The 279,813-nt window shown below is 51.5% G+C and overlaps 19 protein-coding genes and 1 long non-coding RNA gene across 41 annotated transcripts in view; 7 read left to right on the top strand and 13 right to left on the bottom strand.

Moving 5' to 3' along the window:
- Window positions 1–15,994, top strand: part of LOC143151381 (uncharacterized) — a 29,641-nt gene extending 13,647 nt beyond the window's left edge. The window contains exons 3-9 of the mRNA XM_076320461.1: window positions 10,711–10,846; window positions 11,030–11,225; window positions 11,308–11,518; window positions 11,596–11,920; window positions 12,083–12,349; window positions 12,425–15,368; window positions 15,444–15,994. Of these exons, the coding sequence (XP_076176576.1) occupies window positions 10,711–10,846; window positions 11,030–11,225; window positions 11,308–11,518; window positions 11,596–11,920; window positions 12,083–12,349; window positions 12,425–15,368; window positions 15,444–15,860 (4,496 nt within the window). The 3' untranslated portion in view covers window positions 15,861–15,994. The remainder of the gene's footprint in view (window positions 1–10,710; window positions 10,847–11,029; window positions 11,226–11,307; window positions 11,519–11,595; window positions 11,921–12,082; window positions 12,350–12,424; window positions 15,369–15,443) is intronic.
- Window positions 15,995–18,404: 2,410 nt separating this feature from the next.
- Window positions 18,405–54,372, bottom strand: LOC143151384 (uncharacterized). Its single transcript, XM_076320466.1, has 7 exons — window positions 54,238–54,372; window positions 38,577–38,985; window positions 36,694–36,837; window positions 30,222–30,337; window positions 21,455–21,545; window positions 19,120–19,176; window positions 18,405–18,586 (listed from the first exon to the last, which is right to left on the bottom strand). Exons 1-7 carry the CDS (start codon window positions 54,238–54,240, stop codon window positions 18,504–18,506), a joined length of 903 nt encoding a protein of 300 aa, XP_076176581.1. The 5' UTR covers window positions 54,241–54,372; the 3' UTR covers window positions 18,405–18,503.
- On the bottom strand, window positions 54,371–55,589 carry LOC143151688 (uncharacterized). The gene is made up of 3 exons (XM_076321039.1): window positions 55,559–55,589; window positions 55,109–55,380; window positions 54,371–54,609 (listed from the first exon to the last, which is right to left on the bottom strand). Exons 1-3 carry the CDS (start codon window positions 55,587–55,589, stop codon window positions 54,505–54,507), a joined length of 408 nt encoding a protein of 135 aa, XP_076177154.1. The 3' UTR covers window positions 54,371–54,504.
- A 965-nt stretch (window positions 55,590–56,554) lies between these two features.
- Window positions 56,555–59,507, bottom strand: LOC143150856 (uncharacterized). Its single transcript, XM_076319382.1, has 3 exons — window positions 58,908–59,507; window positions 58,370–58,529; window positions 56,555–58,267 (listed from the first exon to the last, which is right to left on the bottom strand). The coding sequence occupies exons 1-3, from the start codon at window positions 59,077–59,079 to the stop codon at window positions 57,865–57,867; spliced, it is 735 nt and encodes a 244-aa protein (XP_076175497.1). The 5' UTR covers window positions 59,080–59,507; the 3' UTR covers window positions 56,555–57,864.
- Window positions 59,508–61,724: 2,217 nt separating this feature from the next.
- Fabp (fatty acid binding protein) lies at window positions 61,725–66,340 on the top strand. 2 transcript variants are annotated; one of them, XM_076319385.1, is made up of 3 exons: window positions 61,725–61,978; window positions 65,097–65,368; window positions 65,924–66,340. In XM_076319385.1, the coding sequence occupies exons 1-3, from the start codon at window positions 61,900–61,902 to the stop codon at window positions 65,975–65,977; spliced, it is 405 nt and encodes a 134-aa protein (XP_076175500.1). In that variant the 5' UTR covers window positions 61,725–61,899; the 3' UTR covers window positions 65,978–66,340. The 2 variants fall into 2 exon arrangements, with proteins under 2 accessions (XP_076175500.1, XP_076175501.1); XM_076319386.1 differs by lacking the exon at window positions 61,725–61,978 and adding an exon at window positions 61,985–64,928.
- On the bottom strand, window positions 65,934–67,619 carry LOC143150854 (cell cycle checkpoint protein RAD1). 5 transcript variants are annotated; one of them, XM_076319379.1, is made up of 5 exons: window positions 67,484–67,619; window positions 67,178–67,402; window positions 66,896–67,090; window positions 66,552–66,827; window positions 66,252–66,483 (listed from the first exon to the last, which is right to left on the bottom strand). In XM_076319379.1, the coding sequence occupies exons 1-5, from the start codon at window positions 67,574–67,576 to the stop codon at window positions 66,478–66,480; spliced, it is 795 nt and encodes a 264-aa protein (XP_076175494.1). In that variant the 5' UTR covers window positions 67,577–67,619; the 3' UTR covers window positions 66,252–66,477. The 5 variants fall into 5 exon arrangements, with proteins under 5 accessions (XP_076175495.1, XP_076175492.1, XP_076175494.1 ...); XM_076319378.1 differs by having other exon boundaries at window positions 66,252–66,463; XM_076319380.1 differs by having other exon boundaries at window positions 65,934–66,827; window positions 67,178–67,423; window positions 67,484–67,595.
- On the bottom strand, window positions 67,566–69,976 carry LOC143150857 (zinc finger SWIM domain-containing protein 7-like). Its single transcript, XM_076319383.1, has 3 exons — window positions 68,102–69,976; window positions 67,806–68,037; window positions 67,566–67,728 (listed from the first exon to the last, which is right to left on the bottom strand). Exons 1-3 carry the CDS (start codon window positions 68,223–68,225, stop codon window positions 67,566–67,568), a joined length of 519 nt encoding a protein of 172 aa, XP_076175498.1. The 5' UTR covers window positions 68,226–69,976.
- LOC143150853 (uncharacterized) lies at window positions 68,497–72,132 on the top strand. 2 transcript variants are annotated; one of them, XM_076319375.1, is made up of 5 exons: window positions 68,497–68,842; window positions 68,929–71,339; window positions 71,413–71,508; window positions 71,576–71,663; window positions 71,736–72,132. In XM_076319375.1, exons 1-5 carry the CDS (start codon window positions 68,788–68,790, stop codon window positions 71,885–71,887), a joined length of 2,802 nt encoding a protein of 933 aa, XP_076175490.1. In that variant the 5' UTR covers window positions 68,497–68,787; the 3' UTR covers window positions 71,888–72,132. The 2 variants fall into 2 exon arrangements, with proteins under 2 accessions (XP_076175490.1, XP_076175491.1); XM_076319376.1 differs by having other exon boundaries at window positions 71,576–71,644; window positions 71,736–71,892.
- On the top strand, window positions 72,056–74,708 carry LOC143151687 (uncharacterized). Its single transcript, XR_012993405.1, has 5 exons — window positions 72,056–72,107; window positions 72,310–72,351; window positions 72,718–72,952; window positions 73,715–73,774; window positions 74,350–74,708. It is a non-coding gene; the product is annotated as an uncharacterized LOC143151687 (long non-coding RNA).
- Window positions 74,709–87,399: 12,691 nt separating this feature from the next.
- LOC143151099 (LIM domain only protein 3) lies at window positions 87,400–163,845 on the bottom strand. Of its 3 annotated transcripts, none has more exons than XM_076319911.1 (6): window positions 163,827–163,845; window positions 113,155–113,274; window positions 112,864–113,001; window positions 112,116–112,241; window positions 95,061–95,217; window positions 87,400–88,315 (listed from the first exon to the last, which is right to left on the bottom strand). In XM_076319911.1, exons 2-6 carry the CDS (start codon window positions 113,241–113,243, stop codon window positions 88,157–88,159), a joined length of 669 nt encoding a protein of 222 aa, XP_076176026.1. In that variant the 5' UTR covers window positions 113,244–113,274; window positions 163,827–163,845; the 3' UTR covers window positions 87,400–88,156. The 3 variants fall into 3 exon arrangements, with proteins under 3 accessions (XP_076176026.1, XP_076176025.1, XP_076176027.1); XM_076319910.1 differs by lacking the exon at window positions 163,827–163,845 and adding an exon at window positions 146,068–146,540; XM_076319912.1 differs by lacking the exons at window positions 112,116–112,241; window positions 163,827–163,845 and adding an exon at window positions 146,068–146,540.
- Window positions 163,846–164,534: 689 nt separating this feature from the next.
- Window positions 164,535–221,767, bottom strand: LOC143151098 (LIM domain only protein 3). Of its 6 annotated transcripts, XM_076319904.1 has the most exons (6): window positions 221,361–221,767; window positions 208,952–209,356; window positions 168,425–168,536; window positions 167,881–168,144; window positions 165,300–165,540; window positions 164,535–165,222 (listed from the first exon to the last, which is right to left on the bottom strand). In XM_076319904.1, the coding sequence occupies exons 2-6, from the start codon at window positions 208,965–208,967 to the stop codon at window positions 165,067–165,069; spliced, it is 789 nt and encodes a 262-aa protein (XP_076176019.1). In that variant the 5' UTR covers window positions 208,968–209,356; window positions 221,361–221,767; the 3' UTR covers window positions 164,535–165,066. The 6 variants fall into 6 exon arrangements, with proteins under 6 accessions (XP_076176019.1, XP_076176021.1, XP_076176018.1 ...); XM_076319906.1 differs by lacking the exon at window positions 208,952–209,356 and having other exon boundaries at window positions 221,361–221,764; XM_076319903.1 differs by lacking the exons at window positions 208,952–209,356; window positions 221,361–221,767 and adding an exon at window positions 202,833–203,615.
- A 536-nt stretch (window positions 221,768–222,303) lies between these two features.
- Window positions 222,304–237,803, bottom strand: LOC143151513 (uncharacterized). 2 transcript variants are annotated; one of them, XM_076320716.1, is made up of 9 exons: window positions 237,756–237,803; window positions 235,555–236,619; window positions 233,306–233,338; window positions 232,609–232,674; window positions 229,321–229,571; window positions 228,943–229,210; window positions 228,460–228,853; window positions 228,137–228,322; window positions 222,304–226,621 (listed from the first exon to the last, which is right to left on the bottom strand). In XM_076320716.1, the coding sequence occupies exons 2-9, from the start codon at window positions 235,630–235,632 to the stop codon at window positions 224,709–224,711; spliced, it is 3,189 nt and encodes a 1,062-aa protein (XP_076176831.1). In that variant the 5' UTR covers window positions 235,633–236,619; window positions 237,756–237,803; the 3' UTR covers window positions 222,304–224,708. The 2 variants fall into 2 exon arrangements, with proteins under 2 accessions (XP_076176831.1, XP_076176832.1); XM_076320717.1 differs by lacking the exon at window positions 237,756–237,803 and having other exon boundaries at window positions 235,555–236,622.
- Nup50 (nuclear pore complex protein Nup50) lies at window positions 237,503–240,731 on the top strand. Of its 3 annotated transcripts, none has more exons than XM_076320725.1 (5): window positions 237,503–237,558; window positions 238,213–238,376; window positions 238,442–239,394; window positions 239,487–239,636; window positions 239,706–240,731. In XM_076320725.1, the coding sequence occupies exons 2-5, from the start codon at window positions 238,221–238,223 to the stop codon at window positions 240,034–240,036; spliced, it is 1,590 nt and encodes a 529-aa protein (XP_076176840.1). In that variant the 5' UTR covers window positions 237,503–237,558; window positions 238,213–238,220; the 3' UTR covers window positions 240,037–240,731. The 3 variants fall into 3 exon arrangements, with proteins under 3 accessions (XP_076176840.1, XP_076176841.1, XP_076176839.1); XM_076320726.1 differs by lacking the exon at window positions 237,503–237,558 and adding an exon at window positions 237,771–238,036; XM_076320724.1 differs by lacking the exon at window positions 237,503–237,558 and adding an exon at window positions 237,772–238,109.
- Window positions 240,732–241,000: 269 nt separating this feature from the next.
- On the bottom strand, window positions 241,001–245,471 carry LOC143151514 (protein lin-9 homolog). 2 transcript variants are annotated; one of them, XM_076320718.1, is made up of 7 exons: window positions 245,203–245,471; window positions 243,930–244,269; window positions 243,524–243,829; window positions 243,029–243,446; window positions 242,522–242,871; window positions 242,199–242,445; window positions 241,001–242,122 (listed from the first exon to the last, which is right to left on the bottom strand). In XM_076320718.1, exons 1-7 carry the CDS (start codon window positions 245,219–245,221, stop codon window positions 241,931–241,933), a joined length of 1,872 nt encoding a protein of 623 aa, XP_076176833.1. In that variant the 5' UTR covers window positions 245,222–245,471; the 3' UTR covers window positions 241,001–241,930. The 2 variants fall into 2 exon arrangements, with proteins under 2 accessions (XP_076176833.1, XP_076176834.1); XM_076320719.1 differs by lacking the exon at window positions 245,203–245,471 and adding an exon at window positions 244,637–245,017 and having other exon boundaries at window positions 241,004–242,122.
- Window positions 245,472–245,937: 466 nt separating this feature from the next.
- Window positions 245,938–247,964, top strand: LOC143151520 (uncharacterized). Its single transcript, XM_076320733.1, has 8 exons — window positions 245,938–246,103; window positions 246,457–246,560; window positions 246,642–246,800; window positions 246,876–246,943; window positions 247,020–247,205; window positions 247,275–247,408; window positions 247,496–247,600; window positions 247,688–247,964. The coding sequence occupies exons 1-8, from the start codon at window positions 245,953–245,955 to the stop codon at window positions 247,867–247,869; spliced, it is 1,089 nt and encodes a 362-aa protein (XP_076176848.1). The 5' UTR covers window positions 245,938–245,952; the 3' UTR covers window positions 247,870–247,964.
- Window positions 246,708–249,290, bottom strand: LOC143151519 (uncharacterized). The gene is made up of 2 exons (XM_076320731.1): window positions 246,815–249,290; window positions 246,708–246,724 (listed from the first exon to the last, which is right to left on the bottom strand). The coding sequence occupies exon 1, from the start codon at window positions 248,231–248,233 to the stop codon at window positions 247,850–247,852; it is 384 nt and encodes a 127-aa protein (XP_076176846.1). The 5' UTR covers window positions 248,234–249,290; the 3' UTR covers window positions 246,708–246,724; window positions 246,815–247,849.
- On the top strand, window positions 248,082–249,483 carry Rtv (QVR superfamily protein rtv). Its single transcript, XM_076320730.1, has 3 exons — window positions 248,082–248,297; window positions 248,492–248,659; window positions 248,769–249,483. The coding sequence occupies exons 1-3, from the start codon at window positions 248,222–248,224 to the stop codon at window positions 248,981–248,983; spliced, it is 459 nt and encodes a 152-aa protein (XP_076176845.1). The 5' UTR covers window positions 248,082–248,221; the 3' UTR covers window positions 248,984–249,483.
- On the bottom strand, window positions 249,375–253,388 carry LOC143151517 (uncharacterized). 3 transcript variants are annotated; one of them, XM_076320727.1, is made up of 5 exons: window positions 253,078–253,388; window positions 250,459–250,576; window positions 250,296–250,370; window positions 250,052–250,219; window positions 249,375–249,793 (listed from the first exon to the last, which is right to left on the bottom strand). In XM_076320727.1, exons 1-5 carry the CDS (start codon window positions 253,087–253,089, stop codon window positions 249,591–249,593), a joined length of 576 nt encoding a protein of 191 aa, XP_076176842.1. In that variant the 5' UTR covers window positions 253,090–253,388; the 3' UTR covers window positions 249,375–249,590. The 3 variants fall into 3 exon arrangements, with proteins under 3 accessions (XP_076176842.1, XP_076176844.1, XP_076176843.1); XM_076320729.1 differs by lacking the exon at window positions 253,078–253,388 and adding an exon at window positions 252,569–252,721; XM_076320728.1 differs by lacking the exon at window positions 253,078–253,388 and adding an exon at window positions 250,741–251,782.
- Window positions 253,389–253,618: 230 nt separating this feature from the next.
- On the bottom strand, window positions 253,619–260,009 carry LOC143151515 (solute carrier family 41 member 1). 3 transcript variants are annotated; one of them, XM_076320720.1, is made up of 9 exons: window positions 259,985–260,009; window positions 258,870–258,983; window positions 258,429–258,707; window positions 257,550–257,824; window positions 256,685–257,018; window positions 256,275–256,569; window positions 255,922–256,127; window positions 255,674–255,822; window positions 253,619–255,566 (listed from the first exon to the last, which is right to left on the bottom strand). In XM_076320720.1, the coding sequence occupies exons 3-9, from the start codon at window positions 258,703–258,705 to the stop codon at window positions 255,390–255,392; spliced, it is 1,713 nt and encodes a 570-aa protein (XP_076176835.1). In that variant the 5' UTR covers window positions 258,706–258,707; window positions 258,870–258,983; window positions 259,985–260,009; the 3' UTR covers window positions 253,619–255,389. The 3 variants fall into 3 exon arrangements, with proteins under 3 accessions (XP_076176835.1, XP_076176837.1, XP_076176836.1); XM_076320722.1 differs by having other exon boundaries at window positions 253,620–255,566; window positions 257,550–257,704; XM_076320721.1 differs by having other exon boundaries at window positions 255,402–255,566; window positions 255,627–255,822.
- Window positions 260,010–272,488: 12,479 nt separating this feature from the next.
- LOC143151686 (uncharacterized) lies at window positions 272,489–276,354 on the bottom strand. Its single transcript, XM_076321037.1, has 4 exons — window positions 276,308–276,354; window positions 275,546–276,200; window positions 274,021–275,401; window positions 272,489–273,933 (listed from the first exon to the last, which is right to left on the bottom strand). The coding sequence occupies exons 1-4, from the start codon at window positions 276,352–276,354 to the stop codon at window positions 272,489–272,491; spliced, it is 3,528 nt and encodes a 1,175-aa protein (XP_076177152.1).
- Window positions 276,355–279,813: the final 3,459 nt, after the last annotated feature.

Raw genomic sequence — 279,813 nt, 5'->3', positions numbered from 1 at the left:
TTATCGGGATTCGTCCTTCCGGACGGATAAACGCGTCTTCTTTTCCGGTAAAAGTGTAGAAATTGGCGATCGACGATCGACGTCCAGGGTGGCCGGGTAATGGTTTGGCCAAGGATCGCGGTCGACGAAACGAAAGAGCACGGCTGCGCGACGTCGAGGGTACGAGGTTCCCGTACCTTGCCCCGATTACGTTTTCTATTTCCATCCGAGGCTGCGCGGTGTGGCACGGCGGTGCGCGGCGACGTCTCGTTGTCAGCTGCCAGCTGTGCGTCACTCCGTAAATATTCCGGGACGCGCGAATGTTTGTACATCGCGCGACGACGAAGCGGGCCGAGACGAAACGGGCGAGCTGTTCGCACGAGGGCGCGTTCTTCGACCGTTACTCGTTTTCGAGGAATCGCGAACGGCGAACGGCGAACGGCGAACGGCGAATGGCGATCGGTTCCGGCGGTGGTAACGGTAACGCACACGCGCGAACAGGACCGGTCCGGTAAACGCTACCGAAAATATTCGCGCGTCCGTGACCCAACGACTGCCCGTCGATTCGACTGCCGAACTCGAGGATCGGTGTTAACGAGTCGTCGCTTTCGCGAGTAATTTCAAAAGTATCTTTTCGCGTCGTCGAACGCGCGAGTCGAGCGTTCGCGACTCGATTTCCTCGACGAATGCGCGATTCAGCGATGCAACCCGAACGGGGTCAGTCGCAAGAGCGGAAACGTCGATTAGAATTACAAAGCAGCGGTTCGTCGACCGTCGTCTCGGTGGAATCGCGTTCCTCGCCTTTTCGCGAAGGACGACACCGTTGTTTCCTTTCGATCGGAACTCGTCGAACGGAGCACCCGTTTCTCGGGCTACCGTGAACGGAGACGGATCGCGAGCGTCTTTCGAAATCCACGAGGGTCTAAAGAAACGCTCACCGGATTAAACCGGTGCGGTGCGGTGCGGTGCGGTGCGGTGCGGTGCGGTGCGGTGCGGTGCGGGCGTATTTCTTCTCGATACGAGGGTTCGGAACGACGAGACCTTGAATCGCGAACAAACCGTTTATGCACTCCCACGAGCACAGCTTAGAAGTAGGACGGTACTTTCGAGCTCGTCGAAGCTGCTCGGTCGAAGAGCAAAAATAAACGAAAAGCGTTTCTCGACGCAAACACTCGTGGAGGTCCAAGAACGAATAGACTTTCGATCGCGAGCACGCGGAGTCGCGCCGAGACAAGGAATCGATCGATCGTCCCGGCCTCCGTGTGCTACTTATTTCCTCGAAAAATTGTATCCAAGGTTCGCGCAACGCCGCGGCCTCGGGATAGCGTTCCGAGGATCGTTGAAAATCGTCGTTGAACAGCGTCGACGGCAAGTACCGATACGCGGTGTTCTTCGCTGAAAAATTCTCGACTCGCTGGTTGGATTTCGATCGAGGCTCGGTCCGTTCCGTTTGGAGTTCGGATAAACCGGGAGAGCGTTCTACCGCGCGTACTGCGCCCTAGGCGGTAGAACGAGCCGTGTACCGACAACGCGCTTTTACGATAGCGACGAGGCGACGTTTCGGTCGACGAAGCGAATTCTTGGCCATGTGCCTGTCGAAAGGTACGAACACCGGTGTCGAAGTTTCGCCGGTCGCGCGGAACAACCGGGAAACTTTCTTTCGACGCGGTTCGCGATCCGCGATCCGCGATCCACGATCCCCGCGTTGACCGAGATCTCGCGAACAACGCTAGCCGAGCGAGATACCGGCGAGAGTCCGGGGCGTTATTTTCTTCGATCCGTGTCGACCGTAGCCGTGCACCGATTCCGTTATATTTATACCTCGATCTAAACGCGAAGGAGAAAAAAAAAAGAGCGCGGATCTCCCTCTCGTTGGAGCGTTGACCGAGGGTGTGCGCGCGAGATCCGTTCCAGGTCGGCGCGCGCGTTCGCAGACACCGGTGTGTTTTCCTTTCTTCCCCGGTCCCGCGATTCGTTCGCATAGCTCCTCGAAGCTACTTGTCATCGTAAAAAGACAATGCCCTGGAGACGAGCCAAGTTACGCCTATAGACTCTCCTCTCTCGTTCGAGTGGCCATCTATCGCGCGGACTGCTTCTTCCTCGATCGGGTTCCACCGACGCACGCTTCTTCTCGTTTTTCTTCTTCTCCTTGTTCTTGTTCTTGTTCTTGTTCTTGTTCTTGTTCTTGTTCTTGTTCTTGTTCTTGTTCTTTTGGTAGCTCGTGGTGCGATTCGAGTCGAGTAGTCGCGCTCGAATCGTATTCGCGACGGTGGTCGCTCCTCTCCGTCGTTTAGCGCGATCGTCCGCGTCGAAGCAAAGTACTCCGCTTTCCCTCGATTCGATTGGACGTCCCCGTCGATGCGTCGATGCGTCGAGCGGCTCGTTCGCGTTCGCCGTCCACCGGCGACGAGTCGCGCACCGTTTCCTGCCTTATTTCTCGCGTCTTCCCTTTCGTTATCGGCCGAGACCCGGAAACGCTCGATCGCTTTCTACGCTCGCATCGTGCACCGCGCACCGCGCACCGGTGCTCGTTCCCGGTCATCGATTCCGACGTTTCGTTTTCGAAAAGTGGGTCGAGATCGTCGAACGGGTCGTTTCGGGGAAGCGCGAGGTTCCGGATGCGGATTCTCGCGGATTCCCGCGAACGACCGTAACCACCGACGTTCGTTTTCATCGATTTTGTCCGAACGGAGGACAGCGGGTCGGCAGCTTTCCACCGCGTCGATAACGGTTGCGTTATTTTCACCGCGTCCGTTCGATCGATCGCCGTAGACGACCGACGGGAGTGTCCCGGTAATCGGGGTATACGCTCTTATCGCCGCGCACCGTGCGCACCGTGCGCACCGGGCTCTCCTTTGCACGGTAATTCGGCGAAAATCCGTTCCGTTGGGAAATTCGGCGCCGTTGTTGTAGAATTTCGGCGACATTCGCGTACCGTGCCGTTAACCGAGCGCGTTTCTAACGGCGCGGCTGTGTCTCCTTCGTTCGGCACGTATCGTTGTCGGAATTTCTTCCGCGAGAAATTGCCCACTGTCCGGCCAAGTACGCGGCTCGTTTCCTGCTCTCTTAGTTCCGGTGGTTCTCTTCGGGCCCTTCGGATCGCGCCGTTTCGCCTCCGTTTTCCGCGAAAACGCTCGTCGCTTCTCCCGAATAAACGCTTGGACGCGTTCCCTTTCGGAGCCCGGTTATCGATTCCTACGGGCACGAAAATGTCCAGTACGTTCGTTACGGCTTGGCCCGATCGTAGCTCGGTTTTTCGCCGCGTCGAAGACGGTCACGGTACGCGAAAGTAACCGGCAAGTTTAGCCGGTAACGCGCGAGAATACGATAAACCGGACGACAACTGTATCGAATATCGGTTCCAGAGATACGCCGGATACCGTAGCGGTCAAAGTTGCCAACGAAAGCGTTCACGGACTCGTTCGCGATCGATCGCGAAGGACATCGGTCGCGGAGCGGGTTCGATCGCAAAGGTCCGCTCGAACTCGGCGGTACGAAGGTAGGGAACGACGCACGACGTCGAGCGAGATCGAAGCGTTCCCTTAGCACGGTATCCTTGATCCTGGCGGTGACGTTTACTCGGTCCTCGCGTTCGGGAACGAGGCCAGCGAAAGGATCGTACGCGATCCGCGAAAGGAAGCTGCCACGTTTTCCCATTGGTCGGTGGCCGTCGGTCGACGCCGATGGAGTCGACGGAGCCGACAGACCCGGCGTCGCCCCGCGGTTTGCGTTACCGATTGCATCATCGAGGCTGCTACGGCCCCGCGATAACTGCGCGAGCGCGAACGCGAACGCGTGTACGTAAACCTCGTCGAGGATTACGCGTTCGATTCGGCCCGTACGAGATCGCGCGAACCTGCGCACAATGCGCTGTCTATCCGTGCGCCGTGTACGCTCCGAGCGAAATATCTTTTCTCGATCGGTAGACCTTGAACGGTGACTGGTTTTATCGCGCGATTCGCCGTTTCTCGGTTCGCGCGCAACGCCTACGTATTCGCGTAGTCGGTTCTCGTCGCGATACGTTCGGAAATTCTTCGAGACGCGAACGCGAACGCGAACGCGAAACGACCGTTCGACGAACGGAGAGCAACGCGCGCACGAGCGGGGTAACGATTGTCTCGACACGATTCGCGACAAGTTCCCTAACGCGATCGCTTCCGAAAGAGCGCGTAACGCGCGAGCCAGCTCGCCCCGAGGTTTCTGCATTATTCATCCGTGCGTATGCAAATCGATTTCGACCGATTTCGTTGGAAACCGTTGTTATTCCGAGCAGAGAATACGTAATGCGTCGGTTCGCTCGTCGAACGTTCGTTCATTGGGTCAACGAGAATCGGGGCGAGTATCGGCCGCGATAGTCGTTCGGTTCGGTTCGGTTCGATTCGGTTCGCGTCCGTCGTTAACCCTGGAATTCGCGGTTTTCGGGAAGCTCGCGTATTTACGAACTCGACGTCCTTTCCGTTCCGTTCGAATCGAATCTCGACGCGCGGAGAATCGTGCTTCGAAGTCGGAATCGTACGCGTTTCGCAATTTTCTCCTCCGTTCCGGTGTCCGGGCACTGTTTACCGCGCGAAACCGTTCTATTTACGTCGTCGATGTCCCGTGACGCGCTATAGACGCTGTAAAAGTAGAACTCTGGCTCTCGCGTTCCCGAAGAGGGGGAGATTCTGTCCCTTCCCGCGTACGCGTCGCGTCGCCTCGCATCGACGAGTCGATCGCAAGAGGGTGGAAAAACGAACGGCGACAACGACGACGACTAATTCGGTCGCTGGGTAACGAGCAGCTGGAACGTTTTTCCAACGAACAATGTCGTCGAATTTTGCGCGCGGCAATTTACGAGTCGACCTTCCGCAAAACGAACCGAGATATCTCGTTGCCTCGCTCACCGATACGTTTCCGCGATTGTACGCGCGGCGACGTCGTCGCGAAAACAGCGTCGCGCGAACGGAATCGAAATCGTCGATGCTTTTCGCGTTTCGACGCGATCGACGACGGTAAACGCGACGCTCGGTGTTATTTCGCGGGCTCTTCCAACAAAGTGCGATTCGTTTAAAGTCGGAGACACGGATATTTCGCGGAAAGATTTCAAATCGTAAACATCGCTACCGTAAATGTATTTTTCGAGTTTGCGTCCGTAGCGGACGTAGCGGACGTAGCGGGCGTAGCGGGCGTAGCCGATTTTCTCGACGATTTTCCAACGTCGAGATCGCTAAGTGGGAACGGAGATACCGCGCGAATGGAATGCGCGTTATCGCGAGGTCGCCGATAACGAGCGAAACGCGCTCGGTACGGGAGCGACGGAACGTTTTCGCGGCCGCGAAACGAAAAGATCGTTTCCGACGCAACCGTGGATCGATCGGCGTAATTAGCGCTAATGGCGGTGATACACCAGCGACCGTTGCGTCACCGGGTTTTCGCGTCGCGAGTTTTCCTCGAGTTCCGTCAGCCGTAAGTAGACGGAAGCATTGTTCGCGCGGAGATGTTCTTTACGTAACGTCGTACCGTGCGTTCGAGAAACATCGTCGAACGAGCGATTCCCGCCGAAGAGACGTTCTCGATCGAACGGTCGATGCACGTTCGTCTTCCAAACGATCCCGGAAATTTATCACCCCGCGAACATTTACGGCTCGTCTACCGTTGGATTTACGGCTCCATCGACATCGAGCGGATGGTTTCGAGCATCGGTGAACGGCTTCGCTCTTCGACTTTCGAAGAAAGAACCGAAAGAACCGAGGCGTCCACCGAGGCGATTTCGCAGCGATCGTCGAGCACGAGTCACTCGAGATACCGGTCGCGACTCGTCCTCCCGATCGACGCAATTTCGAATATTCTCTCGATCGCGGTTCGAGCGTTCCCGCGTTCCCGCGTTCTTGGTCGCGCGTTGCGAGAAGAGTTCGTTTTACGTAACCGTAACCGTGCAGCGCGTTGCAACTGCGTGCACGCGCGCGTTGTAATTCGAGAACGCGACGCTTATCGGTTTTATTGGTCGCGCTTTATTGCACCGACGACCCCGTTGACGAGCCCCGTCCGTGAGACCAGGGATGACCAGTATCGCGACACGGCGGAACGCCGGATCGACGAGAGAACGAACTCGAGGGATTCGAGCGGATTTGTGCGCGCAACGTGTAGCGGAACCGGAGCTGGATCCGTGCCGCTTCGAAGACGAACCGTTCGAACGCGGCGCGAACAGAATCGGGCGTCGATTTCTTCGGAAACGCGTACGAGCCGAGATTCGCGAGGCGCGTGAAAAATTTTTTTACCGCGCGTCCCTGCGTACCGAACGCGCGACTACTTTCTCCGAATGTTTTGCGAAACGTTCCGCGAATCTCAAAGTATTTCGTTTACTCGCGTCGTCGATGCCGAGAGAAAAGGAAACCCGTTCGCCGCGGTAGGGCAAAAACGTCTCCCCGCTACCGATCCCTAGTTTCTCGACATCTCCGGACCCTTTGGCTCGTATTTACAAATACGTTCTCGAACGTTCTCGGCCCCGATGGTGTCTCGTCGACGAGCGTCGTGCATCGTGATTCGTGCATCGTGCATCGTGCATCGTGCATCGTGCATCGTGCATCGTGCATCGTTTTCGGTCGAATCGGCTGGCTCGGTGAAGATATCCGGCACAAAAATAGACAGTGTCGAAAAGGCCAGAGCGTTATTTATACGATCCACCGGGTCGTCTTTTGTGCGGCATCGCTCGCGGCGTTGGGAAAATTTATCGGGGCGTATCGTAAACAACCGGTAATAGCTGGGCGCAACGCCGATCGATCGTCGAGAGGGTTCGTCGCGACGGCGATACACCGGTACGCGTTGGCCGTGGTTCCGATCGGTGCACAGGGGTGAATCCTGGACGGACCGTTCGAACGGAGGAACGCTTGCCGAATTTCAAGCTGATCGATGTTTTCTTTCGTTTTTCGTCGTACGCGCGAAACGCGGAGCGGTCGAAGAAAACGTTCGCGAGTAACTTTTGCGGCAAAACGCTCGGACCGGTGCTGGAGTTTTGCCGTGGAACGTTCGATCGTTGCGAGACGAAAAAGTTGAAATTCCGATGGTCGCTCGACGGTTCGTCTTCGAGTGGTCGGTCTCGTACCGTTTCGTCGGTTTTCGAGGTTTCGTTCGATAGGTTCGTTCGTTTCTTCGGTAGGATCGTTTTTCGGTGTTTCCGCGAAAGTGGTTGTCGTTGAAAAGACGATCGGATTCTCGGTCTCGTTGGGGAAAACGTCGCCGGGTGGAAAGGTTAGCGAACGAGGGCCGGCTGGATGAAATTTAAGCGCGACGAGGCAACGCGATGGAAGAAACCGGGGCACTCGCGTCGGCTCGGCTCGGCTCGGCTCGGCTCGGCTCGGTTCAACCGTCGAACGAGAAGCCGTGATTCTCCGTCCGAAACGAGAGGCACGAGACTTGTACGGGTACGGTACGGGCGAAGAAAAGGGTGCGACCGGGCGACGAATCTCGAGCGCGAGGCGCGACAGAGAGAAATCGGTGGGAAATGTTTGTGGCGGTCCTTCCACGGTTGAAAATGATCGAGAGGGCTCGGAAAACGCGGTTCCGGGCTGCTGGTTCACAGGTCGACGCGCACCGAGTCCACGCCGGTGTACCGTTCGCCTTGACATTGGCCCTGGGTTAGGTCGGGTTTGCGCGATCCACAGCCAACGGACCAACCACCCGCCGATGCGCCCGACGCGGTTTCCTCTCGTCTGGATCGCGCGCGGGGAGACTCGAGATCGATGCAGCCTCGCGAGACCTCGGACTCGAGGTCCCGTCGATCTCGCGTCGGGCCGATAACTCTTCGACGAGGTTGCCGGCCGAGGCTCGAACGGCTCAGCGCCGAGGAAAGGAACGCCGAGAGGCGAGCGACGATTCGAGGTTTCGTCCGAAAGTACCGGCTCGGGGTCGGAAGCTCGCGGGTAGTACGGTTTCACGGACGATTCCGTTTTCGCGGTAGACGGCGGCAATTCCTCGAGTTCGGCACGAGCCGCGCGGACTCGACCGGTTTCGCGGTCGTACGCGAATCGTTGTTCGCGTACCAACCGTGGACCGGATCGTCTCCATTCGTGCGTCATTGCTCCAGGGTTAAACGGTCCAAGGAAGCCGCGCGCGGCCACTGATTCAATCGTTTTCGGTTTTTACCATTCCCCGCCGATACCTCGGCCGGTAGACGGTAGTTAGATCCAGTTACGATCGACGCGACGCGCCACGGCGTCCTCGAGCCCGGTGACGATCTCGGGGCGAACTTTGGTCGCCAGGCGTCGCTCTCGGGTAGACCGTTTCCGCGCGGATCGATCGCGGAGGACCGCGCGCGTCGCTCGGTCTTCTCGGTGATAGACCGAGACCGAGAACGAGAACGAGAACGAGAACGAGAACGAGAACGAGAACGAGAACGAAAACACGAACGAGAGAGATCCGTACCAACGTGTGCACGCTCCGACGAACAAAGAAAGACTATTTTCGTCTCGTCGTTTCATGGAAATGACCCCGTACGCGCACCTCGGTACCCTCGTATTTAGGTCGCAAGCCGCGCTCTCTCGCCGCTCTGCGCCGAACCGCGCAACGTTGGATACGAGCCTTGTTCCAAATTTAGCGACGGGCTCGGTCTCGAAAGGCTTCCACCCCCTCCGAGCAGCATTTGGCGCTCGTAAAAAATTCCGAGAACGAAACCGCGCGTCGTCGAAACCTTGGTCGCGCGTTATTGCCCGCGGATAGATACGCTCGCCGAGTCGGGTGCTCGTTATAGGCGATAGCGTCTCGCGAATCGGTGATTCTTCCGTTTAGCGAAAGACGAACGAGAGCGGACGCGAGCGAGATTGGCCGCGATCCGACGAACGCGAGAGGATCGATCGATCGGTCGAATACGGAGTGGATCGATTTCCTCGTCGCGGATTCGATAATTTTTCATCGCTTTTCAATCGTTCGCGAAAACCGCGAAAGAAAACGGTAGACGCGTTTCCGCGGGCTCGAAGGATCCCGTTCGGTGCGCGCGAAAAGTCGGTCTTTCGAAATCCTTTGAACGGTGTTTGCGCTTCGAAGGGGTACGCGACTCGACCGATCTTGCCCACCGTTCAACGATACGGAAGGTATTCTTATCGTTGTTCGAGGACGGTGGACGGTGGACGGTGGACGGGGGTAATCGAAGTCGAAACTGGGTCGCGTTCCACCCGATCGAGCCAACCTTCCGTCCATCCTCCTCGTCCGATGGATTACACGTTTCTTGGTATTTTTCGCCTTTCGTCCGAACGTTCCCGAGCTCGCGACACGTGGCTCGACGGAAAATTGAGGAGATCGATAAACGCGTAGGACGTTGCGCGCGTCGAGGTTGCGCGCGTCGACGCCGATATCCGAGCGGTACTCGCGATTCCCAAAAGTACCGAGGACGAAGAACGAAGAATCGGCGTCGCGAGCCCGAGGCTCGTGGATCCGAGCGAGGGCCGCGATCGCGCAACAGGCGCCCGCTCCGTTCCCCTCGAGCTCGAGGATCCACGATTCGCCGTTGCGCGAGCTTCGATCGGAACGAGCGGTTCTCCGTCGAACAGTTTTTCGCAACGCCGGAATTTATCGTCTTACGAACGAACCGAGAAAAGCGGCGACGGTAGCTCGGTTGTACGTTCGCACGTTCGTACGTTCGTACGTTCGTACGTTCGTTCGTTCGTTCGGTCGGTCGGCGAGCTAAATCGGTCGATTCGCGAGTAAACGTTTCCCCGAAGCGATCGCGGCGGCTCGGGCCGCGCGTGCCGGCGTTGCTCGACCGGTGGTGCGTACCATCGAAGGCTAATTGGAAAGCGAGCCGCCGGTAATTTACCGTTTACGCGAGACGAACGACGAGCGACGAGCGACGAGCGACGAGCGACGAGCGACGAGCGACGAGCGACGAGCGACGAGCGACGAGCGACGAGCGTCGTCGCGTTGTCTCGCGATGCCTACGGTTCGACCGTGTTCCGTTCGCCAAGCCGGTCTTTTTTTTCGCTCCTCGGCCGTGTTTCGTTCGCGCACACGCCCGTGCTCTAGTTACGGAGGACTCGACGGCGCGGTCGACGCGAATAGTTGTTCGGGGTCGAACGGTCGTTCGGGCAATCGTCCTCGCTTTCGAGATTTAGGTCGAACTATGCCCAGAAGCGAATCTCCCGCGGTTCCCGGTACGAACGAACCGGCGACCCCCTTCGACGCTACCGATGCTCTTTAACGAGCATTACTTTACCATTGACGTGTGCACGCGAGCACGCGCGCGCGCGCGCCAGCGCGCGAGGTACGATTTTCTTTTCGAACGGACGTAGACGACCTCTTTCGGCTCTCCGCGGGATTCTCGCGAAACGCAAAGGCTCGATTCGCGAGTCGGAGAAAGCGAGTTTGCTCGCGCACGCAAAGATTCGAGTTCCGCGTCTCGCGATCCTATCGGGGACGGATGGCTCGGAACTCGCGGAAGCGGGACCGTTGCAATTTGCCGGTATACCGTTCCTCGAGGACGATCGAATCGGTCGTTCGCGATTACGTCCCGGATCGTTTCGTAAGAAAGATCCGCGAGTGGTCGTCGCGCGCGTGCCCTAACGCGAGCAACGTGTTTCGCAATCGTTTCGAAACCCATACGGTCGGAGGGGACTCGTTTCTTTTTTTTTTCTTTTCGCTTTCCTTTTCTCTGGTTTCTCTTCGCGCTCCTCTCCCGAAGGTTTTTCATTTGCCGGTAAAATCGGGTCGACCGAGACCAGAAGTAACTCTATAAAAACGACAACGTTTCGTTTCTCGTTCCAGTGGTCTATTGCGACTACACCGCCTCCGGAAGGTCGTTGCAGTTTCTCGAGGAGTACATCGCGAAGGAGGTGCTGCCGTGTCTGGGCGACACCCGGACGTCCACGTCGATCTGTAGCCTTCAATCTTCTCTGTTCAGGTGAGTCCCGTTCCGTCGATCTCCCGTGGCCGCGGTATCGTTTCCGCCTCGGGTTTCTCGGGCTCGTGAACCTCGTAACGGGTATACGGGTTCTCTTTTCGGGTTTTTACGGGTGGTCGAGGCGTCGACGAAACGACCGTTCGTCCCGAATGTTTCGACGAAGGCAGCTTGTTTGCGTTTCAGACACGAAGCCAGAGACATCGTGAGACACGCGGTGGGAGCCGGCGAGCAGGATGCGGTGCTGTTCACGGGCGAAGGGACGGCCGGGGCCCTTCGGGCGCTGTTGCGGCACCTCGATCTCGCGAAATCCACGGTCGTGTTCGTGGGACCGTTCGAGCATCGGGCGAACCTGCGCCCTTGGCGGGAACACGACGTCAGGGTGAGCTGGCCCAGACCTAACCGTCCCCCGGGACAAGTTTCTCGTATCGTGGAATCGTTGGGACGTACTAGGATCGTTTCAGATAGTACGAGTGTCCGAAACCCGGGAGGGTTTCTTGGATCTGAACGACCTCGAGCGATGTTTGATTCGAGTGCGAGCGGAGGGAATCGCGCAGATGATCGGATGTTTCGGCGCTGCGAGTTGCATAACCGGTGTTTTGGCGGACGAGGTCGCTACGACCCTTCTTTTGCACCAATACGGTGCGCTCAGCGTCTGGGATTACACCACCGCGGGTAACGATCGTTCGACTTCCGTCGAGCAGCGAACCTTCCCCCGAGTGAATCGTTCTGAAGGTCCGATCGGTTTTCAGCGCCGTACGTCCAAATCGACATGAATTCGCACTTGCCCGGTGTCGGGGAGACGGCCGTTCACAAGGACGCGATCGTTTTCGCCGGGCACAAGTTCATCGGCGGTGTTCAATCGCCGGGCGTGCTGGTGACCAAACGGTCTCTCTTGAGGGAGAAGATCGACGCGGAAGACGCGCGTGACTCTCATCGGTGTCACCGGGACCCGGAGCTTCGCGAGGAGAGCGGCACCGCCGGTGTCGTCGAGACCATCAGATGCGGGCTCGCGGTTCAATTGAAGGAGAACGTTACACCGCGAGCCATCGTCGCTCGCCAAGACAAGATAACCAGGTAAGATTCGCGTTTGCGATCGCTCGCTCGCTCTTTCCTTCTTTTCTTTCCTTTCTACGTTTCTCTCTCTCTCTCTCTCTCTCTCTCTCTCTCTCTCTCTCTCTCTCTCTCTCTCTCTCTCTCTCTGTTCGTCTCTCTCTGTCTCTCTCTCTGTCTCTGTAGGCAAGTGTTGGCTCACGTGCGCACGATTCCGGAACTGATTCTGCTCGGCAACGGATCGCAGAACGTAAAGAGGCTTCCGATATTTTCGTTCATGGTGCGGCACCCGCGAGGCACGTTTCTACATCACAACTTCGTGTGCGCCGTTTTGAACGACGTGTTCGGAATACAGGCGCGCGGCGGTTGCGCGTGCGCCGGTCGTTACGCTCACGACCTGATGGGAATCGATCGAGAACTCGCCAACGAGTACCGGAAGGTTCTCGCGGAGGGGTACGAAAACTTTCCACGCCCGCGGTCCCCCACCCCGATTCTAACGACACCGACCGCCTCCTCTGTTTGTTTCAGCGAGCGGAACAACGAGAACGAGGAAACGAACGCGGAAGGCCTCAGGCCCGGATTCGCGAAACTCTCGTTCCCCTATTTCATGTCGGAAGCGGAGGTCGCGTTCGCGCTGGAGGCTTTGAAAATGGTCGCCACCGAGGGTTGGAAACTGTTGCCTCAGTACGTGCTGAATCCGGACACCGGCGAGTGGCGACACCACACCAACAGCGTGTTCAAGGAGCGAAAGTGGCTCGGTTCGATCAGATACACCGACGGGAGAATGAACGCTTCCGAGAGACGGGTATCCGGTTCGGGCGTTCCGCCCCAGAACTACGGCGATTGTTTGCAGACAGCCCGTAATATATTCAACCGGGCGAGGAAAATGGCCCAGAGGTATCCGCTTCGAACCGATCGTAGCTTCGACTTTGCGTCCGAGCGGATGGAAGCTCTGCGATGGTTCATGCTGCCCAGCGAGGCGCAGGATCTTCTCCTGGGCAACTCGCAGAACGTGAAGCAAGACGTGCCTTTCAATCCGACCTTGTCGCGGAACAGGCTCGGGCATCAGACGCCGACCACCGCGCACGACACTCTCGTGAACAGTTCCGCGTTGGCCAACAGTATCCGCCGATTGAACAGCGACATTCCTCGAACGGGAAACGCCCCGATCTCGTCCACGTCGCCCAGACACCGTAGCCTTCCGGCGTTGAGCACCGCGAGAAAGACCGCGGTGCCGAACGCGCTCGAATCCCACCCCTCGAACGAGGAGGAACGAGACAACGATTCGAGCACCGCCATCGCCATCGTCACCGCCACCGCCCCCGGTCAGAGGTCTCCGGCCACTTGTCCGAGTTCACCGATGCCGGTGAGATTCGCCGTCGGGGAGACGGGTAAAGATCAAAGGGAGCACGGGAATCTCGGGAATCTCGGGAATCTCGGGAATCTCGGGAATCTCGGGAGTCTCGGGAACCTCGGCCGCGTCAGGTGCAACTCCCTCGGCAGCACCGCCGGCGGGGAGAACGGTTCGGGGAATCGCAAGGTAGCTTCCTCGTCCTCCTCTCCGGTGCCGCCACCGCTCCCGTTGAGTCCGCAAACCTTGACCAGCTTGGGTCTGAGCGGGAGCAACGGGAGCTCCTCGAAACACAGGAGGTACCATTGCAGCTGCAGCAGTCAAACCGAGCTCAACTCCCTCGAGTTCGAGAACGGAGCCTCGCCCCCGTCCTCGTACTCGTCGATCGGCGATTACGCGGAGAAGCTCGTTATCGGAGTCGGCGGTAGATCGTCGCCGATCTCCCTGAACGGCTGTCAGAGGTCGGAGGACGATCTGAGCGCGTACGTGAAAGAGGTGACGAAGGAGCTGGCCACGGAGATCAAGTCGGAGATACGCGAGGTGATCTCGAAGGTGGACGACGCGCTGTCCGAGACGAACACCTCCGAGAACACGCCGCAGCATCATTCGCGCAACGCGGCCACCCTGGTCGGTCTATCCTCCGGCGAGGACAAGCAGCTCAGACACGATTCGTTCACGGCGAGCGACATCGCGGAATACTTGATGGAGTTCTCCAAGGAGATGGCCAGCGAGGTAAAGTCCGAGATCAGGTGCATGGTGAACGCGGTGGACGGACTCCATAGACACTCACCGGACGCGTCGGCTTCCGACGTGTCCTCGAACGGTTGCGGTTCTCCCGACAGAGGGAGAATCGTTCCATCCTCCGCCTCCCCCAGATTCTCCGGCACCCGACGAACCGGACCGATGGATATCGCCGGGAAGGTCGGGGAACTCGCGCAACAGGAGAGCAAGATGTCCAGCGAGTGTTCCTCGGACGAGACGGTGATATACGTGATGAAGCCCGCCGAGACCGAACGGATCGTCCACGATCCGGACGACGACCCGAACGACGATACGAACGACGAGGAAGCCCGCGAGCGCGGCGGCTCCGAGACCGGCGACGCCCGCAAGATTCTTCCCAAGATTTACTCCGCGGTGAACTCGGTCAGTTCTCAGGACAGCGGGATCAACTTGTCCTTCCACGAGAGCGACAAATCCCTCGACTCGGTCGACTTGAAGCGCAGCAGCAGCGCCGAGTCCAATTCCGCCAACAACTTTGCCCGCAAGTCGAGAGGACCCGTCACCGCCGTCACCACCGTCCCCACTGTCGCCACCGTCACCACCGCCTCCTCCTCCTCTATCGCGAACACCACCGGCGCTACGAACGAGTCCAATCGCGAGCAACAGGTCCGCCGGAACGACTTCTTCGAGGACACTCGGTCCTCCAACGATCAAAACCGGGAGAAGGAGACCCGAACGAAGAACGCCGAGATCGAAGCCTCGGTCTCGCCTCGAGCGCAGTGGCACTGTCCACCGAAAAACGTCTGGAAACCGGTGGTGGAGGCTGTGCAAGAGTTCGACATGATTCGGGACAACGACAGAGTGTTGGTCTGCTTGTCGACCAACGGGAACGATTCCTTGTCCCTGTTGCACACGTTGCGCCAGTACAAAATCTACGCGAGATCGAAGGGGGTGGAGTTCGAGATCGGTGCCGTCACGGTGGACGCGAACGGATCGGATCCGATGGGAACGATGAGCTACCTCCGGTCTCTGAACGTTCCCTATCACTACGAGGAGAAACGAGCCGGCGACGGGAATCGAGCGGAGGATCCCTTGGACGCCAGAGGGGCGTGCAGCTTTTGCGATCGGGCGACCAGAGCGAAACTGTACTCGGTCGCCAAACGGCACAATTACAACGTGCTGGCGGTCGGCCAGCATCTCGACGACCTCACCGAGGGTTTCCTCGTCTCGGTGTTTCACGAGGGGAAACTGAAAACCATGAAGGCCCACTACTACGTCCGTCGCCACGATCTGAGGGTCGTCAGGCCGTTCGTCTACGTTCGCGAGAAATCTCTGAAGCAGTTTGCCGAGAGCAAGAAGCTCTCGGCTTTGCGGGAAACCGAGCCGCCCGACGTTCCCGAGGTAAGTTGCTTCTTCGGTCTCGCATCGCGCGTCTTCGATCGGACCTCTATCGATGATTCGGCCGTTCTTTCGCAGAAGCTGAGTCGGAGCAAAGATCCGATCGTCCGGCAGGACCGCGGGCATCCTCGTCTCTCTTGGTCCTTGAGATCGGCACTGAGACCTCTGATAGACGCTCACGGGCGTCGAATCGAGCCGGAGGGTGGCTACGGTACCGGTGTCGCGAAAACCAATTCCGGAGCTTCGAACGTGGCCGGGATCGGCGGCAATCAACGCAAGAGACAACGAAGAGGAAAAATCGGTTCCCTGGCGACGGGTTCCACGATTCGCGCGCGATCGCAGGAACGCGCCGAGCAACGTCGCCGCGAGCACGACCATCACGAGGACGAGGACGACGAAGAGGACGACGAAGAGGACGACGAAGAGGACGACGAAGAGGACGAAAGGACCGACGAGGAGACCGAGGAGGACACCGACGAGGAACCGGTCCTCTGAGAGCGAACCGTCGCGCGATGGGATTCCGGTCGTTTTTCGATCTCATCCGCGCACCATCGTCGAAAGTTACCTTTGTCGGGGTTCTCGGTCCTCGGAAGAAGACGATCGCGCTTAGGGAGCACCGCGAACCTTCGAGATACCGAGGCGGACCGTCGAGGGGCACACCGATGCTGAACCGGAGTCCGCGACCGATAAAACTCGCCTCGGTCTCGCGTTTTCACGGTTCGTCGATTCGTAACGAATCTCTCGACGCGTTCGCGCGCGATTCAACCTTTGCGTCGTACTCTTCGAGCTCGGAGTACGCGAGCGATTCCGAACCGTTGTCCGTCGAAACGGCTGCGAAACGGCCGAACGAACGCGAATAGGAACGCAGCGAATCGAGAATCGAGAATCGAGAATCGAGAATCGAGAATCGCCGAAACTTTTACCCATCGGAGGACTGCCACACCGTACAAGAACGCTTCGTTTTTTATATTATCGCGACTCGACGGACCGTAAATACGCGTCCCGCTTCGACGATGAAACGTTCGGACGAGAAACAATTTGTAAACCGTAATCGTCGCCGATCGCGCGAACGAAAGACGCGCGCGAGCTACGGTTTTCGTCGTCGAATCGATAGGGCGTTCATTTTTCTTGCGGTCGAGAAAAACGTCGCCCTTGCCGATTCGAGAACGACGAGGAAGCGTTCGTCGAGATCGATCGGATCGAACCAACTTGGATCGCACGCGCACAAAACTGCGCACTCGCCTGCGCGAATAATCGTAAATACCTGTACATAATATATATGTGCTTTTGACGAGTAAACCGATGGAACCTGGTATATCGTTAAACGAAAGCTTTCTCCTCTTAACTGGTACGTACGTACATACATACTTACGTACACACTTACATACAAACATACATGCGTACATACGTGCACGCGTACGCGCATATATCGCCTTGCTCGAGATCATCGACGGATCGTATTTTTCGACCATTGTATAGTCTTTTGTTCGTCGGTGAAAAGAAACGAGAGCGCGTCCGCGATAGTTTCGATTTGGAGGCGAGCGATGGTTCGGAACGCGTCGTCTGTTTGGACCGATGGACCGATGGACCGAGATACCGAAAATATTCCACTCGCGATGAAATTTTGGTCACGCGAAAGGAACGTCAGTTGACGGTCGAAGCTGGATAGCGTAGAGAAACTTAAAACGTAAGAGGGCCGAACGGCCGTGACCAAATTCGAGACGAGTCACGGACGCCCGCGTCGCCGCGTCGCCGCGACGCTCGAAACATCGGCTCGATACTTAACGATGCGTGTTGCGTTTTCGTTTTTTCGGTTTTTTTTTACCTTTTCGCCGGTTGTGCGCCGACTACCGGTTGTATCGCGAAGCGAACCTCGTACCGCCGCGGAGCGCTGCACCGAGTTTTTCGTAGTCGCTCGCGGGACGACCAACGCGTACGGTTCGAGCTTAGCAACGTTAAACGGCAAAACGATTACGAGAAACGAGAAACGTGAATCGAAAGTCTCGATCCACATGGATTTTCGCGAATAGATATTACCATATTTTCCGAGAGTTACGAGAGGACGTTGTTATTGTAAAGATATGTAAGTTTATTTATCGCTAATAAAAATGAACGTTTAAGAAAGATGAGTATATTCGTATCGGTATCGTATCCACGCTCCTTCGGTTTCGTTGCTCGTACGGTGAGTCGCGTCGCGCGCTTCGAAAGGCGGGGGATCGAGCGGAGAGAAGAAAACGACGTACAACGAAGAAACGTTCGTTTATTAGATTCGTTAGACCCTTTAAAATATTTGAAACAGCGTGCGACTTTTGTTATTTGGCGTAACAGTGAAATATCGTTTAATAAGGTACACAGTACGAAGCTCGAGGAGAGCAAAGCGATCGATACCGATTTAAAATTCCATTGTAGCTTTCCTCGAACGAGGTCTCGAAGCCCCGGCGTGTCAGTTTTCGAAGCGGGAACGGAGGGAGGCTCCCTCCGTCGCGATCGCAAACCTCCCGGTAGCTTCGGTCCAGCCTCGTCGATCGATTCGGTGATTGCGTCGTTCTCAACGGTTACTTCGAGTGTGGGATGCAATGCGATCTAGATTGGACGAGAGTAAAATCGAGAAATCCACGTATCTTGCGGGAATAGAGTATCGGAAAACGATCGAGAACGAAGTGACTATTTATCGTTGGCTTCTTAACGCGATTCGCGAAGATTCGATCGACGGATGGGCTTCCGCGCGGTCGCCGACCGAGAGCTCGCGTTCCCCTTTCTTCGAGGCGAAACAACATCCGCGAGATTCGGACGCAGACTCGCGGAATAGAATCTCGATCCGCGTAACGTAAAATCGGAGACCGTGTCTACGGATGTTGCGGTAGCTGCGATGATCGGGACTCGTCGTAAGGATCCTCCGAAATCGATCGAAGTTCGGTTCGCCTCGCGCGTCGCGCGTCGCGCGTCGCGGTATCGGAAGGTGGCGCGCTCTGTCGGTTCGAAGCGCGAGCACGTTGCGCGTTCCCGCGAACTCTGAATTTTTTCGACGCGACGCGACGCGACGCGACGCAACGCGAGGGTGAATGTCGGAGGAAATACGCGGGTCGTTGGTCGTCGTTAATTCCTTCTATCTAACACAGAGACGAGAATAGGAAAATTCTAGTAGCTCGGGGACACGACCTCCTCGTCTTCGTCCTCTTCGTCGTCGTCGATCCCTGGCTCGCCGAGCGCGTGAACGAATTCTGCAATCAAGGAAATTCGGTTAAGCGGACGAAGCGTACCGTTCGCGGGGAATTTTCTCGCGATCGCGCGTAAACAACCGAGCGTCGAGTTTTGCCTCTCTTCGTTGACGAGTTTACGAGCGCGAGAACGATACGCGAACGGTTCGCGATATCGAGGCTTCGAGAGGAAAAGGAGAAAGACGTAAACACGGTAGGTTCTAAATGCCGATTTATCGCGGGCGACGCGACGCGAGAAGGTATTGTTCGGTGGCTCGAATCTCGTCTCGTTCCCCTCTAGCCGCGAAACAGTCTCGTCCCGTTTCGGGCGTTCTTCTTCGCGTCCCTCGTTGGCTCGGTTCGTGGGTCGATCGATCGAAGGGTCGCGAGCCGAGAATCGGGTAGCTGCGAACAAATTCCTTCCTCGCTCCGATCGTTCGTATTTTTCTCCGATTATTAGAAACTCTCTGGGGCCGGGGGTGCCGGGTGCTGGGTGCCGGGTGCCGGGTGTCGGGTGCCGGGGAACGGTGTAAATGGAGGAACGCGCGGAGGCTTACCGTAGAAATCGATTCGTCCGTCCCCGTCCACGTCCACTTCCTTGATCATATCCTCGACTGAAACACGATAAAAACCAGCTTACGCGTTACGGTTTAAACATTACGATTTACGCCAGTTTTCCGCTTTCGCTCTTTTCTTTTTCCCGAAACGATTACAGAGCGGTCGGACAGACCGACGGAAGCTGGAAATTAATATCGCCGTTATTACCGCGGCCTGTTCACCGACACGGCAAATATTGCATTTGGCCTGATTAAAATCATCCCCATGGACGATCGTATGCTAATCGACGCGACGGGCGTGCAATTTAATTTTTAACTCGGCTTCCCGGCTGCACGCCCGGCGCTCGCGTTTCCGTTAAATCTGTCCGCCGTGATAACGTTCGCGGTATTGATACGCCGCGTTACGCTTGCCCGCCGTGAAAAGCGTACCGAGCGCTCACCGCGTGAAACCGATAATGCCCATCGTTCGCTGGAAAACGCCGAAACGAACCGCGTACCCCCCAACTGACGTCCCTACGTACCAGGCGACTCTCGACCTTTCGAGAAACGAGCGATTCTCCATCTCCCGAATTTACAGCCGAACGATTCACTCGACGGTTCCACGGATAATTTACAATTATTTTCGATCGCGAACGCGATCGTTATCTTTGCGCGATATCGAAACGATTCGCGAATACTTCTCCCGGAACGAGTTGATAAATTCTTCGACGCGTCTAAGCTTTCCAACGATCCCACCCACCTAGACAATTACCGCGTCCGTTCGTCCGGTCGTTCGTTACCAACGAAGGAAATACCGATCGCGATCCGCCATTACCGTAATCGGTTCGATACTCTCCGGCGATAATTAATACGAAGAGAAATGCCGTGTGCGCGGCACATATTGATCCCGGTCGATCAATAATCTCGTCCCGTGTATCGACGTATCGCTACATCGGTCACCGTAGACGGAGTTCAATAGAGGGACTCGATTTACCGTCTCGCGGGAGAGATCGTTATTAACGCAGCGTCGGCAAATTTAGACGAGATGTTTATTCTCCTTGATCGTTCGCGGCGAAAGTTTCGCGGTATATTTCGTTGTTGTTTCGCGCGCTCGGCATTATTTTACCGGCCCGTTCGAGCGGGTTAACTTTGTTGCGCGGTTCGCAACGCGAGGAAAAAAAGACTCGCGCTTCGCAAACTCGAGCATAGTTGAACCGATAATTTGCGCAAAATTGGAGGAAGAAAACGATCGCACCGAGTAAATTAAAATTAACCTCGACGCGATGGAACGTAACGTAGGGCCGAGCCAAAGTAACGAGCGACTCGTAACAAAGTTTACGCGAGGCGATTTAAAAAGAGGGGTCTATCGCCCTTACGAAAATAGACGAGAAATACTCGGACAACGCGTTCGTAAATTAATTCCGTTGAAAATTATACGGGAACGATCCAATCGCCTCGAGCAGCCGCATTTTTCGATTATTCTTCTCGTACGGGGAAATTTCGTTCGATGTTTTCGACATTGTTCTTCTCGCGCATCGTTTCGTTGTTGTTCGGATTTCGCATCTACCGTCGCGTCGCGCGTTTTTTCTTTTAACCCACGAATTCGAATCTTCGTCGTCGTCGTCGTCGTCGTCGTCGTCGTCGTCGTTGTCGTCGTCGTCGTTTATCTTCCGGATCTTAAAACCGTTTCGAGCGTAATTGCACGGAAAGTGTTTGTCACACTTTTCGTTGCCGGAGACAAAGGATTCGAAGCGATCGGTCGAAACGGCGGAACGTGACGCTCCTTTTAAATTGCAAACAAGCTTGCGAGACTGCCGTGACGCGCGGCAGACTCACGGAAGAATAACGACAACATCGAACGGGATTCGAGTCGGTCTTTCTCGAGCCGTTTATTCGCGCGACTCGTTCTCTTCGACCTGGAAGAAGGAATCCAGCGGGACGGAACGCGATCGCGAACTTTCGGGAAAAAACACGTGGAATCGGGATTCGCGGAACGTGGCGAACAGCGCGTCGAATAAAATTAGGGACGACGGGTCGCTCGATTCCGCCGGAATAAGAGCGAACAACGGGAACAAATATTTTCAAGAGGAGACGGAACGATAACGGACGTTCTCGCGTTTTCTTAGACGGTGTAAGCTCCGAAAGAATACAACCGTTGGGTCGCGTTCGATGGATACTATATTTCTTTAACGGAGCGTCGTCTCTGCTCGACCAATTTTCCTCGCCGTTGACGAGTCGGATGCAACGACTCTTTCGCGCGTTGCGAAACTTTTCTCCGTACATACTCGGACCGCGTCCAGTGAAAAGACCGTCGCGTTCGAGTCGATCGAATAAGCAAAATTGTATCGATACGTACTTTCCTCCTCGGACAGATCCTCCCCGAGACATTGTAGCACGGCTCTGAGATCGGACGCGGTGATGTAGCCGCGATTATGTTTGTCGAACACCTGAAAGTAAACGAAAAACGACGAAAAGTAGTGGAAAGATCGTGGAAAGGGGAGCGAATCGTCGAATCATCGGTGAAACAGATTCTTTTATTCGGAGGTAAATGGAGCGCTCGAGCCGGAGCAAATGGCAGAAGGCTCTTTCTTTCGGTATTCGGAGCGGAGAGATTATTGCGGGGACGCGACTCGAAGAACCGAAGCCCGCGAAAAAATGCCACCGCGGGGATAATAACGGCCCTCGCGTCTATTATTTATCGGGTGGCGGCGCTGCCGGAGGAACTCCGGTACGAAAAGGCTGGACTTTCTCGGCAAATGGAATTGGAATTGATGCCGCTCCGGGGAACGGTGTTCGCGAGCTTCGACTCGTTCCGTTGGCCCGGCTCGATGCACCGGGAACGGTTGCTATCCTCCTCCGCGCTGCTTGGTTACGTCCGAATTAATGGGCTTGTCGGGAGTACGGAGGACGGTACACGGAATCTCGTCCGGCATCCGTTCGCGATTCTCCGCTTCTCGACGATGAATTCGTCTTTCGAAAAATTTCGAAAAATTTCGAAAAATTTCCAAATTTACCTCGCGGCCGGTGTTTTTCACGTTCAACGGATCGTTCGTTTTTTCGAGGAATCTGTCGGGTACGAAATTCGAAATTCGAATTCCGATCGTAAGCGCAAATGATACGCAAAGCGAACGAGATTCGTTCCCGGTATATCCAGATCGTAGGATCTATCGGCCTTGTACGTAGCGGGGTATCGATAAAGATCGAACGGAGAGACGAGTTACCTCTCGCGAAACGCACGCGGTCGCTTAGCGCCATTTTCTCGATAATACGTAACTTTTGTCAGAAATATCTCCTCGCGTTACGAACGTCGACGACCCATCTTTGTTCTCGCGGCGCGTTCACCCTTCGGTCTAGAGGCTGATTCTAGAAACTAGGTCGAGCTCTAACCGCTTTTTTAAAGCGAGTCGAAATTAAGTTCGTAAGAGGAAAAAGTTGAACGATTCGGAGAGGTCGTCGTTGGCCGCGACGGGCAAGCGTACGCGGGTATTCTTCTTACGGGAGGTCCGCGTAGGTCGATTCGCTTTGTTGTTCGGAGAGCAATTGGATCGCGAGTTACGCACGTTACGAGAAACTTTGGAAAGCCCCGCTCTCGATTTCTAAACGTCGCGCGACCGATCGATGGTTCTCGGATCGGTACGCGAACGTCCGGTTTCTTCTTGACCGCGCGAGTGAAACGATCGCGCGAAACTCGTTGTACCGAATTTCGTCTCGATTTCTCGAGGGCCGATCCATGGATCGGTATTTTTTGTTCTTTCAAAGGGTACCGTACGGAACGGGACGGATCGTCCTATTACGATTTAACGATTACACGTTTTTTTGTTTCTTCGCCCGGTGGAAATGGTCGGGTCGGCTCCGCTTCCGGGACCGGGAGCCGAAGGAGGAGCGGAGGAGTGGAGGAGCGGAGGAAATGGAGAAAAAGGGGTTCGAGAAAAGTCGTAGCGGGAAAAAAGTCCGCTCGACGCGTTGCGCATCGTTTCCTCGGCCGAGCGTAGGAAATCGCAATCGGGCGACCATTAAAGCAATTACCGAATCGTTTATCTCCCTAACTGTTCCATTGTTTCGTCGGGCGTATCCTCTCGCGCTAAGGCGAAGTGGACAACAAACGCGAACGTTATAATTAACGCCATTGTCGTTGACGCGTATCTCGGTTTTCGAGCTTTTCGAGCTTTTCGAGCTTTTCGAGCTTTTCGAGCTTTTCGACGAGATCGTCGGCTACCCGACGAATTCCTTCGCTCGGAACCGTCTTGGACGTTTAACGATTGCTCGGAACTGCAACCCGTAATGCGTTGCTTTCTCTCGAGAAATTTCCATCGATTCGTTGCCTTCGGTTCGAGACGTCCGAATTAAACCTCTGAAAAATACCAAGACGGTGAAAAATTAAACAATTATCAGGAATCCCGTAAGCCCGTTGCAAATCCCACAGCGATTCGTCTTTCGCGATCTCCGATCCGAGACTCGACGGGCGCGCTTTCTCGGTCGTTCGTATCGTTTTAATCGCGTCGAAGATGGCACGAAGAAAGTGATCGTTCGCGAGGACGAGACCCCGCTCGAATCCGGAATCTCGAGATCCGTTCGGAGTAATTTTCGGTTTTTCGCGAGATTCCGGTCGGAGAAGAGGAACGGCCTTGTACGGTTGACGATATTACGAGCGGTTGGGTCGGTTCGAGCTGCGGTGTCGCAACGGTAGCTTTCTCGGTAGGTAGAAACGGTTATTAGGTATACGCTTGCACACCGTCGGCGGTTCCTTGTTTACGTTCGTTCCGGTCGTTCCGGTCGTTTCGGCTCACGGGCAAACGGACGTATTTTTGCTTCGTTGCTCCAGGGACGCGTCCCGAATTCTCAACTCGGTTCGCTGTTTCTTCAACTCCTCGTTTCTTTCGTTTCGAAGCACGGTATTCTTTTCCCGCGTTTTATTCCCAGTGTTTCCTACCGTTGTCCCACCGTGGACGATAAGCTGTTTGCTCGACACGGTTTACGTATTCATCGTTACGGCGCGGCACGGTACAGCGCCGCGTACCTGCTCTCGCGATGCTGCTCTCGCGATAAATAAAGCCTCTTACGCGGAAGAGCCAGTTTCGGCGGTGTCGTTGAATATCGCGTACGTCGATACCGTATATACACCACCTACCTACGAAAGTATCGAGAATTAGAAATTTCCATCCAAACTCGATCGACGTTCTACCGTTCGTAAAATCCCTAGAAATTGGCGCTCGGTCCTGTGCTCGTGCGGACGGAAAATAATTTATTCGAGACGCGAGGTCGAACTCGAAAGCGAACCCAAAATTATGGAAATTAGTTTGGAAATGTTACGCTCGATGGATTTTTCCAGCGCCGCGGACGCGATACCGCGAGAGCCGATCGAAACGGACGCGTTGTACGAATCGCGACGGGAAATAAGACGCGGACCGACGTTGCGCGGAGAAAATCCTACGAAACCCGGATAACGTTTACTTTCCCAGTGATCGAGTAGAAGGAATCGCGGTACGGTAAGTGTACGCGTTAGAGCCGCTGCGGTTCGTTTCGTTAACGGTACGGTGCGCGATAAATAAACTGCATTTTTTCGACCGTTCCTTCTTCCGTCTTCGTTCGTTTTCCTCTCTCGAAAGCGATAAATCTTAGCAACGTTTCGCTGTATCTTGCGTCGTTCCATCCCCGTATACGAAATGCTTTCCACGGTCTCCCTCGCTCGTTCCCGCGTTTTCCGCTTTTTTTCAGCGATGCTCGACCACGATTGCCGATTGCCGACGAAACAACCGGCCCACCGAGACGAAAACATCGACGCGGTAACCGCGAGTACGTCGCGTCTCTACCGAGCTGAATCTTTCGAGGCGAATGCTCGTTCGGCACTTTCGATCGAAACGCGATCTCGTAGCGCAACGGTTTTTCGCAACTCGAGTCGCAATTCCGATATCTCGGATTCCCCGAAATCCGAAGCAATTGTTTCGAAATAAAGCGAACGTTACTTTCGAGGAAAGGGGTTTCGCGGCGGAGTAAGCGAACCGGTGGCGCGCGTCCGCGCGTAACCGCGTAATGGTTTCGAGAACCATCGGGAAGAAGAACGGGTACGGAGAGACGGTCCGTTGATAGAAAGGCGGAGAGAATATACGGGGCGGCAGGGTTCGCTGGTGGCGATGCTTCGCGAAAGAGAACGACGTCCCGGAGCGCGGGCGAGTAACGTTCGATAACGATTCGAACGAGAAACGGAGCTAGCTCCGTTGACAAATTGACTCCGAGCCGGAGATGGTAATTCGAGCCCGAGCGGAACGATTCGCGGCGTACCGTGTCCAATTGATATGCAACGAATCCTCGAACCGACCAAAGACGACCATTGAATCGATACCGCGAGCAACTCGCGGTTTCGCGGGATCCGCGGCCGCGAAATATCGGCAAAGAAGAGGGTAAATACGGTAACTCTTTTCACCGATAATCGAGAAACGCGGGCGGGGAGGGGAGTGTGTGTGTGTGTGTGTGTGTGGGGGGGGGGGGGCGTTACCGAGCGAAACGATCGCCGAAAAGACGGAGCCAACGAACAAAGCCGCCGGGAGACTGGAAGTCCTTGTCAACGGCTGCGAGGCTACGGTCATTAGAATGTATTGTGGCGCAATGGTTTGACACGATTCACCGGCCCGCGCAAACGCGCAAACGCGCACGTTATGCATTTAAAGCGACCAACTTGGCCGTAATATACGAGATAACGGGCCACCGAGCGTCCCTTTTCTTCGCGAGATCTTTCGTCGGTAATTTCTTCCTCGACGAGGAACAAAGATTCGTTCGGTTTTTTCTTTGAACTCGTCGACATTGAAATCGATACGTAAACGAGTCGAAAGTAGCGTTTACGGGGAGCGAAAGCGAGTTTAACGCTTCCCGCGCGTGCTCGTAACAATGTTTCTCTCGTAGCGCGTGGTTGTCGCGTAAAGAACGCGAGCGTTCGGTTTCCCGCGTGGATGCGGTGGTCGACGCTTTTTCCCGAAGCCCGACGATTGCTCTCTCCGCGTTCGCGAGGCAACCGATCCTCCGAAGAAACGCAGATCGCATCGAGCGTTTTGGGAATTCGAGCGGTCCGAGCGCGTCGAAAAGTAGAATCGTCCGACGGAAGACGCGCGACCGACCAACGAGAATCGCCCTTTGAACCGACCACTGCGCCAAACTTTCTTCGATGGAACGCGGCTAAGCTCGTTCGACTAACCAATATATACGATAACTGCGCGTAGGTGGTACGTTATCGTTGCGGTGGAAACGAGGACGAATAGGTACGATCGCGCGTCGAGAGCGTATTATCGACTTCGGAAACTCGAGCACGCCGCTACCAAGCGGTGAGAAAAAACGATCGGAGGAAGTTCGTTGGAGGAATTTTCATCGCGAGGAACGATCGCCGTGTTTCTCTCGTTCCGAATAAGAAAAGGGTACGGTACGCGCGAGGGATACGATCGAAGGCGTTCGGGACGACCGATAATCGCGATATCGTTTCGATACTCGATCGATCGAATCTTTTCAGTTTTTCGTACGACGGGACCCAACGCGACGAGCTGCGAGTCACCTTCGGATATTGAAACGGTGGCAGGTGCCCTTCTACGACTTTTATCGAACGTGTATCGGCACATCTAGACCGCGTTAAGGGGCAAACGATGCGAGCGGACGACACGAATCTTCGATTTCCGTTTGTTCGGCCGAAATTTGGTAAATTTAGCGAGTTTAACGAAAACCGTTACTTTCCGAGCTTCGGGTGGGCCGGGGCAAGGCGGGGCGGGACGGAAACCGAAAGATTCGTTAATAAGAGTACCGTAGTTTATACGAAGCTCGAAACTTTGATCGAGTTGCTTTCGCGGCGAGGGCAAAATGTTGTTCTCGATCGCGGATGTGCCGTAGTTTCCGGAGCGACTCTTTAATTATTCATCGAAACGACATCGTTACGCGGACTTGGATCGTTGGCTCGATATTTGACGGGTATCTCGATATGGGAATCGATCGAAGACGGTCTCGTTAACACGGTCCTTTATCGTGCATATTTTAACCTTCTTTTTAGCTCTCGTTAATTTTATCGGTTCCCCCCTTGAGAAGCGGTCGATGCCTTACTCCGATCAGCGGCAAACTTTCGAATTCGTTGTTGGCCGACCGAGTCCTTTTTAAGGGACTTTTAATTAGCCCGATGTCCCTCGAGCTGCGGCCGCCGGGCGCTCGGTGTCGGGCTCGATCGTGGAATTTCGTGCGCGCACACGTAACACGGTAGCAGATCGTTGCATTACGCAGCGTTCTCTCTCGTCGTCGGCGGGCGATAAGCTCGGCCGACGAGGCGTTTGAACGACGTAGCTGGAAAACTCGTGAAATTCCAACAGTGCGATCCGTCGGATTACCAGAAGCGATTCTTCGCGCGTGTCGCGTGTCACGTTGTCACGGCCCGCTCGAGACGAACCGAAAACGACAGTTTTCGAAATCGTCGTCCGAGAAGCTTCGCAAGCTCGAGGATTAGAGCGCGAAATAACAAGGATCCGACCAAGCTCGCGAAAACTCGGCGGACCGAAATATTATACTTTGGACGCGCGCGAATCAGCTCCTTTCGAGTCCAGACTTTGGACGCGAATTTACGAGAAGCGGGTTTCGTCGGTTCGATCTTGCTGCGGTTGCGTCACGCGCCAACACTCTCGAAACTTTCTACCCTTCCTCGGAACTTTACTCGCAAAAAGAAGAGAGAAGAGCCCGAAGAATCCGAACCGAATCGCTGCGGTAAACGTCGTCGGGTTTGCGCGCAAGGTATTCCTCCGACATTTACCGGTTTCGTGTTTCGGGGAACTCGAGCGAACGAAACGAAAAGCGCGAGAAAATCCCCGGTACGAGAACTCTCTCGGCCTCGTCGTTGTCTCGTCGCGGTCCCCGTTGATCTCTCGGTAGGCGCGAGCCTCGCTACGAAATCGGCGAGGACACGCTCGACTCCTCGAAGGGTACAATTTACTCGAACTGGATGGCACAAACGAGAAAACTTAGATTCGAGAGAATTTTAAATTGCTTCGGACGGGTCTCGGCGCCTCGAAGCGATCCTCGGGTTACACAATAGCTGGAAAGCCTTCGTCGTCGGCGAAACTCGTTCGGACTTTGATTTATCAATTAGAAGTTTGAAATGGACACCGATCGAGTCTCGGTTCGTTATTAACGCTCTCTGCCGGAACGAGGGTCTCTTCGTGGCGCGTGCAGCGATTTCTTTAAAACTCGAATTTTGAATCGTCGAGCAAGGAGCATAGAATTGCGTGGATCGGCTCCTCGCGAGCTTCGAAGTTTTCTTCGGGGTGCGTCGAGTGTCCCGATCGAGCGAATTGTTCGAAAATTGTCTCGAACGGAAAAACCTTTTTTTCGAAACGGTAAGAAAGTTCACCGCTTTGGAATTGGACGAGTCCGTCCGGGTATCTTGGATCCGACAAAGGCGAGCCGGTGCGTGGTCGCGGAGAGAAATTCGCGGGCCGCGTGCGCGAATTAATTGGAATTTGTCAGAACGCGGAACGAAGCGATCGCGATTCCTTTGTGGACGCTTCGTAAACGCTCGACGTGCGTTGCAAAGCTTTGCGCGCTACAACGAAATCTGTCCTTCGGTGCTCGTTATCTGACAATTATTATTAACGTTTGCATTCAGCCGCGAATCTGATACGCTCGGCGGACCGTTTCGGCTCAAATCGAGGAGACGTACCGCCGACGTCTGACTGGAACAAAGGAGCCGCGCATCGCTGTCCTCGTTGACGCGACTAATTAAACGACTACGTTGTTTCTTGCAGCGATTCGCGCCGATCCTCTCTTTCCTGTGTCGTTCGAATTAAACTGGAAATAGCTGCCGTATTCGTAAACTCGAGCAGATTCTTTCCAAGTTTACGTAATCCTCCGTCGAAAAGATGGCGCGTATCCTGCGGCATTTTAAAAATCCAAAGGTTCCCTCGTCCGCGGCAAGCTTCTCGCAGAGATTTGTTTTCCTCAACGGATCGCTATTTCTCACGTACGGGCACTAAGTTATGTATGCGCATAGGAATGCACGCTACCGTCATCGGGGCTTTATATTTTGCTCGAGCGGACGTGTGCCGAAAATTTTAACACGGGAAACCGTGGATACACCCGAGCTTGGATTTCGCTCGTAACGCGAAACACGGAACCCTCGCGATCGAGTAAAACGTAAACGTACGAGTAGTTTCGATCACGGCCGTTATCCTTTCTTCTCAAAGTCTACGAGGATAGAGAATCACGAAACAGCGAAACAACGATCCGAGTATTCGCGGCGATCGCGTACCAGCTCGAAAAACGAGAAACGAGAAACGAGAAACGAGAAACGAAAACCTTTACAATTCGTTCGAACGTTCGAACGTTCGATTAAAGTATCGATAATCGCGCGAATCGCACCGATCGGAATTCATCTTAAGAATCGTTGTTTGTTTCGGCTGCATTACGAAAATTGCATTTTACGCGAAAATGGAGAACGGGAAATGGAAATTGGAAATTGTGTAATATTTGTTGTAAAATTAATATCAATTCCGTGTATTTCTCTTATTCATTAATTAATTCGTGCTATTGATTTTCCCAACGCAAATTCGTACGAGCGTCGTTCATTAAGAGACATTAACTTCGATTTCACAAACGAAGCGTGTATTTGTTCGTACGCGATGTTTGAAAATCCGGACGATTATCGAAACGCGTAATGGAATAACGGTTCCCGTTACAAACCGTCTACAACGAGTTACCGTTGTCGGATCGGGCTTCGTTTCTCTCGTCGACGCGATCGACGATAAAAATCTTATCTTTCGTGGATTTCTCGTAGCTTCGAACGGTCGTTGATCGCGTTCTCGGTGCCGTTTGCGGTCGTCGTTGCTTCGTATCCCGAGGACCGTTTGTTCCAGGTTGGGCCGAACTCCGTCGATCCGATCGTTTGAAAAGTTTCGTAATTGCTCGTTGGGAGAACGTTTCCCAAAATTAGCTGGCCCGAGGACACGGGGAATATTTAAACGGTATCGAACGATCGCCGAACCGGCGGCGAGCCCGCGGCACGCGTTCGTTCGATGCAACGAACGGTATCTAGACGGTTTTCCGTGCCGACGATTTCACCGAAACGGGTAAAGGGCCGAGGAACAAAAGGGAAAGACAAAAGGCAAACGTACCCGAAACGCGTCCCTCAGCTCCTGCTCTTCCTGATCTTGATCGGTGTGGGCGGTTTCGTTCGCGCCGATGTTGCTCACGATTTCCACGAACTCTTCGAAGCTGACGTTTCCATCGCCTGAAAAAGGGAAGAGAAAAACGTCACGGTGCGCGCGCATCGCGTCGCGGTTACCATTCTCGCGAACGAACGGTACCTGTACCGGAATACCGTTTCCGTGGAGTTGTTCTCGAGAAAGAAATTATTGAAAGAAAACCAAATTACGATCAAGCGGGAAACTCGGTTTCCATTTTTACTCGTACGTTTGCCGTAATTCACCAGCTTCGAAAGAGAGGCGTCGAAAGGCGAGAACACAGGTGCGACGAGCATCGAGGGATTAACGAAGAACTTTGCAACTCCGGGTACTAAGCCCGGGGTTCTCGGACGAAAAGCTGCTTTCTCGGTTCTTGGCGTTTCCATCGGGAAAATTTGCATCTTTCCAGCCTTCTCTGTGTAACCGCCGGGAACGCGTGGCTGCGTAAAACGGGGGGAAATACGAAACACGAAGCGAAGAACGATAATACGAATCCCGTGGGAGTCCGAATCGACGTAGCGCGGTAAGATTCGGGAGGATCGTCCGCGCGGTAAACTCTCGAAGAACCGATTACAATTCATTTTCACGGTACCGTCCAACGATTTCCTCGAATCGCGGTCCGGAGAACTTCCGAACGGTCCATTTTCCCCTTAAATAAACTCGAGTCGCTCCCGGGGGAAAATCCTTTTCGTCGGTTGCCCTCGAGCGAACGGAAAAATTCCGCGTAGAAAGTGCACGACGCAACGGCCGTTGTCTCGAGCGCGCGAGATCGACGGCAGCTACGAGAGGAAGTAAATAAAATGTTGCAGAAACGTTCCGTTTCGTTCCCACTCGTATCCGTGTTTGGACAGTCCGTTGCTCCGATGGAGAAATTTTTGTCGAACGATTCGGTTCGAGAAGGAAAAGTGAACAAACCTCTCGAGGATAAGAACAGTTTGCGTCTACCGGGTCACGCGCGGACGTGCTCTTCAAGGATACGTAAAGATGACACAACGCGTCCTGTCAAACGCGAACGTGCCTAAGCTGACGCGCCTCGTTCGTCGCTCGGGGATTTCCCTCCTCTCGCCGACAACCCGGACGGATTTTATTTATTTCGTACGTAAGGCACGACTCGAACGCGACTCTTCGTCCAACGAACGTGTTCGCGTGCATAAAAAAAAAAGATGAACGCCGTTCGTTGTTCGAGCGATCGAAGCTCGTTCCTTTCCGAGGAAATTGGATATTCGGATCTGGATCTTTCGTTGCGGCCTTTCCGAGAAATCCTTCTTCCCTGCGCTTACGAGGACTCACCGTTAGGATCGTTATCGCGGTACCCTCGAGTGCATCCACCACCGAGCGTATCCATCGGACACCGCGTTAAACTTTCTACCGAGGATAATCATCGGCACGAACTGCAATAAATTCGCAATGTTTTCGATCGGAAGGAACGCGACGTCACCGCGTTGCGGCGCGGAACACGAGGAACGTAGGAAACCCGGAGAAACGAGTCTAGGACCGAGTCTGCGTAAACGCGATAATCGTTGCTTTCGTCGGCAGTCGAGGATCTTCTCGGTTACCTTAATACCCAAGTATCCGCCGCGTCGCGTCGCGTCGCGTCGCGTCGCGTCGCGTCGCTCGTTTCCCTCGCTCCGTTTACTCGCGTACACACGACGAGCTGTGCTCGAGATACTCGGCGCTCGGATTTTGGATGCTAAATTCCGGCAACGTAACTCGCGACCAACGTAACCGGAGTAACCGGAGTAACCGCCCTCCGCTTCGGAATCTCTTGACGCATCTTAAGCGGGACCGCCGTAACTTGGCGAGTTCATCGACAAAGACCGTGCGGAGAAACCTCGTGGAAAATGAGCTCGGTTCGCCTTTGGAAATTACAAGCGTCTCCTCGTAAGTCCTTTAATACATTGACGCGTATACCTTGCACGCCGAGGACGGGCGTATCGTTGTTTCTTAACCTCCCGCGGACCTAGGTAATTCTCTCGAGAGTAAGTACAGCGACGGACGAAATTCCAAATTGTTGGGACGAAACTCTTCCGTCCGTTTGCCACTGTTCCGCGTTCTTTGCGCTCGGTCGGAACGTTCGAGGTACTCGGCTCCTCCGATTCTTTCGTTCGATACTTGTCTCGTCGGTTTCGCGTCTCTCTTTCAACGAAACGCACACTCGCGATGCGTTTGATCAACGTCGAAAGCGATAAACGGCAGATGCGAGTACAAACGGCGGACCGTACCGCTCGTAAACGACTCGCGATTCGTCGAACGAGGCCGATCGTCCCGCGAGGAAAGCGCAAGAAGGGCCTCGTCGAAAGGCGAGAATCGTTCAATTTATTCCCCGTTTTTGTTCGATTCGTTTTAAAATCCGATCGAAGGGGATGTTACTTCGAGGCCAAGACGATATCGCTTTCACGGTGAAAGAAAGCGCGACTCTTGGCTTTCCGTGTTTCGCGCAACGACGGTCTCAGTTTCGCGTTTTATGTTACATTTACGAGGCGGCGCCGCATCGCGCACGTCCGAATTGTCGGAAATATCGAGCACGGACACCGTGCATCGATATTCCGGATGACGCGAGTTCGGATTTTCCGGAAACGACAGGGTGGCAGGGAGATCGCGAAACTTAATGCGTTTCTCGCGGAACGCGTCGCTTTGAAATACGTATCGAACGAGCTTTGAACTCGAACAGGCGCGCCAGATTGCCGAGGAAAGCTTCGTTGTGTATTCAGCAACGCGGAATCGCGACGTTTCCAGCCGGTGAATCGACCATCGATGGCTTCCGGTAATACGCTCGTTTCGTAAATCGGGCCAGCGTTTCCACCGCGAAGCCGACTCGTTTTTTTCGTTATCGTTTCGTTACTCGATAAGTATTATCCGTTCTCCCGCCGCGATGGGAATATCGCGTCGTTGCTCGCGAACGCACAGCCCCGATCTACGGAAATCGTAAACGTTTCGTTTACGGACGCAACGGAGGTAGAATAACGCGAAAACGTAAAAAAATTCTCGAAGCGTCGTTCGACTCGTGTTCGCGGGCGATAACATCACCGTGTCGTACGATCCGCGCCAAAAAAAAATCGAGCGTAACTGTTTCGCGAGGTCCTCGAGGTATTTGGGAGGGAAATTTTTCATAGGAGAAACGACCGCGTTGCCGAATTGACAACGGAACGGTAACTCGAAGTACGAAATACGCGTTTAAAATTTCGCCGATGGTCGAAGCGAAAAAAAGAGAAGAAAATGTTTCGTTCGTCGAGGTTTTTTACTTTTAAATCGCGAACCAAATGCATTCTTTCGCGCGAGCAGTTTCCTTCGATGAGTCGAAGGATGGATCGTTGAATTACCACGGTGGGCGCGATCTCTATAAACGATAGGTAGGAACCGCAGTGGCCGCAGCCGTACAGGGACGTGTCTCCGATTTACGGAGGAAGCTTCTTACGCTCTTCGTACGGAGCGACATCGCGCCGCGCGGCGTACGGATACGAGGGTACGGAAACAATGTCAACGTCGAAGCTCTCGAGCTCGTTTCGAAGTTTTATTCGTTCGATGTGGTCGTCGATGCGGTAATTCGAATTTAAACTTTGAACGCGAACACTTTATTCAAATTAATTCGCCGTTCACGGGCGGAGTTCGTTCGAAGTCTGCTCGAGGAACTTTCGATGTAACTCCTCCCCTCGGTGGATAAATCGCGAGACGAACGTACCCATCGTAAAGTCGCGCGAAAGGACAGAGACCCGTTAGAAAGTCGAAACGGTGGAACCGTCCGATCCGTCGATGAAACGATCGGCGGTCTTTCGGCGATATTGGTAAATCAGGTTCCCGGTTGGAAAGGAACAACGACGACCAATTTCCCGCTCGACTCGCGAGATTGGTCGCGGAACGAAGGAGACGCGCGTGGAAAGAAAGGGTTGCGATCGGTTCGGGGAGATCGATTCGCGGCTCGAAGAACGATCTCGGTTAAGCGAGTCCTTCGCCTCGAAGTTATCGGAGTCAACTCTGTTGGCTATCGACCGGTCGGAAGTTCCGTCGACATTGCTAAATACCACAACGTTACGCCGTTGAATTGACATTCGACGTGGCAGAGCTGTCGACCTATACACGCATACCACACGTCGCCGCGTACATACGAATGGACCAGTTGCCCCGCGCCGAGTCACGGCAATTCCCTCTCTCGATGAGCGTATTCAAATGACGTCGCGGCGGATGTCGCGTCGGAACGTTTCTATGAGAGCGTCGGTTCTCATCGGTGTATCGCGAAATATTTTTTCCTATTTTATTTTTTCCATTTTTATTTGTTCCCAGCGTGCGTGTCTGTTTCGTTCGACGGTAGACCCGCAGCTGCGCCCACATCGACGCCCGACGTCGGCATTCATCGAGACGAATGCGAAATGCATCCACGGTAAAACGAGTCCCGATTACGTAGACGCGCGCGAGCGCGAGCGCGATGCTCTCGTTTCGTGTACCGTCGATCTCGCCGTAGCTGCTTCTACTAATTACTCGTGCACCGGTTACGGTCACGCTATCTGGCTCCGATACTTTTAGTATCGAAATTCGAACCGGCCCTCGACCAGAGGAGAGATATCGCGCGAACGAATATTCCCCGGCTGCTCTTACGGACTCGACGGGAATTCGCTTTCGAATCGGTAGAAGCGCGTTCCTTCCTTCCTTCCTTCCTTCCTTCCTTCCTTCCTTCGTTCGTTCCGGTATTCACCGCGAGAATTAAACGAACCAGTCGATTAGAGGGGAATAACACTCTGGAATACTAATGACAAACGCTCCCGTTAAAGAGCACGCGACAACTCGGGAAACGCGCGAAAGAACCGTCGTTCGCGGTTCGCGGTTCACGTTTCGCATTTCGCATAAATTTCCAGAGTGCGGAAACTCGATCTCGAGGATCGCTGCTGGTAGCGACGCCGCAAATTTTTCGATAATCAATCGTACGCGGTTTTCTACTCCGTAAACGACAATAATATCGGACGAGAGCAAACTTTCATTTGTTCCGCGAGTACAAAGTACAGAGAAATGGATAAAAAAGAGATGAAAAAGAACCGTCTATTCGCGTAATTACCAACTCGGGTAACAGGGTGCGACATAATTTGTCGATCGTTAGGGAAGAACGAAACGATAAAGAAGCGTCGAGCACGCTCGAAACGCAGTAACGCGGTAATCCGCTGTGCGTTCCATTAGTTCCAGTGGACCGTGGAATTAATAAAAATTCTGTCATCACGGTGAAGGCTTTCACGAGCAACGTGTCCACGGATACAGCTCGCTACGTATCGCGGGGCTAGGTATTCGGCGTATAGAGAGGAAAAATTTTACGCGCGGTAAACACGAGTCGGGATTGACGACGACAGCTTCGCGAATTCGACGCAACGAGTAGCGACGCTTGTTTAGACGTGCGTGTAATTTTGGCCAATCCGGGAAAAAGTTTTTTCTCGTATCGCCGCTACGTTTTCCTCTTTTAAAAAATTACGGCAGAACCTGTCGCGAAATGCGATACATTTTCGAGAAGAAACGAAACGAAGAGACCACCTTGTTTTCCCCCCGTGGGTCGATCTTGGACCTTTCGTCGAGCGAAACCGTTCGAGAACAACGATCGCGGTTTAATTTTCACCCAAGTACGCCCTTTATCCCCCAAAGTGTCTCCGTGTTCTTTCACCGGGGAAGGAGCGAAAAGGCTAACAAGATTTCGGTCGCGATACGTTCGAGGGTGTCTCGCCATTGGGAGTAGCAAAAATAGAAATTTTCGTACGGGTGCAACCGTTCGAGTAAGATTCTCCTGCTCGAAAACACGAGAGAACGGGGCCAAGGAAGAAGAAGGAGAAGACGAAAATTGGAGAAGGACGAGGACGAGGAGGAAACGACTGGCTAAATAGTCGTTGGGGGCGTAAGAATATAGTCGGGCGGAAAGGAGAAAAGGGTAGAACGGAACGATGGGAAAGGGTTCGGGAGGAAGGGAGAGTGGATCTGGCTTAATAAAGAGGCTCCGCTCACGAACGTTCTTCCCATTGTCGGGTGGGAGAACACTTTGTGAAAATTACCCGCAATTAAGGCGATGCCATCGGGCAGAAAGGTTGTAAGTGAGCCAACGTGGTTACACGGACGAATGATAAACTTCGGAGTACTCGACTAATTCCCGATTGCTCGCTACCTTGTTTACGAGGCGCGGGAAAATCTCGTAAAGTTGCCGACGAAACTGTTACACCACCGTTCGGCGATGTTAATCGCGTTCAAAGATGTCCGCCGCGAGATGAATTTTATTCGCCGGGTAACGGTGTCGCGAGTTCAACGATCGAGAATTTTGTTCTCGTTGTTCCGTTCTATAGAAATTTCGGATAAGATGGACGGTACGGTAACCGAGACGGTATCGAGGCTACTCCGTGCGAGCGAAACCCGTTTCGCGTTCGAGGGTTTCGGACGAACTCACCGTCGATGTCGATCTCTTGCAACATCGTTCGCAGCTCCTCGGCTCTCGCGAACTGACCCAAAGATCGCATCACCCTGCCCAGCTCTTCCTTCGTGATGCTCCCGTCGCCGTCCTTGTCGAACAGTCTGAAAGCCTCCCTGAACTCTACAACAATGAAGCGACGGGGATTTAGCGAACCGCGCTCACCTCGATTTTCGCGCGTCCAACGGAAAACAATGGCCGTCCCGGGTCAGGGGTGTACGCATTATCGGCAACGCGAAAACGATGAAAGCGTGTTCGCGAACAAGCGCGGCCGCCGACGGTTAAGAACCGTGACGCTTAATGCCCAAGGCGAGAGTTTCCTTCCGGTCTTAATGCACGACCGGCTCGAATGGAATCGCGCCCCGGTACTTTAATTACCCGAAAGCTCGAGTCCGCTGCGAAAAATATTCTCGAGAGTAACGAGATAAAGGGACGGAATAACGCGCCGGCTCGACTAATTACGCGCGCCGATTGAAATCCAAAAAGACTCGACGCGAGCGACGCGAGCGACGCGGACGACACCGTGAATCGCGTACTCGGTCTCGAGCTCGGCCTCGCCATTTTTACCAACCCGGAGTTACGGGGATCGCTCGTTCGAGCTGATTAAACGCGCCGGTCGATAACATTCCGTGATGTTTGATGCTCGCGGCGAACACGACGCGAAGGGACAAGCGGTTAGGTTCGACTTGGATCGTCGGTGCTCGACTCGACCGTTTAATAGCCTCGTTTCACGGCCCATTGATTTTCTACGTACCAGCGGCTATGGTTTTCCTATAAGCACGTTCCGCACCGGCGTATCCACGCGCTATTGTTGTTCGGCCGGGAGCACAGTGAGAAAATAACAGAGAACGGGACAGAGCACTCGCGCCTCACTCGCGCGCACACCCTCGCTCGCGATTCTCCGCTATCGGCTAACGAGGAAGAAAAACCGCGCGAGAAGAATCATCGACGAATAGATGCCGCTTAACCCGGTTACCGGTTCACCACTTGCCGATATTTCGTCTTTGCTCGTTTTCTCCCTTTTCGTCTCTTTGCAACGAACACCGAATCGAATACTCGAGCTTCGAAAATCCGAACGAAACCGGCGCGACAGTTTTTCGCGGACGGAATTTCAAAGGTCGTTGCCTGCGCGGCGCGAATAACGATCGATTCGAATCGGCCGGTTTCGAGCCGAACCGATATTTGCTAATTTTCCTCGGGAAAGGTAACGCGGAACGTATCGTCGAACGTACAATTTTCCATCTTTCGTCTCGCGGAACGAGCAACACCGCTGCTCCGCCAGCGATTTACTACATACACGGGGGTGCTTTTCCCGAACGACCTCTTAATAAACGGATATACTTGGAAAGGTAACCGGATCTCGACGGCCGATCGAACGTTTTTAACGCGGAACGTTCTCCGATAACGATCTTTGGAAAAACCGAGTGGAACGGAAACGGAGAAACTCGAGTCGTCGACGCCCGCGTCGCTTTACGGGAAAGGGAACGCGACGTATTCGCGTCCCGCTTTTTCAACAAACTGCGCGCACCAGCTTTACTTTGATTCGGATTCCATTTAGGTGACATCCTTTGCTTTTAGCGTCGCTGGTTCGCCAAACGGTGATTTCAACTGGCTCCGTAAAAGACTGTTTTACGGCTGCAAAAGCGCGTCTCGTAAGCTGCTATTTCTTTATTAGCGCGTTGCGTAGAACGCGTACGAGGGAAACGGTCGAATTCAACCGTTCCGTTCCCAACGTCGAAATTCTATTACCGTTCGCGCGGGACGTGCCCGTGAAACGAGTCGATTGTCCGCGAGATATTTAACTCGGGGCCGCGGCGTCGCGAAAAAAAAACTCCGGGAAAACGGAACGGAACGGAACTCACCTTTCATCTGAGACTTGGTTATATTGGGTGTCTTGCTGGACGCGAGAGCGGTGGATCTTTTCGGCGATGCGGGTAGAGAAAAGAGAACGTTCGTCGAGAGTTTGCTGGTACCCGCGGACGACGAGGGCGAGGAAAACGCGGCGGACTGTGCTCGGATTTGACCCGCGTGCTGCGTTTGCCATCGGCGTTGCTGATACGGCTGCGAACCCGCCATGGACGATATCGATGCATCCGATTCGACGGGCACGAATGGCAACGCCATTGAGACCACTGTCGTCGTTGACGTCGGCGTTGTCGGCGCCGTCGTCGTCTTCATCGTTATCGTCGACGTGGTCGACGTCCTCGAGGAACAGCCGCTCGTCCCTTCTCGATCCTCGTTGTTTCCTACGGTACCGCTGCCCTGTCTCGTCTGCGAACAGTTCAAACCGACGATCAACCTTTCGATCGCCTTTCGATCGCCTTTCGAAGCGAAACCGTATTCCCTTTCGGACGCGTACCGCGAGTACGAAGAAGCGAAGACGAACTAAAGCCGCGTACGAGTTTTCTAGGTCGCGATTTAACGACGCGGTCCGTGGTACTCGATAGCCACAGGTGGCACGACGCGTCCAACGATGGACAGTTCTGCGTTACGCGATAAACCGGACTGTAAAAGAAACCCGGAATTACATTTTCTCGCGAACGCGCGAACAAAGACAGTCGTCGTATCGGGGTGACAGACGCTGGCCGAGAATGAAACGCGATTGCGGCGCGTACGCGTGGTACGTAGGAGGTATTCGAGTCGTTGTCGTTCCGTTCGATTTTTCTCGAGCATCGAAACAACCTCGTACGAGAACGTTCCAGACCGAGCTTCTTTTACACAGGTCGCTCGAAAGAACCCATCGAACGATCCGCACGGAAACGCTACCTTTATCGGTCGTTGATCTCCCTATTATTCGCCGAAATGAAAATATGCATCCGAATTCGCCGTTTCGCGGCCGTCTCGTAAACTCGGAAACTCGAAAACTCGAAAACACCGGAATATTCGGAGATACTCGAGGTGCATCGCCGAACCGTGTATCTCGCCACCGCGAACGTGTTTTCGCGATGTTCCCGGTAATCGTATCTGTTCTTGGTCGACGAATCGATCGTTGTACTTTGACATTCGACTTCCTCCGTTACCGCAGCATCGGTCAACGGTAATTGACGTTGTCGCGATACGCGATCGAATATCGATCGCAGTTACTCGAAGGGATAAATTCTGATAGCGGTATTCGCGTGGAAGTAATTTCGAAAGTATCGGTTTCGGTAATGGTAATATAATTCGCTGCTCGAATCGTCCGCGGAGGTTCCGACCGTCACCTTCGTTAAGGCGACGAAGCTAAAAAGTTACGCCACTCGGAATCCAAAGTTTCGGACGCAGAAACTTACGACGCGGTTTTAACTCCGTTTAGGTAGTGCGATGCACGTGTGCCTCGACGACGATAAAACACGGTTTGTTCCGCAACTTTTTATCTCGGTGGTCGATTCGATGCCGCGTTCGCGTCACGACGATAAACTTCCAGCCAGACAACCCGCCAAATTGCTATATTTTTTCTCCCACGTGGAACGAAAGATTTCGCTATCGGCTTTAATCTTTCCGTAAAATCGTGTTCGGGTATCGTGCGAACCATAAATTTGTTTTCCTCGCCGGAAAGAAACCGTCACGCCGTGCCGTGTCGCGCCGCGCCGTGCCGCGCCGCGCCGCGCCACTCCCGTATGGAAGAGAAACGAATCTGCCGAATAAAAGGAAAGAAAATCCACCACAAAAAACAAAGCGAAAACAATGAAAACAAAGATAAGTTGGCTAAATTCGAACAAAGTCTTACGACACCGAGATCGATACTTGACCCAGAATTACTATATTCTCCGGTCCGGTGAAACGTTCGAATTTGAAGTCAAACCGCGGCGAAAGTTTCGCGAATTTAATATAATAATAAAAGAGGTAGCGAATCGAGTTTTCTAGTTGGAAGTTCCCTCTTCTTTTTCCCGTTTGTTTCCCGAGCGAAAGAGCCCAGTGGTAAAATCGAATTCTCGTTAACCCGTCAAGCATTGCCGATCGACCCTGACACTTTCGTCCCCGACGACGATTCTTTGGATCGGGTTGCCGCGCCGCGTCGATTTAAATTACATTTCATCGCTGCCACGCGGGGACAAAGCGAACGTATCCTATATCGTCGAGCGCGATTCCAAGTTCTCTTTCGAATCGCCGATCCGACGAGATCGGCTCGTTTTTCGCTCGGGTCTTGCAGACGGTGCGACGAAGAGACCGCTCCGATACCTAATTACGACGAAATCCGACTTCCTCCGTAACGGTCCTTTCCTTTTGCGATCAAACGTCGTCGAACCTTATCGTTGTTCGCCGGTAAATCGAGATAAAATAGGATTTAACCAACTTTTTCCTTCGCAGTTATTTTGCGCGCCATAGCAGAGACATATTTTACCTATACGGGTAACGCGCGTGCTCGATTTTTTTACCGAGATTGCTTTCGCGCCCAAGCGAGCGAATTATTTTTGCTCCTTTGGATGTCGTTCGATATCCCTAAAGCAGAAGCACGTAAACGCAAACGCAAACGCAAACGCAAACGCAAACGCAAACGCAAACGCAAACGCAAACGCAAACGCAAACGCAAACGCAAACGCAAACGCAAACGTAAACGTAACCGAGTTGGATTCCGATTATCGCGGCTAAATTAGACGGTTCGCTGTACAGGCGATACGTACAATCGCGTGGCACGTTGAGTCTCGTCCTTCGATGTTCGCGCAAAGCTATCAATTAGCGCGAACCGATCGAAGATCGAAGATACGTATGTACGTATGTACGTATGTACATAGATCCGTTGTGGGAAAGAATAAACATAAATGCGCGGTGGAGAGATTCCGTCGCGGTATTTTCTCTCGCGTTTCGCGAGCTCTCGTTTAGCCTTTTAACCGAGCTACGCTCGAGTACGCGCGTATGTTGTACGTACGTATAGTATATACGCGAGCGCGCGTGTCGAAGGAACGCCGCGTACTATATGCATCGTTCAAAGTCCCCTTGAGCCAGGACGAGCTTTTAATTCTTTTCCGAATACTTTCACGCCGAATGGGGTACTTTGTTAACGATGACGACGAACGGTGACTAATTGCTTCGCTCGATACTCGTAAACCGTGGGGACGGACGAAAATAGACCGACGGTTGGGGGACAGTCCTTCGACCGTTGTCACGACTGTTACGGTTCCAGTATCGAATCGATCTTCCTCGTTCTCGTGGGTCTCGGTTTCACGATCCTGGAGGAATTTCAAGAAATGGCAAAATTTCGGGGGCGTGGACCGATCGATTCGACGAGCAATTAGAGGCGAACCGCGGTAAGGCGCGTAACGAGTCTCGGCCGATCGAAGGAACGCCTTCCCTGAATATCGATGAACGGAACCGGCGCAAATGCCGAGTGTTGAGACGTCGCGATTAAAACTTCGTATCGAGGGACGTCGTATTTGTAACGCGATTGGATCCCCGTTTGCGGGCAACTTTCATCGTATTTCGGTCAACGATCATTTCCAATTCGAAACGCAGCAACGTTGGGAATCTCTGGATCGACGAGTTAAAGAGCTACGGCACGAACGACCCAGCCTAGAAAAAAAAGGGGATTTACGAGCGTTGGGTGGAAGAACGATAAGACGCGACGCTCGATCACTCTGTCTCGCGTTTTGATTGAACGCGAAACGAGAAAGCTTCGTTCGAACGCTACTTCGCGCGTTCTCGACAATTTGCATGCGACAACATCGTAGCCTGCGCAAAGGAGATAGCACCTTTGCGCCGTCGTTGAACGTTTCGTTCGTTCTCGCGAGAGATCGCCAATCGTCGATTTACCGCCAAGTGTCTCGACGATTGCTGCTCGATATTCGCGTCGCGACAATGGGCGCCAACGAGGAATCGATGCCGATTTCAACGAAGCGCCGTAAAGCTTCGCGAGGTTTCGCCGCGATTGATTGGAACGCGTCGCGTAGATACTAAACGCGATTCGAAGAATCTCGTCGGGGACGTTCGAACGTAAAAGATCGCGAACGTCTCGTTTCTCGAACGGTTCGAGAGGAACAAGTTCGGGGGAGAGTTTCGAGCCTCGAACGCGACGAAACGATACGCGCGTTGGTCGTAACGCGTAACGCTCCGGATGGACGAACGAGAGAACGTGATTCGTCGAAGGTTTCGCGTACGCTTTCCGCCCGTACCTTCTCGACGCCAAATATTCCGTTTGCGAGGCAGCTTCGATGTTTCCGCGGCAAGTTTCACCGATTTCGCTCCAAAGTGGCGCAATTTCTAAACCAGCGACGCACAGTTCTCGTTTCCCTTACCGTTTAGCCCGCACGGTTGTTCGATTTACGTTGGCCAAACAACCGCGAAAACCTCGTATCTCGCGAGCCGACGAGGCGGAGGAACTGGCTCGTTGACTCCGTCCGATCTACGAGAGGCGAGCATCTTGAAATCCTTCTAATGTTCGGAAGCATTTTTCAAGATAACCAGATAAGACACAACCCACTCCATCGGCAGCGAAGCATACCCCGTTCTTCCGTGTTCGCCCGTGAACTCGAGATACCCGCGAACCTCTTTCTTTTAGGATCCGTTGGGGCGATATTCGAAGAAGAACGGCCGAGGCGCGACATTCGGGGCGAGAGAAGTCGAATCGTCGAATGGTCGAATCGTTCGAGGACGAAGAGCGCCGCAGATTCGCCGAGTGTTAATTGGGAATGCGCGAAATCGCCAAGAATTAACCGATTAATCGGCCGGTTGGAAAGGGAGAGAAACGCGTCGAGGGCGAACTCGTTAACGCTGCGGCTGACCACCCGTTTACGACCGATTTCGCGCAACGAGGCCGTACGTGACTGTAATTTCGCTTATGAGAGAGGAAATGATCGCTCCCGCTCGCGCGTGCGGGACCAAAGAAAAAATACCACCGACGTTTCTACTCGTCTTTGTAATTCGATTCGAGAGCGAGCACCGTTTTCTCGCTAGAGTCCGTTGAAATTCTATCGAGAGAAAAGTCGATCGTTTCCTCGTAAACAACTCGATGGAAACCCTCGAACGACGAAATCTTACTCGCGTTACGGATCGCGGTACGAACGCCCGCCCTCACGATTTTCTCCCGTCGCGGAATAAAAGTTTACCTTTCGACGGCATACTATATTCCTCGAACTCGTCCGGAAGAACGATCGAGATGGAAATAAAGAAAACGAGGTCGATCGAAAGAAAACACGCGGCCTATTCAACGACGCGTAGCCACGCGTCGGTTTCTATTAGCGGGCCTTCGTCGAAACATTATTTTTCAATAAGGAGCCGCAGTCTCGCGCGCGCGGCCTAAACTACCCACTACTGCGTAATTGTGAGTAGCGTCTCAACGATATTGCAAACATCCACGACTCGACGCTCGGAGCGAGCAATTCCCAATTGGACCGTAATTCTGCTACGATTAACGATACTGGGAGGAAAGGGAGGACGGCAAGTAACCCTTTCACGGTCGAGCGAAAATATCTGTACTTTTTGTCGAGGTGCACGGTAAATATTGAAACACGGTGTACGCGGTTACGCGCTACGGTCCTGTCGGTAACGGAACGTTTCGTTATCGCTTTCGGAGTCGTCGATCGCTATTCCTTCTCAGACGGTAAAGAATCAAGAGCATTGTACGTACGCGTTCGTACGTTTTTCAATGTAGGCGTTCGTTCCTGTGTAAATTACTTACGCGATGTAGCGCGCAACTACGAGTCTTCGTTGACGTCGATCGCGGCTAGGCTGCCGCGACTCACCCCGATTGCAAACGAAATATCGATTAGAACCGTTTGTTCGCCGCGTTGAAAAATGTAAAGCGACGGTGGCGGGTCTTCTAGCACGAATAACGTCCAAGTCGTTATCGACGATAGATCGACCACGTTTGTTCGCAGCCTCGTCCGTTAAACCCTTTCCCCGTTGGTTCGAAGGGAAAAACGCGTTGATCGATTTTATCTCGACGCGTCTGTCCGGTAAGCCGCGAAGACGGATCGAGACGGGAGAATATGTACGATCCGGCTTCAAGGTTGGCGATAGATACGCTATCCGGAGTGGAGCATTTTTCCTAGACCGCGTCTCGAATCCCCCGAATCGCGTCCTAAGTGGAGGACACGAGCTCGCGCGGTAACCGCGACAACGTACTCCGAAGAATTTAGTAGCGGACTCGGTCTCTATTCCTATCCACAAGGGAAGCTTTATACCCGTGCCTCGCGTACCGCGGTATTTTCTCGCCGGGGGCTTTCACTCGGCGAAAAGTACGTGTTTCCGGCCGCGACGCGTTTCCACCTTTTTCAAAAGCCTTCTAACGCGCAACGCGCGGCTACATTTTACCGGGAACTCCGTTTCGCCTGGATCAACGTGTACAAAGCGAAGAAAGGCCAAGGCAGGCCAGGGCGGAGCGACGCGGATGGCTCGTAAAGCGATGTACGCGGAGAACACTCGACGCTTTTCTAGTTTAATCGTCCCGACGACGCGACTCGGTCCGTCTCGAAACCGTCGCGTCGCGTCGCGTCGCGTCGCGTCGCATCGCGTCCCGAGACTTCGAATTTGTTCCAATTAACGAGAAGAGAACGCGGAGTAAGCGCGAGGTGTCTTCGAGGGAAACGGAGACCCGCGATCCGAGAAAGCGAGCAACGACCGACGATGAAATTTTAAATTTCATCTCGCGCGTCCTTCGGTTCGGGAAACTTTACCTCTTCCGTGTCGCACAATGGAGGCGCGTGCACGTTACGCGTTATCGCGTCTTTCACCGTGTAGAAGGTAGAATCTTGTCTATGCAAATCTAGACAAATAGCTGGCAGGTAAACGCGCGTGCTGCTCGAAGGGCGACACTACCCGTCCGTCCGCGTAGAAGAGGAACGAACCAGCCCGTGTTTCAGTTCGACGCGTACCGGCCCGGTTCGAAACCTCGCGAATCGTGTCAGCGACGTTTCGCATTACGGTTCTCGTCTTTCGCGTCGACGAAGAAAACTCGTTACCCTCGTCGAATTGTTCCCGAGAACCTCGCGACAAATTCAGGACAATGCGATTCGACGGAGAACTGAAAATTAACGACGAGCGGACTTCTTACCGGTTAATTACACCGAACCCGGTTGCTCGCCGGTTAATTGTCGAAAAGTGCAACGATTACCGAGAAGATTTTTAATTACGAAGAATTTACGGTTACGGGTGATCGGTGAACAACTTGAAAACAACCCAGATATTTCCGTTTTCGTTCGACCGTGTCTCGATACAAAGGAAACCTTTCCTTTAGGGAAAAGGAAAGCTGCTTCGCCGACATCGCTCTTTAGATTGCGATCGAGGGATTAGGATTAGAATGGCTCGATTGGTGGAGAACAGGCGTCCAATAAGCAAGAGACTCGCGTTCGAATCGGATTGGCCCGTTTCTTTACATCCGACTGCAGTTGCTTCGAAAGATACGAACGTATCGATCTTGAAAATTGGTTTTCACTTGCCAACAAATTTGAAACGACCTTATCCGATGTATCGTCGTGCATACAACGTCCATCGTTCTACTTCGCGCATCGGCGCGAACGTTAACGATTTACATTATTTTACGATAGGTACGAACGAATTGAATCGCTCGTAACGAGACGACCTTGATACGGCTTTGTCCCGTAATCGTATTTAGGTGTATCTTGTACGCGTACAGTATTCGTTAGTCGATACTCGTAGCCAGCTAGCTACCTTCCGTGTGCGAGACGCGTTCCCCCTCCGCTTCTCCGAGCGTTGTTTTACGGTTCCGTTTCGAGCAAGAATTGTACGGGTTTGGTACTCCGGAGTTGCGCCACTCGATCGTTTCCCAATGGAAAGCGGTTCGCGAAACGAAACGAAATCGTTCGGGACCCAAAGAAAAGGGACTGCCGTATCAACGTTTGCGAATTCGGATTAAACGGCGTGTGCGATTGGTAGATCGAGCGACGAATACGAGTAGAAGAGTTTCGTACCTCGTTCGAAAAATATTCCGCGGGATGGTGCGCGGCTGGTACCGTGGCGAAAATCGATCGCGCGATTTAATTTCGGGTTCTCGGATCGTTTCGAAGAGTGGCCACCGAAGTACAGCGGAGCACACAGGAGCAAACCGGAGCACACCGGAGCACACCGGAGCACACCGGCTCCCCGATAAATTCGACGAATCGCGGATGTCGTTCTTCGTCGGGGAACGGCTCCCAGTGACCGAGACCTCGATAACGAAACCGGCTCGCGTTACTCGCGTTATCGTCGACGGGACGAGGATCGATGCAACGTGTCTTAATTTAAAACGCCGCGGGCTACGGTCTTATCGCGATGTCCCCGCGTTGTTGAGTGCTACCGATCCATCTCGCTTCTTCTCTCGCTTCCTCTCTCGATTCTCGAACGATGCCCGACGCGACGCGACGCGACGCGACGTTTACGAATTAATCGCGCGAGGAAACGCGTTCGTCGAGATATCTCAGTGTTTCTCGAACGAATCCGATCTCGGTGATCGTTGCCGGTGCGATCGCAAACGACGCCGTGTAATACCGCGACAGCGGTCTGTACGCGTAGCTGTCGCGGACGATACCGTTTCGATCGAACCGACGGACGAGAATCGACGAGGGACCAAAATATATTCTTACGACTCACCGAATCTAGATTTTTCGCTAATAAGAGCAACGACGACGCAAACTGTATCGTACCGTTCGTCGATTTAAGAGCAAACTGTCCAAAATCCGTTTGGTTATTTTTAAATACGGTGTTTGCGTAGGGTGCAACCCCGATACGAGAGTGTGCATCGATTCTAGTAAAGGTAACGCAAATTTTACACGTATTTACGTATGTTTTATTGCACGAAACCAGGGTTCGTTTACGCGATCGACGTATTTTTCCAAACTTTCGACAAGCTGCGCGTAAAACGCCAACGGCGGGCACCAAGTGCTCGTGTATTTTTATTAACACCGGCGATAAACAACGAAACGTTATCGAACGACGAACGATGATTTTACGGTTACGGGGGTGTTTGTCTTCGCAACGCGGTGCCCGCGATTCCGATGGCGGTCGGACGTGCTAGAAATTATTACGACGAGTATTCGTAAACGAGCCCGGTGTCTTGAATTTACCGCGATCGTCTTCGAATATGTGCGACAGCTCGTAAAGCGTAAAGAAAAGTGAAATACGGGAAGAGACTCGTAAAGTAAAGAACACGGAGTGTTACGTCCGAGCGTCTCACCTTTCATCTTCGATTAAATATTTCAAAATTCGGGAAACATCGAACCTCGTGGTTTTAACGAAGTAAGCCGAGTAAGTCTCCGAAAGTATCCATCCGTCTCTCTACGAATACCTTTCGCGACCTATTTGTTCGTCGTCTCGGATTTTTCAGCTTCTCCCGTCTCCGTTTTCCGCGCTCGCGAAAACTTCTAGTTCCGTGCCAGAATCGGAGGATGGAAAAGGCATATACAAGAATCTCCAAGTTCGCGAAGAAAGTTGAGACAATGAATAGAGTTACGGCGGATACCGTGAACGGTGAAGTTTATTTAAACGCGAGTTCGTTTGCTTAATATATTCTTCGGAGAGGAAACGCGCGTCGGTGCGGCCGACGACGTCGTAGAAATGGCCCAACCTCGCCGAAATCGACTTTGGTCCTTCGCGAACGCTACGTTTTCGAAAGAACGTTTACCATTTCGCTTCGACGTACACCGGTGTCGCTCGAATATCGTGGAAACTGATCGGATAGAGAAACGCGGAGTAGAACGCGGTCGCTAAGAATTCAAGGTGTCGTAAAAATTTTACGATTCGCCGTGCCAACTTCCTCGAGTTCTCTCGTACTTTGTACGCGAGTTATTCGCGATATTGTTGCGTGGTATTTCTCTCGGAAACAAATGGAAAGAAAGAGCGGTAGATACTTCGTAGGTTTATAATATTTCGCGAGAAGGACGAAGGATGTTTCGAATCGGTCTTGAACGTTTCTAGGAAACTTCGAATTACGAACCCGGCTCTGTTCAAACGGAAAGCCATAGCTCTTTTTACGTCGTACGAAGGCAGCTGTCGAGACGAATTTAACAACGAGGGACACCGTACGTTGAAAGACAACGAAGAGGAATTGGTACATACCGGAGGAGGGATTTAAGCAGAGTTCTGGGATCGTTGTTCGAGCCAGCTTGCACCGTGTACGAGCACATCTCGTATTGTCTTTTATTTCTATCCTCGTGCGACCCGGAACATTATTGTGCACCGTTGAATTCGTTTGGCATCCGCGTTCGTACAATATGAACAAAGTTGTATAGCGTACCATCGTTTTTACTGTCCTATTTACGAGAAAAATGTTTTCGCAAAGGTTTCCGAACTTTGGAGAAAGATATTAATCACGGCGTGTAAACTAATTACTCGGACAAACACGGCGATGCAACACGGTCGATTAAAAATCATGGTGCTCGAACAGCGCGACCATAGATGCCGAGTAACGGAACATACCGCGGTTGTTGTAAAATAATTCAAAACCCCTTTTACCGAGGTCCGTTTCGCTCGTTTCGTGCCGAGCGAAACTACGAAAATAAGCGGCGAACTGCGTCTCGCTCGCTCGCTCGCCATGCTTCGAATTGATACGCTCGCCCGAGTTTTCAATACGCGCAACTCGAGCGTAATTAATATTCGAGGTTAATTAAAAAATCTCGGGCATTTTATCCCCCGTACCGCGGAACGTATCAAAAGAAACCTCCCACAACGCGCAATCGATAGAGAAATTGGCGCGGTTCGCGCGCAAAACGCCTACGAAGGTTCTTTCATCGAAAAACAAGAGAAGGAAACTTTTCACGCGCGAACGCAACGAAAAGGCAGAAGAATTTTCATTTGGAGGAAAAGCACGCGAGAAGCGTTACTCGCTTTGAACGCGAAGGAGGACACGAAGGTTCGATATCGGGGAGAACATTATGCGCATTGTGCGCGCAAACGCTAGGAACGTATCGTTCGTAGACGCACGCTCGACCGGAACGACGGGACGAACCGACGAAGCGACGAAGCGACGAAGCGACGAGGACACGCGAATACCGGTACTCGAATTCAAAGTATTCGTCGGTTCGACCGATCCGTGAATTTTCCACGGTCTTCGAAAGATATTCGGTTCAGACGCGAGTAATGCGATTCAATGAAACGATACAACCGGATACGGTGCACGAATAGACTAAATAGGTAGCTACCTTCGAAATTTAATCGAAACCGTAAACGTTGCACTCCGATCGGTGAGGAACCATGGTGTTCGTCGAACGTTGCGGCCTACGATTTTCACCGTTTCCGTTATTTCGACGAAACAAGACGAACCAAGAAATCTCGTTGGCGAATAAGTTTTTTTTTCGCGATAAAGCCGAGAGAATTTCGGACATTGAAAACTCGGGTAGAAGGATGGGAAAGGAAAAGAATCCTCCGGACCTAACCCGTAGATCGTGAAAACTGACGTCGTTGCCGCTCGAACGAAACGTTTCTGTTCTTCGGCGTATAAAAGTATTTCGTCCGGATGAAGAAACCCATCCGTGAAATTTACGGCCCGATATCGATTAAATGTTTTAGTTTCGTAAATGTTACGGTTTCGGGAACTACCTCTTCGTACACTTTACGATTCACCGGTAGAAAATAAATTTGTCGCTTCTTTATCGTTGGTTCGTCGAAATGAAACTTTTACGGCGGTCCTCGTTGAGCGCGATCCTCTCTCGCCGACCGAAGCTCCTCGTTTACAGGAATGTAATTATCGAAGGTTACATTGTACAAGGTGCGCGCGCGCGCGCGCCCGCGTCTTTCCGAGCCCTCGCGTCTTCTTTTCGCCTTTGAGAATTTCGTTGTAAGACGCGACGCGAGACCGAAAGGGAGAACGAACTTTCGATAGGTACGCGTTTCTTTCTTTACGCGAAACGAAAACGATCGGGTCAGCGGTGCCCCGTAAATTTCGCGCAAAGTGGCGTTGTTGCGTGCCCGACGCGCTCAAGTATCGTTCCGATACTTTGAAAATAATCCGACGCCCGCTCCGAAACGAATCTTTCGTTGGTAGCGTTCGCGCCAAGTATGCGTAAGTATCGTGTTTTTTTTAATCGAGTTCGAGCGTTACGTTGAAATTACGAATTAAATAGAGCCAACTGGGCACGCTGGTAACGTTGCCGGAGCACAGCGAAAGGGAATTTCTTCCCCTATCCTGGAACGAGACCAGAAGAGAGTCCGAACGAATTAAAATAACGAAACGTTCACCTATCTCTTACGAATTACCGGGGAAAATGGGATAGCCTAATTAGATTCGGGGTTCGTAGGTCGTCTCCCTCCTCACCGGCGCGTATCTCCCCTTGGTCGTTCCGCGCGCGTAAAAAAGGACCTGTTAAAGCGCTGTAAAGGGGCACCGCGAACCAACGAGGGAACATCGCGATACGCGACCGCATGAAAGAACGCGGACCGCATTCCACGCGTTACGATATATTGTAGTCGAGACGCAAACTGCACGATGCTACGGGACAGGACGGGACGGGACGGGTGAACTCCTCGGGTAAACACACACACACGTAAGTCGAGAACCTGGAACACAATTTTTCTTTCTACCGACTCTCAGCGAGTTTTAAGCGTTTCGCGAACCTTCGAACGATGCCGGCGATCTATTTACGCGATAACGATGGATCACGGGCACGTTTCGTTCGTTCTCGGCTCGTTAACATTTTCAAAGCGAGCCTGGTGCTTCGCGACGAATCCGAAACGATGGAATCGTCGAAAAAGCGACACGCGAGCGGTTTTCCTTTCTTTCGGTCCATTCCTTTAATCTGAGCTTAACAACGCGCAATTACACATGCACGTGACGCGCCGGTTTCGAGCTCGAACCTTTTAAAGTACGATTCGGGTTACGATTTCGATTCCGCCGTTCGAAACGGAGAAAACCGACTCGGACTACGGACCAGGGACTTTGCTCGAAACATTTGGCCGTTTCGAGGACGCTGACGGGGCTAGGTAATTGTTTCGCGACACAGGCCGAGCAAACTTACACCCGACGAGACAAATGTTTTTCACGGGCATCTCGCCGAAAGCCTATCGAAACGCGGTGCGTTTTAATTCGATCAACCGAATCGATACCGTCGTAATTCGCGAATCGATCGAACCGAGTAATCGATGGGGAAACGTTCGATACGGACCACGGAACACTGGAACTTTCAGGGATTTCAACGCGCGGGAAAATCTTTCCGAGATTTCTTTTTTTACAGAAATTTCAACAAATACGCGTAAAAATTCGATTCGTCCGAAATACGGTCCACTTTTACGCGTACGTGGTTACCGGTAGCTAAGATATCGTCTCGTTGCGAATCATCGAGTTACATTTACATTTTTCTATTCGGAGTACGTTTCATTGGCTCTTGTACAATTCTGCCAACGAATAAAAAGTTTTCTCATTCCCGATGCAAAGGACGATTCGCTTTTAAACTCGATAAACTCTTCGAATATAGCTACTTTTTCATACTTTCTTGGTACACCGGTCGCATTCCTTGAAAAAAAGTTATCCAAACTTTGAAACAAATGGTAATCCGTGTCGAGTGGATCCGATTCGAAGAACCGTCCGCTTTTGGTATCGATAAACCCTTCGAATGCGTTTCTCGCGCTTTCTTACCGAACCTTTCGAGTGGACGGTGAAAAGATTTGATCGTACGCGTACTTTCGTTGCAATACTCGTTCGGTTTTAAAAATGGTAATCTCTTTCACGAATCGGTGCCACGCGACGATTATCCGACGTGTTTCTCGAACGGATATTGGAAATCGTTTTCGATACTGCTCGGAAACGAGACCCTTTTCGAATAATTTTTACGGAACGGTGTAAACGTTCGTTGTACACGGTAGTCCGATAAAAGGGCGGGGGAAAAACTTAGGCAAACCGAACGCCTAGCTCGCGGAAATAAAACACGAATATCGTTTCGAGCGAAAGCGCGCAATGTTCGTCTCCCACGTAAAGTCAACAGCCGATCCCAAACTCTGCTGTAGATTCGTTTGCGCGAACTGATAAAACGCCTCGTCGCGGGCCAGCGATAAGCACCGCGATAGACTGTTCGCTCGCTGATAAAACTCGCGTATCTAGCGCGCTCCGCGAACGGTGCTCGCGCGCTTACAATTGAATTCGAGCGAAAAGTTGGCCAACGGTGCGTTCTTTCGACGATCGCTTCGTCCCATTTGTCTCCTCGTACGATGACGCGTGTATTCGGAATTTCCAGTTCTCGTGCATCGAATATTCGTCGACGATAAAGGCACGCGGTAACCGATACAGGATTCGTGCAACGATTCGTTCGACGAAGACTCGTTCCGAAGAAGAAGGATGCTCGAACGTGTTTCGGTCCGGTCGACGTTTCGACCAACGAGACGATTTTCCGAGACTCGTAAATAAGAACGCGAGACAAACTTTCGGACGGAATTTCATTCACGGAGAACTTTATTCCCGAGATTCGATTTATCCGTTTGCGTAGATTTGCGACGATTCGCGACGATTCGCGAAGATCCGCGATCGCGACAGCTAATAGGAATAAAACTCGAACAGCGTCCTGCGCGTTGTTGGGTATATCCGTTTCTGCGTTTCAATCGCGGCACGAAACTATCCGGTATGTCCCTTTGATCGTTCCAATCGTAGTCATAGTTACTGCATACCGCCGGTAAGTTCTATGGAATTTCACCGTAATACGAACCGAGTATTTACTCGGAACCGGTAATGAGCGCGCACACTTCGCGTTCGAAAGTTAAAATAAGGAAAACGCCAATGCATCGTTAATGTCTCCTCTCGTAATTCGGAGCAAAGAGTGACGTGCACGTAAAAGAACGTTCACGGACGTGCGCAACATCGATTCGCTTTACCCTATTCCGGACCGCGTACACTCGATACAATATAGATGCATTTTCTGTCGGAACACCAAATTCCCCCGTTCTCGGATCACTTTTTCCAGCAACTGGCCGTTTTCAGCGGAGATCGCGGACCAGCGATTCTTCGCGGGAGTCAACGAGAATCGCTCGCAAAGGCTCGGGCACTCGTGCATTCCACGATGCACCGTTTTTGCGACGAAGCTGCGATAGCTGCACGCGAAATATAAAAGGAAGGATAGCGCGAGGTTGAACGCGTTCACGGAAGAGGAAGACGCTACGGAGTGCGAACGATCGTGGAGTTGGGTAATTCGGCGCAATTAAAGGAGCTGTTTCAACCGTATTCTCGGATCGGAAAAACGAGTCGAGGGTCTCCACGGATCGTTACGCTTGCACAAGACCACCGTTTTATCGCCCGCGAGAACCGACAAAATTCGCGGGCGGATAAAACCAAAGTACGGGCTTTCTTCCCGACGAAAAGATATCCGCGTCGCGAAACTGTACGCTCTATCGCTCGCGCCCCTGTTGTCGTCTTCCCTTTTTTTGGCAAAATCTCTCGACGATTTTTTCTTTCTAACAGGTTGCCGAACGTAACGAAACGTAGGGAAAAGCACGCGAGGCGTGTTACAGCGATTCGACGTTTCTGCGTTTATCGTTTCTCGTAAGCTCGTTCGAATCGTTCGACCGTTCCGCGAAACGATTCAACGAAGAAATTTCTCGTCTACCCGGATAACGCGATAGAACGGCGCGCGACCGCGAACGTGCCAGATCGGAAACGAGAACCGAAAAAAAGGAAGGACGGAGGAAAAAGCTACTTACCATCAGTAACTTGACTTTGTTAACCAAAGGGGATGTCGTAAGGAACTTGTTGACGGCCGTCAATATTTTCCCTTCCAACGTGGCAGCGTTTCCGGCGTCTCGTTCTTGCGAACATCCGGGCCCGATGTCCGCTTCTCCGGGGCTGGGCAACAACCCCCGGCAGTCCCGCGGGAAATCCCTCTTCTTCAGTCTCCCCGCGGGCCCTCGTGGCTTTTCTGCCCTTTCTGCTCTCGCTCCCTCAACGATCACGCTTCGCGCGCGTTCCTCCTATCCGCAACGAACGCGATTACCCAATTTTATTCCGGCAAAACCCCTTAAGACATCCGTTACACCGCGGGGCTGCTGATCGCGTATCCTCCAGGGGCACGAACTCTGCCGGAATAACAAACGAATTCGATAGAGTCGAGGATCTCGTTCTCGTCTCGTCGACGCGAATTGATCACGACGCTCGGAGAGACCGTCGAAATTATTTGTCCGCTGGTATCGTGTATTCTCTGGCGAAGAACGAGGATCGGAGTTCAGGTACGGTCAACGGATACCATCGAGTCCAACGGGACAACGCCGACGAGCGACGATCTCAGTGTCTCTGTTCTTTGATATCGTTTATTTCGAAAATCGTTTACACCGAGGATAGATCGGACCGAGCGCGCCCGTTCCTCTTATACGCAACATGTATATTTTTACGTATCTATATATCTATGCGCGCGCGCGTGCGTGTGTGCGTGTGTGCGTGTGTGCGTGTGTGCCTGTGTACGCGTGTGCGCGCGTGTGTGCGTGTGCGTGCGTGCGTGCGTGCGTGCGTGCGTGCGTGCGTGCGTGCGTGCGTGCGTGTATATATATGTATATATATTTTTATTTTTTTTCAACGAACAGCTTTGTCTCGATACCGCGAGATCCAAGAATCGGTGGCTGTCGAAGGGTCCTTAGGGTTCCGGCGATGCCGCGTTCTCGACATGGACTGAAGTCCGGAGCGGGCCGATGGATGCTGCGAGTTGCTCCAGAGGCAGAAGAACGCGCGCGCGAGAGAAAGCCGCGCGTGTCGAAGGGGGAATAGAGACAACGCGCGAGGAGGGGTGAGAGAAGCGGTCACGAGGTAGGGGTTGATACGTGGAGATCGTGAGACCCGGGGAGAGGGTAGAGTGTCTATCGAGGGAGGGAGTGAATAGAAGGGTAAGGAGGGAAAGGAGGGAAAGGAGGGAAAGCAGGGAAAGGGAGGGAGAGGAGGGAGAGGAGGGAGAGGAGGGAGAGGACGGAGAGGACGGAGAGGAGGGAAAGGGGGGAAAGGAGGGAAAGGAGGGTTCGCCGAGGGTAGAGTTTCAACGAACGCCACTAGTTGCTGGCAACCCTTGCATGTTTACGTGCTCGACGTTCGAGCTCGGTTGCCGATTACCGCCACCGATACGCGAGACCTTTGTTCGATCATCGAAACCGAAACGTTCGAGAAATCGTTGAATTACCGTCACATTTTTATACGAAGATCGAAATTAATTAGACGGATTATAAACGACAACGGTTATTTATCATCGAATTATATTATACGTTCGAGAGGATCGGATCGCGCTCCGAAAGATATCGCGGTATCCTTTTTGTTTCGTCCATTGTTTCGTTCACTTTGACGATCAAATATTTTACGAAAAAACGAGACAATGGTGCGCGGAAACGATGCAACCTCGTTGTTTCGACGTTCGGTCGTGCCGATGAAAAAGGAAACGTCGCGCGCGAATGGAATTTCTTGCGGATTTCTCGTATTTTTTATTTTTTCGCGAAACTGGATCGCTCGAGTGTTGCGATAAACAATGTAACGCGATCCTCGCGATCTACGCGAAAGTCGAAAAGTCGATAACGAGCATTTAAATTTAAACGCGAGCGGACAGGTAGTACAAGTGCGAGAATTTCTCGTGTCGCGATGCCACTCCGTTTCGGTGTTTCGCTGAACGAGCAATCCGGGTAACTCGGTTCGAATCAAAATTCAATTTGCCCGGTGCGTTTCGTTATAATGGCTCTGAACAAAATTTCGTTTATCTCCGCCCAGTGAACGTTACAGCGAGCGGTAATCTCATAGACAGCGAAATAAATCGATGTTTGGATTCTACGCTTCCTTTGCTCCTCGCGAAATCGAGGCAACGAATAAAAACTCGTTCGATCGTTGTTCATTGTAATTAGATGTGCCACGAGAATCCCGTTTTACGCTCGGCTACGAAAGAGTGTCGCGTACAGAGGATACGAGAGTAGATAATTAATTCTGGTTCGCGTCCGATACGAATGAAGCAAGGAACGCGACGTCGGGGTAGGTAAAAAATAAATGTACAGGTAGTTTGTCCTGTTCTTTATTCGTACATTATACGCAATGGTATACGCGTCGAGTTCAAGCTGCCGATTACCGGCAGTCGACCGCACGCACCGAAGTAGGCCCTGTAATTTTCGATGAAATTTTACGTTTTTCTAAAGCGATGATACCTGAAAGGTCTCCTTGCCGTATCGAGATGCAAACGATCTTAAGATCGTTTGCGTCGCCGTCGAGTTTCTCGAGGAATAATCGGCTTCCCGGTGCTTTCCCTTTTTTCGCGAAAAACTGGATTTTAACCGTAAAATTTGCCTCGAATTATTCGTCGAGGAACGTCAAGTGATTCGCACAGCGTTGGTAACGATAAAATGATATTATATTCGATGTTGCAATCGTTTTATTTGAAAGTAACGAACAATCGAACGGTGAGAAACAAGTAAGTGGATACAAGTGGAGGGTTGAAATTTCGAATCGGCTAAATTCGTTCAACGACGAACGTTACAATTTGTTGTCGCATCGAGTATTAAAATCGATTCGGTTTCTAAATTAAGTACGTAGCGTACTCGCATAGGTATTTCGTTTTATTCGTACGGAACGCGAAGAGAGACTTCGAGAGCGCGGTACAAGTGCCGCCACCTACTCGCGCTTCCCCGAACGCAAACGAACCCTGTATCGACTACGAGTAACGAGTTATCTTCTTACGGGTTTGTTCGTTCCACGTTTGCCCGTGTCGGGAGAATATCGAGAAAATGTTAGCGACGTTTATTTGAAATTACGAAAATACATATGGTGTGTCGTTTCGCGCGCGAAAAACTGTACCGCGTTTCGCACGGTACCGATACAGTAAAATCGTCGTCGCGTTGCGCCGACGCAATAATATTTCTATTTCTGCATTTGTCGAAACAAGTTTCCTCGCATAATATTATATCACAGGTATAGGTACTCGAAGTGTTTACCGTAAGTGGTGCTCTTTCACGGAAAGCTACGTTTCGAACGTTCCTAAAGATAATCGCAGCACCGTATCGGCGATACGAACGATCCACGATTCGCGATATCATCGGGCAATTATCAAAATCAACGGAACCGCAACGTAGCCGATGTTAAATGACTCGTGTAGCTACGAGGGAGCGTGCGTGCACCGTTACGCTCTGTGTGAAAATTCAAAGTCGAAAATTACGTTGAGTCGTGCAGGATTCACGGAATCGATGTAATTGTATCGCAGCGTGTAACGCGGTTCGGTCGGTGGGTGGATGGGTGGATGGGTGGAACATACTTACGTATCCAGGTCTCTGGCGCTCGACTTTACGAATCGCGATCGATCTCGCATCGACGCGAGGAAATTATCATTGATTATTGTCCGGAGGACGTAGCGCCAGGGCCAAAACTTGTTGCATCTGTATCCTCACGTCCAGTTTCTTCTCTTCCGGTACTTGTCGAATGATCGGCAATAAGGAGAGCAGAAACATTTTGTCGTAATCGTCCTCGTCGTAAGCAACGCGTTGGCTGCTGTGCGAGGACAGCATATCGTGAATTTCGTTATCGAAGGACGTGAACGACGTCTCGCAAAGCTGCTTCGGATAACGGGGACACATTTTATAGGATGCGCCCGGTTGAAGATACTCCCTGCCCGTCGTAATGGTAGGAGCGGCGTGGGCCAATGGTACGTCGTATTCCTCGATCACCGGATTATCAACTTCGCCCTCGCTTTCCTCGGATTTGCAATTACTTAACGTCACTCCGACGCTTCTGTAACGTATAGTTGTACCGATATAGGACCGTTTGTTTGCGCGTTCATCGTTCGGGAAAACGATGTACCATCGAACAACACGGTTACTCGACTATACCAACCGTTTATTCTCCACCGTTGGCATAAGGAACAACAGCTGATCGAAATACATGTATTTCTTTCGTTTCCGACCAGCTGGTCCCAATTTCTGCGACTTCTGAAGCTTGAGCTCCTTCATGAAATAGTCGCGAATGTTTCTCCACTTTCCTCGTAAATTTTTCTCTGGAAATCATAGACACAGTACATTCGAGTATACCCGTTCAAGATCGATGCGCGCTCGAGCGAGATTACCGACGGTTCGATACGATCGATTCCCTACGTAAATTAATCGAAGGTAAAACGTTATTTCTTCCATCTCCGAGCCGAATCGAAAGAAAGGTATTTCGAGTTGGCGAATTATCTAAAATCTCCGAGGTATCGATCTCGTTTTCCACTCGAGGATTACGTAAGCGAGAATCGCGTCGGTTTCATAACCGCGCGACGAAAAAATTGCAATACTAATTTTAAAGGACTGCGGGTACGGTCGTCGCGAGCGGTGCCAGGGTCGAGCAAGTGCAAGTGGAGGAATCCGGATCGATCGATCGCAAGAGGCTGTAATACCTTCTACGTTTCTCTCCTCGTCCGTCAAGCGCGCCCAATTCGGTACCATCACCTGGCAGACCTCGTCCCACGCGGTCATCTTGGCGTTACGGTCGTTGTACTCGCTACGATTCACATCGTAAATTGCCGGTCGTTTCTCTATTTCCTCGATAAATTTTTCCGTATCGAACATGCCGAATCGATTCTAACAAGACCGCCACAACCGACAACCCTCGGGGTTTCTCGTCCGTCTCTCCCCGATATACTTTTTCTTTATTTTCTCGTTCTACCGAGAGTGTATCTGGCAAAACACGCGACGAACGAGAGAGAATTCGGGCTTTCGGTTAACGATACCGCGGCGTACGTATAAGGGGGGTGGTGAGTTTCGACCAGAAACGTGGCGATTGTTCCTCGACCACTCGAAAGAGATACGGGATTATCGAATTGGATTGATTCTCGACCGTGTAGACGGCACAAGCCGAGCGATATTCGCGGTCAATGAATCGCGAAATCGATTAATCGAGACCAACCGCGAAAATCGAGAACCGTTCGAACGAATGGCAAAAGAATTTTGGACGGAAACGTGTCTCCCGCAGGCGATTCTGGTGTATATGTTAGCTACGCCGTCGCCGGCAGCTTGCGCGTCACTGCGGAGAAACCGTTGCACGGCCAGCTTGGTTTGGCATCATGGCGCTAGGCTGGCGTGCGGTTGCGGTTGCGGAGCGGAATCTATGCCGCTGCTATGCCGCAGCGTTGCCAAATCTACCGGCGAGAGCTGAAAGGCGACGGAACCCGCGATCGCCTCCTTTCCCGCGTTGCGTGCTTGTGTGCGAAGCGTCGCTCGTTGGCTCACCGGCTCGTTCACCGGATCGCTCACCGGATCGCTCACCAGCTTGTCGCCTCGTCGTCTCGTCGCCCCGTCGTCTCGTCGCCGCATTTCCAATGCGATCCTACCAACGCGCATCGACCGCACCGGATTTATAATAACGCGTGCGAGAAACCGGTGGATCGCTGCGAACCGGTTGTAGGAGGTATCCCGATATTCCCGCCCGAAGAATCCCCCCTCGTGTATCGCTACCTCTATAAATAGATCGACCGATCCACTAATGTAAATTCGAATGCGATTACGCGATTACGCGATTACGCGATTACGCGATTACACGATTACGCGATTACGCGATCACGCGATCACGCGATCACGCGAGTTCCCCGTACAGCGAAAACTACGACGCGATCGTAATCGCGAACATCGAGAGCCGTCCGCTGGAGAGATAGACGCGAGAAATTAGAAACGAAAGTAAACGGTTAAAAGAACACGATCGAGAGTGCGCGCGATCGCAAACCCTCGAATCTCTCGAAACCGATCGTCGTTTATACCACGCGGTGAGACGCGAGACGCGAGACGCGAGACGCGATCCGCCATATGCACGGATTCCGTTCTCGCGTAATGGATGCGGATTTCGCGTAGCGTTCAACGTTGCCAGATGTGCGCGATGACGTACACAAACGGCGCGTTGCTACGTGGTCGTGGACACCGTGCTCACCGGGAATGGACGCGGATACGTCGCGGCCACGTCGACGGAGTTTCTACCGCGCTGTTATCGACCATGCCGGAACCGGGTTCGGGTTTTCGCAAATCCAGTGAAATCGACGCCAATTGATCGCCGTACCGATTGTTTAGTTTACTCCTGATCTGGGTAAGCCTCGTGGAACGATTGAAACAGCAGCGAGACGAAAGAAATTTTACAAAGACGGTTCACGTGTTGCAACCGACATTGAAAATCGACACCGTAATCGCTACCGATCGTTCCAAGTGACGTCCTCGTAGCGACCGAAGCAGCTGCCGTTTCGTGCGGAAAATGTGACTCTTCGCGCGTGGTAAGACGACCTATGTAATCGATACATCGTGAGATAAATAACCGATACATCTTGTTGCAATTTTTTGCCTCATAAGTGTAGATATAATAATCGTTTCGACGTATTTGAACGCCATCGTAAATAATCGCATTCATAATTTATTTGCGAAGTATCGTGATTGGCGACGCGTCGCGCGCAGATCTTCACCGTCCAATAACCAGCGAGTATCGATGTACATATGTATGTACATACGTACATACGTACATACGTACATACGTACGTACATATTTCGATGAGTACTTGCGCATGACCCGAGGTTTCGCACAGGTTCAACCGTTGAATAATTGAACACAATTAATCGCATAGAGTAATCTTGTCGAGCGGTTAAATAATTACGCGCCAATGACAGTTGGAAACAATTCGAATATTTGAACCGTAAAGAATGTGGTTTTCGTTGGAAATATTCGAAAGAAGGACATTCTGCGAATAAACGGGTAAAGAGATGAGTATTCAATGTCTATGTATCGTGGTTCGTGCTCGTTGCAACGATGTATAGCCAATTTGTACAATAGGTACATCGTAAGCTGTTTGGAGGTATATTCGATAATTCTGTTAGCAGCCACCGGAAGGAAGCAACACCTTTGAACGAACGAAGCAACGGGCAATACAAGAAAGGCATAAACAATTTAATGGTGACATTTATAAAGAGAGAAAAGATTGCAAAGAGCAACAAGCATCGACTTTGCGTTGCAGCTGCGAATGTTCCGGTAGGGGCATCGGCCAAACGCGCGATGGAAACGGCCAAAAAGAGAAGGACATTTTCGAGCGCAAGATGAACGGAGCGAGAGGAAAGTCGAACGAGTAAGAGAGGTTGAAAGTAGGATAGACGAAAAGGGAGTGCACGCGAAGGAGAGAGACGAAGCAACCAGCCGATGGGCGGGACGGACAAAGAGGAGAGGGCGTGTAGTTGGTTCCGAATGTACAGACCTTACCTTTAACGTTCTTCGTCCTCCCAGATCCTAGTCAGTCCAGAGCCGGCGACGAGTCAGTGAGCATCGGTCTATCGCACTTGTTTCTCTCTCTTACCTTAGACGATCGTCCTTTAGACCTATATTCTCAGTCACGTGCCCGAGTCCAGACATTTCGATCGATCGTCATGCCGGCCGAACAATTTCTTGGAAAGAGGTACAAGCTGTTCAGCAGCGAGAATTTCGACGAATTCATGAAGGCACTCGGTACGTATGAATCGATAGAACATTATCCGATCGCGTTCCAACGACAGCACGTTCCCCGAGTCCAAATTAACGTCGCGTTCTAGTATTGAATTCCTCCGACGAGGCAGTATGTATCGTTCCACGAATTTAACACGACAGATTACGTTATCGAATGTCGTTATCCTCGGTTTACCGTAAATGCCGCGCGTATACCATGGAATAATGGAATATTTCACGATTACAACGGAATATTTACAAAAATTATTGCGCGCCAAGTTATCGAACAACATCTTGTCTGTTTGTCGTCTGCTCTCGGATATTTCCATCGTAATCGGTCGTTTACACCGTAACCAGTTCCGAATGTGGTGCTTATCGAGGTTACGTAGACTTTTTATCGGCGTACAATGAATACGGTTCGTTTACAAATTGACGCTTCTAACGGCAAACAATTCGTTTTATCGGTCGAACCGGTCGAATCTACGATGTAACGTATTCAATATTTATACGCGTATCGATATCGATTAACGAGAGAAAAGAAAACAGATCGAAATAAATGATACAATTGATACAACTTTCGGTTTCGGCAACGCGCAATCGGGAGTTGCGAGACCCGATTAATATTCCGAAAGTGGTGTTACTGTTACCGGAAAATTCAATTTGGTTACGAAAGAGGACGGTCTCGGAATTAGAGGAGCGTATTGTAATGATAAATAAGATAAATCAATTTTAATACGTTGAACTATGCTCCCGTGGCTGTGCAACGACCTGACCTCACGCTTAATTCCCGCCATGTGCCACAGACAGAGTACGATTGTACTCCAATTTAGCACTTGAATTAATTTACCGACAAGATTAATAAATCGCAATTGTCAGTCGAATCGCGTCAATGTATGGTACTTATGGAATTGACTTAATAAAAATACATTGGCCGCTTTGGCCGGTAAAAAGCCTCCACGAAACAAGACGTACAATTATAAATGTAAACTTTATTTGTCGATGAAATCCATAAAAAAGAAACGAACGAGCTTTCGTAAATTTAACCAATCAAGTTTTGTACGGTTACGCGTACTGTACAAAGACCGGGATTACGCAGCATCGTTTACGGATCCGTACATGAAATGGATACGTTTCGTTTGTCATTTGAGATTAACACAGAAACGACGTTAAAGGAAATTTTATGTACTCGAAACGAATCTTTTTACCAATGAAAAGGTAAACACATATTTATTCCGATGTGACTCGATAGTTTATCGTATGAACTGTTGAACTATAAATCGTTTTACGGTATGTACAATTATAGAAATAACTATTGACGTACATATATTAAAAAAAAAAAAAAAAAAAAAAAAAAGAAAAAAAATGAAGAAAACAGTGAATATTCATTAGACGATTCGTTTATGCATCCATGATTATTAAAACAATTTTTTTTCCTCGTAAATTCACATTGTAAATTGTAATCGACTTTTTTTTGCAATCTTTTCATTTTGTCTACAATTTTAATTCCCTACAATTCTTAATGTAATACCAGCACGTAATTATTATTTATACATTCGTCGTTTAGGTTGAACGTGTAATCTGCATCCAAAAAACACACAGTTACCGGACCATACGAACCATTTATTCTCCACCGTTTGTACAGGGAATCACAGGTTTTCTACGTACTATATGCGTGCGTGTATTTCTTTTGTTTTCGATCGGTCGATTCTAATTCGTGTGATTTCTGAAGTTTGAATTTTTTCACGATTGTTTTTCCCATTTCTCTGATAAACTCTTCTTTGAAAGTTATGCGAACGAATGCATGGACCATAGATCTAACTCACCGTTGAATAGCTAATCTTCTTTTCGTTACGAACCACAAAGTTCACTCGACTAACGTCTCGCTCGATCGATTTCGAAGGATATTATTATTTTTTGCTCGTTCAATAGGTTGGAGTTAAAAATCCTTTAGCTCCAGATTAGAGAATAAATTATGATCCTCCGAGCTAACAGTACTGTTGCCAGTTAGTTGGTACTCAGTTGGCGCTAACAGCAACTAGAAATCTGCTTAGCCTTCGCATTCTGTTATACTTCGTGTTATCGCAAAAAATTCTTACCGAGATATTTTATACTCCGTAACTCGATATTCATTTCTCTTGACCGTTAAAGTTGACGTTCGGTCAAAAAAGTACATACTTTGCTTCTACCGATTTCGTAAGAGAATTAAAACAAATGTAAGCACGCAATTATCGTTTTTCTAGTCAATCGACGGACAAGATGGAATTAATTGTCGTTAAATTGTAACCGACGACAACCATACAACCTCTGTATACGCAGCATTCTTGCATCCTCGCGATGTTGCAACCGGTTGTTCCGGTACGATTACCGGAAATTAAATAAAAGTGCAAGTTCATGTTGGTCGACGTCGCCTACGCGTTAAACTATTGAATGATTCAGCCAAGGAATATAAATTATTCCTTTTTCGAATAGACACAGATTGAAAGTTGCGTATATCTATGAAAGCAAACACTCATCGCGATGACATTGCAAAGTTCGTGTTTACAATCACTTTTAAAAGTTTAATCGTAGTAGAATTCGTAATACATTTGTGATAGTATAACGCTAACTGTTGAAAGCCTTCTCTAGAAATTGTTGTGCGCGCGCACATATACATATACAATATGTATATGTATATATTTTTTTGAAAATAAATTTTGATACCGTAAACGGTATCGCAAAGTTCAAACTTCAATATTTTAATTTCACTTTATTTTTATTAAATTGAAACTCGTTTCTGCGCATCGGTGATAAGAACTCAACAATAACATTAGTTACAACATAAGGTGCGATAATAGTCGAACCGATGTTCAGTTTGCTTTCCGTTTTCGTTGGTTGCACGTCGACTTTGTATCGTTCAAAATGCTCTCGGCCTTTTATGGAAAGCGTTACAAGCTGCAATCCAGCGAAAACTTTGACGAATTGATGAAAGCTTTAGGTAAAGTATACATCGAACAAGGTTCGTCTTGGATGTTAAATACGTTTTAAAATAGTAAAATCTTCGAAGCAAGAAAAAGCAGTTTAAAGGCGGTCAGATTAAAATGTTCTTTCGATTCTGTATATTTCTAAATTGTGTCCCGTTTTTTTTTTTTCTTTTCTTTTTCAGGCGTAGGTTTGATGACGCGTAAAATGGGTAGCAGCGTGAGTCCTGTGGTTGAATTAACGGAGAACAATGGGCTCTACACGCTGAAAACGACTAGTCCGTTTAAGAACTCGGAAATAAAATTCAAGCTCGGCGAAGAGTTCGATGAGGAAACACCGGATGGAAGGAAAGTAAAGAGCATCTGTACTTTGGAAGAAAATAAACTCGTTCAAATACAGAAGAGCGACAAACAAACCACAATCGAGAGAGTATTCACACCAACGGAAATGAAAGCGGTACGTATGGTTAAAAAGAAGAGTAAACAAAAGAAGATAATCGTTGGAACCAACGCATAAAACGTTTATCGTCAACCTTTGTACTGTGTCGTTTCGTTCGTTATCTTCTTGATTCGACGGTAATCGTTAAATCTAATAAAAATCACCCCGATAATCAATTACGTAATCTCGCACCGTGAGGGATCATTAAAGAATTATAAGTTTAACGGTTCAATTGAGTTACATTTCGTGCAATGGAAGCAGTTCCGAAGGGTTGAACGACACAAGGACGGATAACGGGGCGAACGTCTAATGATAATAGTAGCAATGCCTTTATCATTGGTCAAAAGGTCCGCCAATTACCACGTGCCTCTCGTATTCGTGACCCGAGCCATTTAATAAGTTCAATAATGGAGTTAATGATAATCAATTGTTTCAAAGCCTTGAGAAACAGTTGAAAACAAATTGTATACGTAGGGTTCCGTAACGAAAACAGTTACAGATATTTTATATAAAATATACGTTTCTTTTTTCTTTTTTTATGAGAATAATATGGATCATTTTTTCGTGTTGCAGATCATGAAAGTCGACGATATAATATGCACAAGAGTATATAAAGTCGAAAAATAAAAGTATCGCTATCCGAGGAAATTAATATTTCTCAGGTCAACGATTGATTGACAGTGTTGAAAATTATTCTTGCAAGTCTAAGAATTTTACATTGTTTTGATAAATGTAAACGAAGCAGAGGATATGCGTACAAACGTATAAATGTTGCTGCTATGATTTCAAAGTGAAAATATATGCGCACAATACTTCGAATACATGTAATTCGTATATACGTCAAGCATTATTATATCATGTTTCGAGAGTTTTGATAGTTTATATATTTTGTACGCTTGTTTGAATGTAATTCAAATTGTTGCTTTCACACGAACGAGTGTTTAATAAATAAAAAACTGGTACAAATATATAAGTACTGTTAATACAAGATTTTAACACATTGATTTAGATTGCAAGAAAGCCTCAAATTTGTTCTCCAATTATTTATAATCCTATAATACCACTTCACGATTTAAAATGGAATTATTCGTCTGGGTCTGTCACAGGTGAAATCTGAAACAATACTTTCATGGCTTTTAGGCACTATTTTCGTGCGTTTTCTAGTAATACGAATAAAATATAAAAGTAAATTAACTCTTACGTAATACTCTATGTAACAAGTATGACCCTCGTCGGTTTTAACCATATACTGAAAACATAACAGTCCACATGTATCGGTTCTCAACGAAACTTTATTCGCGTATAATAATGCCTTCATAGCTGGCTTAATATGTAACAACTTGTAACAAGACGTAGCAGTTGAGTTGCACTGAAAATTATCTATTAAATCACCGTCGTGCGGTAGCTCGACGTGACAAACTCCAGCTAAACCAGCTGTACTAATTCGAAAAAAAGGGGCAGAAGGAGATAGAAGTAACTGTAATAGAATTATAAAAGTGCAGAACCATGAAGCTATGAATATGTAAATGTAAAAACGTGTTCTACCTCGATTATGTTACTAGTTGGATCAAGTTCGGACAAAATATCTTTCAACAATTCCGTTTGTAATACTACTTTATTTAAAACATTTTCTGGTTCAAGGTGAAAGTCCAATAATTCGTCAGGGTCTTGAGTTTTTAAAGAACAGTCTGTTATAATGCCATCTTCTTCTATAAGGACCGTGACCGGATGACCAGCACCCTATTGTTAAAATTGTTCATTTTTAGTATTTAATTGTATCTGTAAAGTTTTAAAAGAAGATATATATATATATATATATATATATACTTTATAAAAAAGCTGCAACGCCACAGAGCTCCCTTGAGAATTTATATTACTCCAAAACATACAAAGACACTCTACTAATACGTTCAAGTTTATACAAAAAATTACATCCTCTTTCAGCTTAAATTCTTGAAACACGTAAGATGGAATATAAATGCTAGCTTGCATACATTTTGAATCTTCAACCGTTACTTTCAAACCATTCTCGGTTGCAAAACAAGTTGCGCTCTAAATAGGATACAAGGCTTTCTAAGCTACATACGTATATTCAATTTCTGTGCAAAGTTGTAATGTTCGATATTACGATACCTCTTTGAAATTAATTGCTTTTAATAACTGTACTGTAGTTTTAAGGTTTGCTAATTTTGCAACCAACATATAACTTTCTGTATCAGAATACATGTTGTTCGTACGAGACTTGGTATAATAACAAGTTTTGGAACTGTTTTTCTGTTACGTATCGATACAATAATTTGTATTTGGTAACAGTTGCGAGCCAAGCTGCTAAAACATGTTTGCAGGTAAATAATGATCTTTCATTTATTACTTGACATCTGTAAGATTAATTATTAGTTGTATCCTGTAAGATTTTTATTTAATAATTGATAAAAGAAATTTTATAATCTTCTACCTGAAAGAAGTACAAATGCAATAATTTATATCAGGAAAAAATGTGTATATTGATCCTGAAAATCCTTTAACTTGTACTAAATATCTAGCATTGTTTCTTTCATTATGAGATGCAGCAACAGTAGTTTCGGATGGAAAAATATGAGTTATCCGTGCTTGTTCGTACAGCTCTAAAGCCCTTTCAAATACACCGCCGAATATATTGTACAGGTTCAATAACACTTTGTCCGACACTAAAATTGTTAACGGTTGCATGAAAAATTGTCGTATAATTACAAAGCATTGTAAAATGCATACATTTTTGTTCCTTTTCAAAACTCTCTGACGTTTCCTTTAACGCATCATTTATGAATTTTAAACATTTTGTATCGTACGTGTTAAGTTTACAGGGATTGGTTACTAATTGTTGATTAAAACTCATAAAGATTATTATACTTTAACGTACGTAAAAACGGGGCAACATTAATGTAAACATGTAAAACGAGAAAACTGGAAAGAAATAAAAATCATACGTAAAAATTGTTTGAAATCGTATATGCAAACTACAAATAACACAGTCTATTCGCCAACTATGTAATAAATTAAAAATCGGTTTCTGATGTTGTGTCTTTCCTTTCACAGGCACTTTTAAGAACTTCGTTAATAATACAAATACAAAATATTACACGATGTTTTTAATACGTTACTTTAAATTGAACAATTCTAAAACTATAAACAGTTATGGACGTTAAAAGTAACAATTGAACTCGTGTTAGCAACTTTTTATTTGCCAACCTAACGTGAAGATTATTTACTAAGAGAAGAAGAAGCTTTTAGTGTCACTATATGCGTACGTTGGGTGCACTGATAATTCAAAATACATTAATGGTAGCGGCTACAACGTATCCAACAGACGCTACAAGTATATCTACTTTTAAGAGACTGAAAAAGGTTGTGTGCACGATTTTGATCGATTGTAATTGAAATTTTAATAGGGCATTAAAATGAATCGGCACCGAAGATATGCTGATGACTTTACAAATACGCTACATGGTTTTCGTAAGTAAAGATGATGTACAAGTGTTTTATTCACCTAAGAGATATTAAAGTGCATTTACCTATTTGGCAAACAATTTATTTTTCAGAATACAATACTAGCTCCGAGTTAGATTCCTATAAGCATTGTTCAATTTCTGAAGACAGTTTGGATGAAATTAAAACAAGGAAACATACGGCTAACAATCGCACTCGCAGTTGTAAACATTCCACTATTTTAGCTAGTAGCTCTACAAGAGATTCTTTTGTGTCGGATGCATCCATTTCATCTGTTACATTTGTTCCAGTTGTTCCAGATTTAAATAAACGTATTGATTTATTTAAAAGTGAAAACTTACACGATCAACTTCAATGCAACGTTGATTTTGTGCATTCGTGCAACAAAATTCAAGATAATAAGGAGAATGATAATCCTCAATGCGTAATGAAAGATAAACAGTTACAGAGTGGTGTATCCAAAGCACTGATAAATGAATTAACCCCAACTTCATCGAAAAAAGAAATATTACAATTGCATAAAAAATTAGACGGCAATATAGTAAACAAAGCGTCAGAGAGGGATACCAATTATAACATACGTACCAATCAATTTTATACAGATCCTATATTGAAAGAAAATATACATGTAACACCATTAGAGCTTAGTTCTATGTCAGATTGCGCGGATAAAGATATACATACACCTTGTACAAACTGTGAACATAAGCGAGCAACTGACGAAGTAAAAAAATTTGAAACTATACTCTATTCGTTAGATAATGAACTGAATCGAATGAGGGAAGCGTCGCAACAGGATCAAATTTTAAAACGTCTATCCAACGAATATGTGCATTCTCCGAAAAACTTCACTGAAAAGCTATTGACTATTATCGAAGAGACCGTCATTAATAATAATGATGATGATAAATGTAATACATCTGCAACAAATTTGAGCAGATTAACAACAGAATTTAGAAAAATGTGTAAATTCATTGAAGACGAATCCTTTCCCGAATGGCCTTTGTCCTTAATGTCTACACCTCCGTGTTTAAAACAGGTACTTACCACTCCTGTACGTAATACATCTGTTCCACTAAAAATTTCTAAAAGTGAAAAGTTATTAAATTCACCAATGAGTACAACACCTGTGCCATCAACCATACCTCTGTCTGCCGTAGATGTAATTAAAAGAAGATTCTTCAGAAAACTATCAAAGAATAGTCCCGATGGATACACCGATCGTTTAATTAATTTCTCATCAAATGTATCTAGTACCGAGTCTTTTGAACGTTTAGAAGCTCAATGTAAAAGATTATTTCCCGAGGAGAAAGAATGTTCTCAGCCGCTACAAAGAAGTATATCGGTGCCTTCTTTGTTAAGCATGACTCAAATGGAAAATATTTGTGAACAACAAATGGCTTTGTTAAATGTCTCTAATATGTCTTATACAGAAAAGACAATCCTAAGTACTCCTAATTTATCGGATAAACATTTATATCAAAGTCCGTTGATAAAAAAACTGCGATACAAAAAAGAATTAAGTTCTGCTGAATTACAACCAGAGTTAAATTGCGAATCGACAAATTTGAAATACGATGTATTCTATTCTAAGAAACAACATGCAAAGGGTGGTAGAAAATCGGATATTAATGTGAGAAATTCTAATAAATGTACAAACAATTATGTAACACTTGATCCAGATGAGTTCGAAAAGACACTTTTACAAGATATAGCTGAAAAACGAAGAAGGTGCCTCGATACTGCAAGACTCATTAAAGAAATCAATGCCGATACCGAAGTAACGGAAGACGAAAAGTCGCTGAGGATGTCTCTTATGTTTGCTACTGAGAATGAATCAAATTCGTTGACTTGTGACGAAACTAAATTTATAAAAACTCTGATGTCTTGTAAAGATTATCAAACATATTTAGAAAAACAAAAACCTCTCTTTAATTCAGCGATGTCGAACTCTTCTATACCTGAGGTCACATTTAAGAACAAGAACGTGTCGTCAAGAGATGTGAAAAATAAGTCAAGTCCGAATATAAAATCTTGTATATACAAGTCACCAGTATCAAGAAATAGAAAGAAAGAAACAAAAGAGAAAACAAAGTATTCAAAGGCAACTCTTTTGTTTTCGCCGGGTAAAACTCCGCCGAACAAACCTTATAAGAAGAAAAAAGTATATTTTCCATCCATGGACAGTCCAATAAAAGATACAAGGGAGAAAAATATTTTGGAGAGTTTGCACGAAAAAGGGCCGGGTAGATTGAATTACGATAATATAATTTCACCAGTTGGTATGTACATAAGGGGTACGGATATGCAACTTATAAAAAATGTACGTGCTAAAACAGATGGTTTACTACTTACACCTGTAAAAATAAACGATAAAGTATCTCCAAGTAGGAATTCAAAGCAAAGTACACCGTCAAAGTGCATAACTAAAACTCCAGGAAAGGTACCATTGAAGATAAATTTATCTCCAAAATTAGGAAGTAACCAATTATACGAACAAAAGGTACGTATAAATTTCGCAGGATTTGTCTTAAAAATAAGAATTTGTAAACAAATTTTGTATTTGTTTTTCAAAGATAATTACATCTGTAGCGTCCGAGACCAACGGTACGCGTCAAACTGATTTTGTACTTCCCAAGGTTTCTTACAAACTTCCTTTACAAGTTAAAACGGTATGTACTCGATGCAATCTCTTTTGTATTTTGGAAATGGTTTATTTATTCATGATATATTCAATAGATAAAGAAAACTAGGACTCCTAAGTCAGGAACTCGTGTAAAGAAATTACTGCAAGCGGCAGAAAGTAAGGTGGTTATCCGACATCAAGGTATTATCGCGTACGGTCGTGTAGCGTACGATTTTTGCAGTACAGATATACATGTGTAAAAAATGTTTTCAGGTAGAACTAATTCAATTCAGAAACAGAAGAATGGAGGAATAATGGCAAATAATGAAATATTGGAAATTAATTACGAACCAGAAGACGATTCTTTACATATTGAACAGGCAGCTAGTAAAACAAATTTTATTCGTAAACAAAGAAATATATAATTATTGTTCCGATATCGTAAATGATAATAATATTTTATACTTTTGATCGAAGTAAATATAAATTTTGAAAAGAGTGATATTTTTTAATAAAAATTAAATTTGATTTAACTTTGCATCGCACAATGCGTATCAAAGTTACTTTTATAATAAAAGTACCTTTGAAAAAATATGTACAATTTACAACCCACGACATATAACATGCGAAATGACAAATGTAAAGGTACGCGATTCGAGTGTACTTTCTAGAAAAAGGAGTAAAAAAAGCTAGTCAGTCGACGTATCAATTGTAACGTGAGTCATTGTACCACTTTTACGTGTGAAATTTCTGGAATGAATTCGTGCGCCATCTATTGGAATATCTTATATTCTTATCTTCTACTGTTGTGTAACGTGCAACGTTCACCATTGGGTTCGTGCTACAGTCGTACAGGGGCGTAACGTTCCTTTCATACTCCGTAGCTATTGTAAGTAATAATATTTGAAACGGATTTCGTGCCAGACGTCACGTATAAGATAGATTAAAAAATTATTAATTTATTTCATTTTTGACATAATATATGGGACGTATAACTCATTTGCAGAGCCGTTTCCCCATTGTATAATTACAAGAATCAGCTATAAAAGTTCCATAAAAATTTGTATACAGAAGTAGGCAGTTTGTAACCGGTATAAAATTTGAGAAATAAACGATTATAAAAGATACGACGGAAGATATTTATGCAAGAGTATTTAACAATCTGTTTGAGATCTTCCGTTTATAATAGATTTTGGTATAATTTTCTAAACTGTATGCGTACAAGTTTACACACGAGTATAATACAAAGAAAAAGCATTTGAATCTAGTTTACATCGGAACGACTACGGCCCTGATTTGCGCATGGCACTACGTTGCCGGTTGCACACGCCGTTCAGGTGCGTTGGTATAAGAGAGGTCGTGGTAGGAGATGATCGATAAATTCGAAGCAACACGACTGAACTGACAAGTAATCGTGCTCTTACGGAAGTCGAAGCAAAGTAATCAACTGGAAATCAAAATGCCGGGAACAAGATGCGATAAGTGCTCAAGTAAGAACTAGTATCAATTTTTAGAAAATTAATGCTCGTAGGCAATGTGTAATTCGCAAGAGTAAATGAAAATCGAATATCCATGCGTTAAACGAATCGTTAACGGTTTCGAATCGTTGAGTTTTTTTTATCGAATCGTTAAATTCTATTGGATTTAATTGTGTTTTTATGGTTTTATCGTAGCTACGTTTCTAGCGTGTACGGTTCTTCGTATTTAAATGTTTGAATGTTAATTGTAAAATGTTTATAAAGTAATTGCGTGCATTTGAAATGATCTATTTTGAAAGTAGCGGTTTATGGAAAATTGTATCGCGTATCTTTGTTTCTTGTTTTTCTCGACGAAACGGTTCAAAATTCTCTTCTAATTAATTTGTTCGCGAATCGTCCTACTTAAAGTATTACGATGTAAAATTTCTACGGAAATTGTGCGCGTTTGATCATCGAATGTGGCATTTGATAGGAGGAAATTGCCGGTTGACGCGGAACCTTCTTGGAACGTCTATAATATACGGGCCATACAGTTATTGGTCTAAACAGGATGCAACGAAATAATTTATTCATCAAGCTCGTTGCACCAATTGCTCGGTGCTCTTAATTGATGAGTTTGATCGATTTAACTTTGGTTTTCATTGAATAATTTATATTTCCTCGATAAATCTGTTTGCGGCGTTGTTACTTTTACTATTTTAAACATCGTAAACTCTATCCTATGTAATATTGTGAAACGTTCCTAAACGTTAACGACTCGTCAATTTGTTACAGACAAGTGCCAAGACTGCAAATGCGGCGATGGTTGCAAGTGTTGTAGTTCCGGATGCGGAGGTAATTAAAACTGGTGTTTTAATTTTCACGAAATGAATCGAGGCGATTACATTTTTATTTGGTCGACATTCGTAACGGTACTATGCTTCTCTCGGTAACGCGTCTCTTCTTGGGCGTAAAATTTTTTCCAAATAAACGCGAACACTACTCGGAAGGAATGTAGGCGGTGGCTTTCGTTCCGACCGTCCCTGTGTACTTTTTTCCTCGTAAACCGAGCAACGACCATCCAACCGTGATCGTTGTAAACGTCGGATCGTTCGTTCGCTGTACGATCCGAACAGTTGGAATTACGATATCTCGACGAGGGGCTTTTAACGTTATTAAAATTAAAACCTCGTTGTAGGTTACTCGATGTTTTACGAAATTTTTGTCCAGACTTGTACGATGGTTTCTCCGAGTTGTAAACGAATTCTCCGTACGTGGTTCACGAGCACGAACGCGTTTTTTGAGACGTAATCGACGATTGAAATCACTCGTTTAAAATGGGGACAATCGCTGCTATAGAAAAAAGTATCGTTCAAGGAAGAGTATTGTTTAACATTTTACCGAACGTGTGTCATAAATTTCTTTTACAGACAAATGTACTTGTAAAGCTGGCGGCCAGTGTGGCTGCAAACCCTGTAAATGTTAATTTGGAAGAAAGACATCGAATCGACCATCAACACCGAGGAAAATGAATAGTGGACGTTTTAGATGCGATCATCCACTTCGAACTTCTTTGACATCGCTATCCCATAATGACCAATGAAATTCGAAGATACCGTACTTGCAGTGTTATAAAATTTCATTAAAATGTGAGCAATAGTATTATACGATCAGTCAACGTATCAATAAAAGTATTAAAAATCGTGCAACGTTGCAAAAAGAAATCATGCCTTTTGTACGGTGATTGTGAAATTTTTCTTGCGAAATACAATTAAGATTCGATAACAGGTCCCTTGGACTTATTTTGTAAAATTCACAATTATTGATCCTCGTTAGCACGCCATTGGGAAAGTCTACTACGGTTGTTCGAAAATCGACGATGTTAACTCTTTACCGCGCAATCTTTCCCGACTTTAACCGTCAAACGCGAAACTTTTGTTGCATCGTAGTATCGTAGCGATATTGCGAGTATACAAACGAACTCTCAAGTTTTGGAATCGTTGGCGGCAAACGTTCTAACGTTGTCCGTGACTACCGGAGACTATACCGTACGTATCCAAGTAGGTAGATACGTAGAATCCGCCGGTGAGGAGTATCCACCTCGGCACAGTTGCCAAATGGGTTAGCTTTTTCGCGCACGCGCACGCGCATTTGAAATCGGAACAGCGCGGTATCGAAATTGAGCAACAACGGGTATCGCGCGGGTCCCCGTTTGGCCCTTTTAAAAGTTAATTTTCAACCTTTCGGAGAACGAATCGAGGAGCCGTACCAGGGAAGAATATTCGAACAACCGTTGAAAAAGGAAGTCAGTTTTACGTAACATCGACACGATTCCGGACGATGACGGCGGCTTTCGCAAAGTTACGCCTTTCACCGAAAAGGGACGCACCAGAGGGCGGTAACGGATCCTTCGAGCCAGCTACACGGTCGGTAATCTGCTCCTACGACGAGCAACGGCGACCGGAGTAACGATCGCAAGAGCGCGAAAAAGATAAGCTACTTTTTCGATGATCGCTCGATAGAGCAGAGAGATTCAAGATCGAAGGAATAATACGAAAATGAGAAGAATCGGGAGGGTAGTATTTTTCGAGATCGATACGCGCGATAGAACCCAAGATAACTGAAAGGGAGAAATTTTCTACCTTTGTTGCCTTTACCGACTTTGTAGTTTCGATCGAATATAAATAGTTGTCGAAGTCACCGTTCTCGAACGAAGAGGTCGCTCGTTTACCAGCGATACTTTACGAGGTCGGTATTTCGGATCGCAGTGACGCGAACCGGATAAAACGAAACGTCTCCGTTAACCTGGTCGGTGGTTCGTAGATGGCGTCAGAGGCGTCGAGCGAATTTCTCGTTCCGATCAAAGTTTTTAGACTTGCTCGATAAACGTGAAAAAGTAACGGGTACGAAATTGACGCAGTTGGACGATCGTGCCCTCGCGGTGCGGATCGATCGTGTTTTATAGGTTTATTTGGTAACGATGCGGCCGAGTTGGGGCCAAGTTTGGAAGGAAAGAAGGAAAAAGATAGCGGTGGGATACAATTGCCATTTTGCTGATCGAAAATGCGCAAGAACGATCGGACGTTTCGCATGAAATATCGAGGAAAGTGTACCGGGTTCCCCGTGTTTACACGGCCGTGTTGGTCCTTGCCGTTTCGTAGAACAGAGAGAATGATTGAGTCGGTCGGTTTCAAAGGACGTTCACGTGCCTCCGTACCGTCTGTTCGTTCAACGAGGATACAGCGAGTCGATCGATCGATCGATCGATCGTCGAAACTGCTAGCTTTATCGTTACGCGTTACACGCGTAGAAGAGTCTCGTTCGAAGGAACGCGTTACAGAGGGAGAAAGAAGAGAACCGAAAGGTCGGCAACGCGGAACGGGCGTAAAACTGTAACGGTAAAAGGAGTTATCGAAATACTCGATTCGCGAGATTTCCGCGAAGGAAAGTTGCGAAGGTTATCGAAGAAACCGAGACTCGGGGAAGCGTTCGTCGAGGAAAGTTCGATCTGGGTCGACGGCGGTTCGATCGAAAGGTCACCGCGAAAATAGGAACGCGTTTTCGTTCTCGATGTCGCGATCCGGTATCGACGTAACATCGATTCGAGCGCTCGCGAATCGACGGCGCTCCTTTAATTGATAACCCGATTAATTATGCATTCGGACTTTGAGCGCAACACCGGTTCGCCAGTTCAAACAAGGGTGGCAAGTCGTCCGGAATGCGGCATGCGAAGTGCCGTTTGCGTGCGAAACGGCTGTGCGAGTTAACGTGGCTTTTGTTAAAACCGCTTAAATTTATAACGACTCGCCGTTATCGGGCATCGCGATCCACAGGCACGCACCGAGCGGCGAATTTAAGAACGGCAAAAGTGTCGTTAAATACGATACTTTTGGTTCTTCCGAAAGCGGAAAGCGGAAAGTGGGTAACTCGGGTAACTCGGGTAACTCGGGTAACTCGGTCCTTGGTCGTTGTTTCGTATACGCGAACCAGCTGCGTAAAACAGGGCGGCCTGCGTTGCCTCTTTATCGTTCGTTCGAAAGAGTAGCTGCAAGAGATTTACGGTAACGCGATAATTTTAACGTCCGGGTATCCGTCGAACCGTTCGGGTAAAGTATAAGTATACGTTCGAGACAAGTCGCATTCGAGGCGTTCGTCCCGCGAAGAAACGGAAGGAGAAACGAAATACGGGTATATAGTACGTTTAATCGGAAAGAGTCGGTTCGGCACTCGTCTAAGTAAATCGCGCGACTGGTCGCGAAACGAACCAACTGGAACCGGTGCTTCCTCTCTTCCACGTATCGAGGAGTGTACGAAAGAAATGGGAATTATAGCTCACGAAGGCCTATAAAGACGAGGAGGCGTAAGAAAAGCGACGAGCAACCGGGGGGTAGCAACTTTTAGTCGACGAACGGGAAAGGTTCGGACCGTTAACGACACCCTGTGCGGCTTTAAAAACTAATATTTCCATCATTGTTAGCTTTTACGAGGCGGCGGTGGCGGCGACGGCGGCGGATTCGTCGCTCGCGTTCCTTCTAAAGGAAAACTACGATACAGCGCGGATCGTGTTTCGGGAGGGGGAAGAAATAATTGAACGGATCGGTTACTTGCGGCCGAATTTGGACGCGCGCGTACCTGCCGCCTAGCTGGCTGGACGTACGCGTCCACTGGCGGAGAACGCGCGGTGCACCGGCTGGAGCGAAGAAGAATTTTCAAAGGGTGGAATTTTCGGAAAATAGGTTCGCTCGAAGGTAGAATACGCGTTATGTTTGTCGTCAGGGTCGAATATTATTCGTTTCCCGGTTCTTCCGTCCCGCGCCGGTTACAAACAACGGTTGGAACGGTTAGGACGGTTCCAACGGTCTCCAGAGACAGCGTAGCCCGAGACTCGAAGCTCGTAGCTCGGCAGGTGAGATCGTTAGCGCGAGGAGTGTGACTTTGCATTGTGCCCGTTGGAGTGCGTCTTGAGTGTTAGTTTATTGTTACCCGCTACCCGGTGGGCAGGCCGGGCTTACATATTTAAGGCGGTCCATTAGCGCTCAGCGGCGTTTATGTTTCGGAATAGCGGGAAACGGACGTGAAATCTCGAGCTAGGGAGCGAGCGAGCGAGCGAACGAGCGGCGGCGCACGGTCGATACCTTCGAGCGCGCAAAGTCTTTGGCTCGCGGTTCGATCGAAACAAGGTCATCGAGGGAACGAAAATGTAATTCTACCGAGCGAACGACGGGGACGCGCGGCGTAGGCGGTAGGCGGTAGGCGGTCTCGTTAAACTTTTCGTCGTTTCGTCCTTCGGAGGAATCGCGTCGAGAGCAACGACTCCCGCGGGAACACCGGCGTGCCGCGATTATACCGACCACCGAGAGAGACGTACCGGAGGGAAGGATTATACGGCGCGAAGAAGAAGGGTTAAAATAGATCCTCTCCTCTGTCCTCCGTCCTCCGTCCTCGTTCCCGTCGCGGAACGAGAATTCGAATGCCGTCGGGTTAACCGACCGAGCGAGAACGGGAGGCTCGAGGAACACCGCGGCGCGTCTTCGCTCCTCGTGTTTTCGCGTTTGTCGCTCAACTCGCTCAACTCGCTCAACTCGCTCGAGTCGAGTCCGCCGGGTCCAATCGGTCGAAATTAATGTCTCCCCGTTATTAGGAAAAGTTTGCCGAGAGCACCACGGAACTCGAAACGCCGCAGCCACCGCGCCGTGAGTCGAGTACATTGTCGCGGAAACTCTCGGGAAGAAGCAAAAACGAAGTTTCTTCCAAAGTTTTTTCCTCGCGTCTCGTTGGTTGGTCGGTTCGTTAACGTAATTGACCGCCGCGTCGGTGAAAGCCCCGATCCGGTGGCGAGTCGACGAGACTCGAGACGCGAGACGCGAGACGCGAGACATCGGTACCCTCGATTCCCGTCCCGTCCCGTCTCCCGAGCTGCTCGACCGATTTACCGAATCGACACGGTGCAACTCGATACGACCGACGGATCGAATTATCCGCGACAAGGATGGGATACGGCCAAGATGCATTGAATTCCAACCGCAGTCTTGAATAACTTATTCTCCGCTTACGCGCGCTCCCATCTTTCTTTCGTTTCTTTTTCCTCGCGAATCGAAGAGCAGGTATACGCACTCGAGAGGAGCGTCGGAGCCGTGATCGAAGCCTCGTGTCTCGAAAACGTTCCCGCTACCGTTTCTTCCTTGCCGGCGAATAAATGGCGAACGAACGGGGAACGAACGGCGAATAAACGGCGAAGAGAGTCCCCCGTTATCGTAAATTCTTAATCCGAATCGGACGGTAAAACTGAAAGTTAACCAAGTTCGGTAACATTAGCCGTAACAATGCTCGCAGCGAGTTCTTACGGTAACGATGCTGTAACGACGGTTTCCGGACCGTGGCAATTTCTCGCGATAAAGTCCACCGATGGGACCCGCAAGAATTAAACTCGCTCGAGGGTCGGACGGGTTCGCCGATACCGCGTACAGGGACGCACCGGGACGATACGGTTCGTTCCGCGAAGAAGAGCTCGCCTACTCGTTCCGATTTCCTCGGGAGGGATCGAAGGATGGACGGACGAATCTGCCCGATTCTCCGCGAGAAACCACGGAAGTAACGGTTATCCGCGCGCAATTGCTCGTAAACCGACGAGGAATTCGGATCGCACAGCCAATTTTACCAAATTCCTCTGTAACTAACGCGCTATTACGGCCGGGAGATTCGAATTGAAGCGGATTACCTGGCGGAAATTAGTCAAAAGTAACAAAAGGCTCGGCGAGCCCGTGGCGTTCGGCGGTCGCAATCGCGGCTGGATCGCGATCCGCGATTCCGCAAATAGGGCGGTTCGAGCCTTCGAACAAAAGATGTAATAATTCTGCCCCTGTTTTCCAGCACCCCCTTTTCGCTTTCCTCCCCTCCTTCCCCCTCCCGTTCTCGGTCCTCCTCTCTCCTTTGCGTCGCTCGCTCTCTCCGGCGAAGTCTCTTCGACCCTTACGAGAAACCCTTTGTTTGCAAAACAAACAAGAATCGTTTGCTCGCAAGAGTCAGGGACTACGGATAACAGAGGCACGAGATTCGAGCCTCGAACATCGCGAGCGGAAGGCGCGGAATTTTAATTACGCGAACATTATCGACCCGCGACGCGAGTAATTGTACATTATTATTATTATTATTATTATTATTATTATTATCGTTGTCATCGTTGTATCGCCGGATTTGGAAGGAAACGATCCACGAACCCGATTCCGGTGGTCTTTCGTTTTTATCGGACGTAAACAAACGTACGATACGACCGCGGACCTTTTAAATACGTCGCCGCGATACAATCGCGTCGGACGAGCGACACTCTAAACGTTCTAATTAAAGTCTGCGAAGAATCTTTAATTTCGCGTAATTAATGGTTCGCGCGGCGAAATTCTTGCATCCCGAACAAAAGCCATCTCCCTCTCGATTACTCTTGATTTCGTTACGCGAATCAACGGTCACCGGACTGGCTGCCGTGCCGGTTACGAAGCGTTCGGCTCCCTCCTCTGCCCTCCCCTGGCATCCCCTGCCCGCCCCTTCCTCTTTCCTCGATTCTCCGTTGCCCGCCTATAACAATTTCGCGCGTCGACGCATTCGAAACGACCCCATCGACGCGCGCTCGAAACTTATGGAAAATATTTCGCGTTGTTTTTTGTCGAACGAACGCGCGGAAATAATGGCGGAACAAATAATGGCAATCCGTCTCCGCGTGTTGACGTTTCGCCCGGCTGGTTTCCGTTCGATCCTCGATACGCGAACCTTTTCCGCGTATCCTTGGAGCGCGCTCTCGTCCGTCCGTCCGTCCGTCCGTCCGTCCATCCGTCGGTCCGTCCCATCGAGCTTACCCTCGCGGCGCGGATTTCCTCCTCTTTCCTCGACCAGCGTAACGTATTCCGCCCACGAACTTCGCTTTCTTATATATTTATGCGTTCGAGGAATCGAGACAATGTCGGATAATACGGAACGAAACAGAGACCCGGAGATCATTCGATACGAGGGGGAGTCTCGCGTTTCGTATTTACAACGATTCCAAGACGATTTTCGAAGCTCTCCGCTCTCCGCTCTCCGCTCTCCGCTCTCCGGTCTCCGCTCGCTGCTCGTCGCTCGTCGCTCGTCGCTCGTCGCTCGATACTCGACGCTCGTCGCGCGTCGTTGATACATTTTACGAACCGGATCCGCGAAACGCACCGTTGCCGTCCTTTTGTTTTTAGCCAACCGTTACGCCGGATAACGATTTATCCGTCGGTTTGGCAATTGTAAAAACGGAACGAGCGAAAAAAAGAAATACTCGTGTACATCGAAACGCAACAACGGTGTACCGGAGCATCGGAGCACCGGTACCGTACCTTTTGACGGTACTTACGCATCCGTGAAACTCGATTCTCATCGGGGCCGCGGAGGGAGAGCTCCGGCTGAAAGACGGGATGTATCCGCGTATTTCGAACTACGCGCCAATTTTCTTTGAACAACGGCCGCGTCTCGCTCGCGCGCAGACAATGCACGGCGGATTCAATAAAACCGCAACAATAAGGGTGAAAACGACGGGTCTGGCCGGGAGTAGGTGGAGGAGGAGGAGGAGGAGGAGGAGGAGGAGCAGGAGGAGCAGGAGGAACGGGAGGAGGAGAGGAACGGGGTGGTTGTAGCGGCGCGAGAATGGGAAAGCGGAGGGTAATTTGAATGAAGAGACAAGAGACAATGCGTGGGCGAAGCCCGGAACAGAGGAGAGGAGGCGGCGAAGGTGGGTGAAAACAACCGCAGAATCAAATTAGAGACGGTGGGATGGGCCAGGTGGAAGCACGAGGAAGCACGAGGAAGCAACGCCGGGAGTGGGGTTGGAGGACGACCGAGAGGAGCCCGGGGTAATTATATTTACAAGTGGGAGATCTCGAAAACAAAGGACCTCAAGATTGCTCGATTCATTCGGGAATTCGGCAAAGAATCGTCCTCTTTCCGGTGCCTTTTCGGGAAAAATCGTTGCCGATTAGCGCTCGAGAACGGTATCTCTGTTCCAACGCGGTGGAATATCTATATCTGTTTATCGTTTATTCGCGGTTATGGAAATGGTTCGGTTCGCGGAGTCTTTCGAAATTCGAGCTTTCCGCGCGACGATAAAAACGTTATTTCGGCTTTTGTTCGAACGATGTCGCGTTCTTAAATTAAATTACGCAACGCGATCGAGGAAATACCGTTTCAAGGCGAGAGTTCTTTTACCGCGCGATTCTTAAAAGGTTTCGACGCGAGGCGGTCGAAACCCTTAAATTTCCTCGTTCTGGGTTACTCGAGACGAAACGGTGAGAAACGTTCGAAAAGCGCTTCTTAAACTCGATTCGTGGAAATCGTTTCGGTTTGGGCGTATACGCCCCCCGTTCTAGTTTCGTCCTCGAGCGGCAATCGTCTCTTCGAAACGGTTTTGCGCGGTTCGCGGCCCTCTCTCGAAATTGAAACGGTTCGAGTATCGCTGGGAGGAAGAACGGGCCCAGGAACGGGAGGAAACGAATCGTACCCGTTTCGATGTTAATTTTTCATCGCGCTGCACGCAAAGTAAAACACGATCGGCCGAAGGAAGTCGTCCGGTCGCAACCGTCGCTCGGTCTCGCCCTCGGCGTTCCTCGACCCTGCTCGACCGCGTTCTCCTACGCCCGCGAAACTATCGCGAGAACGCTCTCGGCGTACTTTTACTCTCGAATCGGGCGAAACTTGATTCCGAGACTCGTAATTATCGAAAGATGGTTCGCATTTGCACGACTTTGCCGAGCGAAATGGCAAATTAAATCGCGACGGAGGCGGTCGTTATCGGCTATGCGACGAAAAAAGAGGCGCGAAAAAAATGAAAAGGTTTTACTGCCCGGTAGAAGTGGTAAGCGGCGAATGTGCAGGGACATTTGACGCAGCCCTCCACCCGCGTCGCGTTATGGAATTTTTGTGGAACGGTTTTTTTTAATTGATGCAATTCAAACCAGCCAGCCAGCCAGCCAGCCAGCCAGCCAGCCAGCCAGCCAGCCAGCCAGCTAGCCAGTCAGCCAGCCAACCAGTCAGCCAGCCAGCCAGCCAGCCAGGACGGCTGCCACGCTCGTAAAACTTTTCGTCGCCTTTCGCGCCGCTTGAATTCCAAGTTGCCAGAGTTCTCTTTCGCGTTTCTTTCTCTTCTCTTTCGTTCCGTTTGATCGTAAATGACACCTTTGGGAAATATCCAGTCTCGGTAAACGAGGAAAAAAGTATAGGAATTTACGTTTCGCGAGAAACTCGCGCGGATTCCGATACGGCGGAGGCTCGCAGCTCTCCGAAGAATTTCGCGAGTCGCGCGATACGTGGACTCGAGGGCGAAGATTAAACGTTATCGGGCGATGTCGGTGAAAAAAGGCCGAAAGCGACGTTTCTCCGGAGGTGGTCGTTTCGGCGCAACGAGAACCTCGGCAGTTGGTTCGACTTGGCCGAGGATTAAGTTTACCTCGTTCCAAGGGCGCCGGAGGAACGTGGAATTTCTACCTCTTATTTTTCCGGCTCCTCGCCCCTGGTCTGGAAAAGAGCGCTCGGTAGGTATTTCTTAATTAGCGGCAAGTATCTCGCTTCGCGGAAGTTGCCTTATTAATATAATACGATAAAAGAGAATCCGGTTGCCGTGCGGTCGTGGAAACTCCGATTGGTTCGATCGTCCCGATTTACGATCGCGCGACCCGCGGATTCCTCCAAGGTCCGATCGTCCGAGTCGAATTTCCATAATTTCGACTTCTTTCTCGTCGGAGGAGTATCGAGGTAAGGTGCGCCGGTTGCACGGTGCTCGGAAAGAAAGTTCTTTCGAGGCGTGGTAAAACACTGCCGGAAGCTGGCCGAGAGGAGGGAGAAAAGAAAAGAAACCGAGAACGAGAAAATGGTTATTCGAGCAGCTAGCCTTGTACTCGTACTTTGACAAAGAGAACGAAAGAACGGGGACCGACGCGACGTAGGAAAGAAGCGGTTCGGAGTGGCACCGAAGTGGCCGGGTTCGAGCGAGAAGAAAAATATGTAATATCGCCCAGGGACTCGGTTTTAATAAACCGAGTTGGCCAATCAAAGCGAGCGCTAAGGAGTTTTCTTGCCTTTTAACGGCCACTTTTACGCGCGTTTAAATCACACTTCGCGCCGCTGTTAGTCGTCGAGAATAATGGGCCGGCGAAAAGCGTGCGCGAGCTACGCCAACGGAAGGAAAAAATATCCGGGAAGGCGTAGAAATATTTTTATGACCGAACGGCTGCGAGATTGAATGAAAGCGAGAACGGGGGAAAAGTGTAGCGAACAAAAGAAAAGGAGAGGCCAACGGTGCGCCGACGGGAGTCTCGGAGGGTTGGGAAAGGGACAGAGAAAAGAAGCAAAAGACAGGGAAGATTGGTTGCTTTGTAACCGGTGCATGCACGATACGCTTACGATGGCGGGTCAAGAGAATAAACGCGGGTGCGAGTGTGGAGTGCGCGCGCGCACACACATGCCCCAGCGATATAACGTATCCACGGTTCGGTGGACGAACGTAAAAAAATGCGAAAACTTTCGCATTTCGTCCAGCCTCCATTTTTATTCGCGTCGCTTTTTCACTCGAGCACCGCGTCCATCCCCGTGAACGCCGCGGCGCGGCGCGGCGCGACGCGGCGGGTCGGGACACACGCGCTCATCGGCCGGATATTATTTCAGTCGGCGCATATTTCCGCAAATGAATTTTATGAAAACAGTTTTTGCTCTTTTAATTAATCGCTCTTCCGTCGCCAGATTCCTCTTCCCGCTCTGTCCCGTCCCCAACCGCGTGTCCTGTCCCCTGTCTGCTCTTTTCGCCATTCCGTGGACTCACGTGGACCACCGGACCGCGCGTAGCTTTTAATAATAATATTGTTTCAAGGACCGCGAGGAGCACGATGCGTTCGTTGATTCGTTCGTTGGTTCGTCCGTTCGTTCGTTCGTTGGTTCGTTCGTTGGTTCGTTCGTTGGTTCGTTGGTTCGGTCGGTCGGTCGGTCGGTCGGTCGGTCTTCTGGAATACGAATTTCGGTCGTTCTTGCGTGGCTGCGTGCTCATCTGCCTTCATCGTGGAAAAATATAGCCAGAGAAACGATCACGGTTCGCTATTAGCGCGAGAAAACTATCTTTTTCGCGATCGCGTTACGATATCGTTCTCGTCGGAGCGTATTATCTCGAAATAATTGGAAATCGTGACACATCGATCGAAACGGATCGTAGGATAGATTGCCGAATAATAATGGAGACGCGCATGCGTAGCTACCTACCTCTTCTCGAGACGTTCCGTTCTTCTCGTGGCTCGAGCTGTCCGAAGTTTTCGCGATCGTTCATTTTCTTTTTTCGTTGAACGTAAGAAAACGGTCGCGCGCGCACGCATCGTGGTCTCTCCTTGAGGACGCGACGCCTCGAATCGAGCTGGCGATGAATGAAAGTTGTTCCGGAGGCATCCGTGATTCGCGCGCGTTAAACCGATCGACGCGGTTCGTCGGAAACTTTCGTTCGTATTTGTGCCGAGGTAAAGTGGCCTTTGTACCGACATTTTGTACAAACAGGAATAATCGCTGACCAATTAGACCCCCGACGGGGGTTCGTTCCATAGTTGGACGAACCTTCGAGCGGCTAGGTGCGCCGCGGGTAATCACGGTCGTAAATAACATTTATCGGAGGCCCGGTGGTATAATTGCCAATGATTATCGCGGGCAGCGGGAGAAAAATTGCCAATTTACATCGAATGCTCGACTCTTTCCACCACCCGTTTCCCACCTCGGTTTACTTAGCCCCGGAGGGGAGTAAAATCGGTTCGCGTTTCGTTACTCCGATCGTTTCGTCCGATTTTTCAGCCGGCAACGATCCGGGTATACCGCGAGTCTGGTTTTTCCAAGTCGGAACGCGGAAAAATGTGAAAATTTACGAGCCCGCGAACGGGAGATGCCGAGTCGAACCTAAGAGATCGCTCGATCCTGGACCTCGTTGCAGCCGTCTTCCGTTGTTTGCGCGGTTTTTCCTTTTTTCCGGTTTCTCGTTCTCGAACACAGAGGGTTCGCGTTCACGGCCGAATAGAGTCGGATCTCGCTCTCCTGAATACGCAATGCGATTTATTTGAAACGTGGCGTATAAAACACAAAGGACCGCGTATGATTGGTAAATTATTGAGGCAGTCCGGATTTGTCGGCCAATCACGTAGCGGTCTTAAATAATTCAGAGGAAGCGCGAAGGATGCGAGAAACGCGGGGAAAGTCTCGGGTCGGTACGGGGATGCGAAGATATTACGCGACGTTGACTTTAAACTCGCACGGCCGCGTAACGAAATCAATATGCGACTTTCGCAATTTTCGTTCGCTTCGTTCCCCCTTCGGTGACGAGCACGGGCAACGAACGACACACCGTGTAACATCGAAACAGTAATTTTATTTCAATTAATATTTCTATGATAGAACTATTATACAAAACATATCTATACTAGCGAACGTACACACTTCCTTACGTATTCTCGTTCAGAGCGTTTTTTTTTCTTTATTTTTTTCTTCTTTTTCTTCTTTTTCTTCTTTTTCTTCTTTTTCTTTTACACGCATCGGTACATTGCGTTCGCCGTACGAGACGAGACGGATTCGGTTTTTCCATTAGATAAGCGGCTTGATTATAATGCGATCCGTTTGTCGATGAAGGGCAATCGATAACGCGCGACAACGCGCTTTAATCGTCACCGTCCACGATCGCTACTAATCGTAATCTATGCGAGTTATTTGGTTAGACAATCGGTTAGTAGTCGTGCGACACGATATAATTTCTTTTCTTCACTTACTCTCGTCGATCGTTACATTTTCACCTCGGACACGCTTAATGTTAGGAACTACGCGCGTATCGTGGAAGTATTCGTTACATCTAAACGCTCGAAAGGAAACGTTGGCGCGTTTCGATAGAAATCGTGGCGAGATAGTCGGAGCACTACTCTTGGGGAAATTGAGCGATGCGAAATTCGAGAATCGAAAATGAAACTTACGAGACGTCTCTTGCGAGCTCACCGGCCAAAGTAGGGCCTCCGGAGTCCAAAGTGTTCCAAAGTGTTCGAAAGTGTTCGAAAGTGTTCGAAAGTGTTCGAAAGTGTTTCAAAGTTTGTCAAAAATTACCTACCGAGTGGCTTATCATCGTTCGAGAGATTGCGAAACAGTTTCCGGAGGCGTGCCGTCGACAAATCTCCGAAGCGTATGGCACGAAGGAAATAAAACATTTTCTCCGTGGCGTTGCTCCTTTCTGATAGCGCTCGGCCAATCCGAGAGAAAGAGAGAACTTTCGGCATAACTCAGCCTCGTTATCTGACTCGCAAATAAGGCAACGGAAAAGTTCGCGACATCAATCTGGGCCTCTACCGGGAGATTCGAAGTTGAAACAATGCTTAAGTCACCCCTAACGTATGAGCCCCAAGGGGTAGCGAGGTTGGCTGGATGGTTGGATGGTTGGATGGTTGGATGGCTGGATGGCGAAGTCAGCTACCGATTCGATCTGCCGAGCCGACCTCGCTCACCAATTTCACCCCGTGGCCATTCCTCGAGTTCTAGCTCCGGTAGTCCGTTGGTCCGGTAGTCCGGTAAAGCTAGATTTACCGGCGTTACCCGCAACGGACAGCAAAGTCGACTGCAAGAACGGCCAAACTTTGATCACCCCTGAGCATTCGGTTTACCCGCATTGTTTCCCCGTGAGCTCTAACCTCGTCCTGCCGCCTCTCTCTGCGCGCGAGCGCGCTTCTTCCCTTGATTTTTACAGTCTATTTTAAACTTTGTCTAAACAGCACCAATAGTTTCGAACAGCCTCGAGAGTTTCGCACGCAACGGTCGCCGCAACGTTGCGGCGCGGAAGAAATCGAGGCGACGGAGAGAAATTCGGTAAACTAGCGGGCGAGCGAACCCTTTCGTTCCGGATTCGAGTTCACCGATTCGTCGACGTGAAAATTCCGACGCGATAAGCACCGTCTCTTGGTATATAATAAACGTCGATGAGAATATCTTTCGCGTCGAAAATCTCGGCGAACTTGTAACTTGGCCGGGGGTGGGCTATGGGGGGGAGGGGGGATTTCGTCGTCGAAACGATCTCTTTCTCGATCGTAAAAGCAGACTTACCGAGATTCCGGTAACAAGCGAACATTCGGAACGTGGGTGCTACGACAAGTGGCGACGACGATAGAAGACACGTCCGCGTCGTTGAACAAATTTGGCAACGCTTTCGCGATTCGATCGATACGCCGGCGCTTACTTCGTTTGTCATTTGGTATCGTAAGGTGTTTGCGCATTGATGCCGTTTAAATTATTCATAGGGTTCAGGATGTTATGGGCGCTCGAGCTCGCTGGCGCGGGATATCCGTTGTGGTTATGAGTCGTCTCTCCGTTTGCGTGTCTTTGCGGACTTCCCGTGGATATGGTCTGAAACACAAAAGAATCGTACGATTGTAGCCGCTTGAAAATCGAATTACTTAAAAAGATCGCGATCGGCCAATTTCGAAGCTGGTATTAATCGACGGTAAATCTACGTTACCGGAAGGAACCTAGGCGCAGTTCCATAATTACATCCGCAATCAATCGACCAGGTAGCGCCTTAATCCGATTCGAACAATTATTCACCACGGAGACTTAAAACTCGGAAGAGGGAAACGTGCTCGCAGCGAAAGGGGTTGGCGCTACTAACGAATTCGTTTTAGACGCGGTGTTCTCGTTCTCGTTCTCGTTCTCGTTCTCGTTCTCGTTCACGTTCTCGTTCTCGTACCCCTCGCGTCTACGGTTCTACTCCAAAAACAAAAGCCCAGAAGAACGAACTTGTATCTCAACTCTGCCCGAGCAACTCAACTTGGGCGTATCCTCTCGTTTCTCTATCTTTCCCCTCTCGATATCCTCTCTTGGTTCTCCTTTCTTTCTCTTCGCCGTTTGTCACGGTGTTTGGTCGTCTCTGTCTACCCAAGGAATTCTCGCTTGGCGAGAAACAGAGCAAGAGAAAGAGAGAAAGAGAGAGAGAGCGTGCTCGCGGGAGAAGTAGAGGGTACCGCGGGGAACACGAGACGACGCTAGGATAGGTAAGTGCCGTTGAAAACTTCAAACTTCGTATCTCTAGCTCCGCTGTTCCCTTCGCCATCAGTTTCTCTTAGTTTCTCCGGCAAAGGTGTTAAATTATACAGGCTTAAAATTCGACAGACCGTGCGGCTCGCGGCTCAGCCCCTCTCGACGAGATCCTTCCTTGCCACGATTTTACCCCGCAAGTTGATCGAGCTAACTTTTCCGCAACGAACGAACCTCTTATTTTCACGATTTCCCCAGCATTACCGAACTTTCGTCGCGAGCAACGCGCGCGAGTAGTTCGTTGTCGCTCGTACACGGCCGCGAAACGGAAATACGCGCTTCTTCTTCCGTAAACTCGCCCGTTCGAAAGTCCGATGGGACGAGCGACGGGAGAGGATTCGCGCAGTGACGGGGCCGGTAATTAACTCGTAAATAATTACGATAAAAATGACAAAGCGCCGTTAAAGAAATGCTTTATCACCGCTGTAAGGGGCGACTTACTCCCCGGCAAGAATTTCTAAATCTTCTTGCCGCGACGAGAACCCTTTTCAGCCAGCTCCGCGCACCAACGAGGACCACCGTCCTTTTCTTTTTCTCCTCGATACAACGCCCTTCCGTTTTATCTCTTTCGTTCCTCGACCACCGCTCTTTGTTTCTTCCCTTCTTCTCCGGCAGGACCCTGCGCGTAATTAAGAAATCTCCGTGGAAGACTCCGGACCGCCGTTTGGTCGGTACCACGGGTTAAATTAAGTCTATGACTTATTCAAGTTTTATCTACAATTGCCAGAGGAGAAATTGTCGTCCCGTGGATTTACCGCCGTCTTTGCGATCGAACGACGCCGACTCGCTACCGCGAGTAGGTAGAAATATCTTTGGTAGAAAGGTTCTTCGCGCGCAAAAGACGAAATCCCGCAAAGACGATTCGTTGGTTCCAGGGGTCCGTGAGATTTCCAATCGTCACGAGGATACCGCGGTTCCGAAGGTACGTCGTATTTGCTTTTCGGAGATCAGGGGGTTTCAGGATTCTGGAGCCGGAGAGAGTGCGCGTGCGTCGTCTTTACCGGGCCCTGTAGATCCGGTGTCGTCCGTATCGTGTCTCCTGGTGACAGGAGATATTCGTTTCGTATCGAACGAGACCGGTTACCATCCCCTGGTTGGTATCGAGTGTCACGAGTACGCGCAGTGTCGTCGACTCGGTCGGGTCTCGCGATGTGCCCGTTGTTCGGTGTTCCGCGAAGCGAAAAATAGTCGTTATCGAGTCCCTCGCAGCGATCGTGCCGCGATACCGCGTTTCGAGCGTCGATCGAGGCAACGGTGCGAGCGAATCGTTTGCGCGGGCTCCTCGCCCACGAATAAGACATTAATCGCGGCTCGACGAGAAGGCGAAGGCAGTTTGTAACTGACGGTAAATGCGGAGCATCCGGGGGTTGCCGGGAGCTGGCGAGAATCGCGTGTCATTTGTCCGTTGATCTCCCGTGGCTGGGAACCGGCCAGGTGCGAGCCAGTTCCTTCCACGGTGCTGCTTTTCTTACGCGCAAAAATTAACGCCACCCTCCGCACCGTTCACCGCCTGCGGAACCTCCATTCTTCCCGCTTACCCCACGGCCACGGGTACGAGATGAGAATTAGGTAGGTCGTTTATCGAAGGAGGGTCATTTGGAACGGAACGCCACGAGCCGCGCTATTTTACCAGGGATTATTATATCGCGAAGGATTTGGATTTCCACGAGTACCATCGTTAACGATTTGCGGCATTGCTCGAGTTAATTCGGGTAACGTAATCGTCGAAGAATCGAGCGAAACCGTGCTCTCGACGACTATAATGTATTATTGTGCAACGAAGGGTCGAATCGAAGATGCAAAAAATTAAATTTCGGTGTAGAAATTCTTCGATGTATTATATTATACGTATGTGTATACGCGTTCTCGCAGCTGGCTGTAGATACGATATTTCGAAGGAAAAATCCCGAGAGAGCTGAAACGGTCGAAGCGATATTCGCGAAACGGAGTCTCGAACGGAAACGTGCGTCTATCGTTGCAAAAGATACTCGGGTTCGGTTCTTCTCCAGCGAGTTTCTTGTCGCGCGCGAACGCGCGTGGAAGCGGGTCCAGCGCGCAGTACGAGTAATAATCGTTACGAAAGAGAGCCGTGGACGCGTACCGTTCCGTTGTTTCGCAACTAAACTCGTAATCTCGCGTAAGCTCGCAAGCTGGGCTTTCCCATGAGAGTTTTCTTCGCGTGTATCGGGCAAAGGGCTACGCGAAAGCTTTACGCGAAATTCAGCGTAGCGCGGTGCATCCAATGATACGGTCGTTAACGAGAACGTAGGTAACGACGTACGCGGATACGTGGGGCGATGTTACGAAAAAATTCGCGTCCGTGCGTAGAGGGGGTGGTTACGCGTTACGGGTGGGTGGTTTCTTTCTGCCGGTGAAACGCTTGTTCCGAGATTCCTTCTCCTCCGTAGTTTCGTCGAGCACGACACGCTTCGGTACACCTGTGTTCGATCGGGATGACGCATATTCGAAAAGTTCGATTTAATTCGGACTGCCGGTGTACGTTTCGCGAACTTTCGAGGGCCTAATCGTCTGGAAGAAGTATAGAAGACGTTGTAATACCTTATTCCCCGTAGGAATCTCGTACTGCACCATTGATCCTCTTAAATTCCCATGTAGTCTTCGTCTCGGCATTAGCATATTATCTCCCCCCGCAACCTCCTTCTCGGGCACGCTGCTTTCTCCTTCCCTGGTCCTACCCCCTTCAACCATCTGATTCGCGGGGGACTTTGCAGACACTCGAGAGTTTGTTTTAAAACTCGGATAATCGTTTCGAACTCCCTCCCTTTCTCCGTGCCACCCTTCCTTCTTCTCCTTGTTCGTTACCTTGGTAGCTGGAACGGGCGCGGGAGTGGGCGCGGGTGCGGGGCGTTCTCTCTCTCTCTCTCTCTCTCTCTCTCTCTCTCTCTCTCCCCCCGTTTCTCGTGGCCCGTTCCGATTCATTCTCCCTCCGTTGGGTCTCGAGGGGAAAATTAGATCGAAATAAGACTTCTCGCCAATTTTTAAACGCGTTACAGTCGTCTCCGTCGAGAGGGGGAGATTGCGTCGTTGAAACCGAGTTGGTCGCGACGCGACGAAAACGATTCTAACGATCTCGAATCGATCGGAAGGTCTTTCCGGACGCGCCGAAAGTCCCGGATGACGGTTTCGATGGACGAGTCGAGAACGCGTTTCGAACGTGGGGATCTCTCGCCAAGAGCACCGGTGCTACGGAAACCGTCGACTGTTTTCCGAACGACGCGTCGATGGTAATTGAATTTATCGAGGGTCGTGACCGTTGTGTTTTCTTCCCTTCTCTTCGTTTTTCATCCTCCATTACCTGGCTGTTTACCTCGGATCGCTCGGCACGCTCGAGTTATTCGTAAACGCGGCACGACGGGGCATTATTTACAAGAACCGAACGAGATCTTACCGCGAACGAGCTCCGGTACCGGTGGCTGAGAAAGATCGGGACAGCTGTCCGTTCTCAGGCAATCAGAAAAACTACCGTTCTCCTCCTTCGCTCGAGGCAACTTTGCCATTCCCATAGCCACGGCTTAAGGAAAGTGTAAGGGTGGCAGCTGCCTCGACCGGGGACGAGGAGCCCCTTTTCGCGGTTTTTAAGAATCTTAACGCCCTCGCTCCTTCTTTTCCGCTCTTCCCTCTCGATTTTGTCAAGCCGAGATAGCACCGAGGACACTTTACATTTCGTCGCGACGTCTAATTCCAGGAACCCGGTGGAAGACCACCCTTTCCTTTCTAATTCCCGTTGATCGTCGTTCCGGATCGATCCACGGTCCGTTTCCACGATCCGTTTCCACGATCCGTTTCCACGATCCGTTTCCACGGTCCGTTTCCACGGTCCGTTTCCACGGTCTTTTTATCGGAGGCGAACGAAACGTTTACATCGGTGGGCGTTACGATGGAATCGACGTTTCCATTGACACGGAAAGCTATAAGGTACGATAGTGGGCACGACAGGCCGTGCCGGGTCTGTACAGATACGGTTTCGAGCAGGACGGAGTTTCGCGTTCGTCCGTGACAATTAACGAGAGACGATTCGCGATCCGACGTTATCCAGCGCGTCGAGCTCGCACCGGCTGCCCCGACGATCGTCTTTTCCATTCAGATGCTAAACGTCACGGCGACATTCACCGAGGAAATGAAACGGCCCTCGATGTTGGGTCGGCAGACACCTTCGAGCGTTCTCCGCGATCGAAGGTATTCACGCTCCGGGAACGACACGTCAAGAGGGATCCATCAGGCTTAACGTAATAGATGCGCAAACGACATTAGCATGCCGCGCCGATTATTGGCATTAGTCTACCGTCCCGTTATTTCGCGCACCGGTCATTTATAACCCTCGGAGCCGTAAACCCTCCGGCGAAATCGATATTCCACGAACGGTTCTCCTACCACGGAATAACAAAGAACGAACAATTTTACGCTGCGCTTCGTGATTTCGTACCGTTCGTTTCCACGTTCGCGTTCGCCGCGATACCGAGGAGGACGAGACTGCAACGACGAGAAAAGTCGGGAAGCCCTCGATCGGAGTTCTCGGTTCACGGCTCGAGTTGCTTTTTCAACGCCCGTCCAACGATCGAACGTCGATCGATTCTCCGAGAGCACGCATCCTTGCGTCTTTCGCGACGCGATATTAATCGAACGAAACCCTCGCGCGCAGAACTTCGACGCGCAAGAACACGAACGCTTACGCGGTATAGAAATAGAGTCGCAAGGGTTACCAACCCCTGAATTACACGCAGCTCGCTGGCAGGCCGGCTAAGGGGTGGAAATTTGCATATTATAAGTAGTACACGCTGCCGAGTCTGATATCATCAGACTCGGGGACCTCGTTATTCCGTGCATGCGTACAATTCGAGCGTGTGCGACGGCAATCTAGGGTCTTCGACCAGTCTTGAAAGTTCGTCTCGAAACTTTGCCCAACGATCGCCGGACAAAGAAAAAACGGCCAGATCGTGGAACGGTTTTTTGATTCACCGATGTTCCTCGATCGACTCTCGTCCGAGAGATGGAGAGAGAGAGAGAGAGAGAGAGAGAGAGAGAGAGAACGCGAACGGCCGTCGATCGGTAAATATTGCACTTGGTAAATTACCGTACGTGACGCGAGCATCTTAGGGGACGTAAACATCCTTGCAAGACGGAGGCTGGATTAAGTGGATCGGATCCTCCTCGGGTCAGACGGGACGAGGTCCTCCGTACAGCGAGGCTTAAGATATTGTTTCGAAGCACGGCTGTTGCTTTAAGATAATCAAGAAACCCAAACGGCTTAACGCGACGAGTTTATAATTCCAACTTGCGAAGGGCCGCTTTCTGGGCGTAGTTATCGAAGAAAGTTGCTCGATCTTTCGATCGTTCGAAAGTAAGAATCGTCGTTGTCGTTGTTTCCTCTGGATCGTCGATCGCCGGTCGCCGAACGACGCGCGTAACATCGTACGGAGGTTATTTTTCGGAAATTTCGGTCGGGTAATTCCGCTCGAGACACCGACGAATCCTTGTTCAAAGAGTAAATTCTTTCGCACGTTCCAGTGCCGCTCGAGAGGAGGGATCGTTACGGTGGTATGCGACGAGGCTTGCTTAACGGGCGAGCTTAATTAATAAGGACACGCGATATCCTAACTCGTAAGACGACGGCAGGGTGGTAAAGCATAGCTGAAGCCTCGAGGGAGTCCTTTGTTGTCGAGAGGGTCAGGACGAGCGACCTGCCACTTTAACCCACCTTAAGGGGTTGCGTCTTGAGGAGTTTTGAACCTTCCGGAACGTCCGATGATCGTAATCTTGGTAACGTTCAAAGTGAGCTGGTCAACGTTAGCCGCGGAAGCGATACGTTTGTACGGCTGGTGTACGGATTTGCGATGGAAACGCGTTATCGATGACCGCGTCCGTAGCGGTAGCGGTATCGCTGTCAAAGGATGTCAAACCGCATTGTAGAGGATTGCGCGTTGTCGCGGGACAAGCGGCCGCCCGGTGATCGGACCAACGCGATCGTGATTTCCGATCCGAGTTTCCACGGATTCGAAAAATCCATAATTTTCTAATTAAAAGAGAAAGGTTCGATTACCTGTGGCTGAAGATGCGTCACTTGTCTCTTGATCTGCGCCAAGGTCGCGGTCGGAGGGGGATGTACCGCCATATTCGCGAAAACCAGCCTCTCCTCGTAATCGTATTCGCACAAGATTTTATTTTCGTACAAATAAAATCTGTCGCCGATGCAGAATCTGTGAAAAGAAAATTGAGAAAAGGTGGGAAGATACGTACGACGAAAGAAAGAATCGCAACCGATTTACTCGAATCGCGGATCGCGGATCGCGAATCTACTGGTATTTCACGAGTATCGTCGAAGCGGCCCGATATCGTCGCGATCGGCACGGTCGATAAAACCCGAGAGCGGTAAAGAGTCGAAGAAAGTCTGTTCAAGGGCTGTCGGAGATTGGCGAAGTAGTAAAGCGCGCTAATTCCTTTTGGAACCGCTTTCCGTTCTGCTCCGTCGAGGAAATTGCGAGAAAATAAAAACAAGGAGCGAAACGGTAACGGTGCCTCGTAGCTTCCGAGAGCGTCTTCGAGCTCCTCGAGACGTAAATCTTTCGCTCGATTCGCTCGATTCGCTCGATTCGCGAACGGTGCATCGTACCCGAATTACGATTCCGAAAATCTTTCGTCACCGTGCACGATAAATATCGTTCCCGCGAACGAAGAAAATATTCCTCATCCTTTCCGTTCTCTGGAAATTTCCTAATGCGTTTTAAAATTCAACGTATCGAATCCACGAGATTTTCTAATAATCCGTCGCGCTACACGCTGCTGTACCGTAGACACGCAGATTTCGGAATGGTGGCAAAGTATGAACGTGCTTCGCTTGCGATATAAGAGAAATAAGGTTGCCGCGAGGGTTATACGGATCGACCAACTGTCGCCTCGATGGGCGCGAGGGATGCGCGGGGAGCCAGCTCTAAAATCAAAGATTTCGCATTTTTCTTTTTATTGCCGGCTTAAAAGTCAATTTTTTCTCGAACCGCGCGCAAAGAACACGGCGTCCGCATAAAGGCCGATACGCCGAAAATGCTAAAGAGCCACGGAGGCGAGGATCATAAGGGTGGCTGGCTTCCAACGAGCACAATAGATCCAGCGGGATCCGCGTGGGGACTCGAGAATCGTTTTGTCAGGCTACGCGACTCCTTGGAATTCTTGTCAGGTGCCGCGAACATCGCTCTCCGAGTGTTATACGTACTTCGTATCGACCGCGATAGAACGAGTCCGTTCCCGCGATTTCTCTCAGCGGGATAAATAAATGCGCGGATACGAGGGGCGGGGGGCCCCGTTATTATTTAATTCCGTAACGCGTCGCGTACGCGTAAACCGAGTTGTTCGTCGCTCGATTTAAATTCTGGCCGAAAGTCTCGACGACGTAGGCGATGCCAGCGATCCGGGTAGGTGTAAACGCGAAGGGTGTATCTTGGTATCGTAACTCGCCGGTGAATAATAAAAGCATTTTTTCGGGGAGAGGGACAGTACATCGGGTACATACGGGCATTGCGTATTCAACGGATGCGCTGTCCCGTGCTGGGATCCTGTTCGAGTTTTATGTCGGGATTTCTGCCGAGTGGTTTATACCGGCGCTTATGTAAATGCAGACGTGATTTTTTTCAGCACCTGCAGGACCGTGCAAAGCATTCGCGGCATTCGAAACGAGTCGAGTCGAGACGAGTCGGCCATCGCTGCGAGTTCCGGTCTCGAAATAACGATCGGTGCGCGTTTCGAGTTTCGTCGTTCGATTCTTGAGAAGCGATCCATCGGACCGGTTCCTCGGAAACGATAGAGCGGTTTCCAATATTTCGAGCGCGTTATTACGATGGAATCTCGATCGATGCGCGTCGCGGGGATGATTTAGCGTCATCAAAAATGAATCGAGATACCATCTGTTCGCCTTCGTAACCGTCATCCCGAACGACGGTGATCACCCTTCGATTTTCCATTCTTTTAATTCTGCGATTCCGGAAGGGCGAAAGAGCGGAGAATACAGGGGAACGAACAGAGGGGGGTATGCCGGGAAACCAGAGGGGAAGAAAATAGCGAAAGAACCAGAGAGCGATCGGAACATCTAGCATGGACCGCCATAAAAAGCAATGCTCCACCGTAACGGGGTACGATAAGTGCCATGGTGCGAAGTAAAATCGATCCCGGGGGCAGCCTCGAATCGTGCGCCATAAAAAGGGAACATTAGAGAGAGAAAGAGAGAGAGAGAGAGAGAGAGAGAGAAACACGGCGGAGAAAGAGAAGAAAGCGGGAAGATCATAGCATAACGGTGTTGTGATTTTCCGACTAGATACGCAAAGTAGATTGCGTCGATGTAACGCTAAACGTTTTGGGCATTAGCGTCGTTGATACGGCTTTGCGTACAACGGTTCGCGGTAGTCTCCTTCCTAGGTGTACTCGCAACGAGTCGAAATCCTAGTTCTTTCGAGGTTAGAGAGCGAGGGCGGGAAAAGAGTGGAACGAAACGGTACCACCGACAACGCTGCTGGAAAAGTTGTTTTCCGCTAAACCGTTCACCGTTCACCGCTCTCCGCGTCGCGATTTTGAACGTTGCCGAGTCGAGAGCAAGCCTCCGAGATTCGTCGGCAAACAGAGCGAGTACGAAACTGGAGGGTGAGAAACCCCAAACGGCAACACTTCGGTGGTAGTCAAGACCAGAAATGGGGAGGAGATGCAGCGGTGGCGGGGAGGTTGCAGAGAATAAATTTTCTACTTGATCACCGCTAGAGTCCCTACCGAGACACACGGAGCAACAGAACGGAGAGAGAGAGAGAGAGAGAGAGAGAGAGAGAGAGGGAGAGAAAGCGTCTATATTCTTGGTAGTTGGTGGTGCTCCTACTCAATTTGCATCAAACTATGGAGGGACAACCGCTCCCACCTTTGCCACCCCACGCTGGTTCCTCGCAGAGCTGCCGTTCTAGCACCTGATGGAGCGCTGTACTCCCACCCCCTTCGACGTTCTACAGTGGAGACTAACGCGTTTAGCAAAGACTCGAACCCCTAATCAGATCTTCCGACGGCACCGGGGTTCCTAAGGTGCTGCTAAGTGTGAAGTTAATGGAGTCAAGACGTTGCTCCTTCGCGTCGAGGCGTTTGCTCGATACGCCGCTAGGCAGACTGCCGGCGAACACAATTTTTTCGTAAACGGAGGTGGCGAAACTCTGTTCGTGAATCGTGAGAGACGCTTCTTCGAGAATCACTTTCCGCGGTAACGACTATTTCGCGAACGCGAACGAATCGGTAACGATCGAAATGAATGGTATCTCTTCGTTGTCGGAGCTTGTCCGACGTCACGACGTCTCATATCCGGCTATTTTATTTCGATAATGGCTGCTTACCTAACGCGTTCTCCTGTTAATTAATTCAGACTGTCGGGGTATCAGGGAACTGTGACGCGCTAATTCGATCAGAAGTGAATTCGCTCGGTTCGGTAGCGAGGGTTCGTCGTCGGCGCGTTTGGGGGAAGTGCGCTGCCTTTGCTTCCAAGACAGATTTACCCCTGCAGACAGTTGACGTCGCTATCTAAATGTCGCTCCGGAGGCGCGTCGGAATGCCACTCGATAATACACAACCCGGTGCGGCGCGGCGCGGTGCGGTGCGGTGCGGTGCGGCGCGGCGTCTCGAATCGCGCGACTCATTGTCCGACCATGCGCCGCGCTGTGACATGGAAATGTTCACGGGCTCTATGTCATGTCACGCGTCCCATCGACGTCGAACCGAGCGCGGACTCAAGAATCGGGAACGGACGTGCGCGACTTTTTGGTAATTACCGGCCTAAAAAGTTCGCGACGCGTTTCGCGATGCGAAAATTGATAAATTGCAAACCAGAAATTGCGGCCCATCGGGTTTGTTCGCCGTTCAGGGATCGAGCGGTAGGATTCGTTTCTGTGCGGCGCGAAATTACGCGCCGGCGACCCTAAGCTATATTAATAACGCAGATTACGAAGAAATTAAGACAGCGATGGCTCGTTGATAGCTTCGGGAACGCGGCTTTGTTGGTATTGCCGAAGGGGTCGGAGGGAGCGATATTTCTACGCGGCGCGGTCGCCCGTTGCGTCCTCATCGTCGGGACGTTCCTTAACGACGCGTCTTATCGAACAATCGAAACGCATTACTCTTCGTTCCGCGGAGGAAAACGATCGTCATTTTTCCCATGGAAATTCCGCGGATACTCGATACCGTTGTCGCGTATACTCTTTCTTGCCGATATTCTACGGCGTTATGCTAATACGACTCTGCATCAATAATGTAACGATGCCGGAGAAGAAAAAAAGCAAACGTTATCGTAAATATATATACGCGGAGGAGAGAAGAGCGGTTCGTGGCGTTCAAGTTCAATCGGGTCTTCGTATCGCGAATCGATCGGTCGGTTACCCCCGCGGGCTGGAGAGAAAAAGTTCCGAAGCAAAGCGCAATCACATCAAAGATTATTTCCGCCAATAAAACGGAAGTCGAGTTTCGTCCGGGAGTGGGGCGGTGAGGTACGAATCGTTCTTGGTCGCGGAAGAAGACGAGGGCAAGAACTGTACCGAGAAGTAGGAGAGAGAGAGAGAGAGAGAGAGTGTAAGAGGAGCGAGGGCGGTGGGGGACCGGGCTCGAAGGAAAGATAGAACGGCGGTACCGAGAGGTTAACCGACGAGCACGGCAATAAATCTACCGTTCGCCCGGAGCTGGTACTTATCAGTTCTCCAGGATCAGCCACGACATCACCGACTGCGAGAAAAGCCTGGCGGGCTGGCTCTCGTCTCTCGAAATTGACGCCCGCGTTTCGAGCTCGAACTTGGCTACGGATCGCGATTCTCGCGGTGCGAATAACACGGGAAAATAACTCCGACGTCGGTCGATGAAACGACGAAACGACGAAACGACGAAACGACGAAACGATGAAAAGAAGGAGGAAGGAAATCGCGGTCACGATTCGACGTACGATTATCTCCATTTCACGGAAGCGTATTGACTGGATGCGCCGGCATAAACGTACGAACGCTCGACACGATCGATGCCCATTTCGAAAGGCTAAGCTCCCAATCTGCATAATTGCCAGTTAACGGCAACGAACTATAACGCGCTCGCACGAACGTTTGCGCGCCCGCGCGCGCACACGCACCACGCACCACGCACCACGCGCCACGCGCCACGCGCCACGCGCCACGCACACGCATCGGAGAGATCGATTCCTTTTTAGAACGCGAGTCTCGGCTCGAAACGCGATGGTTCTTCTATCCTGCTCGAAATTGACGAAACGATTTCGGCAGAGCCAGGCGAGAAACGAATAGGTGTACGTATAACGGGAAAATCTGGCAATTATGGCACCGGCCGATGGTCGATCGATCCGGCGGTGAGCACGTACTCGTACTCATCGACGAGTATCGTCGAGAAGTACGCTACCGTACTCCATAATTCCGGCTAAACTCCGGCTAATTCGAACGGGGCTGATGCAGACCGAGCGTAGTCGAGAGCCCGTACCGGAAGTGGACGACCGTGGTCCGCTAAGTCGGTTCGATCTACGAGCTGTCGAACCGTCAAAGGGAACAGGGTTAAACGGGAATTACGCCGGTACTTAAGTTCCCATCGTTAAGTAGCTCCTGTAGCGGTATGGCCGGTCGAGAGGCAGACTACCGTCTCCGAAATCTTCCATGTACCGGTATCGAATATCGAAGTTATCGAGCGGCTGTAACCGTAACCGTAACTGTAACCGGCGGGCACGTCGAGGTTTCGTTTCGCTCGGTTCGTCCTCGTTCCTCGTGATCGAGCTCCGGGCAAGCTACGAGCAGTCTCGAACACTCGGGACGAGTCGACCCGCCTCGCTGCGAGGCGACGTTTCGAAGGACTCGTCGGATAAGGATTTTCCCGGTCGGCGACGATCCGAGAAACCTTTCACCGCGTCCGCGAACTCTGTTCTTTACCCTGGTCGAACTTTCGAGAAGCCAGGGGAACACGGGTAAACGAAACAACGGACGTACACCGGTGAGCACGGGTTACCGCGGAACGGGTTGAAAAACCGCTCGTTCGATTTTACGCACGGACGAGTGCGCGGTGCCCTCGATGCGTGTACGCCATCCGACCGCTGTGGATGACAGGGACACCAACGGTGGTGTTGACGTTCCTGTAATTTGCTCGAAAAATATCCGAAACCGTAGATCGTTGCGATGTTAATTCTATCGTTGAAATCAATTTTACGGCTGTAACTGTAACGCGAGCGGTAACGATCGAAATCGAAGCATCGCGGCACACCGTGCCGAACGATCGTTTTCTCGTTACCGCGAGATCTACGCGGCCATCGCGACTCCTGCGCAACGAATCGAGTCCTATTCCGGAACGAATTTAATAAATTGCGCCCTACGGTGGAACAACGCGACCCCTCTCCGCGATAGGGTTACGAATGTAAACCCTAAAATTAAGCTCGCAATTAAAGAGATCCGTTTAAGCGGGTAAAACTCATTAGACGACTCAACCGACGCGTTCGTTTCGGTAAGCTCGATCGATTTCGTTTCGTAAGCGCGCGGTAAATCAAAGCCACGCGAGTAATACGCGGCGTGCTCGCGTATTTTTCGAATAGGCGTCCTCGGACACTTTCGAGGGAACCGAGGCTCGCTCGAGCCTCGACGAAATTCAAAGGTAGGATACTTCGAAAGCTTAATCGACGAATCGGTCCCTTAAGAGTTCTCCGGCGCAGGACCCCGAACACGGATAATTCAAACTTGCGCGAGCCACGGTTTAATTACCAAATCTTGTACAAAGTTAGATGCAGGATCTCCCGCGCTGCAAACTTCTTGGCTCGGTTAATGTACGGGAAACCGTGCTTTATCGTCGCACGGTGAAACGTACGGCCTAACGTCGAAATTCGCGGTAACGAGGGAACGCTAATTTCCTCGATAGAGTTTCTCGGAGTCTTGAAAAACCGGGGACTAACCTTCTTACCACCGGGTAAGTTACGGATCCGACTAGCCGCGTTATCTCGCTCAGGGCAGCTTGTTTGACTTCTAACGGCGTCTCCTTCTGACCGGTAGCACTCGATAACCGAATATCCCGAACATCCTAGAGGGGTGAAATACCCGGAGAGAGGAACAGAGAAAGCCAGAGGTTCTGTTGGCGGGTTTAGCCAGCCTAATCCTTTCTGCGGGTCGGCTTTGCATTAAGCAAAGTCCATCAACTTGGCGCAAACCTCGAGGAGTTTCGAAGACTGCCCAAGGCCCGGAGTATCAACGTAGTATTGTTCGATAACCGGTGAAAATTTCCTTCCGATTTCGACGTTACGAAATTGCGCGTATTTTGCGCATCGTTCGCGTCGGTAAACTCTAATAATAGCGGAGATTCTCCTCGCTTTTACGGACGAGTCCGTCGAACGTTGGAAACGAAACGAAGAAGGGGGTTAATTCTCGGAAGCGAAGCAACGGCCATATTTCTCAATAAACGATAAATCAACGAGGTCGCCGAGTAAGGTATAACGCCCTCTCTTATGGATCGCCTTTCTTCTTTTCTCTTTTCGGGACACGTGTCTTTATCCGCTTCTGGGCTGGCTCGTTGGTTCTCTCGTTTTCTTTCCTCGTTCGACGCCGCTCTCCGTCTCTCTTTCCGTCGCCTTTCGAGTCACCGAGCCCCATTAATCTATGGTTATCTACGGCTTGCGCCGGATAAGTGCGTCGGAATGAGCCATTTCACCCTTGGGAATTCGAATCCATTCTGTACCCTCGAAGAGAAGGCCATCCATAGACTGGCCCTTGGGCATCCTCTTTTACCCTCGTGATGAGGTGTGCAAAACTTTGTCTTTAACGAGATCGTAATGACAACACCGAGCGCGCGAAACCGAATCGTTTCGCTTCGGACCGGTTTCGATGTCGCGTTGTTCTCGCCAGCGAAACGCGAGGGAACGTCGTCGCGTTTGTAAAACTCTCCTCCGAAAGTCCCTACCGGGTACTCTTCGCCGGTGAATAATACTCCCGGGTTATCTCTTCACCTTCGAATCTCGTAAGTAAGGCGGAAAGCCCGCTTTTGGCTACCGTTCCTACGACCTAACGAACCAAAGAACGACTTTACTTTGCACGCGTTCGAACAACCCCTGGCTCTCTTTCTCGTCGACGGCGTCGGACTTGCCCTTATCGCCGTGAAAGTTAAGTGGAAGAAAATGCGTCTTCTAAAAACGGGGAGATGCCGAGTAAAGTTGAAATTGATGCACTGGACGGGACGCTGAACCTACGAGGTTTACGTTGCCGTCGTGTTGCGAGTTACCAGCCGGGGGGAACTTTCCCAAGTTGCCTCGATGGACGCCGATCTATTATATTATCGCGTTCCGTAACTTTCCGCGACGAGTCCGTCGAGAAGCCACTCTCTTTATCGATCGGAGGCCGATACGTTCGCCTCCCTTTTCGAAATAATATTCGAGGAAACGCGAATTGTCGCTCGAATACTTAACTACGTTCAATAGACGCGAGAGCACGAACGAAACGATATCGACGTACCGTGAATATCGTATACTCCGCGACCGTCGCTAACGAACCGAATGGACGAGCTGTCGAGAACGGTGCGAGTTACGCTCTCCTCTATAGACTCTGTTATTGCAACTGTATAGCAACCGAATAGTCTGGGTTTTCGAACTGACGTTGGACGTGACAAGTGATATTATACCGAGTCGTCCAACTCCGCTGCAGCCCACCAGATACGGAGTGTCTGCCGCAGACGCTCTGTAACTCAGAAACCAATGTGTCACGCGGGAACAGCCTTCGGGATCGCGCCTTAGTTTCGTTGCTATCTGCCTTGGCCAGACAGCGAGACATTGTTTCGCCGCGAAGGTTTATCGTTTGACGAGAACCACCAACCAACGACGCTCGATGCGTAAATTTATTTTTCCATCTATTCGTAACGTCGGTGTATCGTTTCGTTGCGGCGCGGCGCGGCGCGTCGCGCGATCGTGCCGAAACACTCGGAACGCGGATTATAAATCGTGTCGGTCGGGCGGGGTGGCGGATGGGTGAGCATCGTTCGATAAATTGGGATTTTATTATCGCTAATAACCATCCCAAATTATTGTCTAGCGATATTTACGCCGAGGCTAACCTCCACAGCCGCACGTTCGACCGCGTCGTGCACGGATATTCGAGGGTGCACAACGACGTTTGCAATCACGCGCGCGGATACGGGCACACGTACGGCTCTTTCCCCCACACGCGGGGAAACGCGCGCTTTTCGCGATCGTATTTTCGCCATTATTTACGCATCGCGTGCATACGGTTCTCGCTTCTACGCGGGCTTACGAATGTTTATCGGCAAAAATTAACGGGCAATTTGTACCGGGCGCATTGTCGCTGGTAATTATTATTTTATCGACGGTCACGCGCGATCTCTCCCGCTCTCATTATTTATTGGCTCCCGCGTTCGATTCCGCCGCCGACAACACCACCACCGCCACCGCCACCGCCACCGCTATCGGCAGCGACGGTGTTTCCGCCGTTTTCGAAGAATTTGCTTAACGGGCAAACGCGAATTCGCGCGATATTATCGCGCGAGGGCGAGGGCGAGGACGAGGGCGCGGGCTATTGAAACATTCGTCGCATAGTTTCGCGTACTAATTTGCAATTACAGTTTCCTTTCGGCGTATACCGAGCTTCTGCGATTACGTCCGATAATTATCGAGTCGAGTCGCGTCGCGTCGCGTCGCGTCGATGCGTTTCGCAGGGAAACAACGATCCATCGTTTCTCCCGCTGCGCTGCTCGCAAAGAAATCGGTCTTCTCGTCCGCGGTTCGAAACCCCATGTGCAGTTACACGTCACGAACGCCAAGTTTAGCCCCGTGCGATCGTCGGCGTGTCGTTTTTCGTAATTGGCCCGGCTCGTGCCGAGTCATGCACGGGAAAAAAATAATTGCGTTCCGCGGCGCACCGCTTGTCGTTTATACGCGTGCACGCTGCGAGCCACGGACAGGAGCGATGTTTGTAAAACACGAGATCGGCCGGCATCTGGCCGTTACCGTTCTAGAACCACTCCGACAGTTTACACGGTAACGCGTCGAAAGGAATTCCTCTCGGCAACAAGAGACGAGTCGCGTTTCGCCAACGAGTCACGCATCACGCACCACGCACACCGCGCACACCGCGCACACCGCGCACACCGCGCACACCGCGCACACCGTGCACCACGGATGCACTCGATTATATTTCGATTACGGTTATAGTAAATCTAAGCGAGGATGGAGGGGTGTAGATAGCCCGAGGGAAATCGCATTAATTTCTATAACGACATTCGCCGCGGTGCGGCAATTTCGGTATCGTTTTATCGGCGGCCACGTAACACCAATATCGTGTGCGTACGTGTGCGTATAACGCGGAGGTGTACGTGCCGGTCTCCGCGCACACAGCTGCGTATCTGGCGTCCGCTTCGGCTAATTTCGTGTTTGCTCGATTAATTTCCCGCGTTTAACGGAATTTGATGTTTCGTTAATTATTCTGTCGTGCGCGCTTCATAGCTACCGAACGCGCGCAGGCTAGCGCTCCCGTACGCTACTTTTCCTCGCGGCTGCAACGTTCTCGGTTCCCGATCTCGACGAACCGCGATCCACGAGCCGGAATCGAGGCGCACGGACAGAAATTAATTAACTTCTTGGAATCGTTTTTACATTATCGTTCTCTCCGTTTCGAACAGTACCGTAGGTATGTACCTACATACGTCGATACATTATCGCGTACGAACAGAAGCTCGGCTCGGCTTCGAACTCTATTGTAATTCCGTTTTATCGCAGCAACTGTTACCAGCCTATAGTATTGTATGTATTTACATCGTTACGATGCGCGTATGCAGGTATGCGACTCGATCCTGTACTCTTCTCGATCGTATTCCAACAGCGAACGCTCTCGGCGGCGCGTAAATGTGCAAAGCTCGGCTCGACTGGACCACCGAGTCGTTATTTTGCTCGGTTTTCCGTGAAAAATCAAGAAAGAATCGGCCACGCGACGACGCGCGCTATGAAATATTATAGCGGTCGGAAAACGCGAGGAGGCATCGTTAAGGCTGTAAGCTGACATTACTCCGGCCGAACTAATCGCAACTTGTCAGAGTGATATAGGGTACGCGTATACCATATACGAGAAGAGTTTAATGTCCCGTTTAAGCCACGCGTGGCTTAGGTACGTCCATTTTCTAACAAGGCCTCTAAACCGGAGATTAAGCCATCACTTTGCACGAGAGCGTTTCAAAAATCCGAGGCTTAGCTAGGTCTAGCGCGCGAGCGTCGGTAGCGAGTGCGAATTAATTATAACGCCAGGAGCCGTTATTCCGATAACCGATTCTTTTCCTACCTCTTGTTCCTCGTGGGCTGTTTGCCCGTTTCGATTTCTCGAAATGGAAAAATTTCATCGGGAATTGCGGCTCCTTTTCTGTCGTTCGTTCGGCCGCGCGAGGAGGTATTTACTCGGTTTATTCGTTCGCGGTCGCGGTCGCGGTCGCGGCCGCGGTTCGCGTTCCCATCGAAATCGAGGTTGACGCGACAAGAGGAAAGATTCGGCTCGAGGCGCACGCGGGCCAAGTTCGCAACGTCGCGTAGCCGTAACCGTAGCCCGTTCCAGGTATACGCGGTCTCTCGTTTGCTAGACCCTCGGAGCCGAACGGTGCGGGAGGGTGTTCGTAACGGGCGACGTTCGTGCGGGCGCGCGTACACGTTACCACGCGTGTATGCATTTACGTGCTACGTTGCCAATGATTTATGTATACCGCTAATTACCAGCATGCACTGCACCGTTTTATCCGGCGATCATAGTTTTATTAGGCCAACCTGTGCATTGCGGTATTGTCAGCGCCGAAAGCACCGCTGGCGAACACAATCCGGGCCGGCTGCGTGAAATGTGCCACGTTCACCGACTGCCACGATCGATTAACGTTTCGCCCAAAGATTCCTGGCTAGCGAGATTTCGATCGCGACGAGTCTCGTCGCGGAAACGATTCGCCGACTGCGTTCGGAACGTCGCGTTCGTGGGTAACGCGGTCCCAACGTTCCACCCTTTTCTCCATAGATTGGAACTTGACGCTCGAAACAACCCTTGAATCTCGTTCGATCGTTCGTCAAACGTTTCGATTCGTTTCGGCGATACCAAAGTATCGCGCGACAACGCCTGCGCGTTTCAATGGTAAGAAAACAAGCGAGTAGAAAAACGACCCAATAATATTCGGGTTACGAAGAATCTTACCACGGTTCCACGAATAACGCGATACTCGTCGAGTTTTAATTACGACGTTCGATTTTTTTAGTCGCGTAAACATCGATATCGGGATTTCTCAGAGTTTGCGTTGTTCCTCTGTATTCCGGAAATCACCGTTGGTTTCGCGATGGCCGTATCGTCTTCGTTTTTCGCTCGGGCAACGAAAAATTGATTTTGTAGTTTTAATTTCCTACGCTCGAACCGTATAAAACGCGTACGGTGTGCTCGCGTTTTTTCCTTCGTATCGTTGGGTCATCGTAACGTTTTATTTGGTATCTTCGGTTTAGCGACTCCCCCTTCACCGAACCTGTTGCCATTTGACCGCAATGTTCAATTTGTATCGGTTATCGCGTTCCATTAAACTCGGAGAGTTTTTGGCTCGAATTACCGTGCACGCTGACGCGTTCGTGTGCCTCGACGAGGCGGCGATATCGATGGTGAACGCAAAGATACACGACGTATCACGAAACTATTTAACCTCTCGCGCGAACAAAAGACCAATTCCGACGAAAATATTTTTAGGCCCGATATCGGATGTACGATCGAAAGTGACACGCACGAATGTAAATTCGAAAAAAATGTGCATCCTCCCGTTCGGATCGGACAGAATTCGATACAAGCGATGTACAAAGATACGCGATTCGCGAGGACCGTGACGCAAGGTGTTCCCTTTCTTTCCCTTTCGGCCCTAGATTTTCTCCCCTTATCGAGGGCGATCGCTTCGAAAGGAACGCAAGCTCGTTACGGCGAGACGATGCTCAGTTTTCCCGTTTCTCGCGACAACCGGTCCTGCCGGAAAATCCGACGACCGTTCGAGCAATTCGATCGTACCGCGCGTCGCGCGTTACATTTATAGTCGCGTCGGAACGTCTATTATCGCGAGTTTGTGCGTGGCTTCACGCGCGGGGTCGCCGTCGAAGGCAGTTTTGGCCAAGGGGGACGGAACGGGACGGGACGTGACGGGTCAGGACGGGTCGGGACGGGCAAGGACGGGCAGGGACGGGCAGGGACGGGCAGGGACGTGTCGGGACGGGTCGGGACGGGTCGTGACGGGTCGGGACGGAACGAGACGGAACGAAACGTGTTGGCGAAAAGGGGGTGCGCGTGGAGCGATGGAAGGATGGTGGAGCGATGGTGGGGAGAGGCGGGGAAGGTCTATCGCTGTCGCTACCGGAGCCGGCAATGCGAGTCTAGGTTATCCGGTGACAAAGCTGGTTCGGTTCGTGCAACGAGGCTCCCCGGTACGTCGGATTATCACCATTGAAAATGGTGCAACTGAAACCCCACTGTTCGGATGCATCGGCGCTTGAACGCGATACGCGGCAAGCTTTGCATCGAAAACCAGAAGCGAATTCCTTGCCTGTCGCGCGTTTATCGACGATCGCGAAACTCTCGTCCGGTGTTGGTTTTCTCGGTTATCGAAATTTTCCTACCGACGGATCTTCTTTCGGTATACCGTAACCGGCGATCGTTTCGGTTCGCGAGAGAAACGCGCGAATTTTCGGCACGCGCGAATCGCCGCGGAGAGATCGAAACGATTCGCCGGATTCTTCCAGAACGGTAAAGTCGGATGGTCGGTGAACGAGGTAAGGCGAACCACCCTCCAGGGGGTTGTAGCTAAATTGGCGGCAGTATATTACCGGTCAGACTCCCGCATTTAATTTGAATATAATCGTGGAAGGAGATCTCAGGAGCTCGAGGGCACTACGCGACGCAGAACTGCGTGACGGTGACCGGAAGTGCTCCCGGGACACCGGAAACAAAATGGCCGCTCCCTTCTACGCGACTCGCCTCGTTCCACCCTTCGCGACCTTCCTAGCTACCTACGCCTCTCTTTGCTACCCTCCCGAAGAGCGCGAATTCGTAACGCGAAGTTCACTTTGCATTGTACGAGTTTGCGGCGGTCTCGTTCGAACATCGAAACGCTCGCCTGTCTTTGCGTTTTAACGCACGAGCAACGGACGACTCTCCTCGCCTCGCGATTCGAACGAACGATCGATCTTCCAAACGGAACCGTCCGGATCGAGTATTCTCGACACGGAGAACGGCGGATCGATGTTCGTTCGACGATTTTTCAAACATCGACGGTGGCTGGCCGTTCCAAAGGCAAACAGCGTCGAGAATCGAACGGTCGAAAACATTTGGAAAAACGTTTCGAACCGAAGAAAAGTGAATCGAAGGTAGCAACGCGACGACGTAGTTGCGTACGTTGTTTCATCGTTGCGGATAGTTTTGCTTTTCGGCGCATCGCGAAAGAACGGTCGAAAGCTTATCCGGAAACGTTTCTATTACAGTCTGCACTGTTGCTTACGTTACGTACACGTTTCGTACGGGGTTGAGGGAGTTTAATGATTTTCGAGTAATTACGAGGCCAGGCGATGACTCGCGTGGGAATGCAGCAGGGCAGCGTGTTCGATAAGCGCCGCGGAACAATAACAATTAAACCGGCCCAACTCGTAATGCCTAAATACAATATAAGCACGAACAATGAACTATACTCCTGCGAGGGTGGAGCTATACGCTGGCTCTAACAATGGCCGCTGTGCTTTCGTAGACAAAAGACGGACTCGAAGTTTCGTCGGCTGGATCGTAAGTTGAAAAAGCTTAGACCGAGAGAACGTCTAACGTTCGTTCTTCGTCGACTTATCGGCCACTTTGATTCGACGAAACGAATCGTTCGTCCGAGAAGGAATCGAAAGGAGTCGGGAGGAGAAACTGGATCGTTTCGCGAACGAACGTGCCATTTTCGCTAATTCTATCGACGACCCGTTAACGGATAAACGGAGTTGTTTTATCGCGACGTACATCTCGGTAAGAGAAACCATACGCGAGGAAGAGAGCGATCGAGATCGAGATCGAGAGAGAGGGAAGGAGGTCTGCCCTTACGAGTTTACGATGTACGACTCGGCTTAGGAGCGTATGATTAAACAACTCAGGTGTTTTATACCAGGCTCGTGGAGATCGCGTGACCCAACGGCCACATCCGTTTCCGTTTTACCTACGGTCAACCGCTTCGACCCCTAACCGATGGTTCGCCTTAAGGGTTGCACGTTACCTTCGACCACGAAAGAAAGTATACTTTCGACGTATCTTTAAGTAGTAATCGGCTTCGCTCGATAGTCACGTGCGGCAGCTAGGAGCACGCCGGGCTGGTAACCTTTATTCGCGACTCCGTGTTTGGCCTTTTCCTTCTTCTTCTTCTTCTTCTTCTTCTTCTTCTTCTTCTTCTTCTTCTTCTTTTCACGGGTTGTATTTTCTTCTCCACCTTGTCGCGACAGGGTGACGGTTACGGGGTGTAAATGTGCTACTTTTAACGGCGGATTGTACTCGAAATTCGAAAGGAAGGCGTAACCGGTTCGAGTGGTTCGAGTTGAAAGGTTCGCCGTAGCGATCGAACGTCGGGGACTTGGTTTGTACCTTAACGCGCGATACACCGATATCGGTCGAACGAAAGCCCGTTGATCCGCGACGGAAACGGGCCGAGCAAGAAAGGTCAGAGAAATGCCGCGGTCTGACATTATGCGCGCGAAATGCCGCGACAACCCCCTTTGAACCCGGCCCGACCGGGCAAGAACGAGCCCCGTTAGTTTTCGACGCATTGTACGATCGATGCGCGTCCGTTAATTTCGAGGCAACGTTCACCGTCGAATATCCCTGGAATAATTCCGGCCAGGAAAATTAATTAATTTGCTAATTTCGGATTATCGGGGCACGGTTACGCACGAACGTCTCTCACGGCGTGCATTTGGCCCTCGCGTTCCTACCACCGTCATCCAGTACCGGCCATCCGCGTTCCTCTCCACCCTCCGCCCTTGGGATTCGTTAGTTTTCCGGGAAATTAGCCGGCACGATTTGCATCTGACGTAGACCTCCAGGCACCTACACGTCGCTCGCATAGTTCGCAACTCTGACTTTCCACTCGGATCTCCTCTCTTGCCGGGTGTCTCAACGCCCCTCCGTAGCGCTCTCGCGTCAATTACGCCCGTCACGGGAGGGAATTTTAGAGAGGTTACTCGTTACCGGTACAATGGATCCATTTTTTCGGAATTCGAAGTTGCCGCGTCAGGTGTACCGCTCGGTGTCCATAGGGAACGATCGAAAAGAGCGAAACAGCGATCTCGATGTCCGAGAATTTTATGGATCGTCGAGCGATCGTTTCTCGCAAGGGTAGGGTGCGACCGATTGCTCCGTGATTAGCCAGCCGGGGAAACACACGACGCGTACTCTCGGCTTCTCGATTCTTCCGCCGATTATCCTCATCCGGCAGATTCACCGAGGTGTTTCGACTTAAACGCAAACTCGAACGAGTTTCGGCTTAACTCGGTTGTTGTGAATAAGTAAGCGAAGTGTTGCAGAAGTTTAGCCGAGCCCCCCGGGCACACGGCCGGGGTGGCTCGAATTAAATTGTTATACGGATGAGCTGCCACGACGAATACTTCGCAGAAAACCAGCGACTTTCTCGCCACCCTCGCTCGTGAATGTTTAATCACTGCTTCTCGTTGAATTTAATAAAATAATACCGGTACTGTGTCCGAAGCTGCGCCACTCCTGCGTCAGCACGATAGCGAAATTTTGCGAGCGAGAAATATTCTACAATTTGCGCGGACGAGTTCTCCAAATATAGTATTACCAACCTCGTCGAAAAACGAGCGTTTACGGTACGCTGTTCGTAATTCGGACTCCGATGGCATCGAGCTCTTTGTTCCATCGAAACGGAACGATCGAAAACACGGTTACGAAACGTGGAATCGAATGACTCGAGTATCGTAATTTCGCGAGGTTTCGAAATCGAGACGAATCTCCCGTACGTCGATGGAACGTCGAAGAGGCACGTACCGGAGGAAATAACAACGATCGTAAATATTTCAGAAAGAATCCAAAGTCTTTGTACGTCTCACCTGTGATTGCATTGTTGACAGGCGAAACATTCCAGGTGGTAGACATTGGTTCTTGCCCTCATCACCAACTCGAAGGCCGGTATGATTTTGTGGCAAGCCGCGCAGTGCCCGGTGCTTCCGAAAAGTCTGCGCAATCGAGAGGGAGAGAGAGAGAGAGAGAAAAGGGGAGTTTAACCAATACCGTTAGGATAAAAACTCGGTAGGATGTTTATCGAGGATATTGGTTTCCGCCCTGGCGCGAAATTACGTAATCCAGCGTGGCGAGATCCACGCGGTTGTTCGAGTCGATGACATTAGAGAGAAGGACTTTTGGTTCGCGCGCGACGGGAATCGGTAAGCTTACGGTCGCCACGAATATGCCGTCTTCAAATATTGGGCCATTAATAAAGGCCGCGTAGCTTCGATAGCAACGAGCGCTCTTTGCGGACGCGCCACCTGCGCTCGTTCCCTCGGGACTTTGCGATCTCGACGCGGTTTATTTGCCCCCGCTTGTTTATACGGGACGTGGATGTATTCAATAAGGGAAACTCATCTGTAAAATTCGATTTGTTGGTTCCGTTCTCCAATCGCCAGGACGGACGGTTCGTGCGCGCGGTTACCCTCTCGGCCGGTTATTGGAAAAATGAAAGTTTCGAGTGGGTAGTGGTCGTTACGAGGTTACGAACGGAATTATCGTTCGGCGATCGTTTACGCGGATCGTGGCGCTCGATACCGATGGGAGATATCGACGGGGGAACGATAAACTCACCTCAGATAGTCCCTCTTGCACAATATGAGGTTGGACTTTGTGTAGAGCGTCGAGCCGACTTCGACGAGTCTGCACGCGCAGCAGCTGCACTTCAAGCAGTCTTCGTGCCAGAACATATCCAACGCCTTCAGAAGGTACCTTTAACGCGAGAAAATGTTCATTTCGCGCGACGTATTTTTCTCTTTGTTCTCGCGCTCGGAGAATGCGTGGAAATCGATGCGATGCGATGCGATGCGATGCGATTCGATGCGATTCGATGCGAAGCGATCGATATATAATATAATAGTTTACCTTTCCGTGATCGTTTTCCCGCAGCCCGCGCATTCCTGTTGCGCAGCCCCGTTCTTGCTCGGTTCGCTTTTACTCACATCCATCGTCATTTTCTTACTCGTTGGGTGTTTCCCTCGTTACCTGGAACGTAACAAAATCTCGATCGATTATTACGATCCGACCGAACGTACAGAACCGAGCAACAATTTTACCAATTAATGGGAACGCACAATTATTACATCGCACCGGGCAATTAATATACGTGCTCGATTAGCTCGTTGGGTAAATCACCGGCGAACAGGATCGAACGAGTAATCGCGTTCGCGTGCTTTTAACAAGTTCCGCCGGCATCTGGCACTAGGACGGCCGGCTCGTCTATGAGCAATTAGAGTTACAGGTTCGGAATTTAACGGCGCGGTTAGTGCCATCTGTGTCCATTCCGAGCGGGGGTGGTTTTTCTCTCTTCCCAGCTCCACCGACCTCTGTCTCTTTCTCGCGATGCGGTCAGAGTTTAGAATCGAATTAGTTTGACCCTCTCTCCACTTATTGCGCGTTTAAGCGCCACCGGTTCTGAAACAACCGCCGGCTTGTCGGGTAACGGCTGCGCGAGCTTCCCGATAAACATTAATTGTTTTCGCCCGAAGACGTATGTATGTTTAATCCTCCCCTGCGCCACGTTTCGACCGAATTTTCGAGGGTTTAGCGTTTATTTAATCGGCGTCGCGCCTTTTCCGTTCTCTCGTTTCACTTTATCGGGCAATTACCGGTGCGCGGAAAAATTTTTCATCGCGTCCATCGTAGGTGCCCGAGAAAAATTTAATCTCCCCGTTTATCCTCGTTCGCTGGCAAGCTACTCGTTCGAACGGAAACGCGAATAGGAGGAGTTTGCCTCGCAACATCGTTACACTCCCATTCCGGTTCGATTCGTTGACGATATCTTAGCGCGCACAACCGAGAGTTTTCTCGGCTCGAATCATCGAATCATCGAATCATCGAATCATCGAATCATCGAATCATCGAATCATCGAATCATCGAATCGTCGAATGGAAAACGATGGAAAGGTTTCGTTGCCGGACTCGAGGCTCGACCCGGCAACTTTTTGCGCTCGACTCGAGCAACGAGAGTCTTCGATCTCAGCCACCCGGTATACGTGTATTTACGAGTACCCGTGGATGCTATGAGCAAAGTTTGTGCGGTTTCAATATGTCCTCTCCCCTTAGCCTGGACACAATATTACAGGGACGTTAATATCTTCCGTGCGGTTGAGACTCCGAAGCAAATATTAATACCGAGCCTTTGATAACGTTAATTATTAAAGACCAAAGTGTCGGAAACTCGGGCATTCGCTGATGGCTTCGTCTTGGTCGGGCGACCTCGAGCGTGAAATTTTTAACCAGCCGACCGCGCGTCGAGCGGCTCTTTCGTTACCATTGTTGTATCGTTGCGAAACGATGGAAACCTCGGTCGCGGGGACGTACCGGGTAGCTGGATACCCACACCGACGGACTCAATTGCGTCGTATTCGTTGTGTACCTTCCAGGTTATCGATAAATTCAATACGATATAAATAACGGTGTAATTATTATTCGTAAGCGTATACCCCTACGAGTGCAGTGATTAATGGAATAACCAACTGGCCGAGCTAAATTATGCAAACTATTAAATCCGAATGCGCGCAAAGTTTCCCACGTAATAATTGTGCAACGATCGAATGCCCCCCGTTGAAATTTATGTCGTACATTAATGTATTTTATTGTTACGATGGGTCGATTAAAGTCATCGTTAACGAGTCAATTGGAAAGTATTCGGGGAGAATATCGAACGAGATCGATCGGTAAGAACGAACAATTGGAAAACGGGATTCCTGGCTCGACGGTCGCCGATACGTAGATAGGTAGATACGTAGATAGGTAGATACGTAGATAGGTAGATACGTAGATAGGTAGATACCTAGATACGTAGATACGTAGATAGGTAGCTACTTGGGCTTGCGAAAAATTCACTCTCGACCGTCGGCAGTGGAAACCGAATCCTTTGAGACAGGAAACGAGCTCGCGCGTATTCTATAATAACAGAAGTATTTTCGAGTAAGGTCTACTGGAATTCGACCACAGAAATTCCTGCGGAAACCAAGCCGAATACCACCGACGACCTCGAAAACCTTCGTCGACCCCGTGTGGTCGGTCAATTTCCACTTTGTTCCGCAATTTTCGTGGTCGCGTAGCCAGCCTCTCTGTCTCTCCCTCGGCGATCCGTCGTCGGCTCGAGCCGTCGCTGCGCGTTCCGTCGCGTCCCGTCGCGTCCCGTCGCGTCCCGTCGCGTCCCGTTGCGTTCGCGAACAATTCGAACGAGTCCTCGAACCAAGCGCTAAAATGTTAAAACAATCGCTCGAAGGAGAGGCGCTCGATCGAGGTATCGAAACGCGAGCTAATCGCGCGCGATCGCGTCGGTGGATCGAGGTTGATCGTTCGTCGATATCGCGGTTACCTTTTCGTGGTTCGCGTGACTTTAATCGATCGGCAGAGAAGTTAGCATCGTCGAGCACAGGGCAACGGAGCACAGTGGAAACGGTTCGTTGGAACGTAACCGTGAAGGGTCCATAACGAGAGGAACCTTCCCTTCGAAAGCCGCTCGCATCGCTGGCGATCTGTTCATCAGGTACGTGATCGGATCATCCACGGACGCTGCTTCTCAAAGCGACGATAATTCGATTATCTCGTACATGTCGGACGACCGGCGACGTGTCCTCCGATTGGTAGATCTTCACGGTTAACCATCTTCGCGAATGTAATTAAATTACTTCCATGAACTCTGCGTCTCTCCGCGGAGAGATTTTACGCCGGCGATGTAACGCGTTGCGATCGTTTTCGCTGGTAAATTTGAATTTTAAACGGTCGATCGCGGTACACCGCGTTATCGTTCTCGTCGATAAAAGCGGTCGTTAAAAGCGGAAGAAATTCTTTCGAAAGTACTTTCGAGTTGGCGAGTTTCGCCTCGAAGGTTTGCCTCGCGACGAGACTCGAGAAAGGAAGCTTTCTCTATTTATCGACGTAACTGGGCAGTCTCGATGCAGTTCTCAAGGCTCCGCCCTCGCAGAATCCGTGACACTCCCAGAGCACCACCCCTGGAATCTCTTCACCGGGAAAACAAAATTTCCCGAGTTTCCTCGTTGCGCAACAACGTACGCCGCTACGTGCGAGTAGCGCGTATCCAGTAGCGATACGATTGTTCTTAAAATCCTTTTTTCGAACGTTTCCCTGGCTAGGAGACGCGTTGAAAAAAATTTGCCGGTGGTTCGCGAGCGTGCCGCTTTTGTCTCTAATAATGTTCCCGCGGAAGCGTTATCTTTTACTTTTAGGACGAGAGTACCGGCATCCGGTGAGTCGGTCCATTAATTAGGCGGGCCACATTAAGCCGAGCATTAATATACTCCGCTGGCTGTTTTGTTTTATCCCGCAGGAAGGACGTAACCTTCCCCGGAGGTTGAAGGGGGTGGCCGGGCAAAGGCAAGAGGGGGAATTATTTCGACGGCGGCAGCCTGCTAATCCGACCTGCCACGCTACCGCCTTATCCCCAGAGACTGTTTAAATTCTGTAAATCGTCCCGAATATTCCCGCGCCCACGCCCCCGGCCCTCGCGTTGTTACTAGTTTCCGGGAAATTAAAGAAGTCGAGCCGATAAAGACGCACGAGGCTCGGTTCGCTCGTTATCGTTCGAGTGGAATTTTACCGAGTAACGGGTCGTCGAGATCGAAATATCGGCGAGCGGACGTTCGAGGGAATGGAAGGAATCGGTGGTCGATCGTCGCATCGTTCCGTAGCTCGGGGAACGCGTTTGGGTCGGCTCGCGGGATCATCGGGCCCGTGCGGTGTCCGTAACGATGTGTAATTTAACGGGCGAAAGGAATATCTCCTACGGAATAAATCCCGCGTAACAGCGCCAGTGAAATCCTCGTTTACCCGGTATTCGGCCCTTGCTAATGGAGGTAATTTAAGGGATGTTTTAAGCGGGTAGCCGCCTCCGCCTCCGCCTCCGCCTCCGCCTCCGCCTCCGCCACCGCCTCCCCCTCTGCCTCCACCGCCACCGCCACCGTCACACGTGAGTCGTACAAAAACTTGGCGTACTCGTATTACGACCGCGAAAGCGGCGTAATCGCGCATTAGCATTCCGAACGGTCGAGTCGGTGCGTCGAGCGAAAGTCCACCGCTTCGCGAAAGTTTCGCGCGACGAGGAAAAACCGGTGGCTGGCGGACGATAGCCCGAAACCTCCGAAATCGCGGACAACCGCGATTTAATAAAACGAAATAAAGATCGTCCGGTCCGGCCCGGTTCGGGTGTAGCTTCGAGAGGAGTTACGTTCGTTTTCCGTAGTTGGAAAATTGATACGTATCGTTTCGAGTCGCGAAACGAACGGTGAAAATACTTGGCAGCCGAGGTCGTCCTTCCGGATAATTTTCATCCGCAGACCCTTAAGAACGACGGAAACGACGTAACGGACTAACGGTCTGTTTAACAAGTTCTTTCGCGCCGATAAACGCGGCACAGTGTCTCCACTCTTTTTCTCTTCATATTTGTCGTCCCCTTTCTGGCAGAGCTCGGTTAATGAAATTCTAGTCAGGTCGTGGAATTCTTTCGTCAGGTGGCGGTGCCACCTACCCCGACCGCGCCGGTTGCGTTGTCGGCTCTTGCGTTTCTTTGTTTCTCCGTTGGTTTCGTTTCGTTTCGCAGGGAGGGTCTCTCTCGGTATCTCTCCATCTCCCTGTATCCTCTGCTCCGCCGCGAGAGGGTAGCCGCAGTCTTCCGAAGCGCGGAGCAGGGGTAACGGGGTTTGCGTACGTCGTGGCGCGGAGGGTCGGTAGCTGAAATGGGGTGGTGTGCAGTCAGATTACGCTAAGCTATGCCCGTACGTGCTCGCATGGAAGTTCCACCCCTCACCGGGTTTGCCACCCCGCCTGGGAAAATGTATTTATTGTTGTTTGTCCAGCGTTCTGTATATGGCCATCGCCGGAGCGAGCGAGCGAGCGAGCGACCGACAGAGCGACCGAGCGACCGAGCGACCGAGCGACCCGCGGAGGGAGAGAGAATCGCCCGAGGTTCAAGTTGAAAAAAAATTGCCCGGGGACGAGCCCCGCGATGCCGAGCATAAATTTAAGCGGCGCTCGCACCTCTCCGGTCACCCCCTCGGAGCTCCCTCGCGGATCGTTCCTCTCGTTTTTTTCGATTTCAATAGCAACGCTCGCTCAAATATTATACATCCGGGCTTTTCCAGAAGAGACGCGCGTTTCCAACGAATTTCTCCGTTTCTTTGCCAAACCGAACGGAACGGTCTCCTCTTTCGTTCGCTTTTATTATCGGGCAATCTCGATCGACGATCCGCGAATCGGTTCGGCGCGACGCTAATCACTCGGTTCGGAACGGTTCGTATCGTTCGGCGATCGGTTCGAGCGCTCGCGATCCGATACATTGCCGATGCCGACGACAAAGGGGCTGTAACTACTTTGGAAACTTTTATCTGGCAGGATTAATGGACGGATTAAAGTATTTGCGGCGGGATGCGGGCTGATTGGGGTAAATCGTGGTGGGATTAGAACTTGATTGGCTAATTTGTAAGTGTCCCCGGCAGCCGGCAGTACGAACTTAACGATCGATCGGTGTCCTCTTTCCACGTACGTGGCCGGCAATTCTCGCTCGAGATGTTGATACGTCCGAGGCAATCGTGGAAACGGATTAGATTTTCTACTTTATTTTCCTCCCTGGATGTTGGATGTGAAGCAGAAAAGAAAAGAAAAGAAAAGAAAAGAAAAGAAAAGAAAAGGAACATTCGTTCGACGCGAGAGGAGTCGCGCGTTTCGCGTTCGTCCGGGAAACGAAGGACTCGGTACGGCTCGAGCTCGAGCTCGAGCTCGAGCTCGAGCTCGAGATCGGCTCGGCTCCGTGTCTCGAATGGTCAAGGTTACTTAATGTGCGGTCAGCGAACGCGGCCGGGCGTTAGACTGATTTACACGGTATCCCTTTACCGAAAGCGAGCGCGAGTCGGGGAGCTGCGGTCGCTTGAGAGATGTAGCCAACGATCGAGGGGCATCGATTCGCGCCCCGGTTTACGAATTAGGAGACCAACGAAGAAGAACAAAGCCCGCGGAAAAGGAGAATAAGAGGAGGAATCGCGATAAAAGAGCGTCGAATCGGGAAAACCGAGAGAACGGCGTCGCCGGAGGGAGACGGAAAGTTCCAGCGGACGAGCCCCCGGCGTACAACTCACGACCCTTGTTTCGCGGCTGATCGACGTTTCGAAATATTTTCAAACCGAGCGTTCAGACGTTCCTCGCTGTCCAGCTTCCTGTCTCCTTACAATTCGCAGACAGTCCTACGCCAGGACAGAGTCGGGACAAAACCGGTCTCCGGTGATGGACTCGCGAAAGATAAGGGAGCATTCATGACAAAGACAAAACGCGCTCGTCGGTGTCGGTTGTATACCGCGTCGCGGTACCGTGTCGGCGTTCCTCTTTCCTCCCTCTTCTACCCGCCCTTGACGATCGTTCGTTTGCCGTTTAGCGCGACGGCGCGAGACAATGAGCGAAAACTTTTATTATTAATGTTTCGCGGGAAGATAACGCCGCTCGAAGCGAGCTACGCTCCCGGCAGTCCCTTCCCCGGGCTCGAGTTCCTCGCCGACCGATCCTCCGAGGAGCTTCTTCGGCTTTTTCGGTTCGGGCTCTCCGTTCGTAGTCGAACGGTGATAATCGCGAGGCTCGACGTCCCCTAGGCCTCGCGACCGATCCTCTTCGAGGTTTCCGCGTAAGGCGATCCGGACGAAGGATCCGTTCCGCGAGGTGTTCCGGTTCAGCGGCATTCTAACCGTTTCGTTCGATCCTTCCGGCCTTTGAGAAATTCGACGAAAGTTCGAAGAGAAATTTTACCGAGGAATTAATTAACATTCCTGCGAGCCCGCGTAAATGAAACGCACGGTATGCCGCCGCGGGGCACGCGGAACAACGAGATATCTCCCGGAAGAATGTTTATTAATTGTTTCCCCTCGCGGTCGGGACGATCGCGGAACGATTTCGCGCGAGAAGAAACGAAGAAATTTTTCGTTCGGAAGAGCCACGCGTAGCGTCGAACGCGCCAAGACCGTTGCCAGGAATATTCGTTAAATCGGGCCGTATTCCGAGCGGAAGGTACGATCAACTTTGGCCGTACTCGGTCCAGTCCGGATAACTCATTCAAGACGGTCTGGCCGCAATAAGACGAAGGTCCGGACACTCGGGACATATTCTCGGTCGTTGCGCGTGAGTTAGGACCGCTCCAAGAACGGTTAGCCGTTAGCAGTTAGTCGGTAAATAACCTAGACACCCTACCCAACTACCCTTCTACGCGAATGGATACGCCGTCCTCTCCCTCGGACCTTTGTCCGAGTTTGGTTCGGTTTTCGGCCGGATCGGTTGCACTCGCGCAAACATCGACATCGAGAAAGCGCGGCGAAATTAGGGATACCCGTTCACGGGGAGCTGGTCGCCGTTGCGCGCTCTTCGACGTAATTTTTCGCGAAAAAGTCCCATCCTCCCAACGAGAGGGAACGAGTAGCGGGACGTTCGATCACCGAGGCGAACCGAGTTTCGACGTTTCGATGGATTCGAAAGAAGGAGCTCGAAGACAAAGCGTTCGTTGTAGAGGAGGGGACGTCCAAGAGGTCTCGGCAGCCGTCCCTTACGCTTCTCGTTGCGGAGTGGTTTCGTTATTGACCGGCCGAAGAGTGCAACTCGTTCGCAGACGGGAACACTCGATCCAAGTGGGTGCTCCGTTAAACCGATGACAGGAAACGTCAGGGTGTTACCGCACTCGGTGATATATCGATATTCGCGAGAAGTGGGTTCGGAACGATGAAACGTACTCGGGGCGTTAGCGACTCGCTCGCGAAGAAATTCGCGCGCTCCTCGCCCGTAAACGGTACTTGTTGATTCTTCGACGAAACGATCGGTACCCGCTCGTTCCGTAACTGGTTTCGATCGAACCGTTTCCGCTCGAGGAACGTTTTCGCGCGAGTAGCTTCGCGAAGTTGCTCGCGGAACTTTAACGAGGATAAAACGATTTACGATTTCCGCGATTACGACGACGCGTGAAATCTCGACGCGTCGAAGACGTTCAACGAACGAACGTTTTCGAGCTGGTCGTTGCCCGTTCGGTTTCGGGTACCGCTTTTTAAATCGGCGCGATAAACGGATCGTTGGCTAAATTAACTCCGAAATGGCTAATTTACCGCACGTAATGTACACGGTGCCCTCTAACGGGCTTTATGGAGTAGAATGGACACGGAGAATAATCGGACAGGACGGAGCAGTCGGGATAGCCTGTGAACCGGCCGATAGCGGCGAATGACCATTGCTGACACCAACATCGTCTCGGTGTACGCTTCGATAATTATATACGCGTCTACGCAGAGCGCGGGAGGACGCGGGAGAACGCGGGAGTGCCGCGTCAGGCTTTGCTTAGGACTGTAACGAGTGGAGCTCGTCGGGTGTCGAGCGGATAACGTAATTGCGCAAACAAAAACGTCGAAAGACCACCGGATTCGAGTACTCGGTTCGGGCTAGGGGAGCGATCCTCGATAACCGTTTCTCGATGGCGCGATCGCGACCGAGGTAACGCGACACTCGCGAACGAAACGAGCCTTAGAAAATCGACGGTGCCGAGGGATCCTACCGCTGGCAGGAACGACCGCCGATCCCGATTCGAACGGGAGGAGAAAGAAAACTGAACCGAGTTATTGTTTTCGCGATGAATGCACATAAAATAATGAAAGCTCGAAAGTACACCGGTCCGGGAGAGAAAAAAATATATCGCGCGTAATACGCGCGACAGCGCCATAGGGGCTCCACACGCTTCGCGTGCACAGCGCGGGGAATTTATTGTCCATGGTCAACGGAGAAGATGACGCGGTTTTCCTATCCCATCGCGGACAAGAGATTCGCTCTCGGCCGGTACTTGGAATTTATCGCAAGTTTAACATTACACAGAAGTTGGAAACGGCGCGAGGGATTCTGTCGGATATTTATACGGTTTGAATGCACGTACGAGGATCATTCTAATGGTTTTATTATACCGATACCCGCGGGATTTCTTGGTGGACGCGTTCGCACCCGCGTCCTCGGCGATCCCGTGGTTTCCACGATTCATCGTTCTCAGAAGCCTGAAATTTCCGCGAGAAGAACGACGATATCCGAGCGGCGAGAAAAGGGAACGAAGAGAGCAAAGGTTCCGGCGTACCGCGGAGAGGGGATCTCGATGGACGCGAAATACCGGTATTTTCTTTCTGTCGCCCGTGCTTGGAAAATTGAACCGTCGAACGGTAGGAAGCGCCGAAAACGAGCATCGCCGTTATTATTATTATTATTATTATTATTATTATTATTATTATTATTATCGTTATTGTTACTCGGTTCGATCGGTTACCGGACCGAACGGAGATAGCTTCGAGATAGCTGCCCGACGTTCGATTCGAACGTGGCGAACCGCAAAGTGGGCCGAGACGCGAATCGAGCCAACTCCTGGAACGTGGTTCCGACGCATCTTTCCTATCGAGGAGGACGATTTATCATCCCGAACGTTCCATAGGAATATTGAATACGACAAGATAATCTCTCGACACCCTTCTTCGTCCTCGGCCTCCCCCGTTACGCCACCGTGACCGACAGCATCCCCGTTTTGCGGCAGCGGCGGTAAACGGTCCTGCTTAATGTACCGCACCGACCGATAAGCCGTTATACACCGCCGTGACGCAGCCTCTAGTTTTTGCCTCGCGAATCGCAAACGCGCACCCTTTACGCGTTGACGATCCTCGCGACAGCGGCACCGTTCACCGACAGAACTCGCTATCGGTAACCTCGTCGAGCGTCTCCGCCCGAAAGGTGCACCCTCGAAATTGTTTTCCGCGATAACGTCGCGGCGCAACGTCGAATCGCGCGTTCGTTTTCAACGAGAACCGATCCCCGATCGTTCCGTCTCCCGATTCCGTTCCGTTCCGTTCCGTTCCGTTCCGTTCCGTTTCGTTAGACACCGCTCGGTACTCGGAGATCTTCGGAGCTGTCGGCTTATCTCGCGGTTAGAAACTCTGCCGGTGAAGATAGCAATCGGCGCGGCTTAATTATGCGGAGTTCGACCGACGGATCCGAGCCGTTATGCTAATCCGACTTTATTAATAAGGACTCGAGCCAAAGTGGAAATCGTTGTAGGAAACGGTAGCCTTAACCCTTCGCCAGGGCCTCCGATCCACGCCCACGAAGTCACACGCGGTCCCGAGCAACGATCTTTCCCGTCCCGTTCCCGCGGTGCGCGAAGCGAGCGAGATTTCTCGCATAATCGTTTTAGCCTCGGATCGCTTTCGGGGATTTTCGCGGTTACCTGGGAAAATCGGCAGACACCGAGCCCCAACCTCTCGAATTATCCGCCGAATGCTCGTTATTAATCGAGACTCTCCGGGTCTTCGGGCACGTTTCCATAAGCGACCGAAAGATTTGGGAATGCGCGTTCGCGTCGCGAACACTCGCGAACGTTTTCCCTCTTCTTTTCGGAACGAGAGCTCGCGTCGCGGTGACGTTGTTTCGTCTAACAAAATCGAGGGACGAAATTGGAACGTTGTCCGGACGCATCGAGCGAATTTTTCGCGTTCCGGAAAAATGTTTACGCGCGCAACGATAACCGACGAGGCTGACGGTTACCGGTTCGCGGTTCGTCGGTTGCGAACGATCGAAAGCGACACCGGTGTTACGGCGATGATCGGTTATCGGTCATCGGTCATCGGTCATCGGTCATCGGTCATCGAGGATTTGCGAATTCGTCGATGTCGAGGCGGCGCGATCGGTTCGCGCTTCGGTCGATGCGCGTCGTGGTAATCGCGTTTCGCTCGAGGAACGAACAAAATCGATTTCCGCGGAGCGAACACTGTGTCGGTTAATCGAACGGGGACGCGCGTAAGATGGGATCGGACCGAACACCGACGCAGCTACGGAATACGGATCTTGTTCCAGGGTTTGTTCGCTGGCTCGGCAAAGGGGAGAAGGGTCGGAGGAGAGAAGGGGGGAACGGTGTTAGTTTCCGTGGCATTGACGTTCCACAATACAGGGCTGATGCCGTTGACACCCCCATTTGCAAGCCCCGGCCGCAATCTCTGGCGTCGCGGAACTGCGTCCCGAAAGTGCGCCAGGGTGAATCTTATTCATCCCCTTCCGCGGTTCTCGCGATATTTCCTGTCGACCTCGTCGAATGGGTCCGCAAGATTTTGGGAAGCCACGTTCCATCGTTGGTGGTATTCTTCGCGCGAGTTCGCGAGCCACCGATAAAGAGACACGGCACCGGAACCAACAAAAGTGGAAAGAGTCCGGCCGAGAGCGATTTTACCGGCTTTCGGGAAGTTTTATTGGTCCCGGTGCGCGATGCCCGTCCGCCATTGTCGGAGGAAACGGACCACGAATCCGTCCCGTAAAATCTATTATCGGCCCCGCTTATCCGGCGTACTCGTAGGACAATGGATAATATCGGCGTTAACCATCCTCGAACGACATCCTCGTGACATCGCTATCAGTCGTTTCCGGCTCACCGGGCACTTTGGTAGCCCGGTCGTTCGACAAGATGGCGTCCGTTCGTCGAGAGCGCAGCTGGTTTTTCGACGGACGCGTATGCACCGCGCCGAGGCGAGAACGAACGGAACCGTGACCCTCGGCTCGCAAGAAACACCAACGTTCCATTCGTATTCGGTGCGCGATTCCCGCGATTAATGGTGAATTCCGAGGTTAGAATTTTAAGCGACGAATTAACGCCCGAGAGCCGCCGCGTCGCGTTAAAATCCCATCGTCGAAAGAACGCGATACCGTGTACAGTGGACGCGACAGCAACGTTGAACGTGAAACGCGAAACGGGAAACGTGAAACGCGAAACGCGAAACGCGAAACGCGAAACGCGAAACGCGAAATGCGAAATGCGAAACGATCGGAGCGAGATCGGTAGCGCGTGCGGCCGCTCGTACACGTTTACGGTGAATCGGTTCGCGACCTCGGGAATATTTTTCTTTGCCCCTCCGGGTATTATCGTTCGCGCCGGTTCGTGCCGATAATGGCGGTAGTCAGTCGCGTATGATGCGGAGAGATAGCCGAGCCGATAGGCGAGAACGGAAAATGCGGCCGGCGACCGAAATCCGGCTAATGGTTTCACTGAATCAAACCAGAGCCGGCGTTTAACGGAGCAAACAGACAGAAAATGGAGCGCAACCGCATATAAAGAGTCGATGATAACGAAATGATATATGACTCGGTGCGAATAACAGAGGAGAACCGAAACCGACGGGATCGCCCTGCCCTTGCCGTCCCTCTCCTCTCCTCTCCTCTCCTCTCCTCTCCTCTCCTCTCCTCTCCTCTGCTCTGCTCTGCTCTGCTCTGCTCTGCTCTGCTCTCTGCTCGGTTCTGGGTAGGGGTTATACGGCTCCCTTTTGTGATTGATCGGCTCGGAGATATACCACGGGATATTCACTACGGGATTAAGTGAATGCGCGAACACTTAATAATCCGTATAATATACACACACACGCGCGTGCACGCACGCGCGTAGGCACGCACGTACGCACGCACGCAGGCACGGGCGTATCTTTCTCTTTCTACGTTAGGCGTTGGTTCGAACGTGCACGCGTTGTTAGGGTATCTGGGTTCGCGCGATAGTTAACCGCCGCCGCGCCGGGAGCGTCACTCTCGATTCCGTATCGCGATGTAGCGATTTAACGACTCGCGAACCCCGAGGCTTTTCAAGCCGGAGACTCGCGCGTTCGTAGCGTTTAAAGGGCTTCCGGGTGCAAGATCGTTTCGTCTTTCGTAGAAATTAACGAACAAAAACGACCAGCCTCGCCGTAAAACTCTCGAGAAAAATATGCGTTTCCAGTGTCCCACGGTTTACCGAACCGTCGCGTAATTATCTCCCCGGATAATGGCGGAATAATTCGGTAATAGTTATCGATTCGATTAGCTAAAAGTGCCGTAAAACTCTGGCCCCCCCCGGACTAGCCCCTCGAACTTGCGGCCTCCTCCGTTCGGACGATTAACGCCTTCGAGTCTATATATCTTTAAAGAAGAGGCAAATTTTGTCAAGGTTCGATCGCGAAAGGAGCTCGCTCGGTCGTTCGATTATCCGGAACGTCGCGCGAGTCGCGCGACTCGCGGCGAAAGTAAACAAGTCGAAAAGACCGTACGGTCGCTCGGCTATAAAGTATCCCTCGCGTGTACGTTAAGGTGCGCGCGGTAAGTTAATTCCCCGGTGTTGCTCGAGCAAAGTGGGCCGTTAACGGTAAATAATACTGCAACTATTACCACCAAACGGCGCTCTTACCGAAGAATTATGGCACTCGTACAAATCGTACTTAAGAATCCAACCCCGAGGAGCGCGCGCTACCGAGAAGAACGGAGCTTCGGCGAGACCACCAGTCTCCGTCCCCTTTCGACTCGCTTTACGGACGATTCGTATCCAATTATCGTCTTTATCGCGTTGCACCGAACGAAAAACATCTTTGAACCAACGATCGAGGAGAAGATCGCCTTTTCCCCGTTTCGTTCCCCGACGAGACCTCGCGTTGCCGCTCGAAATTTAACGGGCACGACCTTACCCAAAGCGTTCCGAACAAAAATCCTTTCCAATCCGGCAGCCCTAATCACCGCGCGAGCGCAGCTACGGCACAGAAGCGATCGCTTCAATATTCAATGTTGGTAATAGCCGGACACGAGGTTTACGATTCCATCAATTATTCAAGTCGCTGGCTCGTTACGTCGGTCTAAATCGAAATCTAGGCTATGTCCGGAGCTTCCTGCGGAGGAAATCTACTACACTTGCTCGACGTTGCTCTGAATTTTGCAACGAATACGTACGGAATTGCGAACCGTCCCGCCGGTGGGTATATCGCGTTTCAAAGTGCAACGGGAAACGTCGAAAAAACGATTTCGAAGAAGACTGGACCGCGCGCGGGATAAAATCCGTTCGCGCGAGTCGCGCAAAACCGTGTTTCGTCGAGTCACGCTCGTTACTCGTTGCGAATCACGATGCTGGATCGTTGGGGTATTCGCGCGATCGAACGATTCGAATGGATGCATCGACGACGGCGACGGCGGCGGCGGCGGCGGTAGCGGCGGCGGCGACTCTTGAAATTCTCCGTAGAGACTTCAACGCTCGTTGCCAAGGTCCGAGCGTTAAATAATGCACGAAGAGGCAGCCGAAAAATGAGCGGTGGATAGAGCCGGAAGGGAGGCTCCCTTTGCTTTCTTCTTTTCCGTTCATCCTGTCGGAAATGAGAGCGGAGACAAGCAACAGCCGCTCATCACTGATTCAGAGCGGACGTCCGCCGGCAGACGTTTCTCGGATGCTCGTTTAATCGAATCGTAAGATCGGTCGGTCGCGTCCTCGTGGCTGTAAACGACTCCCCTCGCGAGGATCCTCGGAAAGGAACGCGGGGACGCAAACTCGCGCGCGAGTCGATGCTCACGCTCGCGTGGAAAGCGACGGTGGTCGATTCGCTCGTTTAACCCGATTTCGCTTTGACGCGGCCCTCGTTCGCGTTCCGCGTTAACGGTCGAGCGATCCACGAGCGGCGAACGAAACTGTTTCTTAGTCGCGAACGAGCCGAACGCAGTCCGAGCGGAAACGAAGCCGGACGAAACGCGACGCGACGCGACGCGACGCGACGCGACGCGACGCGAAACCACTGGAAGAGGACGGTTTAGGTGTTAACGAGCGGACGTGAGCTCGATCGAGACGCGGAAGGTGGACAACGATTCGGGCTCCGGTCGCGCGTAATTTTCCTCTCGAATTGCCCATTAGACCTTAATCGATCCCCGGATCAAAAATCACGGATTAAAGGTGCCCTTGGGAATTTTCAAGCGTAGCTGACCAAGCTGTAACCGAGTTTCGCGCCGACCCTCGGGCTACGTTGACCAAATTTCTCCTGCGGATAATTACGAGGGTCGGATATAACCCTAGAAGTTTCGAGTAAGGGTTCTTGGGAAGATAATGCACTTTGGAGGACGGCGGTCGAGCGCCTCGTTTCTCCTGGTATTAACGCGCGGTGGACCAGCGTTTGGATCGAGGCGCGGAACGATCGAAAACTCCTTCCTCGTCTTGGACGCGTCCCCTTTAAATTGGTTCGTGGCACGAGTAACGCGGTAATTCGTCTCCTTCGTTATTTGTAAAACGAAAACGCGAAATGTTCGCAAAAGTATAGACGAGGCGCGTTAGCCGGGACTAGTTTAGCATAAAATGTAAAATAAGCCGTGGCCAGGGAATAAATCGTATTCCCATTAGGAGCACCGTGAGGAGCGAGGAGCGAGGAACGCGGAGCGGGCGCCCGGGCGCATTTGAATACGCTCGGATTAAAAATTAAATATTACCGCGGGAAGTAGCGGCGATTAGAGTTTGCGGGAAAAACCGCGGGAAAAAGGGGTCCGAGTTACGCGATACGAAATATATCCGTAGCCGCTGGGAAAACATCAAATACTCGTTAATAATACGCGCGGCAGCCCGCGTCGCGTTAAGGTCGTACCGCGTACGTGTGCCCGCGTACCTTCGTCGTCGATCGTTTCGTTCTTGTTCGCTCGACGTTTCGAGGAGAAGTTTGAAAAACTGGAAATCGAGGGCGCGTAGAGCGATCGAAGACGGAGCTTCCAAGTTTTTGCAATTTCCTTCGATTCGAGCGAAGAGGAGGAGACGAGGCAGAGCCGCGCGGCGGAAGATTTGATTTGCGACCGCTCGCGGGATCGTATCGCGCGTACACGTTGCACCATAACCGTTCCTCACAATTTCGAGGCGAAGGCGAAGGCGAAGGCGAAGGCGGAGCGTCGCGTCGCTAGGCGCCGCGGCGCGCCGCGCCGCGACTGACACAAGTGGTTGTATCTCGCGAGCTTCTTTTTGTCCGAAGCGTTAAAGCCTCGGGCGGCTCGAGCGCCTCGTCGGAACGGTTAACCGAGACATCGGTCATAATACGCGTGACAACCGGATGCGAAGGCAGAGGCATAAAGAGCCCTCGTAACTCCTCGTTTCGCCAGCTTTTGTTTCTAATTCGCCCTACCGACGCGACCCGAGCCGACGCGATTCGACGCGAGGCGCGAATCTGGCGAGAAACTGGCTTTGCGCGTCGTTGAAATTTATGGAAGGGAAACGAAGATTTCTCGGTTTCTGGCATCGAGCCGTCTCGTCGTCCGCCCCGTTGTTTCGAGTTCGCGGTCGCGGTCGCGGTCGCGCTCGCCGATAGGAGGAACGACGAAGATCGGTCGAAAAGTTGGTCGCTCGAGCGGCAACGTTTGTTCAGCTGCGCCGTTTACCCCGGGCGTAAGGTAGACAAATGCGTTCTGGTCGGTCGGGACGGCTCGAGTCCCGGTTACTCGACCGGGGAGATTTACAAGTTTAGTTAGCAGCGATCACACCCGCGGGATTCGAACCGATGCGGGATGCGCAGCCGGCCGATACGAAGTTTCTCCGCAGCTTTTTCCGTCACGGTTGCGACCGTTCGAAACGAAGACGGATTTTGGAAAAAGCTCGTCGCCGCGATATCGTCGAGCGTCGCCGGGCGTCGACAACGACGACCGCGACGACCACGACGACAACAAATCTCGTCCGTTTCCTAAACGTTACGGATAGCCAGCCGTTAGAGCGTCACATTTTTTCCCACGTATACGAACGACCGGACGCGGATAAGCCCGTCGGAATATATCGTCGCAGGACCGTCTCTTCGTGCGAGCGCATTTGTTTGAATTATTTTATATCCCGCGATTTTTTATTATCAGTATCTCGCGCGAACCAAGCGCGGGGATACGTGTACCGAAATCGGATCGTTTCGATTACCGGGGGACGCGTTCTCGTTCGCGATAAACTGTCCATCTGGGATTACTTTGGCAGAATCACGGAAATACGAGTACACGGTCGGGTATCGGTGGAACGGGAGCGACGCGGACCGGCGCGGATCGGCGCGGACCGGCGCGGCTAGGGACGGGAATTTCTTTTCGAGGAAGAATCGAGACGATGCCGGCGACGTCGCGACGTACGCCAGCTCGGAGAGGCAACGTCGAAAACGGTGTTCGCGGTTACGGAAAGCTTTAAGCTCCCTCGTAGCCGGAGAAAATGACGCTCGTTCCGACGGTCGCCAGGATCGTCCCGTTTGGCGGGCCGAAACCGCGTCGCGTAATGGGAAAATTTGCGTAAACGGCGGGGTCATTAAGCACCCCTCTTACGCGCGAATGTGCGTGGCGGTTGCCGATGTGGAGACGGGGCTATAACTTGCGGTAATACCAACCTAACCGTGTACCCATGATTATAACGCTACCAATTAGTCAAGCCGGCTTAGGATGGCAGCCCTGCCCCGGGACAACCGACCGTGCCTATACGCAGCTACCTACACTCGGCTTCGACTACGCGCGAGCGAACCTTCACGGATCCGTCGAGCCCTCGGCTCTGAGCGCGAATTTACACGGAACCTGGAAAAACTATCGCCTACCAGGAATTACCTCGCCCGTGAAAATCGATCGAGGACCGCGAACCTGCTCGCATCCGCGATCGGTGCGTTCCTGTCCTCGAATTTACCGCGTCGAGGACACCTCGATCCGATTACACCTTCTACCGAATCGCGCGAGACCGACAGTTCCGACCAAAGAGCTCCAAACGAAGCGACTCTGGCACGCCTCCGTTACCAATTAAGTTTCACCGGTGGCTGGCAATGCGTCGTCGTCCGCGTCCGCGTCCGCATCCGCGTTTGCGTCCGCGTTTGCGTCCGCGTCCGCGTCCGCGGGGGCAAGTTTGGTAATTATTTAGCTAAATTGCGAGACAGTTGGCGGCGCACGGTAACATGTGTTTGCAACCGGTGAAAAATCCCTGAATTAATGCTCCGCCGTTAATTATGTTTATGAGCTCAAATTGTCTCGGGGAAGCAGGCGTACGCGCAGATGCGATTGCGAATTTGCCGCGTACGTAAAACACGCGCTATTAGGAACGGCGCTTTCGGCATTCGCGTTTCACGGGGACGAATCTACCAGCGCACACGTTTTCCAGCGACGAGTGAGAAAAACGTTCGAAGAACGAGCTCGAGACACCGATCGAGACCTTGGACTTTTCATCGAAGCGGGAACGCGTGAACCTTTTTCCGACGAAAAACGTCCTTTGGTGGACGCGGGGGACTTTTCCGGGGAAAATTTCGCCAAATACGTCTTGTCTTGCTCGGGTTGGAAAAAGCTCCTCCGGGCGGCGTCGATCGTCCCTTTTGATCGTGCCGCGTTGGACGGCCACCGAAAAACGCGTCCGATTCGATTAACTCGTCCGTTCGACCGATCGATTTTTACTTTGTTGGCGCAGCGCCGGTCTTTCTTATCGCGATCCGTATCGACAGGTATGCACGCTGACGAATTCCACGCGACGGAGCGGAATGCAGCAGAGAGTAACGTTTCGCGTTCCCCTAAGAGCGGTGTAAATTGAAAATCTCACGGGTCGCCCGGTGCGATTTTCAAGAGGGGAATGCGTCCGTTGCCCCTGGGCAGCGTACACGAGGTGGTTCTCTGCCGTTGGCCCTGCCGTGCCGTACCGTGCCGTGCCGTGCCGTCCCGTCCCGTCCCGTGCGTATCGGTTGTTTAATTAATTTTACGTCTCGTGCAAACGAAACGGAGAAATATAATAGGCGATCCGACGCGCCGATGTAAATAGCCTCTGAAATCACTCGGAGCGTTAACGCTGCCTGTCGTTGGCTATGTCCGGTGTTTTCTAACCCCCGTACTGCGTCCCCTCCGTTCGCGTTCGCGTTCGCGTTCGCGTTCGTTTTCCCAAACCGAGTCCACGAATCTGTATCCTATCGGTCGTAATCGATCCTTCGCGGTCGTTGCTTCTTTTGCGACTCGTCCAAGCGGGTACAATCGCGAGAGAAGATTACCATCTTCTTGCCGCGTTTAACTCGAATACACCGAAACTTGGAAAAATATTGGAAAATGTTTCGTTACATTTTTCCGCAAACGTTCCATCGCGACGATCGGTCCATTCGTTTTGGAAATTTGACAAACGCCGTAAAGGTTCGTATTCGTTCCTACAAATCACGTTCGCGTCGGCCACTAATTTCCTTTTATCTTCGCTTACCCCGAGTAGACGGGCGCGAGCTCGTTACCGATTGCATTTTTAATTTCGGTCGCTCCGGTAAGCTTCGCGGAGTCGGTACGCTCCGCTTCGACCGCCAAGATCGTATTGTCCGCCGCGAAAGATTTAAATCGTTTCCGAACGATCGATACAAAGCCACGATATCTCCCGATTGAGAACCCTTTGGAAAACACGAGTACGTTCGGTAAAAGTAAAATTGCTACCTCACCGGCGCGGCGTTTGTTCGTTCGTTCGTTCGTTCGTTCGTTCGTTCGTTCGTATTTCCACAAAATAACATGTTTTTCGAGATTCGCGCGGTATTCGTCGAGCGCGCGTGCGATCCAAATCTCGTAAGCGAGAATTATCAGTATGTCTGTTTTTTATTAGCGAGCGAATGGAGCGAAACAATCGAGCGTCATTCAATTTCGTTTGTCAGCGCGAGCCGGTATTGTTCGACGCGGTAACTCAACCTCTTCTCGTTACGAGCTCGCGTACATCGAAAATATAAATGTTCACCGACCGAACGAAGACACGAGAATCCCGTTGCCGCGATAACGGAACTATTTTCACCGGCTGGAATCGAATTACGTCGCGATGCGCGACCGACGCGATTCGATGGAAAACCGAAACAAAGTGTATCCGAGAAGGACGACGGTCGGTAGTTTCGGTGTCGCGCGACCGATCCTCGTTGACCGGAAATCTTTCATTCGCGGTCCGCAAACTCGCCGTTCGACGCATTTATCGGTCAATAAACGAAGCGGCGCAGCTGGCGCGCAACACCGGAGAAACGTTAATGCAATGTCGACGTCACAGCGGCATTTGTAAAGTATGGATTCGAACCAGTCGTACAGAATGCGCACTGCGCGCGATACGGCTACCTATCGGTTGTTCCCCGTAGAATGCCGCGGGACACGTTCGATACCTGCTTTATTAGTTCGCGGTAATAAATCAGAAGGCAGATCAATTTTGCCCAGCTCCCTGATTTCCGTCCCGCCGGAAAATCAGATATAAATTTGCGACTACGATCGTGCTATCGCGACCCGTCCGGCTGCACGCTCGTCCGCGGACGCGGAGATGCGACAGATATTGCGACGATGTCGTTCGATGCTCTTAATTTTATCGCGACCGCGTTCGCTTCGTTCCGTTTCCCATCGTTCCCCTCGATCGATCCGTACTCCGCGCGATTTATCCCCGTTATCGGAACCGCGAACCTCAGAAGCGCCCGTACCAACGGAATCGAGAACAACTCGACCGGCGACTCCCTTTTGCGCCCGTTTCGTAAAAATTCCTCGACGCAACGGCGTTGCTTCGGTTGCGTTACAATTTTGGAAAAATTGGTAATTGCGCGCTCGCGATTACCAGGTTGTTCGAAAACTTTTCTCGTTTTTTCCATCGCAAAGAAATACCGCGACGCTTCGACTTTGAACGACTGCTCCGTTTTTTATCGAACGAGAAAACGTACCGAGCAACCCATTGTACAATTCGCGCGCGCGGCAACGCGCGTTTCTCTTAAAGTTCGTTCGGTCGTCCTCGGGATGTATCCTCGCGACGAGGGCTATCCCGATTACGTGCCCCGATTAGGTACGAGTACGCACCCAATGGTAGCCGACGCGTCGCGCTTTCAACCTTGCGCGTTATCCAATCGGTCGTTGCCGATTCGTGCGGACGTTACCGTCGATTACTTTGGAAACCTGTCGTCGACTCCGAGCGGGTGGATTTAAATAGCGCGAAATCGAATAACGCGAGGTGTTTCGATATCGATTCGACGAAAATGTACACAGCCGGAGAGTCCGGGGAATCGAAATATTTTCGAACCTATATGCCCGTAAAGCGGTATCGGTTGTTGGAGCAAAGATTCGACGAAAAGGTTGAACGTTTTTTGACAGGGTAGCGTGACACGTCCGCTACAGAAATTAGCGTTACCGCGTGCGCTGTTGACTAACGATAGAGGGGCTCCGAGTTCACGAGGGTGACCAGGCGGATAGCTTCCATACACGCGCGCGCGCGAATATCTATGTTTTTGTGTATGTGTGTGTGCGCGCGCGCTTGTGCGTATAATATATATATATATATATATATACACACACACACATATATACATATACAGATATATATATATATATATGCATGTATGCACGGATGTATGTATGTATGTATATATCGACAGGCGCACATCGATTATATGCTCGATTAATTCGCGACCGTACCGACCCTTGATACGCTCGTTCGCTCACTCGCCTATTCGTTCGTGCGGGTAGGACACGCGCGATCGATTTCGCATAGGTGTGCGTTGCGCTCACGCATCTCGCAACTTTTCCATTTACCGCTCCCGACACGCGCAATTTCGAACGAACCGATCGCCGTTCCTTGGTTTCGCGTCGTAGGTTCTTTTTCGAAGGATCTTTCGAGCGGTGAACTCGACTTTGCGCGCCAAGACGATGGTCTCTATCGGCGACCGAACGAGAAGCTCGTCCACGAAGCCCGTTGCGCGGCTCCCTGTCTACCGTTCCTACGCAGCGGAACAATCGAGATTGCCGCTGCCCAAAGGAGTCCTCGGTATCGGTGAAAAAATCGAGCCGCGATAAAAATCGAGATACAGACGGTACGAAATCGGCTTCGTAAGCGAGGAGGTAAATTGTTGCAACGCGAAACTGATACGCCGACAAAACAATTCGAACGATCCTAGATGGAATCTTCTCTCCTTTATCAGCATCACATCGATGCAGCCACCGGCCGGGCGCACCGATAGACGAGGCAATTTCGAATTCTAGTGGACCCCTACCGAAGCGAGAGCCGCGCACCGAGGTTAGAGAGGGAGAGGTTCGATCGATGAGAAATCTCGATCGCGACCGCGTATAAATTTCGTCATCGTACGATACTCGACGAATGCTCGCAATTCTGAAAGGACGAGAGTATCGGCCTTTGCGAAGGGATGGATTTGGATTTGGATTCGAAGGGTGGCGCAACATCGGTAGGGAAGGGGTTTAAGAGGTGTGTGCGTGCGTGCGTGCGTGCGTGCGTGCGTGCGTGCGTGCGTACGTGCGTACGTGCGTACGTGCGTGCGGGTGTACGCGTGTGCGAGTGTACGCGTGTGCGCGTATGCGCGTGTGCGTGTATGCGTGCGCGTGGGGTCGGAGGATTGGAGGTTGGTCGAGCAATTAGCGAGCCGTCAGTGGCACAGTGGCTGACAGGGGCTATACAACCTACTGCCTCTACCTCCGCCGGCTCTGGCCTCGGCATCGTTTCCACCTACGATCTCACCGCGCCGTATGCCTTACTCAGCTGGCCAAGTACCGACTCGTGTTACCCCTAATTAGAATATCTAACGGTGCCATTGGTAGTCGTTGCCATCGACGTTTTGAACGCGCTTTACCGGCTCTAGGAATGCATCCGCTACGGTGGGGTTTCGAAGGGGGATACGATCGCTGGGAAGGGCATCGGTTCCTCGAGCCCGTTTCTCTCCTCGTTTCTTCTCGACGAAACCGACGAAAAGTTTCCCGAAAATCGTTGCGATCTTTCCCTATTTTTAATTCTCGAGAAATCCTTGGCGATAAGGGGCCCCGTACGAGGGGAGCGACCGGGGGGAGAAGTACCGCGCGCGGTCGGTGTCGAGACCAAAGAGTGGGGACGTACAGGACCTCGAGGGGGAGAGGAGAAGGGGATAGCGAATGCAATTATAATTTTAATTTCGATGGTATTTAATAAAGGGGCGCACTGCGCAGCCTGCACCGCCGGCCGTCCAACCCTCGAGCCTGCCGTACAGACTTGTATGCGCTAATTAGCAGTTACGGCCCGCAGACCGCACGAATGCATTCTGCTGCTTGCTCGCGCACTGCCACGTTGCGCTTTCGTCTCGAACTCGTTCGGCCGACCGATTCGTCGAGTCCGTCGAGTCCGTCGAGTCCGTCGAGTCCGTCGAGTCCGTCGAGTCCGTCGAATTCGACGGTAATCGAAACGGATTACGAGTTATCGCCTTTGTAGGTATTTCCAGGGAAGGGTCGCGCGATCGAGCAACGATTAACCGTAATCGGGGCTATTGGAGATTTACAACGCGATAACGGGAACGTCAAAGGCGAACGCACCACCGTACGCGTAACAAAGTTACCTTGGAAACGTGTACCCGGAATCGAATTCGAGTTCGCGACCGAAAAACAATTCGAGCGAGTCGAACGAGGACGGGATCGTCGAAGAATGGTCGCGTAACGTCGCTCCGCAGCCAGCGAGAATAATCAGATTATCGTGTCAACGTTCGTATCGAACGCGACCGAATCCACGCGCGCCCCACGCTCTCCTCCCCCTGACCTTCGTTCTCGTTCCCTACGCAGCGTCGCGAGCTCGCGACGCCGCAGCGAGCATTGCGTTTCGGTTAATTTGCGTCCGAGTCAGGCGGACACTCGCGGCGATTCAATTACATCGACAACGAAGTTTGTTCGAATCAAATGCCGAAAGGCTGAAAATCAATCCGGGGTGCGATCGGTTTAATGGGGCCACGCACCACGTGCCGCGGCCATTACGTTACCCCTGCCACCCTCCACCCAACACCCAGCACCCTATACCCCTACACCCTATCACCCGTCCGCCCGTCCACCCGTACACCCGTACACCCGTCCACCCGTCCACCCATCCACCCTTCAACCTTCACCCTTCCCACCGTGGCCACCCTCACCGCCCACCACCCCCGCGTTGCCTCTGCCCATCTCGACCTCCAGCGAATCCACCCTTCTTCGTCCTGCGCCCGCGCCCGCGCCACACGTAACGGCACCGCAGCAGCCGTTACCTCTCGGTACTTATGTGTACAGACACTCGCAAAAAGGTTGCCTCGCGATAACCGTGGAAAATCAACGTTCGAAACTTTCAAAGTTCGCGACCGTCGAAACGAAAGTTCGACGCGAAACATCGTCGATGCGACAGACGGGGCTCGTCGGATAACCTTGGATCGCGAACGTAATCGCGGATATCAGCGATCGAAGCAACACGGGGTCCGAGATCCACCGATCGGTCCGGTATCGGAAGGTTCGATAAGCCCCCGGCGGGGTTCGACGCACGTGGTACCGTGGATACGCTCGGGGAAAGGTTCGAGCGGTCGGAGGCGCGGGAGAGAGAAAGAGTGGGCAGTATGTGCCGATAAGCGAGGGAAGGAGGCGACGCGGGACGAGTTCGAAGGTGGAGAGAGGGAGGATCGCGGGGCTAGGGAGCAGTTGCATATGAGCGATTGCCACACACGGCGTGTAACGCCGGCCGTGGCGGCGGCATTTACGTTAATTAAATTTCCCCAGGCCGTAGGACCGATCCTCTAGCCCTCCTCACTTTCACCCCTCCGTACCATCGGCGGCCCCAGCATCAATCATTGCACGCTCAGCCTCACTAGCCGGACTCCGCTATGCCGGAGGATCGAGTCGCCGGAGACTGTTTAAAATTGCTAACCCCATCCCTTACTCTTTGCCCCTTTTTCCCTGTCCCGTACCCTTTATTCCCAACGGCGCGGCGCGGTGCGGCGTGGTGCGGCGCGGCACGGTGCGGTGCGGCGCGGCTGATCTGCCGACGGCGCCTTCCGCAACCTTTCACGCCGTCGCCGCTGTGCTTGTGACGCGTCGTCTCCCTTCGAAACCTATGATTTCCCGTTAACTACTCGGACGGGTATCGATTAGAGGTCGCGCGGGTAGTTTCCCAATCACGTACCCTTAAATGCGTTCACCGTTTCTGATTTTCGATGAAAGAGAGGGCGGAAAACGGAGAGAGAGCGACGGCGCGACGGGCCGTTCGTTGGTTCGTTTGCCCGTTCGGTCCGTAAGATATCGAAAGAGTTCGAGGAGAGAACGTCGAGAAAATCGCTCCGTCCTTTGAGCGCGAGTACCGTTTAACGCGATCTCGCAAAGCTTCGCCCCGTTTCGCGAAATCCGATAAATTCTAACTGGCAAAGAGGTTCGCGTCTTGAAAACTCCGGCTACTCGGTCGTCGTTCACCCTTCGGCCGACCGTCCCAATCTCGTAATCGACTTTGCGAGGCAATTCTATAATCCCTCGAACCTAATTAGGGGCGAGTGAACCACGGCCGAGACGGAACTCGAGTTAACTTTGCTACAAACAAGAACAATATCTTCCTTCGTCGGTCGAGGAACTTCGTTACGGAGTCTTTGGGAGCGGAGGGGGTTGCAGCTGGATCGGGCTGCGTGGTACGATCGCCGAGGATACTCGCGAGAAGAAGAAAATAAGCTCGGCCCGGAGGATCGCCAGCGGCTGGCCAATGTAATCGGTTGTAAAAATGTAATAAAGGATCAAAGTCTGCCGTTGAAACCGAATATCAGAGGGGGTGGGTGCGGGGTCGACGCGCTCTATCGAAAAAATGGTTTCCTTGCCGCCGCGGACGACGGCTCCCCCTTTCTCGGTCCGTGGCTGGGTATCGCGGAGCTTTGCGCGGAAATTTTAGTCGTCCGCATCGACGCGAATTCGAGCCGTCGCGATTCCGGTCGAGCGGTCCGCTCGGGTTCGCGAGAACCGGACGGACGCTTCGCAACGCTCGGCCCTTCCGTGGAATTCGGACACGTGACATTTGTCCGCGAAGAAGGTTCGAACATTCCAGCGACTTTCGAAGCTCTCAAAGCTCGAGACCGTTGGCCCCTTTGGTAGGGAATATTCGACGTCTACCTCGAGATAGACTGTCCCGGGAGGGGAGAAAGAATCGCCGCTCGCTGCAGCTCGTCGAGACGCTGAAGCGCGCCCTCGAGCGCGAGACGGTCCGCCGTCTCTGCGAAGGGAGCACTCCTCGGACCGGAGTATTTCATATCCGACTATCAAAGGTGGAGCTTTGCGCAGTTTATATTAAATCACGGTACGGTTACGGGATGTCAATAGACGTGCCTTTCCTCTTCCGTTGCCTCGTACTCTTCTCCTCGGTTTCGCGTTTGCTCCGACTCCCCGCGGCCCGAAAGGAGAATTCGATTACACGCGTCGAACGCGTTACAAAGTTTCGGGAATAATTTATGCCGCGATACGAGAACGATGCAGCGATCGATGACCGAATCGGGCACGAATCGCCGACACGGATTTCGTCGAGGCGGGGTTTACGCTCGGTCGGGAGCGAAGATCTTTTCGGTCGTAGGAGCCAACCGAGTTTCCGTCGTCACCGTCCGTCGCTGGGAATACGTCGTTTTCGTTCGAGCGAATTCGAGCCCGAACCGAATCGCTCTGAATCGCATCGGTCCCGTTTCTCGATTCGCTACCGAACGTCGGTGGAGCTCGATCGAGTGCGCGCAACGGCCGATTGGAAACAAGAGGGCTCCGTTACAGATTCCGATCGATACGATGCACGCACTCGGATACCGACAGCGTTATTACCTCGAGTGCTATTAAGACTTCCAATTAGTTCGATGTACCGATACGCGGCTCCGGTGCGTTCGTTCGGGAAAATCAACCGGTTGTTTGTATAATTCCCGGGATTCGGAGGACAAGCGTTCCCGGCGAACGGTGGCCGATCGTCGAGTTTTTTTCATTTTCGATGAATCGAACCGGCCGGATACCGCTGGACAACGGTTTCTTTTTTTCGATCTCTTCCCGCGTGTATGCCACTACGACGAACGAATCGAGAAATTCGCGAGCAGACTCGCGCGCGGTGAAATATTTTCTTCGAAGCGCGTACGCGTACGTTCGGCTCGCAGCGACGCGACGCGACGCGACGCGACGCCGATGCATCCTGGAAACGAGCCGCTCGATCGAAACCGAACGAGACATTCGTTTCGACGGCGAGACGCGTCGATAATGCCTTTTGCCCCCGCAGGAATCTATCCGAACGCTTATCTCGTTTATTGCTCCCCTTCTCTCCTGTTTTGCTCTCGTTCGACGGTTATTTTACAACCCCAGATAGGGGGCGAGTAACGTCTTTGTTTTCACCGCAACGTCCTCCGGGCAGCGACCCTCGGTCGTTCGGTAACCGTCCTACCGACGACCACGGAGCTAAGGGAACCTTGCGAGATAAGAAAGATCGCGGTGCCTTTCGATTTTCCGTGTCGTCACCTTTCGCGGTTCGTTTCGTCGCGCGTGTGCCTTGTTCGTCGTTGACTGCGTTAACAACGGAATCGTCGATCTTTGGCGCGCCAAGTCTCGGTTCGTTCGCCGAACTGTCGCGTGCTCGCGATCGAAAAATAATCGGCTCGGCCGCGAACGCGTTCGACGCGATTCGTTTCGTTCGGCGTTCGAAGAACCGCGCTCCGGAGGAAATTGAAATAAACCCGGTGGAAAATGGAGCGGGGAAACCGAGAAACGAACCACGAGAAACAGGGGGGACAGGTGGAGCGAGAGAGAACCCGATGCTTAAGGTCGTTTTGTTCGCGGAAGGAGATTGGCTCGGACGAGAGAATACCTAGTTGTTAGCAAGCACGAAGCAGTCCGGGGTTGCTAGATAAGGCGTGGGCATAAACGTCCGCAGATAAGGGTAGTTTGCACCCCCGTTGTGGACAGTTAGCCTTAAACGAGCCGGGGGAGGGAGCGAGACGCGTAAAGGCTTTTGTTGCGCGGAGCCCATCTTCCCGCTTTTGAAATCAGTTTCGAGCCGACGTCGGTTCCGCGCGACGCGATGCGAACGTCGGCTCGGCTTTTTTCTTTTCGCGTTCGAGGATAACCGATTCGAGGCAGCGGGAAGAAACACGGCCAATCGCGCACGAGAGAATCTTCGCGCGAAACGAACTCGGACGCGAAACGGGAGAGAAAAGTTGCCGCGACGAAGCCGGTGCTCGGGTGATTTTTCACCGAACGTCGTCCGTACAAAAATCCTGTCTCGCCGTTCTAAATTCCGCTTATCTAATGGGGTTTCGACAGTAATGTGCCGGCGTATTATGTAGAACCATCCTGCCAGGACCATCCCTTTTACGTGGAAGGCCACGAGCAGCGGTGCCGTTTAGCGTCAGATAGCGGAAACGTATGAGGGACGGGGTGAAGCCACCCTTATCTTAAGGGTAGCTACTCAATAGCTAGTCGCACCAAAATTTCTCCCGCTCTCTCTATCTCTTTCTCTCTCTTTCTCTCTCTCTCTCTCTCTCTCTCTCTCTCTCTCTCTCTCTCTCTTTCTCTTTCCGGTTTTATCGTTCTTCCGCCTTTCTATCTGCGACGTCGTTTTCTTTCTATTTCTCGCGAGTACCTTTTCCGGTTCCTCGATTAAAAATTCTCGATAAAAATTTGAAACGCGATAGGGTGGAAGCGTTCACGGAGAAACTACGCTCGCGCTCGGAACAAAGTATCGAGGAATATTTCTCATTCGTACCTGCGAGGCACACGCGCATAATTTAACGCGCGAGACACTGGAGGCACGAGCTACGCTCTAGCTCGGGCGTTTAGGGTTACTTGTACTTCGGAGAGGTTTCGCGTGTGCGGGTGCGGGTGCGGGTGCGTGTGTGCAACGCGCGGGAGTGCCTCGGGGGTAGGTGCTTGCGGTAAATCTAATAACGTTGTAATGCTGTTACTCTCCCCCGGCTCCCTCTCCCGGTCGCGCTCCCACCTCCCCCTTAAAGTTGGCCCGTAAGTTTCTGCCCGAGCCTGTTGGCTCCGACTGCCGTGCCGAGAATTCCTAACGCGTGTGCCGTTCTAGCGGTATACGCGACGCGTACGCATACTTCCGGGAGAAAAAGAGACGAGCTTCTTCGAGGGAAGAAGCTTCCAGGAGATGCCTCGGACGAGACGGTCTTCGAGACCGATACCGCGAATTCGGCGTAAGGGTGCTTCGGGAGCGGCGATTCTGCTTCGGTTTCGATACCGGGCCGCTCGGCGAGTTTCACTTTTCACGAAACGGAACGAAACGGAACGGAACGGAACGGAACGGAACGGAACGGTTCGATCGATTTTTTCGCGACTCGGCCGACTCTGTTTCTCGCGAGGAGCACGGTTCCCCCGAATCGAACGACCGGATCGAAACGGTCTCGAGGACCGTGGCGAGAATTTCCGTGACCGTTGAATTATCGCGCGACTCGTCGATCGACGCCTAGTCCGATGTCGGGCAACAGGTAGCCGATGCCAATTTACCGACTCTTCCAGAGATCGCGGTCGAAATTGGAAGAGGCGGAACAACGCGTTCTTTGGCAAATTTCGCGCGACTCACCCTCGGTCTCGCGTCTCTTCTCCCTTTCCCCGACGGTTTCTCGGAGCCCGCGTAGATATATGTCACGAGCCAAGGTAAGCCTCGCAGTCACCCGAGGGTGTTTCGCAAACTATGCTCGCGAAAAGTTCAACACAACTTCATAACATCGGTGTTCCGTGGGAGAATTAGGGGGTGAGAAGGGACTCGAAGTGGATGGTCGGGAGAAGTGCGGCCGTCGGGGGCCGGCGGGAAAATTTGTTCTAGCGTGAGCTTACACGGGTTACGTTAAGTACATAGGCGTTTCGGGGGAGTTGGACGTATCCATCCGCGCAGAATACGCGCGCGAGACGCAACTCGGAGCTCCCTGAAGCTCGTGAACGGGAAACCGGTCACCGATTCGAGGCACAAAAGCGGACACGCGTCGCGCAACGGCACACTTTGTCGACGGTGTCGTCGAAACGAGCGATGTTCGAGGAATTCGCTGAAAATTCGTTTCGATCCATTCGAACGCGACGGCCGTCGTAATAGGCCGCGCGGTTTATCGCGAAAAAGTTCCACGGTCTCGTAAAATTGCGATACAAAACGACCGCTGACCCGAATCCTATTCCTCTTCCGTGTTCTCTCGTTCCGTTTCACTCCCCCCCGCCCCTCCATCGCTCTTTTTCTCTCCCTCTCTCTCTCTCCCTTTCTCTCCCCGTTTTCGCCCAACCGCTCTTTTTCACAGTTCCGACTCGCGGAGATAAAAATCAGTAATTAGCCGGGACCATTATGGCGGCCGTTTGAAAAATTAGCGGGTCGTGGGGTAACCGCCCCTCTGGGCATAATCCTGCATCGGTAACGGCGCATACCAACGTGCATCCAACCTGTCTCTGATTTATACGGGTTTACTATTAATTACAACCACCCACCGGTTCGCTTTCCAGTAGCCGACCCTCCTCCGAGCGCTCGCCGTATCTACGCAAGCCCCGATGAAGAAATTCCATCGGGCGTGCCGACAAAAACTCCGGAAACTTTTGACTTTGGTCGATTCTTTTTCGTCCGAACGACTCGGCCTGGCAACGGTACGCGCGCGCAACGAAAGCGAAGCGATCCTTCGGTAATTCGGTAATCGCGTAGACGAGAGATCCTCGAAAAACCTCGAGTTATTTGCGCGCGAGGAAAAGTTATCGTCGGGAGGACGCTAATCGCGAGATATTTCCGCGGTTGTTGCCCGCTCGGTGTTTGCTTCTTCGTCGTTTCCATCTTTCGATGTCCAACGGACACGTTTCGGTCGCGCGAGTCGATATTTTTTTACCATTTGCGTAGGAAACAATTCGAATCGAGCGCATCGGGCCGAAAATTCCAACCGGGTCTCGCATCGGTTGTTGTTGTTTCGACCGGTGCTGGCCGGTCTCGACGGGCTGCGGCGCAATTAAATTAAATGCTTCGGATTAATTGTTCGAAAGCAGTTAAATTAGTTGCGTTTGTTTTGCCCGATTTTTGCGCAATCTCGCTGCGGAATGCGCGATGTGTACGCACACCGAGGGAATTTCGTTGCCCGACCGCCTATTGCCATCGCGCGTCCTCGGATCTCGCCCGGGAATCGTGGACAAGCGTCGAAACGCGCGCGTGCTCCTGCGAAAAGGACACTTAAAAAATTCATTACCGGGCTCGCTGACGCGTACGCGCGCGAAATTTGCGATTCCCGTTGCCGAGCGTTCCTCTCGAGAGAATACCGCGTTTGACAAAAATAACGAAAACGGAAAACGGAAAACGGAAAATGGAAAACGGGAAACGATTTTCGTCCGATATTCGTCGCAAAGGGTACGAAACGTTTGAAAAATGTCTGTCCTCGATCTGGTCGGGATCGAAGCGGTTCCGATGAGCGGATCGGAACCCAACGAGAAGCGAGTGCATCGTCAGCGGCGACGCGAACTCTGGAACCGCATTGCTCGAATGCTGGCGAGATACGTCCGGGAAACGCGCGAACGTCTGGCAGGCTCGCGAGTAAACGTACGCTGGACACGGTCAGACTGGCATCCGGCCGCAAGCTCTCGAGCTCATTGCGAGCGTGCACCGCCGTCCCCGAATCCCCGGTCAGCTTTCGTGCCTCTCCCGACGTTCGCCTCCTTCTCGTCCGTCCCGTTGGATCCGTCTCCGCGACCGATACGCGTCCGTCCACCGGACATCGCATCGTCGAGACATTCAAGACATAACGGGCCGAGTCGAGATATGCATCGTTAGGATTGCCGGACGGCCGATACGCGCGGCCACTCGGCGCGGCGTTCCTGCATCCTTCGATTCTCGATCCGTCCAGATCCCTGGAATGCCAAGGGGTGCTTGGCTCCAAGATGGTCCGCATACCTGGTTCCCCGATGCCCGTGGCCACCGTTACGCGCCCAATAGACGATACGGTACCGTTCGATCTCTCGGGAAACCTACCGAACGAACCGAGCCCTCCTCCGAAGGAGCGAAAACTGTCCCCCGACGCTCGGCGCTCGCCGCGACGCGGAGCGCCGCGAACGCACCGTTCACCCACCGCGGCCGTTTGTCCGTTCGCGCATTCCTAACACCGAAATTGCATACCTCCGTCCATATGCCTGCATACGGGCTGGAAACAAACGAATAGGGTTGTTCGGGCACCGTGGAGAGAGTCCACTGGGACGGGACTCTCCTCCCGGGGATGGGCCGGGGGTGTAGGTGAGCCGGAAGAGGGACGCGGGGCCAGTGGGGGACGAAACGAGATACGGGACAGGGAGAAAGAAGGAGAGAAAGATAGATGGAGATGGGGTGTATACGGTGCCGAGAGTGGCGGGGTAGAGCGGTGCGAGGAAAGAGGGGGCGAAAGGGGTAGGTATACGGTGGTGGTGTGCCGATGGTGGTGCCAGTGACTCGGTCGAACGACCAGGGGTTTGGAAAGCGTAATCGTTCTAGCCCCGCGCCTCGGCCAACTGCCCCTACGTTTCGTACCTACACCCTCGCACCGACGAAACCCCCGCCCGTCTCTCTCTCTTGCTCGCTCGCTCGCTCGCTCGCCCGCTCGCCCGCTCGCTATTTATTGCCCGCACTCGGCCGGTTCACAACATAAATATGTTACACCTATGGCCACACCTATCGCCCACCGCTCGCGAATTCCTCCGCGGGTATGCGACCGGTCCGTGAAAAGAATTACGCGAATAAACGGACAAACGTTAGATCCTCGTCGAGCGGATATCTCTGTTTCTCCCGCGCCGCGCTCGCTTTCGTTGATCGGTTTTTGCCCTTTGCCCTTCGTTTTCCTTTATTCGTTCCAGTTTTCTCCTCTCCGCATCGATCGAAAGTTCGTTCGGTGCGATAATCGCGCGTTACTTTTTCCAGCGAGAACTCGGACTCGATTCGAAAGATCGTTTCGAAGCGAGAGGGCTCGCGCGCGGAGAGGGGCGAACGATCTACGGCCGGCGCGTCCGTTTTTAAACCGGAACCCGTCGACGACTCCTCGCGCGAGAGAAACGCTCGCCTGCTCCACGAGCGAAGAAATCGAGGGTAACGCAACACCGGAGTCGTCGAGGGTTCGAAGCAAGGGTAGCACGAAGGGTCGAGTTTTCGAAGATAAAAGAAGGACCAACTGTTGAATATCGACCAACCCTGTCGTTACGCGCGACGCGACGCGACGCGACGCGTCGACGTCGCCGTCGCCGTCGTCGTCGTCGTCGTCGACGTTGGTGTTGGATTATCCTTCCGAGAGAAATGTAATATTCGCGCCGGTTAACAGTAACGAAACTATTACTTACGTTTCTCGTGACTTTCGAATACTGCTTCGCCTCGGTCTACCGATGTTCACAGGAACGCACAACACGTTTCTCCTCCTCTCTTTCGCGAAACAAAGAATTTTCTTTACGGCGTTCGGGATACGGTCGGGATCACGGAACAGGGTAGTCGCGATCAGGGCCGACGAGAGAGAGGGGACGACGATTCGGGCGGGGGATGGCGAGGGGGCGTCGGTCGCGGAGGAGGGTGTCCCCCCTAGGCAGAGGGAAGAAGCGGAGGAAGAAAAATTGGAGCGGACGAGTCGAAGGGACTGGAGTCGACGGTGCGCGAGGCTGCGCGAGGCTGCGACGACGCGGGACGACGCGGGACGACGCGGGACGACGCGGGACGAAGCGGGACGAGGTTCGCCTCGTCCGGCGAAGGTGAGTCGGTCGGAAGCTCGACTCGCGGTCTCGACGCGCAAAAGCTCGACAGCTCCGCGGAACGCACGTGCAACTCGGCCGCGTGGCACGTGGTGTTTGCCGGAGTGGCTCGGCTCGAAAGCCGCTCAGCAGAGCTTGCAAGCTCTCGAGCTTTCATTGGCCGATGGGTGGAAACTGCGCATGATTGCGGGTGTGGCCAGAACTTAAGGGGCGGAATAAGCTCGGGGTGACGATAGGGCATCGCGAAAGGGGCACGTCTCCGTGGGTGTCCACGTTCCGCGGCTATCCCACCTCCGAGGTGCTTTTTCCTTGAGCTTCGAGGGAACGGGAGAACGGGAGAACCGCGTTCTCCCGTCCGAGCTTCGAGAACTTGCCAACCGACTTCTTCGATTCGAACCGAGAGGGGGGCAGATCGGACTCGGGGGGTAATTAAGGGAAACTAACGACATCGAAGATTCTCCGAGGGACACGGTCCCGCGGTCGATGCTCTTTACGGCGATATTATTCGTCGATTCTTTTCGCCACGGAGAGATCGTTGAACGAACGTTTCCCGACGCTGATAACGGACCGGAGGAGACGAGTAGGCGCGGCAACGACGAACACCGTCGCCGAAACGAGAGAGAATTTTTGGAAAAGTCCGTCTACCGCGCGTTACGTTTCTTTCTTTTTCTCGGGGAACGTTCGGAGAACGGAACTTTCCGCGAAATTCCTTCGGAGGTTCTCGAGGATCACGCTCGAGCGAACGCGCTCGACGCACGCACGGTCGACCGTTGTAAAATATTCTTCTTTCTAGCAACAGGTGGAAGGTATTTATTATTAACGAGAACAAAAATCGAAGGAACGCGCGTAGTCGGGGGGCAACGGGCGAGCCGTTTTTCGGCGAGCGAGGGCGATCGTTCGTTAACGAATCGGGTCGGCGCAGCACGGTGTAAATGTTTGACGAGGTCGCGTTTCCGTGGTAAAGTCTAATCACGGCCGAACGATAAATAAATCGGTCTAGCCAAACAGCGAATCGGTTAGGAGGATGGCGCGGTTCGAAATCGAACGGTAGATTTCCATCGCGTATTTACACGGTATGGCCGGTGATTGGCGCGCTCGGTTACCGCCGTTTCAACGATTCGCTCTTGGAGAACGAGGCTCGGATTCGTCGTAGGATTCGCGATCGATCGCCGAACGAACGCGATATCGTGTTCGAACCGGATATTCGCGAACCTCTCGGTTCGTCGAGGAGTCCGAGAGGACGCGACGGATCGGAGAGGAGGAGGTTTCGTCTCGAAAACCTCGCGCGGTACTCGCGCGTCTTCTTTCGATCGGACGGGAAAACGTAAATACGTAATGCGTCCTCGTCTCGACGGTCGACCGATTAGACGCGCGACATCAACTATTGAATGCAATTACGAAGCGCCGCGAGCGGTTCGAGTCGCGGATACGGTTTCGTAAATTCGCAATGACGCGCGGCTCGGTCGTCAGGGACGCGTCATATATCCGGTAACGCGGAACATTTATGGCCACTCGTGGCGTATAATTGCAATTAGAGCGGAATTCGTTTACATCGATCGACGTTCGATTCGGTCGCGGAGGAAAGCACGAATTTACACGGGATCGGAGGACGCGGTATCCCGCGTCTGGATTTATTTCCGTGCGCGAAAATCCACGATCGAGAGATCGTAACGCGCGGCGATCGACGTTACCGTAAACGGTCATTTATCGGGCTCGTTCGCCTCGAACGAAGAAAGTCCGGCCGACTTCGATCGCGCGGAAGGACGATAGAAACGGATACGTTTACGCGGGAGACCCGTTGATAAAAGAAACAAAAGACTCGCCTTCGGGAAATTTCATTTCGATTTTTTTAAATACCGCGCACCGCGCTACCGCCGCGTCCGGGATTAAAAGCAAATTCGAGCGATCCGGTTTAATTGAGCGATTAACGGCTAAATAAAGCCCGTCTCGTTCGGTCTCTCTCTCTCTCTTCGTCTCCGTCCCGTAACCCGCTTTTCTCTCCCTCTCTGTCCCCCTTTTGGAACAAATCGTTCGCGATGGTGTCCAACCCGGTGGAAAATATAATTCAAAGATATTTATGGCTGGATTACCGCTGGAATTGGGTATCTAATATACATGACCGGTTCCGCTGGCCGGCCGGCCGTCCGGCCGTCCGACCGGCCGGACTTTAACTGTCCACGGGGGGGTTGCGTTTCGAGGTTTTAAAACGACGGGAATCGCGATTGCGCGGCGGCAAGGTTCGCCGATTACGCGACCCGATAGGATCGCGAGCGGGACGCGGGGAGGTTTCGAATCGGGAAATCGAGCGGCCGAGTTCGCGCGTACCCTCGATCCTCGAGTTCGTAAGGGGATCGAAGGGGAAGAGGCGACAAGAGTTTCCCAGCGGTCCTGGAAAAGGATTAGCCGCAATTGATAGCCACGAGGACGGAGGAACGTGCTCGAAGCTGGCGTTACGCACCGGAGCACCGACCGTGCTCCAACTATTCGCCTATCCGCCTATCCGCCTATCGGCGTTTCGCTCGTTTCGAAACTTTCCCTTTCCGCGTCACGGAGTTTCGTTGTCGACACGCGTACTCGTACGAAAATCGATCGGGGCTCGTCCGTCGAAGAATTTCGTTATCTTTGGAACGTTCGTTCGAGAAAGGGGTGCCCCGTTCGAGCGGTCCGTTGTCCCGTTTCCCGTTATCGGTGGTGTCGGTCGGTTCGCGAGAAGCGAACGGATTTATCGGCCGTTACGCGCCGATCGCGTTCCCGTCCGTTCGCCGTAGAGCTCGTAGACCGTGCCGAACGCGGAATTAATTAGAAGCAGCTGCCGGTGCGGAGGCTAGGCGCGATCGCAAGGGTAATTTTGATCCCGATCCGGAGTTAGGGCCGCGGCAGTGTCCAGTATCCAACGTTCCGCAGTGTCCGGTGGTTAGTGCCGGACCAGATGTCGCCACGGGCGTGACGTCACTGGTTAACTACCCTTTCGCGACCAACACCGCCATCGCCGCCGCTGCCGCCGCCGCTGCCGCCGCCGCCGCCGACGCCGCCGCCGCTGCCACCACCGACGCCAATCCCCTTCTCGCCTCTCGCCTCTCGCTACCTTCACCGCACCCGAGGTACACGATATACGGGGATGATACTGATTAATTACCGATAGTTACACAAGCTGACGCCACACCGTTGACAACCCTCGTCACCGGTGCGGAGCCTCCCTCCCCGGTTGGCTATCGAAAATCCGTCCCAGCCCGGCCGATCGACTCCTTCGAGCCGAGAGTTTTTTTTATCCCTTGGGAAGCGAACGATCGAAAAATTGTTCGCAAAAGGAAGAAATCGATTCGGTTTCCCGAGGGAAAGTAGGCGACGTCGCCGGGCGTCGCTAGGCGTCGCTAGGCGTCGCTGGGCGTCGCTGGACGATCCGCGGTCGAAACGCGGAGGAGACGAAGCGCGTATCCGGCACCGAAAGCCGCGGTAAATCCATTTATCGATTGCGTCGAGGTTTAATTCGTTCGGAGGGCCGGCAGCGGGAAGGATTGTTACGCGAGAAGGGATGAAAACGCGCGAGCACCGGCGTGCCAACCCCTCGCGAGATGCATCGGTCCGCGACCGACCGATCGGACCGCCAATATTTGGCAATTACGAAATATGAGTTTACATTTAATAATTGCGGTAAACACCGGCGGACGCGGCGAGTGGCCACAGGGGGTGGGCCCGACGAGATACGGTCGCTCGCTGGCTCGGCTCGCTAGCTGGTTCGTTCGTTCGCTCGCTCGCTCGCTCGCACGCCCGTCTCGCGTTTGGGGTAAATTCCGATTTACCCTCCGTGATAGGCATTATTCGACGCAGCCCGCGACTACGTTTTATTCGCTCCAACACGCCGCGAACCTCTGTTTCCCTTTATCATCGTCCGCCGAGATAAATGCCCGCCGCTACCCCCTACCCTGTCCGGCCGACAAACTTTTTGTTCCCGTGGCTCGCACACGCGGGAATTTTTCACGCTGGTGTCTCTGGCTCTCGACGCGATATTTTTCTCTCTCCCTGTTCCTCTCCGTTTCGGTTTCTCTCGGTTGCGCGGGGCACTCGATCGTTCGAATCGCGTCTATCGAACCGCGGGACACTCGAGAAACCGTTCGTTCGAACAAGGATCGACGGGAAGAGAAGGCGATCGAGTGGCCCCTCCCGCTGCGACTCGTTTTCCAAAGTCGTGGGCCGTTAACGAGAATACGATCGATATCGGTAAACATTTCCCACGGGATATTAACGGCAAAGGGCGACGGATCGCGATACCGCGTTCGCGATCCGTCGCGGTTATCGTCGCCGACGCGTTTATTCAAATGTAATATCTCGCGCGTCGACGAAGATTACTCGCTCGGAAAATGTGTCCCACCGGTACATCGATTTTCCTGGCCCGCGCGACCCTTCCACCTGTCTCGTCGTTTCGCTCCTCGCCTTTTCCTTTTTCCCGGGAATTATATTTTACCCGGGTAGCGTCCGCGCAAACTTTCCGATCGGAAGCGCGAGGTTCTCGCGAGCGGACGGGATTCGAGAGGTTCGTCGAGCGCGTCGTCGATTTCGCGATTCGTTGATTCGTCGAGAACGCGAAACAGATGTTTTCGAACGTGGCTCGTTACGCGACGTTACGTAAATCCTCCTCGGTGGAAACGGCTCGAAGGATCGGCCGGTTTAATTTCGTTCCTGCTCGAAGATTATGGACGCGTTCGCGCCGTTACGTAAATCCACGGGAGAACCGCGTCACCTTTTATCCTCTCGGCGCGTATTCCGTCTCGGGTTCTTCTCGGGCCAAGGACTCCTCGGTCCACGTGCTCGTGTGCTCGTGTGCTCGTGTGCTCGTGTGCTCGTGTGCTCCGGTGCTCGGGTGCTCGGGTGCGCGCACGCACACGAGGAACGCGTCCCAGCCGTTTCCCATTCTGCTCCGTGTCCTACAGCAGTTCGAAAACTTCTCGAGCCACTCTCCTCGACGCAAGCTGTTTCACGAAGGATCTCGCGCCTTTTTCCAATTTCTTAAAGAGCCGCGACAATTTATGTGAAGCGTGTTCATAAACTACTACCTTCGCCTCCGCACCGGTCCCTTTGGATTCTAACCCCGAGGAAACCTGGAAACCAACCGTCCCCTTCCCGACGCTTTTGCCGCGGAGTTGTTAAAAGTTACTTCCAAGTCCGTGTTTCTCGATACTTATTAGCTCCCGCCGCGCCGGGAGACCGAGCCCGATCGTTTTCGCACGTATTCGCGCGCGTTGATGCGTCGAAAAAGTTTCCCAATATAGGGTGGCGTATGAACCCACGCGCCTCCGCGTTCGTTGCTTCGTTCGTGCGTTCGTTCGTTCGTTCGTTCGTTCGTTCGTTCGTTCGTTCGTTCGTTCGTTAGGAGCGCGTCATTGTTTTCGCGCGGGAGGGGAGAAATTCGGCGATACACGGGGTGGAGGGAAAGAATCGTAACAAAGTCGAGTTTCCGCTTCTCCGATTCGTTTCTCGCGAAGCGAGTTCGCGCTTACGGTAATTTCGAGGGGTAGGTTCGCGGTGGTGGACGACGATCGAGCTCGAGGAGCCGGGAAACCGGCCGAACTTGCCCGAGGAAGATCGTGATCGTACGTGGATACTTTAGGAAATTGATCACGGGGGTGGTAAGGGGGCGACTAGATGGTTTATCGTTCCTCCGCGACGTGGCAGCACCCGTGCCATGTGCCGCGACGGAATCCATTTTAAAATGTATCTCGCGCCGCGTAGGTCGAACGTTTCGTCGTCGATCGCGAAAAGTCGAATTCGACGCCCTCTTTCGTCGTTCGGAGGATCGTTCGAGCCGCGCGTCGGTCGCGATCGGTCCGAGAAACCGGCTTCTCGGTACCGTTGGTTCCGGGCTTTGAACTCGAATCCATCGGTACGTTTGCGACATCGAGGAAGAGGGTAACGGCTCGCGGCCGCCGAGGATATTTCTGTCGCGCGAAACACGCGAATCGGTGTCGAGCGCGCACCGCGTACACCGTCGAGAAGAAAGCAAAACTCGTGGCTGGGCCGCGCCGATAGAGCCGGCAAGGAGGGTCTCTGCTTTATTCTTTTCCAATTAAAATTCAACGCCCGTCGGACAGGCCGCGTAATTGGCCAAGATCTCTTTAAGCGGGAAAATTACCCAGAAGGGCTCGACGAGCGGCAGAGGTTTTAACGGTCGACTGCGAGACAGGTGGCGCGAGGGACGAGAAGCCTCCCGGCGACACCCTCGTCGGAGCAAAAATCCTGCCAATAAATAAATTTAAATACATGAATATCTAACCCATTCCCGATGCGGCGTGGCCCGATCGCGGTTTTATCGGTTCATCCGGCGGATACCGATGGATCGCGCGTTCGCGCGGCGACGTCTCCTTTCCTTCGAGGAACGATCGCAAAGTACGGTCTCGCGCGAACAGAGTCGGCGCAATTACCGCGTAGGTTCCTTTCGTCGTGTTTTTTCAGTTTCCCGCGGCTGGCCTCGAGGACCCGAGCCTCGCTCGCGCCCGAACGATCGAACGCGTGTCTCGATCGAGAAAGTGTACACCGCCCCCGGTTCCGTTCCGTCTCGACGTCGACTGGTATCGCCAAGGGAAAGTAAAAACGACTCGAAAGGAAAAGGTTCCGCGAGAATCGTTTGGCCCCGGCGGTCGTCGCTCGCCGTTCACCGCTGCCGTCGCGAACATCTCCGAGTATCCCTCTCTCCGGACGCGCGCCCGGCCACGCACACCCCGGACGCTGCCGTAAAATCGTGTAATTAGCTATATACCTCTTGTCCGTATTGCTCCGTCAGTGGTGCGGTGCGGTGCACTTTAGCGGCACGAGGAGGGGCACCGAGAAGAGGGTCGGTCGACGTACAGGAGAACCATGGAGGAGAGAGGAGGGAGGAGGGAGGAGGGAGGAGGGAGGAGGGAGGAGCACGGGGTGGCCTCGGCTGTCGGAGGAGCGCGAGGGGGTATGAAGTACCCGCTAATTAATACCCTTAATTGCACCGACCCCAGCCTACAGCCGGTTGCCAGGGCTGTAGGTAGCTGTAGGTAGCTGAAGGTAGGTTCGCCTCGACGGTGAACTCGTTCGGTCGGGTGGCTGGTCGCGTTCGATCGGGCGCGTTCGCGATCGGCCGGGATCGGAAAGGAACGGTAGGGTTCGTCGAGGGTGGGCCGTAAATCGGCTCGACGCGTTTTTATCGTTACGGGTTCGCCGTGAACTCGGCTCGGTGTCGTTGGTCGCGCGTTTCCTACGGGCGGTACGAAAGGACGAGTCGGAACCGTGGACGGAATCGAGGAAAGGAAAGGAACGGTCGGGGTCGCGCGGCAACTCGTCTCCCGTATCGAGGCTGGCGTTAAGTTACGGCGCTATCCTGGCAACGTGTCGCCGATCTTGTACGACAAACTTTTCAACCTCGACGTATATTTTCCGCGGCCGGGCTTTTACGAGCCGCCGAGCCGTCGAGCCGTCGAGTCTCGAACCGTTCGGTCCTCGACGAACCGATTCCTCCCATCGATCCCTCGTCTCGTAAACCGTCGATCGATTCGCCCCGTGCTCCTCGACCTTCTTTCGCCCGGTATCGCGAAACCTTTTCTCGATCGAAACCTTCTCGCGCGCCGATCGGCGAATCGAAATCGTTCACCGAGCTGGAACGAACCAACGAACGTAAAAGTAAATATTTCGGAGAGCGAGCGTGGGCGCGCGGGCGCGCGGGCGCGCAACGTTTGCTCGGGCGTGCGTGTGCGAGCACACGGATCGCGATTCGACGAACGACGCGTCGCGAACGTTACGGAGCCGGCGCGTTACGAGGCGTTTAACGAGTGCGGTTAACCAACCCGCCGGAAAACACCGATGTCGTCCTCTGATATATACGGGTCGCGTTCGCGGCGGCCCTGTCCGAGCATATGTTGCCAACTTCCAGCGATCTTGGCATCGTTTCTCGCGCATCTTGCGCCCCGTTTCTCCGAGAAAGTAGCAGCGACGGGGGAAACAAGGAGGAAACACCGAGGGAACGGATTCGATTCGATCGTTGAAAAACCCTCGGTTTCGGTGGCCACCGATTCGAAGGTTCGACGAGCGCGAGTGGGAAGATCCAGCGGGAGGAACAGGAGCGGCCGATAATCGGTGGAATTCGTTTATCGGATGCGAACCTTCATCGACGTTTTGATAAATTTCCGCGCGTGCACGCGTGTGCTCGTACTTGGAGCAGACGCGATCAAATAGACGCGATTAACGGCGCGATCGTTAATTATCGTTCGGTAAATAACGAGAGCCATCGCATCGGCAAATTGTTCGAGGCGCTTTAATGGAACGCGAATTCGTTTTCGAGTGCTCCGTTGGTCCGATTTTATCCTTTGTTCGGCGTCGAAGCGTTTCTCGCGATCGATGTTTCGACGAAGAATCGCGGCGCGGCGCGGGGCGGGGAATCGATCGGTGTCGTTTCTCCGGATCGAAGGAGCGAAGGAGCGATCGCGGCGTCGATCGGACTTTGCTCGCGCGCTACGAGCGCGTATCGTTCGCCGATACGCGTCGAGCTCGCGGTCGGACCGTATCCAATTTCTCGCTACGGGTTCGTTATCGATTAATTGTACGAAACGCGAACCAGCTCCGATCGATCGTACGCTGTCGTTGATCGTCGAGGAAGAAAGATTCGTCGCGGGGAACGCGCAATTACCGATCGATCGGCGTCCGGCGTCCGGCGTCCGGCGTTCATGGGCCGATTTGCCTCGCCTCGCCCCGCCCCGCGCTCGAGATTATCGCCCTCGGTTTTACGCGCAAACGGCGTCGGTTCGCTCGAAACCGAGCCAGTGTAACTTTGCTCCGTATATATTATTAACGCGTAATCGAACGGCGTAAGCTCGCACGGTTCGTGTGCGTATCCTATCCCGTATACATAGGTATATACGTATGTACGTCCCATTGTGACCGAGTCGCGCGAGCACCGCAAGCGCCGCGAGTTAATTAAGAGTCTCCGACGAAGCAACCGCGGCGCGAACGACGCCGGCTCGAGGCTGCCGTCTCGATCGATCGATCGAAAATCGAGCCGCGAGACGTCCGCGCGTTAGCGACGAGAACGGTGTCGCGAGGTTTCGTCGTCGCGATTTCAACCGTGAGTCCGAGGGGACGATAGAGGGACGCGATTCGGTCGTGCGCTGGACGAGGGAGAAGAAAATAGAAGCGGGACGCGGTGGTTCACGAGTAAACGGTCCGAATACCACCGGTACCGATCGCTCGTACGAAGGGCTCCTTGGAGTCCCGTGGCTCCGAAAGCTCCTACCCTCGATCTACGCACCGCGCAACGGTGCCGGTCCTACTCCGCGGACCCGAAGCCTTTCCGCGAATCGTTGATCCCGAAACCGAACAAACATCCTCGGCTTTCCCCTAACCCCGAAACGAAAACCGTCGCGCGATCTTTTCCGATCGTTTACGATCTTTTCCGATCTTTTTCTCCGCGACCGTTGAAACGGACCGAACGCCCGAAACCTCGTCGACGAACCGGCGGATCTTTCGACTCGGTTCCCCGCGGAACGAACCAAACGAACGGATTCCTCGCTACGAAGAAAGAAACGCGTTTTCGTCGATTCGGAGAAAATCCTCGGAACCGCGACGAAATCTCCTCGGTGTAAATCCGCGGAAAGCGGCTCTCCGTTGGTCCCTTCGCGCGCTGCGCGAGGCTGTAAATTTGGAGGTTGCGCGTGTTTGAGGAACGGATTTTTTCCGGCGGTGGTTCGCGCTTCGCGATATTTATGGCGGGACTTAACGTCCGTGCCGTGCGTCCGAGAGATTCCGCTCGTCGGTTTTATTTTCCTCCGCTGTTGTTTCTTTTCCCCCCGCTTCTCGGACTAATTGCGTCTCGTCGAATCTCCCGCCGGAAATTCCTCGAGAGAAAAAGAGAGAGAGAGAGGGACGGGGAGCGTGGAAGGGGGAATATCGAAATCCAGTTACCGGGGTTCGTCGGGCGACGACTCGTTCGCTCGGTCGTTTCGAAAGAAACGAACGGGAGGGGAAGAAAGCTCCTTCCTCGTTCTTTTCGTCGCGTGGAAAGTTTGGCAAACGTTGCCCGCGGAAACTCCGCGAATCCACCGATCTCTCTCTTCCTCCTCTCGGTCTCGGGGATCGTGCTCTCGGAAGAGTCGCGTCGAAAACGTCGACGGAGCTCGGATTCGGCACCTCTCTCGCACCGGCGTTTACCGTATCCGAGAGGCAGAGCAGCGGGGGTGCAACGTACCGGCGTACGATCGTCGCGTCGAAAAATCTTTCCCGTTCGATATCGACGAAACCGACGAAACGTCCGCGAAAGCGATCTCCGAAGCGTCCGTTCGTTCGGAGCGTTGCGTCGCGACGCAGAGTCGCGGCCTTCGAAGAGAAAGGACCGCGCCGCGTCCGGAGAAAGAGAAGGAAAACATCCGGGAGCTCGAGCGGAACGATTTTCGAGGCAAAAGTTTCGTTCGGTGCGACGGTCCCGTGCAGTGTACTATATTCGACTCGCCGCCGGTTAATCGCCGGAGGCTGCGAAGCCGACCTACGTCGAATCGATCGGGACGCGGGAAACGTAGAGCGGAACGAGGTAAAAAAGAGGAACGAGAAGCGCGGTCTCCGGTCGAAAGATCGTCGCAGTCGCGACCGTTTACCCTCGTCGGTCCGCTGGAAGGGAAAGAGAAAGAGAAACGGTAGGAGCGTTGCGAGATCGAAGGACGGAGCTCGACTCTCGACGTTACCGAACGGGAATTTACGAGAACGCGCTCGTTTCGCGGAGTAAAATATCGTTTCGGAGGGAAGTTGCCAACGAAGCGCTCGCGAACCCCGAAAGAACATCGAGGATTACGCGCTTCCCGTCGTAGATAACCGTTGGGAAATGCTCGATATTCGCGGGGCGAGTCGTTCGCCGGCGCGCCTCCTCCGCGGTAATCCTGAGTTACGGCGGATTATATCGTCGGTTTAGCCGACCAGGATCAGGTGCAACGAGTATCATCGGCAGTCGCCGGGATGTATTCGCGCGGCTGTACGGAACGATGCTGCGTTCGAGGGTCGCGCACCCGAGGTCCCGTAACGCGACGATCGAATCGGGAGCACCGATTCCTCGACTCGCGGGACCTTTCGAGCTACGCGTTTACCCTCGTTTTTGCGCAAACGTCGATACGCGTTGCGGGAAAAGGGCCGTGCGGGAATCCGCGGCCACGCAACGGAACGTGGAACGATACAGGCGTCGTACGTTATCCAACGGATACCTCGGGGGATCGCACCACGGCAACGGCGGCAACGGCGGCAACGGCAACAGTGGCGGCCGGCTGGTCGACCAGCGAAAGTATAAATCCGCTAAAATATCGAGAGATTAGCGTTCGGACGCGTCGCCCGATAGCCGGCCGAGGCTCGGGCCCAAAGCCGACTCGTTTCGTCCCTCTTCCTCTTTTCGCGCGTCGCACTCCCGACTCTGGCCACCGGAATACGGGTACGCGGAGAGAGAAGCCGCCGCCATTTTTTCTCGTAACAATAATTTGTCGTTATCGAATAACGGCGGCGCAGAGGCGGCCAGCCGGCCGGCCCGCCGACCGGACGGCTTTAGCGGACGCGACGATAAATGCTGGCGAAATAAAATTTTACTGCCGAATAATATCCGCGCGGGAGTTTGTCGCTATTGAATTCCACGGTCGTTTCGCAACGATCCCGATAAACTACGCTCTCGTTCCGAGCCTCGCCGTTCTCGCGGACAATTTTTTCCCCGCCTCGATTCTTTCGCGAAGAGACGAAAATCGGAACCGCCTCCGTCGCGGCCGAGAGATTTTCGATTACGCGGAACCGCGGAGGAGGCAGCTCGATCGGGCGAGGAAAACTTTCCCCGCCAACTCGGAAACGAATCCGGTCGCGGTGCGTCAGTTCCCGGCTGGACGGAGCCTTTCGCGAAACCGAAACGATCGAAACGATCGAAACGATCGAAACGATCGAAAACCGAGTGCCGTTGAAGGAAGCGGAAACACCGGGAGGAGAGGAATTACCGGCGCGGGCAAAAGGAGGACATCGGCTCGTCCCGGGCCGGGGCGGCGAGGGAGACGGGAAGGGCTTAAAAGTTGGAGCGCGTCCGCCGCTGGTGGGTATAGCCCGGTTAGGGCGGACGAAACCAGCCAGCGGGCAATTCCTAACGGGTGGAAAGATATGCAAATGCCCGAAAGGGGGACCGCGACGGGGTTACGTCGAGCTACCTGGGCCGAGCCGGGACGCAATAATCGTTAAAAACTAAAACGCGTCCACGTTACCCCCGTCGCACGCTCGTTCGTTCGCTCGTTCGTTCGCTCGGTCGTTCGCTCGCTCGCGGGGACCGTGTTCCCGGCTGGGGAGCGGAGAAAGCTCGAACGGGTGGGCGGAAGCGGCAAAGTTGGCTCGAGCTTACAAAGTTGAAGCTTCTCTTCGGAGAAGAGCGGCGTACGCGCGGAGGGGTTTGGCGCTAATTTCGCAGTCGGCGTATCGGGCCGGGGCTCCCGAGGGACCGTTCGACCTACGCGCGTATTCGATAACGTTGCCCTACCGTACCGGGAATATTATCGAGCGAGCCACCGACGTTTCGCGATTTCGAGAAATTTCGAGAATCCCGCGCGCGTCGACCGCGGGGGAGTAACTTTATCCGCGATCGTCGACCGAACTCGGGGAAACGGCGGTATTTCTACGCGCAACGAACTCCATTGTAACGCTAATTTATGAATATTAACTCAACGAGCGAGCGGCATTATTAACGGTCCAGGGGTCCAATTATCTGCCGCGCGAGCCGATCGATGCAACGGGAAATAATAATCGATAACCGAAAGTCGATACCGCTGCCTTTGGAAAATCGTACGCGCGGTGCCGCGACCTCTCGATCGCCGAGAACCGGGCGCTCGTTGCTCTTTCGCAATCTCCGAATCGCGCGCACCACCGCGAGACCGCGAAATGCGAATCTCCAGTGTTTTTCGAGCGGACCGTTTTCTCGCTCTTCTTGGAACGCTTCGGGCCGCGCGTCGCCTTCGAAACTCGGGCCAAACTTTCCAAGAGTTCGCTCCCGATATTTTAAACATTTTGCCTCGCGGAACGGGGAGAGGGAAGCTGGAGGAGAGTAAACGAGACAGATTTCGTTCAACTCGAAGCAACTTTATTTCCATCGGCAGGCGTTGTCGAAACGAGTAGCGGGAAGCGTCGCGGCTGACGCGAAACCCGGCTCCCGGTTTCCACTCTTTCTCGGCGAGTACCGCGAAGCGCTTCGAATTTCGCGGGCGATATTCGAATCGGAAGAGCGTTCTCCTCGGTCGAGGCGCGACGCGATGCGACGCGACGCGAAGCCGATCGGTCTCCGATCGCGCGGGAAAATATCGCGTTCCGTTTTCGAGGTTCGAACGGCAGCAACTCGATCTCGGTTCGGTGGTCGTTCGATACCGCGAAACCGAATCGACGAGTGCGTCGGCCTCGTTCGTCGCGATTTAACGGTTTGCCGGGTACTCGGTCCATCCTCGAATCGATACGAGGTACAGGGCGCCGGGCAAGAAACGACGCGATGCGACGCCAGGCGACGCGAGGCGACGCGAGGTTCGAAGAATGAGGCAACCTCATCGCGAGAACGCATCCGAGGAATCGGAAACGCGGGAACGAAACGCCGGGCGTTCGGACGTTAAAGCTCGGTCGACTCTACCGGGGAGTTTCGTTCGAGAGTCCTTGTTTATAAACCGAAACAAGACACGCCGGAGTATAATTCCGTTTCTAATTACTCCGAGTGCTTTGCTTCTTTCGCGGAGAGCGAGCCGTGCCACGGTGCCGCGCGGCAAAAGTTTCGTCCGCCGACGAAAACGCGCGAATCCGATCGAGTCGGCCGGGACGATTGTTGTACGGCTACGAGTAAAAACTTAATAAATAGCCGGAAGGGAGACCGAGACGGGAAGCGCGAAGAGGACGACGAGAGAGGAAAAAGGGTACCGCGGCGGAGCGAGGCGGCGCGAGGCGGCGGGGAGACGCCGGGGAGAGGGACCGAACCAACGAAGGCGGGGAAAATTCTCTGATAATTAAGACCGTTTTAAGGAGAAAGAAGCGAGTTCTCTCCGTCTCCGTCTCCGTCGAGTCTCGCTCGGGCGGTATCCTTGCATCCTCGAGGAGGCTAATTAATTTAATTACCGCCTTCGCCAGATTTACCCCCACCCCCGTCCCCGTTCCCGCAACCGTTTCCTCCCGCTCGCGCTCCTCCCGCTCGCGCTCCTCCCGCTCGCGCTCCTCCCGCGTCACCCTCGCCAGAACGATTCCGCGTTTCTCGATTTCGCGACGGTCTCGCCCCCCGAAGAGAAACGATTCGATCGAGTCGAATCGTCCTCTCTCTCTCTCTGCTCCGTTTGCCCGTTCCTCGTTCGTCCGGTCGATTTCTTGGAGCGAAGCTCGCCAACGACCGAGGCTTCGAGAAAAAGGTTAACCATCGAGCGCATATTTATGAGTGGCCGCGTCGCGGGCCAAAGGAAACGGGCCGAAGCCTCGCGGAAGCTTCGTGGAATTTAAATCGACCGGAGCCACTTACCATTCTTAATTGAACCGATATTCTTGCTAGACGCTCGATCCAATTAACACTCGTTCTCTTTCGAAGATTCGGTCGGTCGGTCGTCGACGCGTCGTTGTCCCCGGTCCGTCGTCGAAATCCAAATTGATGTCGCGCGAGCGAATCGTGGAAAAAGAGGGAAAAACGGAAAACGAAAACCCTACCGTACGAGTACGATCTCCGCTAGGCGGGGCGAGGCGAGGCGAGGCGAGGCGAGGCGAGGCGAGGCGAGGCGAAACTTGGTATTTTCCAGCCGGGCCGCGTCGCGCTTATAGGCCGTAACGAGTAGTAACGGCGTGGCAGGAGCGGCCCGTTAAATTTAACGTTTATCGACGACAGAGGGCGTAAAATTTAATTAATCGAAAAGTGATTACGAGCCCGAGCACGGAAGCGGAACGCTGATTCTATCGGTCGCGATCGGGCCGTAAGCCCCGCGGATGGCCGGCCGTAACGTAACGGTCGCGGTCGCGGTCGTTACGGATCTCGCGTTTCGAAAACGAGATCGATATCGAGATCGAAGCTCGCGGGAGCTTCGAGGGCTCCTCCGTGCCCGTTCGCGAGCGGAAAGTTTCGTTGTATCGCGAACGCGTTCGAAGGGAGACGACGCCCTCGTATTAATTCCGTAGGCTTGCCGGTGATAATGTCTCTCGTTCGTAGTGCTCCCCAGGGTGGCGTCAAAGCATTCCCTTTAACGACGGGGAAATCGCGTCGCGAGATGCCCGATCGTGCTCCCGTCGATCGCGTAATTGCGCGTTCGCCTCCCGGTACCCCTTCTCGAGAAAGCCTCGATCTCGAGAAAAAGCCAGCGAAGGAAATCGCTTACACGTACGCGGCGTTAAAATTAACGAATCGCGCTACCTTCCTATAATACTACCGACCAACAGCAACTCCGCGAACGCGTTACGAGCTCGCGTCGCTGGTAATCGCGACCGCCCTCTACCGGACACCGGGCAAAAATATCCCCTTTCCGCGTGGAAATCCTCGCGAAAACGGTCCGACGGAAAAGAACAGAGGAGAAGGGAGAACCGCGGGACGAAAAAGTTCGGGATCGTAACGCGCGGGTAACGCCGGTCTATAAATAGCCGTTAAATCCGCGCTCGGTGCGGCTTAATCTGTATTTTTTCCCGGCACGGGTGTCGGAATACATTATCGCCCGGGGGATTTTATCGCAGCGGCGATAATGCCGTTAACGCGCGAATACACTCCGAGAAAGGTTCCGAAGTAACCGGTCGCCGCCGGCCCGGCCCGGCATTTCTTCCGATTCGAGAGGGCGAGACGATCCTCCCTCTTCCGTCTCGTTCCGGTCGCTCTCGAAGGAGCTTCGAGGAAAATCCGGCCGAGGGAGGACTCGAACCGTGGTCGTCCGAAAAGAAGCTTCGGGTGCACGGAAACGGAAAGCCGAGGTGGGCACGGGTGGGGAGTACGAGGTCGGTCGCTAACGACCGTCGCCAGACCGGGGTCGTTAACTGCCGCGCCGAGTTCGGTCGTCGTCGTCGTCGTCGTCGTCGTCGTCCTCGTCGTCGTTGTCGTTGTCGACGGTGGTGGTGGCGGCGGCGGCGGCCGGTTCTTCCGCGCTGGAGTGGGTGCGAGGGTGGAAAAGGGCCACCGGGCCGGGGGAGAATGGCTAAGCTATTCGGAACAATGTCTTGTTAGGCGGTTTGCTTCGAGGTAATCGCTGGGAAGACCCCGGCGGTCGTTAGACTTTCCCTCGCGGACCTGTTTGTTTCGCGGATAATTGCCCACCGATACTCGACTCCGGTCCCTCGTAAAATCGTGAACGATCCCCGTTGGGTTTTGCGACCCGAGAGAACGAGACGAGCCGCCCGAGGAGGGAACAACGCTCTTTCCTCGAACGCGATCGCCGACCGAAACTCCCCTCGAATCGTACACCGGACAACGTCCTCGCGAACGTCTCCGCGAACGAAATTTTTACGCGCCTCGACGCGATCGCGGCCCGACCAGCCGAAACGGAGAGAACGAAAAAAGAAGGAAGGAAGGAAGGAAAGAAAGAAAGAAAGAAAGAAAGAAAGAACGAACGGGGAGGGAGAGACGAATGGAAGTAAAAGGAGGGCGAGGTAAAAGGGAACGGTTATGGGGCCGGTGGTCGCTCGGCGTACAGCAAATCCCCGTCAACCGCATTCAATTACGATGTTATCGCGAATACGGATGACGGTTATTTCCTTCGGTACACCCTATACGTAACGTTCGTCGGGTGAAGGGCGACGTCGCTTCTCGGTCGAAACTCGAGCCAGTGTATCGCGCGCGAAGCGAGCCGATATCGCCGCGATCTTCCTCCGCGGTGCCCGCCGAAACGAATCCTCCCCTGTTTCTTTCGTTCTCGTTTTTCGCGAGTCTCTTCGATCGGTACGGTCGACGGGCGTCCCGAAGCTCCCACGGTTTGTCGAGCATCGCCGAGCCAACGACGCCGGCCCACCCTCGTCGTTCTCGAGCGATAAAACCTGAAATACGAGCGGGCACGGTGCTCGAACCCGTGCGGCCCGTCGCTTCCGCGAGTTACTCGCCGCGTTCGCCGCGCTCGCCGCGCTCGCCGTTGTTCCAAGGGCCGAGCGCGGAAACGTCCTCCTCGATTCTCCTCCGACCAACGGAGATCGCGCCGAAACCTCGACGGATCGATCGAAATCTTCTCGAAGACGGAGACGGAGTGGAAGCAAGAGGGAGCGTTTTCCCGAACGCGGAACGCGCACCCTACGAGGACCCTCTTATCTCGGGATCTTTAATTCCGCGCGGCACCGCGAGGGGGTTGCTCGCGCGGGGCTGGAAATTGGGATCGTCGGGAGGGCCTCGGTGGTTCGCGGAACGGGATTCGTGTACGGGGAAACGATGAGGCACAAACCTGGAGACAAAGTCGGTGCGCTTCCGTTGCGGCGAAAGCCTCGGACCTGGAAGTGAAATGAAGATGCGCTCGAGACACGGTGTGTTGTATTTATAAGAATGTTATATTTTCTCGGTAGTAATGGGAGGCCCCAATCGAGGCGGTTCGTAAATACGTCGGTAGTGCGCTAATAAACGATATTTATATACAAATGGATCGAAAAGGAAAGAAAAGAAAAGAAAATGGGAAAGAGCGTAGAACTCTTTCGCGTAAACGGCGCTGTGTTGGTCTCCTCTGGTCTCGCGGGGCTGCAGCGCCGGCGGGTCTTCTCCGCGGGAAAGTTCCCCGGGTGTAAAGGGGGCGCGCGACGGTTTTGAGATCAACGCGAAACGGGATAAAGGTGAACGAGGGCTCGCTCGGTCTCGCGACCGGGGAAACTTTCCGCGATCGGTCGATGGTTCGGTGATTCGGCGATTCGGCGATTCGGCGATTCGGCGATTCGAAGCCGATCCATCGTCGGGTGCTCGCTCGTCTTCTCCTCTTCCTCGTTCGTATTTTTTTGGCATTAAAGCGTACAAGCCGCGACTAAGCCCCTCTCTCGGCGAGCGTTCGTCCTCGAAACGTTCGGTTTCGCTCGCTCTCGAGGGGCATCGAGAAAAACTTAACTCGTTAATCTTTGGTATCGGCCGTCGTGAACGCCGCGATTTGGAAATTCCCCGAGATTCGTCGCGTCGGCGGTGTCGAAACTGGCGTTCGAATCGATTCGATTCGCGCAGCGGTCTATACGGATATTTACAGGTAAAGTTGGTCGCACTCGGTCTCTTTTCGTCGCGCTGGCCTCCGATCGTTCGCTCCTTGTCTTTGCGCTAGAAATATATCTTACATGAATCGTCTATCTTATCGTAACGCGCCGGTCGGCGTATATTACAAGAGGCGCGTCGTTCTCTCGCACAGAGACGGATACGGATACGGATACGGATACGGATACGGAGACGAAGACGGAGACGAAGACGGAGAGGCGGCGGGCAGGGTCCGTTTGTCCGCGCGGTCGCTCGGTTGCGCGCACGGTCCTGTCGTCGAGCCTAGGTTACTCTTGGCGATCACAGTAATTGTCTCGGGAAAGGTTCGATCGGCCGTTAAGCGTGCTCGTTTGTTAGCGGCGATCGGGTCCGATCCGTCGGTCCGATACTCGGGGCGCCTCGCACTCGCCTCAGTAACCGCCGAGGCATCCGAGCTTCTTCGAGGGAGGCGACGGCTCGTTTCAGCTGGTCGGCGCCTGCACGGACATCGGGGGCGGCTTCACCGGTCCGAGCGCCGGACCCGACAATCCGTTGTTGTTCATGTCCCCGGGAGCCCTGGGACCGCCGACGCCGATGGCCGTTCCGTTCACCGTCGGCGCGACTCCCGACATTTGACCCTGGAGCGACAAAACGATCGTTCGGGCTTAAAGGACGAGGATCGACGGGGCGACGCGACGCTCCTCGCTCAACTTACGTTCGAGGCGTGATTGTGTTGACCCACCGGCTGCCCGAGTCCCTGATGAGGCGGCTGCGGATTGTGACCCGGATGCACGTTCTGACCGGGCGGTGTCGGCGTCGGGGGCAGTTGCCTTTTGATGTAGGCCAACGAGGCGGGCGTTTGCACCGACATATTGGCGAACGCGAGCATCTCCTCGTAGTCGTACTCGCAGAGGATTTTGTTCTCGCACAAATAGAATCGATCGCCGACGCAAAACCTAAAATGAAAACCAGACGGTGTCGATGTTCGACTCGCGATCGACTCGAGCGTTTCCTCCTTGCTTCGTTCGGCCGGGCGACCGATCGAAAATTACCGAGCCGATAATTCCGGCGTCCGCGCGGTGGTTGCCCGGTCGCGGATCGCTCGATGCAAGAAAAAAGAAACGAAACGAAACGCAAGGAGAAACAATGCTGGAGGGGAACGCGGGACGACCGGTGGATTAACGAGCGTATCGCGACGCGCCGGACAAATAATTATTATCGGGCTTCTGTCCGCGAGCGGTCTCGCGTCCGCTTTGATCCCGGTAGGAAATACGAGAGCGAAATACGAGAGTGGCGCGGCGCGACGCGACGCGGCGTGGAGTCTGGTTCGAGGTAGATACTCTCGTAATCGTACGGCAAATAGAATTATCGCGTTGCGCGCGGCCGTTGCCGACGAGCGCAGCTTATACCGGGTTTCGCTCGTTTCCCCCATTATACGCGTCGTCTGCTAAATGACGCTGTACTCGGATCCTCGTCCTTTCTCTCTCACGGCGTCCCTCTCGGGCTCCCTTTGCGCGCGTCCAAACGGACGGCTCCGCTCCTACGACGGATCGTAACTCGCGCGCGATCCCGTGGCAACCGGGCCGCGGTTGAAATATTAACCGATCGCGAGCGGAAAATTTCCATACGGAATCGGGAGAACGAGCCGAGACCGGCTCGAGGGCGGATCGATGCCGGTCCGAGGACTCGGACGAGTCGGTTGAATCTTTGACGAGGCTCGGACCGTGTTCGGGATGCTCGCCAGGCCCGGAACGCGCGACCGATTCGAGGAAAAATCCTACGCGACGAATCGGGGCCGACTTCGAACGCGTGAATAAAATAACCGGCGTCGATGCGCGAGCCCCGAGGAACCGCTTTACGCCGCGCGATCGCGACCTTCTCGGAATAACGCTGCCCCCGCGGTCCTCGCGGGATAAAAAATTCACCGCCCGACACGGGTTTCTCGAATAAAATTTGCATGCGCGGCAGTCGCGGCGAAACGAACCTCACCGTCCCTGGAACTCCGTCGCAGCGAAACCTTACCGAGGAACGTCTCGGTGCATCCCGATTCGCGCTCGACGAGACCGTTAACCGGACGGTCGTTAAACGCGACCGGACGTCCTCCCGAGAGGATCGAAGAAACGCCGGGGGGACGCGCGACTCGCGCCGCTCGCGCTTCTGTGCGTAGCCTCCGCGCGCCTCACCAAGAGAGAGAGAGAGACAGAGAGAGAGAGAGGAGATCTAATTGGATCGGTAAATCATCCTCTAACCAGGAGGGTGCTGGCCTAGGCACCGCCACCGGCAACCCTTTATTCTCCGTTATTACGGTCTAAAGTTACCCCGTGTAATTGTTGCTGTTTAATTGCAAACTCCAAGTCGTCGCGTTACACGTTACACGTCGCGGCGCCCCGCCCCACCCCGCCCGCGTATAATTGCCCTCCTCGAATTCGCCCGCTCGTTTTTTACCGGAGAAATAATTGGAACCGATCCCCGACTCGCCGCGAAATCTCCGCTTCGAAAGATTCGAACGACGCGTCGCGCGCCTACCTACGCGAATCGCGGGACGAAGCCCGTTTCGTCGATTACGTCCAAGTCGGTCCGGAGGATGCCTTGCCCGCGACGCCGAATCGAGAGAGATCGCTGCTGCCCGCTCGCCGACCCATTGTCGAAGATAGACAATGCCGTGCGATAAAAACGTAAAATTGATGCTCTTTTGTTCGCATTGTTCGAGAAGCTGCGCAACGTTTGTCGCACGCCTGGACGAGCCACCGTTATTGGCTCCGAACCGCGCTCTCCCGTTCCGTTCCGTTCCGTTCCGTTCCGTTCCGTGTCGCGTCGTGCCGTACCGCTCCTTCCCTCTCCCGGCGCCCTCGAACCCTTCGTTTCGTCGATAAGCCCGGTATTGTATCCTCGCCACGGTACCGTGGTTTCCCCGTTTTACGTCCACCGGTTTCCGAGCGGCCCTCCACCTCTTCCTCCTCCTCCGCCGTTTTCAAAATCCTTGCCCGCCCGCCCGCTCGACCGTATCGCGCAAAAATGTCCCCGGTATTCGAATAATTACGTAACCGGTCTCGAGGGTCGACGAAGAGGACGCGAAAAGAGGTCGCGACGAACGCAGCACGGTGTGATTTCCCAGCCGACCCGTAAACCGTCTCCCGAGCGAACCGTGTCTCTCTTCTTTCGTCCCGTTCCGTTCCGTTCCGTTTCGTCCCGTCCCGACCCGTCTCGACCCGTCCCGACCCGTTCCGTCCATCGTACGCGCGCGAACGCTCGCACCGCGTTTACGACGTCCCGAGACGACGCTTCGCTGAACTTACCGATAAGTGCACTGCTGACAGGCAAAACAGTCCAGGTGATAGACGTTCGTCCTGGCCTTCATGACCAATTCGAACGGTGGTATCTGCTTCTTGCAGGCCGCGCAGTTGCCCGTGTTCCCGAACAGCCTGAAGTAGTCCCTCTTGCAGAGGATAAGGTTGGCCTTGGTGAACAGAGTCGAGCCGACCTCTCCTAACCTACAGTCGCAGCACCCGCACTTCAGACAGTCCTCGTGCCAGTAGAGGTCCAGGGCCTTGAGAAGAAACCTGAAGCACCGACCATAGTTTTCCTTCTTACCGACCAGCAGTCTACGCCGTCCTCCGAGATAATCTTCCATCGCGAGTCCCACGGAAGAACTTTGTCTTCGACCCGCACCCGCTCTCTTTCTCTCTCTCTCTCTCTCTCTCTCTCTCTCTCTCTCTCTCTCTCTCTCTCTCTCTCTCTCTCTCTCTCTCTCTCTCTCTCTCTCTCTCTCGTTCCGTCGCTGGTTTTACCGCGCGTTTCGATCGTTCGTCGTCACGAACGGGAAGAATTCGACGCGCTCACCTTTCCGTGATCGTTTTCCCACAACCGGCGCATTCCTGCTGCGTGGTACCGTTTTTGTTCGTCTCCGACTTGCTCACGTCCATAGTCATCGTGATTTTGACCGGAACGCCGTCTACAACAGAGAAAGGGAACACCGATTCGTTGAATCGACGATATCGTGGAATCGGGTCGCGTGAACGAGGCTCCGGGTTCGACGTTTCGCGTCGAATTTGGTCCGCGGAACTGGACACCGCGCGGCTCGCGTTTCCCGCTCGTGGAAATTCCTTTCGCGAGTCGTCGCGTCTCCTTTCCGTACTCGAGACGATCGTTTTTCGTCTCGCGCGTTCGCAGCGTTTCGAAGATCGACGGGAGACGCGGCCGGCAACATCGATCACGGAAACGCACCGCGCGGTGAAAACCGGCGGCAACTACGAAACAGAGGGAGAGGAACACGGACGACCGCATTCCGGGGAACGAACGCGTTCTAAAGGCGATTCGAGAAGAGGGCGGCCGGCTATAATGGCGAGTGGGTGCACGCCGAGGCGCGGGGGCTTAATTAATTAGCCGGATACTTTGAGTAACAATCCATTATTACATACAAACATCCTCGGCCCCGGGGCCGAGCCGTAGCTTTATGCTGCTAATTGGCCTTCTCAAAGCTTGGAGACCCGGGCACGAGTTATAAACGCCACTCCTCTAACTCGCCAGCACCCCGACTCCGTCCCTCCAGCTTCCTCCGCCTCCGCCTCTGCCTCCGCCTCCGCATTCACCTCCACCGACACCGCCACCTTTGCTTCCACCACCACCACCACCACCACCACCACCACCACCGTCACCACTACCACCACCGCTACCACTATGGCATCATTACCACCACTACCATGACCACCACCATCACCACCACCATCACCATCACCATCACCATCACCATCACCATCACCATCACCATCACCATCGCCATCACCATCACCACCACCAACACCAACACCTCTGCCTTGGTTTACCTTCCCCCTCTCGCGCGTTCATGTCTCTTTTTCTCGCCGCGTCGATCGTTCCGATTCGTCTCTCTCTCTCTCCTTTCACCACCTCGTGTTTCTTTCGCTCGCGCGTAAAACTCGTGCAACCCCGTGTACGTATACGGATACGGATACGGATACGGATACGGATACGGATACGGATACGGATACGGATACGGATACGGATACGGATGCGGATACGGATACGGGTTAGGATTCGCGAGAACGCGGGCACGCGCGCGTAAAAAGACGACCGGAGCGTTGGCGAGCGGACGGGAGAACGGTGGGAAGAGAAACGGCTCGGGAGAAGGGGAAAGGAGAGAGGGACGGTGGGAGAAGCGGAGAAGGAACACGGGACGAGGAAGAGGAAGAGGAAGAGCAAGAGGAACGACGGATAGCGCTAATAACGCGCTCGTGGCGCAAAAAAAAAGGAAAAAAAAGGAGTATAATTGCCAGCTCTCGTGGTAGGTATTTTTCAAATAGGACCTCGTCCGTTAATTGGAGGGCAAATTAAAGAGGCGCCGCGGAGGAAAAAAACATCGTCCCTCTACGGCGTGTCCCCCACCCACCCCACCCCATCCCGCCCCCTCCTCTTGGCGCGTCCCACCTACGCCGGTATCCAAGAAACGCTTCGCGATTCGTCGAACGATCCGCGCGCTCCATTTTTTTCTTCCTCTCGCGGAGCGCGTTCGCTTCCGAAGGATCGCCGATTCGATCGATGGTCCGATCCGCGGGCGTCGCGTGCTCCGAAAATCGGTGCGACGAAACGCGATCGGTCCCCTTTACGAAAAAAAACTAGGTCCGTTTTCGACGGATACGAGTTTTCGTTCGGTCGATACAAGAGTCACCCTTCCGAGATTACGAAACTGCCCTAACGGCAATATGGGATAACCTACCGAGCGACCCAGCCTTCGGTCCGGATCGCCGCTGCGTCGGTCGTCCCGAGATACGCTGTCGCCGCGGACAGGGCTGCCGGCTGCTTTAATAAAAACGTCAAATATAAAGTAGCCAGCGGGGACGGACGTTTAAGAAATAAATAAATGTAGAAGAAGCGCGGAACGGAGGGTGGGGAGGGGCGAAAAAGAGAAAAAGAGAAAAAGAGAAAAAGAGAAAAAGAGAGAAGAGAGAAGCGAGAAGCGAGAAGGGAGGGGAAAATATCGAGTTCGAAATTGAAGGGGACAAAGTTCGGACACTGTGGGCGAAAGAACGCCCGCACCTGCGACGTCCGAGAATTCGAAACGAGGAGGGGAACGACGCCGCGAGGAAGGGCCCGAGGAAGGGACGCGAGAACCCGCGATCGGTACGCACCCTCGTCCTCCTCGAGTCACGTTCCGCATCTTGCCGCGCGTCCTTCGAACCGTGGATCGAGTCCGCGTCGCGCGGACCAGACCGGGGAACGGAGCTCAGGACAGGGCAAACCGTAGGGCACGGAAACTTGGCTGCGCGAGGCTGCGCGAGACTGCGCGAAGCTGCGCGACGCGCCGCATAACACGAGGCGACGAGCACGACGAGCGCGACGAGCGCGACGAGCACGACTGCAATTTTGGGGTTTAATAATGATCCCCGTCGACGGCTCAAAGCCGTATCCCGTGTCATTATACTGTGAAGTGGAGAGGCTGCTAATTAGTCATTAGCGTAGGAAAAAGACACCTTCAACGGGCTCGGCAGCAGCTGCGGAACGGGTAGCAACCCCATCCGACGACGGACGGTGGGTGGTGCACAGGTACGGCAAACTCGAGCAAACAGGGTGTAGCTTCTAGCCTACGTCTAATTGGACCCTAGCGACGTAAGTTCTGCTAATTGAGACCAGGCCTGTAACTATCAGCCGCGCGACAAGGGCCTTCGTAAATTCGCCGAGATCGACGTCGTCGCGTCGGTAGCGAACGAGACGAGACGAGTCGAGACGGGACGGGACGGGACGGGACGGAACGGGACGGGACGGAACGGGTCGGGACGGGACGAGACGAGACGAGACGAGAAAAATCGCACATTCGATACGAGGGACATTCTTCTCGCGCGCCACCAATTTCCATCGTGGTCTACGAGCCATTAGTTTCGCTCCGGTGAGCGCGATACAGTTTGCAACCTATGACTAATTGGAAGTCGGTAAGGTAGCTGCGAGTTTCGCTAATTGAGACGACCGGTTTAGCAACTACCGGAGAGCCCGCGAAGGGCGTTCTCGGGGCAAGGAAATTTCTCGAGGAGAATTCGAATCGACCGGCGAGCCTTAATTTCGCCCGCTCCTTAACACCGCTCGGTCTCTCGGGAGCCGTCGCACGCGAGATCAACGTTCAATCGAGCATCGGGGCTCGACTAGGAGCTCCGCGGCGTTCATTTCCCGAGTCGTAGTTTCCAAAGACGCGAAACGAAATCGCCGTTCTCGATCCGAGCGGTCCAATTAACGGACGGTAACGGCGCGCCTTTGATCCGCGCAATTACGAGCCCGGTAGTTTCGCCGTCCGAAAATGTTCGCGCACGGCAAGGTCGTGCCGCGTACGAGCCAACGAATCGGTTACGAGCTCGACGCGCGACGTTTCGCCGAGGCGGAGGCGCGCCGAGGGAGAACCGGAGCCCGAAGCGGAGGGAGAAGAGCACCGCGCCGAGAGCTCGGAAAAGGGGGAGGCGGAAGGTAGGTAGAGCCAAATTTTAATTTCGCCCCTAACAAGGGAAGGTACGGCGTAGGGTGCTCCTCGGCCCCTTCAGGACCTCGGTACACCGTCCTACGGAATCATTATATCGCCAATTAGAAGATAGCGGAGCTCGCCGACGCCTAACAAGCTTCCTGGGGAGACAGATCTACTCTCGATCCTGGCGTTATACTCGCAGGCAACGGTGGCTGCCGGTGGTGCTGTCTTCGTACCGAGCTCGTTATAAAATGTTCTTCTCGTTGCGCTCCGTCTCGCTTCCTCGCTCGGTTCCTCGTCTTCTCGTTCACTCGCGCTCTCTACCCGTCTCGGGGTGCATCTGGCTACGTATTTTCGAACCGGCGCGACAATTAGCCGGGACGATCCGCGCCAATTACTATCGCCGCGCGAAAGGTCGCGAACGCTCGATCGACTCTTCGTTAACGGCGAGGTAAAATCTCCGAGCGGTTTTATCGCCACCGGTTCCTCCTCGTCTCGAGTCCGCTTTCCAATTTTCCACCTTCCTCGCTAAAAAGTAGCGTTCGCGCATCGACGCGGGTCCCGTTGAATCGTCCCGAGAAACGAAGCTCGCCCGACGACGACGCCGACGACGACGGCGACGACGACGTATCGAAACGATCGCGGACGATGGAAAAACGAAATAGAATTGTTCGATGGTACGAAGAATACGGGCATACACGGCGGGAGGATGCGCGCGAACGTCGTCGCGGACAGGGGAGAATGGAATTCGATTTAAACTTATTTTTGTTTCTACGGTGTCCAAAACGATAAATTTAAATAGGGAGCGTAAAATATAAAATCGATTCCGCGAACGGTCTCCTCGGCCGAACGGCGAAGGAACGCTTTCGATCGTAAATCGATGGGATCGTTCGGGCCGCGAGCACGGGGAATCGCCGTCCCGAGACGTTTACCGTTTCGAGCCGAGCGAAACGTTCGCGCCGCGAAACATCCGGCGAATATTTCCTTCGCGCGGGTTACCCGGATAATCGACGATCGACGGAACGATCGACGGAACGATCGACGGAACGATCGGTAGCGCCTTTGCCGCCGAACCGAACGAATCGAAATCGTTTTTTACGATTCGCCGGACCAAGAGAATCGACGCCGCCCCCCCCGTTGAATCGCGTTCGCCTCGACGGATGGAATTCGTCGAGCAAGGCGCCCGGCTCGATTCCGATTCGGTCGGTCGCGCGCGTTGCGCCCCTTTTCCGTTTCGCCGATCCCGCTAATCGGAACGAGGAGAATCTTGCGAAAGAAAGTTGGCGTACGAGCCGCCTCCGAGTCTTCGCCGGGGCGAAATCGACGCGCGTCGGCGGCGGCAACGGCAGCGGCGGCGACGGCGACGGCAGCGGCGGCGCGATACACTTTTCTCGGTAGGCAATATTCATAAATCACCCTTCAGCCCACCCCGGGTATTCTCCTACCCCTCTTATATACGCTTAGAATAAGCACCCCTTTTCCTGATAGAGGGATGCAGCGCCGGGGTCAACTCCCTTCCCCTACCCCGTCCTTCTCCGACGCGGAGAAAGACCGGGTGGAAAAAGGAAGCACGAAGCTACGGGACCGTGGCCGAAGACGGCGTTGGTCCGTGCTACGGAACTCGTCGAGAGGGGGTGGTCTCAGATTCTATTAAGATCTCGGTAAGTCTTGTTACACGGAGAGGCCACGCCGCAAATCTCGCAATAAAACAGCCACCGGTGTAACACCGATTCGAGCGACCGTCTAGCGACTAGCGGGGATCCTCGTAGACGCCACCGCCACCGCCACCGCCGCCACCGCCGGCGTCGGTTTCTCGTACGTTGCCAAACACCCTCGACGGGAGGTCCGTTCTCCGCGCGGATACAGCACGTACACGAGCATCGGAAACGGAAGAGTCACGGTTAATCCGGGGAGAAAGCCGCCGCTATCGGTTATCCCACCGCTTCTTCTACCAACGACTTTCAATCGTTCGCCGTTAGATTCGAGGAAGAGCCGCGCGCCCGTCAAAGACACCGAGTCCTCCCGATGTTTACCAATTTCTGGGCGCGAATCGTTCCTTCCATCGTCCCGTCGGAAACGGGAACCGGGTTCCTTTCTCCGCTTGTTCTTTTTCGCGATCGAAACGACGGAAACTCGAAAGATCGAACGAGACCGAGACGAACCGCGCGGTACGGAAGAGCGGGCTCGGGCTCCGGGCGAGGGTTCGAAATCGATCGAAACATTAATTGAAAGAGTCGAGAAGACAACGGCGCCCGGTCGGCTAAGGCGGTAGCTACGGACGGTCTTGATGATCGAAAGATATCCTCTCGGCCAATAGCCGGCACGGCCGAGGAACGCTCGAACGAGTCGACGAAGGAACTTTCCTCTCCTCGTTCGTTCGTTCGGAACGGTCCAGAAACGAGGAAGAAAATTCCCGGCACGAAGAGACGGCTGTGGCGGCGGTGCCGATGGCGGTGGCGGTGGCGGTGGCGATGGCGGTGGCGGCGCGACGCCGATAGCGGCCCCGTGTCGGAGATGGGAGAAGCGGTTAACAATGGAGACAAAGTCTTTTTGGCCCGGTGACACGAAACGAGCCGTCATTGTTCGCGGCTCGGGCCGCGGAAACTCATACGCCGCGAGTTCTCCCCCTCCGGATCGACGCATCGCGTTCGTCGGAAAAATTGTTTATCGGGCTGCGAGAATTCGATCGTTCGGGTCGACCGATTCGATTCGATCCTTAATGTACCGCAACCGTTGCGAACGGTTACGGTATCGAGGACGGTTAATGAACGCGATCTCTATTCAATTGTGGACCGGCGTTATTAGCGGAGCGAACGTAGCCGCTTTATTAATTAATGAATCGATTTTAGTCGGTGGCCGGTTAATTATTCGAGGTCGGTCGCGTTCGGTGGAACTGGGAATGGTTCTTCGCAAGGATCGGGGGGCTCTATATCTGGCGCCCGCGGCGTACCGGCGGACCGGCGGACCGGCGGACCGGTCGACCGACCGGCAGATCCGGTGGCTCGATAAACGGAACCGCGGCCGGGCGCCCCCGGCCCCTTAAGAGTAACCCCGTTCCTCGGGGAACGCGTGATCTTTCGCGTCCCCTCGGACTCCGGCGTCGAAACGATCCTCCATCGAATTGGATCTTCTCGTCGAATCGCGCGCGTTCCGACGCGCGATCGCTCACCGGTAAAGAGATGAAAATTTCTCTCCTCGCTCGGCGGCGAAACGCGCGTCACTGGGGGTTCCCGGAAAAATCTTGTAAATGGAATATTGGGGCCGACGCCCAGAAGCACGCGCCACTGCCACCTGGCGGAGTGCCCAAGGACCCGCGGGAAGCTTCAATCGCCGTAAAAGCAACGCCTCTGGATAGGAACGGGTGGCGGGGAGAAGGCCGGGGGTCAGAAGTTAAGTTAGAAGCTCGCGCGGGTGGATCGCGTGGTCGCGACAAGGACGAAGAGTAACCGTGGGGAGGAGGCGCGGGGAGCGGAGAACCGGTGGAGCGGTGGAGCGGTGGAGCGGTGGAGCGGTGGAGCGGAGGAGAAAAGAGGAGAAGAGGGAGAGAGGGGGAGAGGGGAAGAGGAGAAAAGGATAGCGCGTCCGATGGTCAGTCCCGGAGATACACGTTCGACCGGTGCAGTCGACTTAAGAGGATTACATTTGATATTTCGATCGGGCAAAGTGGCTTTTTATTGGACATTCGGCTCGGAATTATCGCTGACGCGTGTCGAAAGACATTACGCGCAGCCGGTATTATTAAATTATATCGGCACCGCGATCCCCTATAATTTGCCGAGCACCGGGGACGGATACCCGACGAAAGCGTATCGTTCGTTCGGGAAACCGATCGTCGATCGTTTCGGAAGACGCGCTCCGGCGGGTCGTCCGCCTATCGGAGGTTGCAGCGGGATCGGTGGCTGGGACGCGCGCCGTCACGGTCGCGCTTCCGCTTTTAGCCGGAGCTAATTAGCCGCACCAATTTGTCGGTGTAAAATAAACGTTTGCCGCGCTCGAGCGTCTCCCTCGCTCCAGTTTTCTCGATTTATTTGCGAGCGGTGCGCGAAGCCCACCTCCGCGCGCCCGATCGTTCGCCCGTGCACCGTTCAAAAGCCTCTCTCGTTCTTCCGTCCCTCCGACTTCAAACGAAATAATTAAGTCGCTCCGTTCGGCCGGACGACTAACGAGACCGCCGCTACTAAAACTGGGGCCAATTATTGAAATTCAAACGACCGGATAACCTCGCGCCGCGACGCGCCGCGACGCGACGATGGACGGACGTTGGTCGATTCCCGACGGATCGGATCGCGATCGATGCTCGAGACGCGCGGAAAGATACTTTGGCCTCGTCGATTTTCGTCGATGAGAAAACACGGCGCGAGATCGAAAACGATCGATCTCGCCGCCAAGGCGAAAGTCGAGGAAACGAGCCGAGCGTCAGCATTTTACGGGATGCGGATTACGGCTCGCTTGTAAGGAATCCGTATCGGTAACGGCAACCGTACAATCGCGTCGAGCGCTACCGGTAACGAGGACAGAGTCGGTGTATCGGTGACCGAACGCGTTTCGTCGAGAGGTTCGCGATGTTTCCTCGGTACCGAGCGGAAAGCTTTGCGCGCGCAATTTTACGATACTGGACGAAAGCGCGTAGATCGAGCGGGAAAGGACCGCGGAAGGGAGGGCGGGAGGGCGGGCGGGCGGGCGGGCGGGCGGGCGCGCACGGAACCGGCGAGAACAGTTTTTCCCGCGACCTCTCCTCGAGTCGAACGCGCGATTGCCTTCGGCGCGAAACGCGGAAGCGAATCGATGAAATTTCAATTACGCGTCGCATTACGGATTCTTCCCTCGTTACCCGCCCGCGTCTCCCGTAGTTACGCTCCGATTGATCCGACCGATCTTTGTCGTCGGCCGAGAGAAACGTCGCGCTTTTAAAATGCCGGGAGCGCGGTCGAGGAAGAGAACCGATCCGCGCGTATCGGTCGGTGGGCTCGTTTCGCACCGCGATCGGGTCGCCTCGAGGCGATTCGTCGAAACGAAGGAAACGTGACTCCGTTTTACCCGAGGACTTTCCAAGTCCGAAGCGAGCGACTCCTCCGGGGTCCTCTCGGCGTCGAGTATTCTTCGGATGTCCGTTGGTCACGTGGCACTACACCGGCCGCACGAAACAAGCTTCACCGCGAGACGTTCGGCTCGCGTTTCCCATCGAAGCGAAACGAGCGTTTACGTCGAACGGTAAGAACCGAGAGTCCGTACCGGACGAGCGACGAGCGACGAGCGACGAGCGACGAGCGACGAGCGACGAGCGACTCGCGAAACTCGCGAAACTCGCGAAACCGCCGGACCGGCGGCTGGTTGTAAACTGCCGAGTACCGCGTGCGACCGCGGCACGCCACCGTACGACGATAAATCCCCGCTCCGCGCCCCGAATCGCCCCTACGGGCTCCCCGCTCCGGATCAAACGGACCCCACCAACCACGCCACGCGCGCGTCGCTTCCCCGCTAACCCTACTACTCCTCCTCCCTCCCACCCCGGAACCCCCGGAAACCCCCGGTATTCCCCTCGACGCTCCTCGCCATCCCCCCCTCGCTTCCGCGACCGCACTCGACCGTCATCGCACCCGTATCCGAACCCGAGGAACTCGCGCGGCCAGAACCCGTATTTGCACCAGCCATCGAACTCGAACCCGAGCTCCCTGCCCCGCTTCGGCCCCCTATCCTCGCCCGACGTTCGCGCTCCCGCACGGTTTAACCGCTACTCGAGCGGAATTCTCCGCGATCTGGAGCGCCGCTCGCGATGCAGAGCGCTACGAGCCGATCAAGACGCCGGGCGATTAATCGCTCGAAAGCGCGGCTCGCGGTGACCGGCCACCGTTCCATCGATCCGAACGGTCCTACCTACCGTTCGCGGGGAATACGGCCGGATGCGAGGGGCCGCCGCGTATATACCTACATTCGATAAAAGTGGATCGTCGCGCGGACCGTTTCGAGAGGAAATCCGACGCTTCGACGCTTCGACGCTTCGACGATTCGACGATTCGACGCGAGTAGATTCCCCGTGAGTCGATTGAACGCGAGGCGAACGCGAACCCCGACGAACCGGTGACACTCGTAACGCGATGAAAACGCCTTCGTTTCCTCGATCCACCGTTTAATAACCGCGCGAGCATCGTTCCTAGAAACGACAAAAGTGTCTCTAATTACCGTCCTTTCGCGGATAAACCGGCAAAGGGATTGCTTCGCGTCGAACGAAAGAGTGTGCGTGTCCGTGAGCGCGACAGAAACCGAGGGGAACGACGCTACGTGGAAGGCCGGAAGGCTGGAAGGGCGGAAGGGCGAAAGGATGGAAGGGTGGAAGGTTGGAAGGGTGGAAACCTGGAAGGGGAAATAGTGGAAGGGTGGAAACCTGGAAGGGCGAAGGTGGCGCGTGTGTGGGCGCGTGTGCGCCCGTGTTCGCGCGTGTTCGCGCGTGTGGGGGAAAACACCGTGGTGGATCGCAACTCGAGTCGAGACACAGCGACGGAGGATTAACCACCGAAGCGGCGTGCTCGCATCGTGGAATTCCACCCCTAAAATCGCCCCCTACGAAGCTAGCGTTGCTCGACGCAAGGAGAACGCGGGGATGCCATCCCTACTATATGTCCGGTTCTCCCGACGGGAGACGCGTCTACCACCCCTACCAGGCCACACCTCCCATTACAAAAATTACACCGGTCGCTGATTTAGTGTTCTGCGCCGGTTCTTCGAGGGGGTGGCCGCGAAGCGAAAGAGGAACAGGCTTCGGGAGCTGCCGTGGCGCGCGAGGGTGCTCCGCGGAGTAGGGTGGGGACGTAAGTAATGAAAGGGTTGCCGCCACCGCCGCCACCGCCACCGCCACCGCCACCGCCACCGCCACCGCCGCCGTCGGCTTCGAGAATCACGGAATCATTCGCCAGATTAAATTAGAAAGGCTACGACCTTTTTTCCGCTCCCGTGGCATCCACACCTATGCGCTGCCCAGCGAAATGGATTAGGCCGTGTTTACCGCCGCCATCGGCGATGGTCTCTTTTAATTACCGGCTGATTTACGAGCGGGCGCTGATCGAATCGGTAAAAGGAGTGGATTACTGGCCGCGAAACGACATTCCCGCGAACTCGTTCGATCCGGGCGTTCCTTGGTCGTTGGTCGGGCACCCCCCGATCGCTGCCCGGCTAAATTCAACGTCCGCCAAGTTTCCGGTTCGCGGGAAGCGCGCCGTTCTATTTTTCGGGCCGGGATTTCGACGCACCGATTTACAGTTCGCTTCCGTCCTTTTTTCGTCCTCCCGCTCGCGCCCTTACCCTCTATTTTTCGCCAACGAAACGAAATTGGGGCGATTGCCAGGTTTCGTCCGCAATCGGGAAACGAAACCATCTATGTTGAATTTAATTTCGTAGAAGCGTTGCGGACTGGTCCGTCGAGGCTTTCGACCGGCGGCGACGCGTCGCGAAGCGCGAACGAAATATCGAGGCGATTCGAGATCGTTTCGAAACGATGGAAATTCCTTATTTTTCGCGCCTCGATTTCTCCGAGTTCCTGTTGGGGCGTTAGATCGAACGATCGAACGGTCGAACGGTCGAACGGTCGAACGGTCGAACGACCGCACCGACGACGAAACATGCACGGAACGAACGGACCGAACGGACCGAGAGCGGGGAAGACGGGGAGGATACCGATCGCTTCTAGGGACTTTAATGGAGGTTTTCTGTACGCCGTCTACTTTGTCCACGACTTGTACTACTTCGAACGGGCTAGAAGCCCGGAGTATTTGGAAGAAAAAGCAGTCGGAGAGTAGCGTTACGTGTATCAAGGTAAACGGCACTCGGGTTAGGTCGCTCGGTGGTTCGCGCGGTCCCGCGCTCTTGTCTCGCGAAAGAAACGTTCCGCGTCGATGCCGAAATAAATTCCGTGCTCGGCCACCGCTCCGGCTACGATCCGTTCGAGCTTCGCCCTCTCCCCCGGAACGGATTTATTTAGCGTTCGTCGATCGAGAGCTCGACTTCGAAATTCGATCGAAGTCTTGCGCGCTAAAAGGTTCGCTCTCCGCAATTGCCGGGACGTACGCCGAAACGAATACGCGATTCGAGAGCTCTCGAACGGATTCGTCCCGACTCCGTTTTCCAAGTATCCGAGCGCGTCCTTCTCCCGTGGATTTATTACGCACGGAGCCCGTGTATCGGAAAACGACCGAAACGCGGACCGCGAACGACGAGAACGGAAGAAAGGGAAGGAAGAGACGAAAGACGGAGAGCAGCTTCCGTTCGTTCTCGTTCTCTTTGGTCGTCTCGTTGCGAAGCAACAATTTTTCTTCCGAAGCCCGCGACGCGCGAACGGTTACGCGCGCGATGCGCGCTCTCCTCTCCGCCGCTCCCCTTGATTGTTCGTCGATCGCTCCCGAAGGTCTTGTTTCCGTGTTTCGAAGGGGAACACGTTGTTAAGGGTCGGGAGGTATTTTCGCTGGGAAACCCTTAAAAACGTCGACTGGTTAGCATCTCGGCGAAAAAATATTTGTACGCGAGCGCGGACCGTGGCCCGATGGTCATCGAGGCCGCGTCGTCGAATATTTTTCCAAGCGCGTACCGGAAAAACGATCGGTCGGTACACGCGCCTGTTGGATCGAACGCGGCCGGGGAGACGGAGAATCGTCGGCGACGCGCGTTGCGGATTTTGGAAGGACGCGGCCCGATGGCATCGATGCTCGCGTGGCACAGATACCGAGAGCTTTTCTGGAAGAGCAGGGGTCCATTAGCCGACTCGCCTGTCTTCCGAGTCCATTACAAGATGAGCCGCCAACCCCCGAGCGTCCAACCCTCCGTTTCCAACTTACTCGACGATACGGTGCTCGACGATCTATACCTACCGCGTAGATACGCGAGCGACTCTCCGTATCCCTCTCGCGTCCTCCTCTCCTTCTCGCCTCGGCACCCTCCCCGACTCCGAGCTTCTCCCGGCTCGGACGTCCCTCTCGAGCCTTCGATTCCGTTTTCTCGCCAACCGATCGTTTTCGCAGCGAAAAAACGGTAAAGTTCGCGTCTAAAGACCGATCGGAGGATCGGGCTCGAGCGACGGTGCGAGAGTACGTACGCGGGAAGGTCCCGAGCGAAACGAGAAACGCGGTCTCGTCCTATCCCTTTTCGCGCATTATTCGCCATAAAGTATGTACAAAAGAAGCAGAGTCGGACGAGCCGGATCGTGCCACATCGTCCGTAGGTACTTATACCGAGTGCGCGGCTGCTGCGACGTTCCTTGATTTATTCACCCTCTGAATTTTTTACCGCGCCAACCTTTACCGGGCCTCTGCGGACTTTGCTGCCCCGAACGAGCGCGTATATCCTTCGAGTTGCTTCGGACACGATGTATTACCGCGTTGCCCCGGCCGATATCTCTCTCCCTCTCTCTCTCTCTCTCTCTCTCCCCCTGGCCCTCTTTCTTCCGAGCCAGCCAGCTTTCCCGGTCTCGCAAACTCTCCTCGGACACGATCGGCATCCAGCGTACTCGGGATAATCGAGTCCGCGCGTAGCTACGTCTCGCGAAAGATGGAGGAATATCGTTACTGGCGCTGCCGCGCCGAGCGACATCCGTTTCGAGCGGTTCTCGCGAAACCGATGCGTTTAGCGGATCGAGACGGTGGCGCGCGACGTCGATATCGGCGAGCAATAATTTCAAAAAATGCAATAATAGCGGGCGCGAGACCGGGACCGTAATGGATAAATTGCCGAGAGCCCGTCCGTACACAGCGATAATGCGAACGGGCAGGCAGGCAGGCGGGCGGGCGGGCGGGCGGGCGGGCAGGCAGGAGGGCAGGCAGGCAGGCAGGCAGGCAAGCGGCGCGGATGGATATTGCTCGGCGGAGAGCCGAGAAACCCCTCTTTCCTATATTATTCTCCTCGTCCCCGGTATATTTCGGCGAGCGAACGCGCCGAGTAACGCGCAAACGTTCGAGGAGCCGACGGAAAAGATATTAGTTTCGAAGCGGTTACCGCGAAAACTTTTACGGTGGATCGAGCTCGTTAACCGGGGCTCGAATCGCGAACGGTCGTTCGCGGGTCCAGGCACGTGTCCGATGCTCGGTAAATCGATCCATTGCTCGAACCCGGTGACGTTCGTAGCCATCGATACCGGGGACAGGTAACTCGCCGCGAGAGAGAGAGAGAGAGAGAGAGAGAGAGAGAGAGAGAGAGAGAGATACCCGCACGCGCGCGCGGCGTATCGTCGACGATAATTGCCTTATCGACGTTGATAAAACGAGTCGGATACCGCGGGGTACGCGATCGACGTCTATGCGCGCGCGAACGCGCCTCCCGCGAGAGGGGAGCGCGATACGTCTCGCGAGAAGCAGCGTTCGGGCCCGTTTCGATTTTTCCTTCGCAAACTCGTCGTTCGCGTCGAAAATCGAATTTCGATATCGCGACGAATTCGAGGATTTCCGGTTACGCGAGACCGCTTTGTCCCGCGAGGAGACAACGCGCTGAAACGTTCTTAATGCACGACCGCGGCGTCGCCGTCGTCGTCGTCGTCGCTGTCGCCGTCGCCGTCGCCGTCGCCGTCGCCGTCGCCGTCCCTGTCCCCGTCCCTGTCCCCGTCACCGTCACCGTCACCGAGGACCGAGTAATACGGATAAAAGCATAGAATCGTAAATAATCCATAGCGCGACGGAACGTTAGCTCCGCGAGATCGAAACGCGCACCGCGCGGTTCCGAATGGGGAAGGAGACAAGGCCGGGGCCAAGGGGCCAAGGGGCCAAGGGGCGAGGGGCGAGGGGCGAAAACTCGGCGTATTTACATCGCGGCTTACCCGCGATTATTTTTGCTTCCGAGAGTTCGCCACCGTCTCGAGTGTAAGCTAGAGGCGAATAATAAAAGCCCGTGGCAAGAGGCAGCCCGGGAGAGAACGGAGGAGGCGAAGGGTCCGAACAGCGGCGAAGAGAAGAGACGCGCACCGGCCTCGGTGAGAAGAGGAGGAAGGGAGCAGCGATATTTCACGGGTTTCGCGTGCGGGCGAACTTTAATAATATTCGTTCCATCGGGTATGGCCGGCCTCATATTAAGTCGGTCCGCGGTGGACGAGGCGCTGCAGGGGCGGCAGGATGCGACGAGAGGGCAACGGGAGAGAGAGCGCGGCCGAGGGCGCGGACGACGCCGGTGGCGGCAGAATGAGACGTGTAATAAAGTGAGTTTTTAATTTCCACCGGTGCCGGTGGTTGGCCCGACGGGTAGGGGTAGAAGGCACGGGGCTTGCCCCCGTGCCCGTGCCCCGGCTTCGTGGCCTGTCGGCTAGTATTACTAGATAAATCACCCAACAGGCAATAACCTCCTCCCGCCTGCCCGCCCGTTCTTGCTCGCGAACCGCCTCTCCCCCCTGGATCTCTCCCGCCGTCGCCGTCGCCGTCGCCGACGCCGACGACGACGACGGTATCGATACGCGATCGCCCCCTGCGAAAGAACCGATCGCTTTCGATTTTACCTCGAATCTTACCGCGTTCCCGTAAAAATCGAATCCGGTAAGATCGAGCGGAACGGTGGACGCGATGTTCGAGAACCGAGACGGTCGAACCGAAATCGTAAAATTCGTCCGAGACGTCCCGCGCCGTTCCCCCGGTTTCTCCCGGATAACCCGAGAAAATACAACGAGTCCCCCGGGAACCGGTCGCCCGGCTCGACGCTCTTAAGTCCGTCCTGGCGACGAATTAATGTCCTCGGATTACGGAAACGGGCCGTTGGGAGAGATTTTCGACGGAGGCCGACGGCTATGTTTTTAAAATTTACTCGAAACTCGGTCGCTCCGCTCGGCTCCGCTCCGTCTCCGGGACGGGGCCGAAAATACCAGGCTTCGCGCCGCGAGGCTACGGTGGCAAGGTTTTTTTCCCCGACATCGCGTATCGATCATCCGGCCGTTCGTATCCGTAACCAACGGGCATAAACGCGAGCGAGAGCGCGGAAAACGAGGAGGGACACCGTGCAGCCTAGCTACGAAAACGGGCAGATTAGCCGGTTTAACGCGGCGCTTCCTGCCTGCGAGCCACGAACGAGGGGACCAGGCCCGACGACTCCACTCCGAACCCGGGAATGCATCTGGAACCTTTCTTCCGCCGTGCCTTCTTCGTCCTCGTCCCGCGATATCCTATCTCCCTTTCTTCCTCCCGGGACGGGATATCTTTCCTCGTCGGTCTTCCGCTCGGCAGTCGTTTTCTTTCCCTCCTTGCGTTCGTCCTTCTTCGTAATCGGTGTATCGCGAGTGGTCTCGAGTAACGGAGAAAAGGTCAGGAAACACGTTCGTTCGGTTCGCGACGGTTCCCAAATATTGCAATTTATTCGTCGCGGGCGTTCGAAACGGCGACCGCGAACTCGCAAATTACCGCGCGACTCGATGGACCAAGACGACGACGACGACGACGACGAAGGCTCGATCGATGCGCGAAAAGGAGGAAAGAAAGGCGCCCAATTGTCGGTATATGTATTTTCGTCCGAATCCCAGTAGCCGACAATCGTTCGTTAACAGATTTTTTCTCGCGACATCGGGTTAAATTGCAGAGACTCCGTGGGGCATTGAGGGTGTCGAGGCTCGTCGGCGGGAGGGGGCGTTGCGCGCGCTCGCGCATTTAAATAAAAAGCGACGGTGGCCCGGAGCGGTGATACGTCTGTCGTGCTCGCAGTGTGCAACGCGCCTATGTACCCGGGACGGTAGGTGGCTCCGAGCGTGGCGGGGGATTTCAGGGGCTCGAGGGGCGTCGAGGGGTCAAATGGCGGGCAGAATGCGCGGTGATTGCTGGAGGGCCGCATAATTGCACCCTTTGTGGTGCAATCAGCGGCGCAACTTGGCCGGCGCCTACGTCTATCGGCCCTCTCGCTCTCTCTCCGTCTCTCTCACCGGCTCGTTGCTCTCCCCGGTTCCATCTTTCTTCTCGTCCGTCTCTTTCGCTCCCGGTTCTTTCCCCGTCTTCCTCTTCCCGTTCCACCTCGACGGCCTTAACCATCGTCGACGCGCTAGCACCCCGATCGTCCTTAAATTCCCGACGAGTTACTTATATCGTTAAATCCGCCCATTGCCGAACGAAGATGGATTTTTCCAACGGTATCGGGGTTTAACGCTGCCTCGAACGGTTATTCCCGGAAAGCGTGCGAGCTCGTCGATCCCGGGATCTCGAGATCTCGGGATCTCGGATCTCGTCGGGCGAAACATCTTGCCGGTCGGGCACATGGTGGCCACGGTTGCCCGCATGTGCGTGCGCATACCACCGACCGTATTCACAGGAACGTTTATCTTTTCTTCGAGGCACTCGTATTAATTCGGTGGGACCCCGAGCCTGTACGAAGATTAGAGGGAACCGCAGCTGGTCGGTCCCCTTCTGCGACTTTTTCGTTCGCTCCTCCCCTTCTGGTCCGTGTTCTTCCTCTCGATCGACAAGGTCCGTTACTCTCGCGGCCCGCGGCCCGCGGCCCGCGGCGCGTTTCCTCCGACTCGTCGAACGATTCGAATTCGAATTCGAATTCGAATTCGAACCCCAGAGAGGGGGAGTGCTCGTTTGACGGTAGTTCGGAGTACGGGTCGCTAGCGACGAAGCGAAGAGCGTCTCGGCGCAGTCGTCGACGTTACGTCCGTTCGCCCCGTGGACCGGAGAACGACGCGATGGACGCGGAGAATGGATCCGCGCGATTGAGAATCACTGGAGCTTTAAGCTGGCGACACGACGATGCCATTACCGCGTCGACCTTCCCCCGTCGACCCTGCGCTCTCCTCGCCGTCGAAACCCACTCTCCCGTTTCGTCTCCTCGTCCTCGCGCTCTCGCTCTCTCGATCTCTCGCGGCCTCTCGCGCCCTCTCCCACCCTCTCGCGCTCTCTCGCACCCTCTCGCACCCTCTCGCACCCTCTCGCTCTCCCTCTTTCTCTCTTACGGATTGATACGAGCGGAGCCTTCCTCCGCGTCTCTCGCTTTGTCCGTGCACCCCGAGTCTTGAATTATACAGACAGCGCCACTTAAAATAATACGCCCGGTATAAACTGTGCATCAACGCTAAAAGCTGTCATTTTCTGTAAGCCAGAATTATGGAGATTCTTCCATGGTGCCGTTGCCGAGCATCGCGCGCTACCGATCCGCGAACGCGCCGCGAACGAGACTCGGCGTCTGCTCGAAAATGTGAAACGAGCCGCGTGGAAAAAGAAACGTTCGTTTCGACGGCCGAGGGAATCGAAAAATTGGAAAATTCGAACTCGCGAGATACGCGGCTCGACGGAGAGATTGCGAAATCCGCGATTCTTTAATCTCGGATCGTATTAATTACGCGGTACGCGGGGACGACGTTTATTACGGTGGATACGAACTTCAATTACGCTCGCCGTATAAGAGACGGAGAGACGACGCTCTCTCGGGAGAGTCGGAGGAGTCGCGTAGACGAGCGCGGATGGAAATAAATAAGGAGGGCTCATTATCCGCGGCGGTCTCGTTACTTTTAAATAAACTGTTGCCCGCGGATAAAGAATAATCCATCGTGGTCCAGCTGTCAGAGACAGATTTTAAAAGTCGCGCCGTAATGGGGTCTCGTTATAACCATTGCTCTTAACTACCAACAGCGAGGCTGCGTCGCGCGAGTAGCTGGACTCGACGAGGGAGAGGGAGAAGAGGAAGAGGAGGAAGAGGAGGAAGAGGAGAGAGCGCCAAGAAGAAGAAGAAGAAGATGAAGCGCGGAGAGAAAAAAAAGGGAGAGTAGGCGAAACGAGAGGAGAAATTAAATCGATCGGGCGACCCGTTTGCTCGTTACGCTGGTTACGTTCGCGAGATCGTCGATGCGTGAACGAGGCGCGAAACGAACGACTTATCGGGACTCGAGCCGCGTTTCCAAGTTTACGATGGACTTTCGACGCGTCGCCATCGACGAAGCCACGATTCCCTCCGAAACGAGACGACGAGACGGAGGACGAGGAGGAGGAGGGAGAGGACGAGGACGAGGACGAGGACGAGGACGAGGACGAGGTCGAGTCGGGGCTGTGACGCGGGAGCGGTCCGCTTAATTAGAATCTTCGTTAACGGGTCGCGTAAGCCCCCCTCGAGACCCGTAGGTGAAAACGTAAGAACTATTTTCATTAAACTTGCCGGACTCGCGATGAAAAGTCGTTGCGCTTTTGCGCGCGAGCGCCGAGTAGCTGCGCGTAGAAACAGATTAAATCGGGAAACACGGGAAAAGGTTGGCCGGGTCGCGAGGCTCGTTGCATTATTAATTCGCTCGTATTAATTCCGCTCGGGATTCGCGACGCGAGGCGACGCGTTCGATGCCTGTGCCCGCACCCGCACCCGCACCCGCACCCGCACCCGCGCCCGCGCCCACACCCGCGCCCGCGCCCGCGCCCGCGCCCGCGCCCGCGCCCGCGCCCGCGCCCGCGCCCGCGCCCGCGCCCGCGTCCGCGTCCGCCCTGGCGCCCGCTGAAATCGATCGAGTTCGCTCTCTTCGGCGATTCAGGGTGCCCGAAGATCGGATCGAAGACACCGATGGGCAAACGTACCGCCCAGGATCGCGCGTAAACCGAATTTCTATCGACTCGGGTCGCGGTTCTTAACGACCGCGACGAGTATTCGCCGACGAGGGATCGCGATCGGTGCCCTCGGCTCGGAAACTAGGAACGAGCGCGTCTCCGGAAGCGCGCGGGACGTTTCGCTCTCGGACGCGAAAGGGTAGGGTACCGGGAACGCAAACGGGACCTTGGCGAAGCTACCGCTCGTCGCGTTATCGATCCGCGATCCTGAAAATTCGAAATTCCGAACCCGACGAGGGACCGAGCGACCCGAGCGGAAGATCGGACCACGGGTGAGATCGACCGCGCGGCGAATAATCGGTGTTTTTCCCTGCGCCGAGGAAAGCTCTTTTCGAGCTTCCGGGAGCGTCGCGAAGGACACGGTTTTCCGAGCTCGCTGTAGCCGAGTCGTTTCAATGAGCCGTGTCGTAGGAGTAGCGGATGGATAGACGCAGAATGGAGAACTGGCAGGAGAGTGCAGTCACTGATTTAACGCGGGACAATTGAATCCAATTACAACCGCCGCGGCAGCCAGTGGATCTCAATCGCGGCAGCTACGCGGCCCGTTTCCACGTCCGTTGCCTCCCTCGCCTCCCTCCCGTCCCTTCCGTCCCTCGCGTTCTCGCATCGACCGGATCGAACGATTTCCATTCCCAACCGTTCCGACATTGCCCTCGCGGGTTTCTTTCTCGAGCCGATTCCACCGACTACGCGATTCCTAACCAACGATACTCGTTTCCTCGTTGTTGCTCGTCGAGTTTCAACGACGTTACCGAAACTTCGCCGCGAGTCGAAAATCCGTTTCCGTCGCGTTAACGCTGTTCCGCGAGGGTTCTCGAACTCTCGGAGTCGCTTTCGTCTCGGAAGCCCGCGATTTCTCGTTCGTTTTTGCCGAGTTTTCGTCGACGCCGAAATCGCGTCCGCGGTTTGGAACGTCGAGCGGTACTCGGGAAGGTCGATACGGTTTACTCGGGTCGTAAACGGCGAAACGGTCGGCCGTGATCGAAATTGCCACGCAATGCGAACCTCGAATGCAACAGCCGAGGGAGGATAACGCGGCATAACGCCACGCAACGTAATCTGTCTGTCTCAGACTAGATGGCGTGCTCCAGTGGCTGCTCTGCCGGCCGCCCCTGGCTGTTCATTAGGGGCCGCATTGTCCGCTAACTAAGTACAGTCACCCCTTCCCACAACCCTCGAACCAACCTACCGATCCCCGAGCCCTCTCGAATTCCACAAATCCCTTCACAGCCCCGCGCGCTCGATTCGCCGTCGCTCTCCGTTCGCGCTCCCACCACCGACGCTTCTTCTTCTTCTTCTTCTTCTTCTTCTTCTTCTTCTTTTTCTTATTTTTTTCATTTTAGTCGTTCACCGTTCGTTCGGTGTTCGTTCGGTGTTCGCCTTTTACCTCGGTGTTCTCGAGGAGGAGGCACCCTCCATCGTTCCGGTGTCGGTCTCGCTCTCGCTTCGAGGGGACACGTATTCGGAGTCTCGGTCGAGAGATCGACCGTCGCGGGATCGAACGCGACGATCGTTCCTTTCTTCGTGTTTTCGTCGCCGGAACGGGGAGAACGCGGTTACGTAGGGCGCGGCGCGCGCGGAACGCAAGTGGCCGCTCAAGGTCGCTCCCCCGACCGTGAATCGGCCCGGACGCGAGTTCCAGTTTTACGCGGTCCCGTTGTATTCGGTTTCCCTTTCTCGTTGAGAAGGAAAAGTGGCCGGGACGAGGCGAGAATCGGTTCGAGAGAGCTCTCTCCGTCGAGGTCGACGTCGACGATTCGGATGCAACTTGGACCGTACCAACGGTAGAAACGATCGCAGCGGTGGGGTGCTTCGAATCGTACGGTGGGAAGAGCCCGACACCGTGGCACGGTGGCACGGTGGCACGGTGGCACGGTGGCACGGTGGCACGATGGCACGGTGACCTCGTGCGACCGGTTCGATTCGATCCGAGCACGAATCGTAGGTAAATTTCGCGGCGAGAGCCGAATCCGTCTTCGTCGTAAACGTTCGAGCGCGATCGAAAGGAAGGAACCGCGAGCGTGAACGCGGCAACGGCCCGGGCTGGAACGCTAATTCGATCTGGGCCGTTAAACGCGCGTTACGAACCCCGAGATATGGAAATTTGGTTACGCTTACCCACCGTACTGGAAACACCGTGCCCGTTTTACCGTAATATCCTCCGCGATTCGCTTCCCGTCGAGCTATCCTTCCACCGGTGGACAACCGACCGACCCTCGACTCGACCGGCTCTTATTATCCAGCCCGTATACCGAACTATGTAAATAGAAATCGCCGGAAATTGGTCTTTCGCGCTCGAACGCGGCGCGAGGCGAGGGAAAAATCGAGAACGAGGTTGCCCCTCGGCTCCACGAGTCGGCCCGAAGCCGAGCGAAACGACCGACGGGCTTATCGTTTCGAAACCGGTACGGCTGGCTCGCGCAAACCACGCTTCGTCTGCGTACGCGACGCTTCGAAAGTCCCGCGCGCTCCCCGCGACCGGTTGCCTCCTAGGTACGAGTATCGCGTCGCGAACTCGCCGAAGGGACGAGGGACGAACCAACGTTTCGAAGGTTTCGCGCGAACCGAATCCGGGGACGAAATTGATCCGTCCGGGGTTCGACGAACGAGAGCTCGTATTGTTTCGCGACGCGCGGAGAAACGCGAGCGAGCGGATACGAGCACCGGTTCTCGGTGTTTCTTCGCTCCGAGCTCGAAATATCCACGGAGCCGACTTTTCGTTCGCGGTGACCGATCGGCGTACACGTACGTACAGCCACGACCGTGCGCCCAGAGAAGACCGACCTTCTCGCAATCTCCTCTCGATCCAATATCCGAGTTTTTTGACAGCAATTTCGGTCACGTCCGATAATATATCTGGATCATTAATATAAAGCTCGGACCACACACCGCGCGTCCCTCGCGGGGAAATTGCTTTTCAATCCCCTATACCGCCCTCCTTCTTCCCCGCGCGATAGGGAGCTCTCCTTGCAGTCTCGGCACCCACCACCCCCCACCCGCCACCCGCCACCCGCCACCCGCCACCCGCCACCCGCCACCCGCCACCCGCTACACCCTCTCCCGCCATCCGCCATCCGCCATCCGCCATCCGTCTCCGGCTCCGGCTCCGGCTCCGCGTCTCTCTCGAGCCTCGCTCCCGTTCCCGCTTCCACCTTTGCTCGCGTGCTCTTGCCGCTGTCTCGGTCTCGGTCTCGGTCTCGGTCTCGGTCTCGGTCTCGACATCCAGAACTTTCTTCCCTCCCGATCTCCATCGATGCCGTTTTATTTCGCGAACGGATCGTCCGTCGAGAATACCGAGCTCGGTCGCGTTACGAAAACCACCGGAGCTAAATACTTTCCTTGCGAATCTACGCGCGTCTACCTACTCCACCGATACGAGCCACTCGCGTCGAAGAAGCGCCTACCACGGCGCACCCTTCCCGAAGAAGATCCCCTCGATCGGATAAAAAATGTATTATAGCCGGCACGATACGGGTCTCGATACTTCGACGAGACTTCCCCGGGAACGGACAGCGTATCCTCCCGCAGGATTCCATCCGTTCCCTACCGTCCCGCACCGCGCCGCGCCGCCCCGCGCCGCACTGCTTCACACCGGCTCACAGCCGCCCCTCTCTCGATCGCTCTCGTCTCTCTCCGACGCGCGGAACAGATTCCCTGCCCCTCGCCTGGAAATTGCTATCGGGCGATTCAACCTCGAATGCAGATCGCTGCACTCTCTCGAGTCTCGAGGATGACATTCGACGAAATTAGATTCCGAGGAAAGGAAGAGGAAACACGCGTGTCGCTGTCCTCGTCCTCGTTCTCGTCCTCGTTCCCCTATTTCTGCTTCGGATCCCGCTTCTGGTTCTCGTTCGGAATCCCTTCTCCCGTTGGGACGAGGAAAAATCTACGCTTTCACCGTTACCGGCCGATCCATCGAACGGGAGGACTCCGAAACAATCGCCGCGAGCGAGAAACCCCCGCGGCGTGCCGCGAGTTAGCTTCGAGACCGGTGCTCGATTCGATCGCGACTTTTCCATCGAAGGAGAATCGATCGCAAAAACGGGCGTCGAGGATTACGAGAGAATCGAGGGTTTACGACGCCGCGAACCGGAGGCCGGAGGCCGGAGGCCGGAGGCGGGAGAGTCGATACGGGCGTACGTGGAGCGGAAGCGGGATATTTCGCGGTCGCCGAGAAGAAGCGAGCAACGAGCCCGACCTTCGAACGAACCTCTCGTACCGTGATCGGTCCGGTTCTTCGAACGGGCCAACGCGAGCCATCGTCTGTCCCGTTACCGTCTCCGATGTCCTCGAATCCGATTTCGCGTTACGGAAAAACGAGTGGCAAGTACGGCGATACGAACGTTACCGATTCGCGTTCGAACGGCAAGGTACGCGCTCGCGAGAACGCTCGCTCGCGAGAGGGAAAGCGGCGCGGGGTCGCGGACGATGGAAGAATATCGAGATAAAAAGGAAGGTCGAGGAGGGAGAGGGGAAGAAGCGGCGGTCGGCGAGCCGGAGGTTGATAATACCGGCTGGCAAAGGGGACCGGGGGAAACTGGGGGAGCGTTTAATTCATTACGGACGTTAAAAAAGTAAATTGCCCCGTGTCTGTGAAAACAGGAGAGGCAAGACGATCGCGGCGAACGAACATTTGGCCGCGAAAATATTTAATTAAATTCACGACCGCAAGATACGCCTGTTTCGTTCGCGCTCGCTGAAGCGTACGCCCGAAAACCGAAAGTAATTATCTCGGTCTTTCCGAACGAACGGCCGCGTCTCGTTTTCGCGGAAAGAACGGGAATCGCCGCGCTGTCTCCGTCGCCGATGCCGTCGTGCCGATGTATCGTTTCCCCGATATCGCGAAAAGAGGGAAAAAAATACAAAGGACCTTCGAAAGGGAAGGCGCGGCAGCCGTTTGGTTCGTTAAACTCCACGGTCGATCTTTCGTCGGTCGGTAGTTTTTTTCGTCGAGTCGCCCGCACCGAGGATTCGATCGGTGGGCGCGCTCGGGAAACCGGAACGCTTCGAACGAATTAGGCGGGTGACTCGCGATTTTCGTTCGATGCGGCCTGGTTCGGCGCGACGCGACCAACGATCGGTAGGTATTCGCGACTGCTACCGATTACCGCGGTGCAACGAATCAATCATCGCATTCGCGGGACCGTCTATTCGCGTTACGTTGTTCGCTATATACCTAGGTAAGACGCGTCGAGCATGCCCGAAGCCCCCTTCCCCCTTCTCCTACCTCTGGGCTCCCCCGGCGTATACACGGCCGAGCGAACAATATGTTATTACGAACGAGCTTTGTAATCGACCCCTCGTATCGTCCCCCCTCGCGCGGCGCAATCTCATTACCGGAGATGCACTTTCCGTATTAATACCGAAAGGAATCGAGTATTTCGGGACGTCGCGAAATCGAGATGTCGTCGAATTTATACCAGGCGTATACGCGACGATCGAGGATAATCTTGCGAATCGAACGACGCGTTTGTCACTCGATGGGCAAGAATCGAGCCACCTCGTACGTTCGATCGGAGGGTCTGGACGCGATTCGACGAGAGCAGTCGACGCGTCGACGGACCGTTTCGCCTCCGACGCGAGTTGAATCGTCACGAAATGGTTTCGTTTAGCGCGGATCGAAGAAAAATGTATCGCGCTCGGATAACGAGAACCGTTTCTCGGACGCAACCGATCGATCGGGCGATAATAATTACTCGGGCTCGAACGAGGACCGGCGTCAAATTTTACATACATTTTTCAACGTTTCAATCGATCGGAATGAAATTGGAATTTCGAATTTACCAAACCCGTAAAATTTCATCGCTTCGCGTCGATCCGTTTCCAACGGATGCTGTTACGGATAAACACGCTTCGCTGGTTTTATCGTCGTTACAGATTATACGCGTTGGACGTGTACTCGAACGGGCGAGTTTTCGTTCGATGCCGAAAAAAAAAAGAAAAAAAAAACAAGCGTGCCAAATTTTAAGCGTTTCGGAACGTAATCGCTACTTTTCCTCCCAACGCTAAACGCGCGATACGAACGCGTCCCATCGATTTCTTAGCGACTCGTGGGCGCCGCGATCAGGATTGTTCGTAGGGTAAATGCACTGTTTCGTGCACCCGCGCGACGCGACGCGACGCGACGCGACGCGACGCGACGATTCGAAACAAATTTAATCGGAAAGTATCGTACTTATCGTTCGATCGAACAAGGAACGAGTTCGATCGGTAATCGAACTCGAATCAAGGATTCCGAGTCGCTTCGTCGGATCGACCGAATCGTTCGTAATCGGAATTGCGTTTCCTTTCGCGAATATAATTTATAAGAGAATCTACTCCGAGAAAATAAGTAAGTAGAAAATAAATACGACGCGACGCGACGATCGACCGAAAGAACGTCTCCCGATTCGATATCGAACGGATTCTCGATGGATCAATGGCCCGCGTATCCGATAAGCCGTGGTCCCAGAAGGTGACACGGAACCCCGCGATTGGTGTATCGGCTGCAGCATCGCACGGTGTTCCTTCGCGCGGTATGGGAATGCAACGCGGGATCACCGGCTGACAGCTTCCTAATGGAAGCCGTAAACAGCGCGCGAAGCGCGTTATGTTTTCCAAATGAAATCCTGAAAATTGGTTTCGAGAGTCGAAGCCAGAGGCGCGATGCGACGCGACGCGGCGCGACCCGACGAGCGATCCGTACGGTGGTTCGGGTCGAGTGTAACGCCGCTGTATCGGACGGTGCTCGTAATAAATAGTTTATCGTGGATCGACACCGCCGTTACTAATGTCTTTTATCGAACGGCCGATTCCATATTTCCGATTACCGGGGAAATTACTTCGGAACGATTAAACCGCGCGCTCCCTTCGAAAAGTGGGAGTCGCGTTTAAATACGGCGCCTCTGTTAACGACGATAAAAGCCCGCTGATTTCACGTAAGATTAATTAAACGTATTCCGCGTAGGCGGTGCAGAAGCGTTTATAGGGTTTCGCGATAATTTTGTTCGCTCGACAACGGCAACGACCAGCGGAACGTTTCGGTCTCCGTCCCGTGTTATTCGCGGCAAATTTTCGGAAAAGGGTCGCCCGGTGTAATTACTCGGTTTTCTTCTAATTAGCGACGCGAACGCGCCGCTTGCACAGAGACGCGCGATCGTTTGCGAGGACGAACGCCGGGCGCGACGCTAATTCCAAGATAATTGGCCGCTGGTCCGCGCGAAATTTATGGCCGGGTAATTGGTAAAAACGGTGTTTTCGGGCATTGCGTTGGCGCGAGTCGACGACCAACGCGTATACAGAGTGTCCCGTTTGTACGCGCAACCCGCAACGCGCGTTCGACGTATTTTTACATCTACGTCTATTTCCTTTTGCACGATTAGGCATCGTTGCGACTACTTATTCGACCAACTTTCATCGAGACGTCGGAGGGACGTTCCCTCGTTTAGCAACAAGTGCCGTACCGTGCAGTGCCGCGAGTCCTTTCCTTTCGGACGATAACGGATCGCGATCCACGGATCCACGGATCCACGATCGCACCTGGACAAGGATACCTCGCGCGAAGAAGCTCAACGCGAACAACTACCAGAGGAAAACTTCCAATGTTCGGACGGATCTCGATGTACGAAATTTCGAGGAACGTCGAAGGAACCACGATCTCGCGGCACAAGGGAATCGCGCGAAAGAAATCCGGCTCTGTTCGTCGAAACGACGTTGCGTAATTAGTCGGTTATTTCGCCGTTTAATTTAATTTTCCGTTCGATGACGCGTCTACTTTAATTACGAGCACCACTCGTACGTGCCCGATTAATATTCATCCACCGATACTCTAATAACGTACCACTGTAATATATCGTGCCACTGTAATGCCGTAAATGTAATAATAGCCCGATTATCGTCATTTACGCAGAAATAATTATTCCTCTCGCGGAAGCCCCCGGTACTGTGCCGCCCAGCGAAATGGTTACCGCCGCGACGAGACGAAAACGGAAAAAAGAAGTCGGTGCCGACCGCGTCCGATCGAAATTCTATAAAAGGATAAACGCGCGAAAAAATGTTTATCCCGAACGACTCGTAGAACCGCGCTCGTGCAACGTATCCGTCCCGTTCCGCCGACAAAAATTCTCCGCCACTTTCTACGATACGCGAGAACCGGTTACGCATCGACGACGTCGATTAAATTTCATTTTCTACCGTCGGCTCGGCTCGGCTCTTACGGAAGACCGGCCGATATCGAGAACCGTGGAAGTTCCTCCTTTGTAAAAAATCCTTCCGTCGCGTCGGACATCGGAGGTAAAAGCGGCAACGTTCCACGGGGAAATTATCGCGAGAGACCGAGAGACCGAGAGAACGCTCGCGACGTCGCCGCTTCGTTGCGTCAACGCTGCGTCATAATTTTATTAATCGTCCAATTACGCGCAGCCGATAAACACCTGCATTAAATACACCCTTATTGTTGCCGGACGCGTAGCTCCGTAAATTTCAATGTTTCGCATCGGCGAGAGAACCGGGCAAGTAAAACGCATTAAAGAATCGCCCCGGCGCGAGGCGAGGCGAGGCGAGGCGGGGCGGGGCGGGGCGGGGCGGCGCGGAACGCCGCAGCGAACGTGGCGAACGCGGTAAACTTTCTCATCGAACTCCGTAACTAACGCGCCGCGAAGATTACTCCGCGGAGAAGGTTGCCCGTATTTATGCGGCGAAATGGATACACCGGCCGCCACCGCCGCCGTATCCCTCTTTCACCCGTTCCATCGAGATCCCGTACCTCGCGAAATTATATTCGATTCTGATCTAACAAATGGGACGGGAATGGAATCTATTTATTTACACTTGGCTTCGTAGAACCGCGGTGATACAGTATCCTCGGACCCGATACCGCGAACGCGGCCAAATTAATACGATCGCCGGTGAAATTGTGAGTTCGAGGATCGATATCGCATCGGCCAGGCTCTCCTAACGTCTCGATGTATCGTGACGAACGATCATCTCGATACGACCGTTTTCGCGTCCACGATCCGCCTTCGAAGTTACGAGCGAGCAACTTTTTCCTCGAAACGAATTCCTCGTGGAAGCGATCGCGGAGCTGAAAAATTCGTGAACGACCAAATCGATCGAAAAGTCGATCGAAATACGCCGCGAAGATAAAGAATTAACGGTCCTCGACGAATATCTACGTTATCGTCGCCGAAGGGAAGAAAAGGGACGCGAGAACGGCGAGCGCAAAGAGCATCGCGGAGTGTACGCGAACGTGGATATTTACGTTTGGAACATCGGTGGCTTCGTTCTTCCGTCGCGTCCCGTCGCGTCGATAAACGAACGAAGGGACAATTGTTTGGCGGCGGAAAAGACAGGTGGTCTGGCCGCCGGCAGACGCGACGCGCTTCGACACGAAGTGGCTATTTTCCGGCGACTGCTCACCGATTAAAAATCGAATCTCCGCCAAGGAGAGGGAGACTATTTGAATCCGCGATCCACTCGAGCCGAATGCTTCCCGTCTTTCGTTGTTTTCTCGCTAGGAAACTGAGAAGACGAACATCGATGTTCGTCCGATAGACGCGTACAACATTGTGCGACCGAAAACGTTCAAACGGAGAATCGAATCGAATCGAATCGAATCGAATCGAATCGAATCGAATCGAATCGAATCGAATCGAATCGAATCGAATCGAATCGAACGCACTTAAGGGTCGAAGGAACGGCGCGCGGCGCCCGATGCGGCGCGGCGCGGCGCGGCACGCTGCTCCGATTACTAATGGACATCGAATAATGAGAATAATACCCGGGACAAGCGTTGGGTTCTGTCTCACCCTCCTTCTCTCTCCCTCTTGTCGGCATGGTGGCTAATCCAGCATGGTTGCTCACTGTCCGATCTATTATTGGAAATCACGTTAATCTTGGTAATGCGATATTATTGCGGTCAACGCTCGTATCGCGACACCGGTATAATCGTCGAAGCCTCTCTGTACGGTGGCGAGTTCGTACAGAAATTCGAGACATCGGGGTGTGCGGGAACCGAGAACCGAGAACCGAGAACCGCCTAGGCATTAATTACCGAGAGATCGAGACGGTCTGTCGCTCGGAACGACGTTCCATGGCGTGTTTACCGACAAGATTTAGATCCCATCGCGATGGGATCGATCGAACGTTGGAACGCGACGCTCTCCGCGCGTAAAACGGGGGAATTTTGTGAAAAGGTAAAATCGGAAGTTCGCTCGGTCGAAAAGTAACGCGTCCGGTTCGAGCGACGCCGGAAGGGAATCGATAACCTTGAAATCCATTCGTTCGCGAGACAGCGGGTCCGCACGCGATAATGGAGAACGGGCGTGCGCGTTACGTTGCATAATTAATCGAGAAGCCGATATCCGATTGATAACTACGCCCAGGTTCCTTTGTTTCGTTAGCGAAAGCGTCACATCCAGGCAACGGATCCGATACTTTTATTGATAAATGAACCGCCAGCGCGTGATTTCAGAAGGGTTCGGTTATTCGTGGCGGAGAAAAACCACGAGAAAGAGAGAGAGAGAGAGAGAGAGAGAGAGAGAGAGAGAGAGAGAGAGAGAGAGAGAGAGAGAGAGAGAGAGAGAGAGAGAGAGGACGAGAATGGCGGTCGATAGACGCTGGCCGATGACGATATCCATCGTGGAAGTGGCTTTCCAAGTTCGAGAGGGCGATTGCGAGGCCACGGATTAAGGGTGGAAGAAGGAAGGTTATAAACACGTATTACGGACTCATTAGTAGGTCCATTAGGAACGAAGCTAAACACATCCACGTCGCGCCATTATCGCGACTCGAGTTCTAATTAGACCGCTCGTTATGTCGCGTTTAAATATTTCCTTACATCGATGCCTATTCCGTATCTTCGCGGCCGGGCTGTTCGCTCGTTAAGCTCGCGAGTCTCGTTCGTCGGACGTATCGCTCGTTACGACACCCGGCCTTGTTGCGCGATTAATTGTACGAATTTGCTTTCGAACTTATTATACGCGCGTAGGCGAATACGTGTGCACGTATGCACAGGTCGCGGCTGATTCAGGATTAATCGCAAACTGCATCGGCGATCGCGCTCATAATCCCGGTATTGTGCGTGATTCGAGAGTAATTTGCGACTGACAAATGTCACGGTGATTGACGGGCTCGTTTAAATAATAGGAAATTAAAACCGGGAACGCGAGGCGAGCGTGACCAATGGTTTCGTAGCGGAGGGTTGGTAGTAGCTGCTCGGGTTTACACGTACGCGGTTACCGATAGCTACGTATATTCTCGAACGAGTAGTTTACCCGAGCCTCGACCGTGAACCCGTCCCGATACAGGGACGTTCGATTAGCATATCGTAGCATCGAAATCGATCGCGCGCGATCGAAACGAGCGTTTCTTTCCGCGGACGTTCGTTCTCGCGCTATTAACCGGGCCCGATTTCCTCCGAGGAATCTCGGATCGTCGCCACGGCCGCCCTTGCCCAAGGATTTCGGATAGAGAAAACGAGCCTTCCAAGGAGCGAAAAAGAGCCCGGAGAGGGCGCGAGGGTAAACGGTTATAGAACGAGGACAGAGGGGACCGGCCGTGAAGTAAATAGGAGTCCTGACCGTTCTGCCGTAAAATTGTATGTGAAATTGTGCGATGTGTCTTGCGAATTGAATCGCCGGAAACGACATTGATTTTATTGCTTGTTTTCAGTGCTGTATACCTCGTTCCGTTCTCCTTCTCCTTCTCCTCCGCCTCCGCCTCCTCCTCCACCACCGCCTCCACCTCCACCTCCACCTCCACCTCCACCTCCGCCTCCACCTCCGTCTCCGTCTCCGCCTCCGCCTCCACCGGTTCCGATCCGAGAGACCGAGGCGACACCTCCCTTTCCCCCGCTGCGTCTTTGAACCGTAGACCGCGCCGCGCGACTTCTACCACCGATTTATTCCGTTTTATCCGTCGCGCGTAAGAATACATTGGCCGTCTACCGATCGATCGATCTTTTGCAAGAAATCACGGGAATCGTCGACGCACGAGCGATCTTCGATACGACGAATCGTCCGTCGGCCGGAAATTTTTTCATCGATCGGCGGTTCGACGTAGGTCGTGGCTTCGCCGACACCGCGACGGGCAAAAAGAACCATGAAAAATCGCGGCCGAGCGAGATTAATTGGGCTTATTAACGCCAACGAAAGAACCCGAGGTCGTATCGTCGGGCAGAATTCCAATCCCGGTACAGCGCGGGCGAATATTTTTCTAGATAGAGGAGTCACGCGGGGGCTTAACCGCCCGCGGGTTCCGCCCATAATTTGTTTTCAATGATTTACCACGGGCTAATTGCAGAATGCAGCGAGCGGTAATATCGCTTTGCAGCGTTACGTCCGGGAGCTAGCTATACTTTAGTTTGCAATTTAAACTTTACTTCCTCCGGAATTGATTAGCTTTTAGTAATTAAGCAAGCAACGCCTTGGACCACCCCTACCTACTCTCGACGAACCTCTCTCCCTCTCTCTCTCTCTCTCTCTCTCTCTCTCTCTCTCTCTCTCTCTCTCTCTCTCTCTCTCTCTCTCTTTCGAACCCTCTTCCGCGTGTATATCCACCACCTCTGGCTCTTCTCCTTCTTCGCCTGTTGGCCTCCTAGTTTTCCCTCTTCTCTCGTTTCTACTCACCATCGTCGGACATACACACACGCGTTGACGCACACGCGTTCACGCACGTACACGCGCGCACGAAGGCTCGTTTCGCGTTTGCGCGTCCGCGTTCGAGGCGCGCGCGCTCGCTCGCTCGCACGTATACTCGTTCGTATAGTCGCACGCACGCACCCATACAACGGCGTTACGCACCCACTTACGCTTCCACACGCGAGTCAACCGAAACTTCCTCTGCCCCCAAACTCTCCGGCCTCCGAGGCCCGCTCTACCCTTCTTCCAGCACCGCCACCGCCACCGCTACCACCACTTTCGGCTTTCCCTTTCGCTCTTTCGTATACGTCGGTTTCTCCGTTCGGATCTCTCCGTCTCTCCGCGATGCCGGGTGGGTTTTAATCAACGCTTTACGAGTGCAAGACGGAGCAAGTTACGCTCGGGAACCGAGAAGGCGGCTAGGGTTACGCGTGCGCGTACACACGTGCGTTACGCAGCCAATGTATTTACGTACGCGCGCGAGATCGTACGTGCGTACCTCGGTAGCGTCCGCTCACGGCCCAGTCGCGTATATTTTTTGACGCGCGAAAACGCGTTGGAATCTCGCGTGTGTTTTCCATTGAATCGAGTGCGAAGCAATTTCGGCAAGGAATGCGTTACCCTCGATACCTCGTATACGGGTACAGCTCGGCCAGACGGGACAGGCTCAACCAATTTCAACTTCCATTATACACCCTTACCCGATTCCGTGGACGTATTTCCAAAGTATGCAAAGCGACCGATCTGGATTTCCATGGTAATCTCGAGGCTGTGGGTACCTTCTCCTCGCCCGTGTCCCACCCCGACTCGTCCTCCTATCTTAACGTTCGATTTCTTTTCGAACGGATACACGGATACACCGGTCTTTTAACGTAGTTTTCGAGAAACACGAGAAAGAAAGCTACGCTTCGAAAAGTAACCCGATCGGGTCCTAATACGGACGAGTCGTCGATGATCGCGACCCAAGATGAATTTCCAATGTCCCGAGGCTGGGTTTCCAAACTCCGCAGGATGGACTGCGGGCAGGTTACGGAAGCTCGCTCGAGCAGGCCACGTGCCTCAACGCCCGACGAATTTAAAAACGCAATTTACGGACAATAGCGTAGCGGTCGGAGAGTTCGGTAACCTTGTCGGCGCGGAGGATAGGTAGACTGTGTAGAACAAGTGACTACGTTAGGTCCCGATAGTATCGGGCAACGATGGAAGAGAGAATATTCGCGGGGACGCGAACCGATTTCCGTTCTTCCTACGGAAGAACCCCTATCTCCCCCTCCTCGACATCGTAAAAATGTTGTTTTTTAATTTAGGGGACGCCGCGAGGTTAATATACGGCTTTAATTCCAGGATTTCATTTAGGGGTTGGTCGTCTCCGTGTTTCGAGGGGTTCGCGGAGAACGTTATAGGTAGAGGAAAGTTGAAAGAAGATAGGGCCAGTGCGGGGAGAGTGAGACGGGACGGGTGAGCCGAAGGAGCGCGCTTCGAGGACAAGAAGCACTCGCAATTGAAACCGAACAAGAAGAGACGGTTGACCACTCTCGACCGGATAGTCTTTCCTATCGCGTCGAGATCGAACTCTTTGGATAATGACCGGAGTGGATCGCAAACATTCCAGGCAACCAGATTATTCGAATCGATCGAGGAAAAAAAGTTTACGCGAAAATTGCTCCGATTCTCGAACCGAATCGATATTCGCGAAAAGACGTTGGATCGCGGCCGACAAAAATCTTGTCGCGGATACAATTTTTCTTACGATACCCAATTGTGAACGTCGAACAATTGGTAAACGTTAACGCGATTTTTCTACCTACGTTTTTGTCCCAACTTGGAGGAGAACCGTGCGGAGCGGTGCGGTGCGGTGCGGTGCGGTGCGATGCGATGCGGTGCGGAGCGATGCTGTGCGGTGCGGTGCGGTGCGGTGCGGTGCGGTACTGTACAGCGCGGCGGTCGGTCGTGCTAAGGCAATTAAAGCTCCACCCAATTAATGCCTCGGTGGGTGGGTGGCGAGTGCCGCCGCGCGGTTCTCTCGCAAACAACGCCTTCTTGCCAGCCAGACGTCGCGCCGCACGGAAATTTCATTCGGCCATTGAAACGTAAATGTACTCCGTGGTGTGCATTTCGTTCGACCGCTGAATGCCACGGATCGTCCGATAATGCTCGATTTGTACCGCGAGCGGATCGAAAAGGACGACGATAACGTTGCGTCGCGTCGCATCGCGTCGCTCGTAACCGGAGCTCTCTCTCGTCGAAAACGCGCGAGGCCGCTGCTCCGTTCTGCCTCGAGTTACGCCGTAACCGCTCGCGAAGAAAGAACGTTGCCCGAGGAAGCGACGGAACCGAAAAACACCGGCGGAGTGTGAGCAATTTCTTCGATGCGTACTCGCGACGACAAACAAAACAAGATACCGCGGACTCGGTTCGCGCAACGATACCTGCGAGACGTAAACAAGCTCCATCGAGCGGAGCAACGGCGGACGATCGCGCGCCTTCTCTCGTGAAACGGAACCGGCGAGCGTCCACGAAATAAGATCTTTCGCTTCGCGAATCGATTTAAATCCGTTCGTCTCTCGGGAGGGAAGACGGATACCTTTGCCCGCGTATACGCGTCGACCGCGAAACCGTATACGTACATCGTACGTACGTGGTTTACTCACCGTGAATCACGAACCAACTGGAAATCCTTAAAACCGTTCTCGAAGCAGCGACGAATAGGTAGCTCCCTCGATCCTTCGATAGGACGGGTACAAGTATCTTCCGACGACACTCATCAAACACACTCGATGAGTCGAACGAGTTCTTTCTTCGAGGAGAGAGCACGCGATAAGAAGGGAGTCGGAGATCGCGAGGAAAGCACGAGACGGGAATAATGGAAGAAAAGGAGAAAAGGAGGAAAGGAGAAGAGAAGGAAAGGAGGACAGGAGGAAAGGAGGAAAGGAGATGTTGTCGATATCCAACACTCGGAGTCACTTGTCGCGCGATATCGATCGATCGAGCGTACGCGTGCCGCGGAGTCGCGTGGGGTTGGATGCCGCGATGGAAAAATAATTCGATCGAATTGATTAGCGGGTACGCGTCGGAGGTACACGCGGTAGTGACGTATCGCGTCGTATCGGTGGCACCGCGGTGCGTTACTGGCGGTGCGCGGTGTCGCCGACGAGGAGGCAACGAGAGCGGAGGGCCACCGCCGGTTGGTCCGCAACGGCAGCTCACTTCGGAATGGAGAGGAAAGCGAGGGTACGGGACGGTACGCGACGGTACGCGAGGGTACGCGACGGTACGCGACGGTACGCGACGGTACGCGACGCGGGACCGCCAACCACTCGGCGCACTCTCGACTAGACTTTGCTCGACGCACTCGGCGGACGTCTCCTCGCTTCTCCTCGCTTCTCCTCGCTTCTCCTCGCTTCTCCTCGCTTCTCGTCGCTTCTCGTCGCTTCTCGTCGTTCGGCCGCCGTTCCTCGCTCCATACTGCGACGTCACTCGGTACGTCACGCGTGGTCCTGCGCATGCGCGGTTGCCCTTTCGGCGCGTGTCGCGTGCACATTCTCCGCCACCAACACACTTACGCGCGCCCTTTGTGCGCCGCTCGTCTTTATCAATCGGCCCTGCGACCGGGAGTCTCGAGCTACCAGGTGGCTGTCGCGTATCGTCGATCGCGATTCATCCGAAAGCTGTTGCTACGCCGAGCAACGAGGACGACCGTTTCTACGCGATGCGTACAAACGATCGAAACGACCGAAACGAATTTCCGAAAATCAAATTGTTCGATCCCTTTGTCGCGTTTCCGGTATCCTTGACACCCCCACCGGCCAAAATCCTCGACGATCGCGAAAAAACGGAGCCGAACGTTGTCGCGATATCGACGAGTAGCCACCGATAACAGCGACGAACGGCTCGCGGAACGAGACGAAACGATACGCGTCTTCCCGGCTCGAGGAGAGAAACACTTCCGTTCGATGGACGAGCAGCGTCGAACCGCGTCGAAAAGAACTAGGTCCTCCGTCGTGGGACGGTTTTCTAGGCGAAACGACGATTACCTCGACGCGAGCAAAAATATCCCAATCGGCTGCTCGTTGCGCGGGAATTGCGATAATTACTGCTAATGTAAATGTTCGTTAATGGGCGTTATTAAATACAACGCGGCAAAGTAGTCACCGCCGTCGGAGCGTACAAGCTGCGCCCGCGTCCGCTAACCGGTCCAATTATATTAATTAAACGAACATTATAATTAGCTAATTAAATCAAAAGCATTTCGGTAAACGCGCGCACGATCCGACGATCGCCGACCGGTGATTTTCGGGGTGCGCGTGCTCCGTGTCGCAGAACGCGATAAAGGTTTCACAATGACAGTGGTAAGCGGTATTGTTCGGTTAGATTTTCCATGATTTTACAGGCGATCATTTCGGCCCGGCTGAGATTACGCGATAATCAAATTCGCTCGCGGCAAACAAAATGACAGAGCGCCCAACCGTACCGTTAACCACCGTGCATCCCATTAGGAGTTTCACATTGCCGCCGATCGAACGCGAACGCGAACGCGAACGCGAACGCGGACGCGGACATGGACGTTGCCGAGCCTTTCGATCGAAAATTTTCCATCCCCGACACGAATTCGTTCCGCGGCCAGGCTAGAAGATTCCTTGGACGAGGTTTTAATCGAATACCGTTGAAAAGTATCCGTGTTTCGGAAAGAAAAACCAGGTCAATTAAAATTAATGGACGGCGTAATTAGGAAAGTCGTTACGGGTAGCTTACGCGAGATACGTTTCAATCCAATCAAGGGAAACGAGTTCCTTTTCTCGTCTTTAAAAAACTATTAAAATCTCTGTGCCGGCTGAACGAACCCCGCGTAAAAACAATCCCGCGATTGCGACGATTATATTCGTTTGGTCAACGCGGCGTTTTTCGTGCCGCCGAATCGACCGATCGAACGCGAAATCGAGAGAGTCGTTTCTCGAACGTTGCTTCGTCGTCGACGAGGAAACGGAACCCAGACCGAAGGAAGTTGGATCGTTTCAACGAACGTTGTGGAAACGTCTCGATCGCGTGTTCCCTAATCGCGAATAATTGTAAGCCGAAGCTCCCGGCACAGCGCGCGTGTACGCTTGTGCGTGTATACGCGTGTGCGCGTACCTTCGTGGCCAGGAAGCTTTGCAGGCCAGCCGGTTACAGTGACTCTCGAAAAGCGCCTCGTGTCATTAGTATGTTAATTGGTAACGCTCCGGCTGCCTACTCGGCTGGCTGCCACATCGAGTTTCGTACACGTATACGTCGTCGGAACCCGGCGTGTTTATACGTTAAGATGTTTAATCGCTTCTGTAATTATACTGTCCCTCAAAGGGTTAATTGTCCCATAAACCCATGAATACGTTAACGAGCCTGCCGTGCGCCCTGCGCCGTGCGCCGTGCGCCGTGCGCCTTGCGAACCTCGTCAAAGAACAAGGAGCCACGGAGGCAACGAGGAAAGGGACCGACCGTGGTACCGAGCGACCCATCGACGAACGTACACGGCCGACCGCACGACCGAAGGTACGCGGTACGCGATTCGCCTTCCAGGGAATCGTACGCACGAGTCGACCACGAGCCAACAATTATCGACAAGACGATCGAGTACTCGAGACCGATTCGTCGCGGTTGCGCGACGCGAACGCATCTTTTTTTCTCCGTTTAATGGAACCGACATCGAGGACACGATGCCTCGTGGCGGATCCTTGGAAACTTCCCGAGGAAATGGAAGTGTTGAGAAAGGAAGCGACAGTGGGGAGAGTGCATTGTCACTCCGTTATAATTAAGAAGATAGACTTTAAATCCGGAATGTAAAGCGAGGGAGAGCGACGGGGTGGTGAAGGGCGGTGGAGAGCGACGGAGGGCGCCGGAGGAACAGAGAGAGGGCTAGTCGTTGCGGGCTAAACGAGTGGTAAAAGGCCGGTCTGCGAGACGTAGAAGGGAGCACCGACGGGAGGGGGTGTGGTGGTGGTGGTGGTGGTGGTGGTGGTGGAGAAGGTGGAGGAGGAGGAGGAGGCGGAGGGGGTGGAGGAGGTGGAGCAGAGGACTCGGATGGAAATTAATTCATTACTCTAATGCGTTGAACGAGAGAATGGGCCGGGAATTGAAGCGTCGAGTGGCAAGCATTTCGCGAAAGATGGATGTCTCGTTTTCATTCCGAAAATTAACACTCTTCGTTACTCGTCGACCGGTTGTAAGAAATTCTTTATACTTTCTCCGGAGCCCTGACCCATCTTCGGTTCCACTTACATCTCGTCCTTTTGTTTACCGTTCGATCCATCGTATCCGCGTCCTTGCCACTGGTCGTCAACGTTTAACGCCGAACGCGACGGATTCCGGACTCGAGGTTCGTTCGGTTGCGCTACCCTTCGCGTCTCGTTCGAGTTCGGTGTTCTCGCGGTCCGGTGTTTATAAATAAACCGGAAGTATTTAACGCTTCGGAAACACTTTGGACACCTTCCTTCCGAACGAGGAGCAAATTGGCACGCGGCGCGATATCGCCGTAGAGAAAACGTCGTCGTCTCGCGGAAACGGACAACGATAATAATTCGGTTCCGGCGAAGAACGGCCAATCTCCTGTTCCATTTAACATACGCCGCCTAATAATACCTAACTCGTGGAATCGAGCTCTATCCGGTGCTCCGTCTCTGTTTCTTTCTCTCTCTTTTTCTGGACGGCGAGCTCGAAACGGTCGGTCGGTCGGTCGGTCGGTCGGTCGGACTGCAATCCGGATATCGAGCGATTCGGGAGGATAGGTCGAACGTGGACGTGTCACGAAGTCGTCCTAAAGGGTACCATTGATACCAATTTAAACCGAATATCGGTCGCGTTTCCTCGGATATAGCATTATCGACTACGAATCGAAGCGATTTCGACAAGCTTTGGCCAATCCGCAGCTATATCCGTTCAAACGGCCGTCACAGCCACGCGTAATTAAATTTAACGCGCTACCTTTGACTTTCCCCGTGACCCAGATTCGCGGTATCCTATTCCGAGCGTTCTTTTCGATCGGAGTCCCCGTTAGCGTTTCCCGCGTCGATTCGTTTCGGTGGTAGTTCGCGCCGGAACCCGACACCCCGAGTCGAAGGTCGATCGCGCGCGAAACTCGATTCGAGGATCGGGAACGATATTAAAATCGACGGTTCGGAGGAATTCCACGAGAAGCGGTCTCGGCGCGAAGGTCTACGAGTTACCGGTTCGCGCTGGAGAGCAGTTACGGACATCGGGTATGGATGCGAAGCAATTAAAGGCCGAATTGCTCGTTTGCTAGAATTTAAATGCAGCAGTTAAGGAGAACGACTCGGTTCGCGCGCACGGTGTAATTTATTCGTTCGAAAAAGCTCCTGGCGGCGGTCCGTTGTTCCGGTGGTCTACCGGCGCGAGGCAGGAGGCCTCGTCGTAGGACGATCGTTGGACGGTAGAGGAACGACCGCGTTTCGATCGATCCGTGTGTACTTTTTTCAAACGGTCGGAAGGAAAGGGCACGGCGTGCCTTCGTCGGCGCTCGTTGGTGATTGCGGATGCCTTCTTCACGGTCCCCGATGTAATTTTCTGAATGACTGCGTAATTAAAACTCTAATTTCCTGCGCTTAATTGACCGGAGTCTTGGCTCCCTCCTTGCTCGGCTCCTCTCGCTCCTTACCTCTCCCCGTCTCTCGGTCGACTCGCGCTCGTCCCGGTCCCTCCCCTCTCGTCGTCCCTCCCTCGATCTCGTAAATCGAGGAACGAAGAGGACGGACCGTTATCCTTTGCGCGTTTAACGCGAAAACTTTTTTCCCCGTGACGCGCTTACGAGGTGGCGCGGCGTCGATCGAAAGAAATTTACCGGTCCGTTCGACCTCGATCTTACGACCGCGCTGCGAGCCTCTAAACGCACCGCGTTCGTTTACCGTTCGAACGAGAACGCGATCCCCTCTCCTCGTAAAACCCGCGCCCCGAGCGCTCGGGAAATTCTTCCCGATGCACGCTTCGTACGCCCAATCTTCCCGGAGCGCGCACCAGCGCCCGCGCCCGCGCCCGCGCCCGCGCCCGCGCTCGCGCCCACGACCGTGCCCGCGTCGCCGCGACTCTTTGAATAATTAGATTCGTCTCCGCTGACCGGAGGCAATTATAATTGCCGACTCGTTTCGCAATTATAAGTTTCTGCGAGACTTGGCATGGGGCGGCGCAACGCGGCACGGCAGAGTATTCGCTGGAACAGGCCCGGTCGACTGCCGAGGGGTACGAATGCCGGTGACGGACAAGATTTGCGAGAGGAAGAAAGAGGAAGCGATGCGGTGGATGAAAACGAGGGGACGAGCGCGTGAAAACGTTAATTGGGCCGACCTGCTCGGAAACTAGTTACGGAAGGACCCCACGCGACGCTCCGCGCCTCACCGCACCGCACCGCACCACACCGCACCGCACCGCACCGCACCGCACCGCACCGCAACGCAACGCACCGCACCGCACCGCACCGCAACGCGTCCGATCCGTGGAGGGACCGATGCGCGTTTTCTTATTCCGGGTGGGAAATTCGACCGCGAGAAAACGACTCGCTCGCGTTCAGCGGCGAAGCTCGGTGAGGAAGAAACGGTATCGCGGGAACGGGGCACGAGATACGCGCCGGTTGCTCGAGACGCCTCTGAGAACCACGGCGAAAAGGTGGCGGTCGTGGAAGAAAGTGGAATCGCGAATAAAAAGTCGCGGAAGTAGCGCGTAAAGTATAAGGTAAACCAAAGTAAAAGGAGCGACTGGATGCTAGGGGATAGAAATGGATGTTACTTACTTGGACTTTGGAGCATTTCTGTCTCTCCGTTTCCACCCTCCTCCCTCTGTCTCTCGCGCGTATTACCCTAGTTCGCTTCCGCGCTTTCTTCTCTCGGTGTCGATTCCTCTCCGTCTCGCTCGTCGAAAGAGCTTTTTTTCGCATATCGTCGTCGGCTGTTGCTCCGCGACGCCGCGCCGCGCCGCGCTGGACGAACCGCTATCTCGCGTCCCGTAAAATCCTCCTCGAACCCCGACGCACGGGTTCCGCGGTTCTTTCGAGCTCGTTCGGCCACCCTAAAGGTGTCGGCGAGCTCGTTTCAAAGGTGTTCGCCGAGAAACTTGCGGGACTACCAGATTCCCTCAAAGCTAATGATCTTCTTCGTTAGGGTGGCGAGGCGCGTACAAAAGGCTCCAATTACGGTACCTAAGAAAAATTACGAAATAACGAGACAGCACCGTTCGATGCTCCCGGGCGCACGAAATTTCGATCGCGTCGCGCGTCGCGCGTCGCTACACCGCGAGAACTCGATGTCGCGAATAAGAAACAAGGGAGAACCCGGTCCTTTCTTTTCGTTGCACGCTTCCAAAGTCCCCGTAAGCTTTTCGACTTTAGACGCGAGCGAAACTTTCGCCCTCTCGACCGCGCGCTTTTTAACCCTCTCTCCCTCTTCTTTGTAACTACCGCTCTTTTCCGTGGACGCCGCGATGGAAACGGTGGCTTCGTGGCACGGAGAAGTTAATTATAAGCGATACCAATCTCTTGGGGTTGTTGGGCGGTTGGTAGAACTGGGAAGCCATGACAGCCAATTACCACCCCGTGCAGACCCTCGCGCACGAGCCACCGTGTTCGCTCTCGGTCGGTCTCGCTCTCGTTCTCGCTATCGCTCGGTCTCTCCCCGTCTCGCGTTCGCTCCGACGACTCGCTCCGTCCTTCTCCTTGTCCTTTGCTCGAGACTTTCTCTCCCATTCTCTCCACCCTATCTTCCCTACATCCGTTTCACACGAACGAACACGCGGACACGCGGACACGCGGGCACGCGGGCACGCGGGCACGCGGACACGCGGACATGAATGCGCGCGTGCACGCCACGCGTACATTTACACGTGCTCTCTCCCGCCGGTATAGGAAATTAAAAGACCGGGCGATGATTGCGCACGGCCTTTCCACCCCCTGCTTCCTACCTACCCCCGGACCCCCCGTTCGCCCTACACCTTAGAATCCACCCGTGGCCCTCCACCGCCCGAGGAAAAGAAACGAGAGGAGAGAAGAAGGGCGTTCGTTCTGCTTAGCGAAAATTACGGAATTGGCCGGGAAAAGTGATTGGGATTGGCCCCTTTACCGCGTTTGTCCGTGGCTCGTTTCGCCTCGTTGAAGCATCCGAAACGGACACCCTGGCCGAACGCTCGCTCGTCGGAAGAGGAATTTCGATCGCGCCGCTACCGGGTGCTTCACCCTCGAGGGATACGAGTCGCGAAATACGGGAAAGTCGCGTTCGAAACCCCGAACAGGCTCGGCGTCCCGTTGTTCGTTGGATAAAAAGTGTTCTACCCCTGTTTGCACCTCGCTCGACGTTTCGTCCGACAAACAGAGCGAATCGAATTCGCTCCGCGTTTTCGAAGGGCCCGCGCCGTTTATCGCTCGCCGTTCGCCACTCGCCTTTGGTCGTTCCCCGTGCGCCGTTCGCCGTTCGCAACTCGCTGCGCGGATCGGTTCCATCCATTAGGGGCTTACGTCGCGCGACAATGGGGATCAACCTTTGGGAGAATGCAACGAGAAAGCGGCAACGGCTGCCGTGACAGCTGATCGTACCGGGTGTCGTTTTTAAGCCGCTTCCGAGCGACGGCTCGTTCGCGTTTCCCGCGAGAAACCAGGGTTCGTAGCCGGACTCGAGAAAATCCGCGCGTTCGTTCTCTCTTCGAGAAAAACTAAGAAGCAACGACGAGTACGAGAAATCGTTTAACGTATTCGTTACGCGGCACGGTGTCCACGATCGCGAGAAAGTTGCGCAAGTTTCGCGGGTCCGTGTTCGGAGGAAAACTTGCGAGCTCTTTCGCGGGACACGGAAGCCCGAAGAGAAGAAGGTTCGGGCGTCGCTCGTCTCGTTTTACGTTCGCGTATACGTGGCGGAGCACCCCGAGCTCGAGGCCGAACGAACGTTTCTTCGCCGCGTACGCGGGATATTACGGACGAAAAAAGGGGATACTCGGGATGGATCGGGCAAATCGAGAGAGAACGATGAGTATCGATCGGTCGAGGAGTAACGCCCGATTTAACGCGAGCCCCATCGGGGTGAAACTTTTCTCGTCTCGACGGAAACAAAGAATCTCGGGGATTGCGAGAAAGCGTGTCCCTATCGCGAACCGAATCTCGCGCGAACGACCGGCCCCGATCTCGAGCGATCGTCGGAACGTGGCCGACGCGCGTGCAACGTATTTGCTAAATTGCTACGGCGAACGAGGATAAGAGTAACGAGTTAGGGACCTTGCGTGCGCCCTGTATCGCCGTTCCGCGATATACCTACCCCCGCCCGACGCGATCGGTACTTTCGTACGCGCGTCTCTTCGCACCCACCCTCCCTCCAACGAAAAAAACGATGCTCGGTGAATAGTTTACCATCGAAACGGGAACGTGCGCCCTTTCGTTGGATCGGCGACCACCTCGTTGCGCGAAACAACAGGATGCACGTTCCTGTTCGCTTCGGTGCGAGACCACGGACGGAATCGTAGCCCGGAACCTCGCGAAAAGTTCGTTTACCCACCGAGGAACGGTATCGAAGTTAACGATCGAACCGTTTCTCGAGAAATCAATCGCAGAATGGTCTCGTTAATCCGGCGGGGTGGTTTCTGGATGCTCGGCTGCTCGGCTGCTCGGCTGCTCTTACATCGCGTAATAGTATCGGGCCATCCCCCTCGTTGGCCTTAAACCTCCCAGCTGACCCCGCTACCCCCCGCTCCTCGTTCCCCGTTCCCCGCCGACTCTTCGGACCGAACCACCCTCTCCGCCCCTCCGGCTCTTCGGCTCTCCGACTCTCCGGTTCTCCGCCTCTCCGGCTCTCCGGCTCTTCGCCTCTTCGCCGCTACGCCGTTTCCCAGCTAAGTCTGCGAGTGACTGAGTGGTTATTTAGGTAAGAGCCGGTCTCCCCGTGCAGAAGCTACCCCCACCTCGCTCGGCTCCGCGCCTAAGTAATGGTCCCGCAACATATTGTGCGGGGAAAAACTCGCTCGCTTATTTACGCTACTCCGGCCGCGAGAAAGAAAGAGAAGAGTTCCTTTCGACTCGCGTCGAGCTCGATCGCGGCTTCGGTGGAAGCAACCGATCGAGTCGAATTCGAGAACGAAAGCTCCCACCGCGGTCGACCGATCGGCACAATTACGGATCGGACGAACGAAAGCTGGATCCGTTGATCGCCCGTTGCGTAGGCCGGCGAACTCGAATCTCGAACCTCAAAGTTCACGGCGACGATGCGTCGCTCTCGTGTCTCGCGCGACCCCGAGCCGAGCCGAGCCGAGCCGAGAGGAGCCGAGCCGAGCCAGCACGTGTCGAACGGCCGCGACACGTGCGGCGTATGGCCAAAAATCGATATTTTTCCCCCAAGTTCGTTGCATCGTATTATTCCAACGCGAACCTTCGGACGCGCGAATTTCTCGAGCCTCGAGAATTCCCACGACGCGCGCGACTGTTCGAGAACGGAACGTTCGCGTCCGGAGATGCTCGCAAAGGAAGAACACTCGAATCGTTTCGGCCGCAACGAGCGATCGCGCATCTCGGAGGAAAGGCTCGTTTTCCCGATGAAACGATTCGTTCCTCGTTCGTTCGATAAATATCGAAACGCGAGTTTCGTTCGCGCGACGCCCGATCGCGATTCGATCGATTCTCGAGCCGATTCGGCGAACGCGGCGTGCCGCGCGTCCCGAACAATGGACCCACTTGAGCAATAAACAAAAACGGTACGTAGCCATCGACGGAGCGCAGTCAGCGGCGATACGCAGCACGGTAGGGTAGAGACGATCCGATTACGACCGCATCATGGGAAAGTCAACTCCCGAACCGAGGGTAGGAACCCGATTCGTCCTATCGTATCCTATTGTGCGAGCACTGTCACCGATGCGTATAATTCGAAGGGATCCACGCGCATCCACGCGCTTCGGCATTAATTTCGAGCACAAAAAGGTGCTCGGTGACGGAGCGCGCCGAGAACGAAAATCGAACGCGAATCTTTTCGAGCGCTGTTCGAAAAGGGAGACCGGAGAGGCTCGCCGAGGGAAAAATTTCGAAATTCGGGAGAGTCGACGTCGCTCGGGACGAAAAAAAAAAAACGTAAACGCGAATCGGATGCACTGGAAGCGGGAGTGGGAGCTAGCCGGCGACAAGAAGAAACCGCGAAGAAAAGACGGGCCACAATGGGCCGTTTATCAAAAAGTCGTGATACCGCGCTGCCCGCGCCTTTCCACCGGCGCGGATAGGTCCATCAATAAAACCGAGTGATTTAGCGAGTCCCTGGCGGACGAAGCGGGAAAAGCAAGGTGGCGGAGCACGAATTTCCAAGATAAAGGGGTCAACAATGGACGGTAACCGATGGTTGGTATTCGGCCAGTGTCGAAACGCCGCCTTCCAATCACTCGCCGATAACAATGCCTTCGGTCTGGTTTATAAATCCGTGCATTGTTGCGAACTTAAAAGCTCTCGCGGCGGGGGAGCGAGGCGAGTCGACGCGATGCGATGCGATGCGATGCGAGGTGAGGCGAGGCGAGGCGAGGCGAGGCGAGGCGAGGCGAGGCGAGGCGACGCGAGGCGAAGCGACGCGGCGAAGAACGGACCGAGGACCGGGGAGAGGGAATCTACTCAAGATCTCGAGCGTCGAAAGCACCGTTGGAAAGCAAGAAGAAGAGAGAACGAGGGGGGTGCCGAGGGCGGGGAGCGTGGGTGTTTAAAGAGTGGGAGCGAGAAAATGGTGGCAGAGCTCGAGAGCCGTGTAAAAGCATTGAGAGCACTTTAATGAATACGATTAGGGGCGTTAACTGTGAAGGATTGCCAAGCCGAAGAAAGCGGCGCACCAGGGAAAGCTCTTTACCGGCGTCTTCGGCCGTACCCGTACCCGTGACCGTGCCCGTGCCCGTGCCCGTAATCGTACCCGTTACCGAACCCGGAGACGGATCCTCGTCGTCGAGAAAATTTTCGGTTCGACGTCCGGGCGGGCCGCGATCTCTCCTCGTTCTTGTTCGTTTTCGTTTCGTCTTTTCGGCTACGGACCGATCGAGCTCTCCTCGACCGGCAAACTTGGAAAACGTTGGTCCCGAGAGATCCGTGTATCTCCGGCAGATGCACTTATCTCTCCGTTAGGACGCGACGTCGCGTTATCGGCGCGCCAACGACAAACCCACTTCCTATGCACATTCTTGTTCTTTCTCGTCGGTCCGGCCTGGCCGGGAATAAACTGGCTCATTAGCGGACCCGATGGAACCCGATAGAACTCGAGCGCTACCTACGCGAGACGAAGCGAGTCGATGCGAGTCGATGCGAGTCGATGCGAGCCGATGCGAGCCACGCAGTTGCGCGCGTTCGTTGCAACGTTCGAAAAGCAGCCACGTGTATCCGTTCGATGGACGAAACGCTTAGTCGTAACGACCGAAACTTTTCGTCGTTCCAATTAGCGACGACATTGTTACTCGAGCCATCGCGCGTGTCTCCGTTGTAACGATCCTACCTGCCCGGGTACTTGCACGGTGCTCGTTAAATTATCGCCAAAGGCGACGAATCGAGGACACCGTTTTAAGGTACGCGCAATCTATGGCAATTAACCGCGTGCATCGATCGAGGTATCGCGACCTTTCGCGAATTATTTTTCTCCTTTCCCCGAAGCTGACCCACGAACCGAGATACCGGAGCAACGTTTCCCGCGCGGTTTCGTATCCAACTTCGTTTCCGGTGTCGACCGATGCCCCTGTGTCGAGAGTCGTTGCTCGGTCCAGCACGGAACACACGGCCCGGATCGCGTAGCCACGCAAATGCGTGCACGTGTAAAGGACGTGACGCTGTGCCGCGCCGACCGACTGCCTGCCTGCCTGCTTGCCTGCCTGCCTGCCTGACACTCGACTCGACTCGACTCGACTCGACCGCTCTAGCTTACTCCACGCAATTATAAATCCCTAATTACGAACCCGCGCGCCATGCTCGGTACACCCTCTCGTGCAGCGTAACTTTCCACGACCCCGACTCTATCCCCGCATCCTCTTCCTCGCGTTATTATCGCTACCCGTATCTCGATCCTCGACCCTCCGCCCGTCTCGTATTCCCCTACCTCGTCTCGTCCTTGCGCCGATTCGTGTTTTTCTCCTCCGTTCCGGCGTCCTCCGCGCTTCGGTTCGGTTAATTAACTCCCACCTCGTTAACGGGCCCAACCGAGCACCATTCTCCTCCGCGGAGTAAGCGATCCGTCGCGCAGCTTGTACACATCGTGTCTCGCGATGCCACGTGTTTATTAGTAATTGTTTTCGATCGACTCTCCGATGGCCAATCTCGCGTTCGATATTACGCGCACCGCGCCACCCCGTCTCGTTTCTCCCTACCCCGATCTGGCCCGGCCCGCCCCACACTGTCCCGTCCCGTTCCGTCTCGTCCCGTCCCGTCCCGTCCCGTCCCGTCCCGTCCCGTCCCGCTTCATCGCGTCCCATTCCATCCCGTGCGTCCCGTGTTTACGGGTTGCACGATCCATAAACGACGCCCGCGCGTGTATGTATGCGCGAGCGAAGGGGAACAGCGCGCCGGTGTACGAGTACTCTTACCGAGAATCTAATTAAAGTTTGATCTTATTACGTCGAAATATAATGATATCTGGTTTATAACGCGTTTAGTAATTTTACGCGCCGAGAGAGGGAACGAGGGGAGATCGGGTAGGATTCGCCGAGCTAATTAAGCGCGTACACTTATGCCGCATGCGCGTCGAGAGATATACCACCTCGTGTTCGTGTTTCCGCGCGGACGTCTTTTTTTCTATTTCTGCGTCGAGACGTCGCCGTCGCCACCGCCGCCGCCGCCGCCGCCGCCGCCGCGTGTCGTTCGTTCGGTTCTTTCCGTGCGCGACGATTAAACCCGTCTCGAAGAAACGAGCCGCGCCGCTTCGTTACGGAACAACGAGCGTATCGTTTCGCGTCCGCCTCCGTCGTCTTTCCGATCGAAAGAGGCTCTGCTCGTCGGTCGTCTCGATACCGTAACGAACGCGGTACGCGAAGAATCGCGTTTCTTTCGACGAAGAAGGAAAAAACGGAGGGAAGCGGTGCGGCGGGCAGAGATCGCTCGAGCGGCTGAAATTTTCTTCGCCCTCGAAAGTTTACGCGACGCGTGGATAGCCCCACCGATCCGTCTTTCGGTTCTCGAAATATCGCGAATCCGATCGATCGTCCTGTACACCGAAATAGCACCTCGAACGCGATCCTCGACGTTTACGCTCATAATTAATTAGGAACGCGTACAGAAACGTCGATACGTCGAATAAATTTCGCATCGATCGGAATCTCTGCGCGGCGTGGCGTTAAAAGGAGCCGCGGGTTCGAGCGGAATGTACACAGACGAGCGATAAAAAGGCGTCCGAGGGAAATAAGACGGCGACTCGTCGCGTTACGGAAAATGAGTGGATTTAAAATCGCACCGGTTCGCCCGTCGACTCCAATCCCGCGTACCGGTTTAACGTGTTTCCCGTGTACGTTCGAATCGCCTTAAATATTTATTTCGCGGCATCGCGGGATGTTTCTTTTTTTACGCCGCTTCGCGTCGTTAACGCGGAATATACTCGCGCGCGAGGTAGCCGGGTTGACGGTCTTTGGCGAATATAGTATTGCGGGAATATCCGATGGTTGGATATCGTGGCCTCGCGTGCATCTTGGCGGGCAACGGAAACGGCGAAGGAAAAAGCCGCGCGGTCGAAACCCGGTGAAAAATAAGCGAGGAGTTTTAGCGAAATTACTTAGACCCAATTAAGTCGAGTTTACCTTAGAGCTAGCCAGGATTCGCGGCGTATCGAGCGACGCGGGGAAGGAGAAAGGAGACGAAGCGAGAACGGGGCGAGAAAGCAGCGAGACCGAGCGAGACCGAGCGGAAGATAGCGGACGACCGACCGAGAGAGGACGATGGGAATTCAGTTTCCCCCTGCTAAGAGGGTTTGCTTGTATCCCTCGAGATGCGCATACGTCATCCGATTAAAATTAGTAATTAGCTAATTAACTTAAGCGCGTAGCACTCCGGGCTAAGTAAGTTGACCGCCTGATTATGATGCATCGCTTCCGAGTTCGAATCTCGGCGACGCGCGATGCGTTCGCGCTCGTCCGTGGAAAAAAGACGCGCAACGGAATACGTCCTTTTCGATTCTTTCGAGCAAAGTTCGCCTTCTTCCGTTCGAACGCGATACGAGGGAACAACGAACGTTTCGAATCTTTCTCGCTCGAGCATCGCGAGATACGGAATTCTACGCCGCGTCCGCGTTTCGGGCCAACCGGATCGAACGATCCCCGTTTCCTCGTCCTCTCCGTGGCTCGCGTCGCTCGTTGTCCACCCTTTCGTCGAAACGCTCCGCCTTTCGTACCGTACGACGATGCTCGAGATGGTAAAACGAACGAGTAAAAACCGCGCGCGACTCCGATATTTCCTCTTCGAGGGTAACATTCCCAACGACGAATTATACGACGTTGCGCGACGCCAGTCGCATCTCGAGCCGCAAATTCTACTTTCCCCGTACGTTCGAGCGGACCGATGACGCGAGTGGAAAATTGATATATGCACGGTACGATATCCGGTGGGGAAAAGTGTACGATATCGTGATATCCGAAGTAGCGCGCGTCGTCGAGAGTGATTCAGAAGTGCTTTCCCGTGTTCCTTAACTAACCGTCCGTCGGTCCTACGGACGCGTCGAGTCGCGTCGAGTCGCGTCGAGTCGCGAGGACCACAATCGCCCCGTACCGTCGCGTCAAGGTCCCTCGTTCGATACTCGGTTTTCGGATCTTCTCGCGGTTCCTTTTTTCATCGCGATTCCGTTCCGTTCGCGAATATTACGATGCGCCGAATCGTTGTTTTTCTCGCTCGAATGTACTCGTCGAAGATACTCCTCGCGTCTCATCGTTTCGTTGTTGTTTGCGCGTTCGACCTCGAAGCGTAACGTCGACGCGTCGATATCCTAGGAACGCTGTTCCTTCCTTCGTTCGGCAGCCTTCGAGGCGATTTATCGTCGTTGAACGGTCGTAAAAGATGCGCTTCCGTGCGTCCCTCTTTACCTTTCGGCACCGCGATGAACGTTTCTTTTCGAAATAAAGCTACGTACGGCCACGAGATCCGAATCTTTCGATTCGAGAGTCCGTCGCGGCCTCGCGCAATGGGACCCGTATGTGTAATTTGCCGGAGCACGGTTCGCGCACACGCGGCCCTGTATCTCGATCCGAATTTCTTTGAACCCCGAGCGTACCATTCGTACGGTTCGTACGGTTCGTACGGTTCGTACGGTTCGTACGGTTCGTACGGTTCGTACGGTTCGTACGTCCGTCTCTCTGTGTCCGCCCGTGTCTTTCGGCTCGAATTCTCGCCGAGCGATGCGGGCTCGCGGAGGAAAACGACCGCGACGCCCCGATTCGTTTATCGAACTCTCGTATTAACGGTAAATCCGACGGATTCGATACTCCGTTCGTTGATTCCGCGAGGAAAGGGATCGACGAAATCGCTCGAAAACACCCGACGAAGAGAGTCCTCGTACCTTTGAGAAAATCCCGGAGTACCGGTCGCGGCTAGCCGTTACCGCGACCACCGATTTTCGAACGTCCCATCTTTCGCGAACCGTTCACCGACGATACGAACCTGAAATCGAAACGCGTTCGAGATCGAGGTGAATTTTTTCGTCCGCGACAACGATTCGAAATTTCGGTTGAAAACGTCGGTTCGGTCGATCGATCGATCGGTGTAATTAGTCTACGAAACTAGGTGGACGGGCGGGGGTGGGGGTAGAAGCGTACGTGTAATGCACGCGTTAATTACCCGACGCGTTTAGCATGCATTACGTCTACGTATACGAGGCAGGAGTATCAGGAGCGTAGGTACGGTGGGTGTCTAGCTGCGCGGGTGTTACGGTCTAGCTGCGGCCCGTCGTTCGCGTTCGGGTCGAGCAGCGCCCGCGCGCGACACCTAATGAGCGAAACGAGCAAATTTTCGCCAACTTGGTACCACGAACTTCAAATTGGAAGGAACCCGCCGGCTGTTATCGAGGCAACCGCCTATCGCTCGTTATTGCCGCGTAACTCGAGTCTCCTCGTCGGTTCTCTCGTTCGCGTTGCGCTGACGCGTTCGCCCGACGAGTCTGGCCACCGTACCTACCGAAAAATCACCACCGAACGATTTCGGCCGCTCGTACATCGACCAAAAACGTACACGCGTACTCCGACGGATAGATTTCACCGTACCGTACCGTAAAGATTTCACCGAGGTTCGTTCCCGATCGGGGAAGAAGGTTCGCGTTCGCGTTCGCGTTCGCGTTCGCGTTCGCGTTCGCGTTCGCGACGAAAAGAACGATTGATATCGAACGAAAGGCAAATGGGCGGTGAAGGGCGGTGGACAGCAACGGACGTGTACGATCGGCTGTCCGAAATAATGCATAGAACGTGGAGTGCACGTAACGGAATAACAATTTCCTACTGCATTAATTAGAGGTCGACGAGGCGTGAAATCGAGGTTTACGAAGCGTCAACTAGTTTTACACATCGCGACGGAATAATAACGTCGCGACACGACTAGAATTCCGAATACATTACCTGCGCCAGCGCGCCACGAGCTCTGTCGCGCGGATCGCTGAAAACCAAGAGATCGGGGGGCCTCGTAATGATTAACGACAAACGTTAACGTCGAAAATTCGATCGTGCCGCTGCCGCTGCCGCTACCGCTACCGCTGCAATTACGGCGACGAATCCTCGACGCGCGTACGGCCTGCACGTAGCCGTCGCGATACGGGGAAAGAAGAACGTTCGAGTTTCTTTACGAACGAAACAACTTTGGGTGTACCGCAACGACGACGAAGCTCGAGGAAAAATCTTTACCGAGGTAGCGATTTTCGTTCGGCGGGAAACCGAAACACGTCCGTTCGCAAAATCGTGCGGTTTAATCGCGATCGAGCGTGTCAACGACCGGCAGCGGTCCTCGCTCGATTAACGCCAACACTGGCGAGAGGGGCGTGTGTGTTACGCGAACGCAAAAACGGCCGCGAGGAATGGGGGTCATCGCGTATACGGGTATCGACGACTACGCGCGTGCACGTTACACGCCAAGTAGACGCCTGGAATTGGCGTTTTTGTTTCCCGATATCAATTTTGAAGCGACGATGAAAGGCTTTTAATTGGGGCTGGCGATGCTGCTGATGGCGACCGAATCGACCAGCCTCGGTAATGGAACGCGATAAACGCGAGCGACTCTGTCGCCGCGCGAAAATTCCCCTAACCGAGGCGGCTGTGTCCAAGAACTCGATATCGAATCCCTTTTCTTTTCTCTTTTCTCTTTTCTTTCGCTTTTTCCCTGCCCCGTGAATCGTCCGATTCTACGAATCGTCGTACGATACGAGCACCGTCCCGGAATCGTCCTCTCGAAACTTCCCGAAGAACGTAAAATCGAGAGAATCGTCGAGCGAGAAAATTCCGGTGGCGAACCGTTGTTTCCGACACCGAACGAAACCTTTCGGCGTACGAGTGTAATTTCTTTGTCCCGAATCGGGAAAAGTAACGCGCGCCGGAGTGGCTCGAGTACGAGTTCCGCTCGGACGAATCGCCGCGCAAACAAGACCCGTTTCGTTGTTTCGCGATCAACGATCGATCGCGAGGGCGAATCTCGCCAACGATTATCGATCGTTAGTATCGTCGCCGCGTCAACGACGCTCCGGGATGTCGTCGATGATTGCGCGCGATCGACCGAGCGTAACGTCTCCGCTGCCCGTTCGCGAACCCTCCTACCCGAAGCAACGTTTACAGTTTTTCCTACCGAGCGTGTGCGTCCGTCGCGTTGCTCGAGCGCCACTGGGAATCGACCATCGGTGGTCGTGGTAAATACTCGAAACTATTGGGACACGCTCGAACGACCTTGCACCGAACGAATTACGCACGCCGAACGGACGAACAAATAACAATCTCGAGAAACGACTCGTAACGCGAACGATACGCGCTCGGACACGCGTAAACCGAGCCGATAATATCCTCGGGTAAGCTGTATTTCCATCCAATCGTCCGATATTTCTATTACGGAACATTGTCCAGAAAACGATTCGCGGTGCAAAGCGGAGTGTACACCGCTTTTATTTTTCGTTACCTTCGAAGATTCGACAACGAGGAAAAATAGTATCTCGTGCGGTTCAACGACCGATTTCTAACCTCTTTCGAAACGTAAATATACAACGTATTGAAATTACTCGAAATACCTTGGTCGTTCTCGTTCGAGAGCGTTCCCCGCGGTGATGCGACAGCTGCTCGTAGTGGTTTTCTAATCGGTGATACTGGAAATGGTAATATTTCACCGCACACATTCTGTTACCGAGTTATTTCGATCGATCGTGAGAAGTGAATACCGCTTGACCCGCACAAGAGGCGTCAACTCCACCTCGATTTGAATTTCATCTAGAAACATCGCACCGACGATGCTCGTCCATCTGGCGACGAAACGATGAACCGGAGAATCAACGTTCGAGCGGTAACTTTCACGGACGCGACTTTATCTCCGAATCGTGTACAGTCGTTTCCGCTCGTTATCGTTTAGGTAAACCGTTCGTAGTCTAAATATACGCCGAGCGACACGAGTAGGAAAACTCTCGCGATTGTTCGTTGACGAATCGTTGCGACGTTGAAATCGCTCGCTGCTCGAACGGAGCCTCGAAATTGGAAACGCAAAATCCTCGATCTCTCGTGTTTCACGTTTCGCGTGGGATTGCGACGATGAACGATCGAGCGTCCGAGATAAATTGGTTAAAATTAAACTCTGGCAGAAACTAACAAAGGAGAAGGGCGGGTAGAGAAAGGGTGACGAGAACGGTGGTGGGTATACGGCGGATGGAGCGTAGAACGGGGAATGGGCAAACAGAGCGCAATTAACGTGCGACCATTAAATATGTACGCGGGTTACTGCGCCGCGATACGTGTGTGCAGGCTAGCGCAAATGCATCGGCTATCGAACGCTCGCGCGCCACTACCGATCTCTTCTTGCAGCCTGTTGGCACAGCCGCTTGATTAGTTCCGCCATATTTACATATCATTAGCCGAGTGTTTGTTCGAGTCGAGGATTCCCCTCTCGCGTCACCGTTGTTCGTCAATATGGGAAATAAAACTTATTTCGCGCTGGTGAAAATACCGTATCTCGACAAAAATCGTTCTCACCGGGGCTGTTTCAACGCGGAGGAGCGCGGTACGCGTATACGTTGTCCAAACTCGATCGCGTCGTTTCGTTTCTCGAATCGGTACAACTACTGGAACTTTTCTTTCTTTTTTTTTTTCCATATCAACGATTCCTCGCGCGTTGACCGCGTCGATCGGTAAACTGCTCACAATCTGAAATTTATTGCATTTCGGTCTCACTTTATTCATAAAAATACGAATTTCGATCTTAATCTCGTTACCTACATTGCATAACAATTTCCTCTTTTTTTCAGCTTTTCTTATTTTATACACTAGTTAAATGTATTGGACAAGCTGGCGGTAATTACCGCGCGAGAAAAAACGAAAACGCAATAAATAGATAAACGAACTCAACTGCTTAATTCCGCCAAATTTTCAATCGGACGTACGATCTCGGCGATAACATCGCGATCGATCCTCGCTATCTATAGAAATCGTAATGTTCGGCACAATGTAATCGATGAAAGACACCCGCCTATGCCGCGGATCGAAACGTAGCGAATTCGGCTACATCGATTCATCGGAGGAAATGCTCGCGAATAGGGGACACGTTAACGATACGCTAAAAATAATTACGACGTTCCCTTCGTTTTCCCCAAAGCATTTACCTCGATGTAAAACATTTTTTCCTTTACACACACTCGCACGCACACGCGCATACATAAAATATATATATATATACACACGTATATACGCACAGATATACACGCATATATATTTATACTCGTACAAAGGAAAGGAAAGAAAAAAAGAAAAGACAAAAGACGACACTCTTACGCTCCATTCGTAAGAAATCCTATCCGAATCGTAAAATTAAAGTGGTACGTTACTTCGATCACGTTTTATCTACGTATCAATGTACACGCAATGTCAACGTTTTCGATTACGGTAACGCATTTTGATTAACGTTCTTCCTTTTCTCGCATCGTCCCGCTTAATTTCAATATGGCGACGTCCAAATCAGTCTATGTAATCGTACACACTTTTCGTGCATATCCGTAGAAATTATTGTAAAAAGTACCATTTTTAAATTACTATTAAGGCAGTATGGTAATGTGACTCGGCTTACGTACGTAGACTTCCCTCTCAAGTCTTTCTACTCTTTCACAGATCAAAATCTGTCGGATATGTGCGTGTTTTCTACGCGTCGGTATTGCAAATGAACGGTGTTTAAAGATTTCAAACTCGGTAAAACATCCGCATAAATGATTTCACAGAGATACCATGCGTAATAATTCGTTATCAATTTTATCGGCTAACATTGAAAACATGAATGCGTAAACTACACGAGTGTATCCGTATCTCTATCGATTTCTCAACGAATTACGTACCTATTGTTCGATCGGAAGAAACTCGAACTTGGTCCTCACGGTTCGTCGTTAATTATCGCGAAACGAAAAGGAAAAGCCCGATGAACGGTAATCGATAAATGAACTAACGGACAACACAGACGATGATAATAATGTTACAATCGCGAAGGAATTGTACGTGTCCCTGTAGGGTGAAACGCAAACGATACTCGACCATCGATCGTTATCGATGCGACGGTCGACATTGTTGACGTACAAACGATTGCAATGCTTCCCAAAGCAGTTCCAGAAAGCTGAAACCGGCTGCGAAGATCTGTTGCCATTACGAGTAACCCGATTCTTTTTTCCTTTAGATATTCTAGATAAGTAACGGACACAAATGCAGCAATGAACGTGTACAAATGTGAAATACCCTGAAACGTGTACGCGGATAACTCCTCGACAAAGATCGTAAACTCGAGTCCGTTTGGAAACTTTTAACGGGTAAGCTGTATCCGTACGGTGGGGGGATTTCGTTTCAGGAATCGAACCGTTTCAATCTCGATTCGAGGCAGAGGCGGCGCTCGGCGGACCGAAGAAATTTAAGCGACGTAACGTTTTTATATTTTGTTTATATAATACCTTCGCGACGGCATTACCGATGGATCGACCGGGCACCTCTTTCGAATTACTTTTTACATCGTTTCGGAACAAGTGTTCAATCGCGTACTTTGAGAGTAGTCCAAATAACCCGATCCATCGACGACGATACTCCGGCGAACGTAAAAATGATCATTTTCCATGTTATCGGTCTCGTTCGGGGACGGTTGGCGCAACGCGATCGGTTGCCGCGCAACCCGTCGAGGGTACGGAGAGATCAAAATCCGGACTCTTAACGAGGAGTTATCGTCTCGTCTTCGACGTAACGCGCTTCTTCGCTCGAGAAACCTTAGCGTTCGATGAAAAGTAACCAACCGTTATTCGATAAAAGGGAGAAAAAGAACGAAAAGAAAGAAAAAAAAAAAGAAAAAAAAAAAGATCTAGCAATGAGCATAATCAACGCGTTAATACCGCATTCTAAGATAACTAACTCTAGCTAGTGGCAGCATTGCTACAATCAGTTTCCAGCATAGCCGACTCGAATTGTTCGAGCACCTGCATGCTCTCAGGAGACACAGCGTTAATGCCCAAACGTTCCTTGTATCCGTTTCCGGACAATCGTCGCCGAGAATACTTGATAGTGTCGTTCATCGCTTGTTCCGGAGTGTCGCTGTCGCTGGTGCTGCTAACGCTGCTGCTACTGGTTGAACGTCTGCCACTGGATAAGTCTTGTCTCTCGGTATCAGCCTTATCATCAGGAACTGAGACCTCGTTGCGAAGCTCTAAGAAATTGTTTTGTGCGTTACACAGGGATCCCGAGGTTTGCCGATCCCTCCGATTGTTCGATACAATTTCCGCGAGAGATGCGATGCGCCTCGAGTATGTCGCGTCGGTTTGACACGGGCCGGGCAACGCATTGTCCTCCTCGTCGTGATCGGGTTCGCACTCGACTCTTATATAGGTATTGGCACGTTTACGTTCGTAGGTAATAATGTCGGGGGTTCGTGTCAACGAACTAGGAGTTGAATCGAACGTATCGCCGCTCTTGGTTCCGTTATCTTTCTTTTGCCCCTTCTTCGCCGCGATTCTGTTCGACAGCCAACTGGTGGTCTGCTTCACCTCTCGATCGGTGAAATCGTCTTCAAAGTTACCGGACGACAACGGTGTTCTGGTAGCGTATTCGCTGCTATTTGTATCCTCGTCCGCGGTTTCACCGATATCGAGTTCGTTCCTCTCGGAAGCAGTGCCGCTCTTGTATACTAGCTTTGCTCTAGGTGGCGCTGGTAGATGCGCTTCTTCCAATTTCACGTGCTCGAAGAATTTTGTGAGGGCACCGCGCTGCAATTGGACCGGAGACTCGTTTCGCTCGCTTGACTCCAACTGGTAGTCTTGATGATACAATTGTTGCCGACCAACGGTGGTGGAGTCTTTGTCAGCTGCTCCGAAGTCTCGCGTGTCTCGAGAATTATCGGTGACGATATAGGACTTGTTATGGCCTGCGAACAATGAGTGGAAAAGGCCACCGGTTCTTGGCCTGTACTTTGGACGACCGCTGAACACGGTTGCCTCCTCTGGCTCGGTTGACTTTGCGATTTGTAATTGTTTATCGGATTCTGTATTATCGTAGGAGGGCAGTAGGATTTCCGTGGCTCTGGCAGATCGCAGCTGATTGATACCGAATTTGTTTCTCGACTGCCTTGCTCTGGACTTCCGGCCGTTGAAAGGCGATCGTTCCAACTGATACTCGGCCGTGATGGAGAGATTCTCTGTGTCGATGATGCGATTGAGCGCGGGTACTGCGCGGTTTGTTTGCTTCTTACGGTTACGACCGACAGCGTCGGACAACTGCTTGTCGACGAACACAGAGGAATGGGCGACAGAGATTTCGGTCTGAAGGCGGGAGCTGTACCCTCCCGATGTGGTTGGCAGCTTGTAATTGAACATTGCGGTATGACTTTGGTCTTCGGAAGACTGGCTTGCCCTTCTGGGTGGTTCTGTGATTTTTTTGACGATAAGATATGATTGATGTTTCTCTGATTGAACGCTACTGACTGGTAGCTGATAGGCGTAAGACACTTGAGGTTCTGCCCTGTCGACATAGGCGATGCTCGACCGGGGCAACTGATTGAGGACGATGGAGGAGTAGGGCACACCGCTTTCTCGTTGTTCGGCGTTGATTGTTGAGGAAGCCCCGACATCCGACTGGTTGACGGTTGATGAAGAGACACTGTTCGAGGAGATTGGGATGAGGAAGGTCGAAGAGGGAAGCTGGCTGATGCCGATGGCGGTAGAGAATCCCCGCTTTTTCTTAGCTGCATCACTTTTATGAAGTCCACAAGACGCTTTATAGATCTCTGAGTCTTCTCTTGCTTTCCTAATAATTCCTGGCGCGTGCGATGTTGTAGCTGCGAGAACAAAAACGAAGCAATTAGTTACGCGAATTGCACGAGTAGCGTGGAAATCCGAAAAATAAGTCGAAACTTAAAAAATCACGTTGATCTTCTAACCGACGGTATCGGAACAAATACGAGCATGCTTTTAATACACAATGTAACGAGCGTAACGAAATCGATCTCGAATGTATTCCAGTTTCTCCAATATCTACGCACACGCCGTTCTTCGAGTACGTTTCCCGCGCACGGATAAACTATACTCGCGTACTCCGTTCGACGATTAGCTATGTTCATAACTGATACGAAATGCATAAGCAATACACAATTTGAATTTAGGAAGAAGAAAGGATGAAACACCGATATCGCTATTTTTTTCAAAGAACATCAAAGTCGGAACTGTTCGCGAAGGAAGCATCGTGCATTCCGAATAAAATTATTAAATTATTGCTGTGGACGCGACCGTGTACGGGAGCGAAGCGTAACGCGCACGGTTCAATTCGAGAGAAGAAAATTTTTACGTCGATTGGGTCTACAGCAATAACGTTAATAAAAATGTTATAAAACGTCAGAGACAAATCGATTCTTCGTGAACCAAGAAAAAGGAGAGAAAAGAAAGGAAAGAAATCGATGTGTCTTTGAAAAATAATATCCGAAAGGAAAAAGACAAGGAGAAACGTAGAGATCTTGCAGGTTCTCACCGATGAAAAAACAAAAGAGATGGAAAATATTTGCGTACAATTTCATTAAATGAACAGCATTCCAAATGAAAATAAATATTTATGAATTTCTTTCTACGCAGGCCACAGGACGAACCTGAAGTGACTGGCCGAGTAGTTGTGAGCGTTTTTCCAACTCGTAAACCTGCAATCTCAGATCCGAGTTTCGCTCGCGCAGCTCATATCTTTCTCTCTCTTTCTCCTCTGCAAGACATTTCGCGTTCAATACACGTTGCTTTTTTGTGCCCTATTACTGACGATCGACCAAAAAGTTCTTCTTAATTGCAAATTCTTCTGCCGTATTCGAGGAGCCGGTCTCACTCGCGGACACTTCTTCCGGCAGGCTGCTCTCTCGTTTATTCTCTCTGTGTGCTTACGCTCAATAAAGTCTGCGGCAACGCTGCGATACCTCGTTGCACGTTAAATCTAGAAATTGTGGACCCATGTTACACAATTTCCTGCTCTTCGTTGGAACAACGTGCCTGCACATTATCTACAAGTACTCTCTTTCTTTCTTTCGTTTTTTTTTTTCTCTCTCAATTCTCTTCTTTTCCTTTCTTTACCATCGAAATTGTACGCTAACTTCCGATCGTCGAATATTACCGGAAACTCCGACAGAGAAAGAGTCTCTTTTATTAAGCATATAAGAATACATTGAACGAATCCCGGACGGTGCCGCCGCGAAATGAGATAAGCGTGCCACGAACATTCATAACAAGCTAGTGTCTGCAGGAAACAAGAACTTTTTTGTCAATCACACGATCAACGTTACTACAGGTAGAAATCCTTTCAAAGACCAAGGACGATTTACCGAATTCTTCGTCCTTCTTGAACGTCGGACGTCCTTCGTCTTCCTCCTCCTCCCCTTCATCGCCGTCATCGATCTCTTCCTCCTCTATCAACGCACACTTAGGACATATTCTCGGCGGCGCCGGTGATACGGAGTGACAGGATACGTGATAATTGGATGCACAATTCTCGCACACCGTAAGCGTACCTGTGGCAACACAGAATTGTTTAATAAACGCGTTCGTCTCCGAGAAAGGTGTAACTGGCGCAACTCGATCGATCGATCGATCGATCGAAACTTACGAATCGTCTAACCGTTCCCAGGTAGAAACGTTTCCAACGTACCTGGGTTCCTACAGCTTATACAGACTGCCGAATCGTTGCTGATCCTTTCGATGGTCAGACTGGAAGGCAAGCCTGGTATGTGCACGGCCTTGTTGCCGATCGATTGAACAGATTTCACGGTGTGCACGGGCAATTGAATTTGACCGGGTCCATTTTCGACTTTGACCTTGTTGGTGAAAACTTTACTTTCGGTGACGTTTCTAAGAATATTCGGTCTCGTGGTGGATTTCTGTACCGGTATCAAAGACTTCATCACGGTTCTCGACGACGGTGGCGACGTAGATTTCGGTGGCAGAACTTTAACAGGAGGAGGCGACGGTCCGTTCATACGCGCGGTCGTTTGTCGCGTTTGCGGGACATTGCCGGATTGCAGGTACGAGTGCCTTTTCCGTTTCTGTAGAAATGTTTCAACGTACGGTTAATATCGGACGTAAAACTAGCGCTCGACCGTAAATACAAAAGAGAAACTTTTAAAAGGTTTACCGTTGGCACGTCTAGACTCGAGTAAACAAATTGGGGATTGGCGGTACTACGGCGCTTTCTCTCGGCCCTTCTGTTTTGCAATTCGACGCACGTTACCGTAGTGATAAGACCAAGAGCGCTCAGAAAATTAATTTTTTCGATCGACTCGAGCTTGCTCTCCTTCCCCGATGATTCTTCTTTCTCCGACTTCCCGTTGGAATTCTCGTCCATAGAGACCTCGATAACGTCGTCCTCGCCGGAGATCGTTTCCACCGAACTTGGCCGTTCTCTGAACACGAAACAACATTCAGAAACGAATATCTCAGGTTCGTTCGTACACCGTATTATTAATTCGAAGAGACGCGATGGAAATACGAACACTCGGTCCAAGCTACTCACTTTGTCGGCATACTATTCTGCTGCGTGGGCGATGGTACGTCGATGCCGTTTCTGACGATTTCCTCATAGTCCTCTTTCGAACTCTTCTTGGTGAAATGATTCCCGATGGTTTTCAGTTTCGTCTCGTTGTTGTTCGTAATATGATTATTGTTGTTCAAACCGAGAAGGGACGCGATGGAAACTTTCGCCCCGTTCGCATTCTCCGCTTTGAACGTCTCGACCTCTTTGCGCAGCCGCTGGACAACTTGCTTCTGCGTATTAAGATTGGAAACTATGAGCATCGGTCGCGGTGATCGTCGTAGAAAACTTTCTTGGCAGACTGTGTCGCGGATCGTTTAAATACGAATTCGTGCCGTTAAGCCGCGAGCGAATATATTCTTGGCGAACCGTTCTATGAATCGCGAAAACTCCATCGAACGTTAAGAGAGTTCCGTTCTAAACAGAAATTATGAAAAAAGAAGCAAACCTTTCGATCGCTGGCCAAGAGAATTTTCACGAATTTTCACGGAATAAGAAAGGTTTTCCCGAAAAAGAAACAACATCGACGGGGGCGACCGGGTTCGAACTTACTACGGGATTTCTCGTTCCGCGAACCGTTCCTCCATTTCGCCGAAAGTTCTCGTCGAAAAGCGACATTGCTCTTCCGAGTATCGTTCTCCCGAGACAAAAGAGCAAGTGCTCGCTCGCAGAGCGCAAAGGGGAAAAAGATAAAGAAAACGATCCACCTAATATTTCGCAACTTCGTTGGTAAGCTCGTTAAAGATGATACTCCGTGTACGTGTTTCGCGTGTACGCGCGTACCAGCGTACCAGCGTACCAGCGTACAAGTACATGGAACACCTTGGGTAAGTATCGAACGACTTCCACAAGTTTTCGGAAGTAACGTTCAACGCGAAAAAGAACGGGGAAAACGAGCCCCGGTAGAGCGAGCGCGGAAAACGATGGAAAGCCGAGGGAAGACAATGTGCCAAGGTGGATACCAGCGCGGGGCGAAGAAGAAAGGGAAAAAACGCGGAGATTTCGTAAAGAGCTGAAAACGTTTCTGCGGGACATTTTATTGATTGAGCTCCCCGCCGCTGCCCGGCCGCTACTCCGCTACTCCGCTACTCCGCTACTCCGCTTACTCTTCGCCAAAGTCCCGTTCTCTCGCTCGCTCTCTGTCCCGGTCTCTCCGTCTCGCACCCTCCGCCAGCTCCGGGTCCCTGTATACGTGTGTATACCGGCTCTCCCCTACCCCTATCCACCTCTTCCCGAGCGTCTCTCGCCGTCTCTCGTCGTCTCTCGCCGTCTCAACCGATCCCCCCACCCTGCGACGACCCGACCCGACCCGCCCGACGCCCGACCCTCGCTACTCCGTCCTCCCTCCTCTTTATCCGTTTCTATCCGTTTACGTATCTCCTCGTATCTCCTTTGCCCCGACAGCAATCTACCTGGATCGGTCGTTTATTGCCGGCGAGAAAAACGAAGGAAAGCGGCGGACACGGTCGTGGAATAAACTTAAGAGAAACACGATGGAACAAAGGGGGTGAAGGGACGCGTCCGCGCCGACAGGATTACACGCGGAGATGCGACACGGCAAAGCGCGCGTATCCGCTCGAGACTCTTCGTCGATTCCTGAATATCGAAAGAAACGCGTTCGGTAAACGTTGTTCGACCGTAAGTTTTTTTACGAAAATAATTCAGTAGGAAGCTTTCGCGCGTAAAACGAGGGGAGACGTTGCGTCGCGGATGCGACGCGAGTACGAACTTGAGAATATCGTGCGCGAGAAAAGAACGGAACGTCTGTCCTTGCCTATCGTCGATATACGATCGACAAAGTTCGGAAAGGTACCTAGACGCTCGATTATATCGGTGCGCGTTGCTCGTTCCAGCGAGCATCCTACGAATAAACTGCGAACGAACGCGTATTCGAAGCGGAAGCTCGATCCGATAACGTTTAGGAAATTCTCGATGTACACGCCGGCCTCGAACTTTTCTTCCAATCGGAATCAGCGCTACGTAACGTTATAATATATCGTTTGCCCGATACAGTGTTTACTAACGGGGAAACATGTATTCGAAGAATCTGCGAGCTAACTCGACGTCGATACGCAACTTTAGATCCGTAACGTTCGGCGGCACTCCGTGTAAGCGCATTATCCAACTTGTCGCATTTATCGAGTGATATGGTAACGAGTACTGGAAATATCTAGCGCTAACCTACGGTCGATTCGATAACGTCCGCGATATTCTCAAACTCGAGACGTACGCATTACCTTGTTTAAGTAATTACTTTACCGAGCAGTAGAAAAGTACGCGCTCGGAATATAGTCGGTAAAGCTAATTACACGTGTGTAGAGCAAAAATTAAAGAAAAATTAAGGAAAAATTTTTCCTTCGAAGTAACTCGTAGACTCGACGCGACGATATCGCTCACTTTGAGCGATCGGACCCTTCCAACCGGGGGCTGACACCCCCAACGCGTTCAAGGTGGTCGCTACCGTTTTCGTTCCCTACAGTATTTACGACCTCGCTATACTTTTTCCACAAAGAACATTTTCGAGCTAACGCGAGCTCGATACGGAAAGTTTGCCACTCGATAACGTTTAGGACATTTTTTGCGGATGCAACCTCGAACTTATCTCGTTAGAGAAATGCGTATTCAGTTTCCGCGAGCTAATACAAGGTCGATACACGACCGATTTCATAATGTTTATATCGTTCTCGGAGACATCCTCAACCTCGTCGTAATTACGACGAGCAAAGTTATCGCGCGTACTCTACTCGTACCGAATACGCGCGCCGTACAGACGCGCGCGCTAACTGTAAGGATAATAATAGTTTCGACGGTACAATGCAAGTTTTTCCATACAGGATATTGAACGTAAAATTTGTTTTCACCTTGAAACTCGAGGCAACCTCTTCTTTTTTCTTTACTTTCCTATACTCTATGCGTCGTCGAGACGTACAGCTTTTTCGCGAAAAACCTTTAAACTTACGATCGCTTTGGGCGCACGAGGTGAATTGCTCTTTTTAAAAAGCTTTGTACTCCGAACGTGCGTCGCCTCGAAAATACTATTCTCGCACGATCGATGCATCGATCGAGTAAAATTTCCTTTTTCCCTCGAAAGGGTAACGCCGACTTTGGAACACTTCCTACAACAATTTCCCGATATCGAGACGATAATTTAACGCGACATCGTTTCTATCTGCACGGAACGGACAGGCTTAAATATGAAACGTTCGCGAACACGCCTGGCCTGGATCATCGCGAAAGAGTGAAGCTCGAGGAAATCAATTCTCAACTTACCTGGCATCTTCCCAACGACACGATGTGCAAGTGAATCTTTTGTATCTGCCCGAGAATGTCTGTATTCTGCAAAGCAAGAGATACGAATCATTTTAAACTACCGATACTTTACGTTTCTACGAGTATTGTGTTCGAATCGGTAATCTTTTACCGTAATATTATAAAAATCAAAAACCGAAGCAACTTTCGGTTGATACCGGTGGGGTGCAATTTCTTACCCTACTTCGGTATCGTAAAGGACGTTTGTAACTATCGTAGTATTACAACGATGACATAAGAATTAGTCACACACGGAAGACAATCAATTTACGCGCCACGTAACTGACGTAACAGTCACCACCGTCTAATTATAGTTTCTTATACCAGATAATGGCGTGTTTTCAATTAGAACGAAAATTTTGCCGATACGTTTCTCATCGATGAAACTGTAATAACGGTAAATGGACCCGATTTGAACAAATCGCCAACGAGTGGAAGCGATAATTATTCGATTACGGTACATGAAAACTTTCTCTCCGAAATGTATCGACAAACTCTTCGAAGATGCAAAACTCCAACATTCGTTCAACACTGTAAATCAATTTCGAGGCTAAAAATAACCAACGGCAAGAATCGTTTTTCCGCGAGCTTGGTACAAACATTACCGTCGTTTCGACTTTTTCACCGGTTTATAAATTAGTAAAGAGAAATCACTTACGTTGGGGTCGTCCTTCAGTTTGCCCACGCAGATCTGTAATTCGAACAAAAAAATGCAATATTAATTATTCCTTAAAAGTAATTTTAACATTTATTTGAAAAAATCCCGGTTTTACTTTTAGGATCGTATTAAGAAAGTTTCCAAGTAGAAACGAATGATTCGCCTATTACACTTTTTCGAAAATACGAGTATCCACTCTCACCTCCCGAAAAATATATTCCTTAAATTTTGGAAAAAAGTATGTAGTATGACGGCTTTCGCTTATTCTAAATAAATGAAAATCTTGAAAAATCGACGTGAATACTAATTGCGCAAAAATTTATATACGCGTATTAAAATAAACGTGCGAATATCGTGGCCTTGAAAAATAATTTTTGATACTTTCTAAAATTCAGAAACCGACGTTATCTCGTACCTGCTCCCCGACAATCGATGCGTAGCTAAACTGTCCATTGAACAAAGAGAACAAGTTTGTCCTATCTGATTCCCGTATTAGTTGAACACGAATATCGATCTATTTACCTAATAATTAATCTAAAACCTTTCTCGTATGTTTTTATATAATTATACTACGACTTGTCGATACGGTTGAAAATAAATGTTCGAAAGACTGGAAAAAATTACGAAAGATTGAAAACGAATCGAGCGATACCGACCGAAAGTATCTGGAATGAAAATATTCAGTATCGAAGAATTACGGGAGACAAGGTCGGTAGAGCAGGGCCCAATGCCGATCGTGCGCCGAGAAACTTTCCCCCGTGCGCATATCCCTCTAGCGTTCCTGCTAGTTAATAAAAGTTTGCTCGTAATGGGCGAAACAGGCACACGCGTACGTACGATGCGATATTATCGGTTTATATGTGCCGACTTACGTTGGAATCCCGTTGATAGAATACCTTGACCCCATGTGCATTTATAATGTAAAGCTTACCGCCGAAGAAGCGTTAATAAAAGATTTTGAACGCAAGCAATATTACAATTTTGACGATAAACGTTCTTTAACTGCTCGAATGGTAAATACGACACGTTCCTTGTTAAATATTTCACTGTATAAAAGACAAAAGAACGAGAGAAAACAAGTACGATGAAACTTGGTACAAGTTGACTGTCAAACAAAAGTGAACGGTCAAATTAAAGTTTATGGCAATGTTTAAAAGAAAGAACGAACTAACCAAAGACAAAAGTAGACAGGGGAAGGAGAAAGTGCGCGAGAAAGAGAAAGAATAGGGCTATAGGAGTTTGGACAAACGAGAAAAAGAGAGAGAAGGGGGGAAGAGAGCGAGAGCAAGCGCGCGCGCGCGCTCGCACGCGAGAGAAAGAGAGAGAGAGAGAGAGAGAGAGAGAGAAGAGGGATCAACCTAACAAGTGAGTAACTGAATGAACGAGCGAGAGAGAGACAGAATGTTGGTTCTCAAAGTCATGCGACGCATCGGTCGAAGCACTCTACCAACAAAGGTTAAGGTCTGAACACTCGTTCACCTTCGAGTTTATGCGTTTCGTAAAAAAAATGACCACTGTTCTATGTAAACTTGCATCATGATTTAAAACGAGTAAAAGTTCCTTCGAAACTTGTTACGCTTCTTTTACTTTTGATAGTACTCAACGTTACCCGTGCAACCGAAGATGGAACAGTTTTACAAATATCCAGCACGAGTGAAAGGAATATTGGAATACTTTTATAAAATAGATCGAATGCACGTACATACCGTATCAATAACTCAGTTTCCGTTGGTGTCCCGCACTAATCGGACATCTTTGATCGCGATGATTGTTTCACGAATCTTCGAAGAATTTACGTTAAAGAAATGAGCTCTGTAAATATAGTATAGGAGGTGGTATGCATTTATGCACGCGCGCGCGTGCCTTGTGCGTACATGCGTTCATGCACGCATTGTGCGTGGGAATGCCAAGGAAACTGAACAAATAAAGGATCCGCACGAATCAAATTTTGAACGCGTTTAATTGTCGATTGTTTTTCAACGTTCTCTCGAAAAGAAAAAATTCACTATTAAAAAATTGGCACTAAATCTCTTCGAAAACTTTTTCCACTTCTTCCGTCGATTATTTATCGAGCGTGTTACCTAGATTTTTCAATCAATAGACGACAGGCGCGTGTAATAGAAGCAAAAAGTCATTGGTACGCCAAGAATCATTCGTTAACTTACTCGCTCACTCGTTCGTTCGGCTTCGTATACTCTCAATCTTTAAATCGCTATCGACATACATACATGCACAGTCGCGGAACTCACCTGATGATCGCGTATGGCATTTTTCAGCTTATTTTGCACGGCGAGAATTTCTGCTTGCAAATTCTTCGATATCTCCATATTTTTATTATGCGATTATTCGTTTTTCCTCCCTGTTCAAAAATCCGGCCGATTTTAGCGAGAGAAGAGGAGGACGGGAAACCCCTCCTCCCTCTCACTCTCACTCTCCCACCAAATTGACGAGAACAGCGGTATACGCTCCGATCAACCGCACGCACGGCGCGCACCAGCCACGAACTCTTCGAGCCACCGCGACGACACTTGACCGTTTTAACTTAGGAAAATCGAACAGGTAAAAATGTCACAGACACACTTTGTCGCTCCGTTACGTACGTACATATGAATATCCTTGTTTCACAGCACTGATCAGACGAAATAACGTCGTGAAACCGCGTACCAAAGTGAATTGTTCGCTCATCAACGAGCGTCTGTGCTGCCACCAGCACTGTTGCCTCCGTACACGGACGTGCCAAGTTGCTCGAGATCCCCTGACACCCCTGGCCCTTACCCTCGATCTTTCTCTCTTTCTCCCTCGCCCTTTCTTCGTCCCTCCCGTTGCGTTGTATGCCCAGGGATCCGACGCGCTCCTTGAAAGCGAGTTTTCGCGCCAAGCTTGTACAACCGGTACGTGTACTGTGCAGAATAGCCTTCCAATTTGTGTTACAATTTTATTTAACTTGTGTTTTCATTCACGTCGAATAGCCAACACGGGAAACACTCACGAATTTACAAAAACACAGGACGTTCGAGGAAAAGATTTTCTCGAGACAGATCTTTTACGATAGTGAACGTTGGTAATGCCGGCGATAGTGGCGCCACATATTTGCGATTACGAAACGAAACGAAACGAAACGAAACGGCGTTCACGATAGGAGGCAAGCGTACTCGTTCCTCGTAGCCCCGAGTCTCGTTTCGGAATTTCTGCGCATTTGAAGACACGTCTTAACATGGCTACACTTATTAGACACATTAAGTTGGATTAATAGTTATACTTCGCGATTTGTTTTTTTTTAAATTCATATTTCGATTAATTTTTCTTGTGCGTTCCTGTTAACATAACGAAATGTTTACATAGATTACATTAAATCTTTTATGGATGTATTTTCGTTACAATTACAAAAATAGTGCCTCTCCTTTTTACAGCCAAAACTATACGAATCGAACTTTTGTTTTACCTATAATGCGATCGAAACAAAAGATTGTTTAAAAGTTATTTTCTATTGCAATGAAAAATAATATTACTAGCCTCGAAAAAACAATATTAAAAATGTTTTTTTTCAATTTCTGTCCTTTCTATAAGTTACTATATAATATCTTTTAATCTATTAAATTGATCTATCTCCAATTGAATACCTTCGGAACATTAGAAATTTCATATGTTAACTATTAGTTGCTTCTAGAGGAAATATTGTAAATATATACAAGAGTGTGAAATTTAAATCGATCATCTGCACGCGATAGTACTACATCACGTGATCTCTCATCACCAGGCCATGTATAGGCTATATAGTTTAATAAATATCTACATACAGAATGATATCGGAATACCTATCTTTACCTTTTAATTCGTGGAAGTATACTTTCGTCGTGAAAAAATATGGGTTATTTTCCACGTTTAAGTTCAATTGCTTTAACAATTTTTGTTAAATGTAGAACTTTTCTTAAGAAATTTCTTGCTTTACTAGAAACTGAAACTATAGAACACGGCAAAAATTAAAAATATCACTTCGAAGCAGTACATATGTATGTATGTATGTGTGTGTATATGCGCGCGCGTGTGTGTATGTATGCATGTATGTATGTATGTATGTATGTATGTATGTATGTATGTATGTATGTATGTATGTATGTATGTATGTATGTATGTATGTATGTATGTATGTATGTATGTATGTATGTATGTATGTATGTAGGTATGTATGTGTGTACGTCCACGATGGCTTTTTCTAAATTTTGTTCGGCAAAAGTCAAATCGGAATAACAGAAGTATGCAAATTACTAACATTTTTACGTAATCTATGTCGCTTTATTGCGAATTTGTACTTACACATTTTTGTAAATATCGAAAAAACAATCGGTTCAAAAAAAATTATTAGTAAAAATGTTACGTTCAAACAAAAAAATTGTCTGCTAGTTCATAACGATTAATCCGTTTAAAATTACTTCGATAAAAGTTGTGTTACCTTATTTCTGCGCGTAGATTAAGAAATATGTCTATATCACGTACACGTTGCGTGAAACTGAACTTAAATTATTATAATTTTGTCATTTAACCTTTTAAGATTTAGTTTGTTCGTTGACTATATAGTATCATTGAAAAATACGCATGCGCCTACCATAAAAAATTGTGCTTTACCGTCAAGTCTATGATTTCTTATGCGCGTTAACCATACATATATTACAATATAAGTGTTATTAAATTCGTTGCAATCGACTGTTTAAAGTATTGGGCTTATTAAAGAAAGTACTCATTTTAATTTTATTTAAAACAATTATAAAATGTACCGAACAAAGAAGTGTTGAAGGAGATGCGTATTGTAAATCTTAACCTCTATAATTTTCTATAACTATATTTTGATGATAATTAAAATTTACCGATTGTAAATATTTCCGTATTTTATTCTGTCTGTTGTTTAATAGCATTACAAATGATGGCCAAAAGATCTGCACCTGTAGAGTTAAATCCTGAGAATTGGCACGAGGAACAGGAACCTGAGGAAGCAGGAATGTTTACAATGGCATCCGGTGATGTGCTTCAGAGTAGAGTTCTTGTGCGAGCTAAGCGTCGTTTGCAGAAGACAGAAGTAAGTAATGGGCGTACATTTTATATTTGCCAATTCTAAATCTTAAATATTTTTCTTTAATACAGTTTCAGGACAAAACCAAAAGTACGTTCGGTACATTTGCAGGTTTTAAAACAACAACATCTACGTCGCATAATTTACCATTTAGCTTTTTAGCTAATAGTAATGCTTCGGATGCATCTGCAAAAACAACGCAAACAACAACCGTTACCAAGTCTCCAGCGAGTAACGAAGCATCGAAAGGCAATGAAAATGGCGCAAATAAGAAAGAAAGTACTGAAATGCAAACATCGTCTAGCACAGTTACAAATAAAAAAAGTTCTTGTGATCATGAAGAACAAAATATATTTAAAAAATCTTCCGATTATTTTGCTAAGTTGAAAGGATTGAACGAAAGTGTGGCACAATGGATTAAAACTCACGTAGATGCAAATCCGTTTTGTATTTTAACACCTATATTTAAAGATTACGAAGGGTATCTTAAGGAAATTGAATCCAAGCATGGAAATGAAACTGAGAAAACAATGAACGCATCGGAGCTTGGACAATCTGTGCAAACCAGTGATAATAATGAAGGTGCGAACACAGCGAACACACCTGATAACACCTCGCCATTTGGAAAAGCAAACACAAAGTCCCTTATGACAAATTGGAAACCTGAAAAGTTCAGTTTTGGCAATATTAATGCAAGTTCTAACTCTATATTTGATCAATTGGAACCCACTATGGATAGTTGTAAATCTATTTTTAATAACACAGAGCAAACTGCAGACACAAATAAATTTGTTTTTGGTAATATAGAACAAAAAGTTGGTACTAAAAGTGTATTTGGAAGTGTTGGCTCTGAAAAGAATCCATTCCTGAGTAAACCGTCTACCACCTCGGATAATAAATCGGAAGAGCAAGAGACAAAATTAGTTTCAAAATCTACTGGTAGTTCTTTCGGCCCAGCCGTTAATTTTTGTTTCGGACAAAGTTTTACTAATGCCAACACACCGACCGGTTTCAGTTTTGGAAGGTATTTTTTTATCAAATTTATCAGTCGTTTTAATTGTCATCAATAATCACCTGAACAAAAGTAGAACATTTTGATAATATTACAATTTGTAGTGCCAAACCATTTACGTTTGGAGCTCAAGTGGCAAAGCCACAAGAATCTGAAGGTAAATCAGAAAATGAAGGGAAAGATGATGAAGATGAGGAACCGCCAAAAACAGACTTTAAGCCAGTAACAGAAGAAGGTGCCATATACGAACAAAGGTAATACTCTGTACTAAACACAATTTTAATAATAAAATTCATTCCTATTGCACTTTTTTTTTTTTACAGGGTTAAAGTTTTTATAAAGAAGGATGGTTACTTTACTAGCAGAGGTGTTGGAATATTGTTCTTAAAGCCAACACCAAATGGCAAAACACAATTAATAGTACGTGCAGAGACTTCTCTGGGAAATTTACTGCTTAATACTTTATTAACTGAAAGTATCCCGACAAAACGACTAAATAAAAATACAATAATGGTGGTTTGTTTACCAAAACCTGAATCTTTACCACCACTAGTACCAGTCTTGTTAAGAGTAAAAACAGACGAAGACGCGGATGCATTAATCGTTGCACTTAATAAATATAAGAACAGTAAACATTGCAAAGAAAATGAATAAAAAGAAGGAACATTAAAACAATTTTGAATGGTGATTGATGAATCTTTAAGGAGAAAACACACAATTTTGTTGCTGTTCAATATAAATTTCATGTTTATTGTAATATTTGTTACTTCAACTCTTAACGCATAAAGTGTCGTATAAAATACAACTAGAGAAGTCAAATATTTTTTATTTCCCATTGCACGAAATATACTTTAAAACATCATTATTGTAGGTAATGTTGACAGAAGAATATATAATTAAAAAATATAAATTGAATTAGAATAATGAAAATACATACTTATTACTTGACAGAATTATCATAAGTATATGTGGAATGATGAGTACAGATAACAGATAAGTTATTTGTACATATTAGTTTAAATTCATTTTTTTTTTTTTTGTTACTATGCTCTTTTCCCTTTTGCGTAATTTCCATTTTTAGTATTTATTGAAACAAAGATATATACTTTTGGAATATGTGTCTAAAGAAAAACATTTTCGATTAAAATTATCATTGCACTAAACAATCTGAGTCCTATACAAACGATACCCAGCGAAGTACTTGCACAACCCACATTCTTATCAGTTATAACACTAAGGCATACATTAGTCTAATTTGTAGGGATAAATTTAAAAACTACTTCAAATATAAACATTGAGAATTTGTAATTCATAGATTATTAAATACAACAAATTTTATAGTTCCTGCATATATACTTTATTACACTAAATGATCAATATCCATGTGTCCTTTTTCATTGTGTAACAGTGAAATAATTTCTTTTTTCATGTTCATAAAAAAAAAAACTGCATAGCATCGGTTAAAAAACTATAAAAGAATTGTAATATTTCAATGATATAATATATTTTTAATGTCGCCTATTTTACATACAATCGTAAAGATAACTTGTTATTGAAAATAATGTCTATACTTGAATTATTTACATTAATTTCACTTGTATAATCGGAATAAGTTTACAATGTATTAAAAATGTGATCATTGTGTGAAAAATTAGTGTAACAATAGTTGAAATAGGTTAATCGCATTAATGTAAAATTCTATAAATGTTTTCCTAAAATTGAAAATTTGGTAACTAGTTATTCTGCGTAGAATAGCAAAGACATTAAAACTTCATTCACAAGTTTTAAATAAACTCGTATATTCTGCTAAATATCTATGTTTACGAATTCCTAACTCGAAGCAGTTAATATGGATGAAAAGTACTTGATTATTGTGAATAAAATTAATTTAAAAAGAACTGTGTATTTTTTATCACTCCTAGTGTATTTACACGTTGTTTTGCAATGTTGGTGCGTATATCTAATGTACAAAACTATGGGAAATTATTCATAATGATACTAATATATTAATCATATATTAATTTTTTCAATTATTTATAAACATAGAAAAAAAAAAGCAAATTATATTTTACAAAATAAAAATATCATAATTTAAAGTCCATCATTTTTTATGCGAAGTTTCTGAAAGCTGCCACTGTAGAACATGCATACTCTATTTACAGCAGTTTAGTAATTTAACTTTGTTTAGTAATTTATAGATAACTTCGTGTTGTGTTTAAATTGCAAAGTTGAGATGTAAACCTCTTAAACATGAACATTTTTAAACGTTTAATGCAAATAACAGCACAGCACAGCACATTATTTTAAAAAGCATTTATAGAATGCAGCTTGGAAAAACTGTTTTAGAAATATTGTATGTACAGAAGTAGTGTAATACACATTTGCATCCTAATAATATTGATACTCTTTAATAATGATATGCCCTATACAAAAAGATAATAAAATAAAGTTGAATTTTCTTACAAAATAGTATTATAGTGTTATGTTCTATATGTGTTTTAGTAATGTACATCTGTTAAAAGTATTGTGAAAATTACTTTTACATTTGCTAAGCCCTCTGAGCCATAAATGGTGTTAAAGCACCTCTTTGTCCAAGACCTAATTGTATATGTTGCATGTGTATTTCAACACAATTTTGAAAAACTTGTTGATTCTGTGGACTCAATTTTGAACGTATTTGTTCCATAGTACCTTGTAATACTTTCAACTCGTAAGCATTTCGGTCTGAATCGGACAAACTCTAGAACAAGAGAGAAAATGCATAAACAGTGGTGTCAAAAAACTAATGGTTGTATTAAACTATTGGTTAATATTACCTTCACTTGAAGCATAAGAGCTGTTAAGTCTGTCACCAATTGAGTCATTTTTCCAGGTTCCTTGTCATTGACAATATTATTTCTAGCAACCATATCCGCAGCTTCCTGCCTACATTTTTCACGAAGGTGAGATGGAGCAAGCATAGCAGCCACGCTAGGTTCGGGAGCCATTTCTTGACATAATTCTTGAACGTCGTTGAGGAAGTCTTGAAGAGCAGTATTCATCTTTTCCAATTCAACCACAATTCTATAATCAAAATAAATATGTATAAGAAAAGAAAGCTATATGCATAACATAAACTATCGATCTAGTAGTCAAGTACCCTGCGTATCTTCTTTCAAAATCTGGTGGAAGTGGTTCCCCAAAAGATCGTCTTTTTTCTGCTTCGCTATTCATCTCTTTTAATTTTTTAATTTTAATTTTTTTAGCAGCTAATATTTTATTTACTTTTACCATAAATTCAAGTAATTTTAAAGGATAACCATTCATCGTTCCACCAATATGAGATTTCTTTGGCAAAGATACAGATGCATTAGATATTAAAGGATCACTGTTTAGACGCGGAGACATCAATTTCATCGCATATGGCGGAGATGGTACGTATTGCACATGCCTTGGTCGAAACTTTTGAGCAAACGAGGCAACGCTTATTGTTTCTGGTGGCTCATTTGACTGCAAAATATATATACTAATAATACTAATACTAATAATAATAATAATAATAATAATAATAATAATAATAATAATAATAATAATAATAATAATAATAATAATAATAATAATGTTATCCGTAGTCAACTATTTTTATTACAAGTTTAGGAACACATACCAGTACTTCATAATCCGGGACACTGTGCGTTCCGAGTCCAGCACGTTCAAATGTAATTCTATAAGTATTATTACTAGTATCCACTGCATCGATACTTCCAGTGAATAATCCGTCTTGCGGTTTTCTCAGTCTTGCTGTAACTTTGGTACCTATTACCAATTGCAACGGTATTTCTGGCGGTAAATCTTTGAAACTATTAATATCCGCAGCTTTTCTTTGCTGTAGCATTCGAATCTTTTGTCTTTTCCTTTCCAACTCTCGTCTTTCTTCTTCGAAAAACGATTGAGAACATCTTCGTGGTTTACCCATCATTCGTCTTATCTTGCACCATTCGACACGAGTTAATTTCCGAGTTTTTAATTGTGGAAATGATTCTTTCAAACATATCATAAAGTCATTATCGCCTTCGAAAAGTGTTCTGTGTAAAATAATCATATTTTTAATTATATCGTATTAAAATTCGGAAATATACATATTTATAATTTTCGTACATACTTATCAATGTTACTATAAAACCACTCGTAACAAACCCATTTGTGTGCTTTTGGTAACTTCAATAAATTTCTTAATCTCATACCAATTTTTTGTCCAATTTTACGGTCTGGAGACGAAGGTTGCAACGGTTTATCGGGCTCTTTTTCTTGTTTAATCGGTGTCATTGCAGGTGTTAACGATTGAGTTAACATATTATTATTTTTTCGTGGCTCGTTGGTTATTCTATTTTGCTTTTTTGCTGGAGACGGCCTAGGTACTTTCTTAGGAGATTGCTTGGCATCTGGATGAGATGGATCTTTTTTGATTCTGAAAAGTATAAATTCGAAACAATATATAAACGAAAATTTTAATTAATTTTAACACGTGTATTAAGTTAATCGAGATACACGCAACGCGTTAGACTCACCTGTGGTGCGGATGGTTAACTAATATATCGTCGTAAAATAATTTATTTTTCTTTCTTATTCTCGCCGGCATTCCTCTACGGTTTAAAACTTGAACCGGTTGAGTAGGAGGATTTGGTTTCGGCGGAGGTTGAGCACCTACTCTTTGAAGCCCTAAAGCCGCAGGACCCAGTTCAGGAATTGGATCGGATTCTTCCGTATCCATGTGCGAGTCCGTCGAGTTATTCGAAATTTGTTGATCGTCCATATCCATCGTATCATCGTCGATTATTTCTCTTTTGATTTCGTCGATCGACGGATAGCCTCCATTTTTGATAGATAATAGCGTTTCAGCAGATTCACCTAAATCAAGGGAATTGTCGAAGTAATAAAAAAGGTAATGCATTCAATTAACAACGCAACGTTACATTATCGTATCGTATTTGTTTTAGATCGCGTTCCATTCGATCACACTTTAAACGGATTCACCTAAATCGATGGAATTATCAACATACTAAAAGGGAAAATCGAGTTTCCTTCGATCAAGCTCTGAAGAAAAGTCTTTGCGTTTGAATAATTTGCACTTAACAACTCTCTAAATGCAAGAGAAATTAATTAAATATCATCGAGAAAATATTTTTTTGAATAAATTTACATTGTTCTTTGTGAAAAATGTTTTGAAATTCTGCTTCATAATATTATGTACTATAATCTGTTGGAGATACATTACCTATAAAGAAAAAATCAATGTATACAATTATCGATAATGTCAGGTATAGTCGTTTATTTATAGGCACAGAATTTATTTAACACTCTTCGCTAGCGATCGCGTCGCATAAAAATTGATTTGAATCGATGCTCCAAGAAGAAACAAGAACTCGATTGTTCTGCTGTTAGGTACTGACATAACCAAACTTATCGTAATTCCGTAAACAGTACGCATACTTATTGTATCGGGGGAAAAGTTAAAATCACAGAACTATCGACGATACAAGGATTGTGAAAGGTTACGACTAGCATACGTCTCAAAAATATTGCACGGTAAGTGAAAATTGAAACGACGAAGATCTTCGCCGTCCCGCTTGAATTGTGTATTGGTCATTTTTGAAATTTTAAACCAGACCTTACCGAGCGCAATTAAAACACTAACTGCAAGCCCGTTAAGATTTTCCGGAAAGATTTTACGCGTCGACATTGTAGATTTTGAAACATTTATTTTCCCCGTATAACTACTTTTTCTATTTAATTAATCTTTGTTAGATTAATTTTATCAAGAATAAGTTAACTTTTACTCACTTTCAATCATCTCCGCCATGTTGCTATCAATGATGCATCATGGGTATGTATTTCCGTCGAGTTCGCCCGCTTCGCGGTGAATTTCGCTAGTGGTCCTTTTCCGCCGTTCCCGACACTACGATTGGCTAGAAATTACTTTTGAATAGTGAAACGTTCTCGATGGAATTTTTAAAAGTATTCAAAGCGTTAAAGCTGCAGGCGACACGTTATAGAAAAATATTACGAAAAAGAAACAAACGATGCAGCGTGCGAGATTCGATGACACATCAATTTGAAAAAATGAACCTACCCGTTTCCATATGCACGCGTATAGGTACGTAGATCGATCGGCACGATATTAGATTCGCTACGAACATAGTAGTTCAAGATCAACAAACGTGTACTGCGTTCAACATGTTAAGAACGAATTGTTTTTGGTTATTAACGATTTCGTTATTAGTCGGAGCGAATAATATCGTTTCGTTCGATAAATCCGTAGCGCCTATTAAATATTGCAGGGATAAAGAAAGACTAATAACGTCCGAGGAGAACGACGAGTATTTACTGATCAGTGCCGAGACCGGTACAATCGTTGCAATGGAATGTCGTTTTTGGTATAAAATACTAATTTATCGATAAAAATCGAACAGGTTTTACATCGCGTTGCGTTTGTACTTACGGGACAGTAACGACAAAGAAGAGAGACAGACAAAAGTTTGGTATTACCAAGATCGGTACAGAGAGCATCCCGAAAAAGTGGTAGAACTGGAGATGGACAATAACGTGTCGTACAATCGGGTCTACACGACACCCCAACTCTCCTTGATAATTAAGAACCTTGAGATCACGGACGCTGGCATTTATTTGTGCCACGGCGAGGAAGGGCAGGAGATGGAAAACAAATTCAACTACAGAATCGAACGTAATTCTTTCAGTGAATTTACACTCCGAACGGTGTTACGGTCGAACCAAAGAAAGAATTGGTTCGATCGGTGTGGGAAGTTTCGCGAACCGAAATCTCGGTTATTCGTCTTTTTACTACCGTTCAACGGCCCTCGAGAAAACTAGATATCAGTGAATAGGCGGGCGCGTGCGCGCAGTATACTCGGACGAGTATGCAAGGTTCTATGCTAGAGTCGATTTCCCATTCGCGAACTAACGATTAAAAGTCGGTAACGAATGGTCGGTATCCAAGTTCGATTCTTTCTTCGGCATCGTTGTAGCGTGTAGAAACACGTGTGCGCAGATTGTTCGAACGAGCGTATTTTCTAACAGCGATTTTCAAGGAGCACAGCGTCGTACACTCGGAACAAGGGAATACAACCGAGTGGGAGAAATATCGTGAACTCTATCTGGCACCGATCACCGCACGATTCGCCGTAAGATCGAATCGATTTTATTTATTTCCGTTCGCAGACATTTTGGAAATGTGTTTATTCATCGGAGCTGGTTCGCATCAGGTCTCTCAGATGTCGGAGTTGATCGAAATCCGAGATGTTGGAGTAACTCTGCACGTAATTTCTGAATGGGGACCTTGGGGCCCCTGTGAACATTGTATAGGTAAACGAGGCTACAAATCGAGCGTAGGAAAGTGTCGATTGAAACGATTTATAAATACGGTAAGGATTCTTACGCGATCTATTTTCCGTTGAACGGATCCGCACGGATACAAGCGATCGTTATCGTCGCTACAGACGATTGCGAATCGGAGCGACTCGTCGATGGTCAAGTTCTTCCGAAGGACTCCGTCGTTACCCTGCAAGTGAGTAAATTTATTAAGAATTGACTAGAAACGATGCGTACGCAAACGTGTAACGCCGCACGAACGATGCTTCGAGATCTATTTTGCTCGAGAAAGAGTTTCCCGGTGTCAGTGTCGCGGTACGGTACTTGCCAGATTTCATTCTGAAGGAACCGTGCAAGAAATGTGTGCACGAAAAGAAGAAGAAGCGGACTCGAAAGTTCAGATACGCGAAACGACTGGTGCTCGCGGAAGGCGCTTACCTCACTGTCGTTTGCCCGGAGTATAATTTCACAATTTCATTCTTAAACTCGGAAACTTGTTCGCGTTCTAACGCGACCGTACGTTTCAGGTCGAGTCTGGATACGCAAGTGTCGTGGAAGAAGGATTCGATTACGTTGGAAAAAGGTGTCCGCGGATCTTTTCGCAAATTGGATACGGAGGTTCGCGCGATAGTGGACGCCTTCGGGACTCTTTATCTGACAGGTAGCGTCTCGAGTGGATCGATCGATGTACCCGTTACGTTGCAACCTTTCGTATATTTTTCCGTTTACGTACACGCGGTGTCGGCAGACGTTTCCGTTAACGAGGAAGGGAACTATAGCTGCACCGTCGACAACGTTAACGCGATGCAATTAAAAATAATCGTTGTTCCGAAAGCCAGACTATTGACGCAAGGTAGGATTTATCCGAAACTGTTAAGATTTACGGGAGCATTTACGAGAACGAATCGCGCGTACTCGCATCTTTCTTTCCGCTGCACAGAATTCTTCCGTCACTTGGGATACCTGGGATTTATATTCCTGCTGTGCTCTCTTTGCTACTGTAGCGGAGTGATCCGCGCGTACAGACGGAGGGACAAATTTCGCGCGGTCGTTTCGGCTGCCGAGCAACAAGCAGAAGGAAGCGAAGAGGAAATACCGTTTTTTATCGATCGGCAGCGATGAGTCGAGAAACGACTGTACACGCGTACAATAAATAACGCACGGTGGCTTGGTCCATCGGTTTGTTCTTATCGATACGTTCGTACTCCTTTACCGACCGAGTCTCTCCTTTTGCGACGATTTCCTCCGTTCGAGATCTCCTCGAGCACGCTCCGGCGACCTTAAAGGTAGCCGAGTGAAAGGAGGGTCTGGGAGGGACAACTGCACGGCGTCGTGTCCGCTTCTCGTAGTCATAGTTTAGTTCCAAAATGGCCGCGTTCGATCGTTCCTGTTTCTGCGCCGCGTTCGAGCCCGTCGACGAGTGAGGGGACCGATCGTGAGTACAACGGAGCCGAAAAACGGACTCGCGGCAAACATGAGTGGGCATCTCAGGGCAAACGTTCCCGCGGTCCTCGCGATTCTTTCCCTGGTTCTACTTCAGAGAGCAACCGGTGAGTAGTACGGATCGCATCTAGCTACGTGCGCGCACACTGTGCGGGCAATGTCACACTTTCACCGCATACCGGACAGCGCATCCTTACCGCGAACCGTTCCCTTTTTCTTCCGTTCGATCGCGCGACGCCTATTAGGACACCGAAATACACCTTTCGCCGAACTGGAGATTCACGTGGTTGCTCGGTTCCAGGGCTACTTCGGAGATGCGTGAATTGTAGATCGAGGGGAGATTTAGGATCGTGCAAGGATCCGTTCGCTATGAATTCGACGGAGATCGAAATGGAGAAAGGCGTGGACGCTGTCCCATGCGCGTCCGGATGGTGCGGCAAAATAATCGAAAGGCAGGGTATAAACAACGGTAAGAACACGGTTAATTGTACGTAGGTGAGAGCAAGGAAAAACGAGGATCGCGCGTCGCGCGTCGCGCGTCGCGCATCGATCATTCGAATTTCTCTACTTTTGCACAGAATACGGTACCGCTACGCAAAGGCTTTGCTTCCAACGGGGGCCCGACGACGGCGAGGAGAGATGCGCCTACACGGTGTGGAATTACAAAAAAGTCTACATGTGTCTTTGTTTCGGGGATCTGTGCAACGGAACCACGACACCGAGGAACGTTTCCAAAGGATTGATTTTTACCACGATTTTCGTTTTGCTTCGATGCTTCGTTCACGAATGCTAGAACATTCTTGTAGAAAAAGTTCCTTCTCTCTGTACGCGACGCGAGGATTCGATCGAACAGTGACACCAACGAGCACGCGTTTTACGCAACGAATCGCGGTGAAACGATGTTTTACCGACAGGGTACGTTTCAATTTGCGTGAATCACGCTCGCGAAGGTGTTCAAAGCGGACTGTCCACGAACGAGAACGCCACTTACGTGCATCGTACCGTACCGCGGTACGGTAATGCGCATCCGTTTCGTCCGCGTTTCGCGCGAACCCTGACGCGTCGAACGAACGCAGTGCCGATTCAATTTCTCCTCGAAACGAACAAGATATTTATCGTATTTACCGGGTAATCGTTCGACCGGCTGACTCTTCAATGTATCATCGAACGGAGCACATGCGATAAAAAGGATGTACGTATCTTTTAATCGTTTTCAGAACTTCCAAGTACAAGCACAATTGCGTTAAACGCGTACAATTCGATTCAAAGTCCAATAAAAAGAATGTAACGCAACTTTGTAAATTTTTTACTTTCCCATCTTAACGAGAAGAGAGAGAGTCGATGCTATCTTTTTTCTTCTTGAGCAAGATGCGACGTTCGTTGGGTAAATGGTTAATTGGTCAAGGTTTCCTATAGAACGGAGAACTGGGCCTCAAACTCTTCAGTATGTGATCGTGTAGACCGTTCTGTCTTCTCTCCTCTTGGTTTCTCAGAAGCGCCCTTTCGTGCGGGATATCGTCGTAAAATAGCTCACCTTGCCCGTAAAGATATTTCACCGCTAACATCGCTTTATCGCCGGTCAATAGATACGGGTCCTGATACTCTGAAACACGACGGAGACGCCGAAGTGAGATCTCGTTTCGGAAAATCGTGTTCGGTACGATGGGTGCAACGGGAGGGGGTCGCGTATAAAACGTGGCCACCGTTTCGGAGACGAGTTCGGTACGAGAGTAACGAAAACGTTACGTACGATCTCGCTGGCTACGCGTGAACGTGAACGATCAACGATCAACGATCGTTTTAGAGTATCATCGTATCGTTTTTTGGAAAAGAGCGGTTATCGGTTGTGGTCGCTTCTCACCGAGTCCGTCCGAAAAATCGGGTGTCGTGTGCCTCGATTCGTGCGAGCTGTACCCTAGGTCGTTGATATCTACCGGCGGAAGGAAAACGCCTACTGGCCACAGGGATTCCGCGTTTTCCGGTTTAATGTATACGGGTATATTATTGTTCGTCGAGCCTAGACGTTGCCCTGGAAAAAATACAATTCGTAACAGTTTCGATACCACGTTCTCGCGTTCTCGTTTATCGGAATCGAAGTATTCTACCAAACTGCCTCGAATTTCCCGTTGCGCTTCTTCTTCCTATGGAGACGTAGGATCTCTGGTCGATCGTTCGATCTCCTGTGCGATAAGAATCAATTTTACAATTGGATGATGCAAGATTTTGAAAACGATGCGCAATCTACTGTAATTACGTTTATGGACTAACCGTCTGTCGTAATACCGTGCTCGTAAATGTGCGGAGGGGAAATAAATTTCACGTGCACCTTCGAGAGGGGCAAAGCTCTAGTTGCCGCTATCGCAACTAGGAAAACCACCGCTTTCATCTGCAATTAAAAACCTCGAATGTTGAACCGCTTACCGAGGATCGTTTCTCGGTGCAACCTCTTCGTCGGGCCGAGTATCGAAATATTTCCATCTACCGCGCGCAATGTACGCGACACTTTTCGAGATCGTCTTACCGTTTACCGTAAGAACCGAATAAACTCACCGAGCGATATAGAACGCGTAGACGCGTAGAACCGGGTCAAGGTGAACGCGGGACGATAAAATGTCTACGCTCCGACGAGTCCGATGACCCGGCAAACTATTACGCGATTGGCTGGTCCTGCGGACGAACGACCGATGGAACGAACCCCGCACCGTTTTCGTTGAAAGGTCTGGCAAAGACCGACACCGAGAACGTGTTCGCGCTCCTCGGAATGCGACGATTAATCGCGAGCGAACGGTGAATCTGCCAGTCGTAAAGGATAATCGCGCCCGCTGTTGTCAGACTCGAAGGTGTTTCGTCACAGATGTCTGCGAAGATAAACGCGCGGGCTCGAGTCGCCGCGATAGCGATTCGTTCGCAGCCTCGAGTCGTGCATCATCGTCGTTGCGATACACATCATCGGGCAGTGTTGGGCAAACCGTTAGACACGCGGACCGGGTGTTACCGAACCGTGTATCGCGCGAACTCGAGGCCCACCGAAACAAACAATTATCCCTCACGGACACGGACGCTTCGCGCGTTGCGCGAATTTAAAAGCGAAACTGAAACCGAACGTGGAAGCGATATCCTCGATCCCGTGCGATACCGTCTAAATACGTATCCACGTATGCATGCACCTACCTATCCATGTATGCGCAGATGTACGCAATAGATGACTGTGAATTGGTTCGCTCGTACATGACTCGCAGCGGCGCGTCTTACCAGGGATTACATAGATATCTATTCGTGCATTTCGTCACTCCGTTGTACAGTAAAACGCGAACGTTCGTAGAAAGTAAACGTTCAAATGCTGTTCATATTTTAGGTGAAACGCCGGTCTCCCTCCATCGGATCCGAATACCTTTGACCAATTCCCACGAACAATGTTGCCCGCTGTGCCGAAATTATTCCGCGGGATATTTTCAATTTCAACGGAGCGCGTGGATGCGCGAAAAGATTTCAACTCGCGTTCGATGAACAATTTCCCCGGCCAAAAGTGAATCATTTTGCTAACTTTCCGACCCCGGAAACCCCGACGCGCCCTTTCCCTCCGATAACTACATTTTCCTCGACCGATCCACGTTGCCGAATCTTTCCATCGACTCTTTTTACCTATTTTGCGCGTTAGACGCGTACCCAGCGCTATCGAGGTTTATCCGCTAAAACCGGACAAACACCTTGCGCAACAATAGAATAATCGTTGTTTCGCGACTACATCGACGAGCGAAGCGTCGAATGGTACCTTGAAAACTATGTCGACTCGTAATACGTATCTATTCCCGTGGAATGCTACCAGCTACCGACCGTCCAGTTCGGTAAGTAAAATAGCGATCGAGGAACGTATCGTGTGTACGTATAATACGTTTTCCCGGTCTATGCTGATCTAATACGCAACGATATCGCGATTGAAACCGGATCGTACATTTTCATTACCCTCACATAGAAAGAGCGCACTTGTGCTTGACAGAGCGTTATCGTATCTGCGATGGTAACGGCTAAAGACATTCGTGTGTTCGCCGGTGCGTGTCAAACCACCCTTTCGCCTTCCTTTCCGCTCACCTTCACTCGCGAGTAGAGGTGGCTCTTACGAATTATGCCTCTATTGTGAGCTAGCGAAACAAAATGCAATACCGACAATGCGATGCAACAGTTTTTTCAACGCCAACGTGAAACCTTTCGACTTCGAAGCGGACACTGTTTCGGCAAAGAATGCTCGATCTAGAAATTTACAAGCGTTCTGGAAACGTTTCTCAGCGTTTACTCGCAACACGGTCCATCGATCGTATCGAAGAGCGTAACGCGATGGAACGAGAAGTTTTAGCGAATCGACGGACCTACTTGTACCTACTTGGCAGGAGTAATCGTCGTATTTTCGACAGATTCGAGTATCCGTTGCGGGCGGCAGACAATTTCGTTGGTTATTCGAAAGCGCCGACTATTGCGCCCGAGTAAATTCGAACGTTATCGAGACGCGCGAGGGAAATTGACATCAACAACGATCGAGAAAATTTATTTTATGCATACGGTGAGTCGACGTTATGTCAGCTACGGAAAGATTGTCGGCGTTCAATTACGTCAACGAGTAACGTTTGTACCTATTAACCCAGTCAAGGATCGCGATCGATTAAATATTCTACGAACTGTACACTTATGTATATACGTACACGCGTAAATTGATATACGATGTAAACACGCAGGCTTCGCTTTGCCGTACGAAAGGAAACACGTACACTCAACCGCTAGTGTATTTTCATTTATTTTCACTCTCGACGATCTACTTCTCGCGCGTCTACGCGCACTCGTTAAAAGATGTATGCATTTCGGTAAATAATTATCGATAATTGTCCCGTCACCCACCATTGTTAACATCGAAGGTTCACCGTTTGCTTTCGCGAGGCTTCGACCACCGTTGTTCGGTTTGTATACGTTGTTCCGACACTGGTGCACAATCGTGTTAAAACCAACTTCCGGCGGTGCGGATTCTTAAAGGAACACGCGTGTAGCGTCTCCTGGACCCGACCAGGAACTGTTCCAGTTTAAATGTCTCGGGAGAATGTCGCGCGTGGGTTCCAACATCCCCCTTCTTGTTACGTACCCCACCTGTAGATACCACGTTACGAAGGTTCGTAACGACTTGCACGGGGACACGGCAGAACTTTCATTTCGGTGAACGCGATGCAACTAGATTTTACACGACTTTGAAGTTACCGCGCCCGCGAATCGTCAACGATGGCGCTCGAATCTACGACGGGATACGCGGGATGTACAGGTTCGTTTTGCTCCTGTTACGAAATCGTCGCAAGGGTAAAAGATTTTCTTTTCATCCGCGTACGCGATAATTCGTTTCTGCGCGTTCTCCTTTTAAATAATTACTTTAAGGTTGTTCGTCGGAACGAAATTATTTGATAAAGTGTTCGGACCGATTGTAACTAGAAGTATCTAGAAAAGAAGCGAAGTAGGGCCTAAATCCAAAGATATCGAATCTCTGCGCATGTTACGTTAGTGAGGCAATGGCGGTGCAACGTGGATAATGTATACAATGCACCGGTGTATACGTAACTCTGAAACCGTGTATCTTTTTATTTGTACAATTGTAACGTAATCGTTGCTATTCGATATCCCTGCTTTCAATTAGTTCGTTGGCGTGATCGATTTAAAATGTATGCGCGAACGACATAACCTAAGCGACGTGTACGTTCCTTCGCCCGATCGGTTTCAAACTTTTTCATTCTCTGCGCACTGTGCGACAAAAGTCGACGTTTCTTCGATACTTGAAGCGAAACTTTGAACATTGTACGTCAACGGGTTGTGTGTAAAAAAATTGGTGAATTCTGTCAAATTGGCCGGATTAATTTTCCGTTTTGTGGTGTATTGTATTTCGGTTTTTGCGAAAAAGAATATTTCAGGCAAATTGTTTGGAAGTTGCGTCGAAAACACTCGATAAAATTTTACAAAGTGTTCCGGGACGAGTTGCGGATATTTAAAAAATGCCAGTCGATTATCACGAACAAACACGCCTGTAATTACTTTAGAATTAGTTGCTTTGTTTCGTAATCAATACTTCAAGGCAACGCGACGTTCAATAATTTAATACCTAGCACTTTGACAGTTAACGTAAGACATAATTTGAAAGTTGCGCAGTTTTATTCTATATACGTAACATTTTGTAAATCTTTGCGATAAGAGGTATCGTTGTAAATCACAGAACGCTATACAAAATAATTTACTATTATTTACACGTTATAATGTTATTCGTGGAGCGAAATTCATCGTCGTTTATTTTAAGAACGTCTACTTTTCTTAAATTATGTCTGTAACTTACGCCGGTACATTATTACAAACGATTCTCTAGAGGTTGCCGCAACGCGTAATGTACAGAATTTCTAATATTTCCAAACATTAGCGGCGTACGCAATTCTGGCAGTCTATTATTTTGTAAATCTATCGCCGTACGAAATCGATCTGAACTTCTTAGAGTAATAAAACGTTCCGTTGTTGATCGGAGCTACGACTATAGAATAGGGTTGTTTCTACGGCGCGTTGAAAATTCTAGCTATAATCTCGCTGTTAAAAAATAGACGTCCGATTGCACGAGTTCAAGTACTTGCCAGCGTCGTGGTACTTTTAACCGGGTCTCCTGCCGGTGCAACGTAGACGGATGCGCAATATAATTACATTTAAAACTCTGTCGTTCCACAAGCAATTGCGTTGAATTAGAATATTATAAAAATGTATACATCTCGCGTTTGTATGTAGTCAACTAAAAGATTATGAGAAATTATATCACAACGGAGTACCGTCCACTATCTGGATTGAATCTAATTATTTCGGGATTATCGCTTCTATACGTCGTTCTCGTTACCGGTATACGTATTTCAAGAATACCGACGCACATCGTATTCTTGAACGATTGCGATAGAGGTTCTTTCAAAGGGTGAAAAAAACAATCTCGATCTTTCGTCCGCTTCGGATCAAGTAAAGATATTATAGATTGTGCTCGGTTCTACGAAATTACTCGCTCTGTTGGTCGATCTTCGTGGTCGTTGGCGGTTTCGTTCGAGGCGTCTCTTTTTGGGCGAGATTTAACGCCTTCGAAATTTACGTAGGATAGATCGGGGATTATTTTGACGTTGCGTTCGCGCGACAGCGGTTGCACGGCTTTCCGGGAATTACTGGCCATATTCTTGATGTATGCTCTCTAGGAACCAGAACGCCAGCGCCAAGAACATGGTTCCTGTGAGGTCGCCCAAAGCCGTCAAATACGGAATGGCTGAATTATCCGGGTCAATTTTGTACCGCCACATTGCGTGAATAATTATGTGCGCCACGTAAAGCAGCAACATGACCTACAAAAGATAAATCGTTTATTTTTGTTTCTTTATTTTCTTTCCCGATGTGGTTCGAACCTTTCACTTTTTCCGCAGGAGCTCGAATCGGTTTGCGTTGTTCTCACCTGTAATACGGCCATCACGAGATAAGAGACGACAAAGTACCCGTGCAAGGTGGATTTTCCTTGTTTGAAGTAATCGGCGAGAAAAATGAAGACCAGTTCGCCTACTATCGCCATGGAAATGAGTATTCTGGCAGTTTTGGAGTACGGTGCTAGAGAACGAAAGCGAAACATCGTTAGGCAATCGAAGTGTAAGCGAGAAAAATATGTAGCGGCATTAGTTATTCTTACGTCATACACGCGGCACTTACTGCCTTTAAAGAGCGCCGACCACGGGGTAACCCACATTTTCGAAGACGACGGTAAAATTCCCATAATCGATGTCTGATGTAACGTAGTTGAGATCCGAGATGCTTGTACAGAGACTAAATTACCACCAATTCCGTTTATGATAGGTTGAAAGATCACGAATCCATTGAAGCAGTCAACGACACGATCGAGAATTAAACCGCCGAATCTAAATCAAAGTGCAAGCAAGATGTTACGATAGACGATAGATGCTCCGTAGAATTTGCCTCTTCGATCGCACGAATCGTCGAAATACAATTATATTTAAATATTTTAGGCGGTTTACATATGTAAACGGTTGATCGTACACACTAACCCGCTAATAAATAGAGCGGACAGAACGGGAACCCATCCGGACGTTAATACGTTTCTGGTGTATTTGTTCTTCAGGACAACGTAGATCCAAACTGGTAATATCAGGAAGTAACAGCCAAGTATGACGTACAAAATCCATAACTGCGTTTCTATTTTGTCGAACAACCTGGACGCGATCGCCGAGAGAACGGTAAGCGATACAACGTCCCCGACGGACGCTGCCAGAGGTGTCGCCAAATTGTCAGGGTTCATTCTGCATCGATACGACACCATGATCACGGCGATCATTACGAAGTCTGTCGGAAAGAAGAACTCTTGAAACGGGAGTAAACGAACTCGCGTTGGAACGATAATCGAAGGATAGAAATCGACTCGTATCGAGGACGAAGCGACTTTTCGTGGATAATTTACCTAGGATGAAGCAAGAACTGGTGGCGGTGGATATGCTGGACGTGGCTAGTAGCAGACAGTGTTCCCACTTGAAATTATATTCGGAGCCTTTCGCTATGGCGTCGACCACAACTGCGAATATCGATACCAAAACAGCCGCGACGATCGCTTGTATCTGTACCAGGGCAATGTTACCGATAATCATTTTCATCATTTCTCGAAACCCGTGCATATTTCCTAGATTCACTTGCGTGCACAAACGGGAAGCCAAGCACATGTCGAGATTGCCTTTCAATCCTAACAAAGAGGGCACCAGAATGAATAATTGAGAAACCGCCTGAAACACCGTCCAGTCCTAAAACAGAGCACGACGGTTTTAATTAAACGGGCGAGGGTGAGAGCTCGCGGGGAGAAAACGGGCTGGGTTAGCGATTCCTCGCGCGGGTGGCTATTCTTACGAACGGAATGCGACCGGGAATGTAAATTACGTTCCAAGAATTTCCACATTAGTGGAAAGCCGATAAAATCTTGGCTCGCGAATGTTTGTACCGACGGCACAGGGGAGGGTATTTATGTAAAAGATTCTTGAGATTGTGACGGTGTTGGTCCGGGACCGTGGCGTAACGTCATTTCTACGACGATAAAAATATACTAAAATACACAAACGCGATAAATAAGAAAAGACGCGCTGCCGCGTGTTTAGTATTATCTTCAGACAATAAGAGTAAAGTGCCCGTTCGATAAGAGAGCGGAACGTTCCAAGGTGTAAAATACTTGATTTACGATCGGGGCTTGAAATTTCGATTTTTAAGGTAATCGGTATATCGGTGATACGTAACGATCCGACCCAACCGGAGAGCGTTGTTTCGCGTCGGTGATCACTTACCTTGACCATCGCAAGAACCAGACCCGCTCCGATGGTGCCTATCCCGGCGATGAAGAACGGGACAGCGACTTGGACGGTGGTATGATACCATCTCTCGCCATCGTGGCCGTTGTTCCCGAAGCCGTCCGGGTTATGTCGAAAATCAGGATCGGGATCTGAATTTGCGACGGAAGCGATCGTCAGTAGGGAACTTCCACTGGAAAACGATCCACCACCGAGATCGGGAAACGACATGCTCGCTTTGTTCTTTTCTCCGTTAGGGATTTTTAAACCCGCTATCGAGAAACCAATACATCTCACATCGCACAGTACGCTCGTTTCGAAGACAATTGTTGATTAGCATAAAAGTCGCGCAAACAACGCGTCCGCTGCTCGACGATTCGCGCGGATTCGTTTCTTCGCTCGGAGGAGCTGACGAACAAGGTTATTGCGCTATACCGATTGTTGTTGTTGCGCTCTACCGCGGGTCGCGCGACTAGTTTTCTCGGCGATAGCGGACGCTTTATCGATACGCGGCAATATTAATTAACTGGAATTAAACGGTGAATTTCCATCGATCCATCGAACCGTTCGCAGTTGGTGCGAACCGAATAAATATTTATTGCCCGTTTAACCGGGGACCTCGATCGCGATGGAACAAAGAAGCTTTTGCGTTACCATTTTCGTAGCAATAAACGAAACAACCTACCACCGTTTCGCGCTCGATTCTCGTGAGAAGGGTAAATCTCTGAAAAAGGCGTGTACGGCTGGTGACCTCGGAACGGCGTACGTCCAATTTCAATGTCGACGCGAACAGTAGCGAAGAGACGATCGTCGAGGCTGTAGGTGGATTCGCGACCCCGTAGCGGCGATACCTCGCGCAGTGCGCATTCCGCTCACCTGCCACTTTTTTCACAACGTCCGGTTCCGCTTTAAACCCCGGGGACGCGTTCAGCTTCTCGCCGCCGATCTCCTTCTCCGTACAGTCGAAATCCAGCGCATAGTTATCCTTCCCGTTCCACATGTCCAACCGCGATATGGTGAACGCGTGATCTTTAACTCTCGTGTCGTTAGGCGCGTTCGCTAACTGCTCATTGTGACCGGCGCAGTTGTTTAACTTTATATCGGTTACGTTCAACAGCGTCGGTTCAGTCGACGAGTCCGGAAAAGCGACCATACCTGCAATTTTGTTCGACGATTCGTACAGACGCGTTCTTTTCGGTTTCTCGTCCCGCGAGAACGAGAGAGAGAGAGAGAGAGAGAGAGAATTCATCGTATCATCGAAGGTCAGCGTTTAGTTACTTAGCTACGGGGGAACAAGAATTCTTTCGTCTCACGTACCGGATTCGGTGCTGGCGTACTGTCTCGTGGTGATATCCCCGTCGCAATTGGCAGAGCCCGGGATCGACTTGTGATAATTTCACGTCGGATCTGCCTATTTCGGTCAGCCTTGATCTGGTGAAACGTATCAAACGGAAAATCAAATTATCGGCAGAAATTGTTATTGGTGATCTAGATCCCGAAACAATGGTACACCGTATCGTTTTGGACTTCCGTTGAAGATCGATTCTTTTATCGCGAGCGGCTTATCGATCTTTACACCGTTCGTTGAATCTTGCCAACTAGACGTAAGAGATCGGGGTAGCAATTCGTTGTTCGAAACGAATCCACGGGTGTCTCTTTTAATGTCGTTGCTCTTGGTCTAGACGTTTCGATAGCGCGCGGAACATTATACACGAGATCAGCATAGTATCGTTAACGACACGAGGAACTTGGTTCTCGTATTACTAATAATCCGATCCCACGTGCCGGTGGACTTGAATTACACGCGCGCAGAAAGCTGAAAACGGCTGGGCACGTGGTTTTGCTCGACAATGTCGTCTCGGAGGGCAACAATTTCCGAGAAATCGATAAGTCTATATTTAACGAGAGATTTCGTCGATTCTTTTCCGTTTTGTATATTACGTTCGCTCGTTTGTTCCTTCCGTTAATCGGAAGCGGTGAAAATTAACGCGACGCACCTGTTCAACGACATAAATTTTGCGCGGTGAACAACGATAACGATGCGTTTATTCGCGTTTCCGGATTTCTCCGATCATAATTGTACGTAGATATCCACCTTTTCGAACACGCTTCGAAATCGCTTCCGTTACGCGTCCAATTATCGCTATTCTGTTTACGTGTATACATACGTAATGCATAAAATATCGCGTCCTTCGGAGTATGTAACTACGGTGTATCGTTGTAAAACCGAGAAACGATGTCGATAAACGTTAATCGTAACCCGTTAGCTCGTGACGAATAATACCACACCGAGAAACAATAATGGACGCGATTAGTCCGTCACCGGTTGCTTCCTTTTTATCCCTCCCCCCTTTTCTTTTCCTTTTTTCTCTAGCGTCGTTTCGAAAAAGAGGATGCTCGTACACCGGCTCGCCTGCCACGTAGATACTTACGTAGTAACGATGTATCGAGGAATTTGCGCCAGCGTGTCGACGTTTCCTGGTATAACGTTTATCGTTCCTCGATGTTCGATCGACCCTGCCACTTCTGGCTCGCGCGACTTCGATTTCCTCGATTTCTCGGTAAAATCTTTCCGATGGGTGGAAGGTGGCGGGCCTGTACGAACGTTCGGTTCGAGGTGGTGCACCGTGATCGATGATCGGTCCAGTGTCGCGAAGTCGTACGCGCAAAGCGAAGAACGCGAGCCGCGAGCCGCGAGAAGGAAGCTTCGTGAAATGTTCGGTAAATCCACCACCGCGTACCGTACCGTTTGCCTCGCGCGATCGTGGTTGACTGATAAAAGAAGCCTCGGTCCGTCTGTCGTCGTTACTCGAGCCGTTCGTATGCATCGACGCGACGTGCTGCTCGCTGTCCGGACATACGCACGTGCGCTATCTCCTTCAACGATAGTGGGAGAGATTATCGCCGAACAGATTCTAGATCATCGTAGATCGTTAATTGATTCGCGACATCGCTCGGCCGATATCTCCGATCGAACTCGGATCGATTCAACTCCGTTGCTACTGTTTACAAGCTCGGTGCTCCCTCCTCGTCCAGCTTCGATTACCGTAATCATCCACGGGCACACTCGAAACTACCTTACGTTGCCTCGATGACGATGATTCGAATTTCCCAAAATTATTCGATAACGGAGCGCATTATAATTCGCTCATTCATTTGTAGCGGTTCGTGACTCACGTGCGCTCGTACAACGTATCCGTACGTGTACAATTGCTAATTAGTGTTTTGAAAATAGTTGGAGGCAACTGTGACTCGGCACCGAAAAGGAGTACCCACCGAGGAATTTCGAACGCAAATATTATTCTCTCGATCGAACGATCACGCGACCGGTAACGTGTATCTGGTTCCTCTTTGCGGTACGAAGATGAATCAACGAGGATAGAGTTGCGTACGCGTATAAATCTCTCGTCTTTGTTGGCATTTTGAAATAATTGGTACGCCGTACGTACAATTGCGTAGGTGGATCGCTCGGGATTCACCTTTCACGTGCCTTTTTGTTTCTCGATTACTTCACGGGGAATCACGCGAAACGACGGAACAATTTATTTTTATCGCTGGTTGTTAAAAATAATTGCGTTAACGCGATTGCGCGACCAAACGAGCGATGTTTCAACTTTGTAACGAACGCATCGTTCGGAAAAAAGGAAACCGATATCGTCGTCGGTGATTTTTGTGAACGTTCCCTTTGTCCTTTGTGCGACGTGTGACGGAGTATCTCCTCTGATAAGGTTTCATCCGGTACTGGAGATTCGAGTATAACCGATTTCAACCGGTCGCTAGATAATATTTATCTTTTTCACAATCGGTTTTCACCGTTTTAAGAGATAATGGAAATACGTAGATCGATTCACTGGGAGATAATCGGAGAAACTCGCGATCGGGTGCTCCACTTGAACTTTAAGCGCTAAGCGTTCCGAGATGCGTCTTCGATAATTGAACGGTTTTCGATACTTTGTCGGTCGCTACTGTCATCGCCCGTTCGGACAGTTTGCGATGCTGAAACGTGTTTACAAGAGTACCGCTCGAACGCGTTACTTCGGTTCCATCGTGCCCGGATGGCTACCGGCTAATGATACTTTCGCGAGGAATCGCGCCGAAACGATCGAGTACAGGTCGAGCGATACGGGCTCTCGATATTTACCGTTTCGGTAAGTTTCGGTAAGGGACACGATATCGGAGCGGTAAACAGGTACGCTCGTACCTGTATTCGCCGATTTCTTGTTATCTCTACGTGGAATTCGGTCGTCGACCGAAGAAAATACGAACTCGATCATCGTACAGTAGCTTTACCGCTAATACCGATCGACCGGTTTCAACGATACCATTCGAACACTTTTTTCCTTTCCTAGTAATTAGTTCGCTTTTAAATTTAATCCAAATACTACAATATAAACAAACTTTATAGCGGTTATATTGCTGGTTGTAAAACGCGCGAATCCCTTCTGCGATTTCTCCGCGGTAATCACCACTATAAAACGTGTCACGCACCGCATCTTTGACCGTGATTTCCCACAAACTTACCGGATTCGTTCCGTAAAGCGGCATAAATCACATTTCTCTTCGAGTCGTCGGCATCTTCTTTATCTTGCAATTAGTGTACTACCGCGACGAGTTTGCTTTGCGAAAAAAGATAGTTTCTTAGTATGTATCGTTTCGAAGAAACGCAACGCTGCCGCATTGTTTCATCGTGAACTCGAATCGATACTTTTTGCATCGCGGTCGGGTATCTGCTTCGCGTAGCTCCCGTACGTGTACACGTTGACGATCGATCACCGCTCGAGATCGCTGTGATCCAGCGAAAACCATGATACAATTTTTTAAACGTTCGATCGTTGGAACGTTTCTCGCGGTACTTTTTGCCGCGAACGGCATCGAGAAGTTAAATAATTGCATCGAATCGAGGAAAAATCAGCGATACGTGTACACTTCCGAGGAGACGCGACGAGGAAGTAAAAATATTCGTGCGGTGTTGAGAATTCTAGAAGAAGAATTATCTATAATTTATTCCTCTAGCGTCTTCTAGCGTTTTTTACGAGGAAAACGTAAAACGAATCCGTTTTCGTTCGGGATTCCCATTTTGGCGTCGGTAACAGTTTCCTCGTTCGTTTTTTCCAAGACGAGAAGAAACCAATTTCGATCGTGCCTTTTTAACAAAAATTTCGCCTTGAAAAAGATGTACCGCAATTGTTCGATGTACTTACCACCGACGTCGAAACGTCGAGGCGATCGATAATAACGCAAACGCGATGCTGCGTATAAACCCTGTGTATCTATTTGTTATCGAATCGAATTGGCGAAGGTGCCGGACGGCTGATCGTAACAGCTACGACACAAACGATTTCGATGTCCTATCTTTTATTTTCATTAGCGATTAACGCGTTGACCTTGTTACACTCGCAGTTTATCAGAATTTTTATCGATTCACTCTCGATTGAAATTCCATTTGTTGGATAACTCCCGAGATCGTGCAACTTTATTATTTGGGTTAAGTAACGTATTACAGTCCCACGAATCGAACAAATAATTCGAATTCGAACGTTACTCGTTCCATTTAACGTAGGTACGTCTTCTCGATACACGATATCGATGTTCGATCCAATATCCTTGCAACGGTTCGATAAATACGATAACGCGACTAATTTACGTGCTTTGTACGCGCTGGTGGTCGGTAACGTAACGTAACGTGTTTAGATTGGGAACGATGCGAAAGGGAAATAAAATGAAACGACAGTGTTAATCGTTATTAGACTATATTATTGGACGTATCCAACTATTCTTCACTAACAAATAATATTTATCGACAAACAACGAATCTCTATGAACTTACATTGTAATTTTGATTTTCGAATATTTTGATTCTCGATTTCCACTCCTTCGACGCTTTGTACCCTCGATCAGTGTTAGAACATCGCTAACAATCGCGTTCAAAAGAATACCAAACATAGTTACGAGCTACGATGATCGTTAATACAAGATGAGATCGTTTGCCCAACGTCCAATGGCTTTCCGTACCTTTTAAAAGGTGTTTCTTGTTCGGTGGCAAAATTTCTTATTATTTAAATAGGTGTCGCGAGACGATACATTGCGATTTGTTTGTCTCTTTCCATCGTTGAAATCAAACCGATCGTGTCGATTACAATTTCTTGTGTACACTCACGATTCACAGATACAAATACTGCATACAATCTTCGATCTCGATTAAACCGTATTATAAAAGTCTTGTACGAATACATCGGTCTTTTCGTTCCTCGAAAAATTGGAAACAAAAACGTTACAGAGCACGGCGTAAATATTAGAATCTCTATCGCATAAGTACTTATAAATATACGTATGTATTTAGATGAAAGCATTACATTAGGAACATTTGGTTTGCTGTATTCTAACGTTACGTTACAGCTAGCGTTACGCTTAAAATTATGGATTTCTCTTGGTAATGAACAATCGATACCCCTTTCCGTGGAAAAGGATTCTGTTGCGTACAAAAGCTATCCTTCTATGTTTCGAAAAAGTCTCGTAATTCCGTCGATTCGAAGAAGGTCGACGTTTGCATTGTAAAAATAATGATCTTCCATATTTCTGACTTTCACGAAAAATACTTTGGTACAGTGTGCTCTTATTCTTTTTTCTTTCGTTAAACGCCAATAATGAGTGGCCAACTCGTTCACGACGATACAACAACGCGAACGTAATCGTGTTCCGTCTCGTTGTTTTTCGTCGCAGATGTTCATAATTAGCATACTCGTCTATACGCAATTAGACAAAACTACGTTGATTTCCTGCGATGACCGCTCGTTATGTACGCGCGTGTGCACACGCACACACACGCACACACACAGACAGACAGACAGACACACACACACAAACACGCACGTGAGGGCACATGTACATGTTACTTTGCGCATCTTTTCTAAATATATGCATATGTATATTTATATTTTTATATATATATATATATTTATATGTATGTATGTATGTATGTATGTATGTATGTATGTATGTATGTATGCATGCATGTATATATGTATGCATGTATGCGTGTATGTATGTATGCATGTATGCATGTATATATAAATATTTAATAATTCGTCATCGAAACAGTGTTTAATTGTACTTCTGGTTCACCGAACAGATACATTCACTTTAATTACATCTATTTTTCGCTTTCCCATTATTCGCTAACAAAAAAATAACTAGAGGACCCTGAATCGTGGTACTTATTCGTCATAATTCAAATACTTATCGCGGTTGGCTGTATTCTCCCCGAATTTTGATTATTTCTCAATCACTTATACCTCTATGTTACGTACGTTACGTATTACGATATCCCTAAATGTAGTTTCGTCGCTTACGGTATTGCTTAACTTTAAATGTATAAACGATTTCGCACAATTCACGCACGTACATAGAAATGCTCGTACAAACGGAAATGTACAAACGGAATTCGTAAATGCGTGTAAATCTAATCGATTCGGATAGCGTTGGTCGAGTCCCGTACGGGATCATTCCGTTTCAATTACGCGTAATATTCTCACAAGTTTCGATTAACGCGGCATACCTCGATTAAGTAAAGCTCAACTTAGGAACGTGCTTTACGTTTATACGATAAAGTAATAGGAACTTAAGAAATCTTCGGTCCACCGACAGAACGTCGAATTTCTCGTGTTAACAATTTTCGAAGTGCGGTTGTCGCGGTAAAGTTCGCGTCGGACCGAGCTTAGAAGAACACGGATAATTAGCTGTTACGTCAGATAAGTAGTCGTATAACACGGTGCGTTATGTATATATCATTGTGCGTTCAGAATTTCTCATGACGCTTACGTAAAGTTTTCTACCAGAGCTATTATTGTCAGACGGTTGTTCAAAGTTTACGTAAGAGAAAAAAATATATACTTATGAATATATATATATATATATATATATATATATTTTTTTTTTTACCGTATTTTCATATACTTGTGTGCGTGTGCGCGTGCGCGCGCGTGTATTTCGTATTTAAAAGTATACGAAAATACGGTAAATTGTATATGTGTGTGTGTGCGCGCGCGGGTGTGTCGCGCGTGTATATAGAATATACACGCGCGTGTATAATTAATTCAGTCATTTTGCACGAAACAATATAGAGGAAAGAATCGAAGAAAAGGAACAGTTTTGTGTTTCGGACTATAATTAGGTGCCGCTCCGTTATCATCGAGTACCCCTACGTCGATCGATTCATCTTTCTGCGCTTTTCCGGGCTTTCGATCTTATTATAGTAATCTTATTATAGTACACATTGCGTGTAGGTTTGTCCGACGAAGCGTTAAAACGATCGAAATTTAATTCTTAACCGTAACGCGAAATCGGACACAAGGGCGGGAAATGTGTCGCTGCGATTGCACGAGTTTCCCTATTTTTCGTGAATTTATCGAAGAAAAAACGGGAATAAAGAGAAGCGTAGAAAAGTAAAAGGCACGTGTCCCGTGAAAGGGGTGCACGTAAATCCGTTCACCCTTCCGTTCGGCGGAGCCTATTCACAATACTTGGGTTAATTCTTAGCATTTTTTTTGTCCCCAGTATCGACCCTAATTTCACGATTTCGCCGCGTTTTACAAACTTTTTTCCTCGGTTCTTACATTCACGTCCGTTGGTTGGCACTTCTCGAACGGCGGCACGTTCCCATCTGTCGTCGTGGTCGTTCGTCGACAGGTCGGTGGAAATGAGACAGGAGAGGGAAGGGGCCGGCCGGTCGGTTACAATGGAGAGTCCAGGCGCATTTGCTCGCGCTAAGCTAGGAAAAGGGGAGCGGGAGGTGGAGAAGGGACGAAATCTTATAAAAGATTTCCAAAATATTGTGTAAATCGGTTGGGGTGCGTGCCAGGCCAGCTGAAAATTTGGGGTGAAATTCGTCGAAACGGTGAACGTGTGCCGTACCGCGCACCCGGCACGCTTCACGCGCCAACGATGGTGCTAAACAAATAAAGGGTTGCGCGCCATTTCCGCGGACCCTTTTCAAATCTCTGGAAACCGAATAACGGGGAACAATGCCGGTATTTTCACCCCGTTCGGCCAACTATTTCCCGTATCGCGGATTTCTCGATGTTCCCCCGTTCGAAAATCGTTGAACTGGAAAAAAAAAATGAGAAAAATAGACGTAGGTACGCGCGGCTCTTTCGCGCGAGAGCGAGAGAGAAGCGCGCGCGTGTTTGTCCTACGGAGAAAAACGAGGGTAAGATCGATGAAAGGATTCCACCGATTCGGACCTTTCCACTCCCGGCGGAGCTACGAATTTTTTACTCGTTGTTTCTCCGGTCTTCTAACGATATTTTCGAGGTAGCCGACGGCGGTATCGATATTTCGTTCTTCGCGCGATACAGTTTTTCGAGAAGACACGAACGAAGCCGTTTGCTCAATTTCGCGAGCAAATACGCGTCCGTTTTCAACCGTATCGTCGAATGAAAAAAAGTACGAACGCTACGGACGATGATATCGAGGCGAGTCTAATTACGAGCATGGATTTCTCGAACCGAGCAGAAATTGGGATCTCGTAACGGTCGTTGTCCTTGATGACGGTCAACGCTATCGTTTGTAAGATCGTACAACGGTGTTTCGCAAAATTCGCTGCGAAGCAAAATATTTCACCGACCTTCGTCGCGCCACGTGGATTCATTTGATCGACGAAGACGCCTGCTGCGGGTGTGGTAGTGGCCAGTGGTGGCGAAATTATTACGGGGGGATGAAATTTCCAAGTTGCCGAACGATAGGGGAAAGAAAGCGAACCTGGAAGCGAGAAGGAGACGAAAGGGTCGAAAGTATCGAACGGAGAGGGCAGAGAGGGCTCAAGAGGGGAGAGGCTTTGATAATTGTAATTCACTTCCTTGTCAGGGTATAAGCAGCGTTGCGGTTGTGGTGGTTGATGAGTAGGAGAAACCACCAGGGTGAACCGGGAAAATGGAGGGGTGCGTACGGTTCGATACCTTTCTTAAATTTACTACGAACTTCGAGAGCGGACTATCATCGCCGCCGTCTTCGTAAATAAATCGACGAAAGAACATTTTTCGCGATACATCACTTTTCCTCCGTTCTGGAAATTTCTCTACCGTTTTCGCAGAATTTAATCGATCCGCTTTCGAAAACGCGAGAGTTATCGAAATCTTCGAAAGAGACATCGAACAAGGATTCACCAAGGTTAAAGAGGTAGCGTTTGTATTTTCGTAATTTTATTAATACGACGTCCCTTTGGTAAGGGAAACGAATTTTTCTCTATCGTTAATTGGTCTTTGTTCGGAAACGTCGAGGTAGAATTTGTTGCGCGTTAATTAATATCCATCTAACGACGAAGGATAATGAAAAATTGTCGGTTTTGTCTACTGGAGGGAATTAGATTCCCTTTCTTGTAAACGCGTGTGCGTGTGCGTGCGTGTGTGCGTGCGTGCGTGCGTGCGTGCGTGCGTGCGCGCGTGTGTGTATCCCCCGTTTTCGGAGCTCTTGGAAACCACAAGATCTTATTGATTTTTATACATATCCCCGGTGGGTGTGGGCGGGTGGACATCCAATTTTCGGTGTGTACGCACGTTTGTGTGTTTGCGAACGAGAGTAGGGGTAGCTGTGTCGTTTACTCGTTTCTCGTCGGTTCGAGAGAGATAGGAACAGTTGCCTTCCGCCTTCCCTTTTCAAACCGTCGACTCGGCCATCAACCGAAAGAAGAACCGCGATATAGCGCAAGCGTTCCACGCGTCTTCGGATCGAGCTCTCCCTCTCGCTGAAAATTGACCAACCCGCTTTTCCTTTCGTTTGCCCATAAAATATTATCCCTCTCTATACCCTCTCGAAGATCGTTGAGAGAAAGAAACTCTCCCTTCCGCCTTTCTCCGCATCTCCCCGTTTTCCTTCCCAGATACTACTTGGAACGTTTTCTTCTTTCGAACACGTTCTCCAGCGATGAAAAAAATTTTCCAACTAGAAAGGAAACCGGATAGGGTCTTGTTTGACTTGTATTTTTTGCTCGATAAAGTAACAAAGGAGCGGGACACGCGAGCAATTTGTCACATGCGACGCGACGGGACACGATTTGTCCCGTTTTCGAAAATTCGTAGGAGCGGCACCCTTTAAAACGCAAAGTGGCGAAGTCGATCGATCCGACGGTTAAACGGTCGAGACAAATTGAATCGTAGAACTCGATATCGTGCAGCGGCAAACGGTGAAAATTTAACGAAGACGCGAGAGAGCGCGAAATCGATGGAAAGCAGAAAGAAATCGTTCAACGTATCTCTGTTCGTAAATATCGTTTCGATCGTACGTATCCTAAATTATAACGAATCGAAGGAAAACTATGCATAATGATACAAAGGAGAGGTAAAAGATGAAAAAAAGTTCATTGGTTCCGCAGTCTCGTATAAAAATATATGCGATCGATCTTGCATCGATGAAACAATTCGAGGATAGTTGTCGCGTATATATATGTTTTTCTTTCGACTACATCGAGTGACTAGATCAATGTTTGGAATTGTAAATCGTTTCGAAAATGACTAGATGAGCTAAAAGTAATTTCTCTAGATAGGCGGAACACTCAGACGAAACGTTACGCTTATCAAAACACATACGTTCGTACAATAATATACTAGAGATTATGTATATACATTATATACGTATATGTATATAATCTTTGTAAATAATACGCGAAACGCTCTTAATCTAGGTACTTAGTTACAAATGTATCAATAATATATGTATACGTGTATACAGCTACGTATACGTACACATATATCAGCGATAGATATACTTTGTGTTTCCATTTTTATTTAAAGGGGTAAAATTTGATTTTGCGCTCAATTTTATGTTAGTCAAGGCAATGCTAGTTTCGGGACGCTGTTTTCGGTCGAATAAATCCCCCGGAACGGGATCGTCATGATTTGTAGCGCGTTGGAACGACAACGCCGAATGCTCGCGAACTGCTCGCGAAATGCTCGCGAAATGCTCGCGAAATGCTCGCGAAATGCTCGCTGAACCAAGAACGCGAAAGTCTGGTAACGTTCGATCGCGTCACGCGAAATAGTCCGGATGTGGCGAAATAAATTGCAGCCAGCGGGCGCGTAAAACCATGACGCCCCTGAACTCGCTGTCCAATTTATTATCGGCTGCGAGTCGTTACGATAATTAAAATCTACGACCCTCGTACTCGCGCACGGGCCATTAAGTGCACAATATGCGTATTTCCATGGGATGCAATTAAGAGGGTGCCGATTTACATGGACGCACGCGTTTTGCATGTCACACCGTGCGTTCGGTACGTGGGGTGAGAAAAATGGACAAAGAGGGGTACTCGGCAGACGCGTGCGTACACGCATGCGAGTTTCCCCCCTTCGGGTCGTTTCTCTTGGACTTTTTCGGAAAAATCCCGGCCAAGGTCGCGACCTCTTCCTCTTTGACCTTCCCACCGAGGGGACCAGATGCGTGTTACCGAGCGCTCGGTCAGGCCCGTCTCGTCCGCTCGACAATGCCGCTAAAAATTCCATTTTCCCTACCCAAATTTCTCCCCGTCCCTCTCTCTCGCTTTTCCTTCGACAGCCTCTTCTCCTTATTTTCGTATCCCCCACCCCTCCACCACCTCGCCCTCCCTCCGCGGCCCTGGTCCAACTCTCGCTCTCAATGGATTCGTAATGGCCGATTCCTCCGCGTCCCCTAAAATATGTTAATGCGAGCGTGCGCGCATACTAATTCGGGCGAATTTTCGCTGGAAAGCCCGGACGTACCCTGTTAAATGGCGCGGTCGTTCTCGAATTTCAGCTGCCCCGGGGAAATTTTTATGGGCTTTGAGACAAAAGTGGTTCCCCCGGTCGGTCGAACGGGATTGCCGTTTTCGGTTCCGATATTACCATAAATCGTGATCGGGCGAAACGCGTCACCGAGTTTCGAAAATGTCTCCGAACGGCGTAATTTCGTCCGCGCGAGAACGGAGCGATTACGAGGAGCTCTCGCGAGTTTGTAAAATGGATAAACAAACACGGTACGCGAGTCCGAGTATTGTAATTCGTCGAACAAATAGAAGAAAGTCGTCGAACGAGACGCGTTATTATTTCATAATCCAAGGTCAACATCGCGTGGGCGTGCATCGAGGGTCGAAACGTAACTCGCGTGTTTGTTCGTCGAAGGGACGAAGACCCTACCGGTGCAAGGAACACATTTTGGGAGGCGAGTTACGTCCGGGACGGCTGCACGCCTGCCTATCGGGCAATCGTTGCAAAAACAGCTGTCTTTTCGAATATTTCGATCGAACGTTCGCAGATCGTTCTCCTTACCCGATGAATTGAAAATGGAACGAAACATCGATCGTACACGGTGCGGTTATTGCGCGCTGACGAGTATATTCGGTGTACGGTTTTTTTTGTTTCTTTCTTCCTCGAAAACAGCGATTTCGTTTACGGACGAAAAAGGAAATTGCCATTACGATGCCGAGAGGATTATTCGTCGTACGAGTATTTCTATTTCTTTCTTTCTTTCTTTCTTTCTTTCTTTCTTTCACGAACAACGGAGATATCGAGGCTTGATTCTCGGTTTCATTGGCTGCAAGGCACGAGGTTGAAACAGCTTTTCTCGAAAGGAACTTGGCATTTCCAACGTCGTCGTCGAGACGTTTTCCGCAATTTCTTCGTAAACAAACTAGACTATGTAAAATCTTATCGTTAGATAGGTAATTGGAGAGACGTTGGTTCAACCGTAAGTAAAATAGATTATAAAATTGGAAATCGTACAGCCGAATACTCCCGAGTGATAGTTGAATCTTTGACGCCGTTGCGTCTCGCCGCGTCGGGAAGAATTCGTCGCGTGCCCGTGTATGGTATTCGCGACACCCGAAACGCTATAAATAACATTTAAAGTATTTTAATTCTATGCAATGCGTTGGCTGTGTATACGATTGTACTTTTCGTTGCGGGTTATACTGCGACGACCCTGAGTTGATTGGCTCCTCTGCGCATTGATATCTAAATATCGTGACCGTACATATCGAGACTTTTTCTATCTTAGATTTTCCATAGAATTGTTCGTTCCGCGCTCTTTTTTATTTTTACTCCACCGTTACGCGTACTTTATAAATAGTAGCTCTCTGAAATCTTCTTCTCTCTTATCTTTCGAATCTTTGCTCGTACGTACGATACGTGCACGTACAATGTGTGTACAAATATGTTCAAAGTGTGTACGTGTGTACGTGTATGCGTGTGTATCGGTGGGTGGGTGTGTGTACATATAAAATATTGACTAGCACAATCGTGAAAAAATGAAGATTATCGACATCGATAAGGTACGTTTATATCCGATGCCGCTTAATCGTCGACGTGGCGTCGCATATATAGTAGTATTACTCTCTTTGTTTTCTTTTGTTCCGCTTTACTCGTAATTGCCGGACTCGAGCGAAATAAAATTGTTATTACGAGAATAATGAAAGGAACGAAGAAAACTGCTGCCCGAAGGGACGGATACGATCGGATACGATCGGCCGTTCTTCGGAGACCCGTCGCGTTTGAAATAGGAACTTTTTCTCGATCACGTGTTCGTATTACATCGTTGACTATTCACGATATAACGTTTTCGAACTGAAACGGTACAATAACGTGGCATCCAAACGCCGGGCCCTTGTTGCTCTTTGGAATACTCGTGGTCGAGCGAGACGACTCGAATGCGCGGTCGCTCGTTGGATTTTCAATGGAGCTTCGATGAAAACTAGCGGGGAACAAGTAGGTAGCACGTTCCGCGGATCGTTGCCGGTTGCCCGTCGCTCGTCGCTAACTCGTTAAAGGAAACTCTCGTCGAACCGGCGCGCAGGTATTATATATGAAAAATATAAACTTTCGCTAACTATTTCCTTAGACGTTAAATAGGAACCAATGACACGTGCTGAAATCGTAGGCGCAGAAACGAGTCGCAAAGTATCTCGACGGAGCACGGCGAAGAAGAGACCGGGCTCAAGCGGGACTGAGGGTGAAGGAGGCAGTCAGCGCGTTACCGATTCGCGATTTCACCGGCAAATAAACCAGTGCCGGTGCGAATCGTTTCTCCGATCCGGATTCCTCGCCAGGTTTCACCGCGTCCTGTTCTTCTATCAAAAAGGGCTGCATGATCGTTTTATCGGTGTTGGATTCGACGTCTTGCGGCATCGCGTAGCAAGCCGGCAGCTTGTGCCTGTTGGCAAGATCCTTGAGACTCTTGCCGAGTTCGGCGATCACGCTGTCGGTGGGGTCGCCGATCGCTTTGTGATCCTTTCTAACGTGCTTTTTGATTCGGTTCAAGTTGGTCGTGGCGTAGCCGCACTGGGCGCATTTGTAGACACCCTGAGGAGTCACCCGTACCGCGGTGTCCTCTCGTCGTTGGCTCGGGATCGATTCGGGTATCGGTTGGTCGGCTGGGACTCGCGGAACCGGCTCCTCCTTCGTCTCCGTATCGAATTTCCCTTTGGGTTCGTTTGAATCGGCGTCGAAGCTCGAACGATTCGGAACCGGGGGTTGAAAGTGCGACAACAACACGGGGAACTGATGGGCCGCGAGCATGTGCCGATGCAACATCTCCGGCCGATGAAAACCTTGCGAGCAAATCGGACATTGAAGCGAGTTCTCGCACTCGGGGGCGACGTTCTCCTGGGAATTGGCGTGCGATCTCTCGTGAAGAAAGAGGAACGGCAACACGGTGGTCGCGAAATTGCAATAGGAGCAACGGTAGCTCTTCGATCGTTGATCCTCCGACGACGTACCGAGCAAATTCGAGAGTACCTGATTTCCGAAGCCGGCGTAATCGGTGGACTTGATCTGTTGGGAGATCTCGAATCCGTTCGGTATCTTGAGATTCGAGCACTGAGCGGTTTTCGAGGCGTTGAACACTCGGTTCCCGGTACGGGGCGTCCCTTGGTATTGCTGTTCCATTTCGCGCCATTTCTCGATACCGATTTTCCCGTGATCGCCCATCAAGTGAGCCTTCAGCCACTTTATGCTGCGGAACCTTCTGCTACAGATGGGACAGACCTCCGTGAAGTGGGTAAAGTATCGGTGGCTGAGATCCCCGAGTTGTTCCGGTTTCAAGGCCGCGTCGTCCGCGTTCGTCGGCTCGTGAGTTTCCTGTTTGGTCGTCCCGGGGGCGTTTTCGTCGACGATACCGTGGGTGTTGTGCTTGTGAACGCGCAGGAAATACTTGCTGCACAACTCCTTGTTGCAAATGTTGCAGATCACGCCGCCGATCTGAGCCCCGTTCTCGATCTCGATACCGTGCATTCTCTGCATGTGCGTCTTCATGAAGTACTTGTTGCACAGTTCCTTGTTGCATATCTCGCAGTAACTGGAAGTCGGGGTCATCGACGTCACTTTCCTCTCGGAGGAGGGAGTTTGACCGGAGGAGTTGGACGAGGCGGCGGTGGCTGTGGCGATGGCGGTGACGGTGGCGGTGGCGGTGGCGGTGGCGGTGGCGGTGGCGGTGGCGGTGGTAACGGCAGTGGGGGTGGTGGTGGCGATGGTCGCGGTGTTCGGGCCGCGAAAAACCGAAGCGGAAATAGCGGTTTGATGTTCGTCGGCGACGTGCCTTCCGAGAGCGTCTTGGTTCGGATAATCTTTCCCGCAGAGAGCGCAAAAGGCCGCGGAGGTCGCGGAGGTCGCGAGGCTCAGGGGCGACTCGTTCGGCGGCGAGGATACGGAATCCTCGGCGACGACCGCGTGTTCCGTGGCCATATGCAGGTGCAAAACCGTTCTGGTGTCGCACTCTTTTCCGCAGACGGTGCACGAGGATTCCTTGCCGGACTTCAATCCGTTCAATTGCAAGAGCATGGTCTGGAGTTTCTGTAGATCCTCGGAGATCGAGTCGTTCCGTTGATCCGGCGTCTCGGAGTTGCGCTCCTGTTGTTGTTCCTCGGTCTCGTGCATTTTTCGGCAGTGGGCTCGATAGAGACCGATCGTTTGAAATCGTAACCCGCAAGGTTTGCACTCGTAATCGTCCCCCGGTCGATCGTTGGACTCCGTGCTGCTGGTGCTCTCCGTCACGATCAAATTCAACGGACTGGTCTGCACTTGGTGCCAAGTGGCCGCCGAGGCTGGATTGCTGGGCGACCTGTCGTTGTCCTGGACGACGATCCCGTGCCTCTTCAGTTTGTGGGTCCTGAGGAAGTACTTGTTGCAGTACTCTTTGCAGCATATCTCGCAGAACGCCTCCGGATTTATGACCCCCAAACGACGCAAGCGATCGGCGTTGAAGCCGGCGTCCCGTGCCTGTTGAATCGATCGAGGAGATAGGTGTCTGGGTGCCGGGACGAAGCTCGCGTCCTCCTGTTCCATCCCGTATTCCTGCTTGAAAAGCGTTTCCATACCTCCGGGGCTGTCCCTCGGCGTTTCCCTGTCCTCGTTCGGTTCGTTGAGCGAGATATCGATTCGCGGTTCCTGGTATTGGTCCGGTAGCTCCGTGTGCATCTTTTGTTTGTGTTTGCGGACCGATTCCTCGTTTTTGAATCGTTTTTGGCATAGATCGCAGGAGACGTTCGGCGCGTTCGATGTCGCGGGTAGTTCGAGCTTGACCACCCCGCCGGGAACGTTTCCCGGATAAATCCCGGTGTTGTCCATCGTGCTCGGACCCGGCGAGTCCGCGTATATCCCGTGCTTGTTCGCCTTGTGGGTCTTTAGGAAATACTTGTTGCAAAACTCTTTGTTGCATAGGTCGCAATACGCGTCCGGATTGAAGATCCTGACCGGGACCGGGGGCGCTCCTATCGACGGTCTGACCATGTGACCGGGCTCGGAGAGCGGGAACGCCGGTAGAGGTAAATACTGGGCCAAGCTGGCGCCGGGGAAACCGGAAAACGGTGCCAAGTGATTCGGTAACGCGTGACCGGGCCAAAACTCTTCGTTATGCGCCTGCGCGTGCGCGTGTGCGTGCGCGTGCGCCTGCGATTGCGATTGCGATTGCGATTGCGTTTGCGATTCCGATTGCGATTGCGATTGCGATTGAGATTGAGATTGCGATTGCGATTGCAATTGCAATTGCAATTGCGATTGCGATTGCAATTGCAATTGCGATTGCACGCGTTGCCCCGTACCTAGCCAATTTGTCGCAAAGTTTTTCACGCTGAGAAGATTGACGGCAAGTTCTTCCGATGGTTCCGGTCGACGAGGCGCGGCCGCCTTGGTCGCGGAACCGTGTTCGTTATCGAGATGAAGGTCCAGCGTTTCTTTGTCGTCGAAAAACCGCGCGCAATACGGGCAACGAAATTCGTCATCGAGGTTCTCGTCGCGCATCGACGATCGACTCGGTACGGGCGACTGCGACGACAGCTTACCTTCGCTGTCCTCGTCTTCCCCCTCGCCCTCGCCCTCGCCTTCGCCTTCGCCCTCGCCCTCGTCATCGTTTTCGCCCTCGTCCTCGTTCGATTCCTCGTGGCCGCCGCCGCCGCCGCCGCTGCCGCTCGTCAAACCGGAGGAGAACCTTACGGGCGTCGATTGTTTCCGCCTCTTCTTCGGTCCCGTCGAATCCGTGTCGACGCGAACGCGTTTCCTAAGGTCGCCGCCACCACCGCCGCCACCGCCGCAGCCGCCGCCGCCGCCGCGTTCTCCACGCTCCCCGCAACTCGAGCCGTCGCTGTCCAATTCCGTCAGCTCCGACATCGTCTCGGGTCTACGCGATCTTCTCGTGCACTTGGATCTCGTCCCTCTGCCGAATAGAAAAATTCGCTCCCGTTATTGGAAGTGGTGAAATCGGTGGCACGTTCGCGATCGCGATCGCGGTCGAGAACGAGATCGTTGCTCGGCTCCTCTTACCCCGTAGGCGTTTCGATCCCGCGCAAAAATCGGCGCCCGTTGAGCATCGTCGTTTCAAGGTCGATCGACGAACGTCGTTGAACGCGAACGAAGCGGCTCTCGGCCGACGCGCGAAACTTTATCGCGCATTTTTATCGAAGAAATTGCGCGTAGATTGCACTTTCTCGTTACGGGCGCACCGTAGACCGCCACGGGTACGATCGGTTCGGCTCGGTTCGTTCGAGACGTCGCGAACGTTGGTGAGACGTCATTGGCACGTGTCGCGAACGAGGGTAGGTAAACCGAGGGTAGGTACCTTCGAACGAGCTCTCGAACGAACGCGGAGCGCGCGCTATAAATTTTACGATTTCGTCGGAAGGAAGGAAGGAACGAAAGAGAAAGGTCGATCGATCGGATCGGTGGAGAAACTCGGAAAGGGGAGGAGAAGGTGGGTTCTCGACGCGAGCGAACGAGCAGCGAGCAGCTGCCGACGGAACTCGAACGAAATTTTCAACGATCTCTCGCGGGCTTACGCCTCTCTGGACTCTCCCAGGTTACTGTTAGGTGCAGCCACGGTGCCCTATGAAGGGCCTGTCGCATCGTTTTCGTCCCTACCACCTTCGAAGAGCCACCGCACAAATAGCCCCCACCACCGCGCTAACGAAGCAGCGTTCGCTACGATCCCCGCACGGATCGTTTCCGAAACGGCGGGAGCGATTTCATGTTCGATCGATCGATCGATCGATCGATCGTAGTCGCGGCGAGGACGCGAATCGGACCGTTGTTCGAAATTTCGATGTCGCGCGCGTGCGGCTCGGAAGGCAATTGGACGATAAACGGAAGCGGGGAACCCGCATTTTCGAAGCTTTCGACGATTCTCGCGTAAATACGCCCGTATGGGCGTATCGCGAAGGAACCCTTTGCACCGTTTCTGCCGAAAATTGGGAAAAAGGGTATTCTCGAAAGGGTACGGGTCGTTGAACACCGGGGAGAAAACGTGGATCGTAGATGCGCGCAGCTCCCGCACGTGTCCCTTCTCCGCTCCCTCGAATCGTTTCGCGGGGTAGCGTTGCGTGGGCGTATCGCGCGGCTCGCGGTAAACAACGTTTTAACCCGCGAAAATAACGACGCCACGGGCAACATATGCCGCCCCGTGGACGACCGTAAACTCGCAGCTGGCAGTTCGTGGAAACGAAGCCACGATAAATAATGCCTTTTGGCCGGCTTAACGTCGTAACTAACATCGAATGCCGTGCAATCGATGCGATTCGACGAAACGACGCGACGCGACGCGACGCGAAGTCGAGCGGCTCTCGATGCGAACGCGACGAGTTTCGTAGCTCGCGAAATACGGAAGATAAGATCTTGGACGACGCTTATCGTACTTGACGAGGAACGAGCGCGCGGCCGAATATTCCGAACCCGGAATTTCGCGAATCGATAAGGGGACGCGAGAAGGGTGAATTGTACGAGTTCCGCGCGGCTCGTTCGATCATCCCTGTTCTTCGAGTCGAAAGAAAAGCTCGCAAACTTTTTGCCCGCGTGTGCGAGCACGAGCGCCCGCGCGCGCGCGCGCGCGCGCGCACGCGAATGCGTTTATACGCGATTTCAGTCGAGGCCTATTGATCGAGCGTAAACTTCGTTGGTCCGCACACGCGCATAAGTCGGACCGTAAACAAGACAAATATCGTCGCGCTGCGCCTGAAAATCTCTCCGCCCAGCCGTTTTTCCTTTCAACGGTCGAGGCGATTTCGCGTTTTCGATCGTCTTTGCGAGAATCGCGGGCTCCTCGACGGCGAAAGATATCGGGTCAACGAGATCGGCGGTAAATCGTCGAACGACTCGAACGAATCGTCGGTCCGAAAGGCTCGAAATCGAACCGGTCGCGTATTCGGTATTCGTTCCTCGGTCAAAGGAAGAACGATGTTCGCGCGCGAACCCGATCGGGCGTTACGCTCGTACCTGGAATCGCGAACCTATGGTAAACGGTGCGATTCGCATAAAAGTGGGGATCGCGGAAAGTTGGATCTGCGCAATGCGTGTCGTCGGATGAACCACGTGGAGTATTCGCATGCAAAAGACGTCAGCGGATATCGGACGGTCTTTTAGTCTTCCCCGAATGGGCAACGGTGTAGCGTCGTTTTACGAATTTCAGCCGGCCGGTCGCGGTGATTTCTCGTTTTTCTCGATACGCGACACCGTAACCGAACTCTCGCCGTCTTTCCTTTTCCGCGAAAAGGGCTTCCCGTGGCGAAACTCGTTCGGTACGCGTGGTACGAATTTCGCGGAAATCGCTCGCGTCTCGCGCGCAACACACTTACCGTAATCATCGGCGATCTGGCCACGCGAGGAAACGAAAAGTATTCGCGATCGTCGGTTTCCTCGCAGTTTTCCATTCGTCGATCGAAGCGACGCAACGATGACGCATTTTCATCGAACGCGGCACGGGCTTCCGACCGATAGCGGCGACGATAACGAGGATAACGTCACTTTGTTCACTGGGCACTGAAATACCGGAGAAAGAACGGGAGCAGGTTCGAAAAGTTGTTCGTTCGCACGTCGTCGCCGCCGCCGCCGCCGCCGCCACCGCCGCCGTCGCCGTCGCCGTCGCCGTCGCGTCGTCGGTAACTAAACCGGGAACAAAACCGGAACCGATACCGAAACCGAAACCGAAACCGAAACCGAAACCGAAACCGCGATCGAAACCGAGATCGAAGCCGAAAGTTCGCGAAACGGAAGAGAAACGATAAGTAACGATAGCTAAGAATCGGGAGCAACCGCCTACGGGTTTCTCTACTTACTATTGTTTTGGCCATCGTGCCACGATGGCGGCCATACTTGATATGAGAAAGTATCCCCCACATTGTCCACGGCCATCTACTAATTCCCCCATACACCCCCGCGCTGATTCAAGCCCCGTCTCCCCCGATCCCCGCTACTGGCACCATACCCTCGCTCACCAGTCCCCCCCCCCCCCCGACTGACTCACCCCTTGCTTCTTGCCACCCTCTTTCGAAACCAGGGACGACGTCTTGGCAGGCTCCGTCGGTCGCTCGCATTTTCTTCCGATCCGGTAGAATTTTCGTATATCGTCGGCTCGAGAAACGAACGACACCGTTTCGCAGGTTCGCGAGACGGACGGTGACGCGTCACCGGCTACCTTTCGAACGAATCGAAACCCGGACCGAAGTAGCTAAGAAAACTCGGGAGAGCCGATTCGTCGATAATTTTACACCGATAGAAATTTCTCGATAGATGGGTGTCTCGAGGAATCGATCCGTCGCTGCGAGAAAGTCCTTCTTTCTTCGTCGAGGTGTTTCCTCCTCTCTCGGACTCGGGCACCTGCACACGCGCGTACGCACTCACGTACGCACGCAAGTACGCACGCAAGTAAGCACGAACCTACGCGCGTCGGAGCTTCCTCGCGACTCGGGACGAAGAGTTTTTCAGGCGAGTTCGGACTCGGAGAGAGAAGGGAAGAAAACGAAACGGAGATGGAAAACGAAGGAAAGTGGAAACGAGGGAGG

Source organism: Ptiloglossa arizonensis, chromosome 9 (genome assembly GCF_051014685.1).
Source record: "Ptiloglossa arizonensis isolate GNS036 chromosome 9, iyPtiAriz1_principal, whole genome shotgun sequence".
Classification (NCBI taxonomy): domain Eukaryota; kingdom Metazoa; phylum Arthropoda; class Insecta; order Hymenoptera; family Colletidae; genus Ptiloglossa; species Ptiloglossa arizonensis.
This window is presented reverse-complemented; position numbering and strand designations above follow the sequence as displayed.

Excerpts from the sequence above, each read along its gene's own strand:
- LOC143151384 (XM_076320466.1), bottom strand. Across the intron at positions 36,838-38,576 it reads AACCAAGTCTCAGATGAAAG|AGTTCAGGGAGGCTTTCAGA; the intron begins GTGAGTTCCGTT and ends TCATTGTTGTAG. Across the intron at positions 21,546-30,221 it reads AGCTGAGGGACGCGTTTCGG|GTGTTCGACAAACATAATCG; the intron begins GTACGTTTGCCT and ends GTTTACTTTCAG.
- LOC143151688 (XM_076321039.1), bottom strand. The coding sequence starts at position 55,589 with ATGCAAGGGTTGCCAGCAACTAGTGGCGTTC. Across the intron at positions 55,381-55,558 it reads GCCAGCAACTAGTGGCGTTC|ACACTCTACCCTCTCCCCGG; the intron begins GTTGAAACTCTA and ends CTCCCTCGATAG. Across the intron at positions 54,610-55,108 it reads CGCGGTATCGAGACAAAGCT|AGTTCGTGCCCCTGGAGGAT; the intron begins GTTCGTTGAAAA and ends TTATTCCGGCAG.
- LOC143150856 (XM_076319382.1), bottom strand. The coding sequence starts at position 59,079 with ATGTTCGATACGGAAAAATTTATCGAGGAAATAGAGAAACGACCGGCA. Across the intron at positions 58,530-58,907 it reads CGAGGAGAGAAACGTAGAAG|AGAAAAATTTACGAGGAAAG; the intron begins GTATTACAGCCT and ends TATGATTTCCAG. Across the intron at positions 58,268-58,369 it reads CCAACGGTGGAGAATAAACG|AAGCGTCGGAGTGACGTTAA; the intron begins GTTGGTATAGTC and ends TATACGTTACAG.
- Fabp (XM_076319385.1), top strand. The coding sequence starts at position 61,900 with ATGCCGGCCGAACAATTTCTTGGAAAGAGGTACAAGCTGTTCAGCAGC. Across the intron at positions 61,979-65,096 it reads CGAATTCATGAAGGCACTCG|GCGTAGGTTTGATGACGCGT; the intron begins GTACGTATGAAT and ends TTTCTTTTTCAG. Across the intron at positions 65,369-65,923 it reads CACCAACGGAAATGAAAGCG|ATCATGAAAGTCGACGATAT; the intron begins GTACGTATGGTT and ends TTCGTGTTGCAG.
- LOC143150854 (XM_076319377.1), bottom strand. The coding sequence starts at position 67,576 with ATGTATTCTGATACAGAAAGTTATATGTTGGTTGCAAAATTAGCAAAC. Across the intron at positions 67,403-67,483 it reads AAGCAATTAATTTCAAAGAG|AGCGCAACTTGTTTTGCAAC; the intron begins GTATCGTAATAT and ends TATCCTATTTAG. Across the intron at positions 66,828-66,895 it reads CAACTAGTAACATAATCGAG|TTACTTCTATCTCCTTCTGC; the intron begins GTAGAACACGTT and ends ATTCTATTACAG.
- LOC143150857 (XM_076319383.1), bottom strand. The coding sequence starts at position 68,225 with ATGAGTTTTAATCAACAATTAGTAACCAATCCCTGTAAACTTAACACG. Across the intron at positions 68,038-68,101 it reads TTTTGAAAAGGAACAAAAAT|TGTCGGACAAAGTGTTATTG; the intron begins GTATGCATTTTA and ends TAACAATTTTAG. Across the intron at positions 67,729-67,805 it reads TGCATTTGTACTTCTTTCAG|ATGTCAAGTAATAAATGAAA; the intron begins GTAGAAGATTAT and ends TTAATCTTACAG.
- LOC143150853 (XM_076319375.1), top strand. The coding sequence starts at position 68,788 with ATGAATCGGCACCGAAGATATGCTGATGACTTTACAAATACGCTACAT. Across the intron at positions 68,843-68,928 it reads AAATACGCTACATGGTTTTC|AATACAATACTAGCTCCGAG; the intron begins GTAAGTAAAGAT and ends TTTATTTTTCAG. Across the intron at positions 71,340-71,412 it reads ACCAATTATACGAACAAAAG|ATAATTACATCTGTAGCGTC; the intron begins GTACGTATAAAT and ends TGTTTTTCAAAG.
- LOC143151099 (XM_076319911.1), bottom strand. The coding sequence starts at position 113,243 with ATGACGATGGATGTGAGTAAAAGCGAACCGAGCAAGAACGGGGCTGCG. Across the intron at positions 112,242-112,863 it reads TGCAAGAGGGACTATCTGAG|ACTTTTCGGAAGCACCGGGC; the intron begins GTGAGTTTATCG and ends TCGATTGCGCAG. Across the intron at positions 88,316-95,060 it reads TGACGCATCTTCAGCCACAG|ACCATATCCACGGGAAGTCC; the intron begins GTAATCGAACCT and ends TTTGTGTTTCAG.
- LOC143151098 (XM_076319904.1), bottom strand. Across the intron at positions 165,541-167,880 it reads TGTCAGCAGTGCACTTATCG|GTTTTGCGTCGGCGATCGAT; the intron begins GTAAGTTCAGCG and ends TTTTCATTTTAG. Across the intron at positions 165,223-165,299 it reads AACACAATCACGCCTCGAAC|GGTCAAATGTCGGGAGTCGC; the intron begins GTAAGTTGAGCG and ends TTGTCGCTCCAG.
- LOC143151513 (XM_076320716.1), bottom strand. The coding sequence starts at position 235,632 with ATGGAGATATCGAAGAATTTGCAAGCAGAAATTCTCGCCGTGCAAAAT. Across the intron at positions 228,323-228,459 it reads TATAAGCTGTAGGAACCCAG|GTACGCTTACGGTGTGCGAG; the intron begins GTACGTTGGAAA and ends GTGTTGCCACAG. Across the intron at positions 226,622-228,136 it reads CAAGAAGGACGAAGAATTCG|CTACAACATCGCACGCGCCA; the intron begins GTAAATCGTCCT and ends TTGTTCTCGCAG.
- Nup50 (XM_076320725.1), top strand. The coding sequence starts at position 238,221 with ATGATGGCCAAAAGATCTGCACCTGTAGAGTTAAATCCTGAGAATTGG. Across the intron at positions 238,377-238,441 it reads GTCGTTTGCAGAAGACAGAA|TTTCAGGACAAAACCAAAAG; the intron begins GTAAGTAATGGG and ends TCTTTAATACAG. Across the intron at positions 239,395-239,486 it reads ACCGGTTTCAGTTTTGGAAG|TGCCAAACCATTTACGTTTG; the intron begins GTATTTTTTTAT and ends TACAATTTGTAG.
- LOC143151514 (XM_076320718.1), bottom strand. Across the intron at positions 243,830-243,929 it reads GTTAACCATCCGCACCACAG|AATCAAAAAAGATCCATCTC; the intron begins GTGAGTCTAACG and ends TATACTTTTCAG. Across the intron at positions 242,446-242,521 it reads TTTGAAAGAAGATACGCAGG|AATTGTGGTTGAATTGGAAA; the intron begins GTACTTGACTAC and ends TTTTGATTATAG.
- LOC143151520 (XM_076320733.1), top strand. The coding sequence starts at position 245,953 with ATGGACAATAACGTGTCGTACAATCGGGTCTACACGACACCCCAACTC. Across the intron at positions 246,801-246,875 it reads TGAAACGATTTATAAATACG|ACGATTGCGAATCGGAGCGA; the intron begins GTAAGGATTCTT and ends TCGTCGCTACAG. Across the intron at positions 246,944-247,019 it reads ACTCCGTCGTTACCCTGCAA|ATCTATTTTGCTCGAGAAAG; the intron begins GTGAGTAAATTT and ends CGATGCTTCGAG.
- Rtv (XM_076320730.1), top strand. The coding sequence starts at position 248,222 with ATGAGTGGGCATCTCAGGGCAAACGTTCCCGCGGTCCTCGCGATTCTT. Across the intron at positions 248,298-248,491 it reads TCTACTTCAGAGAGCAACCG|GGCTACTTCGGAGATGCGTG; the intron begins GTGAGTAGTACG and ends GCTCGGTTCCAG. Across the intron at positions 248,660-248,768 it reads AAGGCAGGGTATAAACAACG|AATACGGTACCGCTACGCAA; the intron begins GTAAGAACACGG and ends ACTTTTGCACAG.
- LOC143151519 (XM_076320731.1), bottom strand. The coding sequence starts at position 248,233 with ATGCCCACTCATGTTTGCCGCGAGTCCGTTTTTCGGCTCCGTTGTACT.
- LOC143151517 (XM_076320727.1), bottom strand. Across the intron at positions 250,371-250,458 it reads GCACGGTATTACGACAGACG|GAGATCGAACGATCGACCAG; the intron begins GTTAGTCCATAA and ends CTTATCGCACAG. Across the intron at positions 250,220-250,295 it reads GGGAAATTCGAGGCAGTTTG|GGCAACGTCTAGGCTCGACG; the intron begins GTAGAATACTTC and ends TATTTTTTCCAG.
- LOC143151515 (XM_076320720.1), bottom strand. The coding sequence starts at position 258,705 with ATGGTCGCTTTTCCGGACTCGTCGACTGAACCGACGCTGTTGAACGTA. Across the intron at positions 257,825-258,428 it reads CGTTGTGAAAAAAGTGGCAG|CGGGTTTAAAAATCCCTAAC; the intron begins GTGAGCGGAATG and ends GTTTCTCGATAG. Across the intron at positions 255,567-255,673 it reads TCGTGATGGCCGTATTACAG|GTCATGTTGCTGCTTTACGT; the intron begins GTGAGAACAACG and ends TATCTTTTGTAG.
- LOC143151686 (XM_076321037.1), bottom strand. The coding sequence starts at position 276,354 with ATGCTCAACGGGCGCCGATTTTTGCGCGGGATCGAAACGCCTACGGG. Across the intron at positions 276,201-276,307 it reads GGGATCGAAACGCCTACGGG|AGGGACGAGATCCAAGTGCA; the intron begins GTAAGAGGAGCC and ends TCTATTCGGCAG. Across the intron at positions 275,402-275,545 it reads AATTGCAATTGCAATCGCAA|AACGAAGAGTTTTGGCCCGG; the intron begins TCGCAATTGCAA and ends GCGCAGGCGCAT.